Raw genomic sequence first — 274,295 nt, forward strand, 5'->3', positions numbered from 1 at the left:
GACAGCACCAAAATATGAAGCGTGATAGCTAATACTGAGCCAACTCTGGCATCAGCAACATAAGATCATCAAACCTGTAAATATTTTGGCTCCAATATTTTACTCTGGGTGAGACGCAAAATCGATCTTTGCATTCTATCTTATTCTATATTGAATGAATATTGAATGAAGCTATGCTACAACGCTGTGGACAGTAAAATATGGGTAAGTACACTTTTACAGTGAAGGAAATGAAAGAAAATTATTTATTTGTGTGCTCTCATCTGACAGTGGAAACAGAAGCTGCATGCATATCTATAAATGCAACTCTTTATTATGTAATTCAGTCCTTTTGTTTTAAGATAGAATTGGGTCGAATAGATCACAGCTCGGAACGTATTTTTTCTCTATTTTGATTATGTTTCATGATCATTTTGTTCTCTGTTCCATCATAACTAAAGCTTTGCTTCAATTTTATTATCACTGCAACAAGCTGGAGCTCTGCTCATGTTTGTGCTTTGTTGATAAGCCTGTGTTTGGGAAGACAACCTCTAAGTTCATGCAGAGAATGTGGCTGTTTTATGTGCTATTTTTGTATCACTGTCTCTGCTTATCCTTAGAGGTTTGGAAGAGAATACTGAAGTCAGACCCTCCTGTGGAAATGATGGAGTTCATTGACTAGAAAGGCTTCAGTAAACTTTGCTGTCAAACATACATGAAAGGCAAAAAGAAAGCTCGAAGCATTACAACATTCCAGGCTTGTTGTCGGGGCAATGCTGCTTTGTACTTTTGTTAAGCTAAATGTTCAGTTCCATTACGATGTTACTTTGTTTGATCAGAAAAAAGAAAATATGTCTTTGACACCTATTTGACATTCAAACTGCAAGCTCATTACAATGATAATGAATCATGATCAGTGAAATTTGTCTCACTGACACTTTGTTATAGAGGCACTGTGATCTTGTTTCACCTCAGTCACATCATGTAGCACCTTCAATTTTCTGATTCAGAAAAATATGAGCACACAAAACCAATTTCCTCTCTTTTGAGGCAAGATCTACTTCTAGCTAATCTACAAGTGTGATCAGTCCACAGACTATCAGTGACTAATCCATTATTGTTTTTATGAAGCATATTGGCTGTGGATTTACTCTTCAGTTGAATATATGCTGTCTTCACATCAAGGAGCTGCAGACCTGCACATTACGTAAGTACATAGGTCATATAATGACAATTGAGCTAACTCTATGAGAAGTATAAGCTACCTCTACTTGCTGTTGAAAGTCTTGGAAAATAGCTGAAAAGTCTGGAAAATAACAATAGCTGAACTGTGATTTGAAGTTATTTCCCCCCAATTAAAAAAAGTTTTTAAAAGCTTTAAAGGCAAAATCAAGTATTTTCTTTCTGATATACAAATGTTGCCTCAAATGCTTTAAAGGGGAAAACGTAATTTAACTGTTGCTCAAGAAACTTGGACATAATGTAGCATTTGGCAGCTTCAGAACTGTATGGTGGTTGGTAGAGATCAGTGATAGACTCTGGTGTTGGGTGATCTTTAAGTTAACTTCTGTTGGTCGTCTTTTTATGGGCAGATCGGCTTCCACGAGGACGTTTGTGGTACATTACTCATCTAACGGAGTGGTCTGTATTTATCTATATGTTGTCTCATCTTGATGGCCACATTTTTTTTCAATCTCCCTGACTTTACATTACAGATTGATAGGTTTGGTCAGTGATCTGCAAAGATCCTATAATCCTGTTGATCCTGCTAGTAGTTTTGAGCGGGAGCTCTTTAAAAAGTCCCAGAGGACACAGTTTATGTCATCCGGAGTCTCTTAGCAATTACGGCCTGCCTCACTTCACTTCCGCTGAATCATTAGTAAAGGTCACTTACAAATGAGTCTTCGTCTAAGCTCTCGTCATTTACTCCTGCACACATTTATGAGATTAAGGACCCTACACTCATGCAATATACCTATAAAGGTGTACTCTTCATTTTTTGGTCTGGTGACATTTCTTTCAGAAGCTTTGAGCACTGCTGACATTTCCCTAACCTTCCATGGAGTTGTGTGACTAATAATTAAAGGATAGACCATACCAGTCAGTGACTGATATATCCGTTATACTGATGTCTTACTATTTTACATGGAAGCTGGCAGTATCTCTTTTTTATTATGTCAGCCATAGAATGTTGTTGATTTCAGAGTTTGTTTGGGGTTCTTGTAATTTACTTAACAACACCAGGCACCAAAGCATTCCAGTTCATTTTCCTGCCACAGACTGTTGATGGCCCTGTTCTTCCAACCAGAAAAACTGTTGTCAATGAGCAAAACACCACCCTCATTGAACTGCTGAACACATGTAAGATATGTGCAATGATTCCAAGGCTTGGAATTAATTTAGGCGTAATGATAATTTTGGTATTCCCACTCATTTATGACTCAGGCATTGCTTAAACACAGTTAATTAAAGCACAATCATTATGATCTTCTTCATCATCTTCTCAGCAAGCAGAAATCCTTTCTAAAATATATTTATTTTTTCATTGGGTTTACAAATTTTTACACCTTTTCAAAACAATCATTTCAGATGTCATACAAATATGCAAAACTGATGGTTTCACTGTGCTAAACAAAATAACATCTATTCACGGCTGGTTGCAGAAGAATGATTGCGATTAACCTGTGTGAAGCTCTTTTGCACAAATCAACAATAAGTAATCAGTCTTCATCCACCTTTAAAAACTGTCACTTCTGTATATGTCTTTTCAAGCATCAAAGAGGCCAATGAAATGAGAGTAATACAAGTAATTCAAATTGCACTAATGCAGAACAAAAGATGAACCGAATTCAATGTCCACTTTTTTCTAGTTTAGATGCTTACTGTAGGTCTTACAGTTCATAGAGCCATAAGCACCGCGCACAATCATCTAATGAATAACACCTAATGAGAAGATTTCTCTTTGACTGTATTTCAACAGTGCAATTAAGTTTAAAAACAGCATATGCAGGGGACAGCAGAATTATATCTCTTGTACAATTATCTTAAACCAAAAGAATATATGCTGTGATATACTTGTTTGACTTTTTTGCACATTATGTATTTTTCCATTATGATGTAGGAAATGGCGTAGAGATAAAGCACACATGTAAAGTAAACAGAAAGGTTGAACTGGTTCATTAAAGGGACTCTTACCTTTGTTGCATTTGAGAATTACAGCACATTCGAATCATCCCGCCTTCCTCCAATGCCCCACCCCCTCGTTCCCATCCGCGGTGTTTTTTCTTTTGTTTTTCCCCCTGGGAGCGGCTGTTTCAGTACGCCGTGGACCACTTTGGTCTGCCATCGTCAGTCGCTACGGTCGCTACTCGCTACTGTCTGCCGTGGAATCAAAACAAACCCTCTAGTTGAGGACGCGCCTTGATGACGCGGGCCCGAATGCGCCACAAGAAGCAGACGGAAAACCTGCATGTCCATGCAGCAAACAGACAGGTCTGTCGGCCAATAAGGTCCTTCGGTCCGAAGAATTTTATTGGTTGAAGTTTTCACTAAATATTACGAGAGTGAAATAATTGTTTGCTTTAACTCCTGGTGGGTCTGTCTTGCATTTTAGAGTGTCATTACCTTATTAATACCAATTTAACCTTATCCACAAAAAGTGTAAAAATGCAACAACGGTAAGAGTCCCTTTAAGATAGCTGTAACTAATATTTTGTTATGATGGATTGAAATATGTTCATTTGCACACAAGTTGTTGTGTTTGAGGGGAATATTTGTTTTTGCTACGTGTGTTTAATATTTTGTGAGTGTTGGAGCCTTTTCAAACAAAATGTTTCAATTTGGACAGTGCCCTTGTGTTGCAGCCTGTTTGTTGACTGTTTTGACAACACAATGTCCTAGTCAATAAAAATGTCTTGAGAGGTGTGAGTTTTAAATATTAAAAAAGGTTTTACAGTATTCTCATTTAGCTGACAGAATGTATAACATTTAAAGTGAAAGCCCATTTGCTGAGATGCTGTATTGCTTCATATTGAGCTGAATTACAGAAATCTTATCTTGAACAGTTATGAAATTGGGTCTGATGATTGTGTCAGTTGCTTAACAGACCTGAAATAATTGACATGCAATGTATGAATAATTAACATTGATTCAGTAAATCATTCAAACTTATATATGAACCACACATGTGAACATTAATAAAGCAAAAACAGTTAATTTAATGAATACTGACTATAAAATCCTCATTGCAGATAAACCAGGTAGGATGAAGACAAAGTGTTCTAAATTCTAACTCTACACTATAAACTGTGTAAAAAGCTCTTCACACGCACAATAAAACAGTGACGTTAGAATGTACAACGGTTTGTATAAGGACTCATAAATGACAAGGCAAAATTGTAAAGTAGCTCCAGAGCACTACCACAGGCCAAGGAAACTGTTAATTTAGAAAAAGCACTGCACTAGTCTGTTTAAATTCAATGGATCAAACCCAGTAAAAGCTGATCAGGTGGAAAGGAGGTAATCAGTTGATGCTATTATCGCACAAGAAAGACCCAATAGGGAGGTTTGGGTGGATAAGTAAGTCAAGAAAACACTGAAACAAGATTAACATGGGATACTGCTGCTTGTTTCCCATTTCAAACTATTTCCTACCCCATAAAAATCACTTAATCATAACAAAATAATAATTTTAGCATGGACCCCAGTGTTTCCCAACTTAGTTATTCCTGTCGCTGAACTTAACTTTGTCTATTGAACTGTCACATTCGCTGGTTTATTTCAAAGAATGACAAATGCTCAAGTCATTTCAATGTTTTTTATTCAAAGGCTGTAAATTCTGTATTTTACAGTGTAAAAGGTCACAGTTTGAACTTAAGTTAATTTGTTATTTAAAGAAATAGGCATAATATAAAAAGAACGGATAGAATGAGAGAAACAACATTCATACAAAATGATACACTAAAAGCAAAAAAATATTTATAAATATATATATATATAAATCACATGACAAATCACAAGACAGAGTAAGGGAACAAAGATAAAAAACACCAGTTAAGAAACATCTGTGACTTATGTCTCAGAACAAAGTCATTTGAGGAAAAATATGAAATGTTTGGTAGACTAAGGAACAAAATAAGAACATAACAAACATGAATGTCACTACTCACAAAACACAGTATAAAAATGTCATTGTAACTTTGAACAGCAACATGAAATCTCATTTCAGTAAAATAACATGAATTAATAACAGCTTAAAGATATTGTGATCACTCACACAGTGCACAGTCATACGAAAATAGACAGAATTAATGTAGAATATAACACACATAAACACACACGTGTGTCGGTGTGTGTAGTGTGTGTGTGTATGTTTGTGTTGTGTGTTTGTTAGTGTATAGAGATAGTTATACTATATATATTTATAATTTGAACATATATATTTTTTACAGTTCTCTTCTCCTTTAATTAAGCCAGGATGGCTGTTGCAATGCACATTTGAGCTAACAGTCCTGAATATTCAGTCTGATGTTTGTTTTCAAGCAGCAGAGACATTGGTGGCATTTCATTAGCAATGAGAGGATTTACAGCATGATTTAAAGTGCTGCTTTTTGCATGTTCCTGCCTGGAGTCCTTATTCATAAGTGCTTTAGTGATTATTACAAAAATAGAGATTTGAAGGGGTACCAGAATTAGACCTTTACTGTGTTCCTCTCCTCTCTGCCGATGGGAAAGCAAGTCTGACAAGTTATTGCTACAAGGAAAAATGATGAGGTGCATATATACCATGTGTGTACCATTATAAGCAACATTAATATTAGTTACTACTTAATATCAAATTGAATATGTTAATATTAAACAATAAATAAACCAGTTAAAGCTGCATTTATTCACTTTTGGCCACTAGGGGCAGAAAGAGTCACCAAAAGAATCTAAAAGAGAGAGACAAGATCTATCTCTCTATATATATAGAGAGAGAAGGTTTTCAAAAACAAAAGGAAAGCTAAAAAATGATGTGACTAAAAAGAAGTTTGACCCGTTTTTCCAAGTTTTGACACAGTGACACAGCTGGAAAAATTCAATAAGCATTGATGCAAGCAAAAATACACATTGGTTTGTATGTAGTGTCCTGTACAAGCTTAATAATAGATAAACCAGATGGTCGAGTCTTTGATGATTCTAGAACAATGTGTACTTGGTTTTCAAAGACAGATGGTTAGCTCTGTGATGACACAGAAATGGTAGTAAATACTATTCACAAACTCAGGTAAGCAGCCAGGTAGTATTCCAAAGCTTAGCATTCTGTGGTTGTTGATGACAGAGATTCAGTCACACTACAGTCAAATTAAACAAATGAGTTCAAAGAGGACACTTCACTGTGAAGCGCTTTAACTGGTCATCAAGACTACATGAATACAGACCATTTACCATTCTCCCTGGAAATACTATTGATATATTTTGTTGCAAATGTGTTGTTCAGAGTAACATCAGAATGTAGATATCATTTGTGTCCACAGTCTAGCACTATAGTCTAGAGAGAATACAAATTTCGATTCCACTCTAAATCACTTTATTTCATCTATCTTTTTATCTTATATTTGACACATTAAATGTAACTATATATACTGTTTTCTGGCATCTAGTCTACGTGCTAAACTTGGTCCTCTTTTTGTATTGTGTGCTCTGAGATTAATCATTCTCATCTGACTCTGGAGATTAGCAAGCAACGAGTTTGTAAAATAGTGGGACAAAACCAATTATTGTGGCCATTTTCATGTCTAACAAACTGGAAAAAAAGTATTCTAACACCACAAGTTTAACGAAAATATGGCTGAATTTTCAATTGTTCAAAACATTTCTACATTAAAAGAAAAAGTATTATGTCCATCATTGATAGTTACAATAACTAATGTGTAAATCCAACTAGATGATTTTTTCATGTTAAAAGTTATACCGAGCTACATGAGAAAAAAATTGTGCAACACAAACATTTGCAGCCTTGCCGATGATCAAAGGCCTTCATGACCCAAATTGCCGTGAGATGAAAGTGGAGACAGTATGTTAGCTCAGTGTGAAGGCAGCTCAGCATGTCTTTATGTTGTGGTTTCAGGAAGCAGGTCATGAATTAATATTATTTCTGACAAAATAGGGAGAACTCAATTGTAGATTTTCAAAGGAAGTTAAAGATGAAAGAGAAACAGAGAAAAAGAAAGAGAGGGCAAGGTTGTGATTGTCTTGAATGCAGTTAGTGTTTTCATTGGTTGGACTTGCCTGCATAAAGTATACACTGTAAGAACACACTCTAAAACCCTTATAGAAATGTTCAGGAAACAAAATGACAGATGAATACAAACACAGAGAGTGATTTTCAAATTTATACTTTGTTCTGAGCCCATATTTATCAAAGTCATTCAACAAGGGACCTTTTTCACAATTTTTTAAAAAGAAACACGTGCTGCAGGAAGCTTACTGCATGATGACTGCTTGCTAGCCGGGAAAATGCTAACAATAACCTGCTAAGCTGCAGTTAGCAGGCCAATTATCTCATTGGCTAACGAGAGAAAGAAAGATCAAATATTCACATAGGTCAACAATCTGATTTTGTTGTTTTCTTTGCCTGGAAACCCTGCTCAGGTTCGTTTAGCCTCCACAATGTGAATGACCTTTGGAGTTCACTTACATTAAGGAGCATTTTAAGTAAAAAGAAATTAAGCATGTACGTAAGGGATTTTTTCTTTTATCTTTAATTTCACCTTTTCTAATTTGATAAATATGGACTCAGCATTTAATGCCAATTTCTGATATCAGTCTATAAAAGTGATGTGATAACGTTAATAAAAAAATGCTCACGGAGATGAACTTAACTGAACATAATCAAGGGTTTTTCTCTCTGTCATTGAATTTACTGACAAGATAGTTTTCCTTATATGTTTATATGTCAGCAGTGCTTTCTCATTTTTTTGTAAAAATGTTCTTTAACACAAATAAGCAAACTTAGAGACCATATTTGACCTAGGCAGAGTTGAGATAGTGACATTAGCTCCTCACTTGTTTTTCCAGTGTCCCACAGTTTGCAACAAGCTCCAGGCTTTGCCTCACTGCAAGCTGGATTTTGTCAAGGATTCAGAGTAAGTGCATAGATGAAGAACACGAAGCAACGTGTCCTGCTGAGTTACTGACTCTTCTTTTTTTCCCCTTAAATATGAGAAGCTGCAAATGACAACAGGGACCTGGTAAAGACAACATAGAACAACATACCCCAGACCAGACACAAACAGAGAATGGGTTTAACGTTGCACTCCATTTAATTGGATTGGACGGTGAAGAGAGTGGATGTCCAATGGGTCTGCCACACGGCGGACTCCACGTCATGTGACCTCAGCGAAGGCGATGTGATTCTGTAGGGGGGTTGCATTAAAGCAAAACCAGAACAAAAGAAAAAAAAAAGTTAGTAAGCACGCAGTTAGTTTTGGTCTATGACAGCACTTCTAATTCGCTGCCATGTATAAAGAGGTCTTTGTGACTCTGGGTCATCCTAACTTTGAAGCTGAAGACATGGTTAACTCCCAAAACACACCATCAAAGAACTCCAATCATTCTGCGAAATCCAGAACATATATCAAAGCATTTAAAATAGAAAAAGACTCAGGCCTGATTAGTAATCACCACAGCATTTAAAACAAAGCCAGTGAGAATCTGAAGCAGGGGGATGCTTGTTCATGGAGACAAGAAGCTTTGATTCTCTAATCCCAACCTCAGATTGTGTTTGGTTGTGGAGCAAGAGAAGAGGAGGAGAGGGTTTAGTAGAGCAGAGGATGTCCTGTTTAGACTGTTCAAATCAGAAGAAGCACTGCTGTTCATTCGAATGCTAAAACAATCACAAATGCACAAGTCCATTCTTGTTTATCATGCTAATGATTCCCCCTCCATTCCCATTACAGTGAATGGGAAAGTGTTCTAAGACTCCCAACTGTGTTTCTGTGGATGTATAAAAGTGTTCAAGCTGCAGTCACAAAACCAGTATGTATGTGAGATCAAAATGAAGGAGATGTTTGAAGATCATTTTGGTCCAACCCATGAGCACTGTGTATGGATGTAGCAAAAGCTACTGAGTACACATGGATTGGAACATCAACATGTTGTCAGGTTTGATCCCATTCAACACGGTTTCTAATATGACATCAAATGTGTCTGATAATACTAAAACAGCACATGTGTACATTTTGAAGTGTAGGTAGTTTAAGTAATTTGTGCATTTGTGTACAAACATGAGCTTGCTTTAAGCGTTTATCTTTCAGGAGAATGACACTTTACCAGTGATAACTATATGACTGTGATATCTCCCAGCATGTGGTCGGGACATAAAACCATAAGCTTTCACTTTACTAAAGAAGGAAAATCAAGAAATAAAAGCGATTAATTCATTTTTTGCTGCTCCGAGGTTCCTTCACGCCACGACATTTTGTTCACTGTGGCTTGTTTAGCTTCCAGGCGTCTTTAGGCTGAGCTATTTTTAGAGTGGGCAATTTTCCACCAAGCCTGTCGTCACTGAGGTGAGAGTGTGAGCTTTTCTGCTCTTTGTCAGAAAACGGAGCAGGCTCTTTCAGCAGGAGGCTGTGAATTGAATCATCAGATAGAAGTTGTGTTTTTGCATCTCACTGCTTAATATGTATCGTGCGAGAGGATGAGAAATGACAACACAGCAATAGAAGCAGAAAGAGAAACATACCACTCTAGTAAAATGAAAGTTGTATAACTGATTTCACTCAGATACAAAAGAGAAAGCAGAAAGAGGCACTTCAACCAAACATGCCAAATACTCTGGACACTGTTCGGCGGAATCTATCTCATCTTTTTTTTAGCTTCACTGGCCAGTGTGCCTGAGGAAAAGATGGCCAAACCAAAAGAGGGGAACTCAGTAGACCAACTTCTGACCAATCTACATACAAATGATGAAGGGATATTTCCCCTTATTACAGTTTTACTCTGATTTTGGTAGGTAAGGTCATCATTGTTTGAAAACACTGTATTTGCTGACATCTGGGAACATGGTGACGTCATTAAAAACAGGTCCGGCAGAGCATGATCAGACATGTTGAAAACAAACCCTTCAATCCCCAGTATCTAAGCCACCTCATTTGGAGGTCACTTTTAAATGGGAATATCACAAGTTGGGGGAAAAAAAGAAAATTTAAACCGAAAGCATCTGTATTAAAAAAAAGAGAAAAGCTAATAAAATTAAAAAAAACTGTTAAGAAACTACAAATCCTCATTTTTATCTGTACTGGACAAGGATAATGTATTCAAGCCATTTTTTCAATGTCTTTTACATGTTTGACACCATCTTTTATCCTCAAATATTGCCCTCCTTTCACTCTGACATTTGCCTTCACACATACAGCCCCTGTGGAGAAACTTTGGATGTTGTACAGAATCCAGTACATGTCTGAAAGCAGCATCAGTCATTAGATTCATTTCAAATGACTGCTTCAGGACTCATCATCATTGGTATACGGCTTGTAGGTTAATCTTATGTCTCAGTGGCAGACCTGTACATTGTACTTTTTTATACGCCTGTATAGAACTATGCTCTCCTCTTTGTTCAGTTTACTGCCTTACATCACAGGACTGTCCTAAAATCAAAGCCACATTCACTGGCTTTCTTCACTGACTGCTCCTATACCTGCATCTGAGTGCAGCTCCTTAACCAGATGTAGACGGTAAAAGGAAGAGAGGGAATGACAGGAGAGTGATGGTGAAGGACAAGCTACAAAGATCCATGTCCAGAAGCAAAGTACTTTGATGTGGTTTCATCTTTTTTGGATTGTATTCTTATCTTTCTGATCTTTTATGACCCCTTTGGACCAGATTATTTTTATATAGGGTGGTGTTTACATTACCTGGTCTGGTCACCTCAGTAACAATTAAACAATTACACATCTGTGAAATTCAATAGAAATAGAAATTGTGATTTGTGAATATGGGCTAAACAAATACAACTTGATTGAGTGATTGAATAGCTTATGTGAAATATATTTAACTAAATGTATTCACTCACTGTACATACTCTGTTCACTTGTTACTACTGATGTCTATTTTTGGATTAATGGATTATAGTATCTCATTTTATCTTGGTATAATAATAAATATTTATATAATATAATATTTTTTACCATTTTACTCTGAACCTGAAAGTCATCCTGGGATATTAACTCCATCCCTGACATCTCCCCATTGGATACAAATAACCATATTGTTCTATTCTCTTTTTTGTTTAGCTTGGTGCGAATTTTGTCTTTTGTGTGAACATTTACAGGAAAAAAACAGGAGAGGAAACCCCTGTACAGCCTCATCAGTTGTTCTGTTTTATTGTGAGCTACAGTTAGGATGTCATCTTTTGAGTCCATGTATACCAAATTAGCAATTAACAGCACCTATTCTGAAAATTTCCCATGCATTGAACCCTAACTATTACCCTGATGCTGAAGATAAATTCTGAAACTCTGAGATTTGTGGATTTAAGGTTGTTTATTTGTGATGGACATCAGAGATGATAAAATCCTTGCGGTGTGTAAGTCACATTGAATTATATTACAAGATGTTTCCTGTCTCTGTGTTAATAATGAGTGAATCATGACTCAGAAAGATGGGCCTCTCCTTCAACTACCCAGCACTCCAACTTTTGTCTTTGGCTTTGTTCTGTTAAATGTTTTTAATATCCTGTAGTTTCCTGATGGTTAAAATGCTTACTGGAACAATTAGTTAAATAACCGAGGAGTATTTCTATGTTGACCCTGTTAAGTTTGAAAAACTGTGTGAGCAAAACAACACAGATAGAAACAGAAAGTGGGTCTTTAAACTGACATTTGTCTTCAACCTGTCTGATCATCTGTTTCTGTGGCCAGATAAAGCAATGAAAACAACTCAGTGATTACCTGCAGAAAAAAAGAGCTGTGCTGTAATAAACCAGGCTGTTTTTGAATGATATCACCTCAGAGGACCTAACACATCAAATGGTAGAATTGCTGATGTTCTAACTGCTGAAGTTGGTTTTACTAATTCATGTCTGCTGTCATTTTTCAAATTTTAAACAGTTTTTGCAGGATGAAGATTTGGTTTTCAGTCCGCTCTGGGATGGAATGAGCACTCATGTATTTTCTCTTAGAATAAAGCTTTTTACTTGTAATATCTTTGCCACGTGGTATTTAATCTTCCCTGTTTTTGTTCCCACTTGGTTCTAACAGTGTTAGACAACATCACCATACGTCCCTCTAAATGACAGCATGTGTGTGAGAAGGATGTCTTCGGGGAAAAGAACAGATACAGTGAGGTCCACTGTACATCTGTCATCCTGTGCTGCTTTGTTTAGTACCTAAGTAAATATAAACAGCTGCTGTAACACAATTCTTCTACACAGGTTAATCCAGCTCTTCGAGGGTCCCTGTCGTATACATCAACAGTACATTAAGATGAATGGGAAATAAGTTTTGCAGCTAAAAAAAGACACAATATTGTTCCAGTCGTTTCTCCAAAGACCTACATTTAATCTTTTACATTAAACTCCTAAATAACTCTAGTGAAGATCATTTAGAAAAACATCAGTCTAATCCAGTATATGAAGAAGCCTCTTTTGCTCTTAAGCTCAACATCCATATAAGATAAGAGCTGTTTCGAGTGACAAGAGCAAGAACATTTACACTGTGGAATGGATCTGAGAAGAGCCGAGCTGCTGGGATTTCATACATCAGTCTTGGCAGAGGAAGGGCAGTGTGCACGCCTTGTAAACGCTCTGCTACCTCATGACAGCATTCCCAGTATTTGGCACATGAAAAACAGTTGATCCAGTCAGAACAGCACAGCACAGTTGTGTCCAGAGATATTTGGCAGAACTCAGGTGTTAAACCAACTCATAGTCTGTTGCCTTTTGTTTCTGAGACGCTGGATCCAATCCAGACCCCGCAGCCAGCGCAAGAAGGCTGAGAGACGCTCCTTAATGTAGGAAGACTCCTCATCTTCATCATCTGTCTCCTGCAAGAGCAGGTGTGTGTAATCAACAATTGGTCCCATTCAAAATTATTATTTTGGCACTGCCACATAATTTGGAAAGACAAGTCTTGACACCAGCCCCATCTCTATGACCAGTCGATGCAAACGCACCCTGGTTATTATATGAATGTGATATCTCGGTTTTTCCTTATTAATACATTTGCCAAAAGACTTTAATATTGCACTTTCACTTTATCATTATGAGGTACTGAATGTAAATTATTTAGCATTGTTGCAACCTGGGAAAAAAGAGAAAAGGTCTGAATACTGAATGCTCTTTATATGATTTTATTCAATAAGTGAAGCTTCACTCTGCTGCTTCTGACACTAACATCAAGTCCATAACACTGCTGAGTCACTGCTTACCAGGTCCTTTGAATTGTCCAAAAAAAAAACATGAAAGATTTTTTCTTCATTTAATCTTCCATGAATCAGTAGTTGAACAGAACCATCTTAATTCTGGCTGTTTCTTTACCTTTTGACTGCCTCTTGTGGTCTTCATCAGAGAATGGATAGCTCAGGTGTCATTTAGTGACCTACTAGGCCCACATCCAGTTATTACAATAAATGAGTCACTCATTTGCTAGTGAAGACCAACAAGTGGTCGAAAGCCTGGCGGCTGATCTCAGATTTGAGATTGCTCAGTTGCCATACATTAATCTTTAGTTTCCACAAGAAGAGACAGGAAGACAAATAAACCTGAGCATTTTAGGCAGTAAACAGATGCAGGTAATGTATATAATCTGGGCAGCATTACATTTTGACTGTAACATTTGGAAGACAGCTTTATCATGACAACATGAATTTTCCTATAAAACAGCTACAGGAAATGTATTTTTCACCATCATTTCACAGCAGTTAATGCTTTGGAAAGCCTTCTTTCTTTTTTTCAGGCTTTCTTTTTTTTGTCAGCTGCATCAATCTCATTAATACTTTTTTGTTTTGAAAAAAAAAAAAAAAGTATGACACAGGAAGATGATTCACACATGTCTAATTACAGGCTCTAATTGTGTGTTTTTAATGAGGGGAAAGAGCACATCAATGTGAGATGACGTAAACTCTTAATTCTTGAGGCCATACACTCTCAGAAGAAATCAGCCAATCGCTATTTTTTACAGCAACATAATTTTCAAATGAATAATAGTCTAACGCTAACGCACAGTATGAGTATACTTCACACAGATTGAAATTATTCCAACATGTAGAACTGATCAACTTTGAAACATCCACAAACCTGACACAAGGTGTGTATTGTGTTGTACCAACCTGCGAAGCAATGTACTTCTCCAGAGGACTCTCCACCCGGCCCATGCTCAGCATAGCTGTGTTGGGCCGCTGCTCCATGGGGGACTCCTCACTCAGCAGTAGCTTGCCTTTGAAGTTATGGACCACACACACCACCTGCAACACACACAAAGCAAATATGATATACACGCCACGTGGCACACACATGACGCTGACATAACAGATAAGGATGATGTGAGCGTAACTGAATTTAAAGCCCTGACAGAGAAGAGTGGTTCAGTCGGTTTAACAGAGTAACCCAAGTATGTAGGTCTCATATGTGTGTATTGGATTTTTCCAGAGGGTACTGCTGTAGCTATGATGGATGGGGGTGTTGCATCAGCTCGTCCTAATAGGGACCAAAACTTGCCTTTGAGGTTCAAAATGAAATAAGCAATTTCAAGTTGGATGAGCACAGATGAGATACATAGAAACTGTGAGGGCTGGTACAATGGAGTCCTCTGCACTCCGACAGAGCATGGTGTCCTGGGAAGTTGTTTGGAGGTTATAAAACTCGCCTTAAGTGAATCACACAGCAACTCAAGGGAGGCAGATCTACTTGTATTCTTTTTATTTTATCTTACATTTACTTAATTTTGAATTATCATTTGAATAGTACAAATATGCAACAAGCAGGACTTGAACACAAATTTAAACTCTCTGCCCCATATGACTCCAAGAGGAATCCAGGAAGTGTGACCAAACAGAATCCATAGTGAAGAGGTCGTGGGGGCTGTGAGGTGTTCTTCATGCCCTGTGTCCCACATGTTGTACTACTTGATAAATACCTTCAGAAGTGCTGTTGCAGAACTGTCGACCTGCGACCGTCTTCAAAGTACTTTAAAAAGCACATCCGTTCATGGAATAGCTCCTCACAAGCAAAACCAAAAATATTTCTGCTACATTCGTATCTACGAAAAAACAAAAATATGTTTGTTTTGGCTGAACACTAATGGGGGTGAAAGGGGTAGAAGATGTTGATGAAACAGATGCTCCTGTGTGGGCTCCAACAGCTGTAACAGCACATCTGTTGAAAACAAATAAAACCAGTTTCCTGTTTTAATTAGTGGCAGATTCCGTACTAAACTGTTTAACAGGCAGTGGCACTGTCATGCCACAGCAATAATTTATGACCCTGACTGTGGCCGAGACTTTTCTCTCTATAATTGACTGCCTGTTTCTCTTTCAAAATGTTGGCCCTGGAGTAGATGGGTGACCTGCCTCTTGCCCAATGTTACACAAGGAAATCAAATTATTAAAAATATTGAAACTATGACAAATAAGTAGATTATGAAGCTATTTGTATGCTTAAAATGTTCTCATTTTATATTTGAACAAAGTTCAAGAAACAGCTGATACATTGTAAGCAATAAATCCTTTGAAGGGGCAGTTATGGTGCTTAACACTCTGGTTTTAGTTCTTGGGAATTTAATTAAAATGGGGCCTATAATAGTAAAAAGAAAAGAAAATATAGATATTCAGGAAGATTAATACAGCAACATTTTGGCGATCACAGGATCCTTAAACTGCCTTTACACCACAGTCAATAAATATATATGTATAAATATATTATTTCTCACAATGTATCAGCTGTTCCTGGAGTTTGTTCAAATACAAAAGCACATAAATCTGCAGTTTGGTGTGATAATGTGAGCTTTTTCCCCTCAAAAGTTGAGGATAAGTGATGCTTGAGCCACTTTGCATCGGAAGACCCCAATTAGAAACAAATTCCTATAGTAGTCTGACATCATTTTATAGTTTTTGATCTTCTGCAGCCACCAGACTTTTGAATTTGCCTTCAACATTTACAGATCCTGCCTCCTTCCTTCTGTCTTTCCTAGTGAGCGATATGCTCATCTTAGCTTTACTAATCAAAAGGTTAACCAGACAGATATTCCCTTTGCTGCAGAGTGTCTTAGACCAGAAATAAACAGTTTATCCTCTAAGACATAAGCCTAAACCAGCAGGACACAGTCTCAGCAAAAAGAAGAGAGCAGCCAGTCTGGGATATCCTAATCACAAAGGGTCGAAGGTTTCCTCAGTAGCCCCGACCCCATGCACCACCCTCCACTGGAAATCCACACTAATATTAATATTACTAAACAGACATCTTTAAGAAAAGGTTCCTCAACAATGTTGCCATATATCTTATAATAGTATCTCTTTCTTAGCCTTTTAAACAGTTCTTCAAGATTGAATGACAACAGGGGCTTTGTGAAATGTCCATCACATCTAGATCCTTGAGAAACAGGTGCTCCTCATTGGTCATTCTTCACTCTGTAAAGCAGCACAGATGCAGTTGAGAACTGCTGCTTAAAATATAAAAAAGATGGAAAACCTGCTGCCGAGGTCAATCAGTCCCTGACCCCCCTCTGACACAGGTATAAACAGCACAGCTGCCTGAGTCCAGTGATATCCTCTAAAGAAAATCTTAACCAGTATTTCTTTTACAATAGTAATCGTGAAGTTCTACAACAATGAACTGGTCCCAGAGCATGGACGCAGTCAGGATGTTGATTATTAAGGTCCTTCCCTTGTAGGATAACTGGAGCTGGACCAACATCAATCATCTTAAACCATTACTCTGGAAGTCATTGTTCCCCAGAAAGACACCTAAATATTTGAAACCCTTCTTTGCTCCACTGCTGCCCTGATAATAATAATAACAGAGGATAGAATAACCATCACACTTTACAGAAGACGCCTGTTCTTTTAGTGGTGATTCATTACCCTGTTTGGTTTTAAAAACAGTGATGTCATCTGCATACTATGTCAAGCTGAGGGTATTTATCTTCTGAAAACCTCAAAACTCCCTGCATGCAATGAAAGCAGAGGATTATACAGTATTTACTAATAATGGCAGTGTAGTGTTGTTCAGCAGAGCACATTAATGGAAGTTTGTGGGAAGAGGCTGAGCGAGGGGTTGTCACAGACCCACTCTCTCTACAGAAGCCCTCTAGTCATAAAGAAAGTACTGACCTTTCTCTGTCAAATGCAAGAGCAAGAGCGAGGATAATACAAAAAAAGAGGGGGAGATTATCTTCTGTTGCTGAATTCGTTCAGCTGCTGTGAGGAAACATGCAGTATCTGGGGCCCAATAATCATCACTGTGTGTCTAGTTCATGATGGTGTGAAGCACAGCTATGAGGGTGAGACAAGCCTTGATGAAAGAACAAAAGCTATAAAAACCATTAACAGCCACACAACCAAGACAGGAAATTAGGTATGAATGTAACTATCACACTGCAGTGCAGAGTGCAGCTGAACCCTGACCCTCAGCATGAAGAATAATGGCTTATAAATGCCACACAGGTAAAAACCTGTATCTGTACTGCAATAGCCCACATTTAACACGTGGAAGACATTTTCTTAAAGTTATGCCTTGAACAATGCTGAGAAATGGTTAACTTTAACTTGCCCCGAATTTGCTTTGCTGTCTCTCCTTATTCTCATGCCTATGAATTACATTGTTACTCTGTATTACTTCACGATTATTTTAAAACACTAAAATGATTCAAATCGTTATTTAGCCATGCTGACAGCATGACTGTCAGGGAAGCAATGTCTCACAGAGTGTCTGGGCTGAAATGTTGGTTTTCTCAGTAATATTGTCATATTGATTTGTCTGGAGCATACTCTATTAAGGGCCATGAGATGCTGTGCTGTGTTGTACATGGTCGGGTTTTTTGCTTAACAGACACTTCCAGAGCTGCCAGGAGAATATTTCATAAGAATTCATTACTTTGCTTATAAAGTGTAGCTTGGAAAAGATAGACATGTTGTATGAGAACATGTGTTTGCTTCACATGTGTCTATTGAACGAAATGAGACCTGAAAGCTGCAAAAACATTGGGGACCAGTCCAGACTATATTTAGGCATAATAATAATCTTCATCTTCTTCCATCAGTTAAGGAGTTTTAAGATAAAAAGCAATAGATCGGCATTGAGTCTATTAAACATTAAATTTAAAATGTTGATTGGACATATAAGCCAGTATGGACACATAACTCTCTGTAAATAAAATCATAACATCACATCACCAGAATATTAACCCAAGCCACAGGATAAAGTGTTTAAAGTATCTTAAGCACATTTTTATATTGTGTGATTTGCAGAAACAAATAAAGGTTCTTGTGAAAATCTAATTTTCCCCTGACTCCCATTAACAGCTTGGGGAGAGAAAAGAGCAATATAAAAATGAAGGAAACTGTTATTGGGGGTGTCTGGGGTCCTCTTCTGGAAAGAAAATGTAATTTAACAGCCACCTGCAGTAGTCTACATGACTTGGATGGGGCTAATATGAAAACCGAGAATGCATAAACAAATTATTATAACCAGGAAAGGGGAGATAATCAGGAAAGAGGATTATTCTGAAATTATATCCATAAACAAGTTGTTGGCTAAAATGGTTAACTATATTCTGCTAGGATAGGAATAAATAAGTTACATAAATAAAATAGCCTCAGAACACATCCCAATATGATTTGGATAATCAAACCTGGTTTAACTATGTTAGACCCAAGGGCTGCATCTCTCTATACTCACAAGACATCCTCAAATGCATTCAGGAATGAATCATCATAACTTAGATCATCATAACGTGATATGATTAAACTGATCATTTTACCTTTATTATCTCTCATTTGTTTATGTGCTTAGTTCAGTCTGCTCAATCAATAATGGGTTGGACGGAGCCAACTCAAAGTGAAGTCTAGAACTGTGAGATTGACATCATTTGTAATATCAAAGAAAAGTAATCATTCGTTTTGCAACCAGTAAGATTGGAGATATGATCCACAGTCATCCTGGTCATCATATGGTAAATCATCACATGATCATTATTAAATTGCATTATTACAAATGAATAATAATTGATTAGATAAAAATGCCTGATTGGGGTATATACAGCATGCAGGGTATACATTGTAGGGTGTTGTCCAAATTGGACCCGAATCCAAAATGCCAAGTACCGGGTACCCGAAAAAAAAATAGAATTTCAGTTCTTCCTATCAGTTCCTAAACTGCAAGGACGCTGTATGTATCTGCCAGGACCTGTCCATGTGATTACATGCATGGCTAACGTGGCTGAGAGGGGCCACAATAAACGGTCAAATGTCAGGTTGCACATTGAAGCTCACCAAACATTTAAGGCAGCACGGCCTCAATCTGAAAGACTGTACAGCGTTTAATGTAATGCCGTCTCCGAGCCAGAGTGAGTCATCTTCAGCTAGCGTTAGTACACATGCTAGCACCTCCAGTAGAGCTAGGGAGAGCGAGCTGCGATGGCAGCAACATACCATTCTCGCTGACATTCAAAGGAAAGCTGACTGTCATGACTTGCAAGAATTATGTGAGTAGGTTTCCTATAAAGACAACGTACAACAAGCAGCTCAAAACAGTTTTATTCACATATGGCTCAACTGCTACTGATTCCACTGTGTTGTTATGGAATATATGAGAGATTCATATTCATTAAAGTTGCCAATTACTGATGTCACATTAGATAACAGGGACGATTAGAACTTTTTCTTCTAAAAATTATCCACAAATAAGACTAGGTGTTGTTTGGTTAATTTAAGCACCAGTATTTTTAAGGTTAAAAGCTTTTAACATTTCCTCTTTATCAGTTACTAGTAATACAGAGTTGGGTTAAAGACATTGAGCATGTCTGACAAGGCTCTGAGAAGAGGTGTGTAGGTTTTGTTTTGTAATGTTGCCTGTCTACCACAAGGCGTTACTGCTGCTGCCCCGGTGGAACATAAAGAAGAGCTATGTGCATTGGTCCAGTCCAATAAAAATATTTGTGTTATTCAAACATTTGATCTCTTCTTTTTTCCATTTTTGAATCGAAACGGGGGACCGATAAGAACCGAAATCGATAAACAGAATCAGAATCAATGTTTGTGGATGTGAGGCTCACCAGGAATGTGGCAATGGCTGTGCCGATGATAAAGCCAGCGATGACGTCCGACCAGTGGTTGCGGTATTCAGCCACGCGGTTCAGCCCGGTGAGGAAAGCCAGACACATGAGCCCGAGAGACAGCACCGGTTTGGCCAGGCGAGTGCCCTTCGCCTGCACTGTACAGGTCACGTACATCTGCAAGGAAAGAGAGAAGCAGGGATTACATCACCTGAATCCTTTTAACATTCACCAGTGTGTCAGGAGCAAAGGTGGAGTCAGCGTAGAGCTCTTTCAGAATATCTCCGAAGGAGGCGGATAGATGCACAAACAAACCATGTGACTTTGACACAGGTATTTTCTTTAAACGATAACATCTATTATTTATAAAACTTAACTAAATCTCATCAATGGCAAAAAAGTAACAGTTCAATGCTTTGTGAGGAGAATGAAATATAAAGTTTTCTTGTGAGAAATATATTCCAGCATACAGACTGAGACATATTTATGAAAATAAAAGCTTCCCTACACTCATAATGTTCCTCTGAAAGCAGAATGCTGAAAATCTACTTTATTTTGACTTTCAAAAGTATCCTGACTTTACCTCCTTAGCACCTAATGTTTTATTAAAATCTCTGGTGAAATTCCACCAGACAGCTGTGTCTGTGTGTAAATATGAGCCGATATGTTAAGTCTCTCCTCAGGGCATCTTTCTATTTTCTCCCCTGTATTTACAGAAGTGCTGGCAGATCTGCCACTGGAAGTACAGAATGAAAAAACCTCTGAGGGTGAGAAAAACTAAATAACAAGAACGAAACAGTTGGAGAGTAATAGACAGACTGAATACAGATGAGTAGAGGAGACAGAGTAGAAAGAGAGAAAGAGAGAAAGAGAGAATGAAAGAAAGAAAGAAAGAAAGAAAGAAAGAAAGAAAGAAAGAAAGAAAGAAAGAAAGAAAGAAAGAAAAAAGAAAGAAAGAAAGAAAGAAAGAAAGAAAGAAAGAAAGAAAGAAAGAAAGATGGTGCCTAAAGTGAGACAGACAAAATAAATAAGTTCAGTGAGGTTAAGAAAAGCAGGGAAAAGGTGAGAAATGTAAGGAGGAGGTGAAACTATAAAGCAAGTAAGAAAAGGGCAGGAGAACTGGAGAGAGAGAATATGAGTATTTGTAAGAGAGAACAGAGAGCAGGACAAAGGTCATACCGGCTGTTGGTGACTAATAAACATACATGGCAAAAGACCATTTGTGAGGGAAGAAGCTCCACTCTGTATCACCACTGTCTTCTAGATATCTTCAATGTCCAGATTTTGGAATTGGTATCGGGAAGGGAACATGGTATCGCAACCTCTCTACAAGTGAAAAATGAGTCCCAAGTAGGAGGTTCCACCTCTGATAAGGATATCTTTTCATAATCATAAAAAAGTGTCAATTTAGAATCTCTAGGTGACTTTTCTATAATGTCTGTCTAACGCAGTGTATCACTGGTTGTTTTCTCAACAGGAAAAGGACATTGGACAAAAATATGTATTATTAGCTAATAATATAGCTTATGAACAAAAATATGTATTATTATCATCAACTATATCGACTTAGTTTTTATTGTGTAACGCAGAGGTCGCAGGCGGAGGTACAGCAGGGGCGTCGCAACATTTTTGGTTGATAAACTATTTTTTATAATTAGCGAACGGATAAATGGAAGCAGAATAAGTTCTCTTTCAGTCAGCAATGCGCACACTGCAGCTCCTATTCCTTGCACAATGCACATGTTTAAAATAAATAAATATATGAACTTGTGTATTATTTGAATAGCTTAGTATTGAATGCACAATAACAGAGTAGCTATGTTTATACATGGCACTAGACCAAGTTTAATATAAAACACAATTTTATACAATATCTATAGTATGGGGGTCCCAGCTCCACGTCTCCAATATATGGGGGTCCTTGGCCTGAAAAACGTTGAAGAAGCCTGGTGTAATGTTGGGCTATTTAAAAGTAATTTATACAAATGTTAATATTAAGAGAGAGAGTGAGCTACAGTGGGTTAGCCGCTGCTTCGGAGCTGGTCAGAAACCGAAAGTAAACAAGGTTTCTCCTCTCTCTGTGATCTCCACCGATGGAGTTTTCTGGCCAGGTGGAAACAAGGCTGATACGTCAGTTCCCTCAGTTAAGTGGCTGGCACAAACAAACCACAAAACGTCAGAAGCAGGACACCATAGTTAGATATTGTAGTTTTTACAATTCTGAGGGTTAAGAAACTGTGATGTTATGAAACCGCGGTAAAATCTGAGTGCTGAAAACTCACAGGATAGAGAAGAGGAAAGAAAATGAAGGGGACAGAGAGGACATGGCAATGATTGTAGGGTAAAGAGAGGACAAAATAGGAGGGGTGGGGGGAGTCCACATCTGGTTTTATCACGTCCCTAATAAAGAGAGAGGGGGAGAGAGGGGAGAGAGAGAGAGAGAGAGAGAGAGAGAGAGAGAGAGAGAGAGAGAGAGAGAGAGAGAGAGAGAGAGAGAGAGAGAGAGAGAGAGAGAGAGACTGCAAGCATCATCCTCCTCTCCTGCTATTTCCTTCTCCTCCTCTGACCATCTGGGCCTCAGTTGAGATGCTGTAAATAATATATCCTCATCATAAACAAAACCATAAAGCACACCATGAATTCACTTCATTATTTATCACTGCATCAATGTCAATTGATGAGTCTTCCATTTTATATATATATAAAACAATCTCGCAAATAAAAATTCACAATTTTCTTTTCTTTTGTTTCTCTCTTCTTTGATGATCTCCACTTTCTGTGCACTCGCTCACAGCATAGACTGTATATAAAGATTGAAGTAGCATCTCCGCTCACTCCCACTGTCCAGAAATGATGCCACTCATCATCACCATCTTGTACCAATAACCTCAGGGGATCGAATGGAGCTGCAATATTAAGGTCTAAAAATCGCTGTTACATTTCACTCAAAATTGATCACAAAATTAAGCACTTGAGCATAGATTTAATTTTTTTACACATATTTTGACTTTTGTCCCATCCAGTATCATGAGGGAGGGATGGTTTATGAACTATATTGTAGGCAGCCACCAGGTCGCAATCATGGTGCTTTGGCTTCGCTTTTGGTGAGCTGTCATTGTCCTTGTAAGTCTCATGAAACGAAAAATATAAACAAATTATAAAGACCCACATCTTATTTGACTGACAAAATTCTAAGTCTGAGTTTTATAAAGTGTGTCATGAAATGTAATGGTTTGATTCCAAGTTTAAAACTCCCTATGTGTATTTTACTGCAAACATCTCCAGTGGGTTCTTGGATAGAAACTGAAAACATTGAATAATAAAGCCTCATTATTGTCCAAGAACACAACCAGCCACACTGAAACACTGGACTCAATGCATCACACTGTGGTTTACTTTAAGCAATCTCTCTCTCTCCCTCTCCCTCACACGTGCACAAAGACACACACACACACACACACGTTTGTACTTCTATCTTAGTAAGGACACTCATAGGCATAATGCATTCCCTAGCCCCTTACCCTAACCTTAACCAAAACTAAATGCTTAACCCTAACCCTTACCATAACCTAATTCTATCCCTAAACTCTAAAAGCAAGTCTTAACCCTCAAACAGCCATCGAAAAAGTCAAAATGTCCTCATTTTCCAAAAATATCCTGTCTCTGTAAGGTCTATGCTTAAAATGGTCCTCACAAAGATCTTAGTACAGAACACACACACACACACATGCAAACACACACACATGCAAACACACACATGCAACCACACACATGCAAACACACACACATACACAGTCCCGCTGCCAGATATATTCATTGACCATGTGGGTTAATCCTTTTTACAATAGTCCCCAACAAATCTGAATAAAGGTCTTATAGAAGTGGACTCAAACATGACCAGACACATATCACACAGCCTTAACCTCCACTGGTGAGCAGTTTTTTGAACAATAACTAGGTGATACATGCATCCTAATATCACATCTAGCCTTGTTGTAGGGTTGAGATCTGAACCCAGAGTAATTGGAGCTTGTTACGGCAGCAGACAGCCTCTAGGGCTTAATTGTATTTTTTCATTAATTCACAATCTCCTTTTAGAACAGATCAAATGTTTCCATTTCTCTCCCTACACTTAATTTATTCATCATTTTGATTATTAAAATTATCATGCCACTTGAGGAGATGTATGAGAGGGGCGGTCAAAGGTTAAGGGTCTCTATTTTCAAATCACTTTTCTAGTGTTGATGACGAATCAAAGCGCTTTCAGCCACAGCCGCCCATACATCACACAGACATCAGGAGCAATCTTGGGTTCAACAACTTTCCCAAGTACATATATCAGGGGGAACGGGGGATCACGCCGCCCACTTTCTCGATAATGGATGACCGACCTCCTGAGCCACAGCATGAGACCTGCTTATGAATCTTCTCAGTTATTAGTTAATGACATCAGTTTTAATTCAAACTGTTTAAAAGAAGTTAAAAACCAATGTTAAGAGAATAGAAACGGAACAAAAGATATAGTGTTTTGTAATTATAATTATTTAGATTCTGCTCCATCTCATTTACACTTCAGTTTCACATCCCAGAATACTGTCAATCTGGGATTTCTGGGAGAATTTCCGGGCCAAAACTGCAGAACTTAACCTAAACAATGTCTATTCTGCCATGTTGGTTACCACAGCCAAACATGTGTCTGTAAAGGAACGTAAAGTACAGATTTCCAGGCAGTACAGGCTTGGAAGGGATGGATGGTCCAGTTTGACAGTGCACAAGTGGTAAGGGGTCCATAGATGTGGTCACATCTGTCATATTAAAGTGGCATTCTTTATAATATCATAATGACAAAATCTGCCCAGTGATTTTCTTCAGTTTCAGGTGAAGAATATCACTGGTTCACATTTGTGGATATACTGTACTCTACAGGTACTGGCAGTACCCTATGAGATGTTAGATCTGTTTTATAGTGGTCAGTGTGTACCTGTGGCCTTTGGCTTTCAGAATATATTCTGTGCATGTCACTGCTCTGCGGTCATGATTCACATTATTCTCACAACTGTCAGGGCTGACTGGTCATACTGTGTGTGTATTTGTGTGTGTAGGTGTATGTGTGTGCACCCTTCCTTACAAGGGTCAAGGTGATATCTCAATATGAAGCTTGTGGCTTGTATGAGCTGTCACATACTATCAATGTAATACTTTGATGCACAGAACAACCACAACTAGTTGACCTCTGTAACACACTGTTACGTGTGTGGTTGTTTTCCTGTGTCTCCCCTCTCATTCTCTGCAGGTCTCACACCATTGGCTGTTCCTCCACCATCGTCCAACCCCCTGTCCAATCTGGGAGCTGTCTGTTGGCCAATTAGTGTCGTCAGGCCTTGATAAGTTGCACCTGTTTTGTCTCCATTGAGAGAGGCCATTGTCTGCCTGTGTGTGGGCTGTGGGGAGCTGTTGCCTTTTGTTTGTGAGATGCCACCGGGGTTTAGGTGAATAGGTAAGACACCCTTGGGTTTACACTGCCATCACGTAGACCATACTCTGTTATCACATCAGGTTAGGAGCGGGGCCACCCTCTGTATGTATTAGCTAGGTTGTATGTGTGCACTAGTTAGTTGTCACTTTATCTTGTTTTCTTTGCTTTGGCTCCGCTTATAGTTCCCTATTCCCCTTGGCGGATTGCTGGCTAAATAAAACACACTTACTGATCCAGTTTGCTGTTGTGCCCTGTTTTGTTGTTCTCCGAGTCAGCCTAACAGTAACATGTGTTATGGTTCCCCTACTCCCCCCCTAGACGTAGCAAGCTAACATCCTGGAGCCGTAACATATTTGGGGGCTCATCCGGGATCCTCATTGTAGGACTCCACGTCGGGCTGGCTTAGAGGTGTTCGATGCAGGTGTGCACATAGTGTAGCTGGTTTGTGTGTATAAGATAGGCAGTAGTTGTTTTTGTAGGGCTCGTTATGGAGGCTTTTGATTTGGGTGTCTTTTTGGCTGATCCGTCTATGGATCGAATTGACAGATGCCGGAAGGCTGATTTATATGCCATAGCGGCTCATTTTGAGTTTCCAGTTCAGGGGACCCTGCTCAAAGCGAGACTTAAGGAGTGTGTCGTGGATATGCTGGTGGGCAAGGAGGTGCTTGGTGTGAATGCGGCTTCTCCTTGTAGTGATGATAGGGAGGACATGCAGGCTGGGGCAGAGGCTAAGCCACCCGCTACCTTACCACGCTTTAATCCGTTGTCACCTACTTTATTAATGTCGTCTCAGGACGCCCGTCTGAAAGTAAGGTTGGCCCGCTTGCAAATGGAGGCTGAGCGTGGAGAGAGGCAAGCTGAGCGTGAGCACCATCTGGAGATCCGACGGATTGAGGCAGAGAAGGAGGTGAAACTACGGAGGTTGGAATTGGAGGCTGCAAGTGCAGCACGTTCACCCCAAACCACCCTCTCTTCTCCACTAGCTAGCTCATTTTGCACATTGGATGTGACTAAACAAATGGCGTTGGTTCCGCAGTTCCGGGAATCGGAAATCGATTCTTATTTTGGTGTGTTTGAACGCATCGCAGTTTCTATGCAGTGGCCTAAAGAGGTGTGGCCCCTCTTGCTTCAGTGTAAACTAACTGGTAAAGCTCAGGAGGTGTTGGCGTCCATTTCGTTGGCGGACAGTCTAGATTACGAAATTGTTAAAACCACTGTTCTTCGTGCGTATGAGTTAGTACCTGAGGCATATAGACAAAAATTTAGGAGTTGCAAAAAGTCTCCTGATCGTACTTTCATGGAGTTTGCTCGAGAGAAGGCCACCTTGTTTGATCGGTGGTGCACCGCCACTAAAACTACAGATTTTTCCTCTCTTCGAGAATTAGTCCTGCTGGAGGAATTCAAGAATAGTGTATCAGAACGTATAGTAACATACTTGAATGAGCAAAAAGTGGTGTCAATGTCCCAGGCAGCTGTATTAGCGGACGAGTTTGTACTCACCCACAAGCCCGCTCATTCGTTCTCTACCTCTCCAACCACTCAGTTTCGCAGGTCAGTTTCGCTACCTTTACGTTCTAGGGAGGAACGGGAGTGTTATTATTGTCATGAATTTGGCCATTTAATTGCTGACTGTCAGCTTCGTATGAGAAATCATCCACCGCCCGTTCAACAACAAAAGGGGGTTGGGTTGATAAGTACAGTTTCTCGCTCTGTGGCAGTTATGCCGAATGTGTGCATTTCTGACCTTCCTGACCCCAGCTACAAACCATTCATTTTGAGTGGTCTTGTGTCACTGACCGGTGATCCAAAGGAACAGCAAAAGGTTCAGATTCTCCGTGACACTGGGGCGGCCCAGTCGTTTATCCTCTCTGATGCAGTGCCATTGTCAGGTGATTCATTCTGTGGTTCCAGTGTTTTGGTTCAGGGCATAGAGATGGGATTTGTGCCAGTCCCCTTGCACCTGATACATTTAAAATGTGATTTAGTCAGTGGAATTTTCAAAGTCGGGGTATGTCATAACCTGCCGGTAAAAGGCGTTCAGTTTATCATGGGCAATGATATTGCTGGAGGCAGAGTGCTGCCTATGTTGGAGGTATTGGACTGTCCCGAAGCTAACGCTGAGGATGAGTTAGCCGAGAGATTCCCTGGGATTTTTCCGGTGGGGGCTGTTACACGGGCGCAGTCCCGACCATTGAGTAATGTGGTTGACCTGTCTGACTCCTTTCTTGTCCCAGTGGGGGACGTAAATGAGGTTACTGGTTCTACCTCTGTGCCCCCTCCACAGCCTGATAAGAACAGTGCCGTTGAGAGTGCTGGCCTTAGTCTCGACCCATTGCCTCTACCGATAACTCGTGATAAGCTGGTTGCTATGCAAAAGATAGATTCTACACTGGAGCAGTGTTATGGGAAGGCTGTTACTCCGGGTGGGGATATCGACGGTAAGGTGGGTTACTTCCTAGATAATGCTCTTCTCATGCGTAAGTGGACTTCATCTCTTGATTCAGAACGTGACTGGAGTGTGATCTATCAGATTGTAGTGCCTGTTGCATATCGACAGGATATTCTATCACTTGCTCATAGTCACGTATGGTCTGGTCATTTGGGTATCACGAAAACCTATGACAGGATTCTAAGGCACTTCTTTTGGCCTGGACTGAAACGTGATGTAGCTGCATTCTGTCGTACTTGTCATACCTGTCAGGTCACAGGAAAACCAAACCAGGTTATTCCACCCGCTCCTCTCTGTCCGATACCCGCGTTAGGTGAGCCTTTTGAGCACGTGTTAGTTGATTGTGTTGGCCCATTGCCTAAGTCTAAGACTGGTAACCAGTTTTTATTGACGATTATGTGTGTTGCTACACGGTATCCTGAGGCTATTCCCCTTCGGAAAATCACTGCTCAGGCAGTGGTCAAGGCTTTGGTTAAGTTTTTCTCGACGTTTGGGCTCCCGAAAGTGGTGCAAACTGATCAAGGAAGTAATTTCCTTTCTAACCTTTTTGAGCAGGTGCTGACATCTTTGTCTATTACACACAGAGTTTCCAGTGCCTACCACCCTGAGTCTCAGGGTGCTCTCGAACGTTGGCACCAAACGCTTAAATCCATACTGCGAAAGTACTGTCTCGAGACCGGGAGAGACTGGGATGAGGGTGTTCCTTTTGCCTTGTTTGCGGTTCGTGAGATCGTTCAGGAGTCCTTAGGGTTTAGTCCGGCTGACCTTGTTTTTGGACATACGGTACGCGGCCCTCTCAGAGTTCTGAAAGACCAGCTTATCTCGGGTAGTGCTTCTTCTCAAAATGTGTTAACTTATGTGAGCCGGTTCCGTGAACGGTTGCACAGTGCCTGTGCCCTCGCTAGGGAAGCTCTGTCCGCCTCACAGAAGCGGATGAAGCGTCACTTTGATGAGAAGGCTGTCCCACGTTCACTGCAGACGGGTGACCAGGTTCTAGTTCTGCTTCCCATTCCCGGATCCTCCCTCTCTGCCCGTTTCTCCGGTCCTTATTGTGTGGGAGGGAAGTTGAGTGACACAGATTATGTTATACAGACCCCAGATCGGAGGCGCAAGACAAGAGTTTGCCATGTTAACATGCTTAAGTTGTATCATGCAAAAGTTACTCCTCCTGAGGACTCCGTAGAAGGGTCTACGGGTCCCACAGTCAAGTCTGCCGTTCCAGCTGTATTGGTTCCAGGCTCCTACCAGGTTCCTGAGGGTGACGAGGATGGATTGGAGTTGCGGAGTGCTCCTCAACAGACCCCTCGGTTGTTGAACTCTCGGATGCTGTCATCTCTGGACTCGCATCTGGCCTATCTGGATGAGGAACGTAGGGCTGACATGGTAGCCCTAATACGTGGGTTCCCTTGTCTGTTCGGTGATGTTCCTTCCCTGACCAACGTTTTGAAGCATGATATAGATGTGGGCGGTGCAGCACCTATCAAGCAGCATCCATACCGCATTAACGCTACGAAAAGGTTGATCATGTCGCAGGAGGTGTCTTATTTAGTAGAGAATAGTCTGGCGTCTTCGAGCTCTAGTCCTTGGAGTTCACCATGCCTCTTGGTACCCAAGCCTGATGGCACGTTCCGTTTCTGTACGGATTATAGGAAGGTGAACGCAGTCACGGTTCCTGACTCGTACCCGTTGCCGCGTATTGATGATTGTGTGGACACCATTGGGTCTGCCCGGTATGTGACAAAGCTGGATCTGTTAAAGGGATATTGGCAAGTCCCACTTACTGCTCGTGCTTCGGAGATCTCCGCATTTGTCACTCCAGACAAGTTTCAGCAGTACTCAGTGATGGCGTTTGGGATGCGGAATGCACCTGCCACTTTCCAGCGCTTAGTGAATATTGTTTTAGCTGACGTCCCACACTGTGCTGCTTACCTCGATGATGTAGTTGTGTATTCGTCTGATTGGGCTGCTCATGTAGATACCTTGACAACAGTGTTCCAGCGTTTGGCGAGGGCTTCCTTGACGCTGAATTTGGCAAAATGTGAGTTTGGTAGGGCTACCGTTACTTACCTTGGTAAACAGGTTGGGGGTGGTGAGGTGCGCCCCGTGGAGGCTAAGGTGACTGCTATCACTGCCTTCCCAGTGCCCATCACCCGGCGTGAGCTGCGCCGCTTCTTGGGTATGGCTGGGTATTATCGTGGGTTCTGTAGGAATTTTTCCTCTGTTGTCGCCCCTCTGACTAGTCTGCTGAGCCCCTTGGTCCCGTTTGCGTGGTCTCCAGATTGCCAACACGCTTTTGTTTCTGTTAAGACTCTGCTATGTAGTACCCCTGTTCTGGTGGCTCCTGACTTTGAGAAGCCATTCAAGATGGAGGTAGACGCATGCAATGTAGGTGCCGGTGCCGTTCTTATCCAGGAGGATTCCAACGGGCTGGACCATCCGGTCTGCTACTTCTCACGGAAGTTCAATGAGTGCCAGACACGGTACTCTACTATTGAGCAGGAAGCTCTGGCTTTGCTGATGGCACTCCAGTTTTTTGAAGTTTATTTGGGATCGAGTTCTAGGCCAATTGTGGTCTACACGGATCACAATCCGCTGGTTTTTCTCCACCGGATGTATAATCAGAACCAGCGCCTCATGCGGTGGGCGCTGATTGTGCAGGGGTACAACCTGGTGATTCGTCACAAGAAGGGCTCCGAGAATATGTGTGCGGATGCCCTTTCTCGTGTGTGATGTTTGCTCTTATGGGTGGGGGTGTTACGTGTGTGGTTGTTTTCCTGTGTCTCCCCTCTCATTCTCTGCAGGTCTCACACCATTGGCTGTTCCTCCACCATCGTCCAACCCCCTGTCCAATCTGGGAGCTGTCTGTTGGCCAATTAGTGTCGTCAGGCCTTGATAAGTTGCACCTGTTTTGTCTCCATTGAGAGAGGCCATTGTCTGCCTGTGTGTGGGCTGTGGGGAGCTGTTGCCTTTTGTTTGTGAGATGCCACCGGGGTTTAGGTGAATAGGTAAGACACCCTTGGGTTTACACTGCCATCACGTAGACCATACTCTGTTATCACATCAGGTTAGGAGCGGGGCCACCCTCTGTATGTATTAGCTAGGTTGTATGTGTGCACTAGTTAGTTGTCACTTTATCTTGTTTTCTTTGCTTTGGCTCCGCTTATAGTTCCCTATTCCCCTTGGCGGATTGCTGGCTAAATAAAACACACTTACTGATCCAGTTTGCTGTTGTGCCCTGTTTTGTTGTTCTCCGAGTCAGCCTAACAGTAACATGTGTTATGGTTCCCCTACTCCCCCCCTAGACGTAGCAAGCTAACATCCTGGAGCCGTAACACACACACACACACACACACACACACACACACACACACACACACCCATTAATAGTATATATTAATGTTTCTCGATTGGACCTCATTTCACTTGAGACTGCTCTGGTCAACTTCATTTGTCTTAACAGCCTTTGCCGGCGTCGTAGGAAACGTGCTTGAACCCATATTTCCTATTTAATGTCAGACATTAGCAGCTGTTGGCATGCTCCCTATATCAGAGGCTTGTCAGCTAAATGGAGAGTGTGACATGAAAAATTCAATCTGGGGAGATGGGGCCGAGCAGCTCGTTCTCCGCTCAGCCATCAATCTTTGCATCTTGCCAAGTTCAAATGGTGTCCTGGGGGGGGTCTGCTCATACAGACACACAGCCGTGAGCTGTGGAACCAGTTGGGGCTATTGTGTTAATATACTTAGTCTGATATAAAGATATATTTCACTCAGAGCTTTTTTAAGTTAATGTTGACACAGATCTCTTAGCAAGATATAACGTTGTTTTTTCAAAAGAAGCCATTCAGAGAGGTAAAACTCAGACATGTTGGATGTATGCATTTATTGTAGCCTCATACTGCACCCATATCTTTCAATAACCTATGTTTATAGCATTCATGTTAGTAGGGAGTCAACAGAAAATCAGCAGGGTTCAGCCAGAGAAAGATTGCTACATGCATGTTATTGTGTGTATTTTATAATAAGGTGAAAACACTGTGTGAGCCGGGGCTGCTTTGTAGATTGTGATGCTGGAGCACACATTTTGTAACTTTACTCATGATATTTCACCAGCAATGAGATTGTTTATGTAATGCTGTGAATATAAACTTCCTTGCAGATGCTTAAAAATGCATTCACGACTGTCTCATCTTGCCTGGTGTGCACAGGATGATATGTTTCTGGCTCATTTTGAATAAGAAGATGGAAAGCTGAGTAGTGATAGCAGCATACAGAAAAATCTGACAGGCCTTCCAAAAAATATTATGTTAAGAGATGAAGTCATAGAGCAGCAGTGCTAGCTCTGAGTAGAAATACCATGGCAACAAACTAACTAGAGCCGGGGACAACAAAACAAGCTGAGACCATCACAGCTGGATGGAACGCCTACGGTCCTATCACACACACACACAAACACACGCACACGCGCACAAACACGCACACGTTTTGGGGAATGCCGACATCTTAATCTTTTAAGATCAATATAAAAAAAGTATCCATATATCCATCTAAACATGGCTGCTTGGACTAGGCTGTTTGCTTTGCCTGTGCTGATGCTGGTTGCAGCCTTCTTTCTGTAACTGTAAAGGTGACCTGCAGTAATTGAGCCGCAGCAAGTAAAGTGCACAGAACCATGAAACGTGAAGCCATTAAGGTTAACAGTTCTTGAGATATGCAAGCCAGAGATAAACACACAACCAGAAAGACAAACAAATAGACAGACAGATATTTCAGAAAATTATTAGATTTATTTATTTTCATTTTAGGACTGGGGTAAAAACGCTGATGTCAGTCTGTCTGTGTCTTAAATGTGCTGCGATCTCATGCTTCTGCATTGACACGAGCCTGTGAAATGTTTGTATCGCCACAAAACTGCAAAACGTAACTGTCATGCAGGGACATGTTTTGGCCCCGATGATTTATACCTGCTCTTAGTTGAAGTTAGAACATGACACAACCTTACAGCCTCCATTCAAGCCAAAATCTTCTAATAAGCAGCCTAATTTTGAGTCTCCATATTATTGCTACATTCCCATTTGAATGGAGTAATTACAACCTCATTTTGATAAATCCTCGGGTTCAGCAAATGTACGGTCCTGGAATTGCTGTTAGGACCGAGCCAATGAGAGTTCGAAGAGGGGTAATCTTCATCTTCTTTGTCCATGTGTGCCTCTCTCTGAGTGTGTGTGTGTGTCATTGCTCTGTGTGTATGAGATTCTATGTGTGCAAACTGCGTGTATGGCCTCAATGCAGAGCTTACACACACAATGGCCTTTGCTAAATGACCTAGATAACGGAAGCAATCTGCTCCCCCCATCATGCAGGGAGTCACTGATGGTCCAAATCTGTCCATCGCTCATGGGCACTCAGGCAGACTCTGGCTCTCTGACACAGAAATTCAAAGCAATAAGACCATAGGCAAGAATCAGAGCCTTTCTGGAAATGTTTGATTTGTGTGCTTTCAGAAGATATCTAATGCTGCTCTTGTCTCTGTGGGCTCAAACTTATAAGCATGTTGGATTTTTGGTCAAAGTGTGATGTGAACAGTTAGTTAACATTCCACAAAGGACTCTCAAGTCTCTGCAGAGAACATCTGAAGATCTGGATGGATCTACAAGTTCAATCCTGCTGCTTCAGAAGTTCTTCTATTTCCAAATTATTGAGGCCACTGTGCTCCTTGGTGGGGATGCCATGTTGTGAAAATTTTCCCACTGGATAACAAAGTCATGACAACGCTGGTATTAATGATTACACCAGACAAGAAAAGTTTTGACTCACTATGATCTGTAACGTTAGATTTGGATGCAGGAAACCTCAATTGAAGGTTTGTTTGTGTTTTATGTGGATTAGAATGTTACCTCCACCTCATTTGACAGAATTTGAAGATTGACTGATTAAGGATAGCAGGTTCCTTTTGGGCAAATGGGTGGAAAATAGGAGTTTCTGTTTTTAGCTTTGACTTGTTTCACAAATTTGACTTTTTATTTTATGTGTTGGCGTTAATGCGAGTACATGAAAATGAACCAAATAGGTTTATGCCTACAAAACCTCAAGCAGACAGTGGGGCTGGTGGGCATGTTATGTAACTTATGTGTGTCTGAACACTGTGTAACACTGCTAACACTGGCTCCCGTGGCAACCCCACTACTGGGAACACTCAAAGCTCTAGAAACAGAGTCATATCCTGGCCATGATGTGCACCACACGTGTACAACTGTGGCCTACAGGCAGCACCTTGGAGTTCATGGCCTAAGGCCGGCTTCTGTGTTTTCAGGGGCACGCAAGTGCAAGAGCCCTTGCGTGCCCCTAAGTTACACAAGCCTCACACAGCCCGCAAGGCTGTGATCGGTCTGCTAACTACATCCTTTCCGGAGTCACATTTCCGGTTTCATGCCCCATAATACAGGCAGAAACCACGGAGGATTTAGAGGAACGAATATGGACCAAATAGAAGAGCGTTTGGCAGAAGAGATCCGAAAGTATGACCACTTGTATGACAGAAGATATGGGACAAATTTGTCCGCCAGAAAAAGGCTATGAGGAGCAGCAGTGGCGTTGAAAATAAACAGTCGACGACTGCCACACACAAAGAAGGCGTCTCTAAGGTCGTCTTCGACAAAAAAAGTTACTCCGCCTAGTGTTCTGGCGGGGAATTGCTTTGCAACACGCGCAACCCTTGGAGAACCATAAATTACAACGAGTCCGTCGACTCACCTGTGTGAAAAGCCGCAGTTGCAGAAGCATGCGCCGGCCTTTAATTTTTGTCCATGCAGCGTGAATGTTAGGACCTTAAACAGGCATAGAGGTGCATCTCACAATAAAGGGGGATATTTGGGAAATAATAGAGAAGAAGAAAACTGAGATTGTCTGTATTTTTCAATTAAGTGGCACATACTTCTACCAAGCAACAAACTTGCATTTGGAAGGAATTGATATTTTAAAGAGCAGGTACCTAATATTGGAACAGTTATTCTTTAGTAGTAAAAAATGCTCATCTTTTAAGGTCTAGTTCTGAGAATGTTACTCTCGATTCACTACCTTCTTGTTGCCCTGTACCTACAAGTACAGTATATATGTGTGGTCCAAAGGTATGGGAGAAATGATGAATCCATAATGTTTTGGTTTTCAACAAATCACCGTGATAAAGAGTTATTTTATTCTAACCCACAGTATATATGTAGAAGAAGAGCAGAGTTACTTACAGCCAGGTAGAGTGCAGCGTACACACTGAGCGCGGCCTCCTTGGATGGGAAGGTTTTACGGGCTCGTAGGATGTCGTCCTGGTTTCCTGTGCAGGCCTCCTGGTGGCTGATGTAGCGCAGAGCCTGCTGGCAGCCCAGTGCTGTGTAGTTTGGCTTACAAATCGTCAGGAAGTAGGGGGCGAGGTTGCCCGTCACTACCTGGCCTGCATTGACAAAGATGTCAACGGTGAAGAGGCCAAAGGTGTAGACTCCTGAGAAGAAAAAGAATATGTTAAGAGGATGGACTCATGTGTTCCCATCAAAAGGTGAATTATTATTTTAGTATGAATCAAAAAAAGGAGCTGTTTTAGCTGTCCCAACACCAGACTCTTCCACTGTCTATAATTCCCCATATATTTCACATTCTCTCTATGAAAGGGTTCTTTTTACATCTGCCTCAACTGTGGCTGTTCAGCTATATTCAGGAACAACACATCAATAGAACATTAATTCCCAGACCTTAATATTGATGGTCAACTGAGAAACTTGGTGTCTATTTATAGTGTCTGTTGGAACTAAAAGTGTTTCCTTAGCGCTTGTGTTGTGCTGTCATGATGGATATAAGTCCTCAGTCCAAAGCATTTACTGACGACATTACTGTGGAAAGTGAGCAAGGGACGAAATTATCTGTCAACAACAGACTGCTGCCACATACCGCAAAAAAACACAAAAAGACAGTTTGAAAGATGCCCATCAAATAATTTTATACACTTTTAAGAGTATATGACAGCAACAATAATTTTACCCATGCAGCATCTATTGAAAACAAGTTGCAAATGAAACTTCACACTTATAAGAACAAATACCCCAAAAATATGAACGAGGACTTGAGATGGAGTTTTTTGAACAATGAATAATTTTAAGAAGACATCAAAAGGAGGAAACTCAGTTTGCCTGCTTGTCTCCAAGGAACTTCCACAAGCTACACCCTGTGTTGAAGTCCTTAACTTCTATGACAAGAAAGCTTCTCATGTGGAGTCCTTTCTCACACTCTCAATCTGTATGCTAAAAATACGGTGTGTGTTTGTTTGTCAGCTAGACTGTGTCTCCTTTAATCTATTTCTCTGTAAATTTAATCAAATCAGGAATCAGGAGCTATGCAATGTCGTCATTTTTTGAGTTCATTCTTTATGATGTCACTTATCAGATCATATGATGAAAAATATTTTGTGATCAATATAAGCTTTTAATTCGCTTTATTACTTGAATGTACATTGGCTCCAGTGTTTACGGTAAGCGTGCCGCGTCATTTCGTCACTTCCTGTTATTGCCACGGGACACGGGTGGTAGTCGCTATCTGAATTAGCTCCTCCGCTAAACACAACTGTCTTTCTGTTCTACTACGGCTAAAATCACCGGTATATAGTTCAGCACCCTCACATACCAGCCCCTACACTCTGGTGCTTTGTGACTCTGTGTTCTGTTTAAATCTCACCCTCGTAGTTTTAGCAGCGATGTGTTCTCTCTCTCCCTCTCGCTCCACCGCTCTCTCTTGCTCCGAGTGTCTCATGTTTACTTACTCCTCCGCCTCCATTAACAGTAGTGGTAAATGTAATAAATGTAGTATGTTGGTAGACATGGAGGCGAGGCTTAGCAACTTAGAAGCTCGGCTCCTCAGCTTAGAACCCCCGTTAGCTGTAGTTAGCAGGCCCGTGCTAGCCGCAGCGAAGCCACCTAGCTTAGCTTCAGCTAGCAGTCCCTCGACTTGCCCCGGGCAGCCGGGAGCCCAGGGCGGCTGGGTGACGTTCCGGAGGGGGCATAGTACCACCCATAGAAAGCCCACGATTAAAGAGCCACCAGCTCACGTTTCAAATAGATTTTCTCCACTCAGCGACGCACCCGCTGAGAAACAAACTCTGGTTATTGGCGACTCGGTCCTGAGAAACGTGAGATTAGCGACACCAGCGACCATAGTCAATTGTATCCCAGGGGCCAGAGCCGGCGACATCCAATCCAAATTGAAGCTGCTGGCTAAAACTAATTGTAAATACAGTAAAATCATAATTCACGTCGGCAGCAACGACTCCCGGCTTCGTATGTCGGAGATCACTAAAGTTAATGTTGAGTCGGTGTGTGCTTTTGCAAAAACGATGTCGGACACAGCAGTTTTCTCTGGCCCTCTCCCTAACACAACAGGTGATGACATGTTTAGTCGCATGTTGTCTTTTAACCGCTGGCTGTCGAGGTGGTGTCCTGTAAACGGTGTGGGCTTTATAGATAATTGGCAAACTTTTTGGAGTAAACCTGGTCTTGTTAGGAGAGACGGCGTTCATCCCACTTGGGATGGAGCAGCTCTCTTATCTAAGAATATTACTAAGTCTATCACATGACAACCCAGAGTTGGGACCAGGAAGCAGAGCTGCAGTGCTAAACACTTCTCTGCGCTCCCTCTGGATCAGTCACCCAACCGCATAGAGACTGTCTCTGTCTACCGTCCGATTAAATTATTTAAATTAAACAATAACAGAGCGAGAACTCCACACAATAATCTTATACTTATTAACACAACCTCTGGAACAACACAGGAAACAAAGATTTTCAAATGTGGTCTTTTAAACATCAGATCACTGTCCTCAAAGGCTATTTTAGTTAATGAACTAGTCTCAGACTACAATATAGATTTATTGTCCCTTACTGAGACGTGGCTGCATCCTGATGAATATGTCAGTCTAAATGAATCTACTCCCCCCAGTCATATAAATTCACACGTTCCCAGGGAACACGGGCGAGGAGGTGGAGTTGCTGCTATTTTTAACTCCAGTCTATCAATTAATCCTAAACCTAAACTCAGCTACAACTCATTTGAATGTCTTGTTCTTAGTCTTCCACGTCAATCCAGGGAACACCAACAGCCAATCGTATTTGCTGTAGTTTATCGTGCTCCTGGGGCTTATACTAAATTTCTAACAGAATTCCCTGAGTTTTTATCAAACCTAGTCCTAAAGACCGATAAAATTATTATTGTTGGTGACTTTAATATTCATGTTGACAATAATAAAGATAGCGTGAGCGTAGCATTTATTTCAATACTAGACTCAATTGGTTTCAGTCAGTGTGTACATCAACCTACTCATTGTTGTAACCACACACTTGACCTTGTGTTATCATACACATAGTAAAATTGAACATTTAACAGTACTTCCGCGCAATCCAGTACTATCAGACCATAATTTAATAACCTTCGATTTTTCTCTATCTGAATATATGCCCCTGATAAAAAGCTCATTTTCTAGATGTCTACCTGATAGTGCTGTAGCTAAATTTAAGGAAATAATTCCGATTACATTTAAACCCGTATTATCCGTCGACATAAACAACAAATTCTTTAAAAACCCGAGCTCTATTGAGATTGACCACCTCATAGATAGCTCTGCAGACTCATTACGATTAACATTAGACTCAATAGCGCCTCTAAAAAAGAAATGTGTAAAACATAGTAAATTAGCTCCGTGGTATAATTCCAAGACACATGAGTTGAAACAAATATCAAGAAAATTAGAAAGGAAGTGGCGCTCCAGCAACAGTGTTGAAAATCTCCTAGACTGGAAGAGTAGTGTTAAAGAATATAAAAAGGCTCTCCACAAAGCAAGAGCTGCCTATTATTCAAAACTAATAGAAGAGAATAAAAACAACCCCAGGTTTCTCTTCAGCACTGTAGCCAGGCTGACAGAGAGTCACACCTCCACCGAACCCAGTATTCCTCGATCCCTAAATAGCAATATCTTTATGACCTTTTTTAATGATAAAATTCTAACTATTAGAAATAAAATCAACCATCTCCTGCCCTCAATTGGCACTAATACCCTCCCAACAACAGAGATCTCAGAAACGGCTGAGAATACTTCCCATTATTTAGACAGCTTCTCTCTGATCACCCGTGATCAGTTTACCAAAATAGTCTCAGGTTCTAAACCAACAACCTGTATTTTAGATCCGATTCCAACTAAATTACTTAAAGAAATTCTGCCCCTAATAGATAATTCGTTACTTAACACAATCAATCTGTCATTATCATCAGGTTATGTACCACAGTCTTTTAAAATTGTCACAGTCTGCTCATCTCCTGTCTGCTGGTATTTTTCCACTCCTCTGTCTCTGCTCCACTCTACCTGTTAGCCACGCCCCCTCATCAGGCCAACTCTCCACACCTGTGACAGCCCTGGCTGCATATAAGCCTGCTCCTGTCTCTGCTTCAGTGCCAGATTGTCTTGCGTAAATGCCTGACCTCCAGCATTTCTCTCTCCGGCCTGCTACCTGCCTGCTACCTGCTCCGGCCTGCTACCTGTTATCTGCCTGCTACCTGCTCCGGCCTGCTACCTGCTATCTGCCTGCTATCTGCCTGCTACCTGCTTGCTACCTGCTTGCTACCTGCTCCGGCCTGCTACACAGCTCACCACTGAACCTGTCTGCATCTAGGTAATCCTCCTGCTGTGGACCTTGCCTCCACTCAGCAACACCAGACTCACTCCTTGCCAGATCTCGCTGAAGATCACTGGGAACAAAGACTTTTCACCCTGCCACTGTTAAGAACTGTTTAAGACTGCAGTGAAAAATAAAGTTCATTACCAATTAAGATCTCGTCTGCCTGTGCTGCATTTGGGTCCTCACCATACCCGTGACAGTACAATCTGGCCAGACATGGACCCAGCGCACACGCCGATGGATCGCCTGGAGAAGGTAGAGGCGATGCTCCAGCACCACGAGGCGCTGCTGCTTTCGAACTCAGCAGATGTTCAACTGGCGGTGACTAAGCAGGAGCAGGCGGTTACCTTGCTAGCCTCGCAGGTCCAACAACTCGCCGCAGCTTTTGCTCAAGCTGTCCCTCTGCCTCCAGAACCAGTCCAGCCTCTACCAGTCCCGGCTGCCTCTGCTTCCGCCTCGGAGCCTCGTGTGGGGGTTCCTGAACGCTACGCCGGGGACGCGGAGGGCTGCCGCCCGTTCCTCAAAAACTGTTCCATCCTGTTTGCCCTCCAGCCCCACACCTTCGCTTCGGAAGACGCCAGGGTGGCGTTCACCGTGAATCATCTGACGGGGCGCGCTCGGCTGTGGGGAACAGCCGAGTGGGAGCGTCGCACTCCAGCGTGCTCCACTTTCCAAGCCTTCGCCGCTGAGCTCCCCAAAGTGTTCGGAGAAGCTTCCCGAGGTCCGGACGCTTCTGGAGGGCTTCTAGGTCTGAAGCAAGGGTCTCGTTCAGTGGCCGATTACTCCATCCACTTCCGCACCCAGGCTAGCTCCAGTGAGTGGAACCAGGCTGCCCAGTGCGACGCATTCCTGATGGGGCTCGCTGACTACATTAAAGACGAACTGATTTCGTACGACCTTCCCACCACTGTCGACGGCATCATCGAGCTGGCGTCCCGCATTGACCGTCGCATTCAAGCGAGACAGCGGGAGAAACATCAGGGGCTCGCAGGACGACGCCAGCCCGCCCCTTCACCAGCGGCTTCCGACGTATCGATGCTTTCTGGCTGCCGGTATTCAGGGGAGCCTGAACCCATGCAGGTGGGTCGGGCCAGTCTAACTCCAGAAGAGAGGAGGAGACGCCGCGAGGGGAGCCTCTGCCTGTATTGTGGCCAAGCGGGACACTTTATTTCCAGGTGCCCGCTAAAAGGTCGGGCTCATCAGGAAGGAAGGAGTTCCTGGTGAGTCATACATCTAGCTCCTCCTCCAGCCCACGATCCCTGTGCCAGGTCCGCCTGCTACTGCCTGAGGGATCCCAGACCCTCGCCACCCTCATTGACTCTGGCTCTGATGCCAACATTATGGACTCTAACCTAGCTCTGCAGCTGGGTGTCGGTCAGATTCCCCTGCCAGCTCCAGTTTCCACCAACGCTCTGGATGGCCGACTTCTGGGAACTGTGACCCACCTGACAGTGCCTATACGGATGTTAATTTCCGGGAACCACCATGAAACACTCCAGTTTCACATCCTGCACTCTCCTCGTCATCCTCTCCTTCTGGGGTTCCCATGGCTCCGACGTCACAATCCACACCTTGATTGGACCACAGGGGCGATCCTGGGGTGGAGTTCATCGTGTCACCAGGTCTGCCTCAAGCAAGCCGCCACACCATGACCTTCTGCCACGACCAGTTCTTCTACCGATGTGCTGGGGGTCCCGGCTGAGTATCTGGACTTCAGGGAGGTCTTCAGTAAGGCCAAGGCAACCTCCCTGCCCCCACATCGGCCCTATGACTGCGCCATCAACCTCCAGCCCGGTGCCACGCCCCCCAGAGGACGCCTGTATTCCCTGTCCGTTCCTGAGAGGGGGGCGATGGAGACATATATCAATGACGGTCTAGCGGCAGGCATCATCCGCCCTTCCTCGTCTCCGGCTGGAGCAGGTTTCTTCTTCGTGGAGAAGAAAGACAAGACACTCCGCCCCTGCATTGATTATCGTGGATTGAATGACATTACCATCAAGAACCGGTACCCCCTGCCTCTCATCTCCTCAGCTTTCGAGCTCCTAGAGGGGGCCACCATATTCACCAAGCTTGACCTGCGCAACGCCTACCACCTGGTCCGGATCCGCGAGGGGGACGAGTGGAAGACGGCGTTCAATACCCCCACTGGTCACTACGAGTACCTGGTGATGCCCTTCGGCCTCACCAACGCTCCTGCTGTCTTCCAGGCTCTGGTCAACGACGTGCTCAGGGACATGCTCAACAGGGTCGTCTTCGTGAACCTTGATGACATTCTGATCTTCTCCCGCTCCAGAGAGGAACATGTACATCACGTCCAGAAGGTCCTCCAACGTCTGCTGGAAAACTCCCTGTTCATCAAGGCCGAGAAGTGTGAGTTTCACGTCTCGTCTGTCTCCTTCCTGGGGTACGTCGTAGGGAGAGGGACCGTGGAGATGGACTCAGCCAAGGTTTCTGCCGTCACCACTTGGCCCGCCCCTGATTCCCGCAAGCAGCTGCAACGTTTCCTGGGCTTCGCCAACTTCTACCGGAAGTTCATCAGGGGCTACAGTTCGGTGGCGGCCCCCCTCACAGCTCTTACCTCCTCCAAGGTTCCGTTTCTCTGGTCCACGGCCGCCAATGACTCTTTTCTGGCCCTGAAGACACGATTCACCTCGGCCCCCATCCTCCAAATACCGGACCCTGAACGGCAGTTCGTGGTCGAGGTGGACGCTTCCGACTCGGGAGTGGGGGCTGTCTTGTCCCAGAGAGCAGCCTCCGACCAGAGGTTGCACCCCTGCGCATTCTATTCCCGACGTTTGACCCCGGCAGAGAGGAATTATGACATTGGAAACCGAGAGCTCCTCGCCGTCAAGTTGGCTTTAGAAGAGTGGCGACACTGGCTCGAGGGGACTAAACTGCCGTTTCTGGTATGGACTGACCATAAAAACCTTGAGTACCTCCAGTCCGCCAAAAGACTGAACTCCCGCCAGGCTCGATGGGCACTCTTCCTGACCCGCTTCAACTTTTCCCTCTCCTATCGACCGGGGTCCCGCAACGTCAAGCCCGATGCCCTGTCCCGTCAGTTCTCGGAAAAGGAGGGGGACAGGACCGACCCAGACACTATCCTGCCTTCTTCCCGTCTGGTGGCCACACTCACCTGGGAGATAGAGGAGAAGGTCAGGGTCGCCGCCCAAGACCAGCCCGGACCTAGTGCTTGCCCTCCCAACTGTCTGTTCGTCCCGCCTGACCTCCGGTCTGAGGTTCTACAATGGGCCCACAGCACTCAACTTACCTGTCATCCAGGGATCCAACGGACCAAGGACGTGGTGCGGCGCCGGTTCTGGTGGACGTCACTGGATGAGGACATTCGGGGGTTCGTCAATGCCTGTCCCACCTGCAACCAGCACAAGCCGGCTCATCATGCCCCTGACGGTCTTCTACATCCTCTGCCTGTGCCTCATCGTCCCTGGTCGCACATTTCTTTGGACTTTGTCACCGGTCTACCACCATCCAGCGGCAACACTACTATCCTGACGGTGGTAGATAGGTTCAGCAAGATGGCACATTTCGTGCCCCTGCCCAAACTCCCATCTGCCAAAGAGACGGCTAAACTACTCCTCCTCCACGTCGTCCGTCTCCATGGCATCCCAGTGGACATGGTCTCTGATCGGGGTCCCCAGTTCGCCTCAGTATTCTGGAGGGAGTTCTGCTCGCTCCTGGGAGCCACCGTCAGCCTGTCCTCGGGGTACCACCCCCAGTCCAACGGCCAGACCGAACGCAAGAATCAGGAGATGGAAACGGCACTACGTTGCATGACGTCTCAAGACCCTACTTCTTGGTCCGAACAGCTCCTATGGGTAGAATACGCCCACAACACCTCTCTCCCCCTTTGAGTGCACCTATGGGTTCCAACCACCGCTTTTTCCGGCACTTGAGAAAGAAACATCCTACCCCTCTGTCCAGGACTTCATCCGCCGTTGTCGCAGGACTTGGACCCGAGCCAGGGCGGCTCTACTCCGGGCCGCTGACCGCTACACCGCGGCCGCCAATCGCCACCGCTCCAAGGCCCCAGACTACCAGCCGGGTCAGAAAGTTTGGCTTTCCACCCGTGATCTTCCCCTCCGGGTGGAATCCAAGAAACTGGCTCCTCGCTTCATCGGCCTGTTCGAGATCCAGGAGATCGTCAACCCAGTGGCAGTGAGGCTCAAACTCCCTAGATCCATGCGGGTTCATCCCACGTTTCATGTCTCCAAGGTTAAACCGGTCCAAGAGAGCGCCCTGGTTCCTGCCACACCACCTCCACCGCCTCCTCGCCTCATCGATGGAGGTCCCGCCTACACTGTCCGTCGTATCCTGCAGTCTCGCCGGCGTGGGAGGGGATTCCAGTACTTGGTGGACTGGGAGGGTTACGGCCCTGAAGAAAGGTTCTGGGTTCCTGGGAGGAACATCTTGGACCGCACCATCATCAGGGATTTCCATCGACGCAACCCCACCCAGACGTCCAGAACCAGGCCACCTCCCAGACCACATCCTCCGTCGGAGTCCCCAAACGACAGCGACGACAGTCTCCCCGGGACCAGGGTCTTGGAGATGGACGCTGGGCTCTCGGACGAGTATTAGCCCTCCTCCAGGCCCCCGCCTCCCACCCGGTTTGGTCCATTCGTCTTGGGACGTCGAGAGCCGTCCCTTGAGGGGGGGGTTCTGTCACAGTCTGCTCATCTCCTGTCTGCTGGTATTTTTCCACTCCTCTGTCTCTGCTCCACTCTACCTGTTAGCCACGCCCCCTCATCAGGCCAACTCTCCACACCTGTGACAGCCCTGGCTGCATATAAGCCTGCTCCTGTCTCTGCTTCAGTGCCAGATTGTCTTGCGTAAATGCCTGACCTCCAGCATTTCTCTCTCCGGCCTGCTACCTGTTATCTGCCTGCTACCTGCCTGCTACCTGCTCCGGCCTGCTACCTGTTATCTGCCTGCTACCTGCCTGCTACCTGCTCCGGCCTGCTACCTGCTATCTGCCTGCTACCTGCTTGCTACCTGCTTGCTACCTGCTCCGGCCTGCTACACAGCTCACCACTGAACCTGTCTGCATCTAGGTAATCCTCCTGCTGTGGACCTTGCCTCCACTCAGCAACACCAGACTCACTCCTTGCCAGATCTCGCTGAAGATCACTGGGAACAAAGACTTTTCACCCTGCCACTGTTAAGAACTGTTTAAGACTGCAGTGAAAAATAAAGTTCATTACCAATTAAGATCTCGTCTGCCTGTGCTGCATTTGGGTCCTCACCATACCCGTGACAAAAATAGCTGTAATCAAACCCCTAATTAAAAAACCCACCTTAGACCCAGAGGTTTTAGCAAATTACAGGCCAATATCTAATCTCCCCTTCCTATCTAAAATCTTAGAAAAAGTTGTAGCCAATCAGCTGTGTGAGTTTCTCCAGGAAAATAATATATATGAAGACTTTCAGTCTGGGTTTAGACCAATCACAGCACAGAGACAGCCCTGGCAAAAGTCACTAATGACCTTCTAATAGCTTCAGATCAGGGACTTGTGTCTGTCCTTGTTCTGTTAGATCTCAGTGCAGCATTCGACACAATTGACCATCAATTTTTATTAGAGAGACTAAAACAGTTAATTAACATTAAAGGAACGGCCTTAAACTGGTTTAAATCTTATTTTGCTGATCGCTCCCAATTCGTTCAAATCAATGATGAGTCATCGGTGCGCACCAAAGTTAACCATGGTGTCCTACAGGGGTCTGTGCTCGGCCCAATTTTATTCTCATTATATATGCTTCCACTAGGAAACATTATCAGGACACACTCGGTAAATTTCCACTGCTATGCGGATGACACCCAGTTATATTTGTCAATAAAACCTGATCAAAGTAATCAATTAACTAAACTTCGAGCATGTCTCAAGGACATAAAAACCTGGATGACCCGCAATTTTCTCTTATTAAACTCAGATAAAACAGAGGTTATAATACTCGGCCCTAAACACCTTAGAGATACATTATCTAATGATATAGCTGCGCTAGATGACATTGCCCTTGCTTCCAATGACACAGTCAGGAACTTGGGAGTGATCTTCGATCCTGATTTGTCCTTTAATAGTCACTTAAAAGTAATTTCTAGGACCGCGTTTTTCCACTTGCGTAATATCTCAAAAATCAGACATGTCCTTTCGCAAAAAGATGTTTTGTTTTCGTCGTTGTAATGGAGGATCCTTTGTCGCGTTGGCATCGGATGATGAGGGACCACGACCAAGGCGGCAGCTGATAATGGATTCTAACTGGCGGCGGTGGACAATGACTGTGGATTATAGTGGATCCCATCCTGATGCTGGATCGTGGTCTTGCTGGCTGCTGGCCAGAGACTGTGATTGCAGCGGGACTGCCTGACACATAGTATTGAAAAATGTTTACCCTCATAGATGCTCCTAAAAATCCTGATGATGTTTTCTTACACTTGACATCTATTGCACTTCTGTCCGTCCTGAGAGAGGGATCCCTCACATGTGGCTCTCTCTGAGGTTTCTACATATTTTTACCTGTGAAAAGGGTTTTTAGTAGTTTTTCCTTACTCTTGCTGAGGGTTAAGGACAGAGGATGTCACACAATGTTAAAGCCCTATGAGACGAATTGTTATTTGTGAATGTGGGCTATACAAATAAAACTTGATTGATTGATAAAATATGAGGGGGAGTGTGTTTTTCGGGCCATATATTTGTTCTTGATATTGAAACAATGAGTTAATCATGTGGAGGTTCCCTCTTTTATCATCCACCCAATGAGACACATTAAACATGTGTCTCATAAACACTTGAGCGAATCAAACAAACACAAAGTAAACATCAGTCCTGTACGTGTCCTAACAGCTTGTGATCAGTGATGGTGTTTATTGTTAAAGTGTCAAGTAATTGCGTTCAGTCACTTCGTCGATGCAACTCTAAATCAGCCTTATGATTGTTTTGGCGCGGCGCTCATTATCATTGGCTGTGCTTGTTTTCTGTCAAAACATGCATGGAATGAGTTCTATGGAAATTACCATCGAGGAAAGCTTATATCGGGATAATTATCTATGCTGTTGTATCGCACAGCCCTATGCTAATGTAGATATTTTTGAAATGAAACACTCAGCTTTGGTTTCAGTGTTTACCATTATCACACACCCTGCCATGTTAAACTGAGGCTGGTATAGTTTTTTTCCCTCAAAACGATTGTGCGCAGAAGCTTATGAATCAGTGTGACGTCTGTCTGAAACTTGGCTGTCTCCCCTCTCCCCCCTGATCTAAAAAAGACCCACTGTGTTGAGATAAAGCAAAGTGCATGGGACATAAATCATTTAACCTACTTGTATTTTCTGTGTAAATGTTTCCCTTTAACACCGCACACAGTCTGTCTAACCCACAGAAGAAACTTGCTGTTCCTCACAATATGTGACACACACACACACACACACGTCAACTAGTTGCCAACATCCTGTCATTCTGTTCTTAACTAAACCGGTCAGGCTTTACGTCTCAGTGATTGAAAGCCTTTAATAGGAAAAATGACTTGCCTCCTACAAGAGCCCAGCCCTCTGTCACACTAAATTACCAATCCCATGCTTATTAACACAACTCTCTCGCACACTCTGAGAGAGGTGTTCACGTTGCCACAAAGACACACTCTTCCAGGATGCATTATTTGCTGGGGCAACAACAGCAGCTTTTCTAGTCACTGTCAAGTGTTTGTGCTGCTGCAAACTAATTCAGCCGAGGCTTTGAAGCCGAAAGAGATTCATGGAAACAGGCAGCAAGGCACTCTCATCACTGAGGGAGGTGCGTCTCTTCTTTCACAGAAGTTCTTGCTTTAAATGTCACTGTCTCAGTCATTCGCTTCCCTTCCTCAGTCCAAATCAGCCACAAGGGAGCGGTGTAAGCCTCCAGATTCTGACAGGTCAGTTTCCTAACAAGCATCAAATAGATTTTGTCAAGCATCGTGTGATTCGGTCGCCACGCATTGTTCCAACGCCGTCCCAGTTTTACTGTCACAAATGTGGAAGTGTGGGCATTTCACATGTTATGGACTGCTCACACTTGCTAGCTAGCGCCCGCTCTCTCATCCAGGTCAATTTTGGGGAACACAGATAGGAAAACCGAAAATTGCTTATTAGGGCATGAATCTAACTCAGTTTGCTTGTTTCAAACATAGTCACTATCGGCTGCAGAGCCACTGTAGCTTTACGTCCTACATGCTATTGTGCTCTGTGTGTGTGTGTGTGTGTGTGTGTGTGTGTGTGTGTGTGTGTGTGTGTGTGTGTGTGTTTGAGAGTGAGCACGGTTGAAGCAATGCACCTCTACTTTGAGCTGTTGCCAGCGTCGCCACAATACTGCAGCGTGATGCACTCCCCAGTCCCCCTCAAAGTTATCACAGTTTTCCAGACTCAAACAAGACATAGGCAGACACATCACAGCACGAATCAGAGGGTTGAAGACAACATGTGACAGGAAAAGACAAGATGTTAAGGACTCAGACTAAAGTCAATCATCTGAAAAAGATTGAGTTGGAATTTCTACACGGACAGAACTGATCAGAAGAGCTGTCAAAGTCAGGCTGAAAACAGTGTTATGATGTTTTGGTACGATCATTCACTCCATCCTGACAGATGGAGTACTGAGAGGAGAGGATTCCACACCAACACGTCGCTCTTACCCAGAGTGGAGGCTGGTGCTAAGGATTCTGTAACATCGCCCACACCCAGGAGGGCTCAGGCTTGTCTAGTTTTCTTTTTCTGTCTTCTTTTCCTACATATATATTATACTGTATATAAATATACTACATTGACTTAGTTGTCTGTTGACCTATTGAACTGTTGTTGCAGGAAGCAGGAAGGTAGGATTAAAAAAATACATTTTAATTGTGTGTTCAAAGCAAACAACAGCAACAATTTCTGTGTACCTCTCCTGATCACTCAATAAATATGTGAATCAGCCTCACACAATTTAAAAGTCCTTATATGAATTCTGAAAGAAAGACTGACAATGTGTCTTTATTTTCCCATACAATTTTGTCACTATTAAAGCATTTAACTCTACAAAATACTAAAACGGTTTCACTCTACACTTCAACAAGAAATTGCTCAGACAATTCTAGTTGATTAAACTTGTATTATATTTTGAAAATATATTTATCAAGTAAAGATGTCATTTAGTGCAGTTTTAACAGACAGTTTCACTGCTTTTCTGTTTCATGCTGCAGCATATGTGCTTCACCATCACCATCACAGCACCATCATGAGAACAGCCATTTTCCTGTTCACAGTTAAAACTGCGGAAAAGCTTTGCCAGTGGGCATCATTACAGAACTAAGTCTTTGAGTACTGATATGAGCACAATTATTTTTGCACTGGCAACAAAAAAGAAAGTGGAGAGGTAGAGCAGTTACTAAAACATCAAGCAGCCAAAAAATGCCTGTCACTCACAAGTGGCTCAGTGATAAATTCATGATATCTTTCTACTAATTCCAGCAATCTCTTTCTGTCTGGGTCTTGTATATCTCGACAACCTGTTATCTTATAGGCTTCACACTTCCCATGTGTATGTTTAGGGTCAAATTAGGAAGTGTGAATTTGCTGCGATTGGGAGACGAGATATGTTAAAGACAGTGATCCAATCGAGCCAAATCGAGCATGTCACGCGATCTCCTCTGGCTTTCCACACATTCTCAATTCACAAGTTTACAAATTCAGTTGTTTTTGGCCAGTTTGATTTTTCACGTGTCGGATCACATGGGTTGTGTGAGTGTCGAGCTCAATGAGCACATCCATGAATAAAGATATTGATCATTAAGTGTTGGCAGTGGTGGTCATTTCAAACAAATTGACGTTTAAAGTGTAGTGGGTCAGAGACGTTAGCTGAGTTGGTGTGTGTCGCGAGTAAGCAAAAAAAAGAGAGAGAAGCGAGCAGCAGAGAGTTGGTGTGTGTATGTGTGCGTGTGTGTGTACATTTCCACTGTATTATTAAACGTTGAATGAACAGATGAACAGCGCCTTCAGTCAGTGGGGGTGGGGCAGCAGCGTGCTAACAGGCTGACATGAAGTCTGCAGACAGTTGAAAATGTCTTCTTCTTGGTCCTCAAATAATCAGCACAGGACAACAGTTGGAAGCTTGTGGGCCGGATTCCTACCACGTCATTTTAGCCATTTTATATTTTGCAATAGACCCTGAGACACAGATATTCATTAGTGTCGTGAGTGCTGAGCTCTGTCATGGCAATGTTCATAGAACCTTCCTCTCTACCTAAGGGCGGCTGTGGCTGAGGGGTAGAGTGGTCGTCCTCCAACCTGAAGGTCGGCGATTCGATCCCCAGTCTGAACCATCTGCATGCCGAAGTGTCCTTGGGCAAGATGCTGAACCCTCAATAGCCCCCCATAGAATAACAAAGTGCTGCAAGTAGATGCACTGTATGAATGGGTGAATGTGAAACTGTACTGTACAGCGCTTTGAGTGGTCTTCATCAGACTAGAAAAGCGCTATATAAATCCATTTACCTATTTGTCAACAAAATAAAGGCAAAACCTTTGTTTTTTTTAACTGCTGATATACACAGCTTACTGTATATTTTTAAAAGTTGTGAACTTGGGTCTGAAGAAAGACCTATGAAATAGGCAAAAAATAGGCAAAAAATACCAGTTCAGTAGATCATTAAAACTTATAAATGAACTAAACACATGAATAAAAATATAGCAAATTCAATTTAATTTTATGGAAAATATAGTATTTCAATAAAAGAGAATGCAGTTAATCATCGACGATTGACAGGTTCTAACATTTCAGCACTCAGCACCATAGACTACAAAGCTCTGCACGAAACATCCAGCAGGCATACAATATAAAGTTACCGTAAATTATAAGCCTGTTTGAGGAGGACTCACTCAAGTAGGTCCAGAGCATTAGGTCAGGCAGTGCACTTGAAAACAAAAGGTCCCAGGATGAGATATCAATGCTCTATGTCAATGATTGATTTAGCCGATTGATTCCACCTAAAGTTACATTTTAATGTGAAGTTCTAGCACGAGAATAGGGAGTTATATGTTTGTTTTTTTGGAATAAAGTGAAGCATGCTTTCGATTAATTTATAATGGGGATATGATCACATAGGAAGAAGGAGGACAACATTGAAGAGGCTGATTGTGCATAGATAAATAGATAGAAATATCATAAGGACATATCTAAAGGTTTTTTTTAGAATATATTTTCAAGGAATTTTCAATGGTGAAATTTCTCATCTAAATATGTGACAATAAAGTTAATGTACAAGTTACAAGCGCAAATTTGACCTTATCACCTGAGCTGACTACCAAATCAGTCCATGACAATCCAGACAGATGAAGACAAACTGTCCAATCAGTACAGAAGAAGATGCACATCTGCACCTCCTCTGATTGGCAAATTCTTTCCAGGCGTCTACCAACTGCTAACCTTAGCCTTTGATGCTACAAACTTGACATGAGGAGTGTGATTATGAACAACATGGGCCTCCAGTGAATTATATCTAAATTGTTATTTAAAATATTTAAAATGTTTAATATGTGTTTTGAGTAGTCAGACCGTTTCCCATTTAAAAGTCCACTTACAAAACATGGTCTCTTGCTTACTACTTCTGTCGGCATTGGCACTGGTGCATATTTTAAGGACAGACTTCATTTCTAGGGATACTGCACTCGAGTGTGACATCACACTCTACACACATATCTTTGTGGCTCACATGCAGACTTACCATCTTTCTACTGACTGGGAAGGAATCACATGGAGCCACTGACACCTCCCTGACACCTAGCTTGTGAAAAAGGTGTCAAACGGTTATTTGTGATTCTTTGGTCTCCAACTAGGTATCTCTTGGCAAATCAATGATCACCTAATCGATCCATCTCAACAGACAATAAACTTTGATTTGATTTGATTTGGTTAAGTTTTATGTGTGGTCTGAATATTAGTTTACACAAATTCTGTCCACAAGAACGATTTGTGTGAGGATGTACACGGAGGCAGTGCTATTGAAGAGAAAAAGGTCTTTACTAATAGAGATTGTGCACTTTTTAACTTTAATCTAACTGATGTGTTTTCCCGAGGGGCTGGCCTCACGTCTCTCTGAATATTCGTGTTACATAAACTATTTTACATAATGTCACTGACAGAGGGGGCTGTGCATGAACTTCCCAAATCTAAAGTTCAATAAGCAAAGCCTTAAAATGCATAAAGGTAAAAAGCACATAGCTGATGTTGAGTGTGTGAGCGCACAACGACCCTAGGCTGTGTTCTAAATTTAAATCTTTCTCAAACAGCGCAGCCCTGTGAGTCATTATGCAAAACAACGTCAGGCCTGAGTGAGAGGGGAGTAGAGATGCGAGATGGCCGGGCTCACATGATGCTGCGCTGTTCTCCAGCAGATGTAAAATCTGGCAACAAGCCTGTGCAAGAGTACATAGTGATGTGCATGAATGCACACTTTCGGGCACACAAACACAGACACACACAAAGTTCGAGCACATGAGACGTGTCACGTGTGAACACTGGCACACTAGACGATTTTGGACCACACACATATTTTTTCTTATTATTCCTGATTAACCTTTGATCAAATCTTCTAGAATATGTAACCCATATATTCACTGCACACATATGTCAAGACAGTAAACTCAGAAACGCAATCTATCGCCTTGAGATGGTCAGTGATGTCATGTGTTACACACATCTGTTCTTTCTCCCATCTGCTTCCCCATCTTGAATTTTCATCCTCGAATTTGTAACTTATCTCACTCTGCAACGCATCAGTTTCAAGTATTTATCCATTCTTCATCGTTGTGTTTGTAATGGAGAAGTGCAAGATGTCATTTATTATCTATGTTCAAATACTGTCCAGGAACACAGCAAACTTCTCACAGCCTAAGGCACTGGTTATTGATAATTAATAATGAATTAAGAGGAATGGTGTGCAATAACTACAATCAGAAATCATTGCTTTAAGAGATGCATGCAAAGTCACACACTGGATCTACAGAGGCTATAATATGAAGCTGCTTTCAAGTAAGTTCTCATCTAAACAATACACACATAGAGGAAGGTTTACAGATACACCCCCTACAATTTATACATATCACAGTTAATCGGTAAATGGTTTGATCTAATATCTTATCAACCACTCAAAGTCACATTCACTCAAACATTCACTTCAATACACAGTGTTTTTTCTATGTTTACAGACATGTTCGTGCTGTAATTTCACATTTGGTCAGTCGAACTTTACTGGGAACATTTTGCTTGGTGGCTGGTAGAAAGTCAGTTACTGACTCAAACATTTGCTTTCTGACATTCAGCTCCTCTGGAAAATTTCAGAATGAATTCAGTGCATGTCTGAAAGCAGCTTCAGTTTATTCTTAATCCAGTATGGGGTGCCGTTTGTAAAGCAGCTCACGCTGAAAATAACAGCAACATTTTGTCACATTTAGCTTCAAACCATGTTTAAAAAACTGGTGTGAATTTTTGAGAGTCACTTTTTTGCACATTTACAACAATATTTGTCAACTTGGAGATATTTTAAATATTTAAATCCAAATGTTAAATGTAACACTTAAATGTTAAATGTTAAATCTAAATGCTAAATCTAAATGTTAAATTTAAATCTAAATGTTAAATATAAATATAAATATAAATGTTAAATTTAAATATAAATGTTAAATATAAATGTTAAATTTAAATCTAATTGTTAAATTTAAATCTAAATGTTAAATCTGAATCTAAATCTAAATGTTAAATCTAAATGTTAAATCTAAATGTTAAATCTAAATATAAATGTTAAATCTAAATTTAAATCTAAATGTTTAATCTAAATGTTAAATTTAAATGTAAATGTTAAATTTAAATCTAAATGTTAAATATAAATATAAATGTTAAATCTAAATGTTTCGGGTGAAACTAAATATTTAGCTAATATGCAAATTCAAATGCCGGTTACAGGAAGTAGTAACAAAATAAAAGCTCGAGGAAGTCAGAGTGTGTTTATTACGGAGCCCCCCAGGGGACACGGGGGGAAATGAGGACAGCAAAATGACTTTTGTGAGATCCCGAGAAAGTTTAGGACAATGTACATCCGGGTATCTCATAATAATGACATATTAAGTCATTATTATGAGATACGGGTTGTGGGCAGGGCGCCACAGAGCAGGGAAGTCGAGGCTGAGCGGCTGCGGGGACAGCCATCCTACTCGCGGAAGTGGGCGACTGTGCATCGATACAGAGACATAACAGGATCGATCCATGTTTTCTGCTCCGTTCATTGTCTTAGCGATGTGCTGCCGCTGAATAATTATAACCAGCGCTGCTCCAGCATCAGAACAGACGCTCATTAAAAGTCCGGTCGCCCTGTGTGTGTCGGAGTCTGCTTCCGCCTCACTTCCCTCTGTCCCGCGCTCGCTTTACACTTTAACAATAAACACCAGCGCTGATCACAAGTTATTAGGACACCTACAGGACTGATGTTTACTTTGTGTTTGTTTGAACTCATGAAACACATGTTTAAACACCGTGTGCACGTAGTCCCCGCTCCACACAACACGAGCAGAACGTGACGTGCACAGTCAGGACTGACAGCGTTAAAGTGACGGAGCGATCCGAAGTCATGATTGGTCATCATCGGATAATAACTAAAAAATACATGTGATTATCAGTTTTAGTGAAGAGGAACAGAGACAAGCATACACCCCCCCAACACACACACACACACAAACACGCACACAGCCCCCCCATACACACACACACACACACACACACAGTCTCCCATGACAGACCCTGCAGTCAGTATCTCATTATTATGAGATAGTATGAGATCATAACATCAGTCCTGCAGGTGTCCTAATAACTTGTGATCAGCGCTGGTGTTTATTGTTAAAGTGTAAAGTGAGCGGGGGACAGAGGGACGTGAGGCGGAAGCAGACACAGACACACACAGGACTTCGCTAAGACAATGAACGGAGCAGAAAACATGGATCGATCCTGTTAAGTCTCTGTATCGATGCACAGTCGCCCACTTCCGCGAGTATGATGGCTGTCCCCGCAGCCGCTCAGCCTCCGCTTCCCTGCTCTGTGGCGCCCTGCCCACAACCCGTATCTCATAATAATGACTTAATATGTCATTATTATGAGATACCCGGATGTACATTGTCCTAAACTTTCTCGGGATCTCACAAAAGTCATTTTGCTGTCCTCATTCCCCCCCGTGTCCCCTGGGGGGCTCCGTAATAAACACACTCTGACTTCCTCGAGCTTTTATTTTGTTACCACTTCCTGTAACCTTTAACATTTAGATTAAACATTTAGATTTAAATTTAGATTTAACATTTATATTTAGATTTAACATTTAGATTTAACATTTATATTTAGATTCAGATTTAACATTTAGATTTAAATTTAACAATTAGATTTAAATTTAACATTTATATTTAACATTTATATTTAAATTTAAATTTAACATTTAAATTTAGATTTAACATTTAGATTTAAATTTAACATTTAGATTTAGCATTTAGATTTAACATTTAACATTTAACATTTAAGTGTAACATTTAACATATGGATTTAAATATTTAAAATATCTCTAAGTTGACAAATATTGTTGTAAATGTGCAAAAAAGTGACTCTCAAAAATTCACACCAGTTTTTTAAACATGGTTTGAAGCTAAATGTGACAAAATGTTGCTGTTATTTTCAGCGTGAGCTGCTTTACAAACGGCACCCCATAATCCAGTGCCTCATTTAACGTCAATCGTCCAACAACTTTGAGTGTGGGTTCAGATGTCATACGACTTTGGGAGAAGAGAATAGTTTTCATTACAGAAAAACCCTAGCTTTTCTCTTAGTCGGGTCCAGTATCCATGCAAGCCTGCTAACCTGGAAACTGCAAGTCAGCACTATGTGTTGTTTTTTATGATAATAGTCAGTGTTTCTATATGTTTAGCATATATAAATTTACTGGGCCCGAGCAGAGTTGTGGAATCGAAACACTCTGGAATCGTTGCTTGAGAGTGGTGATGCCATGTTGTGCTCCACTTCTCGAATAAAAACATCTGTTGATACTAGTGTGCCATTGCTTGATTGAGGAGCTGTGTGCAGCACTTTGCACGGCTGCTGCTCACTGTCTCCAGAGTAGCCAGCGAGTTATGTAATCATCAACTGCCTGAACACATGTAACACAGACAACTGCAGCTACCCTAGGTGAGAGCATCTTTGTTACAATAACGTGTGTTAATCTAGACTTAATCAAGCTTGGATGGTTTTGATAGTGACCGTAACACTAATAATTTACAGATTTACAGAGACACCTGACTGAGGGAAGAATTAGCAGCTTTTCTCCCTATCTCTTTTTCACGTTATATGCATCTGCACCACTTAAATCCTACAAACACTTTTTTCTGCTTTGGGAAGGGAGTAGATTGGCCTGGCCCAGCTGCTGGAGACAATTTATAGTGGAAACACTGGCGATAGTGATTTATATTGTGAAAAACAGGTTCAATCAGGCCTCCCATGTGCTATTTTGTAATGAACTGAGCCTTTAATCTTGAGCTCAGTAAAGCCTGACCTTGAAGTTTTTACTCGTTTTTTAATCTTGTTTAAGCAGCTGTAGCATTACACTGACTGCGACAAAGCTGATATTGTAATGCACCATGCACACAGAGGCAGAAGGATGCTTTTTGTTGCAAAATTAATTTCAAACCAAAGTGGTGGACTTACCAAAGAAAGTAATTAAATAGTGAAGATATTGTTAATATACACTTATAATAAGAATGTTAAAAGCAAACAGTAAGGTGAATAAATAAAATAAAAAAAATAAATTGCTTGGTGTGTGCTAGTTTCATCTATATTGCTGGACTTTTTGGTTTGTTTATCTATCTGTCAGTCTGAGCCAACTGTGGTAATTGCCCCGAGTTAAGGAAGTAAACAACAATAAGTGTGTGGTCAACAACAATAAGAGTGGAGACAAAGATTAATGCAGAGAAGGGACAGACACGAGAGAAATGAGAAACAAAGAGCCAAAGAAATTCTGAGATAGGCTATTGCAAATAGCCAGACAGTGTTTGAGTATCAGAAGACTACTGTAGCTGTGGAAATAACACACTTTTCTTGCCGAATCACAGTGATTAAGGGAAACTTTTAGTGTGTGCTTGTGCGAAAAGATGGTTTCACTAGACGAGAGGACGCCTTTGCTGACTGGAGAGGACCCAGTTCTGGCATTTCTGCCAGGGATTTCATAGCTGCTGCTGACTGGTTTATCGTCATCGTTAATTCATACTTCTCGAGGACGAGGACTATTGCAGAATAAGACTTCAAACGGCCACATGCCCAAGCAACACACAGATCTGCATTCTTTATGTTTTGATGTGTAAGCCCACATTGGTGTTGATACTAAACTAAACATTTGTTTTGAGTTTGCTAATGTAGAAAGTAATGTTAAGGGAGTGAGAATTAAGGTTATTACTTGCTTTGCTAATTTTGGTAATGGTCATTTAGTTTACTCTTTTTTCCTAAAAGGTTGTTTTCTCTATATATAAGGGGGCTAATTTGAGTTTTTAGATTTTTGCTGTTTTCAACATTGAAACTAATTAAACTGTTACAGCATTTTATGCATAAATGTTGTGCGAGGTCAGTGAGGGAGGTTAGGGACTACACACAGGCGTCGTAATTAAACATATATTGCACTGATTCATAACCCTAGTTAGACTAAATGAGGCCCAAGCCCTTTGGAAGAAATCTTTGGGGAAATATTCTCTACCTGGACTCTCTGGATTGTCTCTGACTTTTAAGTCTTCTGCTGTACAGGGGGAGCAGGCAGGTTCAATATAACTTTTCCCGCAGTTCGAGCCCTGCAGAGTCCTATACTCCTGTTACTGTATTGCTGTACGATCCTCTTGCTCCAAGACCTTTGAAATAATGCCCTATGATCCCACACGCACACAAATCCCTCCACACATAAGTCAAATCAACTCAGGAAGCCTGGCTCCAAGGCTCCGAGAGAAGCATGCAAGTATCAGCCCTCAGCTTCAGAAAGGAGCTTGGCAGCACAAGGAGAACCGATTGCTCAACATAGCGCAGCAGAGTAGCTGCTGTATTAATTCATCTGCTTACTGTGCCAACAAGCCTGCCAGAAGTAGTTATCAATAGCCATGGATCAAATGCACCATAAAACACACAGGCAGACATACTGTATGTAATTGGATTTCCAGATTGTGTATGTTAAATAGCGCTTTGTAATTTGGCATAAACACTGTTGCTAATGCTGCTGTAAAGAGGCACTGACAGCTCACCACAGACCCATTAGCTGATGTTCGTAAAGAGAGGCAAATCCTGCATCTCTTATGCAGTTTGCTTCAGTGAGCAGGGAGCTTTGATTTGAGGAGCACTTCTCTGCATCCCCTCCCCAAACATTAAAAAGACAACTGGCTGCTTGTCTAAAATAGAGATTTGCAGAACAAATTCTGAGCTTAAGTGCCTCAGATGCGGTATGACATCAGCGCCTAATGCAAAAATACTTTTAAAGGAAATTTTCAGATTCAAAGCTTAAATCTTGTAAGTATGGTTTACTCCATCATTCCTGACATTTTATTCACCAACTTAACTGCTCAGATTAGCACCATCACAACGACAACATTCAATATATCATGAAACATGAGCAGACAGATTATATTCAAACCATGGTCCAAGGAGAAAGAGGCAGGTAAGAGACAGAAGCCGCATGCATACACACAGTATGTGTCCTGAATAACCTGGGAATAAGTTAAACAACCATTGGAGTCCATCCACCTTCAGGAAGAAGCATACTTTGGTTTCATCAATCTCATTCTTTCACTAACTATACACTTGCATCGACCTATGGAGGACCATACATGACTTAAGTATAAATAAATAAATACAGAAATAAATAAATAAATACAGAAATAAATACAGAAATAAATAAAAAAGGAAATAAATTAATTAATACATAAATAAATAAATACCCTAATACATTAATAACAGAAATAAATAAATAAATGTCTTAAATATATTTGCACATTTATTTATTCCCTTAAGCACCTTATGCTAATGAGAAAGGCGGGCCTAACCACAGTCTCATGCAGGATTGGTCACAGGAGTGTAATTATCCAGCCTTTCAATGCTGACTGGTGTCCAGTAGCTGTTTGCAGTGTTGAGCCAGTTCACACTTAAAATGAATTAGTTCAAGTTCAGAGGGTTAGTTCAGGTTATTTTTTATTGGGATGATTAAGGTGTCAGTAATCCTGACTGTGAGCGTCACGTCTCGTGTTCTCCTGAGCACAAGGAGAGAGCAGAGAGGAGGAGGAAACAGAAACTTCAGCTCGGTACAAACCACCTTCAGCTTCTGCTCTGCCCATTAAACAGCTGATCTCTGAGCAGATGTGACCAGAGAAACTCTGTGTTTTCACTGTTTCCACTGTTTTACAAAGTTACTCAGCAGCTGCTTCGCGGGGACGAGCTCAAGTCTCAGTCACTGCTTCTGTCTCTGTGCGAGTGTGTAGCACTGACGGGGGCGGAGCCACGGGGCCTGTGTGCGTGTGTGTATAGCTCAGTTGACCAATCCTGCATGAGACTGCGGTTAGGCCCGCCTTTCTCATTAGCATAAGGTGATTAAAAACGTGAAAAATATAAATCAGGGAATAAATAAATGTGCAAAAATATTTAAGACATTTATTTAGACATTTATGTTGTTATTAACGTGTTTATTTATTTATTTCTGTATTAATTAATTCATTTCCTTTTTTATTTATTCATTTTTTTTTTTTCTGTATTTATTTATTTATTTCTGTATTTATTTATTTATACTTAAGTCATGTATGGTCCTCCATATCGACCACATGGGTGAACTGAAAGGTAAGGTGAAAAAATAAGGATGGCCACTAGGGATGAGCGAGTACAGCATTATCTGTATCTGTAAACCATATGAATTTTCCGTATCCGTACTCGGAGTGGGCGGGACCTAACCCGGAAGTGGGTGTGATTTAACCCGGAAGTGGGCTGGTTCAACATAACTTTCTTTATTAACTTTGAATTTTTTTTATGATTTTTTTATTTTTATTTAATTTATTTCCACACCAGGTGTGTGTGTGTGTGTGTGTGTGAGTGAGATGAGAGGGACGTTCACTGTCTCCCGGAGAAATGAACACTCTGTGTTTTTAGTATAGAAAAAGACGTGAATTATATTCGTTCACAAGTCATACAGACTGGTTTTGTTATTTTCACTTAACATTAACACTTAAAGTTTAGTGCAGTGTAATTGTTTGCCGTGATAATTAAATGCCAGTGTGATAAAAGATGACAATTTCAAACCATACAAACTGTCATGTTGTACTGTATTTAATAGAGGTTTACTTTACTGTAAAGTAAGTGTAAATGTAAAGTGAAAATAACAAAACCAGTCATTATGACTTGTGAACAAATATAATTCACGTCTTTCTATACTAAAAACACAGAGTGTTCATTTCTCCGGGAGACAGTGAACGTCCCTCGCATCTGAAGCGCTCCTCTACTGAGCCATTGCAGGTCTCGTGAAAATTTTTCCAAAGACTCGTACCCGAAGACCATGAAATGAAAGAATCATTTCTGCTTCCTTGACTGAGCCTATGGAACAGTCCCGATGCACAGTGAACCTGAGTGACTGAGGGACAGAGAGCTGTTCTGTGAGTGAGTGAGCAGAGCCGTGTGTGACGGGAGGAGCGCTGTGACGCTGTGTGAGGATTTTCATTCAGTCCGAGCACAGATAATGACTCCGATTACTCGTATTATACTCGTAATCGGCAAAAGTGCTTTATCCGTACCGGATACTCGTTTCAGCCGAGTATCCGGCTCATCTCTAATGGCCACTTATGAGGCAATTCCACAAGAAATAAAATGTCTTACTCTACTCTATGTGACTCTGACTATTCTTTTCTTTAATTATTGTTTTCCTGCAGCGGGAAAGGTGGGATTATGAGTTCCCTTTAAGGAGGGTAAATAATGTAATTTACTGTGGTTCTCTATCACTGTTGAGGAAATAAAGATACAAATAAAACAGGTTAAGGTGTCTATCTTCCTTCCTTCTGCTTTGCAGGAAAAACTGGAGGACTCTTTAAAACTGACATCAATTACCGCTGAGACATAAGCCTTATTCAGATATAACAGTGTGCCAGTGTTTAATACATGATAGCCAATTCCAGTCTCTAAGGGATGTAAGGAGCTTTAGTCTGGAATAAGAGGCCTGCGAACGTTAACGAGCAGTGGGAATGACATGCTGGATGTGTAAATGTGAGGGTAAGGCCAGGCCACCAAGTGGATTCCCCCTTAGGGATCTAGGTAATAATCCTCTTCCACAGCTTTATCTGCTGCACTCACTTCAGGATAAGAGAGGAAGAGGAGAGGCTGATATTGTCGTATATAGTCTGACACACTGAGAGGCAGTGTGTGTTTCTTATGCGATTGTACCTGCTGGACCAATCACCAAGCACACAAATGTGCCTGCATTGTGCATATGAAAATGTTTGTTTAAAAACCGCTATGGTTTATCTTATATTGACAGGTGTATCCAGTGGATGTTTATGATGACTAGATCATAAACTGTATATAAAGATGTACATTAGGAAGGCTACCCAAAAGTGAAGTCAAGGGGTCTCACTCGCCCCTGGTGGCTGCCTGTGGTATCGGTCATAAACCCTACCCCCTCCATATCTGTGGATGGTTAATGGACCAAACGAAAAAGTAAAAATACACGTCAAATGAATTTTCCCCAACGATGTTTTTTGTAATTTTCGTTAGTTTGATTATACTAATGTATGTTCAAGTGTTACATTTATAAGGCAGATTTGGGTTTAACGGTGTGAAGCATCACGATTGACACCTGAGACTGACACAATTTAGCGCATGTATCAGAGGCACATTGTTACCACAGCTCCATCCCTAATTGCTACTGAGCAGAATCTGGCTCCAAATGATCTTGGGAAGAACATGCTTGCTAAGTCAAATAATGGACATGTATGGAGCTTTAAACAATTGCCATGAATGGTATAGAAAATAAAATAGTAGCAACATGAACATCACCATCATATTCATTTTTTGTTTAAAGTGTTATTCAGCAGAACCTCTTAACTTCACATGCTTATTAATCGCTTATCTCAATTTGATGAATGCCAGTTCACATGAAAAGGTGTAGGTTCAAGAGATTGAATCATTAACATAACAGATTCCACTAAATTGCTTTATAAGGATGCCGTGAGCCAGATTTAATTCGAAAAAATGTTACCCAAATTAAAAAGCAGTGCTTAAAGTCAGCATTTTGGAAAACAGCAGATAACCTCAACACATTTTAACAATGTCAGTGACATAAGCTGTGCCACCATATAACTGAACTATGACAGTGATGAAGATGGATAGAAAAAAAAGGAAGACCAAATGTGTTGTGAAAGCAAACTGGTCTGTGACATATATGGGAGGTGGTCAGGAAAATGTGACAGATAATTCTAAATATGAGACAAGATGTCTTAACATGCATGCGACTTAAGAAAACATTTTTTATTAAAACTAAGAGCAGTTAAGTTGCAGTAATGCAATAAATCCGGAACTCAGTAAATAAAGTGTGAAATAATGAAATGTTAAGTAAATATATGGTAGCAAAGTGAATAATGATCCAAAAAGGATAAAAGGCCTTAGAAATAACCACCTTCACCATAGAACACAGATATCTGCTGCTTTTCAGGAAATGATGCATATCTGCATACTGGTCTGATCAGCAACACGGTCAGCCTCAATGATAACTAAACAAGTAAGGTCATGAATAAACCTGCAAGACCGTGGGAGGAAAACCAGTCTGAGAAACATTGGAAATTGTTCTCATCCCACGTAGTTTTTGAAAGGTGGTTGAGTGTTTGTCCGTGAGTGTAGACATTCACAGAAAATGTTCAGTTAAACTCAACTTTGTGTCCAAAAACAGTGAAAACAAAACAGATGCAGTTTACAGTAATCACAAACAATACAGAAGCCTGAGACTTACCAAGGAAGCGGAAGGTCCTGCGCACTAGTGGGTTGAGGTAACAGCAGTCCCCTGTGGCTACAGTCTTCTCTGAGCGATCAAACTCTTTGGATGTGTACTGGACCAGGAACAGCACTGTCTCTGTTATTGTGATCTGGTAGGAACATGGGCCAGAGACACAGGGGAAGAATTCAGGTGGGCTGAGCTGCCTTTGTTTCTCACACTCTGTAACACAGCTTAAAGCTTGAGTTACTTGTTTTGTCAGCGGACTGTAATAGAACTGACAATAATTAAATTTGTGTGCTCCATTAAATTAATATGTGAGTAAGATTTATTCCTGTGTCATTCATGACAATTTTAACCTAATTCTCTTTCAGCTGCAACACTGCTGGTAGCAAAGGTTGAAATTATTTTAAATGACCTAAATAATAATACAAGCATAATACAAATTGATAAGTGGTCTTACTTAATATCTAAATTCAAAAAGTACACGGTTTAGCAATTCAATAATGCTTTGTTGAGCACAATGGAATGGCTTTGACATCGCTCGTAGCCACCTAGGGAAAAAATGATATGAAGAAGACGTGAGAGGTCACAAGAGCTGAGGAGCTGCCACTGTCCAATAATGAAGGTCACTGATGATAACAGATCCTCAGGGAAGGCCAAAGGGATTCTCCATGTTCTGAACCCTCTTGCGCCCTCATGATCCACACTCTGAACTCCTGCAAACCATTTTTTTTGTGATACCATTTTCTAAGAGGACCGATTGGTTAGAAGTTGGTGCTTTTATACATTATGATCGTATCTACAACATAACATCCATCAAGTTAGGTGTGCAGCATAAATTAGCATGGTGATATACAGAGCTACGAAGTGCACAACAAAAACTAAGGGTTAAACCGGAAGTTACCTAGACATGCAGTCTGTAGGAGCCGGGGGACCCCCAACCTTCTGGTTAGTACACAATCCTCTCAACCTCCTGAGTCATCCACGCCGGTTTGATAGAAATCAATTACTGACTATCTGTTGGTATAGAAAAGGGAAGGTACAGTTATCTCCTGCTTTCACCCATTATCCAACCTAGCTGTGCTTTGTTTAAAGAGAGACAGACAGTTTCATATGCATATGCATGATGAACTCAATTTACTTTGTATGTTTACCAAACATTCTTTACAAATATTAGATCATGAAATTTAGTCTGCATTAGTGCTTCATCTTCAGCCGGTATATATTTTTCTGTGTTACCAAAAGTCAGTGCAGTGTCAATATGTGACATCTGCTGCACTTTGCTGTCAACAGCTCTGTGACTTGCCGATCCCACATGACACCCGCCACTGTTGTCCTTCAGACTGCAGCCACCAGGGATCTCACACATAATGACATTCACCAGTACAAGATTTACTTCATCATTAGATCACAATTTCTCAGTATAACCGGAGCCAATGTCTTTAAGCAGTCGAAATGAGAGAGACCAGCACTGAAAGCTACCGCTGATGGGAGTTCAGGCCAGCCACCAACCGTCACACAACCGTACCAACCACTAGACGAAAAGCAGTATTATTGTCACAGTAAACCTCTTCGGACAGGCCTAATCCCCTGCTGTAACCTACTGTTTCCATGATGTTACCTCGGCGTTCGCCAGTGACAATAAGCTGGGTCTATCGGCGTTTGCGGACCTTAAGGGGGATATGGAGAACAAAGGAGAGAGCCGCGGGGGGGCTCGCTCCGCCGCGCGGACCGATCGCGACGTGTGATCTAATTAGCATATGAATCGGAGTCCAGCCGCTGGCTAGAACCTCTCTCTACTCACCATTGGAGGATACCAGACCCTTGAAACTAATGTCACTCGTGATTGGTTGGTAGAAGTGTTGCTATTGGTCACCTTATGGGTCATTGCAGTGCACACGTGGGGTCACAGCATTCCGCACGTGGGGTAAGCCCCTCCCACACAATATTAATAATAAAAACGTATATATTAATATTTATTATTATTTATTAGTAAGCCTTTACCAAAAGCACTGCAGTTAATTAAAACTAAACATTCATGTGATGCTTGATGTTATAGGTGAACATATTGTACAGGGAACAAATGTGAACAAGGTACATGTGGAGCCAAAGCTTTATTTACATACAGCACAAATATTGTACAAAAACTCAGGTGAGGCTTGAAATGTTTCTCTGCAGCCTCTGGGTCATGACTTCTTTGTGGGACTCTGTCTGAATCTTTTCCAGTGTGTAGACGTCTGTGGTGTGTAGCTGTGAGATCCAGTGTAGCTTCCAGTCTTATATGAAGTGTGGGACACAGGTCGGTGCGCTCCTGGCTGTGGAAGGATGGATCCATGTCATCTGTCCCGCTTCAATCAGCTGTAAACACATTCAGTAAAATTAGCACAGTTCAATGACAACATACACCTTTACATGTAACTGGAAAATTATTTAATGAATATAACTTTACCCTCTTTCTTCTCCGACAACTCCTCAATGCTGATGTAAGGTCTGGTCGGATCATACTGGCTCATAGTGTGTCTTACTACGTCATGGACAGGCAGCTGGAAAACACCAGTAACATGAGTTTATTATTAATAAACGGAAATAGCCGCGCTGCATCACCGTTGGAAGATCCACAGCAAAAAAACACCACAACAATTCATAAACAGTTACTTACATTCAATGGCTTAATTTTCTGCACTTTAAATCTGGACTTTCAGCGTCTCGGCCTCACGCGCAGTGACCGCCTCGTTGTGTTTGTGTGTGTGGGGGGACGACGACTCAGGCTGTGAAAACATAGAGAAAAAAGTCACGTTGATGAAAAAACTTAACGAGAACAAACTGTTACATCTTAGTAATTCATACATATTTACACATGCACTAGATCTGCTCCAGCACTCGATGCTGTATTCGTATTTTAGCAACTTTCTCGCTATCCCAAAGTGGCGGACATGCTTTCAGATGTAGGGTTAGCTTCGTAGTTAGCATGGCGTCTCCTAGCTTAGCTTTTACCTTAACTCAGGGACTGTGCATCCGTCTTCTCCGCCTCGACTCGTCCACACCGGGCCCGCGGCTCTGCTTCCCACGCACTCATCTTCTCCTCCAGGGAAAAGCGTCGTGTCGACTTCAGCAAGTTATTTACCCCGAAGACAGAGTCACTCGTACGGAACAAACTTAACACAAGCCGGAGTTAAATGTCTGCGGGACACTCGATGCTGCACTGCGTTTACGAGGCTGTGATTGGACGAGCCCATCAGCTGATGACGCGAGCGGGTGACGTGAGGTTTCACAGTAAATCTCCATAACTGTCCTTGTCACTGTTAAAGCAGCGGTTACTTCATATGGGATGAGTATGTGACTGAGGCCCAGTTTATTTTTTCTAGGATGAGCATGTGACTGAAGTAAATTTACACACATGATTCACGTTGTTCTGTGTTGGTAACCTTATAGTTGAATGCACTTATTGTAAGTCGCTTTGGATAAAAGTGTTGACTGTTTTAATGGAATACTGAGAAAGTTTAATAACAACAATTAGACAATTGAAGTTCAAATTATGAAGGAATTTCAGCTCTATATTGTGTCTTCTTTATATTTAAAATAATAATCAAACTGAGTGGAGATGTATGTTGTAGCCAAACAGCCGGCTGCTGTGTTTTGTCACTGTGCAGTCCATGGGGGATTAAATATTACACTGAAAAAATAAATCATTAAAGCAATGAATGTTTCATAGCAATTTTGAAAGTGGTGGTGAAAAGGTAGCATTGTGAATTTGATGCCAGTATTTTGGGAGGACAGATATTTTTATGGAAAGCCAGTAGAAGTTTGGAGCTTACAGGACACAGATGATCATACCCAGCATCATTTCTTTGCTGGTAGAGGTGTGGTTAACAAATCCTCTGTGCATTTAACCAGCACAATTGAAAAAGTGACTGTAATCATGCCACTCTGTACAGTGGTTGAGATTCAGGGTTGTTTTGGATGACAATAAAAATTTGAAATAAAGTGCATTGTTTAATTTGACAGCATTGACCTTTGTTCGTGGTATACAATGCAATTCATTATAGCACACTTACTTATTTAAGAACAATTTAAAATTTCAGGTTTTATATATATTTTCATCCTGGTTCACTCTGCCAGATTTTAGTTTACTCTTAGAAAAAGGTGTTCTGTGCTCTGAGGGGAACTATCCTGATTTGCATTTGTGAAGCTCAGAGCATTGTCATTTGCATGTGAAAGCGTCCTCTAGGCGTAGGAGTAGGGGGGTCACCTCACAACAGCTCTCAGGCTTGACAACTGCAGAGTTTCCTTTGCTGCCTGCAGATACGTGTGAAAGTCGTTAACCGAAGGATGTGCCAACACTTTCCTGTGAAACAGATTGACACAAACGCTTCTTTTCATGCAGTGTTGATTCAAAACTAAATATACTTAATTTCTCGTATTATGCATTCTAAATAATTATGGTATATGTATTTTCCCTTACTTTCACTAACACTGCATTTGTAAGAATTTTGCTTTTGTTTATTTGTCTCTCATTCAGGTCCAATACGAAAAAGATTTTGCACTTCATGTGATGAACTGCAGCATCTCCAGCATACAGCTTTGCAACATTAAACTAAACAAAGTATATTTAAACATATGGGGACACTGTTACTTATTTTTTTACAATGATGTTAGGTTTTTTTTTTTTTTATATATACTTTATTTACAATTATATATGTAACAGCCCCTGGCTGGCAAAGCATGACGAGGAGAGTTTCAGAGTTTAAAAGATACCTAGTGTGTATGCGGAAAGGATGTTCTCCATTGCAGGAGATATAGCCCAGAGGAGCACTTTAACATCTGAGCATGTTGACCAACTCCTTTTACTGAACAAAAATGCCAATATTCCCAAATGAATTTAACATTTTGGGTCATGACCTTGCAGCCAACTGGACTGGACTTTAGTAGTACACATTTTTTTATTTTTCTCAATTTGATTAAAGCTCTAGGTTACTCTTATTTATAGAATTATTCTCAGGTTTATGTTACTCTAGTATGTCTGCTTGATGTTACTGTATTGTATTTAAATAATTGTAAGTTATGTGCTGGGAGCTCAGTGTTCATGTGAGAGGTGTCCTATTCAGAAAATAATTACAATGGTCCTGTGTCCTGAATGTTCAAGGACAAAGTTTTTGCACTACCCTTTCTTAGTTTTTGCACTTCAGTTAATGTGAAGAAGACAATGTTGTACACAGAATTAAATGTGACATTTGAAGTGAGTAGAGCAGTCTTATTTTCCTCATTTTTTGTAATGCCTTTGAATAATATGGGGGACATGAATCCCAATATATCGCAGAATCGAATCCCAATACTTGCAGTATCGCAATATATCGCAGAATCGCAATACTATTGAATCGTGGCCTAAATATCGCAATACTATTGAATCATCACATTTTTGCCAATTCCCACCCCTAATGTTAGGTGGGGAAACATGAGCAGTACCTCAGACAGTTTGTAGACACTTTACAAGAGTTTACATCTGTAAAGAGTATTTTGCGATAACAAACTACTCTGTGGACTGACAATCCAGCATGGCTGTGAATAGGACACTAAAGGGCAGCTGCGTCACTGGAGGGTCGTTGGTGCCAGTTTGCACATTAAAATGGCATTAGTCGAAACACTGTGTGTGACTGTATGAGTGATAAAAAAGTAGAAAGCTGTATGGATGGGTGAACGTGACTGAGTGGAAAGTACTTTGGGTGGTCATTAAGTAAATTTCCATTACAAAGACAAGAAAAGTACAAAATAAATACAGTCCATTTCATATTTGGACTGCCTACCGAGGAACACTGGTTAGTAGGGATGAGCGAGTACAGCATTATCTGTATCTGTTAACCATATGAATTATCCGTAATCGGAGTGGGCGGGGCCTAACCCGGAAGTGGGTGTGATTTAACCCGGAAGTGGGCTGGTTCAACATAACCTTCTTTTTTAACTTTGAAATTTTTTTATGATTTTTTTAAAATTTATTTCCACACCAGGTGTGTGTGTGTGTGTGTGTGTGTGTGTGAGTGAGATGCGAGGGACGTTCACTGTCTCCCGGAGAAATGAACACTCTGTGTTTTTAGTATAGAAAGACGTGAATTGTATTTGTTCGCAGGTCATGGTGACTGGTTTTGTTGTTTTCACTTTACATTTACACTTACTTTACAGTAAAGTAAACCTCTATTAAATACAGTACAACATGACAGTTTGTATGGTTTGAAATTGTCATTTATTATCACACTGGCATTTAATTATCACGGCAAACAATTACACTGCACTAAACTTTAAGTGTTAGTGTAGAGTGAAAATGGCAGGACCAGTCTGTGTGACTTGTGGACGAATGTGGTTCACGTCTTTCTGTGCTGGGGGCGCAGAGTGTTCATTTCTCCGGGAGACAGTGAACGTCCCTCGCATCTCCCTCACACACACACACACACACACACACACACACACACACCTGGTGTGGAAATAAATTTAAAAAAAATTAAAATAAAAAAATCATAAAAAAATTTCAAAGTTAAAAAAGAAAGTTATGTTGAACCAGCCCACTTCCAGGTTAAATCACACCCACTTCCGGGTTAGGCCCCGCCCACTCCGAGTACGGATACGGATAATTCATATGGTTAACAGATACAGATAATGCTGTACTCGCTCATCCCTATTAAGCATCCTTTAAAAGGATCTTTCTCATACATAGCAAAGATGGAGTGTCTGAGAGCTAGAGTGGCTGATTTCATTAAAATGGGAGTTGCTGCTGATATTTTTTTTGCTTCCCTGAAATATTAGAAGCATAACAACATGATGTATTGTCGCATCCAAAGCATCTCTATCGGCAGTCACTAAGTTTTACATTTATAGTCAATCTGATTAGTATTGTAAAATAACTATTAATTACAGCCACAAACGTGAGGGGCCAAAGTGATGTGACTGGAAAGTCTGATGTGTAACAAACCAAGTAGCACAGCAGATTATGGACTAAGATCACCTTTGCAATTTTTTCTGGACAAATTAATACATTTATCTGCGTAGTTTTCAGTTCCTTTGAGCAAACAGCATGAGTGAGTTTCCCTTTCTGTCGTTCTATTTATAGATGTCTGTGGGCAGTAGAAGACATGAGGAAAAGGGAAAATGTCAAATGCCACTTTTTGGACAAGTCAAATATGGTTTTCCGCTTAGATAAAAACTGAAACTGCTGTATAATATCAAACGTCTCTCTTACATTGTTACATTCTCTTGATGCCTCTCTACTTCTTAAGAGAGACCATGGAAAATAAAACTTTGTGAGGTATGATACCTGCCTACATTGAGAAATCACCATAATAGCATACATAGGATCTTGTGTCATGACAATGTAATTAATATATTGTGCACAGTGGGCTGAGATTAGCTGCAGTGTTTAATTTGATGAAAAACACTTTTCTCTGTGTGCATCTTGTGTTTTGTTTTGAATGTTAATTAAATTTTTCATGTTGTATTGTATCCACGTTTGTATATCTTCCTTTTTAGTTTTCAGAATATTGGGCTTTTAAGACAAAGATCCACCAGACCATGACTGAACAGGATGACATAGCACTGCAAATACCATAGTCCAACCAGCACAGCTGCTGTGCCTATTTGCATGACTTGGCAATGGTTTTTCATTTAGGGATATGTTGATTTAAACATGGACTTATATCCACTATTACAGTTAAACAAAAAATGATAGCATCACTTAACACCAGCCTGATATCAATTTAATAGGTGGCTGACAGGTTCCCCAGCCCGATGGTCAGCTTGCACTAAGGTGGCACAACAGACTAGAGATAATTGTCCTCATCAGCACAGTGGTTGTCCGCATTATTTTTGTCACTGCAAAAGCTTTATTTAAACATTATGTCTGAATATGACTATTTGTCCCTTATGGACAAACTACCATTGAAAACATATTTGCAGGATCACTTTCTATGGCTGGCATTGCTTTTGAGTTCTCATACAGGCAACCAACCCGGAGATCAGGGTTTAACATTCAAGTGTTAAGCAGGTAGCTTGGTGGAAAAGGGGTCAGAATGACTTAATCAACTGATTGGCTGGCGAACGACAGAGTAGACACACAGTGCGAACCACACCTGCCCCCTGAGTAAATGGATTGACTGGGAATCCTTGTTCATGAGATTTGGTATTTAAAAAGGTGCCACAGAGGTCACACCATGTCGGATAAAAGAGGTTGAGCTCAAGTTCTTGGTGATCCAAATTGTGATTAAATGAAAAATCTGTCAGTACTGAGATCAGCTGTAATAAACTGCCTCATCAATTGTGTGTTTTGCCAAGTGAGAGCACACATTTTAAGGATTTCCACCACTATGTGTATCTTTCTGAAAGTGGTAAACCTCCTTGGTTAAAGTGATGAGCATTATTAAAGACAGAGCAGTTACATATGAATGCATACACAAGAGAAGCTCTGGCAGCACAAACTGATTTAGCTGAGCCGTTACATTCTGCACATGAGATGCATGTGGAGTATTAACAGGGCTGTAGCTCGAAGCTACACACGGGTCTCTGAGTCTCTTTAGTGTCTCATCTGTGTAATGAAGTGATGTTGCCATGGCGAGGTTCTTTTAACACCCATCACCAAGCAACAATGTCAGCCTGCTAGCAGCTGCTGTTTTCAGTTACCTAGCACCTCTCTGCACTGTGATTGAATATGATTGTCTGCCACAGTCACAGAGTTTTGAGTAAAGCTAACAACACAATATACCTCTTACAACATGGAATCAATTGTTACTTGGTCTGACATGATCAGTAGCTTATTATGGCTACTGGTAGAAGGCTTAAATAAGAGATGTAAAATCTGTTACACTGCTGGCATCATCTACTGTGATTGTTAAACTAATTTTCTTTTAGTATTGAAAGACTGATATTAAAATATTTCCTACAATATTCAAATACTCACATTTTGGCACCTGGTGCATGATATGGAGTACAATTGTTACACAAGAGCACTGAGTTAGTGAGTAAGATTACTCATATTGCTGATGGTTTACTTACTTTAACTTCTTATTTGGGATCATGTCCACACTGACGTATTACAAACAATCCAAGAGCTTTTGACAAAACCAAGACCAAGACTGTCCAGCTACAGAGTAAGTTTGGTAGAGCAGATCAAAATCCATCCTCAATGTTTCTTTAACAGCTAAACAGTCATGTGATCAAGCTGTAGAATGGATTTTCTACTACTTGATGTGTTAAATTCAAAAAGTGGCATGATCTGGACTTTACGGCACTTTTGACTGCACTGACAGCTGAATAATGAAAGTGAATGAGATATTTACAAGTGTTATGTAATTAGTCATCGATTGCAGGTTTAAAGGAACTAGTGCAGCACTGATTTTTAATGAACTAGAATTATTGCTCTGTGGTGCAGTGCAGTTTCTGTGTGCATATTTGTACATACTTTTTATGTAGAATTATATAAGGCCTCCATGACCTTTGACATTTGGCTACCAAAATCAAGTAAGTTAATCCTAGAGTCCAAGCGAATGGTTGTGCCAAATGTGAAAGGATTCCTTTATAGTGTTCCTAAAATATCGCATTCACAAGGAAAACATTTTGTGAGGTTACCATCACCATGACCACCAAAATATGCCATCCTTGAAGTGAATATAAAACCTCTTATACAAAAGTTTAACGCAAATAGTTCTCCAATCAATCACTCAAAACATATTTGTATAGCTCATATTCACAAATCAAAATTTGCTTCACGGCCTAGAAGTGTTGCACGGTGTACCAGTACTAGAAAGGTACCGACCGCGAGAACTAATGCTTTGACGTCCGCATCTCTTTCACGGCGGAGCAGTAATACAAGTCGTTGTTTCTCCGGAGCCAGGGGTCTCAGCGCGCGGCTCTTCGGCCCCTCTGCAGTGCTCCCAGTACAGTGTTCATATGTTGAACGGGAACGGCACGTTAATTTGTCAAATCAGCATCGTATCAGGCCAGCATGAAAAAAACAGGAGCGGGCGCAAGTGCGTTTGCGCGCCCAGGCAGGGCGCACACACACACACAGGCCCAGAGGCCCCGCCCCCACTCACTCGCTCAGGTGGCATGTTTTTACTTTTTTTTCACCTCAAACACACATCTGTAAAATTATGTAACTCTTGTGGAAATAACTATGTAGTCATAAAGTCGGACAATAGGCCTGCATAGCCGTATATAATCAATGCTATGATGTCACAATGTAGTTTTCATTAATATCTTACTGTAGGCTAATACTAATATGAATGCCATTGTTAAGTGTTCAAAAAGCTGGGCAGGAACAAGCTGGTAAAAAAGGGAACCCTACAGATGTTTTATTTATTACTATCATAGATAAATATACCAGTATCGTATCGTATTTGTGGTATCATATCGTATTTGTGGTATCGTATCGAAAGTATCGAGTATCGTGATATTTTGGCAGGTATAGTATCGAAGTCATAATTTTGGTATCGTGACAACACTACGGCCTAGATGAAGTGCAACATCCTCTGCCCTCACACTGCATGAAAAGGGATTTTCGTCAGTAAATGGCACTGAAAATTGCAGTGGTAGTTCAGGTTCATGACTGTTCATTGGAATCTGTAGGCAGCACAGAAAACTCCCAGGAATTGACGTGGAGTTTCGGGTTCTGGCAGTTCTGGAAGCCTGATGAGCTTGGCAAGTGACCCTCTGCCCCTAGGTCAAATTACTGGCAAACTCAGCCCCATAGTCACATGTCCATGGCATACTGTGCTGTTGGCTCTGCTGAAATTGCCTCACAATTTGGACTTCAATTGTCCTATTGTTGTTATAAAACTTCCGCGTATTCTATTAAAAAAGTTCAAATGAAAAACACCATTTTACATAACATTTCATTTAGCTGACGCTTTTCTTCCAAAGCGACTTACAAGAAGTTCATTCAACTGTGAGGGTACAAACCCAGAACAGCAAGAATCATGTAAGTACATTAACTTCAGTCACATGCTCATCCTATTTAAATTTAAATTACAATTTAAAAACTGTTATAACCCCAGCTTCAAAAGGGAGAAGGTCATATGTGAAGTTTTACTCTGAAAACATCACACTCAGCTCGTTAATCCGTCCATTCCTGAAGATGCCACGTCAGTCGTCAACATCATCACATTAGAGGCCTTGTCCAATCACAGCCTCATGAATCTAGCATCTGTTTACCGCAAACAAGAAACTCCTGGCTGCTATTTAGAGTGGGTCAATGATGACTCTGTTTTTGGTATAAAAACTTGTCAACTAGTGCCTAGTCAGCACCACACTGTTTTCCTGGAGGAGAAGCTGACTGCGTTGGTAAGTTAAGCTGCGGGCCCAGTGTGGACGAGTCGAAGCAGAAAGGACAGGCACAAAATCTCAAAATAACGGTAACAGCATTTTTCAGTTACATGTAAAGGTGTATGTTGTCGTTGAAGTGAGCTAATTGTACCGATTGTGTTTACAGCTGATTGAAGCGGGGCAGATGACATGGATCCATTCCTCCACAGCCAGGAGCTCACCGACCTGTGTGCCACACTTCAAATAAGACTGGAAGCTACACTGGATCTTCCAGCTGACGTCTACACACTGCGGCAAATTCGGACAGAATGCCACCGAGAACTTATGACCCAGAGGCGGCAAAGAGACATTTCAAGCTCTTCACCTGATTAGTTTTTCTCTGGTTAGGCCAGTTGTGTTTTTACACTCTTTGTGCTGTATGTACATACCCCTACAATATATACAAAATATAACATCAAGCATCACATAAGTATATGTATAGTCTTCAGTAACTGCAGTGCTTTTGGTATAGGCTTACGAATAATGAATTTGTAATAAATGTATTAATTATGTTTTTGGTTTTCATTATTATTGTTATTATTATCATGTGGGAGGGGTTTACCCACATGTGCATTATAATGACCCAGGGTGACCAATAGCAACAGATCTACCAGCCAATCAAGAGTGACTTTTCGTTTCAAGGGTCTGTGGATTCATCCAATGGGGAAGCGAGATTAGTTCTCACTAGGGATGCACCGATCCGATATTTGTATCGGTATCGGTACCGATATTGAAGAAATTTCTAGATCGGGTATCGGTGACAATGGGCCGATCCATATCGGCTGATCTATTCAGTGTAATTCTATGCTGTGCGCTGTGAGTGACGTCATACGCAAGCAACGTGCGGAGCCGACAGTGCCCGGCGCCTCTCCCCGCGGCCCCGGTGCGAGCCGAGCCGCCTCCACTGGGGCCGCGGGGCTCCCCGGAGCCGGGATGCCGGCTGCTGGTGCTGCTGCCCCGGGACCGGGAGCCGGAACTTTGCCCACTCCGCCCACCGCCACCGCAAGCTTCCCCGGGGCGGCTGTGAACCCCGGTCCGGGTCCCGCTCCGGCTCCCGGTCCGGCTCCCGGTGCCGCTCCCGCTCCGGCTACCGGTCCCGCTCCCGGTCCTGGTCCCTCCGCCGGCCCGGTGCCGGACGGGGCCCGGCGCCGGACGGGTCCCGGTCCGGATCTCCCGCCCTGCTCAGTTTGAACGGAACCGGCGGAGCTGCAAAGTTGGTGAACTCGCCCGCGGGTGACTTAAAACTGGTGCGGACCGGGGGAATCCGACTGTTTAATTAGTATCGGTATCGGATCGGTATCGGCCGATACTAAACCTCAGATATCGGTATCGGAGGTGAAAAAAGCGGATCGGTGCATCCCTAGTTCTCACCAGGTGTTTCACCGATATGCTAATAAGATCACAGTATCACTCTCCTTCTTCCACCTCCCCCATCCCCTCTCCGTCTCTTTCTCTCAATGTGGAGCTACTCCCACACCAAGTCAAGATGACAGAGCCAGAGCGACCCGTGTTGCTTATTTACTCTACTTTTTCTGAAAAGCTGTAAATTCCTGTCACTCTCCATCTCCACCCCTCTCCCTTAAGGCTCCGGTATGCTTCTCCGTGTCCGTGGCGCGCGGAGGGACGCACGGATCCCACGGACTCTTTTTGATTTTTGCTTTTCCTGCGGCTGTACTTCTGAAAACAATTCACCGCCAAACAGTAGGTGGCGCAATGGAAGACGAGCTTCGAGAAGCCTACCTCAATGTGCATAGAAGAAGTCCACGTGTGTTTATTTCCCTGCTCCCGGCACTCTCACACACACTGAAAGATTGCAACTAACAGAACTAAATAAAGTGACACCCAGCGGGTTAAAACGTTTCTTAGCGCACCGGCTCCCCGGTCTTGTTTCCGAACTGTGTTCCTAATTTCACAGCTTGAAGCTACACGGAGGCAGCTAGCTTCCCCCCCTCTAACCTGACGGTGTTTGAGAAACAGTGTCATGATAGTGACAGCGGGTTTCTGGCTTAACACACTTGTCACATTAATCGTAGTTGTGTTTGGGTTTATTGCGATTTAGGGAAAGAAACAGGAAGTCTGAGGTCCGGAAATGATGTCGTTCCGAAATTATCTGTCTTCTTCCGTGCGCAGAGGCAGAGTGCAGCCAACAGGAAGAGACACTGACATTGAACCAATATTTGGGCAAGGCTCTCCTGGTCAGTATGCCTGCTTCCATATACAGTTTTGACCATAAAACTTGATGTCTCAATATCTCTCCATTCACAAGTTAATTGCGCCTGCAACATGTTTCAACAGAATGAGTGAGGTGAGACAGAGCCTGACGTGATAAAAGAGACCTCTAAGCACACTGATACAGGAAGACTCTGGAGACAGAAGGGGAGCAGAGCATTGTAATTCAGCCACTGACAATGAATGAAGCCTCTGTAGTACATGTAGCTTGTTTTGGAAAAAGCAATGACCAGCACCCAAACAAATATTTTAAAATGTCCACTGATGATAACCCTTTCCAACTCTAAACATGCAGTGCAGAACTTTTGTCTTCAACTTTTTTGGGGTGCTACCTAGGTTTGATAGACCACATGGACTACGGACATGTAATGAACAGTAGATGAATTTAAAGGTGCTTTAGCCTTTGAATTTGTGCCAGAGCCACATAGCTACCATCACACAACATTTTTGTTACCCCTTTACTCAACAAGTCCAGCAGGAAGTAGCCTTTTTAAGTTATCGCAGACAGACCTGAAACTTTGCCACACCACAAAACACAATCTAAATGAACAATTCCACCAATATAAATAGATGTGTCTGTCTCTACCCTGGATATGACCCATGAGGGCATATCGGACCGTCATCATCATGGTTATGATAATAAATTCACAGTTAAAGTTGTGGAATGGTCATAGGTCAAAGAAACAAAGTTGACTATCTGTGTCACATAATCTCTTGGGTGAAGATTGGTGTGTTGTTAGCCATTTGTTGATTGATTCAGCATGTCTACTAAGAGTGGGCTAGAAGATGATTTTGAATAGTGATTGAACTTGAAGACGTCAAAAAATATTTTTCAAGTGAATTGTAGATGTTTTTTTCATGGGGATTCTTTCATGCATGACAACCTGATCAAGTAGCATGACAGATGAGGCACTGGTGCCAAGGACTGGATGTCAATACAACTCCACTGATATAGACTGACACTAGACACTGATTCACACTTAAGATGTACAGTATGATCTACCCATGTATTTAATGCAACATTATGTTTGAAATGATCCAAATAGACAAGTCTAAGTCTATATTCCCAACAGTACATTTTACAACTTCAAAGATATCGCATATATCAGATTGTGGATCAAGGAACTTATTGTTTTTGTGAGATTATTATTGGGTTTATGCTGGTCAAAAACTCACCAAAGTTCCCATCATACTGTCCTCATCAAAGAAAAGTAAATTTTTTAACTGGACAGGAATTCTGCCATTTTGAATATCCTCAATTCTCATTTCATTAACACATTTTTGGGGCTTTTATTTTGCATAAGAACTCATAAAACCGATGTTGAAAATATTTATTATAAGTATCAGCTGATATTAATAGTACCATAATGTACATGCATTTGATTAGACTACTATCATTTTGGAAAACAGAAAAATAACAATGTAACTGAACAATAAAACTGATATATCCATCTTCCAAAATCACTGCAGCTGCATCAGAATCAACAAAAACTAAAATGCTGAAAGAAAAGCAACTCTGTGCAGTGAGGTCTTTTCTGCTATCTCCTAGGTGAGATCTATGACTAACTTCTTTAAAGAGGTTCGCTGGGCTATTACAAATGAAGAGGATAATCACTGTGATTATAATGCAGAGGTTACCGGGGAGCATGTCTCTCTTGACTGTCCTATCATCACTTTTAAGCACTGCAACATGCAGCAGTACTTTAGATTCCCCTACAGCTATTGACTGGACTGAAATGGTAATTATAGTGGCGATCAGAGATGGGGGGCATTTATATGAGGTCATACATTAATGAAGTTGGCATCAATGGAAGGGTCAGGGGACTTGACCACAAGCTTCACCTCTGGGCTGATGAGAGATTATTACCAGCCTAATATAACTAATGTTATGATTTCCCTTATTCAAATGAACAATGTCAGAGGACACAGACACCACAATTTGTCACAAAATGGGATGAGGCAGATTTATTATATTTTTTTATCACCATTTAGTTTGTAATACATTTTACATTCCTTCTGGCAAGTTTAAACTCATCCACAAACTATTTCAATGTTGACCATCCTAACTTATTCAAACATAACCAGGTTGTTGTTTATGGCTCGTAAATTAATCAAAGTATTTTCACATCGTGACACAGATTCACTCATTTACTTTTCACTTGTACACTCTTAGATGTTCATGCAACTCCACATATTACTCTGTAAAATAACAAAACACAGTGATCGGTGACATGATTGTAAAAACTGAGGCCTGTGTCACAGAGGTGTAACAGATTAAAGTGATATTATAATCACACCTCACCTTGTTTTTTCAGGAAAGGGGATATGAACTGTTCTTAGAACAGTTTATTGAGGAAATTCTCTTTTAATACTTTCAAATAAATCCGGCAAACTCACTACGGAGATCATAGTTCATATTCAATTAAGTCTATTCTTTTAATAGCACTTTGGAACATATGGTCAATCCATTAGTTGGAAAGTTACATTTCCAGATGGATGAATTGCAATGACATTAGTGAGATTTTGTTAGAAAGTTACTGAATTCCAATACATTGTGAGTCACTCACCTGTTTTCTCTGGTATACAGCGTCTCACAATAACTGTAACTGTCTATTTTTACAGCACAGAGGTGATTTCCTGCATGGTCCTCACTGACCTTAAACACTTAGTCACAACATAACCTGTAATGACAGCACTGCGGTTTCTCATCTGAATTCAGTTCTTGTCTCTCGCAGTATCTGTGGGCGGAGAAGTGAGTGAGTTCTCTGCCTCTCGTACTTAAGATTTCTTTTCATGTTTGTTTTTTTTATGTTGGCCTCTTTTATTTTGAAATAAACCTCAAATCTGAGGTTATTATGCCTCAGCAACGGCGAAAGCTATGTTTCAGGGGCTGTCTCATAAAATAGTTATCTCAGTAAAACAAAGAGGAAATTCCATCAGATTTTTTTCAGACTTTCACATGGAAGAAATGTATGAGCTGGTTATATATTAGTCAAGGTCACTGTGACCTTGCAAAACTATTTTGGCCTCTTGAATGTGATATCTCAAGATGGTGTACAACATATGTACCTAATAGACTTCATGAATCACCAAACAGAATGTCAACAGAAAAACAAAGCAACTCATGATCAGCAGCATACACGCCATGATAAGAGTAAAGCAGCAATGAAATGCCAAGGTTTCTCAGAGATTCATCTTTTCAGGTCAGTATTTTAACGATCTGTTGGATTCAGTTACAGTGGGTCACTGACTTTCCTCACAAACTGTCATTAATTCCAGCACATAGTTCTCAATAAATGCATTTGAATGTGAAGTCACAGATACGTCTGTACCAAACTTGCTTTCTGATATTTTTGTAAGTAGAAAGAAAAGAAAAATCGCCAAAGCCTTGTCTTCTACTTCTCCCTAAGTAATGTAAAGCTGGAGCCTTGCTAAATATGGGGTAACTAAGACAGAAAAAGATCAAGGCAAAATCATTAAACAGAAACAATGACATCGAGCCTCAAGAAAGAAACATCTTTGTATTCTGTTCTTCTGTGAGGTTTGTTAAAGTTTGCTGCCAAAAAGAACAAATGTACTGTATACTTTGATTAGTTGCATACTAAAATAATAAGTGTTTCAGATGGTTTTCCCTCTCACTGGCTGCATGCTGCAGGCTGAGGCTCTGCAAAACTCTGTGCTGCACAGACGCACATCCATCTTTATGACACTTTTATTCTTGAAAAGAAAACAATCTACTGAAAAGTGGGAGCCAATGAACTGTAACACACTTGTTTGCTTTTTTTGTCTTCACATAATGTAGCTGGAATAATTAACAACATGTGGTCCTCTACACCAGTGGTCCCCAACCCCCGGGCCCTGGGTCATTTGGTACCAGGCCGCACAGAAATAATAAACAACTTAAATTTTTTCTGTTTTATTTATTATCCGATCATTTTTCAAAATAAAACGGTGTTATTTTGAAAAATGACCAGATCCTCTCCGTTATGACTCTACTTGGGGATCGGTTTGTTTGTTTTCTACATCATTCAGTCTATCCTGGCGGCTGCTGATGAAGTCACTATGACTTAAAGGAAATGCATCTTGCAATTGTTGAGAATAAGTTCTTGAAAATTATATTAATTAACATCTTTGAATTGATAATGAAACAGTCAGGAATTTGGGAGTCCTTTTTGATCCCAATTTGTCACGTTGTGACATAACATCAAAAGTCAGACATGTCCTGTCTCAGATGTAGAAAAATTTGTCCACGCCATTTTTAAATCCAGACTTGAGAATTGTAATTCCTTATTATCAGGCTTAAGCAGTGAGTCGTTAAATACTCTGCAGCTTGTCCAAAATGCTGAAGCACGAGTCCTGACAAGAACCAAGAAAAGAGACCACATTTCTCCAGTATTAGCTTCACTACGCTGGTTTCCGGTTAACTAGAAATTATCCTCCTCATCTTCAAGGCCCTTAATAATATGGCACCATTATACCTCAAAGATCTGATAGTACCTTATCAACCCACTAGAGTACTCCGCTCCCAGAATTCAGACTTACTTGTCATCCCTAAAGTCTCTAAAAGTAGAGTAGGAGCCAGAGCTTTCAGCTATCAAGCTCCTCTCCTGTGGAATCATCTCCCACTTTCAGTTCAGGAGGCAGACACCATCTGTACGTTTAAGAGTAGGCTTGAGAAGAAGAAATTAATGTCAATATGGCTGCAGCCACATCGTGGATTATGATGATGGATCGTGAATCACAGATCGTGATAGTAAAGGCAGATCCCGTATCGTGTTGGAATCCGATCGTGGTGCTGGACCACGGTCGAGGTGGCAGCTGAGGGTGGACTATGATTACAACAAGACTGCTTGATCTAATATGTTGTTCTATTTACCCTGTTAAACGTTTGTTTTTGTAGTTTTTCCTTACTGTTGTTGAGTGTTAAGGGCAGAGGATGTCACACCTTGTTAAAGCCCTATTAGACAAATTGTTGTCTCAGTTTTGTCTGATGGATGGCCCACACTTTCACCTTTGAAAACACAGCACTAAGGCACTCAGCTGCAGAGCAACATATCAGAATGAAGTAGTCTAAAGTCCAACTGCAGTGAAAAAGCTGAAAACGGCCAGTGCCTGAAAATTAGGTTTAGTGGCATTCTGAATTTTGAAAGAATTATTCCTACCAACAAAAACCCACCTTTGCCAACTAAATAAGTCAGACGTGTATAAGACTGATTGAGTTAATCTGTTATCTGAAAAAATCATCTGTGTGATGTGTCACATCATACACTGTTAATCAGATCTCAGATAAATATCAGTGTCCTATTCTCTCTTGCCAAATCACCATCTATGTTCCCTCCACTTATTTGCAGACAGCATGGAATGGCTTAAAAATGCACACATTTAATCCACCAACTGAACAATTATTTTAACCAATCAACTGGGTCTCACGCGTAAATCTGCATGATGTGACTATTCATGTCTACCTCTGAAACAGCCTGACCTCACCTGGGAGAGCTGCTGGTTACACAGAATATTCAACTATTTTCAAGCTGCTAGTCACGTGTATCACTCATCTGCATGTGGATCCTAAAAGCAAACACTTTTTCACCCTGAGCCGAGGGGAACGTGCAGGAACAGAGATGTGAAGTTTCAAAAAAAGAAAGCTTCTGACGCTTGGGGACAATGGTGAGAACCATGTTGAGAGTAAAGTCGAAATGAAAGTTTGCAAAATTTGCAAAATTTGCAAATGAAGAAGAACTGTGGATCACTGGGTGACTTTGTTTTTTTCATAAGGTGATGTAAAATCTTGACAAGCTAACAGGCGGTGTGTGAACTGTACATAACTTATCACATAATTCAATTAACTTTTCACAAAATTGTCATTACTGTGGACTAACGTAATTAGCCATTCACAGGGGCCACCTCAGGGCCTCTGAAAATTGCTTTCTTTGCCTAATCTGTTGCGATGCTTCTGGCTCTGGCAGCTCATGAGATATGCATGGAAGTTAAGCTGGACGATATGGAAACAAATTTTCACGATATTATTTTTAGTATCAGTGGATATCGATATATTGAGATATAAGTCAAATAACGGAAAATAACTTTTATTATATCAAAGTCCTTGTTATGTACTAGTGGTGGGGGAAAAAATCGATTCTGTTCAGTATCGCGATATTTTGCGCTCGCGATTATATCGATACTGTAGCACAAAGTATTGCTATATATAATATTTACAATTATATATGTAACAGCCCCTGGCTGGCAAAGCATGACGAGGAGAGTTTCAGAGTTTAAAAGATACCTAGTGTGTATGAGGAAAGGATGTTCTCCACTGCAGGAGATATAGTAACGGCCCAGAGGAGCACTTTAACATATGAGCATGTTGACCAACTCCTTTTTCTGAACAAAAATGCCAATATTCCCAAATTAATTTAACATTTTGGGTCATGACCTTGCAGGTCTCAATTTGATTGAAGCTCTAGGCTACTCTTATTTATATGATTGAGCTCAGTGTTCATGTGAGAGGTCTCCTATTCAGAAAATAATTACAAAGGTCCTGTGTCCTGAATGTTCAAGGACAAAGTTTTTGCACTTCAGTTAATGTGTAGAAGACAATGTTGTTCACAGAATTAAATGTGACATTTGAAGTAAGTTGAGCAGTCTTATTTTCCTCATTTTTTGTAATGCCTTTGAATAATATGGGGGACATGAATCACAATATATCGCAGAATCGAATCGCAATACTTGCAGTATCGCAGAATCGCAATACTATTGAATCGTGGCCCAAATATCGCAATACTATTGAATCGTCACATTTTTGCCAATTCCCACCCCTATTATGTACAACAGTTTTTTTTAAGCACAAAACAGATTTTACTTGCTTGTACAAACAGCCTGTGCCACTACACCTCACTTATAACATTTCATACAAACAAGTACAGGCTCTGCGGCTGAGGGGTAGAGTGGTCGTCCTCCAAACTGAAGGTCAGCGGTTCGATCCCCAGTCTGAACCATCTGCATGCCGAAGTGTCCTTGGGCAAGATGCTGAACCCTCAATAGCCCCCCATAGAATAACGAATGTGAAACTGTACTGTAAAGCGCTTTGATTGGTCTTCATCAGACTAGAAAAGCGCTATATAAATACAAATCCATTTACCATTTACAGTGAAAAGGTGTATATAATGTATCCTGTCCTGTACGTGTCTAAATAACTTGTGATCAGTGATGGTGTTTATTGTTAAAGTGTAAAGTGCAGGTCAGAGGGGAATCGAGGAGGTTACAGACTTTGACACAAGACTAGCGGACCTTTAATGAGCGTCTGATCCTGGAGCAGCGGTGTTATAATTATTCAGAAGTGAAAACCTGCTGAAACTAGGAACTTAGCTGAAAACATGATTGTGTTTAGTCACTTCTTCGATGCAGTGTCGTCCACCTCTCTGCAGGAGCCCATACATTAGCACGTGTGCTGCTGCTGCTCCTACACTCTGTGCTGTGTGCGTCAACCTAACCTGATGTGGGTGTGACTCTATTCCAGCCACATGATCGGTTCGGCGCGCAGCTATTCTCATTGGCTGTTTGTGTTGTTTGTCAAAACATGGACGTGATAAGTTCTATTTCTATTATATTGACATGTCTTAAATATCTATGGAGGAAAAGTTATGCAATAATTATCGATATCATTCTATCGCCCAGCCCTACATTGAAGCGTAGAGAGCATGTAGCCCTTAAGTGCAGACCACTGACGGGGTAAGAAGTCAGAAACTATTGATAAATGGACTAACTCATGGGTTTCATCTTTTCATAAGATTTTTCAACTTTAAGACAAAACCAAAGAGCACTAGTCTTATACTTCCAGTTATGTAGTATGGCACTATATTGAGGTTTGCAAGAAACTGAAAAACTGAATGGAGAAAGAGGAAACATGATTTTTTTTGTCCACTGTATGGATCAAACTCCAAAAAAAACACAGAATCCAACAATTCCAACAATGCTACTCCATACCGTCTTTTCATCAGACCCTTCTTATTTGGTAAATGGCAATACAATATCATTCGAACTTTACTCATCCAGTTTTCAAAAAAGGCATTTCCCTGACTTGACAAACCAGTCAGTCAAGAAAAAAGTGCTTTTTAAGAACAGGACACTTTTTCTCCAAGATTGCTTCTGTTGTGTCTTGCTGATCAATTCAAATTTTCAGCAGGGAGACAAGAGTGAAGAAGCTGTCCTCTCTGTACCGATTGCAATCATTTATTATTATGCTATGAGACGGAGACTTAGAGTGTGCTGCAGGATGCTTGGGCGGTAGTCACTTATTCGGCTCTGTGAGTGTGAGTGTGCGTGTGCGAGTGTGAATGGGCGTGTGTGTGTGTGTGTGTATACAGAGGCAGGCAGGCAAGTAGCTGCAGAGTCAGTCACCCCTGTTGGCTGCATTTTATAAGTTCATTGCACAATCAGCTTGTAATTGGCAGAGCTAATGAAAGAGCAGGGCAACATAGCTCAAGCGTCATACATTTAGAGGCTATGCAGTTAATATGATGAGGACAGGAAGTCAGTGCAGTCTACTGTATATCTAACACCGTTATTTTTAGATTATTCAATTCAATTGTATCTGTAGCGCCATGTATAATGTATAATGGAAGGCAAAGATCAGGCAGAAATCAGCAGGAATCTTAACAAAGATAATCACATTAGCATTCAAGACCTTTAGTGCATCAGAGATGACAGCTTGGCAGACTAATAACTCCTCAGAATAATCCAATTAACATCTGTCACTGCTCCACTCTTTGGAGATCAAATCAGATTATGGATCAACAGGTAGGTTTCTGACTGAACTCTGACACAACATCATTCTAAAGTTGATATTGCCATTTTGGGCATTATATCAAAGCTCAGAGAAAGATGTAGGAGAGAAAAGTGTATTACAGCTGCACTAATCGATGCATTTGCATTTTTTCTAAACATTAGCAATCTCTACAAAAAACAATATCACTTAAAATGAAGTAATTTGCTCATGAGTCATCTTAGGTCTATTTTGAAGAGATCAAATCAATACAGATAAACAGGAAGGTAGCTGGGTTATGGGACATCAGTCTTTATATCATGGCATTGTAAATTTGGTCTTTCTCATTACACTGGAGACCGAAGACCAAGCATAGGTCAGCAGTAATCAATGTGGGAAATGTGCTCTGTAGAAAAACCTATCAAGTACGGACCAACATCACCTCAAGATTAACAGTTAAATCAATCTGACCAAAATGAGATTTTGTGTTTTTTTTATCAATAAGAAAATATAGGGTGTTAAACGCCAAATATGGATATCGTCACTATCAGATTATCTGTCATGTAATGTATTGATCACCACACGCTTGTGGAGCCCAAGGTGACATCTCAATCTGTCTGATTCTGTCCGATTTTCATTTTACAGTTCTACATGAGAGAATCAGCAGAGCTCCCGTCGGAGAGGCTGCAGCAGGGGATGCTGATAAATTCACCAATCATTCATACCACAGGACATCTATCGGCTAACAGATGAATGAACTAACGTGTCAGAGTTACATTTATAATAGAATGTATGTAAAGCGGGCTGATCATCTACACATGCCATTTCAGATCCACTGGTCCCAGTTCACTCACCAGCAGCGTGGGCAGTCCGGCCACCACAGCGTAGAGGAGCACGGGCGGGACGGCGCTGCTGTCTTCCGGTCCCAGGTAGGGTTTGGTGTAGGTGGTGTCGTAGCAGAAGAAGCCCTGCACATGCACGCTGAAGGTGTCGGTGTACTCGAAGTAGTAGGCCAGCATGACGGTCCCGGCCATGATCACCAGCTGGAAGTACAGCATGATGCAGACGAAGAGCGAGAGACATTTAATTAGAACAAATGCTTTTTTCTTCCTCCCCGTCCGTCTCTCTCCTACCCAGCCTCCTCCTCCCCCCCCCCGGTACCGACTCCCGCTGACCGCCTCATGTCGGCTCGGCTGCACGCGAGGAGCCGCTCTGTGATCACGGCGGAGGCTCGCTCGCTCTGGATCCCCCTGCTCTACTGCTGCCGAGAATCAGGACGGTGGGTGTGCGTGTGCGTGTGAGAGAGAGAGAGAGAGAGAGAGAGAGAGAGAGAGAGAGAGAGAGAGAGAGAGAGAGAGAGAGAGAGAGAGAGAGAGAGAGAGAGAGAGAGAGAGAGAGAGAGAGAGAGAGAGAGAGAGAGAGAGAGAGAGAGAGAGAGAGAGAGAGAGAGAGAGAGAGAGAGAGAGAGAGAGAGAGAGAGAGAGAGAGAGAGAGAGAGAGAGAGGTATGTGTGTAAAAAATATAGAGGGAGTGAGAGTTTGTGTGTGTATGAGAAGGAGAGGGGGGGGTGTGTTTTTGTGTATGAGAGAGAGAGTGGGGGGAGTGGGTGGTGTGTGTGGGTTTGTGTGTATGAGAGAGAGGGGGGGGGAAGGAAGGGAAGAGTGGTGTGTGTATGAGAGAGATACTCCCAACTCTAAATTTAGCCCACATTTAATCATTGGATAAAATAAAATGAATGAGATGAGCAGAAGCTGCATGAACCGATGAGGATTGAAGTAAATAAAGCTAATTGAAGTAAAGGTTCACATTGTATATTGTTGCACGTTATTGCTTTAAAGCAACGATGAAAGAGGTGTTTATAAGAGGAAACAGGATCAACCACAATATACAAAATACATTTAACTATTTAACCCTTGTAACCATAAATGTAGTTAAATTTTTTTACCATTACTTACCATTAACCTGCACAGGGTTTAAACTGCATACTTGCACACAAAGAAGTCACAGATGAGAATGTATGCAATTATTACACCGTTACTGCTTGTAATTTCATCTCATGGACTGAAGCCTCCATGTGCATGTGGTGTACCCCTGTAACCAACCTGTGTAGGTTTTAAGTCATTCCTGCACCAAAATGAAACTGCATACTTGCACACAAATATAAAAGTGCATGCAAGTACTACTATTGGACTGAAGCCTACCTGTAGACTAATCAGTGCATGTGGTCTTGTGCATTCATAAAACTGGGTGTACACAAACTACTCTATCAGTGTGTATATGGCTCAGTCCATGTCTACAGTCATCCAGGTTTATTCCGCACTCATTTCAGGGGCTGCATTTTATACATATGACCCCAGGCTAGGCTCGTAGAGAAAATAAGGAACCATCTCATTGACAATTCTCCCATCATTCACTGTAACATACTCTCAAATAAATGTTTGTTATTGTCATGCCTTTAAAAAGTGCTTATCTTGTTTCCCAGCAGTGTTGCAGACCTGCTGTTTCCACTCCATACTTCTGTCAAAGAACTTCACACATTTATCCTTCTTGCCAAGCGGAAACACTTTATTCTGCTATACTGGCACATTAAAATCCATAGATGAGGGTGGAGGAGACAGAGGGACAGATGGACACGAACAGATAGAGGTGAGGATGCAGAGATGCTGGGCGTCAGGTGGGTACTCACTGACAGCACTGACTAATGGCTGCCATTAAAGTGTCATTCCATCATTACTCCCCATTTTATGACTAACTAGGCCAAATCTATATACTCCTAGCTTCATGCTCGAAGATGCCAGAGAGATGTAATGATGCATTTTCCTCTACATAGTATCATCAAAAATGGTTAATTACCTCATGCATACATCAATAATTTACTGTTATTAGACTAACAACTGTCTAATAAACTAGAAATCCCGGTCATCATGACTTTAGGAGGAAACATAGACAGATTGTTTAATTGAGAGGATCGAGAGGAAAAGAGATTAAATGAAGCTGAGACTTATCTGCTTGTTCATGTTACCTAAGTCACTTATTCTGTTTTCATCCAATCACAACCCGACACTCTCAATTTGAGAAAATCACTTTTAAGACGTCAAAATTTAACATGGTCTCCCTCTCTTCTCATTGAGTTGTCGTTTCAGTACGGTGAACACTGCATTAACCGCCTCCACTACTTTACCACATCTACTCAGGGTGCCTGGTAATCTCCCATCAAACCCTCCCACCAGAAGCCCTTTATGAGACCTCCAAACTTGATGCCTCATTCGTGAGGCCCTGGGGAGCCTGGACACTCTTTTGGAATGACTTAATTCATAGTTGTACCTCCTGCTCGGATCTAAGCCTTAAAGTCTAAGCGTTCTGTTCACAATGAATCCAATTTTAATCTAATTTACTTATTCCATTAGTCAAGAAATTGAACTACCAAGTGAAAGCAGAATGTTATTGGTGTCGCAAGGGGGAATTGTGAAAAAGGGAAAGGGATTTTAGGCTATGATGAGCAAAAAACAAAAAGCCAATATCATGCACCCCCCTTTGGACATCATGTTTGTTTGCAGTCTTGTCCCCTGAAGTCAGTGACAAACGCTTCTTTTATGGTTCATGCTATGTTAAAAGACTGCAAAAGGTGATTGGGTGAGGCACATGTAGTCTAATGTCTCATAGCCATGACACAGCAAGGAAGAAAACAGTTACCATTTTAATAGATAAACTAATGTGTAGTCTGAGCCCAGGATTTGGATGCTTGTATTTGCTAAGGCTGGAAGGATTGATTACTTTCTAAGCATAAACCAAACTAACATTTGAACGTGGTGATGGTGCCAGATGAAATGTCAGGGGATCATAACAGGGACTATAAATCATCCTGAGGGGAACATTTAAGTCTGAAATACATTTGATTATACTCCATTTAATAGGTGTGGACACAATTTCAAACACTGTCCAACCTACTATGGCTGAGAACCTCCAGAACAGAGACATTTTAAGGTGTCACAAGAAAAAATTATGCATGCATTAAACTACCACATAGAGTGAATTGAGCAGGAACTCATTATTATCAGGAGGAGATGTGTGGAGTGTGAAGAAAATGGTAAGTATAGTATTTTAATACTGGCTGAGGAGCTCCAGTTGCTCAAGAAGTAAACACTACAGGTAAAGTGGATATTATCAAATTAATTCAGCTGAACAGAGCTTTCTTTTCAGTTGCAGCAGTTTGAGGAATGTTAGCTACAGACATTTACAGCCAGTGACACCTGTGACACTTCACACATCCGCCTGATGGTAATCATCCTGCACATTCAACACAGCTCCAGGACAGTTCATTGCTTTCCAAGACATTCAGGTTCAATTTGTGATTTCAACCCAGCAATCTCCCAACAGCAGGATTTCCTAGATGTGGAAGAGTGCTGACAGTTATGTTTTCACAAAGCCAACAGTACACAGGAACCCTCTAGTTAAGAACATAACATTAATTCTGATAGTTTACTCCTTGTTCTCTCAGAACATCCTCAGTTCCCCGTGGATTTAATTCCACAAGATATTTGAAATTTTCCTTTGAAATTCTGCCCATGTGTATCTCTAAAAACAGATTATTCATGTGAATATATAGAAACTGTAGGCGGGTGGCAAGATTTCGGGACCAGAGGCATTCTGGTTTCCATTTCAAGTTTGACCAATCACATTTGAGTAGGATTTGGTTGCCTGCAGGTAAACAGTTTGTGTGGAGAGCAAAAGAGCTGGAACTCCTAGAATGAAATGCATTGGCGATCAGGTTTTTTTAATTTATCTGCATTCATATACAGATAGTTGTAATAAGAGATTAGGCAAAAATGCTATGTGGACATAAATATCTACAAAAAGTAGTACAGTATGTTTTGTGTGGAGAAATGTTAAACTTGTGGGATAAAGGAACTATTCTGACTGTAAACAGTTTAACAGTAAACAGACGACTTGGCCCAGATTTCCGCTGTCTACATCGGAGCCCCCAGAATATTGTCCGTTGCCCCAAGAGGCTGATTCATTGTCAGACGATAGCCAATGGGCTCCGACATATTCTCCATGTTGGCATGACTGGATCACATTATTTCTGCAGATTAGTCAGCTGCACTCTCAAGTTGCACATTCAAGTTGCCAATCTCCTGTTCTACCACATCCAAAATAAGTTCTACTAGATTCACATCGTCTGGGGAGGTAACTGAAGTTCAGTGAACTCACTGTCATGTTCATGAAACCAGTTTGAGACTACCTTTATACAGCCAATAAGGGATGAACATGCGCAGCAAATACTCAGACAGGGTTTCAAAAGGTGATATATTGGTATGAAGCCGGCCAAATTGTGCAAAGAATAACACCAACACTACCATCCTGGACTGTTGACCTAAGGCAGGTTATGCTGTCGTCTTCTGATCCTACCATCCTCTCTGCAGAAACCCAGATTTATCAGACAGGCTTCATTTTTCAGTCTTCATCTGTCCAGTGTTGCAGCCTCAGATGTCTGTTCTTGGCTGACAGGAGCGGAACCCTGCTGTTGTAGCCCATCTGCCTCCAGGTTGGACATATTTTCCATTCTGAGAGGATTTTCTGCTCACCAGAGTTCAAAAGAGTGGTTATCTAAATCACAGTTTTCTGTCAAGTCCAACCAGTCTCACCACACTAGTCACACCTTTCTCATCAACAAAGTGTCTCCATCTGTAGAACTGCTGCTCACTACATGTTAGATTGCTTTGCCATGGCTCCATTCTGATCTAGAACTGTAGAGACTTTTTTTAAGTGAAAGAATTCAGTTTCAGAATTTCTCAATCCAGCTTCCTTGACACCAACCATCATATCACAGCATTCACATTTTCCTCAACATAATGTGAATAAGAACTGGTCTGGTTTTATCTGTATCTGCATGATTACACTATATGTGCCCTGCTGATAGGATAGTTGCATTAATAAGCAGGTATATTAAATGTAATAAAGTTCTTGGTGAGTCTAAATAACATTCTATACCAGATGTGAAAGAAAATAAGATTTGTCTGTAAGCCTGCAAGTAAAAACAAGGGTAATCATTTCTATACACTTACTATATCCTATTTGAATCGGTGGTTTTAACAGAGTATAAAATAAAAGTGGAAAAAACAAATTCCACACACAAACACAAATCAAACATAAAATAGGCTCCAGATACAGCCAATCAGAGCACAGTTCATGTAAACAGTGGTGAGCCCACTGTAGACCTGTATGTCCATCTGTCACGCTCATCCTATGAGGGGTCCCACAATCTACTGCTAAGGTAGACACACACACACACACCAATCAAGCAGAAGACAGGCTCCACACACCTTCACACACATTCATATACCCATACAGGATGCATCTCAGCTCACAATAAGAATAAATGTACTGTGTCAGAATGGTTTTCAGATTTCTATTCAACAAAACCAAACCAGCATGTCTGTTAGCACCTCTTGTCTGTTTGTAAATCCACCTGACTGAGCACTTGCCTATTGGCAACCTGGGAGAAAATCAGACAGTAATGATGTTAGTGACACTGTATTGGCTTTATGCCAACTGTGTTTGGTTGTTTTATGAAAGAAGAGTGAATATTTAAAACCCCCCTGATGAAGCCTAGGTAGATGCTGGGACGGTGGAGGGGCTGAATCTACCGGCCGCAATACTGACGCAACAGCAGCGGGGGGCAAGCAAAAAAGGGAATGATGGGAATTTTTCTCTGTTTAAATAGATTGCCAAATTGGGAAAATGTGTCTTGTAGAGGATGTGGAGAATGAGGCATATCACATGACTGGAGCAGCGCAGCTTGAGATGGCTGCCATAACTGGCTTGCATGCTTTGCCGCATTCTTCGTCTTTTATTTGCACCTGTAATCAAAATGATTGTACGCCGTCATTTGAGCAACACAAGTCTGACGTATTAACCTTCCGGTTTGAGTAATACGTTTGAAAGCTGAAATAAATCACTGTCATTGCTAAGCAGTAAAGAAAGAGGGTAAACATTCCATGACAGCTACAGGGAAGCAGAGAAGAATACAGATCATCTTAGAATCCTATTGGCACAACTTCAGGAACTTTAGAGCACTAACTATAACTTGAACTTGTATTTGTTGGAAGCTTTAAAGCTCAGATAGAAAATACACCACAGTACCAAATGATAAAACCAAAACTTTCTGCATGGAAAGATACGACCAAGGGAGGTCAGGAAGTATGAACTAGAATTTGCAAAATGCCAAAAATATATATATAAGGTAACGAAATATGTTGTTAAAATGAGATCAAAGTACAATTCAGATCAGTCATACAACAAAATGAACCCTAATGATTTGTTTTTAACTCTGACTACAGTCATTGTCAGTTGAACATAAACTGTGAATGCTGTTTCATTTTTATATGAAAAAAGACTCTTTTTAAAATTCTTCATAACAATGCGCTCAATGTGCTATTTTTCAGCATCACCCATGACAAACTTTATCATGGTACCTTGATATCGTGTGACAAAAGTGTGATATCACAGCCGCCAGTACAAGCTGATATATCAGGCTGTTAGGGTGTTGATATCATGCCACTTCAAGTTCTCCCTGAATGTAAATGAGATTTTAACAAGTTAAAATGTCACCTCCTCACTCCTGACACTAACACGGTCACCGAGAAGAATATTAGCAGAGAAAATGATTTGATTCAAGGATAGTTTTGGCTAACATTTGTAGTTTTTTGAAGACAATTTTGTAATCACTTGCTAAATCGCTAAACTCAGGAAGACTCAAAAACTGTTCAAACAAAGTCTGACAGAGCAAGAAACAGTTAGACAACAGGCAACAGTTTATTTGGAGATCAAACTGAGCGCAACACATGGAAATATTGTTATTATTACCCTTACTACAACAGTAAGTACAGAGAGGTCTACATCCTCAACCAACCACACACTGAAGAATTGTATTTTGTCCAAACTCAAGTCCATTGTATCACAGCCTGAATAAGGCCTTCGGATCAGATCTGGTTTTACCTCGCACTCCCCTGAGAACAAAAGGTGATCATTCCTTTAAGGTGGTTCAAACTTTTACCCCAATTACGATTAATTAACCATTATTCTATGACCAACAGAGAATCTATAAATATGCGTGTTGTGGTTGAAATATGAGAAATGCTTACATTGTGTTTTATTACACCATTATGCCAAAGGCAGCACTGTGACCTAGATATAGTCAATATATCACAGAAGTAAGCATGCAAAAATACCTCAGCTAACAGAGTTCGAGTCAAGTGTAGCACACCAGATTTGATTTCATCATCGCGTGTGAATAAACAGCTCGTATTAAAAAGGCAAAGCGGCAGAGGAGAAAACTTCAAAGTAACATGCTTCAAGCAGCCCAGGCTTATCTGGCATGTCACACTTCATAAGAAATGCATGCAGTGTCTTTCTTGCGACCCACTGATGTGAAGGCAGTTCCTGCAGGCCCCTGTTCATGAATGAAACCAATTGTGGCAGGCATGGGTGGAAGTGGAGACTGAATGCTGGGGCAGCCAGTGCAGCGCCGTGTTCTCCACATACACTGGGTCACATTAAAGAGGACACACAATGTACTATATACACTATTTGTGTGCTAATCCTGTACCTGATTTTACAGTGGTCTACATTTAAAACTATTAGGAATTGTAATTATAGAAGGAATTCATAATTCACAATGCCAGTTTTTGAAAACTAAATCAACGCATTGGTTCTATACTTTGATCACACAGTCAACAAACATGCAAGCAACTATGTGAGGCTGTGCTCGTGCACTCTGGTGCTTTGGGCTCTAAACACATTTCAGCTGAAGTCGAAGGCAATGTCTTAATTTCAGCAGTGTTTATTTGATTGTAGTTAATTTACTCACAATGACATTTTGAGCTTTTGATAGTGCTACATGAAAAATCATTCAGTCATTATCAGCTTGTGTTAATCTTGAATATTTATGAACCAAATTTCATGTAAATCTATCCAATACCTGCCAATTTAACCTTGAATCCAAAAAGGTTGACCTCATGTGGAGCTATAAAATCAGGGAATCACTTAGTAATCACTAAATACCTATATAACTTTATTTACTTTGATGTAATTCTAAATTCATTCATATTTATCCTCTGGGAACCAAAAATGTCTGAAATTTTTTTTTCTTAGTCCATGAGGTAGATGTTGAGATGATCGGACCAATCAAATCGTCAGGGCGGGCTTTATACGATGATTGACAGATGATCTACAGTGACGTAATCAACCACGTCACCAGAGAGCGCTGCCTGCAGAGCTGAGATGTGTCGATGCTGCCATCGAGTCTGTTTCAGCAGACATCGACAGCGCATTCATTTTGAAAGAGGAACAGAGGAACGTGATCAAGGCATTTGTAGATCGAACAGATGTTTTTGCCGTCCTCCTACGGGATTCATAAAAAGTTTAATTTATCAGCTGGCCCCGATGCTGCAGCCACACAAGCAGTCATATAAATAAAAAGAGAGTGGGGGGGGGGGGGGGCTACGCTCCTCAGCACATATGAGACAAAAAAGACACAAGTTGGGACGCTGTTGTAGTTAATGTTGGAGCAACAAGGAAGTGTAAAACGATTAGCTGCCGTTTCTCCTCCTCGCTGGCTCCTGCAGAGCCATGACAGCGGAGCTCTGCAGCGCAGCGTGCGGATCAGCAGCTCCGTGGATGTCTGGTAGGGACGGATCTCTCTCAGAGCCCCGGTCCCGGGCCGGTCGCGGTCCCGGGCCGGTCGCGGTCCCGGGCCGGTCGCGGTCCCGGGCCGGTCGCGGTCCCGGGCCGGTAGCGAGGCTCTGAGAGAGATCCGTAGCGGGCTTCTTCACGCCGCCGCCGGCCGGGGCTCTCACAAGCAGCCCTGGCCTCCAGCTGCTTCCTGGGGGCTTTGCCTCCGGTGGATATACGAGCGGCATTAGCAGCATTTCCATTGATTTATTTAGAGAGTGAATAAACTCGTGAAACAGACAACTGACAACAACTATGCGTCGCTTGACATACGTCACATACTACGTTGCTCTGATTGGTTGTAGATCTATCCAATTGAGCGAAGAGGCATTTTGTTTCCTGGTTCTGTTGAAACACGCCCCATAGTCACAGCCCAATGGAGCGGTCTCAGACTCATATTCTGACTTGAATAATGAGTATGACAACGTCAGGCTACAGTAATGTGTGAAGATGGTCCAAAATTCTCTCACATCTCTCTCTCTCTCATTACAAAGTAGATCAAACTCTAGGGTTGTTAGTTTTAAATTAATGACATATCCCAATACAGCCCTCATGCTTCGGAGGCTTGTAAAGCCGGTTTACCTTCTTACACAATCTCAAATACACAGTCTAGTTCCGATGCCTTGTTATTGACATTTTGCTTTACACCAGTTTTAAGGAGAAAGCTGAATCTTACAATATGCCTATCAGTTACAATATTTAAAGGCGTCAGACAAAAATTCTCAGGATGTGATTTTATAGAAGGTAAAGCCAACAAGCTATAATACTATGATATGCAGCTGATTTCCTGACCTGAACTAGTTCTACCTGTTAGTGTGATATTTTTGGGAAAAGCACAGAGCACATCACGCACAAGTGGGAGGAGAGATGGGACCAGATGGTCTATGCAAATGCAGCAGCACACGGCAGGTGTTAGCGTTTTAATGTCTGTTTTGATCAGTCACCACGTTAATGTTTTGCTGATTCTGTTCAAATTAGATTAAAATTATTTTATTTCACCATCAGTCATTTACAAAATCCTAATAATGGCATTGTTCACTGTTGGAGATTTCAAGTAAGGTATTATTTCAATTCTAAATTTTTCATAACTATGGTTATGTTAAAAAAGTTATTTTTCCACAACATGTTTCAAATACAACTCTTGCCATCAGGTGACAGTCCCTGATGGCAATTATTGATCCCGCTAATCAATCAAAAGGGTAAAACAATATCATGATACAATAAGAGTAAGTTTACTATCATATTAATGTCAGGTTTGGTGAGACATTTTGACTGTGTCTGCAACAGATTTTCCTGTGGCTTATTAACATTGTCTTTTTTATAAACTTCTGCTTCTTTAAGTAGCATAGCACAATGTAAAGTTCTAAACAGAATTAGATTGTATGCAACTGATTTCTGGTCAATTATAAGAACCAAAGGGGAAACCTGCTTTTATTTAAGAATACAACATACAAAAGAACAGAAGAGGTGGATTATTTATCAGGTGCCATCGTTGTTTATTAAAGCCATGGAGGGACAGATTTGTGGGAGAACCATCTAACACGTTGCTAATGACTTGCATCCAAACGGGTGACAAAGGGAAGTGGGTGTCTCACTTATTGAAGGTGATCTGCTCATCACATCAAATTATTACAAAGACACTAATAAAAAAAGGAGTGTAATCTCTCTAAAGATTTAATTCAAAATTAGGCCGTCTTTTTAATGCAGCACTTCAGAAGCTGAGGGCAACCACAGCTCTCTTTTTTATAATTCCATTATTCTCATCCATCCATCCATCTACAAAACTTTTGATCACACTCATTGTTGTGTGGGCCTCAAGCCAAGTGGCAGACTTCACCCAGGTCATGCCCTTTCCATGGCAGAGGCTTCCATTCAGTCACTGCTGATATTCAATTGATTACTTTTGTAGCTGACTGCATCATTCTATTCATGATGTTGGGATTTTCACCCACTCTTCTTTGCAGATCACTTTGGGTTCTTATATTCTTTCAGGTGGCCCTGAGATCCAATTGAAAAACAAAATCGACAACATTTCAATGAATTCAAGGGGACTATGACAGCTGATCCAAGAACTAAAGCTTGTGATTGTCGATGTGGATTTTGAGGTCTGCTTTGGATCATTGTCCTGGGGCCTGAACTACCAAGCAAGGATACTGGCTAATCAAGGTTCGGGTTGACTTGGGGATTTTGAGAGTAACTTTAAGGTTAACCGTTACTACAGGTTAGGTTTAACCCATGCCGTAATGGAAACATATGCTGCTAATCAAAACACGCGTTTGTAATTAACTTGGTGTTGCCCCGGACAAGAACCCCCCCCCCCCCCCCCATTATAGAGAGTGGACACGCACCTGTCGATTTAGAATGATTCTGATTCACAAACATACACATGGTGATAAGAACAAAATCGGCTGGTGTGACCTTGGCATTATTCCGGCGCCAATTTCGCGCACACATTTTATTTTCTGCTAATAGTAAGAACCTTTCTTACTTAGGTGTGGAGGTGGTTGGGTGGTGGAGGGATTTTATAATCATTATCATTTCCACAATTTTAACTATATCCTAACCACCCTCCGGTTGCCATGCAGATTTAATGAGAATTAATCATTGAATAACTGTTAGAAGTTTTTGATTTTTCACATGTTGATGTTTAACATGTCATCATTGAAGGTAATCCAGAGTTTTCCTGATTGTCAAAAATCTGAAGAAAGACAAATTAGGTATGGTCAAAATCGGTATATTTGAATCATATCTGACTGCCCTTCAGTCCCAAATCTCGGTTTTAGAAAACCAATATGATGGTCAGATTCACACATGTTTTCCTTTGCACAGATTCACATTTATGATCTATGGTAACCTCTGGTCAAGCCATTTTAGACTTACAGAAACTACTCCCTTTCAAGCTCTTGTCATACATGGCCACTCAGACATAATAAGGCCATGTATGACAAAACACAGTGTATGTGGATAGTAAAACCACTAAATGCAACATATGAGTACAGACTCAAACATCCTACTCTTTCTTTGCCGTGAAGTCGCTTAGCTCTTAACTTTATAACTGATGAGCCAACACACATCTGTTGGCTGTCTTCTATTCAGTTCCTAGAAAGAAGGAGGCAGCAGGCTAGCACAAGCTTCGTCCTCTATCAGATTACTCAAACCATTAGCGTTCTAATCCAATCTAATTGATTCCTTGTCCTCTCAGGAAAAAACTAAACCATTTGTTAATAAGTAAATCTGTATACATTCAACAGATGTCCTGCTGGAAATGGGCAGTGAGAGGAGGGAGGGGTGTGCATAGTCCTGCTTTATATTCCAGTCTGTATGAGGAGATCAGCAAAAACTGTTTTATATTGTCTTTATTCAAGAGCCTTGTCTTTCATTTGAGAGCATTATTTCTTCATTTCATGTTCAGATTTAGCTCTTTCTCAAATGATCCCTTCTAGAGGACAAACTTGCTCTGTTCCTGCTCAAGACTATTTGCTCTCAGACACACCCTCATATTAAAGAAATCTCACTCCTACCCCGACATTGGGGTTCTTCCTCAAGCTTGGGTCCTTTACAAAAGGTCAAGTAGTTTAACGGTTCTGCACAGTGTCATACCTTATCCTAGTACTGCACTCTTCTGGACAGATGATGGACCAGAAAACCGTTGGCACCATCAGTTTAAAGTTACAGCCCCTGATGCTCCTATAGGGATACACAGGGACCACTCTGGACCTTCTACAACTGTTCCATTCATTAATGTAGCCAATAATACATCCAACAGATGGACTTGGTCTTCCACAATATGTTCTCTTCCTCCTCATCATCCACTCTCATGCATACTGAGGTACTCTCTTAGCAGTTCATCCCAGGGGCCATCCCAGAGGGCCTCTCCCTGATGTCTTTGTGGATACACCATGTTTATTCTTGGATCATGGCCCATTAATCCTTCCTCTTTTCTTTGCTTGTAGAGTCTCAGTTAGCTGGGCTTTGGGTGGACCCTTCAGTTCTTTGTTTCGAGTTTTTGTTTCTTGACTCATAATCTCGTTCACAGCTTGATGGCATGTATAAGAGGTGGCTGATAGTCACTCCACTTCTGAATCTGTATTCATTTCCATTCTTTGCAATGAACTGGCTGAGGGGGTTCAGGCATTTGTGGCAACGTTAGCAAATCAAATGCCAAATATCTATTGAGGAGAAAGAGGTGGTTAAATCACAAAGTAACTAGTAAATATAACTTGTGCAACAGCTGCAAACATTTTTGAGTTTTGTCAGGAAAGTCCAAGAAAGGTGTTGATTTTTACTACACTGTGTGTTTATATAAGTTGTGCATTACCATTCAAATTAATTTGTAAAGAAAATATTTCCAAACTCTGCACACAAAGGTAGATGGCTGCTGCCCAATAGACTTATTTAAAGAACAGTAACATGCATTAAGTTGTTTACATTTTAAAAACAAATAGTTGTTAGCTCCATTCCTGAAATGTGTATCGACATTAAGTTGAGTGTCCAGTAGCGTAGACATCATTTTTAATACACGAAAACAACTAACCTTGTCTTGAGCAATCTAGCTAACTGAAAAACTAACTTTCAGTAAGACTACATAAGCAAGCAAAGCAGTGGCGTCTCGTTTTTTTAGATACTAATAGCTATGTGCATATAGCTTTGTCTAGTGTAGTGCCACTGACAGTGCTTATATGATTGTGCTGCTGGTGTGCAGAATCACCAAAATGCTTTTAGTTTGCACGAAGAGTAATGTGCACCACAGTCAACAAAATATACTTAACATAGTACTACACTACATTAAGTAATTGAGAAATTTGGTATCAATGTAAGGTCACAGTAGTGTAGGTCTGATGTGTGACAGAAAAGGAAAAACATACTCTCTCTTATCCCTGCCTTTGCTGAGTGTACAGGCTGTGCCCTCCAGTGGCAAATCTCTGAACAACCTAACCTCAACCGCATTCCTTTAAATAACACAATAAAATATACAACATACACACTGTTTATGAAAGTGTTTTGGGAAATAAAATGAGGATCATCCGAAATTGTATTTGCATTCTAAATTATCTTTTGTAAGATATGGCCAGAGCTGTCTCTGATAATTAATGACAGACAATGGACAACAACCCCCACCTTCACTGCTGCCATACATAATTCCAACCAAAGCCTTGATTAAGTTTATAAATAACATGAGCTGAATGAAAATTAGCCTCAATGCTAATGGCTTCATATCAGTCCTACTGCTGCATCAATTTTCTAACTATAAATGTATCTCTCATAAAAGAAGAGAGGAAAATGAGGCAGAAAGACCAAAGGTTTGATTTTCCATTACAAACCGTTTTGCATAGGCTACAGTATATGTTACAGACACACCAAATATAAGCAGTGTGGAACATAATACTAGATACATTTTCTACACTTTGATTAACTTTTGAGATACAGGCTAGAACAGCTGAGAAAACAGCAAATATGTAGCAGAGAAAAGTAGACTGAAGTGTCACAGGAGACACTGAAACGGGACACAGTTATTGTTTACCTCATATTAGACAATGGAAATGTTTCTCATTAAGACTTTTATTAGAGAAAAGTTATTTTACTTATTCATATACTGCACTCCCATGAAGTTGAGTCTATATAGACAAAAAAATAAGTCAGGGACCAGTATAAGTCAAGCTCCAAAAACACTGAATCCCACACATCCCACACAGAATGACCTGATTGCATCTGTCATTAGATCCTCCAAGCCTGAACTACTATGCCTGCCATGTCCAACACTTTGTACACATGCAGGTTTTCTGTTGAAATCAGGGGCCTTTAAGCAGCCAGGAATATTTGATCAGACTTGACTTTAAGGGATAGTTCACCCAAAATGAAAATTAACTTTGCCGATGGAGGGTTGAGTGAAGTGTTTGAGTCCACAAAACACTCCTGGAGTTTCAGGGGTAAACAGTGTTGCAACCAAATCCAATACATTTGAAGTAAAGGCCGACCGATTCTTCAAATGTAAAAAAACAACAGGAAAAACATAACATGCCTCCAATACTCCCCCGACAAATTGTACTCGAAACAGTGGCATTTACACCATGTTTTAGAATAAATGTCCGCTGTGATCCATGCAAGAGGAGAACATCCGAGGACATTTAGGCTAAAAACATTATGTGAATGACTGATCCAAAAACAGTGACAGTAGATTGTAGAACTGTTGGAAAGTAGCTCCAGAGTATTAACACAGACCAAGCGAACAGGCAGGTTAAGAACGAGCACTGCACTTGTTATTCAAATGAAGGATAAATTACATATTTTTTCAACAATGTACTACTCTTACCATCAAGTGTTGTCTGTGACCTACTGTAGATCTTATCAATCTGTGTCCGCTCACTAAAATGATTAGGATACAATGTCTGAACAAATTTCAATCTGGACCACATGCTCCAACAGTGCTACATACCAAACAAAGTGTATCAAGGATGTATGTCGTTATTATGAACCAATGTCAGAAATGTGAATATAAAAAAAAATCATTCTTGTTTTTCAACATATTCTGAAAATGTATTAGCATTCAGTCAATGGAGAGTTGGTAAATGGCCCTAATCAGCAAAGCAGCAATGCAACCACATTTACATTTAGTAGCTACAATATACATAATGTGAACAGGGTGAGAGGCTTCAGCTCTAACATTTGGAGATAATTGACGTACTGTGCGGACCCTGATTGGTTTGTTCTGAAACTAGAGACACAGTTCTACACTGTAAAACCTGACAAGTTAGGTCAACTCAAACCGTTTGCTGAAACTGATTGCCTTGAACCATTTAAGTTTATTAACTCAAACAATTTAAGGTTTACAAATTATTTGATTTAAGCAAAAGTAACTCAAATATTTATTGATGAGGCAACTTGAGTAACTAAAGTTAATATTGCCGATCCCTATAAGTTACCTGACCTTAAATCTATTTAGTATTCTACACTGTAAAACCGAATAAGTTCACAGTACTCAAAATATTTGAGGTAACTGATTACCTAAAAAAAATTAAGTAACAGAACCATAACTTTTAAGTTAAGTAGTACTTAAAAAATGTACATTTGTCAACTTGAACATTTTAATTATTTTTTAAAGAAATTTAGTTTATCTGAACTTAAATCTATTTGGTACATTACCTAAAATTTTTAATTTCCACGTGCTCAATCAAATTAAATTAACAATGCTTATTAGATTTACATTGCACTGACTATTCATTTACTAAAAAATTTGATTTTGCACAACTTAAAGGCTGGGAAATTAACTCAAGTCACTCAACAAATTTACTATTAGTCAACTTAAAATTTACAAAATTCGCCATTCTTAGTTAGCAATGCTCAAAAGTATGAATACAACTCCATTATAACAATTCAAGTTTTTTATTTACAATAAAACTATCAACTTGAAACATTTCCAGCAATTTCACTATTTCATTGAAATATTGGCATTTCTATTCAACAATTAACAATAAATGTCCATTGCAGCAAATTTACTACAAGCGTTATTTAAAAGTGCAAATAAAAGAAAATAACCAGTAAAGGTTATTTAAAAGCGTATTATAAGAAAATAACCAATAAAGGTTTATTTAAATGTGCAAATAAAATAAATTATTAACCAATAAAAAAAAGGCAACCCAAAACGTTTACTTCAGCTTAAGTACCCCAATTGGAAATGTTGCAAACAATAGAACTTGTGAGGTAGAAGAGAAAATTGAACATCATTTAAAGGAACATTGTGAGGTTGGCTTTAAAATGCTTTTAGGAGTATCAAACAACTAAATCTCCAACAACCTTTCAGTTATATAAAAGTGCAAATAACAGAAAATAACCAATAAAGGGTTATTCAAAAGTACAAATAAAAGACAATAACCAATAAAGGGTTATTTAAATGTGCAAATAAAATAAATGATTAACCAATAAAAACAAGGCAACCCAAAACGTTTACTTCAGCTTAAGTACCCCAATTGGAAATGTTGCAAACAATAGAACTTGTGAGGTAGAAGAGAAAATTGAACATCATTTAAAGGAACATTGTGAGGTTGGCTTTAAAATGCTTTTAGGAGTATCAAACAATTAAATCTCCAACAACCTTTCAGTTATATAAAAGTGCAAATAACAAAAAATAACCAATAAAGGGTTATTCAAAAGTACAAATAAAAGACAATAACCAATAAAGGGTTATTTAAAAGTGCAAATAAAATAAAATGCAACTGTGTTCATGCATGTTAGAGTCACGCTACATTTAACAACTCGTGCTTGAGATTCAGTAGGCACGGTTTCAGTGGTTTGTTATCATCAAGACACATCACCATCTTCTGTATGAAGGTGAATGTGTTGATTAGTTGTTGAGGATAATTTAAATTCAGTGCATAGAACAAGCCAAAACAAAGAACGAGCACATCTGTCAACCTGGGGAGATCACCGACAACAATTTCGTCCTCCACCACAACAGAAGTGTTCACTGCATTAAAGTGGACTGCAGCGCTTGCGTCTTCAGTGACCAGAGTGAGTAGAGCCACAGGGGTGTCTGAAATGTCTGGCTCATCGTCCCGCTGCAAAATACAAGCAATCCTGTTAAAGGGATAATTTCAGAAGCAAATTTGCAAATCATGCACTGTATGCTCATCTGTGATCTCCCAAAAAACAACAAGTTGATATTACCCCTAGTGTGTCTAGATGTAACACTCACAGGTCAAAATGCATGTTTAGAGAACCTGGTCACATCATCTGTATCGAGTATTTTTTACTTTTCTTCTGTGCATTTCTACAAAAGTTTTTTTTTAACTTTAAATACATATATTAACAATTTGTCATGCTTGCAGTAGTAACTGATATTGACATTTCAGTGCTTGAATTGAGTATTTACACAGAAGGTCTTGAAGAATTGTGAGCCATCCTCCCGTAGGTACACAGGGAGTGCACGAAGGGTCAGGATGCGCTTCTTGTCAATATCCACTTGTTCCTTGAATAAAAGGAAAAGTAATTATACATGATTCAAACTTAAGATTTTTATAAAAACCTGCAGAAATGATATTTATCTTCCGAGATAAACAAAGCATATCTTCTTCTGCAACAATGAAGTTTAAAAAATCTTAACGTGTGAGAAAAGTACTTCTAACACTTCTGTCTGCAGTGTGTGTGTGTCTGCCCGTCTGTGTCGCTCACAAAAACTGACAACCACCTGTATTTAGTTATTAATCTATAGTGTCAGTCAGATCATGATCGTTCTGCTCACTTTAACCCATGTCCTTACTTTCCACTTGTTGTGTTAAGTTTAGTAGAGGAACTATGTGGACACGGTAGACACATTTTTAAATAACTTCCTCATAAAATCAAAACGAATCAAACACAAAATACACGTTAGTACTGTTCAGGTTCAAATTTATCTTAAACTTACCTGGCAGTCATAAACCCTGAGGATATCCCGAAGTGCGTTTGCCGTTTTGCCTGTCTTGGTTGCCTTCTCCCTGTACAGGGCAAGTAGTTTTGGTGTGTGTCGATCAAGCTCGCAGTAGAATTGGCTGCGCAAGTTCACATTTGTGATTCTATGGAACTCCGCAAAAACCTGCAGACAAAAAAAACATTCATGTATATAGATTAATTGAGAGATTTCTACTTAGATTTTCACAGGTAAGCATTTGTGTTCATGTTACTATATGGCAAACATAAGAGGAACAGTTTTTACCTGCGACTGAACACGCAGGGCTGGCCATCTCTCCAAAAAGTCCCCCACCTGAGGATTTCCCTCGACAATGTCTTTGCGACGAAGGGAAAAGGTCGACTGCATTAGATTCTCAATCAGAACATTGTCTCTCTCTGTCTTGACAACTTCTTGCAGGATTTGAAGTCGCATCTGCTCCAAACTGGCCTGGTTCTCTCCGCGTGGAAAGTTGGGTAAGAAGTTCACCTCAGCTCGTTTGGCCCATTTGATGTTGCAATGGGGTGGTTGGCTTAAAGGGTTGGTTTGGCTCTTCCTGCCTGTATTGACCAGCACCTCTGCACACCCAGATCTGGCAAGCTTGGTACGATAATTCCCCATCTTGAATTTCAAGGAGATCTTCCATCCATACCATCCAGTCCGACTTGCGAGTTCTCTGAGACATGGATGTGCTGTAATCAGAGCTTCAGCTGCCTTACCCACTTCCTTGTCCTGTGGGTATGGTTTGAAGCTATGCATCTGTTCAGGCAATTTTTCGAGGATGTTGTGCTTTTGGGACCTTGACAGCTTCAGTGTTGTCCCAGATCTATCAAAGACAGCATTTCCTTCTGCGAGGATGTGCTCCACTTCATAAGAAAAAGTAGGCACGGAGAAATGTTCAGGCCAAGACTTCTGGCGCTGTGTTAAAGGCACATGTGGAAGTATGTCTATATCAGAACTTGCAGTTGAGCCATCATATCTTTCAGAGTTCCCGACTTTCAATGTGCCCTTCTCAGGCAACTCCTGAATATCCGAAAGAACGGTAAGTTGTCCACCAAAGTCTGGATCTTCATAAGCCAGGGTAAAGTCAAAGTCCAGCCTTGGCTTGAACTTCTCCTGCATTAGGCTCTTCAGATCGTCTACTGAGTGTGGTCGTTCAGTAAGCATCAGTTTTATGGCAACATCAGTGGCAACATAAACACGGAGCAGAAATTTCTGGGGAACAGCCATATCGGGATGTGTTGGTGTTTCACTGCTCTGTTTTCCGAAATAAAAAACAAAGTTTTCATTAGTGCATGAATTGTCATAGAAGAGAAGTTGATGGTTGTATCATTTTCAAAGATTCAGAATCCTGAAGCAACCCTGTTAGCCACTGAGACTGTATGCTCTATTTAAAGTCAATATACCTAAAACATGAAAGTGAATTGGCATTGACCGTTAAAACTCATGCTTAAATGTGGGTCTCGATTGAAGTGGATTTCATTATTGCGTACAAAGACCAATCTACTTTTCAGTGCAGTAAAGTAAATCGTTTGGGTGTTAAGAGCAATGTTCCATTTGTGTTGTATGCAGAGAGAGGTGCCATGTCATTGAGCTCTGGTACAGTGTGAACAGACAAAATCCCTGGTGTAAGTTCATAGGATCGCAGGTGTTCAATGTAGTGTTACTTGTGTTCTCTGCAAAGAAAAGCAACCTGGTTGTTGACAAGTAGGATTTGTTCGATTCTGCAGAACTGAGGCAGGCCTCCCTCCTGTCCGACAGACACAAACATGCTTACATCATAACCCATTCCATCTATGCTGACCTGCGATGTGCTGTAAATCATGCTGCTGTCTGTTATTTGATTAATGTATGCCTTGGCAACATCAGGAAGCTCTGACACCATGACAGAAGAGACACTTGATGTCTGCTGATGAGGTTTGAAGAACAATGGGGCACTGAGATAGTATGCGACCATGTGTTGATGTCTGGTTGCAAGAGTTTTCAGCACATTCTTAAAGTTTTGTGTGTCATGCACAACACGCTTGAAAAAGCGGTGTTTACCCTCAAATCTCATTGTCCAGAGGTGGATGAGAGGCCCAAAACGACGTATGAGGTCAGGGTAATGTTCAATGTAGTGATGTTTAGGTCTGAGTCTGAAATCAGGAAAAACCTCCTGCAGCATTTGTCTATGGTCCTGTATCTTTGTCTGCAAATACTGGATGGATTCATCTGTAAATGCTGTGCTAAGCACCAACTCAACCACCTCTTTCAAGTCCATCAGTACAGCCCATGCTCCATCATCCTCAGGAACTAGATCACCAATAATCAATGGCATCAGTCTAAGTAATGCTGCATTTTCATGGCCATTGCCACCAATAGTCTTCTTTACAGCAAAACCTTTGGAAATAGGCTTGGGTCTGTCAACCTTGTCGGTGTGCAGGTATGGAAATGTGACAATTTTCCTGTTTAAAGAGTCAAGGGTAAAGTATTTGCATCGGATCATCTCCCCAATACACAGGGCGAGCTCTACAGGCACAATACCCTCAAAAAGATCATGAAGGACATCGGGTGGGAAACCAGTGACTGTATGAAAATACTCCAGACTCTGGCTCAGGACACAGTCTCCCTGAACACCACATTGACCCTGAATATCCCCGTGCATTACAGCACGCACATCGATGTCATGGCTGGCTTTCGTCCTCAAAATAAAGCATCCATCACCAACTTCCTGAGACTGAATTTTGTCTCGAGTAGTTGTGCAGAATCGGCACATGTATTGCGCTCTGAAACACTAAGTGAACCCTGCTAAGGAATGGGCTGCAAGATTATCAGACACCACACACATGACTGTGCCCCGAACTGCCTTACCAATGGACTCAATGAATACACCATCTCTTTCAAGAGTACGGAGGTCTCGTAACAGAGGACCAAGTGCTTTTTCATAGCCAAACTGCTGTACGTCAGACACTTTACAACATGCTGCTAGCTGAATCAGTATCTGAATCATCTGTATTTACTGGGTAAATCAGCAAAAACCCAGTAGACTGAACAGAGTTTGTGGATTTTCCGTGATGTGCCAAGTGGATTTGCTATTTCAAGATCATCAATGTACAAAATGAGTGGCAGCTTGAGCTCATCAGAGGAAGACAATAAATCATTATCTTGATAGTATGAGCCATCTTGATGGCTCTCATAATGACCGTTTACTGCCCTCTTTGTTTCTAAAATTTTGTCGTGAATGTCAGTATGTGTGAACAGTCTCTGGATCATCTCAAGAATGGGAATGTGCACTGCTGTATGTCCTGGCTCTAGCACATACTGTACAGGCATTACCACAGGGAAGTTTTTCTCAACAAAGGTTTTCCTTCTCTTGCATGAAGATAATTGCCCCCCTTTAGATGTGGCACTGATGAAAATGTTACTGTCCATAACAACACTGGCTACTGCATCCAGAGTGTTTTCACTAGCAGATATGTCATGACTTTCTAAGACCTCTCTAATGGTCTTCTTGAGAAGAGGTTGGGACAAGGAAAATATCTGAGTCAAATGGTCCACAATTTCCTGAGATGCCATGTCAGATACATGAAGAATTGTTTGCATTTTTAGGAACAATGATGCCAAGTTATGGTGCAACTGGGCTCCTAAACTGTCACTGTCACATTGACTCTCAACCTCAGAAAGATCTAATGCATCTGTGCTCTCACACTGGCTAGGTCCCTCGCCTGCACATTCAGCTGTCGCCATGTCTGGGTAATTGTTATTTTCTGATGAAAAAACATTATCATCAAAGTCTGAGCTACCATAATGTTTTCTACTTTGGTGTGCATTAAATGATGAATATACATTTGTGCTGTATGTACAGTTCTTGAATGGGCATACCACCGTCTCATGACTTCTTAAATGACCCCTCAAATGACAAAATAGTGTTGCCTTAGAAAATGGCTGCTTAAAAGCACACAAGGGACAAGTGAAAAATGCATGTGCTCCTTCAGCTGTGACTATTTCTTCTGGGTCTCTATGACACCGTGATACATGAGTTTTTATTGCATTAAATGACTTAAAAGTACAAATGCAATTGCTGTAGGGGCATGGCAAAGGGCTAACTCTTGAAAACTGGCTATGATGCAAACGATAGTGTCTAAATAACTTTGCTCGAGTGTTTAGGTATACAGAGCACAACTTGCACTTCCATTCCATTGAATCACTGGAATCCTGGTTATCAGTGAGGAAGATACATTTATTTTAAGGAATATCTTATGATGCTTGTAAGGATTCTTAACGTGCAAGACATGCAAATAGAAAAAATACCTTATATTGCAGAAACACCAGTGTCACCCACAATGTGGTCCTGCATGAGCACATTTAAAAACAATATGAGATTAGTCACCTTAGTACAGTCATGGACATTATAATCAAATGCAGATTTAAAAACAGAATTGTACAATTAAACTCACCGACAAAATATTGGTTTTCTGGTGAGTGGATGATTAAAGGCTCTCACCATCAGTTTCTATAACCTGTAATGGGCATATAATACAAATTAATGGTCAGGAAAAAAATATTTATTCACATAAAATGGGAACAATTTGTAAATAATTAAATATGACTTCAAGATCATAGAAAGGCATTGTATATTCATCATAAAAACAGAGGACTAAAACATTGTACTTACAGTTTATACTCTTTATTTAGCTTATGAGTGTAGTATTTACTCAATTATTGCACTCAATCTAAAGTACAATTTTAGGAGCCCATACTTGACTGTTTAACATTTTAATGATACTAAAAAAAGGTTCATTGGACATGTGGCTCACAAAAAGTATATCTTCCTTCCTTTTTTTCCTTGAATCAGTCCCACATTTTATTCTTATTTAATCTTTGGACTATGCTAAATTTGAACTGCCTGCTATTCCAATTGAATAGAGGATCTGAAAATATCCCAGATTGAAGACATTCCTTTTTTTGTTAAATGAAAATCACTCTACTGGTCCTCATTTATCGAACACGTAGAGACACACACAACGACACACACAGAGACAGAGAGACACACACAGAGAGACACACACAGAGACACAAAGACACACACACACACACTCAGAGACACACACACAGAGAGACACACACAGAGAGACACACACAGAGACACACACAGAGACACACACGCAGAGACACACACACAGGGACACACACACAAACAGAGACACACACAGACACAAACAGAGACACACACACACACACAGACACACACAGAGACACACACACACACACACACAAACAGAGACACACACACACAGAGACACACACAGAGACACACAACAGAAGTTAACAAGCTAACTCTGAACAGTAAAGTTAGCATTTGCGCTACGTTACAGCGTAATTAAGTTTCTACCGGTCCTCATATATCGAAAATGTGCTGACACACGATGGTGGTTAACAAGCTAACTCTGAACAGCAAAGTTAGCATTTGCGCTACGTTACAGCGTAATTAAGTTTCTACCGGTCCTCATATATCGAAAATGTGCTGACACACGATGGTGGTTAACAAGCTAACTTCAGACAGCAACGTTAGTATGTGCGCTACGTTACAGCGCAATAAACAGTTTTTACCGGTACTCACCGGTAGAAACCCACCAGACCAGACAGATTATAACAAAAACCGGCAACACACTTATTGCCGTTGACGACTCAAAAGGTTTCAATGAATGGAGAAATGTTAAATTACTTACCGAAATAGCGACGCTCCCAACTGTCTCCAAGTAACTGAAGTGACTTAAGTTTTTACTGTACTCCTCTCGCTCGCATCAGGGTAGCCATCTTGTATGTTTCGAAAACCGAGCCTGAACTACGTTACGTCATGACGTCAGACGTTACGCTGTCGACGTCAGATGCTACGTTCCTCCGTTTACTCATACATTTTAATTTATATCTGGGTGTTCACTCAGAAAATTTGATCCATTGGAAATAAAAACAGCATCAATAGTTAACAGAACTCAGAAGTTTATTGTTTGGTTTACTCGATAGTTGTTTTTGAGTGTTCTAACCATAATTCTTATGAGTTCGTAGTACTGTTCGGGTTTACAGTGTATACTCATATGCAGTATTTACACACACTTATTTACAATGTGTTGACAGAATGTAAGTGAATTAAGTAAGACCAACTTAAATGAACCTTCTTTATACAAATGTTACCACTTAAGTTCAATTTACTTAGTTGTCTTCCATTTAAGAAAATGATTACATAGTAGTTGTGATAACTTAAAACTTTATTATGGCTACTCAGTTCATTTGATGAAACTGATTGCCTTAAACATTTTAAACTCTATTAACTCAAAATAAAAACACCCACATGAGTCAGTTTGAGCAATTTATTTTGTTGTTCACATTTCAATGCAACCAGCTACTGAAATTCAAAGGAATATCTCTCAGATTTTTCACATATGCAATCTTAAAGGCTACAGCAGACTAAGCACATTATTATGCCCATAACGATGAACTGAACATAAAGCAGGGCACATTTTAAGTAAACAGTTTAAAGGTATAGTTCATCCAAAGTGTCAGTAACTGACAAAATAAAACATTTTTAACGTCAACATTTGGATACCCTTGGATTCCGTGCCAATATTGTTTTACAATGAAGCTGTTGAATTAAATGTTGTATACATTAACATTTATATGCTGGAAATGACAATGAAATGAGGCTCATATAAAAAATAATATAAATATAAATTACAAATATTTCCATGTGGTAAAAAAGAGAAGTGTGAACACCACAGAAGCAATCCAAGATTAGGATCTATTTTAACACAAAAATCTGAGGTGCCATAGTTTACTCTATATACATGTCATTAGCTACCAGTATTTGGCATGCAAGCAAAAAATGATGCTGACATTCAACATGATAAGCTAATGACAACCTACTCCAGCTCATTTCTCAAGGACTGCAACTTAGCTTCGAGCTGCTTTCTCCCATCATCAAGATTTAACAGGACAACCTGGATGAACTCGAAGAAGCCACTCAGCTTCTCAGGGTAGCTCAAATGTAGAGCATAGATCAGTCCACACAAAATTACCAGTGAATCAGTTCAAGATCTGTGAGACATTACAACTTGATTTGAGAACGATCGACACATGATGAGTTTCAAAGGGAACTCCTGCAGGCACCTCCGCTTCATCCACCACTGCAACCAGAGCCACTGCTCCCTCCTGGGTTGCCTCCATCTCATCCTGAAAAGGGAATACATGTCCAGTGTAGTTGAGTGTACTTTTACAAACCATATAATATGATTGCTGTGTGGACCATTACCTTTGAGTTGTTCATATAGTGAGGGCAGAGTTCTGGATTGGGTATATTTTTGTTGCTTATATTTTTCTCAAAATAGCTGATTAAGACATTAGTTACAGATACAACATATTATGTTACTTTTAAAAGTTGGTGTATGTAATCATTCCTCCTGCATACTGCACTGCCTGGTTCGTGCATATGTTATGACTGAACAAATACAAAAACATCTTTGGAAATAGATTGAATTAAGTTAAAATGCACTCATTATCTACTCACCACAATGCTGATGTTTTAGGGGTAAACAGCGTTGCAGCCAAATCCAATACAACTGGAGTAACTGAAACAGAAGAAAACAAACAGAAAATGTCTCCATTATGCTCCTGTGGTGTTATCTAATCATAGTCATCTAAGTGTCCATAAGCCCGTACATTCAAATTCAAGTCGAGACGGCGTCATTTACACCTTGTTTTGTAGCCTAAATGTCAGCTTCCGGAAGTAGTGATGCTAACGCATCCAAGACATGAAGAGCAGCAATGAAAGAACCACGTTACCTTGCGTGGAGGACGTATCGTCACGGGGTTCTCCGTCAGTAGTGAAGTCTGTCCAGCAGAAAGCTCTTCGTGCCGATCTCTTCCATCACGCCGGTGCCAGGTGCAAACCTCGTTCTGACCGGCTCGAACCGGCCACGCCCTCTGTCCCCGTCGGTACCGTGTGCGACAGCAGGTGAACGGCAGGTTACCGGAAGTGAGCAGACTCACAGGAAGGTGACGGAGAAAGTTGAATGAGTCTGTAAACGCTCAAATGGCTTTTCCAAATATATGACCCAGTTTCCTCCCGGGCCTCGCTGTCTCTGGTTCTGGTGTGAATTGGCCGTGCATCCGCTTCACCGCAGCGGGTCAGCTCACCTGAGGTCATCAGCTTAAACCACTCACTTCTTCCTGTGCCCGTTTCAGAGTAAAAGCACTCTCGCGTTTCTGTTGACTGAGTCGATTCATTTATTTTAACAAGGTTTTAGTGTTGCAGGAGCGGAAAATGAACGGACTAATAACTCAGAGTCTTGACGTTTACTTGCGTATAGAGCATAGACTTATAAGAGCCGTGCTTTTATTTCTGGACTATAAAATACGATAATGATTTGGGATGGAAAATAGTTTAGAAATCACAAACAGAAGTTGACCCCCCCTCGCCCCATCCTTCAACACTCCAAAATATTAAAAGATGTATAAGACAAGGAAATTAAAACAATATTATATAAATATATATATATGTTTATATATATATATATATATATATATATATATATATATATATATATATATATATATATATATATATATATATATATATATATATATAACTTTCACATGTACATATGCTACACAATGAATCACGTATAATATTAGTTGGCAATTAATTTTCTGTCAATCAAGTTGTTAAAAATACCTGCTTGTACGTTCTCACTTAGGTTCCACTTTGGAGGATTATTAAAGATGATCTGGATGCATACTTATCCAAAATATGATGATTTATAAACAAAAACAAAAATACAATTTAAAATCCTAAGAAATAGGAAGCAGCCCATGGGAATTGCATTTTTTGTAATAGTATAAAATCAACTTAAAGAAAATGAGTCATTGAAAAAAATGTATTCATGTCAGCAGTACTCAAAATGCTCTCGAATTTAATCGAACTCAAAATAACTAAGTTATTACTTCAATAATTAACTTGAGTTATGTTAAATTATTGATAATTAGTGGCCTCAACTTTTTTTGAGAATTAAGTTATTGTAACTTACTTCATTAAGTAAGATGTACTGTTAGGTTTTACAGTGTACTTACTGGTTCTCTGCTGATCATTTGATGCGGTTTGTCTCACAAAGTGTACTTTCTGCTGTCTAAATATCTTTTCTCTGCTGAGCAGAAACTATGCATTAATAATGGACTGTTGGTTAAAAGTAACAGGAAGAATTTGTTTGTATTTGGGACTCATATATGTCTTTTCTGGCAAACAAAACATGTATCACTGACTGTAAAAGGAAATGTTATACGGGTAACATGGGATTATTGATACTGCCCCTTATTTTGTGTGGGTGTGTGTGGGTGTGTGTGGGTGTGTGTGTGTGTGTGGGTGTGTGTGTGTGTGTGACCCTTTAACTGTATGAGGGATAACAATTTTTCTTTTCATTGCTGTAAACATTTGATATACATTCCAAAAATTCAATAAAAATATTGTTTAAAAAAAAATAATTATGGGCTGTGTTCAAATGTGGAAATTTATAAAGTAGAGAAGTAAGAAGGGGTGATTTTCCTCTATAAAAATCATAATATTCTACAGCAATACTTTAAACAAACACGGTAACATTTTTTAAGGACCACAAGGAAGAGCTTTCCTTCAACCTTCAACATTTGTTATCCTCAACACATACAGATAAAATGGAAGATGTTATAAAATGACAGGTAAATGATTACCTGAATCCACAATCTGAAATCAACAACTCTATATTCACATTCGTTTATTCAGTAAATTAAGTAAATTTACCTAAATACAGCTTAAAATATTGATCTGATATGAATGAAAGTTTTACTTGAAAGTTTTACTTGGAGAGTAAAACTTTCATTTCAGCCCAGTCTACTCTGACGGGCCAGCTGGCTTAATCTGTTGTGATTGGTCAACTCCTTACAGCGTTTTTTACGCGGTTTGATAGGGGGAATGCCAGACTAGCCACTAGTCAAGCTGACACTTATGGGCCAATACGAGTGTAGAACTACTGACAAAACTCTGACCTTTGACCACCAAATTCTTTTGGCCAAATGTAATGCAATTCCCTATGGGCAGTCCTGATATATCCTTCACAGTGACGTGAGGTCACTGTGAACTTAACTGTTGACCTCCTGGCACCAAATTCAAATTTGTTCATCTTTGCGTCCAAGTGAACTTTTGAACAAAATTTGAAAAGGATACATGAAAAACATAACCATACTTCATGTGACCTTGTCCTTCCCTCCCAAAATGAATCCAGGTTCAAGTGAATGTTTGTTTCAAATGTGAAAGGATTCCCTCAAGGAGTTCAAGAGATATCACTTTCACAAGGCAAAACATGTTGAGGTCACTGTGACCTTGTGCATAATACATCTTCTTAAACTGGAGTAGGAGGAAATTTATATGCTGTAAATGTAAACTGTTTGGTAAAACACAGCATATATGAAAATGTAGAACCATAAAAGAATGGAGGTATCAACCCAACTTTTCTGTCTTTAGGAGTGAGAACTTACCTCTCCAGCCAGTGAGGTGTAGAGCATCCTTCGCTCTTTTCTACTGAGTTGCTTTGAAGGCATTTTGACTTCTTCGTATAAGCATCCACTGCAGAAATACAAACACAAGTTGTAGGACACAGTATTGAATTAACCAGAATTTAATTTGACAGGCGGGAACGATTTGAAAACAATAACAACAATGTTTCTAGATTGAATTGAAATCCAGGACATTATATTAACTAGGGTTGAGCCAAATACTCAGATGAAACAAGTATTCAGTACAGAGTAATGTACTTTTACGGAGCACGAGTACCATACAAGTAAAATGTGTCAATATCCATACTCGTTATTAATAAAAATCCCCATTGGATAGCTGTATCATTCCTTGATGGGCCAGTCACATGCCGAGTCAGAGTGTACCAACACCGGCTAGACGCACACGGTCTCTCTGTAAAAAGTAAAAAAAATATGAAAATCTATGAAAATGAAAGTGTTGAGTATGGAAAACGCTTTGAGTATGTTGAGTATGAAAACCTGGATGTGTTGTGCTCATTGATTCAATGAAGTTTATAAAAAACTTGTTCTGAATAGTTATCTTACTGTTAAAAATTTTAAAAATTTGATCTGCAGCTCAATTATAAGGCTGTTCTGTAAATTGTGTTCTAATAAACAATAAATAAAGCAACTTCTGACCTCTATCCATGTCAGGCTTAAAATATCATCTTCCACCCACTTCCGGTTAAAAACGGGTATGGATACGGAATATGGATAATTTTGTTGGTTAAACACATAGTACAGATAGATTATTGTGTACTCGCTCATCCCTAATATTAACCCATGAAACCAGCTGGTCTGATATGTATCGTGTGTTTTGATTATCAACAAACTATACTTTGTCTATTTTGTATTTTAATGAGTCTATTACCATTAAACACATTAAGGGAAGCACTGCTAATGCAGAGAGCATGTTAATGGTGGTTTTCTTGGCAAAGAGGGACTTTGCAATTAATTGCTATTCATCTGATCACTCTTCATAACATTCTTGAGTATATGCAAATTGCCATTATAAAAACTGAGGCAGCAGACTTTGTGAAAATGTATATTTGTGTCATTCTCAAAACTTTTGGCCACGGCTGTACACTTTGATGCACTACATCAACCCACAACAGTTCAGTCTGCTCTGCTGAACTCTGCTGAGCTAAGACTAAAATAACTACTGCCGTCCCATACCTTCCACTGGGTGTCACTAGAAGATAACTAAAGACAAACCAGAAAACGGACCTTCAGTGGTCTAATTTTGTACAGGTTAAAGATATATATTTATATATATATAAAAAAATATATATATATACAAAACATCATTGATTATCCAAACTGTCATGCATATTAAAATATGAAATGACATTTAATATTGAACACAGTCTCTGTTCATTTTCATTTATATATGTTCTTTTTTAGTTAATGTAGTTAACAAATTACGTATTTGTGTCAATTATTCTAAAACTATGAATTTTCATTACACTGAATTGGATGCAAATCACAAAGCACTATTGTTATACAAAGCACTATTGTTATAGTGCTTTGGAACGTGACTCCAATGAACATTAAAATTAAAATATATATTAAAATTAGGGCTGTCAGTTTAACGCGTTATTAACAGCGTTAACGCAAACCCATTTTAGCGCCGTCAATTTTTTTAACGCCAGACCACTAGCCGGAGTAATGTTTTTTGTTGAAGTCGGCTCTTTTTCGTGTGTGGCACACGTTTATTCACATCGCCACGGCGGCTCCTCAGAGCCTTTTTCTGGCGGACAAATCCGCCGTTCAGTGACGGATTATACTAGTGGTCATAGTTTCGGATCTTTTCTGCCAAGTGCTCTTCTATTTTGGTCCATATTCGTTCTTCTAAATCTTCCGTGGTTTCCACAGTTTCCGGGCATGAAACCGGAAATGCGACTCCGGACGGGATGTAGTAAGCAGACCAATCTGTCTGTCCTTCTGTTTTTCTTTCACTACAAGTCACGCCTTCACAATCAAACAGGGATACTATGCTGCTTCTCTATACAGACAGAACAAGCTGGGGGTTAACCATTGACCTTCTCCCAGCGGACAGTTCATTCATATCACATCAATAATGTGGAATGGAAAACAAGCCCTTCAAACAAAATGACAAAGTGTGCCCTTTGTATAAACCTTGCAATACAAGTCCTACAATCCACCCTGAATGGACTAACACACACACACACACACACGCACACACACACACAGACAGACACACACACACAGTATTTACAGAGCAGCACAGCATGCACACCCAGCTTGAACTCTAGTGACCTTTATCAAGCTGAGAAGCAATCTGCCTGCCCTCATTACACAAAGCACCACCGCAAAATTAGTGAAAGTGGCATGAATGTTATTCTAGTTGAACCCTTCTGCATGGATTTATTATGTGGCACTAATTTGTACGATCCATATTCAATCTCACCTCTGATTTGGTTTCACTATCTCCAGAAGCAGCTCTCCAGTCAGCTAACTGTCTTTATGAGTCAACAACATCATAAACAGCATTCTTTTATCAGTTTGAATTCACTGTAGCCAGAGTTTTCAGCTATCAAGCTCCTCTCCTGTGTAATCATCTCCCATTTTCAGTTCAGGAGGCAGACACCATCTGTACGTTTAAGAGTAGTCTTAAAAACTTCCTTTACGATAAAGCTTATAGCTAGAGTCGGTCCAGGCTTGTCTTAGACCTGCTCTTAGTTATGCTGCTTTGGGTCTAGAATATCGGGGGACACATGACACATGGAGCTTCTCTTCCCAGCTTCTCCTTCCTCTTCTCAATCGTTATCACATCAAAGAAATTAATATCTCATCAAAACATGTTACTGACTTGACCCCTTCCCCGGAGTCCCTTTGCCTTATCGTCCGCAGATCCAGGGCCAGGGCTGCGGCCACATAGTTGATTATGATGGTGGGTCGCAAATCAGAGAACGTGATCGTAATGGTAGATCCTGTATGGTGGATTCTGTATCATTCTAGCTGAGCGTGATAATAATGCTGAGTTGTTACATGTTACTCACTTGGCTTTTTCCCTGGATTCATTGTGCCTTATTGTTTGCAGATCTAGGATTATTGCTCTGGCCACAACATGGATCTTGATGGTGGGTCATAGATTGGGATCATTGACCATAGATCATGACGGTGTATTGCGAAATGAATCAAATCAATCAAATTGTATTTGTATAGCCTATATTCACAATTTTGACTCATGGGGCTTTAACAAGGTGTGACATCCTCTGCCCTTAACCATCGACAAGAGTAAGGAAAAACTACAAAAAAAAACTTTGAACAGGGTAAAAAGAACGTAGAAACCTCAGAGAGAGCCACATGTGAGGGATCCCTCTGCCAGGACGGACAGAAGTGCAATAGATGTCACTTGTAGAGGAGAACATCAGAAAAGGATTTACAGCATTGATTAGAATAAACACTTTGTAGCATAATGGAAGGTAAATTAATTAATGGATTATTGTCATTAATGGTCGAGTATCTGAGGAGAAATATTGTATATCAAGCAGTCTTGTTGTAATCATAGTCCACGGTCATCAGCCACCACTATCAGGATCCCCCATTACGATCAGATGCCGTCATAGTCCACATTGATTGTGATAGTGCAGGGATTCCCAAAGTCTGGTGCGTGCGCATGCTGCCTCTAGGGGCTGCGCGAGAGAAACAATTTAATGGTGCTCCCTCCCCCTCCCTCTCCCTCTCTCTCTCTCTCTTGCTGCAGGCTGAGCCACCTGAGCTACTCTAGAAAATCCTCAAATGGATCATCTTTTGTATCCATATCTGTTGCTGAGCCGACGCATGTGCCACTCTTTGTCATTTATGTGGTGGATCGTGTTCAACTTTATTGTAATTTGATTTAGATTAATGGTGTTCCAATTTCCGAAACCGCTGTATGGTTAATTGTAAATTAAATTAGATGCCATTTTCCTTTAATGTGGCTGAAAAAGCATTTTTCCCCATGTTCTCTCATGATGGGCGAATCTGAGCCCTTGCGTGTGTCCTCGCCATCCTCTTTGCTCTTTGAAGTGACGGCTTGTGTAACTTTGTTGAAATTTAATGAAACTTTGTTGCAGTGTTTCATTCGAATGCAACGCATTGTTGCGATCTCTTGATTATTTTGTTATGTGTGTACTGATCATGTGTTCATGAGTAAAGATGATGTATTTAATGCGGCTATAAATAGGCTCTGTTAGGTTTTTATTTTTTGAAGGTGTAAGGGATTGCGGGATGCATGAAACCGGTCGGGATGTAGAAGGGGTGCGTAAAACGTTTGGGAACCGGTATGATAGTGGATCGTAATCGTGGTGGCACCTGATCGTGGATAGTGGTGGTGGATTGTGATCATGGTGGCAGCTGATGGTGGATCATAATGGTGGATTGCAGATCGTGATGGTGGATCCTGACTCTGGATCTTGATTGTGGATCGTGGTGGTGGATTGTGATCCTGGTGGCGGCTAACCGTGGACTATAATTACAACATGACTGCTTGATATACAACATGCCTACTCACATACTCTACCATTACCGGCAATAACTCCTCCATTTTAATTGTCATTGCTGCTCCCTTAATTTCTATCAGACATTTTTCTTCTGTATAAATACTTTAAACATTGACAAACCTTCACATTATGTTAAAAACTGTTTATTCTAATCAATGCTGTAAATACTCTTTTTTTTCTGATGTTCTCCTTTACACGTGGCATCTACTGCACTTCTGTCCGTCCTGGCAGAGGGATCCCTGACATGTGGCTCTCTCTGACGTTTCTATGTTCTTTTTACACTGTTAAAAGGTTTTGTTTTTTGTTTTTCCTTACTCTTGTTGGGGGTTAAGGGCAGAGGATGTAACACCTAGTTAAAGGCTTACGAGACTAATTGTAATTTGTGAATATGGGCTATACAAATACAATTTGATTGCGGGGCAATATGGTGGTCGTCAAAAATGATCATGGTCATGCCGATATACTGTACAATGAGTCGATAACGTAATTATCATGACACCAAAAGTAAAGTGTTTTGACTTAATCTGATTTAATATGACCAAGACAATAAATGGTATGTATATATAAAGTGCTTTTCTAGTCTTGATGACCATTCAAAGCGCTTTACAGCACAGTTTGCCACTCACACACACAATCATACAGTGCATCTATTAGCAGCACTTGCTTTTCTATGAGGGGCAATTCAGGGTTCAGCATCTTTCCAAAGGACGCATCGGCATGCAGATGGGGAAGACTGGGATCAAACTACCGAAATTCTGGTTGGAGGACGACCGCTCTACCCCTCAGCCACAGCCACCACAATACAAAAAGTTTAAAGGACAAGATTCTTTAAATATGGATAAAACTCACATGACCTCACAAGACTAACATCTGTGACACAGTAAACACTCTTTATCACATTAAAGTGAGCTGAGGAGAGAATTACAACCTACTAAAACCATTGCCATATTAGTGGGGTCACAGGCCTCAGTCCCCATCTTCGTGTGCACTGTGTTATCCAGTCCACTTCCTGTTTTATTTGGAAGTTTACTAACATTTCCTGTTCTTGGAGTTTCTTCTTCCTGGTTACTATAGCCATCACACACCTGCACCGGATAAGACGACTGTCCCTGCTTTTACCACCAAGAAACCCTTTTAAAATGTGTGTCCTTCCCTTCGTTCCCTGCCCGATTGTCTTGTGTGTGTTTGGAGTCCAGTGCTTCTCCTGCTGTGTCTGAAATCATCCTCTCACTCACTCACTCCTACTTCATAGAAATCTATGTAGAGAACTCTATAGTGCGATTATTGGCAAAAGTAAAAAAAAACATTTACTTTACACTTAGTATAAATACTTTCAGGTCAAACACATGTCGAATGACCATGTTTAAAGGTAGAAACATACCTGTTTGCTGCAGTTTGTACTGTGTCACTCATATTTGCATTAGTACGACAGGTCAGCTTTTCAATCTGCCTTCTCTCCTTTTGGTCAGGAGCGAAGTGCATGATGGTATATATTGCTTGTTATTGAGCGTGGGTTGTACATTACTTTTCCAGATCATTGTGGGGAACAATGACTCGAAAAATTCACTACATTCAGACAGCACACAAAATGGCAAACTCACTGTGTAGTGGATTATATAGTGATTAGTAAGGACAAAGGCCTTGTGCTGCTTCCCTGTTTATCACTTATTGTGTACGATCATTGGACTGTATGTAAAGTCTATGTTTAACCTGAACCATAGTCTTCTTTGTGGTCTCATCTCAAGGGATGGGTATGGAGCTCTGTACTTTCGAGGGTACCAACCGCATTACGTCTGTAATCAGTCCCAAATTTTGGTACCGGTGAGTGCATCCGGGTGAGAGGGTATACATGAGTGAGAGTGAAAGAGAGAGTATATGTTAGATAAAGAGCAAGAGAGATTAATGTGACTCACCCCTTGGACAGGATCAAGCCAAGATCATTTATAATCAGTCCACACAGTCAGAACGATGGCGAGTCAATATGCAGACACCCAGGGAGCCATGCACAGCTCCACTATGTTCGTTTACAGTGTTCATTTGGGACTTTTTTTTACGATGCCTCGTTATTCTCTATGCAGGAAAACATTTTTGTTGAGCAGAGAGCGTAAAGTATCAAAAAAAAGTTGCGTACCCAACCCTTCTCATCTGACTCCAGACCTGCAGGATCCAGATCTGACACTAATCATCAACAATAACAATTGTAATGATAGTTAGAATAAGAATAATTCACCCCCACTGTCCCATCTCTCTCTTCCTTCCCTTCTCCACCTCTCCTCACTTTCCCATTTTTCTCCGCTCACCACAACCTGTCGAGGAAGATGGCCACTCACACTTAGTCCAGTCCCCTTTTAAAAAGGGAGATTTTGGGGGGTTTCTCTTTAATTTTCTATACGGTCTCGACCTAACTATGTAAAGTGCCTTGAGATAATGTAGGTTAGGTCCCTGCAACATCTTCTAAGGGGCTGTGACAACTACACAATAAAGAAAGAGCCAGACTGCATGTATTGTAAGGAACATGTTATAGAACCTGCTCAATCCCACTGAGAACCAACCAGTAAAACCGTCCTACACATTGTTACTAACAAAGGCTTGCAGACCTAGATATCCATTAGAACTTGGCATCACTGGGCCACAAGGCCAAAGAAAACAGTAAAGGGGCATCATTGTGTGCAAGCGATAATGACTAAAGATAACAACTTAAATTCTCTTCATTAGCTGTTTGCATTTTCCTTTCATTTTCCCCCATGCATTAGTCAGATTTTTTTAATACGGGCTTATACACTTTAGATGCAACTCAAAGCACCTTTCCATTAGACTTTCTGTACTTGTTAAATATCTTCCAATGCCTCACAGAGCTATTCTTTAAATATGGATATATATTAACCCAAATTCAAGTCTGAGCACAGAAGCAGCTTTCACTGAAGCAAACTCAGCACCTCTGCTCTGTATGCTACTATCCTGTGACCGGCTACAGCACTCAGCATTCAAACTTCTTGACGGTGTTAAGTTCAATGACTGGACTTTAGGTGTCCACATGTGTAATGTGTCACGTTATTGCAGCTAAAAAAAAAACAGTTTCTTCCCTCGTTGAGGTTCAGTTTAAAAATCAGAGAAGCAGGCAGAAGAGCAAAGCTGTGTTTGTTCAGTTGTTTCTATAAGGATCACTAACCTGACGACGGACAGTGGGTACTGAAAGCTTTATGACTTCAGTGAGGGATACACTGCTGCATATCCTGCCGGTGGCGGAGGAGATGAGCGGGCTGCAGCTCAGATGAAGGACACAGGGGGAGAGACTCCTACCTCGGACAGCTCCAGGAGTTAGTGCCGCCTCTCAGGAGTGTCAGCGGGTGAAACAGCAGCATCAGCAGCCAAAGTTCACCCGAGTGACAGCCACACTGTCCGCTGCGTGCAGATCGCCCGCGATTATCCGGCAGCTCCAGCTTCAGCCCGCAACACTTTTCCGCATCTTGGTTATTTTAATGAGGCTACAGGATACCATGGTGCTGCGTGCACGAGGGTTCCGCTGCTACCACGCATGCGCCTGCTCAGGTCGGTCTCTGCTGGACAGAGGTGAGTGCTGCATAATGTCAGAGATAAGGTAACTCATCCAAACTAAACACGTGCAAAACCAAATACAACTCACCACTTTGAACACATCAGTATGTGTTATTGTGAGCTTGGGAGAGGAGCGACAGTATTATGTTAAAACATAGAAATTTAAAATTATTTTCAAAATATATAATTGCTGCTATTACTGTTTTATATAGACAACTGTTTTGTAGCCTACCCCAACTGACACATTGTCATGAAGTTTAAACAGCATCTCTCTACAAGAGTTTCAAACAAAACAGATGATTATAATCTCCATGGATTTCTTGCATGACGGATGTATTGGACTGTGTTAGTTTTAGCCAGGTAACTGCAAAGCATAGATTGTAAAGACTAAACATGACAACTCTCCAAAGTGAAACAAAACATTTTTATAGGCACTGGTGGCTGGCTGCATCACTGGTCCAAACCCCCACTCCCTCCATGTTAGTGGAAGGGACATGGGCCAAACTAAAAAGTCAAATAGATTTTTCCAGAAGATGGTTTGCCACACACAGTCTCAACACCAGGACCCCCCTGACTATAGACAGGGATCATTCATATAACCAACTCCAGACGCAATACAGATGATAACTCCACAATCACTACCACATAGACTCTGGCTCTAAGTGATGTCATCCACAAAATATAGCAGAGGCTTAATTTTTTTTACAGTGGAAAAAAGTGGAGCTGCGTCATGCATTTGTATTTATGCCAGCAAATTAGTGTGTGTGTATGTGTGTTTTTTATTACCAAGCAACTCAGTTCTAATTGTTTTACTCATCTGTATCTGACAAATATTTTAGTGTTGCTATACTTTTATATTTTATAAGATATATCGTTAACTTTTTTCTTGACAAGGTGAATCTTTACATTGAAGCATTTTACTAAACATGTAAAATAGAGAGCACAGGATAACTTTCTTATATGCTGTATGTCGGGCACATGTTTTTGACCTAAACACTTTGATATGTAACGTCATGTGTTTGAACTTCACTCTGTATCTGTTCTGTTAGTAGTTATAAGAGTCCTATTACACAAACTGTGACTTACTGTGCACTTGGTGTCCTCTTACCGTCATGGAGCAGTGGGAAGAAACCTTGGCAAGCAGCTAGTGTGTCAGAGCTGAGCGGTTACACCTCTGTTCCTCTGTGATGACAGCTTCCTTCATCACAGCAACACACACTGAAATGTTGACAGTGACACACATTAATTATCATTCAACTGTATGGTGTTATGAAGACAGATGCAGCTATTTACTTTACATATTCATGAGAACTTGTGTAAAATATCAAGAGCATTATCAATTTGGGTTTATATAACTATCCCAGAACTGTTCTACATTGCAGGACACGTCAATAAAACCACATCATATGTATCAAGCCAGAGGTCAATGATTCTCAATGTCTACTGAAAAATCTCTTATCTGCCAAATATTGACAGAGGCATGTGAGTGTATATGTTTTGGCCAACACTGTTTTACAATGTGGTGATAATAATTTTTTCAATTCTCAATGCTTTTGCGTTGCAGTTTGTGTTTTTTTAATTTAATATAATAAATTGAAATAAAAAATTTCAAATTGACAAACTCAATATGTGCTCTCTGTGTCTTTGCATGATCAATGCAATCAAACAGTATCGTTCATTGTGGTTTTGTAGTTTATTCAGATTTTTTTGCATCAATTTTTTGCTTCCCCCTGTTGCTCTGTGTGATTTGTAGAATTTGCATGTTGATCTCTTGGATTTTGTTGTCATTTCAGCTTCTTACTACTCAATGTTAACCTGTCACTTTATTGATTTTAGACACATCCTGCAATCCTCATCAAAAGGCTACAGGCAGAAAAACACTTTACATTCACATAGCTCATGATTAATGTTGTTGTTTGAGGGGCTAAATTTGGTTATATGCTATGTGTGTGTCTATGAGATTAGAATAACCATAAAATAATACATGAACATGATATTTTTAATATATAATTATAATATCCAATATGCTTGTTAAATATACTGGATAATATACTTCAATAGCCTTCTTTCCACAACTGGGGGTTGTCCACATGGTTTCTTAGATAGAAATAAAACATTAAACATATCAGAGGAGTGTTTCAAATGTATCGGGCATGAGAATCAAACTGGTGAATTGCTATTTTTAAAAATTATGATCAACATTGCTTGATGCATGGACCCAAGGGGAGAACTGTCTTAGTAAACTGGCTTCTTTATGGCTTTATGGATGTTATGTTGAATATAAGGGGAACACAGGAGAAACTTGGGGCCAAAAATGTCTCTATTCTAGAGGTGCCTGCATATTCACCAACATGTGCCAAAAGGACATAGACACAGACAGGGCCGGGTCTAGGCAGGGGCAAGAGGGGGCCTGGCCCCCTCAAATAAATTTTGTGCCCCCTCAAACTAAATCCCAATTTATAATAATAATAATATAATAAAGCACAATGCCCCCTCAAGATTTGTGGCTGCCCCCTCATACATGCCTGTCTAGACCCGGCCCTGGACACAGAAAACAGTGTAACACCGACATGTTTGCTTGCCGTGACTGTCATCAATCCAATCTATCAACTACTCCATAGTGCGCCTGCGCTCCCTCTCCTGCCCCTCCTCCTCCTCCTCCCCCTCCGTCGGTGGGGCTTCACAGTGTGGCTCGGGTCTGAACCTGACAGCTCGTCGGTGAACGTGCACACACTGCACAGAACCGGGTCAGTCCTTCTCCCCAGCAGAGCTTTTGGGGCTGTGCAGATCCGAGTATCGGGAGTGCGGACTGGATACAGTGCCACCGTCAGTGTCGGAATCCGCGTCCACACGGCGGCATGGAGCGCTCCTGATCCCGGCACGAAGCCTGGAAGACCTTAGCCTTTCTCCCCTCGTCGCATCTCGTATCTGTTTGGATATTTGGAGCGAGGCCTGACCATGTCTGCCAGGGAGAAGGGGATCCTGACCAAAGACAGTGTCAGCCTGCTGCCCTGTTTCTATTTCGTGGAGGTGGGTTCATGCTTCTCATTCATAACCTCATTCATCAGCAGACTACTTCAGCATCGCGAGGATGTAGGTGCTGTTGTGTGTCACTATCACTACAATTCATTATGCTACTATAGATAATCATGTCTATTAAGTGTCTCTTCATATGGAGATAACGTTAATATAGAATTGTTTAAAAAAAAATAATGTCAACATGAAAACGCATTGCACTCATTATGTAAAGTACATTTGCATAACGTGTATTTATGTGATTTTATTCTCATACGAACTTGAGTGTACATAACATTGTACCATTCTGTAACCTTCTCATATAGCTGAATTTGCAGTAAAGAAATCCCATGCATTTTACAAAGGGCCTATCTCCTGTATGTTGCTTTTGTATAGTAGGCCTATATTCATTTGCCCCAAAAGCCTATATTAAAACCTGTTATGTAACAGATAGATAATATATATTCATACACTCAGTTTAGAAATTTGTGTCTTGAACATGGACACAGCGAAAGAAGTGGATAGGGATACAACCACACACATACTCAAACACACACCAATAACAGCAATGACATACACAAACACTATTTTAACTTCCAATAGACGACCGAAAATAACACAATGACACAAATTAATTTCATATTATGAAAAAAGGAACAATTAGATCAGACTAGAAGATTTCCTTTTACTCTTTGAGATCCCAGTTTTAAACATATATTTTGATCATTTGCATCTTATTAAGAGTGCAGTGCAACAAAAGCTGCAAATGGCAGCAGCATCATCAAATGGTTTTACACACAAAATGACTCAAGACATTAACAGTTTGTGCAACAATGTGCACAATACCTAATGCTAACATGATGAGGAAATTTCAGCAAGCAGCCATGAATATGATTTTGTACTGATAGGATAGTGCAGCCATGAATGATGTGAAATACAGGACTTGGTGGTAACAGGGTTATTTAGTATGAGGTCACTCAGCCAGACTCCACTGTTGATGTTTCCTTTTTTGTCATTTCCTTTTAAGGAATATCCAGCAGAAAGATTCATTGGAAAATCATTCAAATTGACTGATGATTTAAGCCATTTAAATAAAGATAGCACGAAGCTTGTGGTGACTGTCACTCCTTTCCCCTGCTGTGCACTTTATGCATGCTCTAATTCACCAGTGGCCTGTGGCTCTCCAATCAAACTGGCATCATACATTATAGATTTGCCTCTAATATTGTATGATGGATGCTGTTGGGAGGCCTGCATCATTCCAGTGGATTCTTCTCTCTGATGTGACTTGGACAGGGAATTCTCTCAGTTTTTTTGTGTTTTGTTTACGAGATATTGCATTTACCTTTCAATGCTCCATGACTGCATTTAATATCCAGGAACCAAAAAATTTAAGCTATTTATAGTTTTAATTTGGGATGCCATGTGTATTGTAAATGGCCCAGGGAAGTGCTGTACTAACAGTCAATCTGTTGACCAAGTCGAGCATGTCTTCTTTTACTTCAACTGATAAACTACAGCAGAGGTCGGCAACTGTGTCAAACCGTCAGTTAAAATCGCTGCCAATTTAATCATTTTTATTTCATCAACTCTGTCATGGTAACAACATTCACAGAAGCACTTCCTGTACAGCAATTTGTCTTGAAAGTATGCCTTTCTTGTCTTGATGACTGCTTAATGCGCTTTACAGTACAGTTTTTGTCAATAAACCATTCACACGCATTCATACAGTGCATCTATGTGCAGCACTTTTCTCTATGTGGATACTTCGTTTTGTTGGTTCAATGCTTTATATTGAATAGAATTACAGAGCTCTTATTATGAAAAGCTGCAGTTTTGGGACTGAAGATGGTGATGGAGGCTAACAGACCTCTGAAATAGATGACATGCAATGTCAAAAAAAAATCAAAGCCGTTCAATAATCATTCAAACTTACATGAAAACCACATATTTGAACAGGAACAAAGCAAATTCAGTTTCATCTAATGAAAAACATTGACTCTTCACTGCAGATCAATCAGGTGTGATGAACACAAAGTTTCCTAATTTCACTCTGCCCATGGACTGTGCGAGACACAACAGTAAAAGTCTAAATGTCTAACAGCTGAGGCCTTCATTTGGCATCATCATCATTATCGTCGACAGATTAGATAATATCCATCATCATCAACATGACAATATGCTGCACAATATTGAATGTTTATGAATATTGGACTTAAATTCATCCAGTAGCATTAGAATTCCCTTCATATGAAAGGTAAAGGTTCTTGGTGTGCAAACAGGAATTTCCAAACATGTTCACAAAATTAACTTCATGTTGTTCTCACTGTAGCCACTTTTGTATTAGTGTACTTTTAATTATAAGCAGCAGAAGTAGTAGCGAGGGTAGTTGTGTTAATTGTGTCTGTCTGAAAACAATAATCGGGTGTCCATGTAAATACCTAACATAACAGGTTTTAAGTGGTGGAGGGAAATAACCCACACACTTACCTGAAGTTAATGAGCCTTCAGCTGCCTTCAGTTGAGTTAATCAAGAAAGTAATCTTCCAACATAGGGATGTTTTCAGTTCAATCTTCTTTTTTCTTTCTCTGTCCTCTATCACAGATGTGAAATGAAAAATTGGGGAACAAAAATAAGGATTGTTTGTACCTTGACAAAAAACTTGATTTAACTTTGATAATTTCTGTATCCTCATGTTTGCTTCAGATCAAGCCAAGAAAAGTAATTTTTCAGACAAGGTGAACTGTGGATTCCCCCTCCCCATCACTCACATTTAGAGCACAATAGGAAGAGGACAATTTAATATGTAGTTTGAATAGGTGGGATGCTTAGAGTAAGCATTTACCAGTTTAAGGTTTCAATAAATCACCTAAGTGTCACTAATGTAAGAGACTGGACACGCTGAAATTCTTTACTTCTAATCAGTTACGAGCCTGATTTACAGCGGAGGAAGAGCAACTGCAGATATGATCTGTCTGTTCCCTCCAACCGGCTGGCTGCTCCCCTTTACTGTGGACTCTGAAGTGCAATAAGGCTCCACTGTGAAGCTCCAGGCTTCTTTTCCTCCAAAGTGGAACAAATGGAAGCATGAGGAGGGCTGAACAACTGTTATCTCAAACTGGAGGTAAACAAAGGATTGAATCACATGTAGAAGGGTTCAGGGAGGGACAAGGCCAGTAGCCTAGATGAGGGATAAAGACGATGGCGTTAGTGCAGATATGGTTTTTCACCACCAAGCTCTTGTGTTGATGGTATTTCACTTCCCCGTCTGATACACAACATTTGTATCTTGTTGGATAAGGTGATCATAGTTGTGCTGTGGTTCTGACATTTGAGAATAAACACTTCACATAATAAAAAGTAAACTAAACAAATTGTATTAAAATTGATTGGATATGTTATGGATTGAGGCTGATAATTTTACACAAAAATGTATTTGTTAATAATAGCAGATTATGAGTTCACATAACCTAAATATTTCAGAAAAATTCATTAAGTTCACAAACACAATCACTTCATAGTGACAAAATGTTATACTTCGTACACACTTTTTAAAGTTTGAATCAAATATCTTTTTATGTGACTTCTGTTGTGAGTATTACGAAATTGCTAGTCAGCAATGTTGAAAATGGACATCAGCCTTCATAGAGACATCCACTACCTAGGGGTCAAGGACTGAAAAACCGAGATACCTTCAGGCCCAAAGGATAGTACGACCATTGGTTGTAAATTACAGACTGACTGAATGTAATGGCTCCCACTTCATTCTCAGTGTCACTTGGAGGAGGGTCTAAGGTATTGTTGCATTGGTCAGTAAAACTATTAGTTTGAATTTTAACTTCTGTCTGTTGTGATAAATGAATAATTTCATGTTTGTTAGGCTTAAACAGAGTCCCAATCTTGATGTTCATTGGGATGGAATGTTGTCCTTTTGATGGCAACAGTTGTTTTTCTGATCATGATCGATGCCTTTTGACACTCTTTAACTAACTGTACTTTATAGTGGCCCATGGTTTATTTTGTAGTCTTGTAGTATTAATTTTTGTGGCTAAACTTTGAGCATTTTAATGGCTTCCTTAAATGGGATACAAATGTTTGTTGTCATACATAAAAGAATGTTATATTTATTTGTGACTATGTTTCTGTAAACAATGAAATTCAATATATTGTCCCTAAGTCTACAAATGGACAAATATATCAATGAAGAAATAAGTTATCTGTTGAATACAAATTCAGAGGCAGTCCAGCTTTTGTGATGCTTCTTATTGCAGGCTCAATACAACATAGCAGCATCATATCAAGCTCTATAGACCCATATTAGATCAACCTAGGCACACAGACAGAGGGTAAAGCGGAAGGACAATGTCAGTGATCCAGTCAGCACGAATGAAAAGAGCCTGATAGAACGGACCAATACGTGTCACAGATAGAGAATGTTCGCGTGTGACAGAAACAGAAGTAATGGAGGTGGAATAAAGAGGATGAGACACAGAGATGAGGCTGGGTGAGTGTGAGCAGATGTAGGGCAATGGAGCATCTCTTCTGAGCTGAGCTCCCCCAGAGGAGCCAAGGCTATTCAAAGAGAGAGAGAGAGAGCAATAGGACTACGAAGACATCTTGTTCTGTGATTTTTATTACGCGCCTATATCACCACACCGATTGCACTGTTTGCTCTATGAGCCTTCAGCATATTCACTTATTTAACTCAAGTTACGGTAGTTTAAAAGGCAGGCAGGGGTAAACAGTGTTGCAGCTAAATCTAATACAATTTAAGTCAATTGTGACCTCTTCTTCAGACGTAACTTCAGTTGTGCACCATAGCGTCATCAAGTGTTTTGGCCTTGTTATCAATGATTCAGGCCAAAGGGTACGATGAGGCTTAAGGTTAATCTGACTGGCTACTGGCCTGTATGGCAGTTGAGTTGCTTATTTCGTTGTGTCCATTTCCATCCTCTTTTAAGTGATGGTGAAACAGCCCCTTTAGATGTTTCTCTGGATCCGGGAGAGTCATCTACAGCCTTGTTCTGGTGATTTTAAACTCCTCTACAAGACTAGAGAGAGGCAGCTGGAGGATGCCGTGTCTATATAGGCTGATATTGAATGAAAAACAGGGTAAACATGTCTATCCTTGTTCAGACAAAGATGGACTCGTCAGCAGAAGGCATGTGTATAAATAGAGCCAAAATAAAACATACCAAAGGTTAAATGGGTTACTGGTGGAAAAAAGAGAATCCAACCAATTTCAACATTCCAAATATACCCAATGCAGTTAACAATATCTGTTTTTGATTCTATAATAAACATGACTGTGGTCAATAAATTCACGTAAATGCCTAATAAAACAAATGTGAAAAAAAGCATGTATGCAAACAACGGCAACAAATATTTTGTCGAAAGTTCCAATCAACATTTTCAGTCAAAAAAGGAGAATTTTCTGTCATTAAATGCGTCAACATATGAAAACAAGCCTTTAAATCAAAGGCGGTTTACAGTTGTGTCATCTTCTGCCCCGTTTGAATAAACGTGTACATCAATATATGTCGATAATGCTCCTTGACCTTGGTGGCTACCAGCCAATAAACCAAACAAAGAAGAAGATGAAATTTGACTTTGTCTAATGAGATGGTAGGTGGGCAACGTGCCAACTGTTTACTCAGCTCAGGCATAAAAAAAAGGTACATACATACATACATGTTACACAGTGTGTCTTTCACTTTGTGAAAATGTTGAAAATGACAAAATATTTCTTCAGCTGCAAATTAACTGAAGTTGATGTACGTATAAGGTGTGAATTGTGAATATATTTGTTACCGTTATTTCACTCCATAAGAGACGTTTTCACTATGCACCTTCTCGATGAGTTTACATATTTCTCTTAACACATCTGATTTTCTACTGAGTGACTTGAATCATTAAAATTTGGGAAACTCGACTCAATGAGAAAGCTACACGACTGCTAACACCGCACCCACCAAAAAGAACTGCCAGCCAAATCCCACTGGAACCTGCTTTCCATTTTTACACTTCTATTATTCAAAGTATCTTCCCTGTTCTCTCATGTCTGTAATCACTGAGGGAACGCCAGGAACACTCGGGAACCAGCAGAGTCTGAAAAACTTGCTGAGGAGCACTGAAAGGCACAAGTCCAAACACATCCAAGTTTGTCCAGGAATTAACATTGATGGGTTTATCCACGAAGGTGACTTGTGTACAAGCTTTGGCAGCACATAGGTAGGGGATCTCATACTCTCTTATAAGAGGTCCGATGATGCATTTTAAATTAAGTGTTAATTTTTTAGTCAAGTAAAAAAAAAAATCTATGTACAACCATGTTAGAGAGAAGAATTGAAGCATAAAAACAGATAACTATCCACCTCATAAGACGTGATTCAGCAGTTTCCAAATAATTATGTCAATTTTCATTGCTCCCTGCATCCATGAGTGAAGGTAACTCCTACTGGACAGCTCAGCTGAAATCACACATATTCAACAAGACAGCAGTGCGAATAACAAAGGAAAAGATCCTTGTGGTCATCAGTGGAGCAGTCACGATATGAGCAAACGCTGAAGATTTCTTTACTGTTCTTTGTAAACTTTGACAATAGCTTGCTGGTAGCTTGTCTGTGAGTCATGTTTAGGACTCTTCATGATAATGACATAACGGTTAGGGGTTACTGGCACTGACATAGAAACAGACAATAGGCTTGTGTGCACACACACACACACACACATATACAGTTGTGTCTCCATGACTTAAGGCGACATTAGACTTACTCTAACCTTAACCATAGTTAGTACTTGCATGCCTACTTACTACTTGCCCAACCTTAACCCGTGAACTGGACTCGGTTGAGTTTCTTGAAGACATTTCACCTCTTATCCAAGAGGCTTCTTTATCGAACCGACTGCTGCCCACAATCATCTAAAGCATAGGTCACCGCCGTGGTCCAGACGCCGTTCTATATGGACCCAGACTTGTTATTAGATTTTGATGGAGCATTTCTGTTTCATCCTGCGCAACGAGAGGCAGTGGGGCACTAAGAGAAAGGCCGTGTCTAAGCTGTTTAGTGGTAATATTTGTTTAGATTGTTTATGTGTGAAATGTAGTGAAGAAGAAAAGGGGAAACTCAAACTACATTTTTTTTCTTCTAAAATTAAGTACTTGTCAGATGACTTTTTCTAAAGGTCTTTAATTCATTTTTAAATGCACACCTTATTTTATTAGAAACGAGAAAATAACATTTAATTTATTAATATTTAATTTTTAGAGTACCCTCCAGTGCGATGTGGAAATTTATAATAAACATTGTTGAATAACTATTGAATTGCACTTTTTCTATATTTTATTTGACAGCTGTCAGTTTTTGACTTCATACAGACATTGATACAACTACTAGACTACCTCCAAATAAAATATCACTGAATCATAACGCATGTCAATATAATGTTTCTTTTAAGAATCATTTCATTTAATTAAATACCCCTGATCTAAAGTGTGGGAGTTTTTAGTCAGAGACCTTTTTTTTTGTTTTGCTGTTGGACAGCTTAATGTAGATTGAGATATTCCTTTTACTTGAATGGAAAAAGCTCTTGCACTCATTTTATTTTTGGACATTTTTTTTAAGGGACTGTAAAGGGCAGATTAGCAGTTCAGACCTGGCAATTCTTTTGTGGAATCATACCCTGCAGTGCGAATTTAGTGACAGCTCTGAGTTGAGTTGCATGTTGCAGCTGAATACCCCTCACCTCATCCTCCCCTTCCAAACATAAAAAAAAGAGAACCTGTGGTAGCCTTCAGTTTTCATAAAAACTCAAAGGGTGTTTAGTTTGACCAGTCTGGGCTACTGTAAAAAACATGGCGGCCTCCATGGAGAGGACCCGCTCCTGATGTATATATAAAGGAGTTAAATATAAAGAACCCATTCTAGGATAAGAGATCCACAATTTGTACAAGTTAGATGATACCAGGATTATCAGGATACTGTTCAGGGATGGTTTCTGACAAATTAATTTCCTGGGACTCCCAGCAGCCAGTTCAAACTGAAGAAGCACATAGATAAACCATGACCTATGACTGATCATTTTCAGACTTTGTCTTTTCCCTAATTTGTAATGATTAATGAAGGCAAGTCTCCATAATGTAACAGATTTCGGTCATTGTAACCTGGTCCACACACAAATACACGTATACATATATAAACACACAAGAAAATATGTAAAGGGTTTATATTTCAATAGCACTTTTCTAGTCTTTATGACCAGACCAGACCAGAGAGCCTAACAGTACAGGTTTTGCCATTCACCCATTCAAAAACACATTCATACAGTTTTACTCTGTGCAGCACTTTCTCCCAGTAGTGAGAGGACAAGGTTCTGACACAGATCCTCTTCAAGTTACCGGTCATCCTATCTCAATGCGGTCATTGAGGTAGGATGAGAGCAGGGAGAGAGCACAGCCTGAGACACCCAGATCCTGAAGGGTGGAAATAAGGATCTGGTGGTTCACTATGTCAAATACAGCAGAAAAGTCTAGAACAGTGAACACCAACCTTTACGAGCCCAAGATCACTTATTAATTCCAAACGTAAGCCGAGATCTACCGCCCTGATGTCTTCCAAGAAACCCACTTAGGAGGTTCATATTGATTCGTTTTTGCAATTTCTGTTCAAGGCTGAATGTACAACCATAAATATACATAAAGAAGCAGTTGTGCAACTTTATCTATTCATTGCACAATATTCACATTAATATCAATTCATATTTACAGCATCTGTTCAGTGCACAATATTTAACTTCAGTTCAACAATATGTTCTGCAGAGGAGCTGCTACTGCAGCACAATGTTTTTGACATAGGCTTCGCCTTGAATACGGCCATAAATATAACTATTTCCTTGTATAAAAGTAGTCCCTTATGCTCAAATAAATACAAGTACTAAACAGTATGAAGCCGTTTTTAAAGAAAAGAATGGATTCCCTTAACAGAAACGCTGGAGTGCTTTTATTTTGAAAAGCATACAGAAAGTCGTTTTAACATTTTAACATGCATGTTTGTGACATTATTTCAGCAGATAAAAATTTAAACTCAGGTGAAATATCATTTTCTCTGTTTATTCTTCTGTGAAACACAACGTTTATCTGTCTATGACACAAACATATTTACAACACTTCTCGAACCTGTTTCAAAGTAAAATCACTCCAGCGTTTCACTTTCTGAATCCATTAATTTGTTCTAACGGGGCTTTGATTGTTATCGACAGACCAGAAGATGTGCTTTGGGCTGCAGTAATAGAGGCAGAAAAATAGGAGAGAATATACTGATAAGTGAGCAGGTCATCAGGGTGTTTAGATTTTCACCATTTCATTGCTGATGCTCGCATAGTGGCTCTGTTGGTGTCCACCTAGTCACACAACCACAGAGCAGGTGAGGACTTGCGCCACTGTTGTGAAGTAGTGTCTGTGGCAGAGTTAGAATGCAAGTGAGAAAGTGAGAAAGAGTCAGATGAAGGAAGGCCTGATAAAACAGGAGGCCAGAGAGGAGGAAGAGAGGGAGCAAATGGTGCGACGGACAGGTACAGAATCGTTTGATATGGTCGGGTTGTCAGATTGTGAGAGTGGTAGAGATTAAGAGATACAGAAGTGGTCAGATACATGAAGAGGGGTTACAGTGAGGTTAGAGGTAGAGCAGTTTCTGGTGAAAATAAAGTCAAGGTGGTTACCAGCGTTGTGAGTAGGAGTGGAAGGACGGAGTGAGAGGGCAAAGAGAGAAAATAAAAGTAATAGGTCAGATGACTTCTCCTCTGTATGTTGAAGTCACCCAGAAGGATAAGTGGAGGGCCGTTTTCAGGGAAGTTTGATAGGAGGACGTCTAATTCTTCCAAAAAATCTCCCAAAGAACCTGGGGGGCGATATAAAACAACAATTGTCAATAGTTAGTCACAGCGTGAAATTCAAAAGACAATAGGGTAAGATGTGGCAGCGGGTAGAGAGAAAAATTCACTTTGGGTAGGAATGGGTATATAGTCTATTTACCTCTCAGGTAGAAAGTAAAATAGAACTTAGCCCTTCACAGAATTGGAATAAAATTCATGCATTTTAACTCTAACTGGTTCTCTTTAACTCTCAAACACTTAAGTGAAACAAATCCTAGCACATACAATTCAAGGTAAGACAAAACAGTATAAACTAGCAATCTAGGCTAACCTAAGAAAGCAGATACAATCAGAATCAGAAGGTATTTATTGCCACGTAGGTTTACACCTACCTGGAATTTGCTCTGGTTATTGGTGCATACAATGAACATAGAAACATAAAAACACAATAAATACCACACACATAAGAAAAAACAAGAAAAGAACAATATATATTTACTCACTTTTTATTTCTTATTTACACACTTTTTCTAATATTTATACAAAGTAACATTTATTTAGACATAAACATATCTATATAAAAATATATAAAAGATAAAAGATATAAAAAGTAAGTAGTAAAAAGTGAAATGCAAAACAGTAGAACAGTGTAGTATTAGTATAGTATTCTAGCAGAGAAGCGAGTGTTGACACCACTGACCTACATATCTAATTTCTAGAAGCTGAGATGCTTGGCGAGAGGTGGGAGATGCTGACAGTAAGCCAAGAAAACGGACCTGAGAGAGAAGGGGGGAGGGGGGAGGTGGTGTGGAGCTCAGCTGGATGCTGCAGGAGCTCGTCCAGTAAGGATGCATCCTCTTTGCATGATGCTTCTTGCAGATATGCATCGAGTCATGGCTCAGTATAAACCACAGTGCATCTTTGAAGGAACAAGAAAGACCACAATGTTAAGATTTCAGAAAAGTCGTCTCTGTTAATATGTGACTTAAAATGAGAATATGTTCTTGGTGAGGTTGAGAGTAATGTGTGCAGGTTAAGAGTTCTCGTTCTTTCATTCATCCATGGATGTTAAATAAACTGAATGGTTCAAATTTACATATTTTTGTAAGGAAGGAAGAGGAGAGTGGCGGGAATGATAGAAAAAAACAGGATGGAAGGACAAGAAAACTAGTGTTAGTGAGGAACCTTTGGCAAAAATGGGAGACACATAAAGGGAAGGAAGTCTCCAAACAGTGACTCTCTGTGTGGTTGTTTGTGTGTATCCACGATTGTGTATTAGTAGCTCAGCATCCAGCAGAAGTGTGTCGACTTGAAGAGATCTCCCTTTGTTGGGCTCCCACTGGGGCCCTCCTCCATCACACTGCTCTACTTAGCATTAGCTGAGCGAGCCTTGCGCCTGCCACTGTGTACCAGTGAGTCAGGGTATTAAGCTGCATGATAAAACCCATGAAGCTCAAGGCCACATTCATCTCCCACTGACAAATCTAACTGCAGGCTACTTATCTGCCTTTACGCATCAGATATCTGCCTTCACATGCACCTCACTTCCTCCGTGCTAATCTTCCATTGGGCACCACTGAGCCAGGGGGTTGTTGGAAAACATTCAGGAAAAATTCTGACGCAACAAAACTGCAGCAGAACTTTTCAGTCTATTTTAGGTGTGACGACCCTCTCAAAGCAGGCCTCTCTCTGCAGGAGCCTGATGGGAGGAATTGGTCATCAGGGAGATTCACCTCACCTGGTCGGACAACAGTATATAAACTGGTGACATTCAGCAAGTCTGTCTCTCCCCCATGGCTTCCGCAGCATTTGGTGTTGGTTATATATTGATGTATACATTTACCTTTCCTTCAATACAGTTATTTTTAGGTTTCCCTTACTTTGTCCAGCATAGAGCCAGGTTGTGACAACTTGTAGGTCTCACTTAAATCATTTGTGCCATTTCAGACCATCTCTCTCTTTGTTATATGTTGTATATGGTGTTTTATAGGAGGTTTTAAAACTTTTTGTACGTCTTGTTTCTGCAATACACAAACATCTGAGTTTGATAAACTGTCATCAACATCAAAAACTTTGAAAACTCCCTGCTTACAAAAAGATGAAATATGATTTGATGGTTTAGGGTCTTACACACTCTCATGCAAACATATGCACCAACATTGTTTTGTGAATAGTGTCGAGACGTTTCTCGCGCATATACAATTATAAATCTACAAATGCATTAAGAGAAGTACAGATATAAATGCTGCCATTATGTCAAGCCATTTGTAGTAAAATTCCACAGCTCGCCACAAACTACTTTCACCTTATACAACATCATTAAATTGTAAAGAATGATATTTACATTTTTACGCAATTCTTCTCACAACGTAGAAAAGAATCAAACCTCAGAGCCTGGAAAAGCTTTTCTTTATAGGTTCTTTCCTCCATATCTATTGGCTTAGAGAATAAGGAGTTTGACGCTTTGTTATATATCATGACATAAATCACTGATTGGAAGACAAAACAAAGTTGTGACATTGACTACAAAAGGATCAAACGCAGCAGTGAGAGATTTATGAGAGAAATTGCGCAGAAAAAAAACAATGAAAGTAAAAAAGGTTTGTAATATGATCACCATACAAATAATGGGTAAAAAAACTAACAAAGTTGTGATTGAGATTTATTCCAATGTAAGCAAAGGGACTATGATATAAGAATGCTTTGATACAGGCTGATTCCCTGAATTACTCAATATTATTGAAACTTGGTGGAAGGATGGTGTATCTATTAACTTTAGGAGCAGATTTAATTTATGGGGCAATTTTTTTTTTAAATGTTATATTGCTAGATAGGGCAGTTTTCAACATTGTTGGACATTCATTTCTCAATAAATAATGCAGACATCTTGGTAAAAACAGAAGAACACTGAGATGACTGACATCTATGAGTGTGTGCAATTTAGTGAAACTTGATTGAATTTTAGGGGAGTGTTGGGCCTTGGAGGTAATACTGTCATTCAAGTTTTTGTGAGTGAAATGAATGAGTATCCAGAAGTATTGATGAAATCGTTCGCAGCTTGGCTTTAAACTGTGGTAAAATTCAAGATGCATAGTTGTACCATTTCGTCTTTCATTACTGTGTTGATTTGATACTGTCCAGCATCAACCAGAGTTAGCAATTCTCCAAGACACGAGCAACGTGCGTTATTTGTGTATGTGGTGAAAAGAGCGGAAGGCTGACAGTGGGCTGTTACAGCAGGAGAGCTGCTACCATCCATTGTCTCCAACATTGTGTGCGTTTGGGGTCAACATCTACACTTCATGTAATGAGTTATTGACCTTCTCTTTACATTCATTTACAGAACATTTCTACAATACAGCAATAATACAGATTATCATTATATAACATTTTTACACTGTTTCATCTCTACCTAGAAGCAAAAGAGAGGTGTACATAGTGTAATAAGATCGAGAGGAAGTCAGGTGCTTGCCCATGTAGCAATTTATATATAGGTCAGGATGAATGAAAGATCAGGATCAGGATATTGCAATTAAATGTTCTGTCTGTGGTTACGATTCTCACAGCAATGTTCCAGGCAAGTTGCACAAACTGATGACTGATGTAGCATAAAGGACGTTAATGAGCTACTTATACATATGCATAGAAACATGTTCATGCTCTTGTATTTAAATGGTAAATTTTTCACATTTTATACGTAGATGGTTGTATAACATCTCAGTACAGAACAGCAATACAGTAAAGCTTGCACGACGTTATAAAAACATGTTGTGTACTCTTTGAACTAAGAAACGGTACAATGAACAGGTGCTATCTTGAAGAAGAGTTCTCATTCTATATGATGTGGCATCCAAAACACTGAGATAGGGGAAACTGCACTATGTGGCCAAGGGAAAACCCCACAAAACAGAGCAAAGATTATTGGGGTGTCTCTCTGGTGAACTCAACATCTCTGCTATCTCACTGCCCTAGACAAGACTGGATATCCACTAGTAAAATGCCACCAGCTCATAGTACACAGTATTGAGACAGGTCAGTGGTCGAATAGCTGTAGCTATCTAAAGCAGAGGTCTTCAACAGGGGTTCCGGGACCGGGACCGGGCTCGCAAAATTTTAGTTTGAGATGATTTTTTTATAATTTTTTATTTATTTTCCAACCAATTTTTTTTCCACAAATTTAAATGTGTTTAAATACACATTAACATGCATCAAACATATTGTCAGGTTGATATGACCCCCTGCCTGACAACCTCCATCCGTCCAAGGTTAGATAAGTTGTGTGCTACCCATCAGGATCCGACATCGCACTAATGTGGGAGTATGTGGTGGCTTGAGGATTCACTGTCTCCTCTACATGTATGTTTCAAATAAAAACATGAATCTGTGAATTATTGTAATAGCTCTGTGCAAGATGTATGTTTATAAATGGCAGTGGCATGGCCACCCTGTACCTTGCACATGTTTAAATTAAAAACATGGATATATGAACCTGTCTTATATAGCTTAGTATTGAATGCATAATAACAGGTAAGCTATGTTTATACATGGCACTAGGCTCAGTTTATTATAAAACACTATTTTATGCAATATATATAGTAAGGGGTCCCTGCTCCATCTCTCCATCAGTTTGGGGGCCTTGGCCTGAAAAACGTTGAAGACCCCTGATCTAAAGCATATATTTACATGACAGCTGAGCCCTCTATCACTGGTTATATTACAGACACCATTGAAGAGCATGGATTGATTTGTTCAACTGAGAGATTAACACAAGCTTTATTACTGAAACTTTATTTCACAGCTGGGACTGAACTGTTATGTGTTTTATGACTTTTAGACCTCAAGCTGGCTATAATAACAATAAACTAGCTGTTTCTCATTATTTTTTTGGGGGATGAGGAGGATTCATCCACGGATCTGAGCTCAGATCAGTTGGAGCACTTGATGTTCATAAGAACAATTAATTCCACATGCCATTGTTTGTCCCCCTCAGCACCATTCCCCCCCCCCCCCCCCCCGAGGTCATGAAAACTATTTCCCATGCCTCTGTCCTTATTATTAAATCAAATTAGCATGTTCATTGAACCATAGGGTTATGGGCACATAACTTGGTACATTGCAGAATTAACTGCCTGTTTATCTATTTATGTATTCATTGCCAATCTGTTAAAGCTCATTCTGCCTCAGCTGTTTATGATTCTGAACCCTCTCATAGCTTTCACTCTCCTGTATATGTCCATCGATAGCTGCCGATCCTGGTATCATCTGTGGTCAGTCTCTACTTCCTGGAGTGGACGGATGTGTTCAAGCCAGTGAAGTCGGGCTTTACCTGCCATGACCGGAGTCTGAGTCTGCCCTACATTGACCCCAACCATGAGGTCATCCCCCTGCTGATGCTGCTCAGTTTGGCCTTCGCCGGACCTGCCATCACGGTAAGGATTACTGACGTGACAGCAAACTTACACTAACTTTTAATATGATTTAACACAATGCTATGTTCTTTGACGTGACAGTATCATGTATATAAACATGGAGGTAGACCAGCAAGACGTGGTTAACGTGAGTGTGGCTTTTTTTCTTTTTTTTATCTTAATGGAACCTCACTGAGCTAGTGTTTTCATTATCTAGTTGGCTGGCTAGTTAAGCCACTGTCTTAGCTGTATCTGGCCAAGTTTGAAAGTTTTTTCAGTTGAATGCCTTTTCTGCTTAAAGAAATACAAAAATATTTTGTGTCCTGTTACCATGGAATTTCTTTCATATAGCAGTTAGTTGATTAAAAAATATTTACAGCATAATTTTGAAATCAATTACATGTTGTCCCTTTGATTAGGGGTTGGCCCAGAAAGCAGTCAGTCTTTATCCTGACATAAACATAATATTTTTACAAGTTAATTTAAAACAGTTACATTTTTACAAACTTTGACGTTATTCAACTGTAAAGAATGATTACAATAACAGACTACAATTCATTTTGAAGGGCTTAATGGTGGAGTTATCAAGTCTAGAAAAGTGCTATATGAGTACAGAGCATTTACCATTTAGGCTGAGGCAGAATACCCACAAACAATCCCCCAATGTTATCCATAGCCTTGGGGCTCCGCCTCACACGGAGCAATACACACAGTAAGAGGAGCAGTGCCAGTTAAGGTGAAGCTGGTCTTTGTTGAAGAACAGTAAACAGGTCAAAATACAGAGTTTCCGCTATGGTCCACAGCTGCTCAATGATCAGCAAGTTGGGTTGTACTTTGCTAGAGTTTCCTATGTCCTCCCTCCATACTCCTGCTGACCTGTACTCACTTTAACTAATAAACACCAACACTCCTCACAAGTTATTAGGACCTGATCAGTACATGAAGTTTACTTAGTGTTTGTGTGTTTCACTCCAGAGTTTATAAGGCTGCATTTACACACATGAAAAAATAAGTCTTCAACATTTTACGGCTCAGTACAACACGAGACGTGATGCACACGGCCATGAGATGAAAAATAAGAAAGGACGGATAGTGTGTTGTGATACACGGCAACCAGGTCTCCCAATGAAGTGGTGTATATTGCAAAGAGAAGAGGGCTAGCATAGATCCTTGTTGCACTCCTGTGGGGAGGGCTTGGGATAAGGATGTTTGTTCCTGCCACAATGCACCGAAAGAATGCCAGTAATACCAATCCCACTGTAGAAATAACGGAGACAAAGGTGTCTTTATTACCTAGTATGTGGTCAGACTGTAATGAAAGTAGAATGAACCCAGGACTCACTCCGAGAGTGATTGTCTGGCAAAAGGATGAAGATCGTACTTTCCTCTGATCTTTAAATTACCAGCTGATTTAAATTTTTATTGCAAATAATCATATTTTCCTATTATATATATATATGTGATTTGTGTTCCTAGATAGTTGCTGTGCAGATATACACTGAGAGTTGACATATCTCGTCATCCCAGTGAAATGGACAGTCATTTGAAATGAAGGTGGACAGAGAGGGAGGGAATAAAATAATACTTGTGCGACAGATGCAGGTCAAGGATACAAAATATTGTAATTTAAATTAAGGTTGGACTGAAAAGATAACCAGCTGAATTAACTGTCTTTCAATCTCTTTTGGCATTAGTATTAATCGTATCAATCATCTTATGGATCACTTTATGAAACAACTGTAAATAACCTATATTCACACAGCGCTTGTGAAGAGGGCTTCACTAACTTACGCATTCATCCACCTATCAAAGCTGGTTCAGTATCTTTCCCACATTTCGACTGGAGCAGCTGGAGATCAAACCATTAAATGTTTCCATTTATGTCTGAAAACAATGTGAACAAATTCAGACTGACTTAACACATCTCAGCATAGGTTATAAAAGATCATTACATTGAATATAAATATTAAATATTTAAAAAACGAGGCAAAAAAAACAGTGGCCCCAGAACTGTCTCCCATTGTTAACACATGTGTTGTTGTGTTGAACAGATTATGATTGGAGAGGCCATCCTGTTCTGCTGTCTGTCTCGGAGGAAGAGTGGTGCAGCGACAGAGGCCAACATCAACGCAGCTGGATGCAACTTCAACTCTTTCATACGCAGAGCTGTCCGATTTGTTGGTATGCTGATTTCTCTTTTTACACAGTCCTGGCAGCTAATGTTTTTTAAAGGAGCAAGAACCATCATTTACTTCAAACTAGTGTATGTCGCTTTTTTTAATATTAGAAAATAAAGAAGAAAAATACAATTTTGCTTCAAACAACCAGTGCAATGCTATATTCTTATTATGTTTTTGAGTAAATGTCACCCTTATAACTCATCAGTGAAGGCCAGGGTCAGGGGTTGGAGCATGTGACTGTCTCTGTCTCAGAGACGGGCTGTGTCGGTCTCAGTGTCTCATAGGCGAGCAAGCTCCTGACTCTTGGATTAGTTGAGACAATGTATAATGAAGTAGATGGAGTTCTGGGTGGGGCTTAGGCTAGCACTTGCCTGAATTCCAAAATTCACATTGAGTAGCTTTAACTAATTTTATGCTAAAATCTCTCAGCACAGAGGACAATTATCCATATATTTACATGTGTCTTTAACGGTCACCATTAAAGCATGTTCTGTTGATAGAACTAATGTCTGTGTGGGAATTTCAATGGCTGTTAATGCAACTGCTATGCTTTAGACTGCCTGTATATATTGCTCCTGTAAAGCACATGCAGTAACCGACTATTATGCCTCTGCACGTTTGGCTGGATTCCCTGCTTTAACATCACATTCTCCTCTGTCCTCAGGTGTCCATGCATTTGGTCTTTGTGCCACGGCCCTCATCACTGACATCCTCCAACTGATGACAGGCTACCCAACACCCTACTTCCTAACTGTGTGTAAACCCAATTACACCACGCTGAACATCAGCTGTGAACAGAATCCCTATGTCATGGAGGATATCTGCTCAGGGGCTGACCCCACAGCCATCAACCAGGGCAGGTAGGGAGGAAAAATACTTTGGTTTTGCCTGCATTTAACATATTTGGGATGTAATTTTTTTTAAATCGAGGTCTTATCATTATCACTAAAGTAGATATACTTTTTGATGCATAACACACATTTTATAGAGACAAAATCAAAGAAACTAGTTTTAATACAATGTGTTCATATAATACAAGAGGGGTTTGTTCAACTCCTCTACCATTTTGAAACTGATTTTTATAACAGAAAAGTGTTTGTTGTTATCATTCATCTATCCTGTAACTAATAAATTGGAATATGGTTTGGAATATACATGAACAGCAGGTTAAAGCCAAAAGAGAAAGAGAAATGCCTCCCTATGGGGCCAGAGATTTGAAGGAGAGGCAAAGCTGCTGCATTAGATGAAATTGTCCTGAATCCAAACTGAAAACACATATATGACAAACATACATTTTCTCTGATACCTGCATCACTCACTGATATTATTGTCTCCATGTCCATTGTCAAAATTATAAATCCACTCAGAATTCAAATAAAAACAGGTCTCTGCACGGTTTTTAAAGGGATAGTTCACCCAAAAATCTAAATTCACTCATCTACTCACCACTTTGCAGATGGATTGGTGGTTTCCAGAGGTTTTAAATGTACAATGCACATCTGCAAAACACAGAGAGAGATTAAACTGGGTTCAGCACTGAATTAATTGATTCTGTTTTCGAACACAGCACAGAAATATGTGACTTGGACAACATTATTGTCAATGTATTGTCAGGACAAAGTGCAAACATTTTGTGTGAAAATGGGAGGATTATGATAGCAGCAAGATATGGATAACATGGGTTATAGAGAGGTCCTCAGACTAAATCAAAACGAATACACACGCTTTGGAAATGGGGCTTGAATCCTAAGTATGTTATGAAACACTATGAGCTCTCTATGCGGAGGTGGGTAATGAGGACACAGGTCCAGTTGTAGCTGGTTCTATTTTTCCCAAAGAAATAGTGTGGCGAGCGTCTACAATAGCTAATTACATTTGAAACTCTTTTATTGTCTGTAATGTATGAATGGAACTGACCAAATCTAGAATAACTGACTTTGAATTTAATCTAGAATGGCTCTTAGTTGAGTGCATAACTCCCCCCAGGACCAACATCCCCTTAAATCAATCAATATGCACCAAATTACACACACTCATAGATATCAGTCCCCTAAATATGGCGTATTTCATTAGCAGTATAAAAACATAACTGTAAAAAATTTATATTCTATCCTTCTGGCTCATCATATTATACCTGACATCATTAGATGATTATTATTGAAGCATAGCATGTTACTGCTGTAGCTACTGGAGGTGGAGCGAGTTTGAAGTACTTTATACTTCTTTATAAACAGAGATGCAAGCCAAATAAACCAGATTAAAAGGGGTCATGGGAGGATTAGTGGGAGAGGTAAGACATATAAACAAAGTTATGTGACACAAGTCTGTTTCGGTTATTTTACCTGTTCCCTCATCTGTAATTTTCGGTGACAAAAATTATTGAAATGAAACCATGTAAGATATTTAAAAACCACTGTGGTGGAGCTATTAACAACTCAATCTGACCCTGATTACAACAACTATTTACAGTATGTATGTAGGAAGGACTCTATATGATCAATGGTGCTGAAGGGCCAAATAACTGTTCAAGAGCCTGGCAGCAGCAACGGAGAAGGCCTAACTAACCCCATTACATCAAACAGCTTCAATTTGTAACTGAGCCAATTTATGGAAATAACAAATTACATAATTACATTTCATAAAATTGCTATTAGACAAAACATTTGCAATTTAATTCACTTGAGACAAAAATAAACTTTCGTGGCTTACATTTTTAAGGCACACAAAAGATGTAACTGATGGATGTTGAGATGAGAAATTTGAGATTTCAGTGTAAAATCAAGCAATTTTATGGTGCCCTCACAAACATTATTTATAATTTAATATTTTTTTGAATTCCAAATTTTTTTTGTGCCACATGTTAACCACAGTTGAGTGAGCCTGCCTGGACAGAAAATTATAAAAAATGCAAACAATGTCAATCTGTGCCATCATCCCAATTGTCTGCATTTATGAAGGAAGACATCAGAGGGCACCATGTAAAGACAGTCAAACGTTAAACTTTTGCCTTTTGAACTGTGTTATACTACTCAAGTCTATATATGTTTTTTTTTGTTTGATTATTTTTTAGTATACTTTTTCATTGATATACCCATCATGCAGTTTCAATAGTGGTATGTCTTATACGATGAGTAGTAAGTTGTACCTATGTACTGCATGTTGCTTTGATGTCTGTTAGGGTTTTGTTATTTTTATTTGTCATCTTACTCAAATAGATTTGTTTATCCAAGTGAGCCAGAGCAGGGTTAGTTCAGTCACAGAAAGGAATAGAGCAGAATTAAATTTCTTCACTGATAGAGAAACAAATATTCCCTCGGATTTAGCAGTCATTGGTCAAGCTTTTTCCAAGATATTACTCCTCTGAGACTGCCTGAGTAGATTTTGGGATAGGGAGACGATGCTGGGTTTGACACATCTAGTTTTGTCTGCAGACTATGGGAGTCTAAATATAACCTACTGCTGCTGGCATAAACAGTCTTCTGGTCTCTCTGTGCCAGCTTTATCTAAAGTCTTGCTTCTAGAGCCCGAGAAGCTATTTTGCTGCAGCAATTTTGCACCAGGGGTACTATTAGCCTATTTTAATAGCAGAAATAACATAGTATACAACTTGTCTCCTTTTAACAAAGGCATAACAATATGAAACATTAATGTTTGGTTTGGAGATCATCCTAAAACCCAAATGTAACATTTGCACTAACTAGCGATTAACCAAATGGTCTAAATATGTCTAAAAGATTTAAATTGTGGTCTCGATGATGAGATTTACTACAAGTATAACTTTTAGTGTGATTAGGAAGATGAAGAAAAGGATATTGTACCTTTTGGTGCACATCTTAAGGATTGACTGATTGATTGATAAAACTGAGGAAACCTGTGTTCACTCATTATTGAATCAGCTGAGATAAATGTTAATGGAGGAGCTTGACTACTTGTGCAACCTGACCACCACACCTAAAACTCATCTTGTTGGATCTCTTGCTGTTGCCTTTTCATTGCACCTGTTTCACTTTCATTTGCACCAAAGCAGCCCTTGTGCTTCCTAAATGGACAGATTGAAATCCCTGAAGTTTTTTTGACTTGGTGTATACTGTGAAGATGAAGTATTCTCTTAATTTTTTTAGCTGTGTATAGGTTTCTCTTTACGGTCAAAAAGAACAGTAGTAATACTTACAGTCATTTGACTATTATTTTAAGACAGACTTGTATTTAATAAAACCCATAATAATAATATGTGTTTATTGTGATATATGTATAATGACAGATGTATAATTACATACACAATATCCATACTGTTTGTTTCCTAAAATGTTTTTTTGTATTTTATTTTGAATGTAATTTAAAGTTTTCTACAGATGTTGTAAATATTTGTTAAAGGTGCACACAACTGTAGCACAAACAAACACTCACACACACATATATATATATACATCTGCATGAACGCACTGCATGTACACATCCACACATATGCAAAGTCAGGAGTAAGGAAGAGGGGTGGTTGGAGGAGTGAGAAGGAGTTGTCAGAAGTAGGTCACTGGGATGGAGCTCAGTGAAAACTGGGCCACATGTTCTCTTTCAGTATGCAGCACACAGTCAAGCTCCTGCTGCCACACAGCAATGTGTGACAACATGTATATATGTTCACCTGGTACATACGCAAGTGTCACCAGATAAACCTATCACTACAAGGTAAAAGATTGTTGTAGTGAAATGAGTTACTTGGAGGGATTCTAACATTTTAATAATGGCTTGAAGAGGATGAAAAGGGGCATCTATAATTTGGTTCAGCCATCCAACCCATAACCTCAAAGTGTGTGCAGGCTGGTGTTTGAGATATCTCATTATGCTGGTGTTTTTCTCCCTCTCCTGTTGACTCACACATGCAGATGTGAATTGAAATGAAATTGGCTGAGTCTATTTCTGTTTCACCTCCTGCAGAAAATCCTTCCCGTCGCAGCACGCTACCCTTGCATCCTTTGCCGCTGTTTATGTGTCGGTGAGTAAGGGTTTGTGCCCCTCAAACACTGACCCTGCACAGACGAACATGTAACTGTAACTGAGGGATGAAAGTTGACTATTTCACATGCTTCTTTCCTCTAATTCAATTACGCTTTACTGTGTTCAATTGACTTATCTGTAAAATGTCAAGTTTTTAGACGCTTTATAGTTTATTTGTGTAAAATTATAACAGTGATCAACATATGAGTCAATGGAATAATACCTATTGTCACTAAGGACTTTAGGGAGCCAGTGGAATGACCCAGGTAGCGACCAACTAATGTTACTAAGTTAACTAGTAGTTAACTAGTATTAACTAAGTTAATGACATTGAGATGGTGACTCAAACAAAATACCAAAATAAACAGACAACACAGAGAGTACCAGCTTTGTTTTGTTTCCACCTAAATGCCAAATAACACTGCCTGGGTGATGTGAAGGAATAAAACACTGTTACAAGAGAAAGTACAAGCAGGACAATGAGTAAATGTGAAATGTGTCCACAGATGTACTTCAACAGCACTTTGACAGACTCATCCAAGCTGCTCAAGCCCCTTTTGGTGTTCTCCTTCATCATCTGTTCCATCATCTGTGGTCTGACCAGGATTATTCAGTATAAGAACCATGCTATTGACGTCTACCTGGGCTTCCTGCTTGGAGGAGCTATTGCTGTTTACCTGGTAAGGGGCCAGTCTACTCAATCAATCAAGAACTTCCTTTACACCTGATTTCCTCTATAACCTTAATCTCCAGAGCTCTATATTTGGTAACAGGAAAAAATAGTGTGAGATCAAATGTGGTGCTCTATGTGATATTGATGTGTTATTGTTTCGCAGGGGTTGTATGCAGTCGGAAACTTTCAGCCTAGTGAGGAGGCCAGCAACAGCCCACCCCCACAGCTGCACCGACCACCCTGCTCTTTGCCCCACATAAGCCAGGAGGCGGTCCTCCACCACTTGCAAATGAAAGCCAGCATGGTTGGAGAGCAAGGCATACCCACCTCCCACTCCGAGGGTCTCCTCCACCGAGGTCTTCAGCAACAGCGGCCTGATGACAACCATAAGCGTTCCAGTGCAGATGTGGAAGTGATCTCCCCCCATAGCTCTCACAACAAAGATGGCATGGTGACCTTTAGCCACACCCTTCCACGAGTGCATACCCCCCAGGCCATGGCAGCGTATGAGGAAGCAGCCAGGCGTCATGCATCCACCCTCCACCATGCCTCAATGGACTCTAGTCGCTCAAAACAGCTTCTATCTCAATGGAAAAGTAAGAACAACAACTACAAATGCTCCCTGCAGGTGCCGGACTCCTTCTCGTCTTCTGTAGATTCATCATCTAACCAGTCCCCCCTGCATCCACACCACCACGGCAGCATGGAACTCCGATCCAGCTGTGAGCCATTGGCTATGGGGCTGAATGGAGGCTTTGATAGTCATGCATACTTGTCCAAACTGGCTAGTGGTAATAGTACCACATTACCTAGTAACTGTAGTGGGATCACCGGAGGGGCCAGGATAGCCATGCAATCTAGACCCGGGTCTTCACAGCTGGTCCACATACCAGAAGAAGGTCATGAGAGCTACAACACCTCCTCCCTGAGAACACTGGGAGCTGGAGGAAATGACGGGATGTCAATAGCAAATAGCACAGTTCAGGCTAACTGGCAAAGGGCAGCAGAGAAGACAACAGCCTGTAGAACTAATGATAATGGACAGAATATGCAGCCACGAATCATGCAAGTTATTGCTATGTCCAAGCAGCAGGGCCTACTTCAGACCCATTCCAAGAGCTTAGATGAGAGTAGCATGGGCTGCCCTACCACTGGGAGTTGCCAGGGCTCTAGTCGCTACAGGGTGTTAAATGATCAAGCACCTACTAGCACCACAGGGCCAAGCTCACTTTGTAGTACCACAGGCAGCATTACAGGGAGTACTGGAGCAATTGTCAGGGTAGAGGCCCACCCTGAAAACAACAGACCCGTGATCCAAGCTCCAGCCACAGATGGAAGTGGATCATGGAGGTGGCGGTCCCTGGACCATGGAACTGGACCTAGTGGATGTGCAGGGATTAATGCAACAGGAGGGGGATCAGCAGGAATAGGTGGGAGTTTGAAGCAGTCCTATGATCTCAATGATCTAAATAGAGACTCAGAGAGCTCTGACTCGATGCGTGAAGGATCCATTGACAGGAAGCGTGCCAATCACATTGTTACTACCACTGCCACTGTTAGCACCCCACCCATAGTTACTGTTCACACCCAGAACACTGGCCAGTCAGAGCAGAGGGTCCACCCCCAGGGTGTGTCTACGATTAGGGTCACTCCAGGGGATGGTAGTGGTTCTGGATCTGGAGGAAGTGGTGGCGGAGGAGCTGGTGGAGAGACGGCATCAGATACCCTCTCAGTCACCTCGAGCCGAGAGTCCACGCTCCAGAGAAAAGGCAATATTATCCTGATTCCAGAAAGATCAAACAGCCCTGATAATGCCCGGAATATTTTCTACAAGGGAACGTCAGTAACTCCTGTTTTCAAGGACTAATGCATAAACTGACTCAAAACTTCTAAGAAGATGTAGCAGTAATACAACACAGTAGATTTTCAGAGAACCTATAACTGTGACAACAGTAAACCTGCCATTGTGCATAACATTATAGCTTCAAAAAAAAAAAATGTTTTATTCAGCATGAGATTTTGTACATGTTTACACTAAAGCACAACCTTTTAAGTGTTGTAGAAATAATCACTGTGTACTTTTGTGGTCACTCCCAAGGAAACCAATTGTAGTGTCGATGCTGTGCCAGTGCTTTGGAGAGAGGAGAACCTTTTTTAAACAGTTCTGTATGTTTTGGATATAAATCGTCACTAACAAAAGAAAAAAGGGAGTTTGGACTGTGGCAAACTACTGCAAAATAATTGTATGATAGCTGTGAAACCAGTGTTTACTTTCCCAGGTGCTACACCAGAAAACACTGTTTACTATACAGCATAATACATGATTTGAGTAGATAAAGAATGATTTATTTTACAAAGACTGAAGAACTATGATATTAATGTGTGACAGAGATATGTTTTGTATTTTGTCTCTTTTCTGTACAGATAGCACACACTCAATACTGTTTTGAACCATAAGTGTGCTTAGCATTCCTTCTGTAGCTATAGTTCAAATATGCTGTGACTTGCACTGAAATACACGTTTACTGTACCTTGTAGACCGTAAACCCTGACCTTATCTATACATCCTGTACTTAAATTTGGATGCCCATGCCAGCCTCATATCTACAGCACCAAAACAGCAAATCACCGGAATATTCTTTACACTGTAAGATAATTAGTATTCTTCCAAAAACCAATGCAATACTTGCCTTTAAATTTGCCAGGTTGACAGGTATTAATGTTCATACTTTGTAGCTTTCAATGGAACACTTACAATTAGCAGAATATCCATACTGCTGTCCAATCTGCAGCCTTGTGCTAACAGTATCAGTTACAAATTTGTTCAAAGATGTCCAGGTTACAAGTATAAATTAAATACAATGTCTTTTTGCATAGACATGCTTAGGTGAATGGCAGTTGGACTTTTCCCAAGGCTGAGTTGGCACACAATTCTCCAATTTATATTACACAAGATGACTGCTGTGAACTAAATATATTATTATAATAAATATATTCTCTTTTTAAAAAAGGCACATTTGAAAACCAATATACAACAAACTTTTGGTAAAAAGTATCCTTAGATTGAACTTCAAACTTGCGGCACTAACAACTAGTGGATGCTAAATATTATGACCTTGAAACATATATATATATATATATATATATATATACAATCAATCAATTTTAGTTATATTTAGCTTATATGGTGCCTTGCCTTGTTCTAAATTAAACAATTAGTTGTTTTCAAATTTGCAAAAAGCTTTGGTTTGTTCCTCTCACTGGCTTCCTTTCCAAAGCAATAGCAGCCAAGGCTCATGCGTATCCTCATATTTAGAGCCGTATGCCATATCAAATCAAGAAAGTTGAAAAAATGAATACTGATGGTCAAATGCAGCATTGTCAGAGTATTTGGTAGCTTCCCCTTTTTGAATGAGGATTAAGAAGCAGAATGCTCTGTCAAGTAACGTGCTCAATATAGTAACAATGAAACTTGTTTTGTCGTAGCCTACCTTTATAAGCGTTACATGTAGCATTTTTCAACAAGAAGATACAATATTGCTGTCAAATTGATATACCTCTGTATGATGGTCAATATCAAATGAAAACCTATTCACATCTTTAGCAGGTGATTTTTGCTATGTTTAGCTCTACTTTCACCATCTGTCATATGCAGTGGAAGAGCAGCCCTTTTCCCAGTTATGTGCTGTGAAGTAGTTTCCTTTTGTGATTAAGTAACCAGCAGATTTCTACCAAATCTCACCCAGTGTATCAAATGTACATTGTATACAGAATGGTGACTAGTAAGTAAATGCTTAAGGTGGACTGTTTCTCAGTTAAGGCATTACAGAAGTGGTTATTTACAGTAGTTTACATTATAGTGCATATCATAAATCTGTATCTCAGTGGTTAAATAAGCACCCACTAAATATGTCCAGGATTGGCACTTGTGAAAATATTATGCCAGAGTTATTATACAAGAACATTTGCCAAAGCTAGAAATTTTCAAAGAAATATATTATAAATTATCAGATGGAATTTTCAGTATTTGTATTGCAAGCCTGCATAATATTGTACATGCTTTATTAGATTTACTAACAGTTGCATGGTCACTTTTCTATAGTGCATATCATAGGGTTTTTATCATAAATGTGCATTTATTTTGAATTAACATAGGTGTTTAACAGTATGTACTTTATTTAAAGTATGTGATTCATAGTGAGAGTTAGATGACAATCTTTTCCATCTAAGTGCTGTTGCCCTCCAAGTCGATACAACAGGCTGGTTTCCTTATTCACTTAATCTGCATCATACTCAGTGGAAATTTTGTACATATTCTAACAAACATGTAAAAAAAAAGCAGAAGTTTTACTCAAAAGCTCTCAAAAGAAAATATCTATTTTTAAAGTAACCCAGAAAGATTGAATATTTTAAATATAGTTTTTAGTTTCACTTGAGTGGTTGTATTTGTTTTAGCTGGACCACAGAATAGTTTATTGTGCCCACTTTAATCCCAATGATGAGGTAGAGCTACACTAGTTTGACTGCTCTCAGAATGTCAAAATAATGTTTGGAACACGATCTCATGAAAGTTCAATACTAGCACAAGTTAACTACAATTGTGGCAGTTGTGACAGCAGGCACACTTGACAGCTTTGCCCATAATAGGTCTACACTGTTGTACTGAGGCGTATTGAAGAGAGACAATTTTCCAAACTGTAATAATTTGTAATTGAATCTTTACTTGCAGAACACCGTAAGGTCACAGTCCTACATGCATATGTTTACCTAGGCTCAGTAAATAGTGATAATTATCTTTAGAATTAACAGCCTCTCACAAAGGATATTTTCCAGTGTAATGCTAAAAGGATAACAGTAAACTAAATTCAATATGATACCTCAAAAGAAACTCATGTGTTTGTGAACCTGCTTATTAAGAAACATGTTACCTATGCTATATTGTAGCTTAATGACAACAGTGGAGCTGAATGACAAAGATGATTTATATGTGGGCTTTTGAATGACACAAAGTCCTTTCTCTTAGGACACATTCATTCATTTGACTGTACTTGGGATTTGAAGACATTAAGAAAAATAGCATCATCTTTATTAAAATGTGTTGTAGTTTCTAATACCGCAACCTACCTAAAACAAATTAATGTGGATGACTATATTGACAGTTTTTAGCTATAAGGTTAATAATATGTAAAAAACCTACACCCAAATAGAAATGACAGGAAACACGCAACTGAATTTAAGTACAAGAGCTCATTTTCAATCCAAGTATACATAACTATTATTTGAGAATGCCATTTCTTACCAGCCTTTTTTAAGAAAACATATCAAGAGGGCTGTATTTCTACCCTTTATATACGATAAATCATGATGAAACCAGCCTGTATGACATTACCTATTCGGAACCATTAGCCTACTAAAGGATTAATTTAGCCTATGTGTTGTGAGGGTGCAAAATTCTAGTTTTATTATTTCGATTAAAGCCTTAACATTGCCCATAATTCCTTTCATTTGACATAAAGATAACGGAATTCTCCAAACCGCTTACCTATCCAGAGTAAAATAAAATATAAAATATATTGGATATAAAGATAAAAAAAACATGAATATTCTATGGCATTATTTTAAATGATTTGTCTGATTTCGATTCTGTCCCAAAGGTCTGTGAAATCAAAGAGTGTAAAATCACACATGGTTAGATATGTTGATCCAGTGGGTAAAACTGTGAATGGATGCTCTCTGCATGTGTAGCCTCTGGTGTTGTCCCTGGATGAATAATAAATGTTTTCTGATACTGTGATCAGCTGTCTGAATTTTATGCAGCAAGAAAAACCTATAAAATAGCAAAGTATTGGTTTTCTGAAGACATTTGAACCTAGAATTCACAATAGTATTCAGAGCACGTTTATCAGGGTAGATGACAGTGCATTGTCTAGGTGATTGGAATAAACATGATATTGAAACCAGCCCCTGTGTCCTCTATTCCATTTTGCCGTCGTAATGTAAGACTGACATAACTCTTGTCTTAAAGGTCCAGTGTGTACGATTTAGGTGAAAGAGATCTATCAACAGAAATTTAATATAAAGTAATCCTAGAGATTGTTTCATCTAAATTATACAAATTGTGGTTTTATTTACTCTAGAATGGGCCCTTTAAATTGAAATACTTATATTTTCATCAGGTGGGGTCCTCTCTTTCGAGGCCGCCATGTTTCTTGTAGTAGCCCAGACTGGACAAACTAAACATCCGTTGAGTTTTTATGACAAATGACGGTAATAGTGATGTGTCGTTTGTGAACGATTCGTTCATTTTCAACGAATCCTTACAAGGACTCGGGAGTAACGAGTCCTCTCAAAGAGTGATTGTTCATTTTCTCGTGGTCGCGCATCGGTACTGTTGCGTAGGCTCAGTCAAGGAAACAGAAATGATTCGTTCACTTCCCGACTGGGTTTTCGGGTACGAGTCTTTGGATCATTTTTCACGTGACCTGCATAGGCTCAGTACTGGTAGCTAGAGGAAACAGAAATTATTTGTTCATTTTGACTGGGTCTTCGGGTACGAGTCTTTGGATCCTTTTTCACGTGACCTGCATAGGCTCACTACTGTTAGCTAGAGGAAACAGAAATGATTCGTTCATTTCCCGACTGGGTCTTTGTACGAGTCTTTGGATCCTTTTTCACGTGACCTGCATTGGTTTACTAGAGGAAACAGTTACCTCATTACCTTTCGCGTGACCGCTGTTTTAGAAAGACGTGAATGATATTCGTTCACATACTGACTGGTTTTGTTATTTTCACTTTACATTTACACTTACAGTTCAGTGCAGCGTAATTGTTTGCCGTGATAATTAAATGCTAGTGTGATGATAAATGACCATTTCAAATCATCCAAACTGTCATGATACATTATGTTGAAATGAACGAATGACTCGAAAAAGATTCGTTAATTTTACTTGGACTTGAGTTTTTATCGTACTTAGTCCTAAAATCAGATAGTTATTATGGTCGGTGACTTTAAAATTCATGTTGATAATAGTAATAATAGCCTTAGCGTAGCATTAATTTCAGTATTAGAGTCAATTGGGTGCAAAGTGTGTACACCAACCTACTCATTGTTTTAACCACACACTTGACCTTGTACCGTCATACGGTGTCAAAATGGAACATCGAATAGTACTTCCACATAATCCGATTCTATCAGTCCATAACTTAATAACCTTTGATTTCTTATCATCAGAATATATGCCACTAATACAAAACTCCTTTTCTAGATGTCTACCTGATAGTGCTGTAGCTAAATTTAAGGAAATAATTCCAATTACATTTATCCCTGCATTATCCGTCGATATAACCAACGAATCTTTAAAACTCTAGGTCCACTATGATTGACCTGTAAAGTCATTACGGGTAACATTAGATAACATAACGCCTTTAAAAAAGAAACGTTTAAAGCTGAGTAAATTAGCTCCGTGGTATAATTCTAAACACACATGAATTAAAACAAGCGTCAAGAAAACTAGAAAGGCGCTCCAACAACTCTGTTGAGATATCGCCTAGCCTTGAAAAATAGTGTTAAGCATATAAGAAGGCCCTCCACAAAGCAAGAGCTGCCTTCTACTCCAAATAAATAGAAGAAAATAAAAACAACCAAAGGTTTCTGTTCAGCACTGTAGCCAGGCTGACAGAGTCACACCTCCACAGAACCCAGTATTCCTCGATCCCTAAATAGCAATATCTATATGACCTTCTTTAATAATAAAATTCTAACTATTAAAAAAATAAAATCAACCATCTCCTGCCCTCAGTTGGCACTAATACCCCACCAAGAACAGAAATCTCATAAACAGCTGAGAATCTGACCAATTATTATTCTCACTGATGAACTTGTATTTTAGATCCCATTCCTACAAAATTACTGAAAGACATTCTGCCCCTGATTGATAGTACGTTTCTGAACACAATCAATCTCATTATCATCAGGATGTGTACCACAGTCCTCTACACTAGCTGTAATCAAACCGCTTCTCAGAAAATCCACCCTGGACCCGGAGGTTGTATCCTACTCAGGGCCGGCCCTGGCAATGTTGGCGCCCTAGGCGGGATTTCAGAATGGCGCCCCCCCCAACATACATACGCAAATTGTCATGCATCCCCAAGAACTTTTGGACTGTAAACAGATGCACACACAGGCAGACAAAATTCTAAGCTATAAAAAATAATGAAAATATATAATAAAAATATAAAAAGTCTGAACTCAGCTGTAGTGACAGCATATCATGTCATGTCGACAAAAATAAACATTAATGATGTCCGCAATTGGGGTGATTCTACCTCTATATTGTTCTTTCTTCTCCTCCCCTACTTTGCTGCGCTTTCTGAATCGTGCACCTGATAATTTAATCCTTTTTTGACTCATCTTCAACTCTTACCACAGTCTAACACGCCCCCCCCACACACACACACAAGAGAGTATGTGCCTGTGTGTTTCTGTCTGTTTAGACACAACTGACAAATGTGTGGATTAAGCAGTGTTTGGCAAGTTACTGAAAATTAGTAATTAGTTACAGTTACTAGTCACTTCTTTTAAAATTAATTGATTTACCCCACCAGTTACTGTATATCAAAAGTAATTAGTTACTAGGGAAAGTAACTTTTAAGTTACCTTTATGTCTGCTTTTTAATTGTAATGAATATGAACAGTACTGAACAGTAAAAATTACCGGATCCTCTGCGTTATGACTCATGCTCAAGACCCTCGTCTCGGTCACGTCACTTTTTCGCTGAATACAAACCAGCACGGTATTTGTCGGACCCATTTTTCAACAAACCAGGTTAATCCAGCATGTCTGTTTAAGAAGAAGATCAGCTGCTGGAGATCAAAAGTGACGGCGGCCTTAAAAGTATGTTTTGAGAAAACAACTCTACCGGTGTCCTGGATCGCCACAACAGCACTAACAACTCTGTTGCCATTTCCGACATCATATCTGTAGTGACATGATAGATCGTATGAAATATATCAATTTTCAGTGTGTTTTCCAGCCCGATTTGCTCGCAGCGAGCGAAAACAATAGAACAGACCCCGGAACCATCGCTGCAGATTGCGAGCCGGCCGGGGCGCTGCCGGTGCGAACAGCCCAATTATTTAACATGGGCGCGGAAAGGAGGCGGACAGCTTTCGTGGCGCTTCGCGGCGCTTCCATCTCCGGTGCGTCCCCGGGTTTAGAAGATGATGTTGTGATGTGAATGTTTTGGTTTACATTGCATGTGTCACGTCATGATAAATCAGTCCCTTGTGCCGCCCTCTCGGCATTTTGCGCCCTAGGCAACCGCCTACTTCGACTATGCCAGGAGCCGCCCCTGATCCTACTACAGACCAATATCCAACCTCCCCTTCCTGTCTAAAATCCTTGAAAAGGTTGGAGCCAATCAGCTGTGTGAGTTTCTCCAGGAAAGTAATGTATATGAGGACTTTCAGTCTGGGTTTGGAGCTAAACACAGCATGGAGACAGCCTTGACAAAAGTCACTAATGACCTTCAATAGGACTTCGCTCTTCTGGACTGAGGCTTCAGATGTTGATCCTGGAATCTGATGGAGCCTCACTCCCAGTTTGGGACTCTCAATCCCCAGTGCCCCTATAACCACAGGGTTCACATTAGTCTTAACCTTACACATTTCTTCCAGCTGTACTTTCAACCCTTGGTACTTCAAAATCTTTTCGTGTTCCTTCTTTCTGATAATGCTGTCAGCTGGTATTACCATATCTACTATTACTGCCTTCTTCTCCTGTTTGTTGATCACCAGTACATCCGGTTGGTAAGCCGCTAGCTGTCTGTCAGTCTAGAATCTGAAGATCCATAGGACCTTAGCCCTGTTGTTTTCAACCACCTTGGTGGTGGGTCCCATTGGGATTTGGGATCTTCTAATCCATACTGGGTGCAGATGTTCATGTAAACTATTCCAACTATTTGCTTGTGCCTTTCCGTATACGCTGTTCCAGCTTGCATCTTATACCCTTCAATCATCAATCAATCAAGTTTTATTTGTATAGCCCACATTCACAAATCACAATTCGTCTCATAGGGCTTTAACATGGTGTGACATCCTCTGTCCTTAACCCTCAACAAGAGTAAGGAAAAACTACTAAAAAACCTTTTTAACAGGTAAAAATATGTAGAAACCTCAGAGAGAGCCACATGTTAGGGATCCCTCCCCCAGGACGGACAGAAGTGCAATAGATGTCAAGTGTAAGAAAACATCATCAGGATTAAAGTTTTTAGCAGCATCGATGACGGTAAACATTTTTCAATACTATGTGTGAAGCAGTCCTGCTGCAATCATAGTCTCTGGTCAGCAGCCAGCAAGATCACGATCCAGCATCAGGATGGGATCCACTATAGTCCACAGTCATTGTCCACTGCCGCCAGTTAGGATCCATCATCAGCCGCCGCCTCGGTCGTGGTCCACCATCATCCGATGCCACCGTGACAAAGGATCCTCTATTATCACTGCGATCAGCCGGCACGATACAGAATCCACAAAACTGGAACCACCATTGCGACCTCCGACACGCGATCCACAATCCTAATCCATGGTGCGGCCACAGCTGTGGCCCTGCATCCGCGGGCGCTAAGGCACAGAAACTCCGGGAAAGGGGTCAAGTTAGTAACATGTACTGATGAGATAAGAATTATTTTGATGTGATAAGTATGGAGAAGAGGAAGGAGAAGCAGGAAAGAGAAGCTCCGTGTGTCATGTGTCATAAATTCCCTGTGCGTTTTAGCGTCATCTGCCGCACTAATTAGCTCTAACTATAAGCTTTATCAAAAAGGAAGGTTTTCAGTCTACTCTTAAACGAACTGAGCGTGTCTGCTTCCCGAACTGAAAGTGAGAGATTATTCCACAGCACCCTACCCTTCTGTTATATGCTGGACTGTCTCAGTGGCGTCTGCACCTTGGGTCTTGTCTGTTGCGATAAACCCTGAACTCTATGGCTCTTGTTTCCTAGGGTCTAGCTGGTGTGACTATTATTTCTTTATTCACTCAAGCCTGAGGTAAGGCGGTTATCATTAAGGATCTTGCCTAGTGATCCACACTAGACTCGAACCCCTATCTCCCTTCCCAAAGTCAGTGGTGTAGCTCACTATACATATAGGTGATATATATATCACCTATATGATATATATATATATATATATATATATATATATATATATATATATATATATATATATATATATATATATATATGCAAACACATATAAACCCAAAATTGATAAACTTATCATACACACACACTGGTTTCCAACCCTATACACCCTGAGAACAAATTAAAAACATTATTTTGTTATTATGTTTTCTATGCAACCCATAACTTTTGTTTCATGGAATGTCTGTGTCATTCACTAACAAGCAAAATGAATAAAAGTCATAAATCATCAACTCAAAGAGACAGACGTATGCCTATTACAGGAAACTGGCCTAAATAATTCACAGCACATTACTTTGCTCTATTCAGCCAACTACAATGGTAAATTGAGCTTTTCCTCTGATCGACCACTCAAAGTTTCACTCAGCCATACACATAGAAATGATACTGGGATTCTTCTATGAGCCACAATATATATATATCAGTATCCTGCGGCTGTGGCTGAGGGGTAGAGTGGTCGTTCTCCAACATGAAGGTCGGCAGTTCGATCCCCAGTCTGACCCATCTGCACGCTGAAGTAACCTTGGCCAAGATGCTGAACCCTGAATGGCCCCCCCATAGAATAACAAAGTGCTGCGAATAGATGCACTGTATGAATGTGTGTGTGAATGGGTGATTTACCAAAACCATTTAAGGACACTATTCTATTACACTAATCCGATTCATAATTGAAATCCCTTTATGCACAATGATTCGATACTAGACAACACTATACCCACTTAAATTGAAGCAGGTTTCCCTCGGCTCCTTAAAAGGTCTTTGTGGCAGTGGACCATGCAACGGGCTCTCACCACAGCAGCCAGAGACAAACCATTCGCTCTTCAACATCTCAACGTCCGTTATTTCGAGACCATGGCGCAAACGTAAACTTAAATACAACGTAAATCCAGCATCAGTGTCGGCCTCTCCACCGCTGAGTGACCAGGAACAGGGGCTGCAGGTCCTGCAGCCGTCGGCCTCTTCGCTGATGAGGGACCAGGCACAAGGCCTGCAGGTGTTGGCCTCACCACTGACGTTGGGGTAGGAACTGAGGCAGTGGGTGTGGAAACAGGAGCAGGGGGCGTGGAGACAGGGCCCTCCGGTTTCCCTGCCGATCTTGGAGCAGGGACAGGAGTAGGGGGCGTTGGCTTCACCGCTGACTTCCGTGCAAGAACAGGGGGTGCGGCTTCACCGCTGACCTCGGTGCAGGGGACGCTGGACTCGGCACAGGGGCAGGAAGGGGCTTGGAGAAAAGACCAGGTTTGGAGACGTCACAGCGGATGTACCCAAAACCTAAGCTGTGCCCTCAACCAGCTTCAGTGCTGCGCAAGGGCGCAGAATCGATGACATGCCCGCCGCCGGCTTCTCCAGAGCTGTGCAGGGATGTGGACTCGGGGCCGTGCTCGCAGTCACCCTCAGCTCTGCATGTAGACAGAGAATCAGGGCCGCGCTAACCACCATGCTGAAGGAGGTGGTTAGCCAACCAGGCCAGCTGGCGCTCCATCAGCGTCGTCTTCCTCTCCACCTGCCTCAGGAGCATCTCCAGCTCTTGTCTAGTCTCCGCTCTCTGCTGCCTGTACGTGGTCACAAGATCCTCCACCATCCTCACCAGACTACCATGGTTATCCGAGGTTCTCAGCCAGTCCATAGTCCATGAGGTTCACGTCCGATCCTGAATCCATCAACACTGGCAGCTGCAGAGAAAGAGAGGAAGAAGACACAGTAACCAGAACCTTTGGATGTGAAGGGTTTGAAATAAAGTGTGTCTGCCTCACCAATTCCCTCATCAGTGATGAGCCCGATCTTTTAACAGGCATAAGGTGAGGAGATGTCCTGACTGCCCTAAGTAGAAGCATCTGCCCTCCAGGAGTCGAAGGCGCCGCATCTCAGCTGACAGTTGAGTGCGTCCTAACTGCATGGGTTCCCCAGCTCATTCAGGAGATGATCCACTGATAGATGAGCCGAAATCAGCTGCCGTTGAAGCATGAGCTGAACCAGGTGAAGGTCGACAAAGACTGGGGCTTTGGATCTTTCTCCTTCGGTCGGAAAGTCTTTTATCAATGCGGATAACAATGGCTGTCAATTGGTCTAAGTCACTGGGTAAGTAGAGAGGAGCTAACTGGTCCTTTAACTGAGGTGAAATAAAGCTGATTGGTTCCAGCCGCTATCTGCCGCTAAGATACGGAATTCTATGGCATGTCTGTGACGCTCAGCTTACCCTGACGAAGGCTAACAAGTGACCTGGCTTCCTCTCTACCTGGAGAGATGTGCGGAAAATCCTGGATAGCGTATTGGTGAATGTTTGGAGGCTCTCCCACACCGACAACCTGCGAGAAAAAAAGACCGGTAATCACCAGAGTCGCCGGAAAACCTTTCCGGACAGTAGAGTCTAATCATGGAGACACTGGGAGATGTGGTGGGGAGAACAAGGGCGAAGCCGGGGCTTCGGTGACTGTAGTGGAGGGAAACGCCATGGTGGACGCCTGACCACTCGTTGCTTTGCTGGAACCGTTCGTCTCTTGGAGTCGCTGCACTTGCTTAGTGAAGAAGATAAGTCGCTCACCAAATGATGTCAATAGCTGGGTGTGTTGGATACTGGGTGCAGCGAAGCTCTCTCTCAGGGTCGTACTTCCTCCTCCTGTCTCACAATCTTTTTTCCATGCGCTTTAATGGGGTTGCGCAATGAAGCTGAGTCGGCTGGGTCCACGTGTGAAGATACCTAAAGAGATAGATACAAGCGTGAGTATCAAAGTAAAACAGAAAGTGACATAAGACATGAACCAGGAAATGCTGTGAGTATGTGTGTGTGCGTAACCATGACAGAAACAATAATTCAGGCCAGGAATTTGACTCCATCATAGGCCACTGCCACCCTGTTCACTTTATCAGCCACACCACCAATCCTGTAGGCTAAACCTATTTTTTCATGTAACAAGTACCAGATTACTTATGAATTTCGCCTCTTTGCTCATCTGGGAGGAAATTTATCCAGATTACAACATGTAATTTATCTGAATACTGAGTATTCAAGATGGGTGAACCCTCAAAGACTGATTAGGAATTCACCAATGATTCTATCATAGCGCATACAGCTAAAATATTCAAATGTTTATATTTATTTTCAAGAACTAAGCATCAAAAGTATCAAAAACGTCACACACACACAGAGAGAGATTTAACACAAGCTACAACAATGTTAATAGGTAAAAAGTTTTAGATGACAACTTTCACTCAATGATGTCCAGTTTAGCCTGCTATTCATATTTATTTATTTGTATATGCTTAAGACAACAGAAAATAACGTTGATATTTTAGTTTAGGGTACACTAAGACCTAACATAAAGCATAGTCCATAAAACTGAAAATGTGTGTCATATGCACAACAATTACATTAAGCAGTTGCTGGCAATGAAATGCTTGGGTCACAGGCTCTCTTGTACCAATCTCAGAATATTACAAACGCTAAAATATAGAATAAAAAAATAGAAAATAAAATATATATATCAAAAATATCTACGGGCAGCGGTATTAAAATTAGACTGTTTCATGTTTAATATGTGGCCAGGGACGTATTTGCGTTCGCACTGCAAAAGAAGGTGTCAACAATGTGATGTCATGAGAGGGAGTGTCATCGAGGGTAGATACATACATACAGCAGAGACAGCAACCAATCATGTCACCCGGCGACTACATGACTACATGTCCTACAGTCAGCAGGCCAGCCAGGGCCAAGGCTGCTGCCTAGCTGAAAGAGATTGCCCTGGAGAGAGAGGAGGACAGACACAGAAGGAGACAGACAGATAGAGAAAGAGAGCTTTATGTTACGAAAAGAACAACAAATGAGAAGTTCGCCTGAAAATACCTGTGTTTGTTTTGTTTAGCCGCTGTCTGCTGGAATCAAGTCAACCTTTGGCTAAAAAAATCGGATTACCTTATTTGAGTTAGAAACCACTGCTTGTCGTCTTCATTTGTGCACCTACGCCTCACAAGCTTCTTCTGACCTCTCAAGACATCACAACATGTGTCCCGGACCACCTCCAAATGTGGCCTCGGCAGTCGGATTTCAAAAAGCATTGATGATGCATTAGAATGCTTTCCCACATGTAGCTCACTTTATGCTGTCAGATCACTCAAGACAGATTTTAATACCAGGTCTGAAGGGCGTCTATATGTATCCTTCTTGTCCCATTCAGATGGTTGGTACTGTCAAATTCATAGAAAAGGTTGACTTTTTACACCGGTCTTCAACAACATTCTGAATCAATTGAAATATTGTGGCTGGGTTTATGGAACATATCAAATAAGTGAAGCATTAGCATTCTGAGAGGCGTAGCAGGTTGGTCTCGAACCATCCACTCATGTCAGATTTCCAGTAAATAATGCAAATTGCTGTAATCCATAATTTAAAAATACACGCTGGAAAATGCCAAAGCTCTGTCATTCAAAATGACAAATTATTGAAAAGGTGGATTGCGCTAGGTCCTACATTAGGTCTGCAGAGATTTGTTTCTGCTGTGGGTGGGGGAACAGAGGACAAATACAACATATAGAGTTTTCATAATTTTTTGTGTTTTTTGTTTTAACAGGATGCTGGTCTTTTATAAAATATCTGTGTTGTTCTTAGTGTGAGATTTAGGTTTACTTGAGGTCAGCAGTTCATACTGATGATACTGTTGATTAAAGCTGTAATGCATATTTCTGATATCACTAAGCTAAATGAAAGAGTAAAGATATTTAATCAATTGACCAAAAAAAGTCAAACTGAAAAAGATACACCTCAGCTGTCGTCTCTGCCTTTTCCAGTGGCTCACATTGTCAGTTCATACGGCATTGGACCTAAGAGCAGCAATGCTCTTGGAAAGCAGATGAGAATGACTATACTGTAGAATTCCCTACTACAAAAAAATAATATAATTACAATATACACTATATATATCATTTAATTATAATCAATATGGTGAACAGTGCTTTTTTGAGATCTAGAAAATATGTTTGGGAGTCAGTGTGGGTGTTGATGGACAATATATAGAAATTAAATTCTTCAAGACTAGAAATGTAAATACAGACAATTTACCATTTTGTTCATTTATCAAACAACAATTGTCTCTTACCTGTATGATAATGTTATGTCAATGCAATTTTTTGTTCCTCTTTATCAGGGATCCATCCAGTAATCCTTGAAATTATTGTATTATCATATTAAACAAAAAAGTCACCCAATCGTCTCTCCTCATTCCTGAGTTTTAGCGAGAGAGAGAGGACAGCAAGGAGCAGGAGGACATTTGTTACTTTGTACGTCCTAATGTTGCAGACATTTTTAGATCCAGACCTGCAGTAGAATACCAGAAATTCTGTGGTGCAGAAGGATCTCACCTGTAAAGATAGAACAAGCAGGAATGTGGCTCACATATTGCGAGGCACGTCATACATGTTTTGTTTTTTATTTCTGGCATTTTGGAAGAGACGAGCATATTCATTATAGAATGTCAGATTGGAAGCTGTGTTAAAGCTTTTTTCCCGAAGGTGCTCAAAATCCACAGAATGTTCACTAACAGTCAGATGACTGCTCATTAGCAACAAGTGGGAAGAGACACCAGGTTTTGAAGTGTGTAGTGGATCTGGGTAAAGTGCTTGAGAAGACGGGGCTGAGCTACAGGCAGGTGGGGAATAAGGCAGCATATACGCTGGATGATATCTACGTAGTCAACGGAACCTTTTGGAGATCATACTTGCATTTGAAATGAGAAAATTGACAGTTGCATGGAGAAGAGCAAGAGATTACATCAATCCAGTGGAACAAGAGGTACTCTCATCACCCTATTGCCCACTGTGCTGCTATGAAATACTCAGGCAGTCCAACATGTTTTCAGGTGCTTATCTTCTCTTGGGGTCTGCATTATAGCTTCGGCATGCAGATAAGGAAGACTGGGATCGAACTGCCGACCTTCTGGTTGGAGGACGACTGCTTTACTCAGCCACAACTGCCCCATATTTTACATATATTTATGTGTTCATGGATAAACGGGGAATTGCCTCTTTTGCAACAATGAAGTGAAACTTCTCTCCGGTCTGCAGGAGTTTGTGTTTATGTGTGTGCTTGTCTCTGTCGCTCTTCATCTATGTATTTAGTTATTGAATGAAGGTGTCGCATCATGATTCTGGATTGTTCTGGTCACTTTCACCCTGATGTCCAGGATGGGTGCGTCACTTCTCGTTTCGTGTTGTGTGTAGTAGGTGAACTGTGTTTGCACAAAACCTTTTTTCAATGGGTGTAAATACCCGTCTCAAACTCTAGAGCAAATCAAACGTGTTAACGTGTAAAATGAGCACAGATCAGCAGGGAAGTGAGAAGGGAGGACATGCGGCAGGAAAATATGGGGGGGAAAAGGTACCGCTCTCTGCTACGTTCATTGACGTTCAAATGAATGAAGCAGAGACCTGACAGTTCGTAAATGCATGCATTAGGTAAAGTATTGAACAAATTAACTGACATGAGCAATTGATTAAGTCAGTTTAAGGTTATAAATGTCAGTTTTGATACATTTCCGGATTAACTGTCCCGCCCTATACATCAGAGTTGACAAAAGTGTTTAAGCAATTGTGAAAAACGAAATTTTGAATAAGTAGATAAAAGTGTGTGTGTGAATTGGGGGGCAGGTAGTGTGCTTGTTATTTATGTTATTTCTCTGAGGTTGGGTCACCATAAACCCCAGCAGAGAGAAATTATATGACAGTGAAAGCTCAGCTGATTCCAGCCAAAGATATTTGCAGATGTGTTTTGCTGACCTCTTACTCTGTGAGACTTTCAAAAACCAGTCGACCAAATTAGTGGTGTTGTTTTCACTCACTGCCTGCAGACCTTATATATGTTTGATCAAACATGTCACAGAACCAGACAGCACTGTGAGTCAAAAAACAACTCATCCAGGACACAAATCTCATTCATTCCCCTTTCATTCTCTGTTTTAATTAGCCCTTATACTCCTCCTCTCTAACCATCGCTGTCTTTCTTCCTCAGTGTTGCCATAGCAACAGTGTCCCCATCTCAGTGATTTTGTCTCCAAATGAAAACCAAAAAGCTTTGCCTTGAGCTGAGAGCATGTATTGATGCGATTATTCTCACTTCCTCTGACCAAACAGGGATAGTTTCAGCAGAAAATACACAATAGATGTCCTATCGAAATGAGACATGAAATTGAGTTGTTTCTTTTAACTTCAATGTAAGAGTCAAACCACTTCCCTTTAGCTATTAATGTTATGACGGAATTAAAACCAAAGAATGAGTGCCAATCGGTTATCAAATTACATTGGCATTAAAATAATGAACGAAACCCTCATTTGATTTTAAGAAAATAATCAAATATGCATAGGCCATATAAAGAATGAATGGGGAGGTAACTCTCTCCCCTTCCTGTCCTGTGGGTTTTACTTTACAGCTGCTGGCCTGTCCTACTTTTGCTGACTGAAATGTTCAAAGAGAAAGAAACTAAGAGAGGCTCTGAAAACACCAGAAATCCCCACACTTATTCAGAGTCTTGTCTGAGAGATTTCGAATTTGAATTTTTGTCTCAAACAAATCATCCATATCTCCCTCATCTGCTTTTATAAGGTTTTTCACTCCCTTTGGCATTATCAGTTTTAAACATGCCACGCCAGTAATCGAATAAAACTAAACACTAAACATGCAAGCACATATTCTGGTGTAAAGATCTTAATGTTGGCCAATTAGAATATAGCACAGACTGATATTTATTCAGCACTCTGTAAATTTAGACGTTTTCAGACATGACCTATGGGTAAAATCCAGAGAATTGTCTACGGCGTTTGCCCGCAGTCTTAGAAGATAAAATAAGATAATCCTTTATTAGTCCCACAGTGGGGCAATTTGCTTTTCACACATGCACATCACAGCGGGAGGTTCTCTGCAGAGACACGTTCACAACAGCAACAAATCCTCTGCATTATTCAGGCGAGAGGTGGAGCAGCAGCAGGCAGAGGCAGGAAGCGATGTAATAACTCTGCTGCAGAGATCACGTTCATGATCATGTTTACAGCACCCAGACACCGTAGCCGGCTGTTATCACCACAAACTCTATTGACATCTTTGTTTGTGGCTTCCACATGTATGACATATTCACCAGGAGATATTTGTTTTATTTTTAATTTTTTGCATCTGGCATGTGTCTGTCATCCACCCCACACTCGCTTGTGGTGAATCCAGCGGGGAATCATCTGCTGTGTTCACACTTCGACTTTTCCTCGATTTCTACGGACTGTATACCAAGAGATCAGGCAGATAAAGCCCATAGAAACTACAAAGCGTCTCACTCGGACATTTGCTTTCACACATGCACCTCCTCGGGTGAAAAAACGGACACAAACGCAGAGACACATGATAAGTTTAATACAAGGATTTAACAAACAATTATCGAAATGTGCTGTAAAAAGCGAAGTGCAAAGGATTGCTGACAAATAAAAAAAAACGCAATCTCACAGGCGAGTTTGAGCAGGGGAGTCCAGAGGAAATTCAGATAAAATGTTTTCAGAGGATCCAGCAAATGACTGGAATCAAAACATCCACCTGACAGGAAATAGTGCGTTGCTGTTAATTCAGTTTTTAAATCTCTCTTAGTTGGTGTAACGGAGCTCTGTTACGGTGTCTCCATGTGTGCTTTGCTTCGAACATTTTTAGTGTGAGATTAATAATCGATGGTGTTTCTTTGGCAGCTGAAGAGTTCTGCACTTCCTCAGCTTGTGTAATGGGTCCTAAAAGGGAGGGTGTAAAAACACAATATGCTTAGTTTCCTATAACAGATGATGAAGAATAACCTAGGGATATATTACATGTTATTTGAATACATTTTATATCTCCCACTTGCCATTTAGGCAATTGTTTTTTTTTATTGTACATTCTGGTTTTGTTGTGGAATGTGTTGAAAGCAGGAAAGAGGAAGAGAGTTGAGAACTACCTCGGGTGGTGCTCCTTCCTGATTTGTTAATGCTCAAGAGCTCCTATTCTGTTTTCAAAATCTCCCTCCTAATTCAACAAATGTTGGCCTGTCTGTATGTGGAACGCATATCTTGCAAACTGTTCATTTAATCAACTTCACATTTGTCATGTGTATTGTTAATTGCACAAGAAAGTGCAATGTTCAAATATGTGAGATATGATCATATGGTTCTTCTACGTCCTCTGATAAACTGTAGCAGCAGTCAGCAACTGTGTCAAAACGCTAAACTAACCCTAACCCTAACCTGGTGAGATGAACACAGAAGTTGGCATTTCTTGAATGGCAGTCTAAGGAGCCAGAGATTTCTTGGAGCCAGATTGAGCCATCCCTTGCTGGATCTCTGCGGTATTACACTTTTAAGCACTTCCGCATAGGCCTCATCTTTTGGAGCCAGAAGCTACATCCATTTTTTCTATGTAGTTGATGGTTTTACCACAGGCCGAACATTGATTCAGGCCATTCTTGTTGTAGGATTTTGATGTACTCCTAGTTTTGTTAAGAATTCAATTATGTGTTGCTGGATGCGATGATACGCATTCCCCAAAAGTGGGTGTTATCCAGCAATACTTTTGTGTTACCTCTAAATACTTATTTTCTTCTGTTCCTTCAGAGACATACACAGAAGAGGCTGCATTTTGAATCTAAATTCTCGGACCGAGGCGTCTCAACAGAAGAGTGCAATACGATAATCTGTAGGATGCTATCTGAATTATTTGGAACCATTACTCTACTCAGACCAAATGCACAAATACAAATGACTGAATACTTTTTATATGGAATCCAATCGAAGTCTGTAGCAAATATGAAAGTGTGAGGTCAGTGCAAATATCAAAAAACAAGCACTGCAAACAGTGCAAATATCAAAAAACAGTGCTAATGCCATAAAACTGTGGAAAATGCCATAAAACTGTGCAAAACTACAAAAATGCATTCCTACATGTGCAACATTTAAACACTTACATCTGGAGGAGTAGCACAAAAAACTATTTTACACTGTGAGCTGCTTTTACAAAGTTTGAATTTTTGTCAGCTCACTTCTTCCAAGGTCGAGTATTACCTGCTGAACAAAGATGATATTGTTTTTTATATACTTAGGGTAATCGAGGTGCAGGGCATAAATTAGGCCAAAAAGAATGCAGAAGGCCTGAGGTAGGTTTGCCAGGTTGTCCATCATCACGCTCCCTTCCAAGATGATCCCTACGGGTTGAGTTGAGGATTGTCTTCATCCATGCAGCGGATTCCCACTGCAGTTTGACTGTATGATCTGTTGTCATTTACATCCTTTCAGAGCAAGAAACAAATGAACAAGCAGAGGACAACATTATGCAACCTAGATTATGTAGAATATTATGAAAAGTGTTGCACAACATAAACAGCACGACAGTAACTGATTAAACGGACTTCACACAGCTCATGTGGTTTTTGTTGCTAGTCAGCTCAGGCAAGTTTACCCACTTTCAGTCCAAGTCATACTGAAAAAATGTCAAATACTTACTTGAACTCCTTAAAAACAAGCACACTCAGAACTCCTCATTTAAAACAATTTAAATAAAATATAGAAGGACTAATAGGACTTAAATTTCTGGGAGCAGTTTTTCCACATCTTTTAAGCATGATGAAGACTAAAAGCAGCACTGCAAATTGTTGAGCCGAATAGGAAGTCCAAGTCTGATGCAATTCAAATTATTAAAATTAGTAGCACCTGACCTAAACCCGATAGAACACCTCTGGGACATTATGTTTCGGTCCATCAGACGCCGCCAGGTTGCTCCTCAGACTTTACAGGAGCTCACTGATGCCCTTAGACAGATCTGGGAGGACATCCCACAAGACACCATCCGTTGTCTCATTAGGAGCATGCCGCGACGTTGTCAAGCATGCATACAAGCACGTGGGGGCCACACAAGATATTTAAAAGCATTTTGAGTTGCAGAAATTGAATTTTGGCAAAATGGACAAGCCTGCCACATCACTTTTTCACTATGATTTTCGGGGTGTCTATAAAATTGAGCCCTATGTAGGCTGAAAACTTTTATTTCTATCAAAGATGTGGCATCCTTTTGTTCCTAAGACATTAAACTGTCCATATCAGTATAAATATCCAACATAATTTTTTTTCACAATGAGATCAGATGTGTTTTCAAAGTGTTCCTTTAATTTTTTTGAGCAGTGTATTACAAAACAAACGATGTATAAGCCCATGTTCGAATGGCCCCATCTGTGACCCTTTACAACAAAAACTTAACAATTGTTGTATATTTCACTTAAAAGTTATCCACCCACTGCATTACTAACAAATGTAAGTATATTCTACTTCAAATTAGTAGAATATACTTACATTTGATAGCAACGGTATCATACTTAAATTTGTTTGTATTCAAATTAAATTTTCCAGTTCATAAGTTGTCCGGGTTTACAGTTTAAGCTTCTCTATTGGTCAAACACAGCTCTCAGGACTGTAAACAACTTGAGAGCTGTGTTTGACCAATAGAGAAGCTGATTGAGGGTTATAACCTTCAGTTTCAGAGGGAATGTGCAAAGAGAGGCTGGGTTTATTTTGATCAATACCAGCATTAAAACCGATAAGCATAATGGTCTGATTTCATAGAAATCTGACAGAAAGACTACATGATATATTAGAAACAAATTAGTTTGAAAGTCGTTTAGTCCTTTCTGGGGTGAATTATAGAAGAACAAATGTGTTCAAAACCTTTTATTGCTCTCTTCCAAATTAGTGGTAACTTGTAAACAATCTGAGCTATGAAATATCCCCTGTAGCCCCCAAGAGGTTGTTATGATTTGTTTGTAACTGGACCTGCGCCCAAGCACACACACTCACATAGGAAAGGAGGAGGAAAGGAAGGGGAACACAGAGAACAGGGAAAACACCAGTGTAACGGCCTAAGCCGTGACAGAGGTTTTCTTGCAGAATAATGTAAAAGCCATGAAAAACAAAACCGATCAGCATAATGAAGAAAACACTGGGCAAACATGTCACTTTCGCAACTTGGCAACACAGTGAAATGTTGGTAAGCAGGATATAAAAACCCACGTTTACTGAGCCAATTGATAGCCAGCTTTGTGATAATAGTTAAGTAGATATGGTAACTCATGCTGCAGAAGCAGATTACTTAAGAAGATTAGATCCAAACGGGTCAACAGCCCAACTACTGATCATACAAAACTCTGAATAGAAACATAAAGGTATGTCCGTTGAAAGTATTGAGTTTATGATAAAGTAATAAAGAATCACATGGAAATTTCTATAGACCAGTGGAATCAATTGGTTCTCATATGTTGTCTTTATTTTGAACAGTGTTTCTCTCATTTCTTGCACTGTTGATACTTTTACCCTCATTTTCTTCTTTCATGAAAAGTTTTACCATTGTTATATCTCTCAATTGATGTAAGACTGTCTTTTCTCTTAAATATTTTAAATAGTGTTCTTTTTTTTATGTGCTCTGATACACTTGGCTACTTGTGAGTCATTTGTGACTGTTTATTTTTTTTCCCTGTAAAAGTTGGGGTAGTTTTGCCTCAATCTAGTCAAGGTCAGAGGGTGTCACACCTTATATAGATTGGTAAACCATGGTAACTATGAGACAAATTGTGATTTGTGAATATAGGCTATACCAATTTGATTGATTGAATACTGCCAAGTTCTCCAAATATTGCAAACATTTTAAACAGATGTCAAACAAGCTGAAAAAACTTAATGTAAATAAATGTATATCCCCCATCCCCTACCTTTACAAACTTAGTTCATATTAATCTGGCACAAGATAGACACATTATTCAAGTCAAGTGCTATCAAACCATTTCAGAAGATTATGTTTGCAACCACTCAGTTTAATCTTTGATTTGTTCAAAATATGTTATCAATACTTCCAGATTAAATTGCCCCTTGAAATAATCTGTCAGACATATAAAAAAAATGTGCAGGTTCTCTTTTTGACACAATGTACTAGCATCACTGATACTTCATCCATTGCTGCCATCTTGGTTGTTAACAAAAATGCAGATTTAAGAGCAGAGCTCCTTGGGTAACTCATAATGTCAATCCCAACCCATTTTAAATGGTTGGGATTGGCACAACCTGTATCAGGATGGATGGAAATCTATCTGAAGGGAGGTAAACAAACATGAGTTTGTTTTGGTTTCAGGCTATTTTTATTATATTCTATTCTATTTTAATTATTTTTTTCTGTTAAAATGAGGAATGGCACGTCTTGTTTATTCAATGTCAATCCTTGTTTACTGTATGTGTTTATTCTCAGTTTGTTTCCACTGCGCTTTCACATATTTTGCCTTGACTGATATAAAAGCTTTGCAATCAATCAATCAAATTTTATTGGTATAGCCCATATTCACAAGTCACAATTTATCTCATAGGGCTTTAACAAGGTGTTACATCCTCTGCCCTTAACCCTCAACAAGAGTAAGGAAAAACTACTAAAAACCCTTTTAACAGGGAAAAAATAAGGTAGAAACCAAGAGTCTAGTATAAAAACTATTTTAAGATATTTTGAGCCTATACTTTGCATCCCTCATCTTATTGACCTATCAGTGAATCCTCGGAATTCCTTTTAAAGTTCCTTTACCGAGCCTCTCTTGACTGTGGTTCCATATCTGGGTCCTCTTTGAGAGCCATATCACAATTATTCAACCCCTATATAATATTGTTGTTTTTAAAGCTGTCTGACAGTTTTTTTTGGCCGAAAGTGGAGTTGAAACATAATTAAGCCTTTGGGAACTCTATAATGATCTTTCATTTGCTTCAGCTGTGATGCATATATAAACCCCACCCTTGAAGGTATTCAAGGTGATTTGCAACCATGGGAAAGACAAAGGAGCTTCCATCAAAGCTGAGAGAGAAGATCATTTCATCAAACCTGAAGAGCCTTGGGTATAAGAAGATTTTCCAAAAATGTATATTCCAAGAGACACCATTGGGAGCATTATTAGGAAGGTTAAAACTTATGGAGCAGCTTCAAACCTGCCTGGCCGTGGAAGAAAGCCCAACATTTCATCAAGGGCCCTCAGCAACTTAGTCAGAACAACTCAGAGAAACCCCTGTGTGACTGCAAGACACCTACAGGACGACCTGATGAAGGCTGGTACAAGTGCTTCAGTGGCAACTATAAGACGTGCACTGAACAAACCAGGACTTCATGGCCCGACTGCAAGAAGCACTCAGCTCTTGACCACAAGGAACATCAAAAGTCGACTAGAATATGCCAGGAGCAATTTGGATAAGACGATTGAGTTTTGGGTGACAGTTCTGTGGACTGATGAAACCAAACTGGAACTGTTTGAACATATGGACCAGTGGTATGTCTGCCATGCGAAGAACCAGGCTTATGACCATAAGAATACCGTCCCCAAGGCCAAGCCTGATGGTGGGTCATTGATGATGTTGGGCTATTTTTCTGCGGCAGAAACTGGCAATCTTGACAAATTAAACCTTGGTGATCATTGGACTTTCCAGAAAGACAATGATCCAAAGCCCACCTCCAAGTCAAGCAAAGCTTGGTTGAGAAAAAGATCCTGGAACGTCCTGGAGTGGCATTCACAGTCACCAGATTTAAATCTTATTGAAAATCTTTGGTGGGATTTAAAGAAGGCAGTTGCAGCACAGAAGCCATCAAACATCACTGAGCTAGAGACTTTTGCACGCCAAAAATGGGCAAAGATTCTGATCAAGAGGTGTAAGAAGCTTGTCTGCACTTTCTGAAAACGTTTGTTAGAAGTTATAAAAGCTAGAGGATGCGCCAAAAAGTACTGAAGCTGGGGGTTGAATAATACTGCACATGCACATGTGTTAGAAGAGTTACATTTTTCATTTGAACTTCAAAGTTAAGTAAACTTCTGTTGTCAAAATAACTCAAATATGTATCAATAAAAATCGTTTGTTGTTTAATGAGGTTTTTTGTATTTTGAGATGAGGGGTTGACTATTTCTGATTGCAACTGTATCTCCTGAGTCACAGCTACCTAAATCTTAGTCAAAGGTCCATGCCCATAGTCCTTTTAATGGGCATGAACAGTTGAAAGTTGTTTATTTAATGTCTCTACAGTAGCTGGGAAGCTGCCTGTCAGTAATAGCTATGTCAGGATTTCTGTTTTATGAGTTATTCTATTGGAATTTGAGAAGCGTTTGTTTGGCTGGAGCGACATCTACCAAGTAGTGTTGTTAGCTGAGCTGGAACTGTATATGAAGAGTTTTGTTTTAGTTGTGAACTACTGTTGGAAATTATTGTGGTGTGAAGGGATACATAGATCTGACCCTTCTGTTACTGATGTGTTTGTATGCTGGTTCTAACAAACAGCTCCACGAGCCTGTTGTCCAACAGCTCACTGTGACTTTGTCACACTCAATTTTCCCTGCAATATTTAAAGCTCACTCACTCAAAAATGTGCATAATTTATAATGTTGTTCCTGTTTTACTGAGAACTAGCAGCAATGATGAACTTTCTGCGACTCTAAGACAAAAATACATGCATTGGTGTTTCACAGAAGCACAACAGAATCCAGTAGGAGTTGTGTTTGTGTCCATTCAATCAAAGGATGTGTGTGTGTGTGTGTGTGTGTGTGTGTGTGTGTGTGTGTGTGTGTGTGTGTGTGTGTGTGTGTGTGTGTGTGTGTGTGTGTGTGTGTGTGTGTGTGTGTGTGTGTGTGTGTGTGTGTGTGTGTGTGTGTGTGTTTGTGTGGATCATTAAAAATGTTGGGCTAAAAACTGAGCCACTGAGGGCAATTAAAACAAATTGACAGCATAAATTTGGTTAAGTTTCTATGCTGCAAGTTTTATTCATTCCGACTAAAATTGATTAAAAAATATTATATTAAGAGCCAGTGCTGAACAAAAAAATTAATATGTTTCATTATTTGATTCTCACATTTGAATATTAAATTCTCTAAATTTACTGCTTCCCTTAAAACTTCTGAAAATTTTGTGAAAATTGCTTTGAAATACTCCATAGTCAGATTTTTTAACTTGTGGCCACATTGTAATAACATTTTGGTTTGGATTTTTATGATCCAGTAGATAAGAAAAAAATATTTAATTCATTAATACAAATCTTATTTGAACATTTATTTTTCTAACTTTACTTTAGACTTACAGGTCATTCATAACTTCATATAATATATCTTCTCAAGCCCATGTGATATCTAAACGACAGGGGAGATGAAGAAATAAAGCAAAATAAATCAGATCAGGTCAGAGAATTTGATCTAAAGTCCTAGTGATTGGGTAGGTAGATGGTTTTGAACTTTTCGAAGAGATCAATGTCGTCCTCCAACTGCTTCATCGCCGCTTCAAGCTGCTCCTTGTGGGCTTTCTTTGACAGGGTGTCGGTGACGAGCGAGAGGCCCTGATATTCGTGGTGCAGCTTATCCCAGTTCTTCTTCAGGTCCTGGATAGTTGACACAGGGAGGGACACCAGTCAGTGTCAATACAAACTTTGCTAAATGATGCATAAAATATGTCAGGATTCTATGTTTGTATATATGTGAAAATATCATCAACCATAACAGACATTCAAATATAGACCTTGCAGAAGTCAATCGAAAGTCTGTTGTTTAAGGTAAAAAGATGTCTTTGCGTACCTCCAGGAGAGATTGTCGCTCCATGTCAGGCATGAGTTTGATGGCCCCCTGCTCCTTCTGATCTTTCAAAAAGTTTTCATAATCCTCCTGAGCCCTCTGCTTTTCTTCATTGCGCTGGATAAGGTACTCAGGTACTTCTCCGTAATCCTACAGGAAGTTGTGAATTTGTATCGATCAATCAAATTATTTATTTGTATACTATAGCCCATATTCACAAATCACAATTTGTCTCATGGGGTTTATCAGTTGAAACTGACTGTAGCAAATAATGTCTCTTAAATTGTGTCAAAGTTTGTTTCACAAACTTTTCTTTAGTGTTGTATCATCAGAAAATACCTTTTTCTTTAAGTACTTTGGGACGAGTCCTGAATGTTCAAGGCGTTGCTTGTGTCCCTTGCTGTCCACACAGGTTGGCTGTGGCTTCATCGGAACCAAAGTAGTTGTCTTTGTAAAGTCTCTTTTTGTGTGAATGCCCATGGGTGGATTGTCTGTCCTTGCAGGAACAGGTGGTTTCTTCACAGTACAGCTGTGACAAAACTCTTTTGAGGGCTGTGTCTCTTAAAAGAAATAAAAATACGAAGAAGAAATTCAGATGAGCACAAAACCTGATCATTGCTCAAACTGGGACCCATGTAATCGTCATGTTGTTGATAGAAATACTCACTTTTAGCCAGTTTGGGCTCTTTTAAATGCTTTTTGGTGTACCGGTCCGGTGATGCCACCTCTTCTTTCGCTGGTCCCATTGTTCTCAATGTTTCCTTGTTTGCCTTTTCCTCAAGAATAACTGTCGATCTAAACTTGGACATATATCTTCAGAGGCAGCAAAGGAAAATTATAAATTAACATTTTATTTAAAAATATAAATATAAAAAATATAAAATTGAATTACTTATAGGAGTGTGCAAGGAGGATGAATGGGATGAAATAGTATTGTTTAGATATGATTCTATCTATTGTTCCAATAAGGGGGGGGGGGGGGGTTGCCCTGGACAGGTCAGGTTTAAGGAAAGGAAATGTTCACAAGTGTTTGGTATGCTTTAGCAATTGACTCTCTGATCATTATCTATTACTTTAAGTAAGTAATTAATTAAATAGTTAAGTAACTTAACTATTTAATTGTTGCAGGTTTTAAATTAGGTCAAATCTCTGCATGAGAGGAGGTTACACATTTCTAACTTACCTAAATGTAGCTTCTTGTTTCCAAGCTCAATGTTTATCAGCTTACTAACGTGCTTAAGATCTAACCAACTAACAAGGTTCTTCTTCCTTATAAACTAATCTGACTAGATTATTATTTTTTAACCGTTGCAAACTTACCTCGGTGGTTTTTGAGTTAGAACCGCTATCTTCGGTAGATTGTTGTAGACACTCTCTGGTGGATACACAACTTCAGACATGTTGAATGACTTCGAGCACGGGAAGGGTTAATATTAAAAATCCTTTGCTGCTGTTTACTATTGAATACAAATACGGTGTTAACGGTGAGTTGCTAAAATTCTTTGTTGAGTAAAGCTGAAAATGAATGTAATGTAATTTAATTGAGATAATAACTAACACCACACGGAGCCCACGGGAGTAAAATCCTCTGGTCAGTATGTTTGACAACATGCTGCCGGCTGGTTGCTAGGCGACCGAGGGTGCAAATGTTGCATTTGTGTACATGTGTAAAGTACTATATCTGAGCTGAGACCACCCTTTCTTTAATATAACATATAGACAGTGGCTTAATGCATGGGAATTTTATATTTATCTAAATTTACAAGTATTTTTCATTTATCCTCCGACAATCTATTTGATGGGAAATTTGCGTTACTTTCGTTTAATCTGACAATAGTTTTCCCTCTGCGAAGATTTAGAAATATGTAAATTGATTAAATTAGATTCTTGATAACCAATTTCAAAAGCCACAGCTTGAATGCGTTTCTCTGAAGGACATTTGTATATTAATCTGTCTAATTTAGAATCTGAGCGCACCGAATTACGAGGTCCTAAAGCGTACTTGAATGCACCATAGACGTACTTGCAGGTTTCGCGAGAGAAAAACATTATTGATGGTGTATAACTGTCTTTGATTTAAAACATTACGGTTATAATGATGTTATACATGCATGGTTTATACAATACAACAAAATGTGTATATTAGTTTTTATAACAGCAACATCATTTTTCACTCCGGTACAATAGGTGACGCTGTGGCGACGTATCCACCACGCATGTAGCAGAAGAAGAAGGTTCACATGCAGTGTATACAAACATTAACTGGAGCAGTGAGAAAGTGCATCGCTAAATGTTTCATCGTTGGTCCGTATAAATGTGAAGCAGAGTGTTTGTCATTGTAGCTTTCAGCAGCAGACTGCTGCACACACAGTGTGAGAGGGAACACTTCCACAGGCGCTTCCTTCCCACTGCTGTCACACTCCACTGCAGCACCTAAAGTTGCGGTCACATGGGAATTTCCCCAGTGTGGGATCAATAAGTTTGATCTGATTTATATACTATTGTCCAACATGACTAACATTCTCTAACATGTATTTAATCGATGTCACAAATAGTCAGTTTCAGATTACATAATTTTCCAGCTGGATAAAACATACAGAGAGGGAGAGAAGAAGACAGAGAAGACAATGTCATACATATAATTTTGCTTCTGAGGGTAACAATGTGTGAAACACTGACTTATTATTTTTTTTACTGTGTATTCCCTTTTTCATTCCATTAAAAAGTATTTTATGTTTTAAAACTAATATTTATTCATGAAAAACTATCATTAAAAATTTAAAGTATTAAAGTATGAATTGTTATCAAATGAAATGTATGATTTAGCAGAGGTTTTAACACTGAGGTGCTGTATGCATGTCACATTTTCATAAGGGGCTGAGCACCCTTAAAAGTCTGATGGTAGAATCGCCCCTGGTGTGAGTGGATCAAAATGAACATGAAGACCCAGGTGGAGTTTACATGTCTGAAGAGCCACCTGGTGGGAGAATTGCATAATCCATAAAAACAAGTTCAGTCATTTACAGCCATAAAACAAAAGTAAAACTTTCCTCAAATGTCTTTACATTAAATCTCTGCATAACAAACAACTCCCACATACAATTTTATTTACTACAGCCCGAAATCTATTCACAAAATATATTTGTTTACATCTCATGTAGTTTAGGAATGTATGTGACTTTTAGTCCCACCACCAGGTGCCAGTGTTGTGTATGTGAAGCATGGAAACTAACCAGGCAGAACACTACAGGTATTTTTTTGCCTCACAGGATCTCACACTTTTTATTTCCCAATTGGACATAATCACCAAAGAACGCCTATGGAACATCGACAGGGCTTCATCAGAATTAATTGAATAACACTAATAAAATTCATACAATTTTATTTAACTGTGCTAGAGCAATTGTATGCATCGGTTCACCACCCATATCAACGTGTACAAACTGCTACTTTGCGGGTATATTGTTTGTTTCTTTTGTGCGTCCTTTTTATACATTTTTGAATTTGCATCTTTAAGACTATTATAATAATAATAATATAAAATATGTATATACACTACCTTTCAAAAGTTTGGGGTCACTTAGAAATTTCCTTATTTTTCAAAGAAAAGCACTGTTTTTTTCAATGAAGATTAAACATTAAATTAATCAGAAATACACTCTATACATTGTTAATGTGGTAAATGACTATTCTAGGTGGAAACGTCTGGTTTTTAATGAAATATCTAGATAGGTGTATAGAGCCCCATTTCCAGCAACTATCATTCCAGTGTTCTAATGTTACATTGTGTTTGCTTATCGCCTTAGAAGACTAATGGATGATTAGAAAACCCTTGAAAACCCTTGAGCAATTATGTTAGCACAGCTGAAAACTGTTTAGCTGGTGAGAGAAGCTATAAAACTGGCCATCCTTTGAGCTAGTTGATTATCTGGAGCATCACATTTGTGGGTTCGACTATACTCTCAAAATGGCCAGAAAAAGAGAACTTTTATGTGAAACGTGCCAGTTATTTCTTGTTCTTAGAAATGAAGGCTATTCCATGCGAGAAATTGCGAAGAAACTGAACATTTCCTACAACGGTGTGTACTACTCCCTTCAGAGAACAGCACAACTTGTGGGAGGTGCTTCAGGAAGCGTGGGGTGAAATTTCTACAGATTACCTAAACAAATTAACAGCTAGAATGCCAAAGGTCTGCAAGGCTATAATTGTTGCAAATGGAGCATTCTTTGATAAAAGCAAAGTTTGAAGAACAAAATTAATATTTCAAACACAAATCGTTGTTTCTAACCTTGTCAATGTCTTGACTATATTTTCTTTTCATTTTGCAACTCATTTGATAAATAAAAGTGTGAATTTTCATGGAAAACATGAAATTGTCTGGGTGACCCAAAACTTTTGAACGGTAGTATATATTGATCAAAGTATTATTAGAAGTTCTTACCAGTTTAACAGAAGCGTGACAAAAAAGAGAAAAGTGAACAATGACAGGTATACCATTTATGGAACGTATAATAGGTGCATTGAACCATATATAAAACATAAAAACAATCATTACTTTTTGATTTTAACAAACATTTTAACATGTAAAGCCAATTTGTTGATGCACACTTGTGTTAGATACAGTTGTCCATACGAAAATATATATTAAACCACTTACCAACTAATAATATGTCAGACCTAGTATTCAAAAAATTAAGTTTCAGTTGTTTCTGAACTTTCACAGAAAACAATAGGTAATGCACTCAACCACCGTGGCCTGTATGCACACTAACCAAACAAGACTCCATTGCTGAAGAAGACGCATGTTGAAGCTCGTTTAAAGTTTGCTGCACAACATTTAGACAAACCTGTCAAATACTGGGAGAATATAGTCTGGTCAGATGAGACCAAAATTGAACTCTTTCGATGCCATAGTACACACCATGTTCGGAGGTCAAATGGCACTGCACATCACCACAAAAACATGTCCGCTACACACGACCTACTCTTCCAACTCATCTACCTGCATCAAGGCCAGTTGAAGACAGTGAGGAAGATGGGAGCTAGTATGAATGTGATGAAAAGAAAAATGATGATGTGCAGAATAGGGGATGGGATTCATCTGATAGTGGCGATTTAGATTCTAGTAAGGCAGAATGCTCTGATTTGGACTAATCTTATATATCAATGTCCTTATTATTCACCAGTTAAATTGTTAGAATAATGTGTAGCATTTAACAACATGAAAGCATCCTGTAATTTACAATTTTATGAATTTTTTTATTGACCAAAAGGTAAAATTATTGGGGTACAATGATTTCTTGATGGCATGTTTCAAGTGTTTTTTGTTCCCTTCTTAAGTTACAGTTATTAAATAAAACATATTTCTGATATTCTTTGTTTTTGTCCTTCCATGATAAGTTATGTATAAAAGCCATACATTACCCATCTCCTGGAGACCTGGGGGCTGATTTGTGTATAAAACTTTAAATTTTTGCACTCCTGGATGGTGCCAATCTTGGATTTTCAGGTCAACAGGATGTTTTCATGTCAAAATGATGTCAGAATCACAATATTTATGGTCAATTTACCAAAAAAAGTGTCCTAGTACATTATTCCAGGTGCTCTGGTTAAAAAGTTAATTTGTGTATCAAAAATTACGTTTTCGCTCTACCAGATGGTGGCCATCTTGGATTTCGTGGGTCAAGATGATGTCTTAATGGCAAAACTATGTCAGAATCACAATTTACCACAAAAAGTGTATTCATACATTATTTTAGGTGCCCTGGTAAAAAAGTTACTTTTACAATAAGGTGCCGGCTGCCATTTTTGGTTTCGGACCTCTAGCGAAAAATGCCGACATTTTTGCAAGGGAAATGAGGTCTAAATTTTTTATAAAAGGTGTAAAGAAGTCAAATCAGTCGTCAAAACATATTAGCCAGAAAATTGTCACGGAATTGAGGTTCCTGACCCTACTACAATGATGAGTGAATTTTGAATGAATGTACCAGATCCAAGTAAACAGTGGCGATTTTAGCCTGAAATGTCTGGTGGGGCAATTTTGTATGACGTCATGTCACCGTCACAAAAATAGAGGTAGCTGATTATTATAAGCAGTAGGCCTATATAGACCAGTGAGATATACTATGGGCTGCATTTTGAGTGCCATCAGGGAGCAGAAATCCTATTTCAAATACATTTCACATGCTTTAGCGCTCAGCTCGACACAAAGGTGTTGCCTATAATTGAGCATTAAAGTAAAATGATGCAACAAAGTAAAAAGATTAGACAGACACATAGCTCAAATAACTTGCATAATTTATTATTATCAACATGAGGCGACATGCACCAGCTTCATCTGCACAACACTTTGTGTTTTCCTCCCTTAACTAAAGACGGCCTTCAACTGTTTAGAGTTGGCAGTCATTGCTAAATGTCATGGATGAAATAGTTTATTTCTATATTCATTATATATTATATATTCAAATTAACACTTATTAGAACAATGTTTATCTTTTGCTTTCTGATTTGATACACTTTAGATAAGAACCCAGGGTTTTATTTTTCTTCTTTGCGATAAGAGACAGAAAACGGTCAGCACAGCTGTGTCCTTCAGGCTCGTCTGTCCCTAATAAAATGATAGGAAACATAAAAGTATGGCATTATTGTAGCGGAAGTGTTACACAAAGTTTGTATCTTTATTTTCTGTGGATATTCAACTACTGATTTTGAATATGGTTTTGGATTAAACTGTGCACTACCAAGACAATGCATGTACTGTGTGGAGTTCTTCCATATTATTAGTATTGCATAGCTTATTCTCCAAACACACTCATCCTCATAAACTAACGCTTCTCTCTGCTGGGTGGACCGGATCATGTAGCAGCCGCCGAGCTAAGCTAACCACCAGGTACACATCCCTTTGAATCACTACTTACAGATAAATACAATACTAAACTTGACTAACCTCAGAAACAGGAGCTCACACGTCTTAAGCCTCTCCGTCAGGAGAACAAGCAGAACTTCAAAACGTATTATTCATCCGATGTGAGTGAACCTGTCCACAGTCTCGGGTGGTGTTCACTGACAGATAGCCTGTTTGCCTGTTAGCTCAGGTGACGCCGAACCGGAAACAGGCTGACGCTGGAGTCGAGTAGCTTCGGAGACTCGTAGGGCCCATCTGAAAAATCCCCACTCTCCCGGTTGGGCCCAATGTAAAGTGTGGTCTGTGTGGTTCACGCTGATTGGTGCTCCCATGGCACAGGTCTGACGCTTGCCCGTTGTGCCCACAGCAGAGACGTACGGCAAGCGAAAAGCGTTTCACACAGCGAGCACACAGACAGAAACACACACGAATCAAATTACTCCAAAACAAGACTATAATGCTTGTCAGTGAAGTTTATTCACACACACATTCAAGCTACTTTGCATATAAAATAAAATAAAATACATTTTTGCCACAAAGTTCAGATATGCAGTATTTAGCTTCTGCACCATCTGGTGGGGCTGTGCCACTGCATGTAAATGTAGCCCAGACGTTTGTTGGCACACCTGGATACCTCGAGCTCGGAGCAACCACAGAATCGGCACCTATATCAGAAATGAAGAGATGCATAAAGAAAAAACTTAGTTTTGTCTTGGGTTCATGAAGATGAGAACATTACTATAAAATAAATAGGTAATGTAAGATAAATAAGGAACTGAATTCTGATCTAAATCACTTGACAAAACCACCTCAACTCAAGGTCAACTCACTCTCCTGCTTTGGGGCTTTGGGTCCTGAGTTTTTTCCGTTGCTATGGAACCGAAGCTGGTTCCGACTTTCTGTGATTCTCAACCCTGTCAAATACAAAAATGCTTGGTTTGTTGTTGCCAAACCAGTTGCAACGCCTCTGTAAGTGGGTTTCCAGGGGCCACTGTTTATCATTATTGACATTATTTATGAATGGACAAGCTCTATATAACGTTATAAGCGTTGGCATTGGCGTTTTCCACCAGTAATTTATAGGAGAAGATACGTGAGAGGTAAAGCGGCCCAGAGCTCTTCACTTCCAGCGCTTTATGAGGAGACTCCAAAGCCACTCGTATAAAGTCTCTCTCTGTGAACGGGAAGGCGCAGGACAGCTCGATGCTCTGGGAACGGAGGGGTTTGATTGGGTCGGGTAATCTGGTTTTACTCCATGTAGCTGACCTCCAGGAAGAGAGCAGAGTCGAGGGCCCTGGGACAAGCCTGAAAGTGTTTATTAGTGGATATTCCAACCTGGTGAGGGACGGAAGAAGTGATGTATGAAAATCATTCTGCAGCACAACGAATCAGATGAGTGTGTGAAGCCTGAGAGCCTGCAGAGGTGGGAGGTAAGGATGTACAAATACTTTGTAACTGTACTTAACTGCGCGCTTTTACCCACGGCGCACCTCTCTCTCACTCATTCTCAGACTTTGACTCAAGTCATTTTCTTACAGGGGACTTTAACTTTTACTGGAGTCACTTTCAGGTAAGATATCTGTACTTTTTCTTAAGTTTGGCTTTCAAGTACTTTATACACCACTAAGAGCCTGTTTGTCTTATCTGAAAATATCCTGAGTGGTTTCCAGCCCTCTCCACTGCAATGTGAAAGGTAGGCCACTACACCTGCAGCTCTGAACTCCACAACCAGGAGGTGCTCTCCTTGCCACTCAAATCTATGCTACCACCATGAGCATCAACAGTGTAGCTGGTCTGCATGAGCAGGAATCTGAAAGTTCCTGCATACAGGAAGCGGGAGCAGCTGAACTCCACCCTGCCGGACGATTGGTTGCTGGGGATAGTACTGGTGTGAATGGCGGTGTTGATTTCTATATTGACCAGTGAGAGGCTTGTGTTGCGGACGGTGCTGATGTTGGATTTTGTGATGAAGTCCACAAATACACTGGGGTTGCTGAGGGCAACGTGGAAGGAGGGCCAGATACTCAGCCCTGCAAACGCTACAGGAAAGGATGAGGAGAAGAGAGACAGCAGTGAGTAAGTAAAAATAACAACAGAATGTAGTAATCCACAAGAATATATACAATACGAAATAATACAATTAAAATACATCAATTCAAACAAAACAATGCACACAGTGAGTCGGTGTGAATATATAGGGTTTCTGTTGTTTTTTAAAGGCTTCAGCCAATGCTGCAGAACATAAATCAGTTGGAATGTTGGGGACACAGCTTTAAAATCATGATCACCTTGAGCTTTGGAGAAAAAAAGCTCTGACCAGTGGACCTAAGTGACCATTTGAAGATGGTCCAGAGATGATTGTTTGAGGCAGGTAAAAAGCAAATTGCAGAAGTCTAAAAGGGACTAAATAAAGGCGTGAATGATCTGTGGCTGCGCTTGTGTCACAATGGTGTGAGTGAATCAATCTGCAGTAATTCAAAAATATGACGTTCTCTTGAAAAGACTTATCCTTATATCCGTTAAGGTGTGGACAAGTTTATGTAAAGTTACCCAATTCCCTCTTCTGCATTTCCCTGTCCCATTTGAATGAAAACACACATTACAGCCCACATAAATTAGAAGTCAAAGATCCTGCCAGGCTTTTCTAATATGTAGTTATGTCATTTAGATGGTTTTAATGATCCTCACCACGGGCAGGTTGACAGCCCGTGGCATCCGCGAAAGTCCGCGAAAGTCCGTGCCTCTGTTTCCTGCTACTCCACATGACCGTCGTCTGCCACCATCTCTGACCTCTGCAAATCAGAGGCAAATCACAAAAAATGTAGTTATCCTCAAGAACGTAGAGCTGCCATCACCACACTAGTGTGGAAGCAACAGGAGAGCTTTGTTTGTGACAAAGAATCATGAGGCTGAGTCATGTTATTGCTTTTAATTAAATGGTTTATAGACTCTTACTTTATTTAATAAAATAACTTTTCTGTTGTACATTTTAGTCAATATGTTCCTTATGCATTGTGTGAACACTGTGATGACGTATAACACATACTTGATGTATACACCTCAGCTTTGTAGTGTTTTTCTGTTTATTAAGTGTTTATCATTCTCTGTCCATGAAGAAGAGTTTAAAAGAAGAACACAACCTTCACTTCACTAAAAATTATGAAAATAATTATTAGTTACTTGTTTTCCATCATGTGTTTCTTGTACATTTAGTTTGGATGGTAATTATAATATACATGAGTAACCATATATAATTCTAATCATATACGAAATAGGCCATTTTATTTAATTTCAGGTGGGCCCAACAGGTGGAAATTAGCTTTACAGCACACTCGGGCTCGTTCACGGTGTTTTGTCAGTTGAATGAGGAATGTCCCCAACAAATAAACAAGCAATGAAAAACTAGTGTGATAAATGTGAAAAAGGACCGTTTTAATGTGTAATTCTTGGTCCAGGTGTAGTTTGTGCTGACCTGAAACCCGTTTTACTCACATTACTCCGGGACTCCGCTCAGCATCGGTCTCAGTGCTGTTTCTCTGAACTGCGTCACCAGGTGCTGTCAGGTACCCCGGGGGGAGGGTGTAACCCGATCCTCTGTGGACAGGCTCAGCTGCGACTGAAGCGCAGCTTGCTGGCTGCACCCTGCACCCAGGGCTGGAGGTCGAACCCCCGGACCAAGAACTCCAGGGTGACACAGGCAAAATATACAACAAGTAAAACCAGTGGAAATTCTAGAATCTACTGGGGCCCCCGAAAAAAAGTCCAAAGGGGGGGCCCCTCAAAACTGTTTATCAACATGTTATAAATAATCTTAAGAAAGCAGAATAAAGGAGGTAAAATCATTAAAAGAGATGTTTTTAAAATGTTTTAAAGCAGATTTATTCTATTTATAATGCACACGAATTCCACCCTAGCTTTTAACAATACTATTGTACACATTATGGTGCATTATAAATTATTCTAAGCAACATGTAAGAGAACATGGTACACACTATGGTACATTAGTTAGATACCACATTACTTGTATCATTGGGAAGCTGCATTACATACTCTACATTCCATACTGTTTAATCTTGTAAGTACTCAGGCTGAGTGATATGGATTTCGGGGGGCAGATACCTCATTATAATCATACATCTTATAATAAAGAAAGAAAAATAAAAGCAGTACAATTCAATAAAATGTATAGACTTTTTTGTGTGTCTGGTCATGATACACATGTGTATTGATTTTGGTGGTGATCGTAAAGAATAATTTATAATAATAATAATCCTTACAATTTCAATTTCACTGTCTGTCAGTGCTTGGGCCCTAAAAATTAAAATGAAATATAATGAATTAAAATTAAATTAAGGAAGGTCTACACAGATAGCTTGAATCAAAGCAACATGTTTAAATATAATCAACAGAATAACAAAATGTATGCAATCAAATTTTATTTGTATAGCCCATATGCACAAATCAAATTTTGTCTCATAGTGCATGGTGTGACATCCTCTGCCCTTAACCCTCAACAAGAGTAAGAAAAAACTACTAAAAAACCCTTTTAACAGGGTAAAAAGAACGTAGAAACCTCAGAGAGAGCCACGTGAGGGATCCCTCGTCCAGGACGGACAGAAGTGCAATAGATGTCAAGTTCAAAGGAGAACATCAAGAAAAAGGTTTGTGCAGCATTGAATAAGAGTATACATTTTGAAGCATTATTGAAGGGCAATTAATCGTTGGATTATTGTCAGTAATGGTCAAGTTTCTGTGGAGAAATACTATGTATCATGCCGTCCTGCTGCAATCACAGTCTATGGTCAGCAGCCAGCAAGATCATGGTCCACCATCAAGATTGGATGCCACTATAGTCCCAGGTCATTGTCCTCTGCCGCCATTAGGATCCATCATCAGCTGCCACCTTGATCGTGGTCCACCACCATTATCAGATGCCAACACGATAAAGGACCCGCCATTATTATCACGGTCAGCCAGCACGATACAGAATCTGCCATACTAGATCCACCATTACGATCTGATACGCGATACACAGATCGTAATCTACGATGTGGCCACAGCTGCGGCCCTGGATCTGCGGACGATGAGGCAAAGGGACTCCAGGGAAGAAGTCAAGTCAGTAATATGTATTGATGAGATATGATAGAGAAGAGGAAGGAGAAGCTCTGTGTGTCACGTGTCCCCCGACCTTCTAGACCAGGGGTGTCCAAACTATGGCGGCCCGCCATCCATTTTTAATTGGCCCGCATCAATGTCTAAAAATATAATTTATAAAAAAAAAAAAATGTTTGGTAGCGCTCATTAATCTCGTTAATATTCTTAACATAGGTCTTTGCACAGTATTTGCAAATGTACACAGCCTTTCCTTCTACATTGGATGAGGTGAAATGCCTCCACACATGAGATAGTGCACGTGGCATTGTTCTGGAGAATAAGATGAGAAAAAAGTTTGTAAAAAAACGCTAATGCAATGCCAGAGATATAAATAGTTGGCCAAACAATTGGAATCTTCTGTAAACATATTTTACAATTGATGGATAAACGTATGGAAATAGGCTAGATGAACCGATGAATTTACCGGAAACTTTCCACCCCTTTGCAACCCTATATATGAACCACTAAACTTTGTCTGGAAAGGAGAACCTACAATGGGTAACAAAGCCAATGTACATTAAGGATCACACCTCGATAGTTAGAGTAAGATCAGCCACTCAGAAGTGATAGTTTGATGATGTCCCGCCTCCAGCTTAACATTATTGACAGATCACTCCGCACCTGCATGATCGATGGTGTGTGTGAGAGAAAGAAGAAACATGCTCATGAAGGAGCGCTCAGAAAAGTGATTGAAGTTGAGATAAGTCGCTGGAAGTTTGTTAAGTTGGTGGAGCTTGAGTGCAGCGAACTGAGTGACAGAGGGTGTCTGGAGCAAAACGGCCAGAACCTGGAGGGTCCCGGATCTTTTCATTGATCTCGGTCAGGTCTTATGGACAGAGTGAGAACAACTTGAAGATCCTTTCGTATTGATGGCGAGCCTCCTAATGTGATTCCATCTAGATTCTAGAAGAAGAGATCCATTGAATATTCCCTGTGGTGGTAGGGTGGTGCTAGATACCCGGACTGTGACAGACACTAATAAAAGGTGCCCCAACTACCCCTAACCAGCTTTGGCGGGAACCAGCTTGCAAAAGTTTGAGAACCCCTGTTCTAGATAATGAATCAGGGCAACATCTGTCCTACATCCTATTGCCTCTTTTAGCTCTCTCTTGTCTGGTTTCTTTGTCTTTTCCCTTCCCTTGAATTCCTGTGAATTCGGTGTCCTGTGTAGTTACTTACCTGACATGATGTCCATTCTATGAATATGTCGCCAGGGTTCTTGCAGAATACAGCAGATTGTCTATAATATACAATGGTGGCACCTGGTAGCTAACCATTGATATTCCATTTGTATGGAATAAATAAATGTAAGACGTAAGGATAACAGTATGGATGTATTTAAATTGACTTATTATAACTCTTACAGATATTTTATGTTAGATGAATGGCAGAGTCACCCTCAGTTCCTTCTGTGTGGAATTCGGCAAGACAATATTGCTCTAGTTCATAAATTTACGCTTTTTATTCATTTCTTATTTTAAAAATTAACATTTTTATTCCTTTTGTTCAGCCAATTTGAGATAGAGGGTGGTATGCAACTTTGTCAGAGGATTCATGTCACTGATGTCATTTGCATGTGATTTAAACAAATTATTTATGTAAGATTGATTGCTGTGAGGTTTATGTTACTTCAGAAACAGACGTGATTCTAACACATATTCTCAGCACAACCACACCAGCAACTCTCTGCTTCAGCTAAATAAACCTCCCACCTGCGTGTTCCCCTACTCCTCTCTGTGCACTGTGCTGTTAAGTATTTCCAAAGCTTATTTCAGAGATGATAATATTTTTTCTGTTGGCTGCTCTGTTACGTCCCTGCTTCTCTATGTCCTGCCTTTATAACAGACAGATCTGTAACTGCTGGTTCTCTTCTCTCAATTCAGCTGACCTTGCATGGAGTCAGTAGTAGCCCACAAGGGTCCAGGGACTATGGGAAATAAAAAGGCGCTATGTTAAATAATAGTGTTGTTATTTTTGGTCCATCTGTTATTGATAATATAAAGTCAGGGAAATCATACATATGTCAAGACCCAAAGTGCTATTAAATAAACATATGTGAAATCATATTAATCCAGATAAACATGGAAGTCTTTCACAGATATAATTGAAGCCAATAGAGGGCACCATTGTCTTAGTGTCAATGTATAGTATAATTTCATACATTAGATATCAACTGTGCATATAGCAGTAGCAAAAAAAGCTTTCTAAATTGCAGTGCATTATAAAGTTGATAAGAACCTATTGGGAAAAAAGTGAGGCTAATCCTGTATTCCCAAATTAATTACAGGCTTTGTCGGAGCTGCACTTGAGATTCATTTGAAAGTCTTGCTGCTGGCAAATAGACACATCATTATTCATGATTATGACGAATTAGAGTTTGTGTGGTAACCGGTCACATGGCCCTTCATGCCTTTTACCACAGCTAGTGTTGGAATAATATGCCTTGCAGGTCTAAACAATTCAGCATACACCTGTCGAAAGGTGGCACCTCAACAACAGCTACACTGGACTGTATGTGCTGTGTACTCATCCAGACAGTGTGTGAATGTATTTCACATGAATAAACTTCCTATATTGTTTTTTTAAGTGGATGTATGAAAGCAGGAGTGGGATGGAATCAGGATCCTCATGTATGCACATGGGGGTGGATGAATGGGCAGTTATTAGAAGGATGGAGCAGTTAAAGGCTCATCATTTTAACACTCCTCTCTCATGTGTTCAAGCACAACATCCCTCCATTTGTTTTTAGTTCTTCACAATAACATACAGCTTTTCTCTTATTGTTCTCCAGTGATTTGGTTCCTGGTGTGTCCAGAAACTGTTAAAATGCTTCCATGAGCCACATCATTGCCCTGACCAACATGATTGTGCACTGTTAAAGATGCTGTTATAAATGTAGGAAACAAATGGCTTAGGAGTGTGAGCCACAGACAGGATTTAGACAGCAAAAAAATATTTTTTATTTTATTTTGCCGGTAAAGCAAATAAATATAGTGTAATACCATCATTATCCCACTTATGACTGAGAAGAACTCTCCTCTACTGCTATCCCCAGACCAAAATATCTACTTTTCAGGCATAAGATCTATAAATCTCAAAATCATTATTGATATATGATACATTTTTGTATAACTTACACACCATTGTCTGAGAGTTTTGTGTTTTTCTTGCAATTACTGTTATCATTTACCCAATGTAACAAATTAAACCATCCCCACATGATGGTGAAGGTGGGTGCTGTTCTGAACATGTGTTTGAATATACAAATTTAAGCACAGAATAAATTCCACAAAGATATGAAGCTGCCACAGATGGTGGCTTCTAATAGATTGTCTACTGTGACAGATAGTGAATTATTCAACTAGCTATGATCCACATATTCTTCGCATACTTTGAAAAATACTGTAGGGTATGTAGGCTTAGTGCTTACCCACCTTCCATTTGGGGGTCTGAGGGTTGGTACTGGAACTGTGATCAGTTGAACATGAGCCTGATTACATATACAAGATATGAATATTAGCCAACAAGGTAACATGTGTCTTATCTTTGTATTCTCTTCTCTTATAGTCTCAAGAAGTACTTTTTTTTCAGCCAAGTGTTCACTATGCAATGAACATGCGTGTAATATGTAATATTCCAGGAGAGGGCACACCACAGAAAAAACAAACAGATAGGTGTCTACACTTTATCATTAAAGGGCCCATATTTGACACATTCCTGGGATTTTATTTTAGGCATTGATAGCCCTAAAATGGTCAGTGGTTTAAAGTAAAAAAAAACTGCTTCAATGTGTTTTTCCATGTCTTCTCTCCTGCCTCTCTCTGGAGAGAGAACTGGATGTTTTCGTCTGCCTCTTGAGTCCCTCCTCTGATTGGCTGATGCACTTTGAGTGGCACGCTACGAGGCCCAGTACCAGTCTCATTCTGGCGCATTTATGATGGTAAAGAGCTGAAAGACACGTTATGTTTGTATACCCCTATAGAAGACCAGACACATATTCACAGTCGGTTACTGTTTTAGCAGAATAGTCAGCCAATGTAGGAGTAACGTCCTGAGTTACAGTACGGGGTTTCACAACAGAGTTTCAATATGGAGTAACAAGTAACATCTACGTTACTCAGTACTGAAAACAGCAACACGGCACTTCAGAAGCTATAAAGTGTAACCACTGGTCTCGAACAGTAATGTTCTTAGGAGGAATGTGCACGGACACATTCTCTTCGTTGCATCCCTCCATGCTGCAGTGTTTCTTCAGTGTTGTATGTTGTGGTTAGCCTGTGGTAGCTAACAAGCTGCTAGCTCAGCAACATGTTCGCTTCGTGTTGCATTCGGTGTGGTGGGTTTGGAGGCTGGACTGGTACTGACTGGGTGGGGCTGAGAGACGAGTGCGATCCCGAATGACATCATATGGAGAGGAAGTACGAAACGAGACGTTTCGATAACATATTTCTTAGAATGGACTAAGTGAAAAAGTCCGCTAAGTGACTGCTTTCATACTTTGAGGGTCCCTACTGACCTACAACCCAGAAAATGTATTTTACACAATATGGGCCCTTTAAAGCAAAGACATACATAGTAGTGACACATACTCTAGCTATTATCTTTATTCATTAATTTTTAACCAAACCAACTGTTGACACATGTGTTAGAGATGCAGACAGTAGCCAACGTTTAGTGCTTTGCAATTCGTTTTAACTCCCTGAAAGATGTGCTACAGAAGTTAGCCCTCCTCCCCATAGTGAATGGTGTTTCCACATTACCTTTCAACTTTCGCTACTTTTCTGACCTTTTCCTTCCAGAAAACCATCCAAATGGAAAGTTGTATGATTGAACATGACACATTATACTTCATTATCATTAATAATGAAGTATCATTACTCAACCATGTTCAAAATACTGGATTTGTTATTCTACTGCAATTTTACCACCATAAATGGTATTAACCAAAGGTTGGCAATAGAAAAATGAACCTAGGCTCTTTGTCTGGAAGGTGAAGCCAGTGCAGAGGTGCCTGCCACCTGCACTCTCAAATGAACAGAGGGTGTGTTTGCTGGTTGCAAAAAGAAGACTGTGCCTATAGAAATCTTTTAGAAAATTACTGTACTATTCACATGATTTACAACGTAGATACATTTTTCATATTGACTTTATGGTCTCAATCGCTACAGTTCCAACTCTTCCTCTTTACAGCATGATGTTTATTCAGTAAATTATTGTCCCATTTAAAGTAAAATTGACAGTAGCTAACAGTTATGCATTGGGACATGGACACTATGTGATTGACAGCGAGTACCGTCTGATCGTTGCAGGTCTCAGGTGTAGGTGAGCAGTGTAGGGTCCTAAGGCTCTCATTCAGGCTCAATCCTTGCTCGTCCCCAAAAATGATCTTCTGCCTAAAAAAACCAACAAGATGGCGCTGGACAAAATGCCAAAGTTAATGCTTTATGACAAAGGATAGAAACTATTGGGTGATGCTAAAGTGGCCTTGACATTGTGAGCTATGGCTTTTTCAATGAAAAGACTGACTGAAGGCACCTTTTGCCTAGTGCAATTATTATTATATATATTATTATTACATGTCTTTTGGCAGGCGCTGTTATCCAAAGTGACTTACATTTATGGCATTCTACATCTTTTAGGGGCCATTTAGGGGTTCAGTATCTTGCCCAAGGATACTTCAGATGGGGAAGACTGAGGATTGAACTGCCGACCTTCTGGGTCGAGGACGACCACTCTACCCCCCAGCCACAGCTGCCCCTCCAATAAGTCAGTTATAGCTATATGTATTTAATATTGGGCTTTAATAGATATTAACTGATTTATTGTCATGATGTCAAGTGGTTCTCCAGAGACTGTTGTGGTTTTAGAGTAGCATTAGGGTTGCAAAATGGCGGTAATAATCAAAGTTGGAAACTTTCCACGGGAATTAACAGGAATAAACAGAAACTTTTGTTGGTAAGTTCTACTAACTGTATTTAACTTCTCATATACAGACATAAATATAAAAAAAATGGTTTTGTCATAAGCTGATTTGAGCCCTGAGGAAACTTTGGGCACTTGACTATATGCGTCTGCATCTTTGGGGCATTCTTAACATAGGTCTTTGCACAGTATTTGCAAATGTACACAGCCTTTCCTTCTACATTGGATGGGGTGAAATGTCACCACACATGAGATAGTGCACGTGACATCGTTCTGTAGAATAAGATGAGAAAAAAGCTTGTAAAAAATACTAGTGTAATGCCAGAGATATAAATAGTTAGCTAAACAATTGGAATCGTCTTTAAAAATGTGTTACAATTGATGGATAAATGAATAGAAATAGGTTAGATGAGCAGATGGACAATCCTCAATCAGCATGTAAATATATTTTTCCCCGGTATTATCATCAAAACTGACCTGACTAGTCCTTGGGCTAATGCAGTAGTGTGGCCTCAACAGCCCTGCTGTAGTGTGCAGGATGCTGGGAATTATCTGTGCATGTTATGGAAGAATGCACTGCGCATATGATGGAGAAATGCACAGTGCAGGGTTGAAATTCAACGCGCAACGTGTGCTGCATTCCATACATCTTTAAAATAGTGTTTTGAATGATGTTTTTATTGCTCAGTGTTTAATTTGCGATTAAATAAAAATTAATTTCCCATGGAAATTTGCCGAAAATTGGCCACCCCTTTTGCAACACAAAAAGTCATACAAGAAATTTCCATAGAATGGATGTGCCATCTCTGTTAATTTTATTTAAGCTTACAGAATATTAAAGGGCACACAAGCATTGATCCCCCTGCTCTTTATTTCTGCATGATCCTCCAACTCAACTATCATTACATGCTCCTCTGTGTTTGGCAAAATCCCTGTTAACTGGATTGTGTTTTATTGTATTTTTTTTCAGCTTCAAAAACTGTCCTTTCTTACTTCATGCACTCTGATCGTGGATTCTCACAATACATCCAGTATTTCCTCTATTCTGGCCATTCTACTTCCAAGCTCATCATGCCACCTTCTGTTAGCTTTAATCTTCAATCACTAAAGTCCCAATTTAAAACTATTTCAGGTCCATTCCAAAGAAGTTTAACCTCATCACTATTTCCTCACCAGCTGAGGACAATATTTTAAAATGAGCATATAAATGTTCTACATCTGCTGGCAAACTTTGAAGTGACTCACTACTTCTACCCGCTGTGACGGAGTCTTTCATATGTGTTTTTGCTTTACGTTTGAACCTTTGTTCAACCCTTGTTTCTTAATGGTGGTATCTCTCAGCTGGCGCAACGTGATGTCACCTAAAGTAACATTGGATTTGGTACATTATTAAAATTGCTTTGGAAGTGAAATGTTTACTTATGAGAAAGAAAGTGCAATGCCAGGACAAGCAGACCAACAGAGATGAGAAAGTTGTGCCAAACTAACTTATTAAATCAATGTGGAAGATAAGTTCTTAGACAAATGGAAGGTTTCAACACCTACAATGTCATGTACGACACAGCAAACTAATTCTGTTGAAGAAGACTATGTGACATATTCAAAGGACCTTTTGCACAGACGTTTTGTCTAATATCAAACTACATGTATACAAAAGAGAACAATGATTCTTCTTTCCAAAAAGATATATTTTATTTTCATGATAAACAGCCGCAGGTCAACTGTGTGTTTCTCTGTAACATCGTTATCATTCAGTGTGAGTGTCTCTGCTTTGTTGTAGCTCATAACTGTGCACATTGCTCCTCTCCAGAACAGAATGTGAGTGGGTGGAAGGCTGCTGATATGTTATGAAGGCCTCTTCAGAGAGACAGCCTTACATCAGGCTCAATGACGTCATCTCAGATGCTCCATACATTTCCATTAATTAGAGGCACTGTGGAGAATGTGGCACGGTCATGTGACATGTGAGACATGCAGTTGGCTGGTGAAGTCATCTCATCTTGTGTGTCTCTATTTCTGTGGATTTAAATTTGCTTCTTAAGTTTGTTGTTTTGTGTTGTTTTTATTTTGCATTTGTGTATATTTGTGTCTTACCAACAACTTAAAGAATACAAATGTGACATTTGCTAGCACCAATCATCAAATTTGAATAAAATCTAAAGGATGCTTTAAAACTTTTTTCTATCACAATACTTAAACTTCGTTGGTGATTTTGACTTCAAATGTTTATGCCTGAATGAATTAAATTAATTTAAACTTGAAACATACGTGAACAAATTGACTTGGGTGGATAATTAGTAATCTGCGTTTCCCAAGTGATAAGAACCATTTTGCCATAATATCGTTTGATACCAGCATAAATGTGTAAATCCTGTTTCATATGACAACATCACAAATACTAAGCATTACTTGCACTGTTTTTTCAGATAACATATCACTTTACTCACAAATGTTAGTCTATTTTGTACTTTACTTTGCCCTTCTGCTGCTGTAATAAGTACATTTTCATCCTAGAAAACCTACTACTAAAGTAAGCATGCCAGAAACCGCATAAAAGAAAAATAAACTCATCAAATTCCATTTTAGTCCCTGGATTAAAGATCTGTTAATTATGTTACAACAGTTAGCAATCTTGTGTATAATTGTATTTCGGTTTGACTAAAATAATTTTGATTTCTCCATGCATGTGCCTTCTCTCCAGTACAGCCCTGGTACTCAAACACTTTACACTTCTATTTAGCTCTACTGAGCTGCAGCTGTTTTCAAGCTCACTGTTTTAAATTGTTCTTATTAAATATGTTGGTCCTTTGAGTACTGCACCTGAATTTTTCCTCTAAATTTCACCTAATTCAAGTGTGTTCCATTGTGCTTGGTTTGAGATCAGTCTTTATAACTCCCTTTTCTTTCTAATTTCATATTCATGTTTATGGACAGCTCACTTGGGAACCTGCCTGAGATAACTTTACTCCCATTTGTCTTAAGCTGCACTGTGAAGACATATATGAGGTAAAAAATAAACCTGTTTTGGCTTCCGATGCTCTATTTTTCAGTCTCTGTCACTTAACATTCAGTGCCATTCATTGTCGGCTGTAGCCATACTTCCTCTGTGTGTTGAAAATGATCACTGTGGTTGGGCTTCCCAACTGGTGTTCTTAGAAGGGCTCTATCTTTAGACTGGAGCAGCTACAGTGCTCCACTTCAGTGGTTGCTATGGAAACATGCCAGCCTAACAGCACTTAGCCCAGCACTGGTGTGTTTATGATGGCAACAAGAATAATGATTAAACTAAGAAAATGGCTGTGGCATGAACAACTGAATAAGTGACACGATCACAGCAGGATTACTGAGGCCTTTGCCCCTATGCTCTAATAGTGACTTTCGATCAGATTGTGGATCATGTTCTCAAGAATATATTTGAAGTTTAGGCCATCATAGCTGAAGAATGGAAATCTACCCAATCATTTCCCCAGGACATCTCCTGAAAAGGATCATGTGACATGATTGATAGCTAGCCAACACATTGTATTGTCAACTGCTACTTCCCACATCAAGAATTTCCAGTCTCAAATTCCTGCCTTGTACATGAAAGTCTGCAATTGATCTAAACTATCCAAATGATGGAGCGCTTATGTAATTTTTTTATTGCACATTAAAAAAACTTCTCTAATGTGTCAGAGGCCCAGCTATTGTTCCTCTGAGGTCCTAGAAATTCGAGAGCCAATGAAGTAACAGGTTAGAAAATACAAACATGGAACAGTAAAATGCAAAAATGACCAAAAGAAATGACAAAGTAATGATGCTAATGTACAATGCTTAATTTAACTATTCAGCCCATTCAGTCATGGGAAGCAACACAACATGACTGAGCGATACTTGTGATACAGTGTGCATTTGTGAATATTGAGACTGATCTGACCCCATTTCTCTGAGGAAAGCGCTATATAAATACAGACCATTTACATCAAGTTATTACTAACTGGCAATATGATAATTGACGACACTAACCAAGCAACAGGCACAAAGAAAAATTTCTAGCAGGACTAGATTATATTTTAGGGAAGTGAGTCTCTCCAGGTGTGTGCGAGAAGTACTTGCACATTGGGGTAGTAAGGTGACCTTAAATGTCTGGATAAGCTCAAGTTGAAGCACAACAGTCATTGTAAGGCCATGTGTTGTATTCACTGCCACTGAAGAGACATATAAAGTCCCTGTTCATGCACTGTTGATATGGTGTCTTCCTGTATTCTTCATAGCATAGTTGGTCTGTACTGTGAAAAGCTATGTAAGTATAGCTAATTTTGGACCCTGTGTGCAAGCTACTTCCCTGATGACTACTAAAAATGACCACAATATAACAGCCAACTGTAGCTAAGCTCCGAATTACGTTTTGTCCTGACTTACTCAAGTTGCAACAACTATTCTCGTCAATGAGCTAGCTAGCTTCCTATACGATGACTAACTACAACATGCCACTGTTCCAGGCTGCCTGCGCATGCCTCTGATAGTAGCAGTTATGCTAACCTTAAGTTTGTGCCATTCAGTTAGCTTGCCTTAGCATGCAATATGTCATCGTATTTAGATTCAACCTTTTTCTTAGTGGGAAATCACACCAAACACAAAAGCAGCTTCTTACTTCAAGCTAGTGGTCAGAAGGAACACATTGAACACGTAGTTCATAATGAGCGCGTTTTTAGTCCGACATTAGATGTCACATGAATTACTTGCCAGAGACTGTGATTAAGCTAATTGTTGTACAGTTTAAAACTTGGGATACAATTTCTTATCTGAGAGTAAATTAACTTTTAACAATGTATTATAAGTATTTTGAATACAAAAGAAGCTTCCAATATTTCAGAATAAAAGGTGTAGTGAACCAAGAGGTATCCTTTAATAAAAAGCAGGGTTCTTACAAAAGTAAACCAAACCAAAGAATCCCGTAACTCAAGAAAACAGCAAAAACAAAGTAAACACCAGGATATACTAGGAACTGACTTGAGAGGTAAATGGAGCGACAACTACTACGGGGTGGAGAGACAGCCATGTAAGTGAAGGTGGAAACACAAAGAGCAGAAACAACCAAATAAAACCGGGTCCAGAACTCAGGGAGAAAACATAAATACAAACATAAACACAAGGAGACACAGGAAGGCATTGATGACCTTGTAGTGGAAATCGACGCTAAATCCAGGACAACCCTCCTGGGCCAATACAATTAAAATTTCAAACAAGAACAATTATGGGATAAATTTGGGAAATTCAATATATGGACAAAGAGAATTTTTTAGCACAACAATTGTTTACTTTCATTTGTAAATATTGTTATACAAATAACAGCAAGAAACGATCATGTTCTTATTTGACCATCAGTTTTAATTTTCAACCTAACATTTTTAGTTTTTCCATTTGACACACAGGATTTGGACATTTACTGTTTCAGTATATAAACCATAAACAACATTCTGTTACTCTCGGTCACCCAGATCTCAACCCAGCAGTGGACTCGATGGGACTAGTCTGGGGTACATTTATCTAGGTCACACAGACAGACAAAGTATGTCTTCAAGGAGTGTTGGGAAGCAGTACATCAATTTATTGTTGATTGTGCATTTCCAGGTGCTATTCAAATACCTCCCATAACTTTTATCTGTTGACTGAACTTACCATGGTTTACATGGTTTTCATAAGTGCTCAATGATGTTGTTCGGATGAGAACTTTAACAATCATTTGGATAGTAATATAAGTGGGGGTCATCATTAGGCCCATTCATTGTTAAAAAAAGCAATGGAAAGGACAATGAATAAAAGATGGAAACTTGCTCTTACTCGCTTCCCACAGTATCATGCATTCTCTATTTTACCACTATCTTATTAAAAATAAACTCACATTGATAAGATAAGGGAGGTAATAAAGGAGATCACATGTTTTGCAGCAATGAGATTTATGCTTTTATATCAGATTTACGGACAGCATAACCATTACAACATATAATGTTGACTGGTCAACATCTGATTGATGATTACATAATGCACTCATTTTTACATCTAAGCATTGCCCTGATGAATTTTGTAATACCATATGTTGTCTTGCAGAATGTCTATAAAGGGCTCAATAACACCCAATTGCATAAAACTGTCAGATGGCAGTAATTGGTTACATCATTTTTGAGAAGCACTGCATCGGTTGGTACAGTAGTATGTCTGGATGAGGAAATTGAAGACTTAGGAAATACGCATTTACTGGAAGGTGGTCCTTCATTTTTGGTAATATTCATTCATGATAGTCGTGCAACACATCGGCAGTGGCTGTGTCAGAACTACATCACATAGTTTTCTACTCAGAATTTTTAGAAAACATATCTTATCACTGTGTCACAGAAGTGTTCAGTCTTCAAAAACATACTATCTCGTAAAGCATGACATCAGAGAGAACATTGGTCTGGGGTAGATTCACAGTGAATGAATAAGGCAATAATTTCAGTAGTCATACAATGCAAAAGGTGAATAGACAAAAATTTGTGAAAAATATCCAACACACATAACAGGTGGATTTAGAATCTTGAGATGTGCATAATTTATATCATAATCTTTGCGCTCTCAACTACATCGTCCTCTTTGGAGATTTTCAGTTTTAACATCTGCGAAAACCAGCGCATCTCAAATATTAAATTAACTTCACCACAGTGATTTTGCTGCCAACTTGTGTTCATTTTTCTAACTCAAGAGTATGCCCTAAGCTCTGCAAATAATCATCATGTAGATGCTTTTCATCTCATTACATTTTTAGGCAATTCATTGGTGTCAACCATGAGAGGGATGTCTCCCCCTCCCTCCCCTGCTGACATGCACACACTTTGCATTATAACAATAAACACCAGAACTAATCAGAAGTTATTAGCACCCGTCCAGTATTTGAGGTTTACTTTGTGTTTGTTTGATTCACTTGAGAGTTTGACACATGTATTTTAACCTTTAAAGTCCAACATTTTGTGTGCATGTAGTCAACCTGCCCCACACAGCATGAGACATGACAAGACGGACCCATACAGGACATCAAGGTTAAATTGAATGGAATGATCCAGATTAATGATCCAACACTATGGATATAACTAAATCAATGTGATGTGTCAAGGTTTTGGTGAGCATGTGGATCCAAATGCAACCCCCCCCCCCCCCCCCAAGAAGGTCAAATATAAATATAAATGGGCAGGCATAGCATTTAACAAACAGGTGAAAATGAACCAGTTCAGGGAATACAAGACAAGATCATGAAGCAGGCAGAGACATAGGTAGAAATGTAAACGAAGTGAAGTTGACTGAAATACAAACTGAACTAATTTCAAACTAGCAACAGGTGGTACAGGACAAGCAGGTGAAACTAATAAAGGGAAACACAAAGGCAGAAAGTTAACTAAAATAAGACACATGAGGAATATCAGAACTACTAAATAAAACAGGAACACCAAACTAAAACAGATCACCATGATAGCGTTAGTGTTAGTGATTAGAAAAGAGCAGAGGAGCAGGGTTGCTTATTGACCAGCGCTGAGTAATGCACCACACATACCTCAGTGAATTGATGTGGAAACTGTCCTCAAAATAATACAAATAGTTACAAATAATAAGTGATCTCTGGCCATACCTAAAAAATGCTAACATCCACTGTCGCCAAATTGCGTGTGTTTTTTGTCCTGATATTTGTCCTGAGTCTGACATTATGGGTTGACATCTGCACTTAACATAAAGGAAGTTGTTGACCTTAGATAAATAATGAAAAGAGTTTCATTTCAATGTATAATATATATATTGATACTGATAACCTTGAAAATGTAGGTCACTATACTAGTGATACAAAATCTCCACACTCCACCCCCCCCCCCTGCCCCCCCATCTCTGTCTAGTGTCTAGGAGAGAGGCTGGCAACCTGGTGCATTGTGGGTGCTGCAGTATTTCTACCTAGATGCACATGTTTTATTAGGCCATCTCCTAAGCAGTGAATTACCCTTTTACATGTATTTACAGTTACTTTTTTATTGGCATATTCTCAGAGCAACATACACTTAAGTGAAGTGTAGAATCTACAATCAATCAAGTAGAAGTCTTAAAGAAAAAATACTGCTATAAATAGATTGGTGGTACAATGCTTGGCAAACATTTGTTGGACAGAGATGGAATCTGCTTACCTAACAGAGCTTGGCAAATGGTTTCACAGTGATGTTCCTTAAAAAACAAACATTCATGGATGTCTTACATCTGAGAAAGTCTCTCATCCAAGGAAAATAAACCCTAATTAAAGTGTGTGTGTGTCTGTGTGTCTGTGTGTCTGTGTGTCTGTGTGTGTGTGTGTGTGTGTGTGTGTGTGTGTGTGTGTGTGTGTGTGTGTGTGTGTGTGTGTGTGTGTGTGTGTGCATTTTGTGGAGCAATGTTCGGCAGTTATTTCAGGCAAATGGTTGGGCTCAGTGGCAGACTGAGAGTGAGAGAGAGAGAGAGAGAGAGAGAGAGAGAGAGAGAGAGAGAGAGAGAGAGAGAGAGAGAGAGAGAGAGAGAGAGAGACTCACTCAGCCTACACAATCTCCCGACACAACCCCCGGCTCAGTAATGTTGGATACACTGTAAGAGTGAGCTGTACCTTGCCTCACACACTCTACAATATTCTGCTCGAGGACACACACTGCACACACACCCGGTGAGTAGATCTCTCTATCACTGTTACTGTTTGCTTCTGCCACAGTAATTTCAAGCATCTATTTGAAGCTGTAAGGTTTTGCTCCTGTGTCTACTCTTGGCTGTTCAGAGAGATTACCCTGCACAGAGATAACCGTTGCGTTGTAATGAATCTCTGTTCATACTTTCTACCATTAGATAGTTATCCAGGGGGTAACGGTTTGTCATTCGTAAGGAGCTGAAATGAGCGAGGGTCTCTTGATTCTATAATCTTTTAATACCTCTAAGCTGTCGGCTGTTTGCAGCATCCAAGCAGGGGTCTGGCTCAAACTAACAAGTCCTTGTACTCACAGATGGACACATAGAAGGAAAGAGCAGCTTCAGATATTAGTGCTTCAGAAATGGCAATTATAACACAAAGCATGATTACCAAGCTGACTGTAAAAATGCATGTATGGCTTGTGGGTGTGATGAATGTATGCACAAACACACACACACACAGACACACACACACACACACACACACACACACACACACACACACACACACACACACACACACACATACACACACACACGCACTCGCACTCCCACATACATGCTGTTGTTCTGCTCTACCAGAAGAGAACCAGTTACCCTGTGCCCTTTCATTCCCACTCATCCAAGTCAGATCAACACTTCAGCACATGTGGCAGAGCTGCAGAGGAAGATGCTAATGAAGTAGAAATAGTATTTTCACACATACATCATGAGCATAAATCACGCTGCTGTCCTCTTTATATAGTAAACACATGATAAATTATTAAAAAAAAAAATATTCATGTTTGTGCCAGAGGGCTGAGAGAAAGATTTCCTTTTAGGTAACAGATCAGCACAAAATGTTGGGAAATATGTTTGTATTAGGGTGAGAATATTAGAGCGAGATTAACTGTTGCACAGTTAGCATGACGCTATCTACAGTTCAGAAATATACCTACCAAGACCCCTATGGCTCACTAATTAACACAGTGTACCTTGTCTGTGTTTGTTTGTAGTCAGCAAGCAAACACAAATATAAAAATGAAACCCGTATGGACTATTGATTGAAACCTTTATGGTTTAAGGGGTCTCCATTGTTGAACTATGTCTTAGCAATCACCAGTCAATAGTTATTTTACTTTGGACAGAGCAAGAGTTATTAACCCATCTTGATTCCAGCTCTGTCATCTGCACTTTTCATAAAAGACATAAGCAGTATTTTCATAAAAATGTCAAATGAATTTAAAGCGGGTTAGGGGTCGTAATTAAGGTAGTAATTACATATGTCAGTAATAAACATGGCAGAGGAAGTGGAAACAAACTCACAAAAAAACAATGCTTGCTGCCAAAATAAGAGATACAAGGAACAGCTAAAAAAATGCAATGATTCGAATGCCACACAACAACCAACCAATAAGTCATGTGAGTTAAATGTGGGCTTCTTATTTGGAAAAGATGTTTTCACCTCCGATTAACCACAAGAATTGTATGATTTTCATCAATCTTTTCTAATACAATACTATCCGGTAGTTTCATGACACTGAAATCCGCCTTGCCCATCTGTACAGTACCAAACACAGAACACATGGTGCAAAGGTAAAATGAGAGGCCCATGCTGGGGGAAGGCTCTTTCAGATGAGGCAGCACAAAAAAGTTGTTTGCATTATAGTGAAAATGTGTCAAACAGAAATCTTAGATTCTGGTCTGTTCAAACTACATAAACTGAGCTAATGCAAAGCTAAGACAGAATTTCTCCCGAGCCAAGAGAGGAATTTAAATCTGCGTAAAAATAACTGAACATTTATCATGTTTAAAGCAGGAACTTTACGCCCCTGCAGCCATCTGAAGGCATCAGGTCACATGTTTTGAATCTGCACCATCTGATTTGACAAATCCCACACTCAAGTGGAGTCCCATTACGAATGGCCGTCTAATGTGTTTACCTTTATTAAATCACATGAAAATAACACTAGGCTGCTTTGAAGTGTCCCTATGAAATACTACACATATCAGAGTGATCTGTTAGGAGTCAGTATTCTAGTGTGAGATGTCGCACAATTATTGGATCATCAATCGCATGTTTCATTAATGACTTTCCAACTTTATTTTTAGCAAATGTTGCATTTTATGTTTTATTCTCAAAACATTGCCAGTGCTTTTGTGTCAGATTTTACAATACAGTAGACCAGACTAAATTGCTGTGTCTGCTATATTTGTAAATAGACTGTTTACTAATACAAAAGCTAAATATTTATAAAAGCCACATCAACGGAATCAGCGAATCATTTATTATTGTGCATAGCTAGAATCTAAGAATTTAGCAAACAGCTCGTTCTGCTCCCATCACGAAAATTACAAAAGGAGGTAGAAATCAATTTACACGTGCATTCCATTTGTATTTGATAAAATCCACTGTGGCTCAAGAATTCAACAGAATTATCTGAATCAAGACAGCTGGTTATGGGGCTGCAGGAAGTCAAGTTAGAGGTGGTGATACTGTTTGCCATTTTAAGTCATTAAGTAGATGCAACTGAATCAGTGTGTTACAAAAGCCAATATCAACCTTGATAAATTGATGTTTACCACACCATGCTGCGGTCTAATGAAGGCATCTCTTGTTGGTTTAAGAGCTATTAATCCATCAGAGATCAGATTAAGGGCGTAGGAGCAGGGATTAGAAATCAGGAGGACCTTGGCTGAGTGGCCAGACAGACAGGGAGGTATTAGGGTCATGTCACTGGAGCTGAGGTCTAGCATGGATCATGGACAGAGCACTGACAGAAAGACCTGAAGGGATTTAATCCAAACTCCATAGGTACACAAATATGTCCCAGCAGTGCTGCCAATGAGGAAGGCTTTAAATGTACAGCGGCTGCTAATCTCCACTGAAGAGTTCGACCTGGGGTCACTTTACTTTCACAGCAGGTACCCACGATACAGTCCTGTTAAGAGCTGTTTATTAGATCTCCCGAGACTGTGAACAAAGAAAGAGTAAAAATTGTATGTGAGGACTCACCCATATGGTCTCCTCGGTTCCTTTATTTCAAAGGACTTGTTGGGAATAAGCCACAATGTAAGGACTAGGGTCCAAGGCAGTTTGATACATTGCTTTATGTCACTGGTAAATGGGAATTATAAACCCAATCCAAACAATGCAAAAAACACAACTCACCTGACTCTGTCATCAAACCTGGGTTTGATGACAGAAGGGAGTGACTCGTCCAAATGACATGTGATTCTCATGGCGCTGTGAGATATACAGGGCAATGATTGTAACTAAATGACGCCTCACTCATATGAAAGGCTTAAAATGGCATGCAGCGTACTTTTGAAAACATTTAAAACATTAGTGTCACATTGTGTAGCTCGTCAAAATTTGTGTGAGGTAGCCACAGCTGCAGCACCAGTCTCATAGGGTAGTCAGAAGCCTGTTTGAGCTTTGTTCAGTCAGGGTCACATGCCATTATCAGACATAGAACACACACTAAAAACACTCCTAAACTTTTACGCTTTAACAGAAGCATTTTCAACAGGTTGCTTTTGTAATAGAAAACACTACAGCTGGAAGTATGGCTCCCTGCTAGTCTGTGCTGAGAATGTGATGTGCACACCTCCAAATGTACATCTGTCATGTAAACCTGTGAAACAGCTGACTGATCGGTCAGATTACTTTAGGAGGCAAAACTAAAAAAACAGGAGCACCTTTTACTCTGAATCCATACAAGTATAAAAGGAACAGCTCTACAAATGTCTGCAAACAAATCTATCCCACCTGTAATGAAGAGCTGCATCAAACAAATTCCCGAGGCTTTTCTCTGGGAAGCATCCAGAACCGTACATCGTCAGACAGCAGGTCAGCCTTTGTGGAAAACAAATATTGCAAAATATCCAAATGTATAGAAATGCACAGCATCTTCTCCACTTAGAGAGCAGCTAGGATCGTGGAGATGTTAAAACTTTCACCGACAAAAGCATTTTGCTGTTTGCATTTATATGAGATACTGAAGAGTTTTCTTCTAATATGTGCTGTTAATTTTGAGTGCTGAGGAATGACTAGAACCATATAAAACACAACATCTTTTTGTTTTGGAATGTGAAAACCATCACTGTGTTTTTCATATCTTCTAAGTCAGTCCTAGAATTTAGAAGTAGCCACCGTTCATCATGTTCAAATCTCTCTGACTAACATATTATATTATATATATAGTATATATCATATACTATATATAGTAATGTCATTATATTTTATTATCATTATTATTATATATGTTTTTATTTACAATTGTTTAAACTCAATGTCTAAAATGTAGCCTCTAAATGTAGCTAATTGGCTACTCACAGGTTACATCATCGCCATTGGCCACCTCAGCCACCTGCTAAATGTGATATGAGGCCGCTCTTTAACGGGAGCGGTGACAAGGGAAAGGGAGTAAGCCAAGAATTTTTTGGCAAACTGCTCAATCAGTATGCTGAGGTTGTGCTAGTGACTGTCCTTTTACCTACTACTGCAAGGAAATAACTTTCAAAACACTTGTGCTGCAGTAACTCTTATCAGTCTTGGCTATGTCCTTTATTAGCATATGCCCATTCTAATTATTGTCAACACATTTCTACCTTGTGTTCCTGTTTGATTTGGGCTTTGCTTGTCTCCTTCTCTTTTTTAGTTGTCGTATTTGGACAAGAACACACCCCACACACATCAGGATTGTGTAAATCAAGTTGTTTGACTTTACTTCACACGTGGCTTTATATATTCAAGCTGTGCACGTGTGACCACTTGTGTTTTCCACATGACTGACAGGTGTTTAGGTTTTTTTTCCAACCATCGGGTCTCTTTCAGGGACAATGCGTCACCTGCTGCTGACTCTCATGCACACAGTGTCAGGCTGGTCCACAGTCAAGCCAGGCAGCGTCTCTATTTTCAGCAATGCTGGATCAGGACTCCATAGTGTCAACAGGTGGACGAGCTCACCAGCACTATGACTGTCAGCAGTCTCTTCTCCTTCTGTCTTCCTTTCGTCTCTCAAATCTTGGTATAGGTTTTACCAATGAGATCATTTAAATGAAGCACATGTGCCAGGCTTTATATCACTCTTCAGATCATGTTCAATTCAATTAAATTCAGTTCGATTTGTATCGCACCAAATCACAGTCTTCATTATCTCATGATCCTTTGCATTGCAAGGTCAGGGGGAGGAGTTGTGATAGTGACAATAATAATGCATAAAGATGAGATATTGCTATTGAAAATAACATCAGTTATGGCAGCAACAGTAAGAATATTTAAAATGACTGTAATGCTGATAATTATAAAAAAATGTTATATAATAAAAAGCAAGCGAAAAAGTATGGTTCATAAATCAGTTCTGTTTTGTTTTCTTCAGAGAGTGGAGTTAGTAATATAAGGGGTTAACCACTTCATATTTCATAAATGTCCTTCATTTTGACTAATCATGAGAAAAAGGTTTTTTTATTGAAGCTACATAGACCTAGTAGACTAGTAGACCTCACAAACAAGTTTAGGGTCATGCTGACAGCAAATTCCACAACACAAGCAACTTGTTTGCAGTTTATATTTTAGATTAGAAGGACTAAATGACTGATTGTAGGTACTGTGTAGATGAATTACCCATAAAACCAACAAGGGTTGCTGTGGTATAATGTTTACACAGCTATGACTTGGTTGAACAGAATGTCTGTCTGGAGGCTTAATGGTCTAATGGCCTAAAGGATTTGGGGATTTTTACCAGAGGACAATGTCTGTAACTGCCCTCCAAAAAACAAAGCAACTGTTGCAACTCAATCCAAAATTGTTTGAGAGAATTATGTTGCTATGAAGTCATATCCACACAAGTATAACATGTTTCCGCGAAAAATGTGTCATATTTAAAGGCTTGATGAGTTGGTGCAGACAGTGGAAATAAAAGTGACACAGGAGAGAATTATTATGTGACACTCATAGCTATATAAACTTGGTACATTCCGGTCCAGCGATCACCATAGTGTGACTGAGACAAGGCAGAAATGTATTATATGATGAGCAACAGGTTAACAGGTTGTGCTGATGCACTTGAATAAATGACTAATGGGGTTGTTTCTCGTTTTTAATGTGGATCTAAAATCTGTCGTTAGTGAGTTGGGGCATTTAATAGGAAAAACTTATTTTAGATTTGTGCTAATAAAAAAAATACTAATAATACAATAAATATATTTGCTATATTTGGCGGTATGGCTCTGTTCTGGGACCTCCATGCCTTTCAGGGTATATATGTGATGTAGTATTTTGACTATAACTTGATATATTGAGTTTTAATGTAAAAATGTGAACCTTTCTTCAGACACTTCACCTGTATTCTCTGAAAAGAACGATATACAGTGGTCAGAGAATATTAATTTATTCTGAAAAAGACGAAAGAGAGAGAGAGAGAGAGAGAGAGAGAGAGAGAGAGAGAGAGAGAGAGAGAGAGAGAGAGAGAGAGAGAGAGAGAGAGAGAGAGAGAGAGAGAGAGAGAATGCTAAGATCATTGGGGGTGGGTGTGTGGGTGGTTCAGTATGTGCCAGTCACAGTATTCACTCTGAGCATGAACATTACTGATGGTTGAGTAGCTGTAACAAAATAGTCTTTATTAGAGTATTTTATTTGATCATACAAAGAAATGATTACATATTTTACAACAGCTTTAACTGAGAAGTACTTTCTGACACTTAAGTTGAGGTGAATGTTATTTGGTGGGAGGCAAATGTAAAATGTCCCTGTGCGAAAGCTATTCCTGTGTTTGTCACGTGTGACTGAAAGGCGGATTTGAGGCACTATGTGTGTGTAGGTGTATAAGAGAGCTGAGCATTGAATGTACAAAAATATATCCACCTACTCACATACAATATGGTGTTTAGAACAGACTAAAGTGCATGTGATCCCTTCTCTCTCAGCTAACAGTGTGGACTGTGTGGACTAGTTATTTTGTTTCCTCTTTCGCTCAGCATGGAGTCAGTTAATGAACTGAAATAATATATTTAACATTTGAATACGTTAACTTTTTTGCATGTAATTCCATTGTGGCAGTCGTGGTATAGGCTGATAGATTGTTAACCAGGGCTTGACAATTCCAGTGTGGGCCCTTAGGCAAGGCCTGTAATGCTCCCAGTCGACAGTACCAGTAAAACTATAAAAAGGAGTCATACTAGCTTGGATATAACCCGGATCAACAAAGTCCACATCATGGGGATGGGTAACATGGACATTATACCACTGCTGCAAGACAGACTTGTATTGTTACATCGTTATATCTTCATGCATTCAATCTATCTCGAGTAGAAGCTATTGAAGATGTCAAGCAATTGATGGGGTAAGTATGACCTCCACTTTTAGTTGTACTGGACATGAACCCATGTGTGCCCCCTGTAATACTGAGGAAGCAACCGGAAGTGTGCATGAACAGGATGAAATGTACTCTGCTACTAGCAGTGTGAACACTAGCACTACATAAAAAAACATGTCCCTGCTTATTTATCACTCAGGATCATGATATTTCCGACAGTATGTACCTCTGGCAGCTTACCAGGTCCGTGCCGGTTAAATGATCCTATAAGTGATAACCTTTTTAGAGTATCTGAATGCATCAAAGAAGTGTTTGTTGGATCCGAGAAAAGATAACAGAACTAGAGGATGTTTCATTACTGTTGAAACAGATTACAATTTGGATCAGTGGAGGGAATAGAGTCTTTCTTGTAGATTTCTCTGTTCAAACTTGGCTTCACTCTGATGTGGTAATCGTAATCGTCGGTAAACGGGTGGGTTAATTCTGGAACCATGACAAAGCACAACAATTCAGACAGGATGGGCACAGATGTCTTATGTCGATGACATTCTGGACCTCTTATGATTCATGCAACAACATGAAGAGCCCTTCATCTGCAGCTCACTTGAGTTTTTTCTGCTTCCTCTATTTCTCCCTGCAATACTTTAATATAATACTTGTCTTCTAAAATACAGCAGCCCTAAATATGTCTGCATAAGGTTGTGGACACTATTTGTACTAGCAGAAACTAGTTAAGGAACCTTGCCTTTCTTTTAAATAAACAGTATGATCATCTAAATAACAACAAACGAAGGTTTTCTTGATGCTCAGTTAACTGTGGAATGGTGTAACACCTCTCCTGAGTCACTTGAACCTTGCTGTTGGTTATGTCATAATAACAAGAGTATTATTATTGTTATTATTATTATTTTATCATATTTTCTTGAACGTCCCTCCCAATGCATTCTTTTGATAAATTATTATTGTTATATCAAAAAAGCAACATACACACACTGTCTCAGCTTTTGACATTCAATTCTGTTAACTGGCCTGTTCTAATTGTTCTTGGTATTATTGTAGTATTATAAATGTCAGTTAAGCAAAAACAAAAACAAAAGATCCTTTCTGGATTTCCAGTTACCTCTAACAAACACAGCACAATGAAATGTGCACAGTCATAAGCTGAATAACCATGGTTTGGTATCAAAGATCTGCATTGAGGTGCTTTGAGGTGCTTTGAGTTATGGTTGTCCTGTACAACCATAACTATGTGTTTATATTTCAGGAAACTAAAAAAATTGAAAAAAAGACTTTTGTATATGTAATGCTGCTTGTCTAATTAATGTATGTTTGCTACTTTCAAGAATTCAAGAATTTTTTCTTAAGAGTTAAGGAGGCTGCATTTCGATGTGTTCTGTTGGGTTTTCTCTGAACCTAGTCCTCTCTTTTCATCATACCAGTGCAGTGTGAGGCTGCAGACATGTTCACATCTGATATACTGTCTCACGTTATAACACAGCACAGCCATGTTACATTCCCCAGTCATGGAGCCATCACTCAGGCCTGGAGCAAACATGTCACTTACATCTGACACAAACATGATACTTATCTTTCTGTCCCTCCTGTACTCAAAGATGATTTACTCAAATACATATTGTGTGTAATGATGTGCCGCAGTCATTGGTAACAGAGACAAACACTGTTTGACCCAGTATGCATTTGACCATTCACTGTATAATACATATATGACTTGACTATACTAGACTTCCAGTCACATCATAGATTTGTGTGAATAATAACAATATTAATAATAATAACAGCAGCAACAGTACTATAAAATAATAAAACAGTTTACCTAGTTACAGCAATGAATCAAATTGATTACAAATTTGAAAAATTTTGTCTTCACTTAAGAGTTTTATACCTTGTCCTCTTACTTCCCTTTCCAGCTAATTCATGGTTTCTGTCTTTTTCTATAGACTGACATGGACGAGGCCGACCTGCTGAAGGAGAGGCTTCAGGCCATCACGGTAAGGTCCAGTCCTGTGCCTCTGGTAGTAACAAGAGCAAGCTAGAATAAAAAAAACTCTGTGGAAGTACCAGTTGTAGTTGTATTTTTATTGGTCTGTATTTATATAGATGACATTTGACAATGACATAAAGAAAAATCCCAAAATGGAAATTAGAAAAGAGGAAAGGAAAAGAGAAACAAGCGAACAGTAGAAAGTGTAGGCAACGTATGGGCCTTTTAGTATTAATTTAGTAAGTAAGACTTGACAAATTGTGAGAATATTTTAAATGGTCGGGCAATACACCCACATTTATCCCCACTCTCCATCGAACCTGGAGCTTTTTAGAACTTCTTTTTCCTTTGTTTCATTCATCACCCAACCTTCCTTCTGCGTTGCTACATTAAGGAGACACAAATTCCACAGAACATTGGTACTGAATGTAAAGTATGAGGTGCAGAGTAATCCAATATGAAGTTAGACTTTTTGGATACTGACCTGGGCACTTTCTATTGCTAACTCTACTGTGAGCTGTGGAAGAGTGTATTGTGTACAGTATGTGTCGTACATCTGACGGCTAGAAGCTGTTGGCTCATCTGCTGACCTCAGGTCCCTTCTGGGAAGGGGATTACTGTTTTTCCCTCATCATTCCCTCATTTTCTTTGTGTTATACAAAATGTTAATACAAAATTACCAAATATTTTTGACCAATTGATTTCAATTTCACCAAATTTTTTTGATCAGTGCAATTTTTGTTATTTCATGAAAGGATTCTATACAGCATAGTGCTTGGCTTGGCTCATATGCAGAAGGACATCACATTTCTGAGCAATATGTAGCGGTTAAAAAGATGTCTTTGTCAAGCTAATCATCTTTGTGGAAGTGGAAATCGAGTCTTATTTGTATATGCATCTCAGTGGTCTTAAGGCCGGGGAGAATGTCATGATGCACCACTAAATAAGAGTCTTAAAATATAAAAGTGTGGGTGTGTTGTTGCAGGATGACAGAGCTGCAGAAGAAAACCTTTAGCTCTCTATCTATTATAATAAACTGTGGAGGTCAGTTCCTCTGGCAAAGTGCAGGGAGGCAGGATAGCATCGAACTCTATCCTTTAAGATGAAATCGAGGAATTCTCTGTGTGTGTGTGTGCCCGCGCGTGCTTGCGTGCGTGCTTGTGAGCATGCATGTGTGTGTACGTGCATGCATGTGTGCTTACGTGCATGCGTGTGTGACCCAATATCTCAGACAGTACTAATGGTTCTTTGATGAAACATTGCTGTGTAATCACGAGAGTCGACATTTACTACCTTAACAACTTTGATAGAAGATACCCCAGCTGATACCACAATTGCACCCAGCAGCACCTTCTTATTACCTTTGAGCAATGTTGAGTTCCAAACACAGCGGTGAGGGGATTCTGGGCTCATGTGGCGCCCCTGAGCACAATAATAAAGTCTGACCCTAACCTTAACCCTTACCCTAAACTAAAACTGAGAGAAAATAAAACTCTAGTAGATGCAGCACTTGTTCCATTTTCATAAACTAAAGTTTTACTGCTCCACAGACAACCTTTGATTGATTAAATTTACCACGTATTAATTTAAACTCTAGTAGAGATGCAAAAGTGTGAAATAGTTATCACGGAATTGTCAGTAAATGTTAATCAAATGCTCCACAAAACATCTAGAATTCAGTTTATAACATTGAATTATATTTAGCTTTTATACCAGTGCAACTACTCAATGCAGAATAAACAGTGGATTCAAAACGTTAGGCTTACTGTTGGACTTGAATTAATGATTACCTTACATATACCATTAAGAATGCCAGCGTTTTCCTGTCTACTCAGTCCTTGACTATAAGTTATTTTGCGGCAAAAAACAAACTTGATTTAAGTCAATACATGGAGGATTATGTCTGATGTTTTATGAACTGTATTTCAAATGACCTTTTTCCCCCCAATATCTTCAGGTTGAAATAAGCAACTTTGGAGATTTCAGCTGGGCTGAAAAATAAAGGAGGACATTTTATTTTTAAGAGGGAACTTGTTCATATTAATTGCAAGAATGTGATGTGGGTGATGGGGCTTTGTAGACAAATGGGACTTATTTTAAAATCCCTCCCATCTGATAAGTGAAATTGGAATACAAACTTGATGAGTAACAGGGGTTAATTTGATCAGTTGTCCTCTCTCTGTTAATTATCATGGAGCCAGTTGTCTTTATAAAATGGTTTTCACTGACTCTGAGTCCATCCCAGACAGAGACTGGACTATAAATACCAGCAGACGTCATGAGGGAGATCCCCTTTCACTGGGGCTTATAGGCCCACACTGTTCCAGCATCCATGAGCTGATTTTAACCACAGTGAACTCCTGAGTGTGGCATCTACAAACACAGGGCTTGTGTTTTAATGCTGACTGAGTGATTAAAGCCATTAAGTAGTGTGTTTGTCTGTGGTTATCCAGGCTGGACAAACATGTCCATTTTTAAACGTCCAGTGGACACACTAACTTCATTTAAAATGGATCAGCTCACCCACAGGAGGTGATCATTAACAGGGAAAGTGGTAGTGGTTGTAGTGAACAGATGGACACGCACACACAAACACACACATACACACAAACAACAGGTACATGAGGTCAGGCCATGAAGGTTGTATTGCTTTTCAGCTATTTACGGCTGCTGGTGTCCAGCTGTCAGCTCAAGGTTGGAGTGTCAGCACGAGAATAAAACGCATGAAATAGTTTCCATGCTGTACATTTTACACTTGATGCACTGTGTTTGGATTTTACCCCTGCAGGACAAGAGGAGAATCCAGGAGGACATTGCCAAGAAAAGGAGAGAGATCGAAGAGGAGAAATTAAAACTCCAGTATATAAAGGTAACTTTATGATAACATGAAAACTTCTAATAGGTGAAAATGAAATTCACAATATGTGTCCGACTTTTTACCATCTTATTCCATCTAGAATCATAAAGAACACAGCAGATGTATAAATGTGCCTCAAAGACAGAACACCGGCCATAAATACCCCAGGATGAACACTGGGATGAGGGTTTCATTTACTGCCTCAATAGAATCACAGCTCAGCAAACTTGCTTTCATTTCTGCACAAACACAAAAGACCAGATCCGAATACCACAGACTGGACTGAACTGGAACTCAAAGGGATTTAAAAAAGACATGGTCCTGATCCCGATAGAGCTAACTGCAACTTAAATGTACGATGAAGATACCTTATTCAATCCGTCAGTCACAGGGTATGTGTGTTAACATAGGACACTTCTTCAACTAAGTAATGGTGGTTTAGTAGATATTATGTAACGGCGGAGAAAATAAATAAGACAATACTTTAGAAACACCCAATGGTATAATAATAAAAAGTAAAAATATCAACAGCAACAATAAAATTATAATTATAATAATAACAATTAAATCAAAACTAAAACCCATCCAACTATCCAGATACTGCAGTTAAGACCACAGGCTTAACTGACTAATCAGACTTACCTTATAAGGTAGGATATTGAAAATACCTGAAAGACAAAACTCAGAAAATGTCACCAGCATAAGCAACATTTTTATTTCTAGCTTTTATCGTCGCTCATTTGAGTTAGTGGACAGTAATATGACTTGTGATACCATTATGGTCCAATCTGTAGAGCTATATAGCTAAACTAACCTAATTTACTGTACTTTAAGCTTTACTGTAAGCAGTGCGTGAAGTGTGTCGCTTTTGGAGTTTCAGGTGTAAACAGTGTAGCAGCTAAATCCAATACAATTGATGTAACTGGGCACCACTTTTTCAAATATAAACAGGATATTTAGGCTGAAAAACATTGTGTAAATTACATAATTTCCAGTTGAATTTGAATGCCGGGGCTTACGGACACTTGGATGACACCACAGGAGCAATATTAAAGCATTTTATGTTTTTCGTGTCATTTACTTACATTTAAAGAAGTGGTCTTCATTTTCTACAATTGTATTTGATTTGGCTGCAATGCTGTTTACCCCTGAAACTCCAGAAGTGTTTCACTCGAACACTTGTGGACTCTTACACTTCACCCAACCCACCATTGGCATAGTATTGAGTCAATAATGAGTTAATTTTCATTTTTGGTTGAACTGTCCCTTTGAGGAAAGAGAATGGTGGTTAGGCTGAAGGGGGGACAAAGTAGGTGTCCCTGTGACACACACAACTTTTAAAATGTTAATACAATGCTCAATAATGTTTGCATAAAAAACTGAGGTTCCTGTGTGTTGGTGTGTTTGACTAACAGAAGAAAGCCTTGAGGGAGCATTGGCTGATGGACGGCTTGAGTCAGCAGTCGGAGCAGGAACAGGAGGCCATGAGGCTTCAGATTCAGGATGAACAGCAGCAGAGTGATCAGCTGCAGAGCCACATCCTCAGGTAAGCTGCACTCTGAAACTCCCACAGCACAGCCCACATGGAACAGAGCAGACAGACACACTGACTAAAAAATTATAACAGTGAGACACTTATGAGTAACTCAGGTCAAACTCTGAAATACAAAACCAGCAGGGTGATCCAACAAACTGGGTTATGAAACACTTATAGTAACAATATCAACATTTGAGTGTCAGTAGCTTGTTGCAATGGAGCTCCCGTATTGAACTGTTCAATATGCTCAGCAGTGATTTTACTATTCTTCCTCATTAAAAGCTTATTAAAGACAGAGAACGAGAACAAATACCTACCTGCTTACTAAGTAAGAAAAACTGGACCCCTCTAGTTTTTTTCTAATCAGGTTGAAAACATAATTTTATGGGTACGGAAATTATTTATTAAATATATAAAAATATGCCAATAAAACGATCAACTGAAAATGTTTATTTTTAGTTACATGTAACTGCCAACATTGCATTATACTTAACCTGATATTTAGCTCTACACCTCAAAGCAGAAAATGAAACATCCAAGTAAAAAGTCATGTTTCAAATCAGTTTCTGTTGGAAATTCATTATAAGAAAACACAGTAAAACTACCCAGAATGCCATGAAAAAAAGCACTGAAGTGAGTGTGGTTTGCTGGTTTATACACTATCCACTGCTGCTGGTAGTGAAAACCTGCTGAAAATGTTGTTTTTGTTATCAATACAGTTTGTTATTCTATTGTTCAGTAAAGAGGAGGAGGTTAAGACCTTGGAGGAACAGGAGCTTAACATATCTGCCAATGAAGAAGTCGTCCTGCAGCGGTTAAAAGAGGTGGAGAGGACCGCTGAGGACATTATAAAGGTAGGCTCAATTCAACTGGCTGCCTTTTAATACTACTGTATGCTTGCTGTACTAGTACTAACTGCTATTGCTGTGTTCTTTGCTGATCATGGTTTCTAATAATGCTAAAATATTTTTTCACCTTGAAGCAATGAAGCAGGATGATATAACAATCCTCTATAAGGTATTAACAAACTGCTATTCACAGATTCCTGATGTGAGAGTGAAGTCCCAACATGGCTGAATATTCTCGAAACCCTGCTCCTCCAACATTTCTAGTTATGTTAACCCAGTTCCCTATACATTCACTGAAATATAAAACACTGTTCACTCAATCTGCAGTTAAAATTGTGTTTTTCAGTTGTTAAATATAACCTCCTGCTGAGAAAGAGCTCTTTACAAAGTTAAGTGACAATGATACTTAAATGATCATTTAAAAAAAGCTAAATAGAAAAGCTAGGCAAACATCTGCACTACAGCAGCAATTTAAAATCATTTTAGTCTACTGTTCGCTGTAGACATTGGATCCCTTCTGACATAAAAAAAGGTAATAAAGTTAAGATTTAATGACTTTTCAAACCTAAAAAGTATGCTGTACCTTGCAGTTATTTATTTCAGGCTGTATAATGCTACAACAACCTTCAGCTATAAGGCACGAGAGCCTGTAAATAACTGGAGAGACAACACCCAGTGCAAATATATCGTACCAGTTGGGGGCCTCAGCTCAAGGGGATGGATTGGTCCGTACATGTTGTTTCAGGTTCCAAGATGATGAAAACTGATCCAGTTTGGTCAGCTCTTATAACAGATCTATGAGCTCAAAGGTTTAACAGTCACCAATATAATTCTAGTAGACAGATGATAGGAAATAGAGTTATAGTGCACATAACTTGCACATACCTGATAGGTCACCACATTTTGTTGCTGGATGATACGCCATCATCAGCATGTTCAATCTTATTACACAATTCTATATTTTTACACACATTATTAGTGTGTCTTTTATGTTATTTTACAGTTTCCTCTTATTCAGACACAACAACTGTCTTCATATCCATTGTGTCACCCATCATGTCTGCATTTGTATTGTTCTTTAACAACTCGGATAAACTATAGATACTAGCAGTTTGCTACAACTGAACATGAACAAAACAGAACTACTACATGGTAAGTTATTCTGCGCTTTATCTTCTTGAAAACTCAAAGCAACTTACAGTTAAGTTTTGCCATTCACCCATTCACACACAATCTTACAGTGCAGTTTTGCTTAGCACTGTCTCTGTCACACGTCAATCCCACTCTGGGGTTCAGTATCAAGCTCAAGGACACTTTGGAATGAGGATTGTGGAGACTGGGAACAAACAACTTAGTTAGTGGACAATTCGCTCTACCTCCCGAGCCACCGGCTCATGTTGTTGATAATCTCACTGTACCTTCCAGTTGGCCATCGAGAGTATCACAGCAACATGTGTGTCACCTGAAGTCAGAGAAAAACTCACATATACACAACACGGTCCACTGCATGCATTAGCTTAAACACAATATTTTTAGAATTATATTGGATGTTGTAGAAAATTCTGATAATATATAATATGAAGCCCTATGAGAAAAATTGGGATTTGTGAATAAGGGCTTTTCAAATACAATTTGATTGATTGAATGATAACAAACAATTTGACATCAAACAAACTGAAGTTTCAACTACGCTTATAGATCCAAGGGCATTTTATTAATATTTACTACTGAGTTCATATCTGACCATTTTCTACTCTCCTGATGCATCCTGTGGCATTTCCTCTAATTTCTGCTTATTCCTAATAAGATGCACTTTCTAAACTGTGTGGGTGTGCTTCGGTTCACAGGGGGGTCCTTTGACTAATTAGAGTGGGAGGTACATCGATTTCTCACATGGTCGGTGTGCAGTGTACAAGGACTAATATGCATGATTAACCTTTGCCTGTCTGTTGTCTTAAAGACACAGTGGAATAACTGTGGCTTTAACATGTCACAGTACTTGACTGCTGATGCTTAACACCATTGATCGGTAGCACTGCTGTGATGATGACTTCCTGCTGCTGTCACCACTTTGACCCCACTCTGTCTTCACATGTAGGAGCTAAATGCAGATTACCAGGCAGGTAAACATTTCTTTTGAATTTCTTTGACCTGACAGCATTTTTTCCCGGAATATTAACATGATATGATAGACGAAGCTGTATTAACATATTAATTGATCTGAGAGTATCCAGTCATCTAATAATGGTATGTTCATAGTTTATGTCAGATGTTAAATTTTTGACATATACTAACAATCTTGAATACTTAATTTCATTTTACTGTTTATTCCGACTAAGACAGCCTTGTTTTTTTTGCTCACTTTTTTCAGATGAGATGTTCAGATGTTCATATGATATCAATCTCTTTTCATGAAGAGTGGGGAATACAAGCCTGGCTCTGTTCAATGTTTCCAATTACTCCTACCAACATTTTTAAAGTTCATCAAATGTGATTGCTTTATCACAAGCAGTTTTAGAGTTGGAGCGATAACTTAAAAAACAACAGTTAGTCTATTCACCCAGCACAAATAGTATTGTTGACATGTTTGTTCATGTATAACAAGATACAATGTGTAATAGTGTGCTTTAGAGTTGTTGTGACTGAAACGGACTAGCTGTTTCCTGATGTCTAGGTTCCCCTTGACAATGAGATGATGCATCTCAATGAGTGTATCCTCTAAATTTTGAAAATAAAATGCAAAATGCATTCAGTCTTTCCAGATCTTTGTCGAACACACAGACATTTGATTGATATCCATGTGAACGTCATGATCCCTGAATTTGAGAAATAAAAACTATTGACTTTTAGCATGTTTCTTGTATTTAACGTGCATTTTTTTTCTTCTCAGATTTGACACATCATCTCCCCTCACCATTCCCAGATATCCAATCATTCATCCCACTTACACCAGCAGAAAGCCCTCCTATATGTAAGCCTGGAAGTGAAGAAACAAAGAAAGGTATAAGTCTCATATAACTATTAGAATGGCTGAAAAATATAGGATGCTTTCCTAGCCAGGCATTCAACTGTCAAATGAATGTGCTGAAAATCTGACTAGAGACAAGTTGGATAGATAAGGAGCACAATTTAAGCTTCGGACATATTTTGATGTTCACCACCAATGTCACAGCTTTGTCTCTGAGCTTCATTGTTCCATTTTGCACTCTTGATCTGTCTGCTGGATCTGACTGAATACTCCTCCTGGTTTTTCAAAACTCAAAATTTACATTTCAAAAGGATACAAACTAGGAAAAAATTAGATCTCGCTGTAGCTTTCAGTAGTTCAAGGAGACTCACTTTGGGATATGACTGTGCCCTCATCAGAGTCGTAACAGACAAATCCAAAAGGTCGATCTACATATAGACAATCTGGAATATTGTCACACTGGATTACTTAATTTATTTAACTTAAATGATCCTTTATTTAACCATGAAGTTTATAGAGATCAACATTTTACAAGGCCAAGATAGCATAACATTTAAAGGTTACCAAAGTTATAGGAGTAAAGGATATAACAACAGTCATGAAACAATGAGTTCTGGAGTAAAACGCTGCTCTTACCAAGTTCCAAGTAAATCCTGCGTAACTTGTAGAGCAGCCAACTATTGGAGCAAAAACCATTGCAGTAGCAAGTGAGTGAAAGGAGATTACAAAGACATGAGTTTACTTTATATGGCTTTCCAGATAAAAGTACTCCAATGATGTTGTATCCTAAGACTTAGTGAAGGCCAGGAAATGGAGTACACAGTGATGTGTACAGAACAAGTAGTTGGACAGGGCAGAGGGGGCAGCATGTTTATAAGTAATGTCACCATAGTCTACAATACTATAATACAGTAGTCTTACCGAGTACTCTCCTGACAGCTACCTTACAGTCCAAGTGACCCTTGTTGTCAGTAATAAATACCCAGCATTTTAACTAATTTCCTCACTATGTTCCTAATATGCACCTTATGTTAGAGCCTAATATCGACCCAATTACCCAAGTACCCGTAGTATGACTCTCTTGTGTCTGCTCCTAGAATATGAATTTGTATATATTTTTTCCAAATCTAGCAGTAAGATGGGAATAAGTTTGGTTTAAAATAAGAAATAGGCTACCATTGGATCTTGGGGGACACCCCTAGAGATCTTAAAAGCTGTTTGTGGCAATTTTAGTCAGTACAGGGCATAGCCTAACATTGATCTCAGTTAATTGTAGTGTGTAAGTAATGTGCATCACTTATGTTTGTCCCTTTTTAAATGAGAATCTAAAACAAAGACATTCTTAGTAAAAAATGTGTCATTAAACCATATTTATTCTTTGATCTTTGTCCAGAGATCTTCAATTCTCTCTTTTCTCCATTCCAGCTACATTTGCGATGGAGATCAATGTGGAGCATGATAAGAGAACAGGCAAAAGCCAAGTTGTCTCTACAGCATCTATCACCCCAGAAATTATCCAAGGAAGGGGGTTAAAAGTGTACGATGATGGGCGCAAGTCTGTTTATGCACTGCATCCAGATGGAAGCAAAATGGACAGTCAGGCAGTTGGAGAGATGACGACCACAGAGGTAGAAGAGCTGCTACGTCAGGCTACAGATAAGAACATCCCCACAGAGGTGCAGTACCATCAGCCTGTCTACTCTCTACCCTACACAGGCAGCAGCAGGCCTTCAACACCTAGTACAGCAAATAAAACACGGAGGCAAAGCCCAACACCCAGCTGTAGCCCCTCCCAGAGTGCTGTTTCATCCAGAAACAGCACTGAAGTCCTCACAGAGGAAAACCAGCACAGTAACGACCTAGAGGGATGGAAAACCCAGATGAAAACCCTGAGCCCTAGCCTAATCCAACAAGACTCCATGACAAGATTCCAAAAATCTGGAGAAGAAACCAAGGTGCCCTTCTTCCACATTCCAGAACAATCAAAGAGTGACAAACATGTAATTCCACAACCTGACATTAGTGCTAAAATTCCACGAGGACACACCAGCTACACGACAGGTAGCCTTCTAAATGCAGCAGCTCTGGTCTCAATTAAAGCCAGGTCTGAAGAAATGCCAGCACCCATTCAACCGGTCTACAGGGCTGTAGATAGCCATAATCCTTCACTTGGCAGCCTCAAGTCAGAAGGTGACTCTGATACCTTGATAGAGAGCTCAAGGGATTTTAACAGACCCTCACCCTTCTGTGCAGACAGTACCTCTTCTCTGAACATGGTAGATGAGCTAGAATCAGCTCCTGTCACAATGATTTTCATGGGCTATAAGAATGCTCAGTATGAGGAGGAAGACATCCAGGCTGAACTGATTATCATCGCTAATAGCGATGATGATGATCATGATGATGATGATGATGATGATGACAAGGCCAAGTATGTTAAAAATGAAAGTGATGAGGAGGAGCGTCTCTCATACCACCCAGAGGGATACAAGAGTAAAGTCTTCCAACCCAAAGTTGGAATCGCAAAGGTTACAGGCTGCAGAGACATTATTGAAGATACCTACACACACTGGGATGATTTGGAGCTCCATAAGCCAACATTTATCCATAGGCCTGGAAAACAGAGTCCCTACCTGCAGGGACAAGCGATGGATGTGTCAGCAAACACAGGCAGCATCAATATGGAGAAGATGAAACTCTGCTCAACGGGAAGATGAGACAGGTTGCATGGAAACGGCAACACTTAAGAAATAATCTAGTAATAGATTTTCTTTCTTTCTTTTTTTCTGTAGTCTACGTCACATATAATGTGTCAGTCAGTCCTTGTGCCTGAGTGATTCAGAAAGCTTTATTGCCACCTCCTGGCAAATTAGTTTCATTACACACTACATAGTCACATTAACGTTAGCACAGCCTGATCAATGCAGTTGAACAACTGCAACTTTTCCTTTTACAATACTAGATTAACATTTCTGATCAGCAGTGACTGACTTTCTTTCTACTAAGTCTAAAACTAAATGTCATATATTTACCTCATACAATACATTGATACCTACTAATACATTTAAAGGGATAGTTTACCCCAAAATGAGTTTCAGGGGTAAACAGTTTTGCATCCAAATCCAATACAATTGAAGTGACCACTTTTTAAATCGCAAAAAAAACACAAAATGACTCCATACTGCTCTTGTGTTGTCATCCAAGTGTCCGTAAGCCCCGACATTCAAATTTGACTTGAAACGGTGTTTTTTACCCCATGTTTTTAGCCTAAATATCCTCTGATATTCTCCTCTGGAGATGGCTATGTGCCTGGATGGCTATGCAACCAAAAGTACGCAGACTTGTACTCTTACATTAATCATGGTTGTTTTTCCCTAAGTTAGGTTCCCTTAGTTGAAATCTTAATACATAGAATAAAGTGGTGTTTTAGTCACTAATGTTCTTCCAGGCTTGTAATTTTCTCCAAATTGCTGTGGAAGAACTTGACTGGACTACACATCTTCGGGAAGAACTAAAATGTTGACTTAGAGCCAAGGCTTAACTGATTAATGCTCTTGAGGTTAGATGAGATAATATCCCTGCAGTGGAAAGACTGAAATAAAGGTTGGAAACATTGGCTTCATATAAATGCCCATTGTGTCAGAATCATGTATATGTCACAAGTGAAAGGTGTCCACATATTTTGCTATATCATGTAAAAAACATGAACAAAGGTATTTATACAACATGGAAATATTCATCAAATATGATTCATTTTTAAAGTGCTGTCAAAAGGTTCTGTATTTTTTGTTTTAAACTGTGTAAATTAACTGACCTGTGTGCTATTACTTTCTGATTAAAAAAGGATTTATTCACCAACTAACTGTGACAGTGCTGTTTTTGGCCCTCCTTTTGATTTCAAACTCAACCTCAAAAGTCTCTTTTCCTTCTTTAATGTAAATACTAAGTAATTGCTGTTCAAATGAGTTATTAGATATTATACAATACAACTACAAGAGCTAGAAACAGCACACAAGTGAATTATTTATAATATGTTTAATTTAATGAATTAAATAAGTGGATGAAATAATTGAATGCAGAAACCTAAAGCTTGGACCAAAAAAAGGACAGCTCTGTGAAGCAAAATGAAAAGAAACATAATTGACACAAGTGCTGACAGCTGAAGGAGCTAAATGTGGTTGTTCTGTTCTGTTCCTAATGTATAACACTTGTCCTTGCTTGCCTTCCCTTCCTCTCAGTGTCTTTCTGTGGCATTATGAAAAACATGGAGGAGAGTGGCAAAAAGAAGATGGCACTTTAGATACCATGCTTAAAAGATATAGTTATGTAACAGCAATTACTTATGTAAGAAAAAAAATCTGAAAAGTGAGAAACCGCGGGCCATTCGTTGTTATAAATGAAACTGAAATTATTTAATGAGTGCACTTAGGAACACGGACACAAAGGCCTCGTTAATACCGAAATCTTTATTCACCCTTGTGATACACAGGGGCGTTTCTAGGATTGAAAGAAAGGGGGGGGCTTAGCCCCTAAGGCCTCACTGGAGACATTTTCTAACAAAATAGCTAGCTAGCTAGCTTAGTGTTAACATAGCTCATTACAATATTCCCTTTCATTTGCCTCAAGTAAACCTAAATTTAAGCAGGTAACAATCATTAACAACTACAGATAGCCACATTCTGTAACTACCTGTACTTACAATTTCACTCCGTGCATCATTTACCATGAGCTAAACTCCTCCTTTAATCCTGCTGTCTTGATGACGATGGCGGCTGTGGCTGAGGGGTAGAGTGGTCGTCCTCCAACCTGAAGGTCGGTGGTTCGATCCCCAGTCTGAACCATCTGCATGCCGAAGTGTCCTTGGGCAAGATGCTGAACCCTGATTGGCCCCCCCATAGAATAACAAAATGCTGCAAGTAGATGCACTGTATGAATGTGTATGTGAATGGGTGAATGTGAAACTGTACTGTAAAGCGCTTTGAGTGGTCATCATCAGACTAGAAAAGCGATGCAGACTCCCCAAGGTCCTAGTGCGCGCTCTTTTATTGTTAGGTATGATGAGAGGCTATTGGATTGTAATTTGAAGAGAAAACATACAAACCAGAAACAAACTCACATATGTAGCATGTTAGAGTTATAAATAACTTGTCCATGTGTAAAACAATAGTTTAATTTAAAAAAAAAAAAAAATCCCAATAATTATTTGGGGGGCTAAAGAACATTTTAGGGGGCCCCTAAAACAGGCCTAACGACGCCCCTGGTGATACATATTCCATTCATTACGAATTAAGTGAAATCAGTAACACATTGTGTATGTACGGGAGTACATTCATTATAAACATATCAAAGTGTGATCACAACCTCCAATCATGTTTTTGAAGAAAGCTATTCAATGTGAGGTCTCTGGATTACGACAAGCAAAATTTATCTTTTCATTGTTTTAAAGTGGATATTGATATTCAAACGAACTGAAGCCAGACTCAATGAAAACAACACAACACACAATATGCCAATCCTGTAGCAGTCATTGAGCTGCTGAGCAACGCTAAGCCTGCGGAAAAATATTTTGCATAGTGTGTCTAAGTGACTGTGGCAAGTTTCAGGCTGTTTGTTTTTTTCAGAGAACTGCTTTGGGTTTCGCACCCCTGTTGTTATCCAAGGACCTCTGTGCCAACAGATCCTCTTTTTTCTTGTTGGGGTGTTTTTGTAAAGAAATCACCAGATTCCTACTGAAGTCTCCATATCTTTGCCGGTCAGCTCGCAGCTGAAGTAACTCAGTGACGGCGGATGTACCTGAGAAGGCATCAAGGGGTTGACCAATCACATTTACATTAGATTAAAAAAACATACAAGTAGATCATACCTATTGGCTGTAAATAACAGTTGGAGTGTCCAGATAGCTGGGTCCTACAGATAATCTGCAACAACCAATTAAAGACAAGCCTAAGGTCCCGTGGTTGCCAAATGTCTAAGGACCCATATTCACATCCATTTGGCTGGTGCCCCACTCCAAGAATTATTATGTATTTAGACAGAAATTAACCTTTAAATTTAGCATGAGTTTCCTTCAGGTACTCTGGCTTCCTCCCACAGTCCAAAGACATGCAGCCTTTAGCTGGCCTCTCCAATTTGTGTAAGTCCTGTGACAGACTGGTGACCTGGTGTATAATCAAAGACTTTAGTTAAATAAATAAACCTAGTTGGAACCAAAAAAAAGTGAGAGGTTCAAATCAGTCCCACTGCAGGATAGAATGTGTGTATGAGCACAAGACAAGCTTCTTTCTGCCTGTGTGCATCAGAGATCACTCTATCATTGGTTGTCTCCAGTACACCCCCCTTCCACCAGCCACCCAATCAGAGGCAGCAGCAGCCATGCAGCGTTGCCAGTGAGAGTCTGCACTCAGAAACAGAGACGAGCTCTCTGCGTAAGCCTACCACACTGTCTCAGGTAGGTCCATTAACAGCATCCAAAAGTTTGCAGATTTTCCTTTGTGTCAGAGTATTGATCCACTGCTATATGTGCTGTGGCTGCTGAAATGGAAATCATCATCATCATCATCATCATCATAATCATTATCATCATGTGTTTGGTATCGATGTGGACGGAGGGATGCAAACCTCCCATCAAAGCTGTGTATTGGCTAGCTGCAGTGTACTGTGTGTGTGTATGGGGTGGTAGTGAGACATTAGGTTCTTCAGTTATAATATGTGAACTGAGTCTTTAATATTTGTTGCAGTTGTGCCTGTATTCTCAGCCATGCACCAAACCACACTCCAGTAAGCGTTTTTTCTGGTCCATGAGAAATTCATGCTTATCAGACATGTTATTCTCAGTTTTTGCTGTTAAGTTTCTTCAGTACAGGCAGGGTAGCATGTATTGCATATCAATCATTCAGTATATCCATTTCCATTGCATTAAAGGTACCGGATAATGTTATCCCATACCTTTATTATTTTGCACAGATCTCAAATCAGCGACGTTGTATCTTTGTTTATGACTCCTCTAATCTCTCTGCATTTTCCTAAATTGTCTTTGTAATTTTTAATGAAATATTACTCAAAGAATTTAATTCAAACAGGATAATTATTTGCTGCATTTGTTGGGGGATATATTTCAGCTGTAGATTTAGCTCATTTTTGTGCTTTAGTGTTTTTTTTCTGGCAGCAGCGCAGTGTATGTGGGATTCGAAATAATCTACAATATGTGTTTTCATGCTAATGGAGGAACATGTCTCACAGTGCAGGGTGCCACACTGATGTTTTGGGATAGAGCTGTCTTTAGACACAGAGGAAATATTGATGGTGTGTATTTCTTAATTGCTAGTATGGTATTTTATTTGCAGTTAACCCAGCAGGTGTCTTGCACAATCCGCTGCAATAATGTTATGTGAATTCTTAGTGTATAGAAAGGAATGCAATCAGTGTTTTCAATGTTGTCCCAACCAGTAATCAAAACTCTTACATGTGTGAGTGCCTGTTTACACACACACACACACACACACACACACACACACACATACACACACACACACACACACACACACACACACACACACACACACACACACACACACACATATACAGTACACACAGATTAAGTTATTAGCCCACAGCAGAAATGTTTTTCTATCAGTTTGACAGGCTCATCATGCATTACAGCTCTTGACACTGAGGATGAAGTACAGGGAGGGAGCACAGTCAGGCCATCCTCTGCATTCAAGAGTGACTTCTGCGTGAACACCAGTGTGTGGGTGTGTGTGCGAGGGAATAATGGCATAATAATGTTTCTCTCTCAGTTTCTGCTGCTGTGAAGGAATATAAAGTCCTGACAGCCCACATATTTTTCATCTGGTTTTATAATGTTTTCAGAATGAAGAAGAAAGCAGTGTTATAATGGAGGGTAAGCCCACTCATTGAAGTTATTGTTTTTTATGGCAGAATAGAATTCAAAAACCCACCTGTTATAATATGGATGGACTAAAATCAGATCAGAAATTATTGCTGTTGCCTAGTACATCAAAGGGGAGAGGATGTTCATATCTAGTTGAATAAAAAAAAAACTGAAAGATGCCTTACTCATGTGTCATATAACATAGCACCCATATGCGTCATGCACATTAGGCTTTCCCTGCTTCCACTAGTACAAGAGGTTATCCATTTCGAGGTAATTTGTTTCTCTCGGATTTAAGTGGAAGTATGGCTGTGTCTTCATTACTGTAGCAGTGATGAAAGCAACTGAGATGCCTCTCCTCAGTGTGTCGGTACTGAAGAAGGCTGACAGCACAGTGAGACAAAGAATAAGGAAATACAGACAGGACAGAGCGTTCTCTCACAGAGTGAATGTGGCATAATTTTACAAATATGGAAATTCAGATAGGGAAACCATCGTATTCAGACTTTTAGAAGGTAATTGGTAATGGTTATTTAAGTTACAAATTACAGAAATTAAGTTTCTTTTTTATGTTATGTTTACAAGGAATATGAATGATTTTTTTATTTAATATATATCTGTGGGTAACTTTATTCTGGAGTGCATGAAAATGTACTGGATTCAGAATTCTGTGTTACCAAATTAATTTTACTCACACAATAAAGCTTAGACTACACAAATCCTAACCCATAGGCCCAAGCAAGTACTACGTCTTCTTATTGGATTGGTTTTCACCCACCATTGTCGTTACTTCTTTATGTTAGTAGATTGGATCAGCAGGAGTGACACTCTGATTAGTGGCCCGGGTTTGGAGCATGGGACTGGATAATCCAAAATTCACAGGCCTGTAGTCGATCCCCAACCATGATCGAGTCAATCACCAACCACCACGTTTGATATCCAACCAATTTAAATTAAGCCCAGACGTTACATGAGCCTTGAGGTCCCCAAAAAAATCTATGACAGATGATGAAGTGTCTGTGCTGACAATTCGGTGATTAGTCAGTAAGCAAATCAGTCAGTCTGTCAGTCAGCCAGAAACAGACATTTGTGTTTTTGGGACTATAGGGTAGCGGCTCCACTTTTGTAGTCCTGCCAAATACATCGAACGGTTGTCAGAAAGGAAGAGAGCCACAAAGTCCATCTCGATTTCACAATCGCACAGATATTAACACTGATGGACTTACAGGAAACTGGAACTCTCTTTGTTTGGTGGTCAGCATCCTCTTTAAACAGTTTCTACCAACTTGCTTGTGTGTGAAAATGTCATTATGTTATTAGTTGTAAAGTTTCAAACAGTGTTACTTTTCTTTTTATTGGATCTAGTGATGACCCTCATCATTAGAATTTTGTTCGGGATTGACGCACAGTGTGTGTCTGCCGTTAGAAAACAGCCTCAGGGAGCCCCATCTCCACTCAGGCTCATCTCAATGACAGTTCTGCCAATACTCCTGTGTTTGTGTGTGTGTGTGTGTGTGTGTGTGTGTATGTGTGTATTTAACACAACTCTCCACACAAAAGCACTACATCCTTCCATCAAAGCATCACCATACGGACAGTATAGCAGTATCTGTGTGGTCAGCTTCTGTCTGTTATTTGGAAGCTGTTCTTTGGATATGATTTCTGTGTGGATGATCTACTACATGATGATGGTAGGTAAGACTTATAGCTCTATGGTTTGTTGGATGAACTACCGTTGTAGGTTAAAGAGGAATTTGATGTACAAGCAAAACATTTTTGTACGTATTTGATTGTTCTAATTAATTTTGAGAAAAATCATTTCAACACTATATGCTGTAAATGACAGAAACTAATCTAAATCTACTTCTGTCTCTCGCTCTTTAAAGGAGGTACGCCATTTCAGGTAAAAATTCAAATAAATATTTTTAGTGTCAGACACTTCTATAAAAACACCATGACCAACAATGTGTGTCTATAGCTGGTGGCTTCTCTACCTTGTGGCTCTCAGTGCCAAACCAGCTGTTTTCCTAAAAAAGACAAAAAAGAGGATTATACATCTATTTCTTAAAAAGTCCAACATTTCCTAAAACAAGCATTACTCAAACAGGAGGAAGTCATCGACGACTATTTTTAGAGGTGGATTACACATGTTATAAGCAGGGTGTACATGCACATGCAGTTACATGGTAATGGTAATGAAGGAACACGACAGTTTAGCTCAGTGATGTCTTTTTAATTAATTCGTTTTTTGGAAATCAATAGAGTTCTCTGGTAGAGAGAAATAATCAATCGCACAGTGGAAATCAGTACTGGTTATGTAATAACTGGATGAAAGACATTTTCAAAACGTACCACTACAACATAACTTTTAAATTGGGCTACATTTCTTAAGGAATTTGTTGATTTGGGGTTAGGGATAATTTCATCACTCCAATAAAGCTCTAAGGCTAGATTTCTAAAAACATGGATTTATAACCTGCAGCCTGTAGAGAATTTTCACCATTGCACTGCAAGCATTTTTTCCCCTCACAAAACTGCTATAAAAGAATAAAACAATATGAGAGGATGGTGAAATAAAGCTTGGTCAGTATGGAAGCTGATAATGGTTACATAACATTACATTTGATATTTTTATTGGTGAAAAGATATGACAAAGAACAGTGACACAGAGGAAGATTAATTGAATATTAAAATCATCTTTAAGCCATAACTCACCACTGCAATGAAACACAAAGAGATATTAAAGTGCAATTAATTGACAGGAGAAACTCACAATCTGACAGCCAGAAGCTGTATTGGTTTGGAGTATGATTATATTGTATTTAGTATTATTAATTATTTTGGAAACATAAAATAAGAAAATAGAATCTTCTTTTATTTACCATTTCAACCTCACAAATATAACAATTCTGGAGAAAGAGTATGTGCTGTAGATTCTATTTCTAATTATATGGACGCAGTCAAAAAAATTCTGCAGTTTCAGTAAAATAATCCTGGCTAAGTCCTTAACCCTCAACAACTGTCAGGACTTACTGTAGATGTAAATCAATAATTATGATATTAATGAGTCGAGGATAACAAATCTCAAAGGACTGCAAGTGGAAGTTTTTATTTCAAGATTTTCTGTTTCATCAACACAAGTTTATCGTGACTTTTGTATGATTGATAATCTCTATCACCTCGGCACATATGCATATCATTTATTATGTTGCAGCAAAGCAAGTAATGTCAAAAAAACTGAAAGCACATAGTTAAAGGGATTGTTCACCAAAAAAAGGAAAATTCACTCATTATCTACTCACCACTATGCCCATGGAGGGGTGGGTGATTACTGAGTCACACAAAACCCTTATGGAGATTCAGGGGTAAACAGAGTCACAGCCAAATTCAATCCTATATGGTGACCACTATTTAAAACCTCTGGAGGAGGAGAACAGCGTTTAGGCATAGACACTAGGATGACATCACAGGAGCCGTATGAAGGCATTTTATTTTTTCTTTCTGTTGTTTTTTCCGGTTGAAGAAGTGGTCACCATTTACCATTTACTTCAATTGTATTGGATTTGGCTGCGACAGCATTTAAGTACTTTAAGTTTGTAACTTCAAACATGATAGTAGACTGTGTCTACACGTTTGTCTCCTGTGACCAGATCTCACTTTCCCGCTCTATATGAAAATGAACATGATATAATTTCTGCTCACAAAGACCAAATGGTCTTGTTCTATGATGTTACTTTTTCAAAATAAAACACTGGACTGAATTTTTTTTTCAATTTCATTTCAGTCAGATAACTCGCATTCAAACGTTTATTGTAGCAGTAGAACAGGTTTAGAGTTTGGCGTCTAGGCTGCAACTTAATCACTCGCCCATATGATTACACAGGAATGATGGGAGTGATGAGCAAATACTTGTAACCCCCAGTTGGAGCCTACAGGTGGATGCTGGGGTGGTGGAGGGGAGGAAGCAACTGGTAGCAATACTGCAAGAGCAGTGCGAGCAAAGGGGATGGTGGGAAATTTTTCTTTCGTTAAATAGACCATCTTATAAGGTGGGTGTGTATTATAGATGATTGTGGAGAGTGAGGTATGTCACATGATGTATGTCACATGATTGGGGCAGCGCAGCTCGAGTTGGCTGCCTGAAGTAGCTCGTAGGCGTCGCTCCATTTGTTCAAATCAATTTAATTTCATCAGTTATGTGCTGGTTAAAATCTAAGGGAAAAAATTTGATGGGTTTTCCTGAAGACCAAGATTTCTTTGCAGAACCTAAAAAAAATCCCCTATGTCACCACAGCGGAGAAACACTTTTGGTTCTAACTAGAACCTTTTTTTTAAAAGAGTGTAGCCAGTCTGACTACACAGATGTGTCTCTATTCATGTGTTTGTGTTGGTGTGAGAGGGAGAGAGAGATTGAGAGGGACAGTGAGCCAAGAGGGGCTGAGTGAATCATTGCTATGTGAGAAGCTTTACAATGAACAAATGTGTCAAAGTATTTTGAAGCTGTAGCAGGTCAGTGGACTTCACCTGAGTAGAATGTCCTTCAATGTGGCTCACACGTGTCGCAAATCACCTCCCAATGTGGTCTAAATGATCGGATCTCAAATCTGTCCTCAATTTATTAAATAATCTTGAAGCCTAGAGCTGTCCAAGTGCGATCAGATCACCTGAAATCGACGCAGGTCTAAACAGCATCATAGCTGCATAGCTTCAGTCTGCCAAACTGTTATCACCACATGCAACTTCAACGGAGCTCTTCTTTCACATCACATTCAAGAGTCTGCTGACGAGATGGTGAGGGGGAGGTGAACAAGGCCTCAGCTGAGCAGTGCCAAGTGTCAGGCCTGTTGATGGTTACCATGGCGCTTAGTCTGTCGCATACACGTGTCCTTGTAGGCATGTGATTGTATGTGTGTTAGCGTTGTTAAAAACGTCCACTGCGGCAAGGACTGCTGCTGAATCGTTGTAAATGAAAATAAAACAAATGTCTAAATTGTCACGGGTATGGTGAGGACCCAAATGCAGCACAGGCAGACGAGATCTTAATTGGTAATGAACTTTATTTTTCACTGCAGTCTAAAACAGTTCTTAACAGTGGCAGGGTGAAAAGTCTTTGTTCCCAGTGATCTTCAGCGAGATCCGGCAAGGAGTGAGTCTGGTGTTGCTGAGTGGAGGCAAGGTCCACAGCAGGAGGATTACCTAGATGCAGACAGGTTCAGTGGTGAGCTGTGTAGCAGGCCGGAGCAGGTAGCAAGCAGGTAGCGAGCAGGTGGCAGGCAGGTAGCAGGCAGATAGCAGGCAGATAGCAGGCAGATAGCAGGTAGCAGGCCGGAGCAGGTAGCAGGCAGGTAGCAGGCAGATAGCAGGTAGCAGGCCGGAGCAGGTAGCAGGCAGGTAGCAGGCAGGTAGCAGGTAGCAGGCCGGAGCAGGTAGCAGGCAGATAACAGGTAGCAGGCCGGAGAGAGAAATGCTGGAGGTCAGGCATTTACGCAAGACAATCTGGCACTGAAGCAGAGACAGGAGCAGGCTTATATGCAGCCAGGGCTGTCACAGGTGTGGAGAGTTGGCCTGATGAGGGGGCGTGGCTAACAGGTAGAGTGGAGCAGAGACAGAGGAGTGGAAAAATACCAGCAGACAGGAGATGAGCAGACTGTGACATAAATAGCAAATTGGTTTAAACAAACAGTCACTTCATCATTTTAGCAAGACCTTTCCTAAACAGCAGCTGGAAGAACGTTTACAGAATGAATACAGTGATTTTCTTATCAACCAAAATACATTTGTGAACACCAAAAAAAAAGACCGTTGGAATGCTGAGTAATATTTCATCATTGCTGTTAAACTTGTTGACATAAATATGTGTGTAAAATAAAGTGAAAGTATGGTGTCATATTTAGTAGATGTTGTATTGCATAGGTAGTCCGTGGTGCTGCTGTAAAGCTGCCACATCATTCATGAAGCTGTACATTTTACACTGTTCATTCCCTGGCACCCTGCTCATTCACACACTAAGATGATCACATTGATTGTTGAGAGATTTGAGCATCCTCATAACAACCAGTGCAGCTCAAACACTGAGGTCAGTCTCTGGTTGATTATGCAGGAGCAGGCTTGAAGTCAGGAATGTGCCTACTGTATCTGTTCTAAAGAGAGATGTGCAGAAAGAGGAAGGCAAAAGGATTAGAAAGTTGGTGGACAGTGGACCAGCATTTGATGTTTGAAGTCAGCAGCCTGGTGTATCCTGTTAAATACTTTGAGCTTTGAAGTGAAAAGAGCCTGTCAAGCTGCTGGCGTGACACACATCAACACATGACCTCAGCTGCAGTGGGATGTGGATTCAATCAAAGCCTTCTGCCTGTCAGTGTATGCAACAGTGTCACAATTACCAATACTCTGCTACTCAAGAATTGCACAGTCTTGGTCCCTCACTAATTCATTCACAGGTAAAAATATGTTACATAATTGGAAGACTTGTTAAATAATTTATATTCTTTGCTGATTATAAGCTTGAATATTACATGTTGTGATGCAAAATCTGCTCACAGAAACTACACCATCATAAAAGTGTGGTTGTGATTAGGCACCTGCAGCACTTTTTTTAAGATCTGATAAGCAAAGGAATTTTTTACATCTTGAACAGACTTTGTTGTTTCACTATAAGATGGTCATATATTGAGGATGATGCTGCAGTCACAGTATTTAACCTTTGAAATTATACTTGTATGTGGTCTTTGAGCAGATACTGATTGACTGCATTCAGAATTACATTGTAATCTTAAATGTTGACTTTATTAAATGTGTTAACCATGTTTTGTGATGACTCCATAAGGAATCATGACTTATGGTGATGTCGACCACCATACACGGTTCATTGTTCAGGGCAGAAATATTGTTAATTTGAATCAACCACATAGTCTACATATACAGTGCAAACATATGATGATGGTATGATGCATACCTTACATGCACTGTATGTACACGTACCAGGCAAAGCTAACTTTATATTGTAATTATGCCATTTCATACTGGCGTTGTCATGATGTAATTTAAAAAGTTTAAATTTATCATTTTCAGATTTTTTTGTGGCTTCTTCAAGACACAAAAAAGCATCTGTGGCTGAGGGGTAGAGTGGTCGTCCTCCAACCTAAAGGTCGGCGGTTCGATCCCCAGTCTGAACCATTTGTATGCCGAAGTGTCCTTGGGCAAGATGCTGAACCCTTAATAGCCCCCCATAGAATAACAAAGTGCTGCAAGTAGATGCACTGTATGAATGGGTGTGTGAATGGGTGAATGTGTAACTGTACTGTAAAGCGCTTTGAGTGGTCATCATCAGACTAGAAAAGCGCTATTTAAATACAAATCCATTTACCATTTACATCACTGATAATATGATATCAAATGATGGGGAATAATTTCTTGCTTCACAACTGATTCTTCTGACAATACTTTATTTTCAATGCTTAGCTGACACTCTGCTCGAAAAACTGAAGCAAAGGAATCAAACAATCCACTGTCAATGGTCTTCTATTTGGATCTTCATACTAGCAACACCTCCTTATAATTATAAAATAAGAAGTACCATCTACAGTGAGGAGACTCAATTTTCTAGAAGTTTAAATACACATGCTAAATCTAACACAATGGTTTATTTTGACGCATTCCTCCATCATCATCCTGCTGCCTCAAATACTCACGAAAGCACCAAATGTGAATTAATTTATTACTTTCAACACTCCCAAAGTGCAATAGATAAAATGTTATAAATGTGCAATTTAGAAATTTCAGACTTTGCCATCCAGGAGTGACATTATTCAAAAAAGATTCAGTGTGTTTCTATTTCTCTCCTCCTCTTTCCTACTGAGATGATGCAAGGACACAGATCGACTGCACCAGTTTCAGAAGGAACATTTTATAGAGTGTATCTTGTATGAATTTTTTCAATAATCGCTGTGTGTATGTGTGTTGCAGAAATTGTGGGGCTCAGCTAATCATCTTGCAGGGACACTTTACCAGTTTGTGGGAGGCAGACCTGCAGTCTTACATAAGAACAGATACTGTATAATGCCATCTGATTCAGCGGATTTTAATGTGCTTTCTTTCTCTCTTTCTACACATAACCTAATTAGGGACACATTCACTCAGCACAAAAAACAGCAAGTACAAACAACATAGAAACACCAATCACACACACACACACACACACACACACACACACACACTACTACTACTACTGTCGTCATCACAGCCCATCCCTCCACAGATTTGTCTGAATTTGTTTCTACGCTTGGCACAGAACATTCAAGTGCCATCCTTGGACATCTTAAGTGTGCTTATTGCACTTCAGGAATTGTTCTAGACAGTGTGCTACAATCACATTGGCTGTAAAGTCACAATAAAATCCAGGACTGTTAGAAAACCATTACTGTCTGTGGTGTTAATGATGATAATAAAGATGATGACCACTCTAATGAGTTCTGTGGGGACAAAGACATGACAAAAAAAAGGACCTTCTCTCTGACCAATCATATAAACCACAACAGTATTATTGGATTCACTGTATTATTATTTCATGTAAATTTAATCAAGGTATGATGGACTAAATTCTGTACTTTGCTGGCTTTCATAGAGTGCAATATTGAAAAACAATCCATATAATAATCCTGGCTCATCATTCTGTGGCTTAGTAAACGTCATCAGCTTCAAACTCTTCTCATAATAATTTCAATTCAATTTAATTTGTATGGTGCTGATTCTGACTCTTATTGTCACACAGGGGAATGTAAAGACCTGATTTGTCATTAGGTAAACACATAAATACAGAGACACAAGAGAAAGACAGAGTTAAGGATATTGCAAATAATACCAGGGTGAGAATACAATGAAAACACAATATTGATTAATATGTAGTGAAGTGCCCAACATTTGGCAATGATACAGAAAGCATTCCCTTGCTCCCACTCAGATAATTAATGTCTCTTTCCTTTTTCTCTCTTTTCTCAGAAAGCTGCCTTGATGGACAGAGAGGCAGATGGAAAAGAACTAAACGAAGGTTGCAGCACAACTAAGAATTGCAACACCTTCTCTGTCTCCATGGAAACCACTGAACAATCAGAGCAGCAAATAGACTGTGAAATGGAGGTCGCTGTGGCTGATTCCCCTGAACAGGGGAAGGATTTCAGTACAGATGATGAAGTTTGTTTAGAGAGAAACTCATCAGATTCCCCAGGGGAAAAATCGATACTTGGTACATTATTAACTGACCTACAAACTGGAAGAATTGACACTGACAAATCTGACTGCTCTGAGACCAACAATTGTGATGAAATGCCTTGTCTAGATCAAAAGGAAGTTTTGATACCAGAATCCGGGCATGAAGAATTTAACAGAAATGAGTCAATCACTTCATCTGTTTCTGACACACCCTCCAGTGCTGACAGTGTTTATGAGAATGAGGCCCATCGTAAGAGACAGGACACGCCAGAACAAGACCCTGAGCAAGAAGAAGATCCTGAGCAAGAAGAAGATCCTGAGCAAGAACAGGTCCCTGAGTTGCAGCAGCATCCAGAGCAAGACCCTAAACCAGAGCAATACCACGAGAAAGAGCTAGACCCTGAACCTGAGCAATACACTGAGAAAGAGCTAGACCCTGAACCTGATCAAAACCCTGAGAAAGAGCTAGACCCTGAACCTGAGCAATACTCTGAGAAAGAGCTAGACCCTGAACCTGACACCAACCTGGAAGTGGGGCAATATTCTGAACCTGAGGACAACCTTGAAGTGTGGCAATATTCTGAACCTGAGGACCACCTTGAAGTGAGGCAATATTCTGAACCTGAGGAAAACCTTGAAGCAGGGCAATACCCTGAGCCTGAGCTAGATCCTGACCTAGAACCATACCCCGAGCAAGAGCAAGACCCTGAGCTAGAGTTATACACTGAGCCAGAGCCTGAGGCTGATGCTAATGAATTTCAACAGAAAAATGTTTGCTTTAAAAATCTGCCAGTGAACACTGAGGAAGACCCCGTGGCCCATGAAATCCTTTTGGATCCACCCATTACAGAGGAGTCAATATTGGAGCACTGCATTAGAGAAGAGGCAATGTCAGATATGTCCAATGAATCCTGCCACCATGACCTTGACCCTGATGAAATGGATGAATGTTTGAGAGTTGAAATTGCAGCGGCTTCCTCTGATAGTGACACAGATGACAAATGGAGATCAATATTCTCCTCTTCTATTAATAAAGAAGATGATGACTCATATTTGGACGGTCTTCAGCTGAGTGCCCAAGAGCTCTTTGTGCAAAAAGTTGATGTGACAGACTTTGAAGAACAAGACAACATGGAAGAGGCCTGTTTTGAGGATCCAGAAGTGGAAGAAGTTCTTGAACAACCTGACGATATAATTCTATTTCCTGCGTCTACACAAGAGGTTAAATATAACCCTTTAGGCACACAAAGTCTTTCCAAAATCTCTGAAGATGAGAGTGAAAATGGCAGAGATGCTAATCACAACCACAACACCCATCAGCAGCCCATTAATGCTGATCAAAACAAGAAGCTACCAAAAGACTTCTGTGTGATACAGGAGACTAAGAGTGAGAATGTTAGCACAGAGCATGTGGACTTCCAACTGGCACGTAAACAGTGGCGGGAAATGGAGGAGCACACCAAAAACCAGATTGTTATACCTACAGCCAAGCAGCCCATCTTCCATGGCAGCCACAGCTTCATGTACACTCCAGTCCGCAACATTGAAAGAACTCAGAAGAAAACACATGATCTTGAGAGCTTGAATCTGGTTGGGGATTATCCTCACACCCAATTCAGCCCTTGCTCAGAGGACTCCGGCCTGGATGATTCCAGTTACAGGTCTACTTACGATGACCCAGAGACAACAATTGAAAGGGAGATTCGTATATCAATGGAGAGGGAGGAAAACTTCAGGAGAGAAAGGGGTCTCTCCAGGATGGGCAAATCAACTGATTGTGCTCCATCACGAAGTATGCCCAGATCCATTAGCACTCCACTTACACCATCCTTCATCATCACTTCCTCACCTACTAAGGAACCGATGAAACATGAAGTATCTGCAAATAATGTTATCATACTCGACCCCAGCAATGATTTTACCCAAAGCCCCAGATACGGCAAAGACAATGTGGGACCTCGGCCTGGTGAGTGGCGTTCTGAGGACAATAGATCAAACCTCATCATCCTAGAGACAACCAATCTGATTATTCGAAGTGCCTCAGACTTCTCTCTCAACAAAGCCTATGAACATCCTCAGGAAAAAACTTTCCTGAACAACCCCTTTTTCAAGCTGCGTTCAAGAAGTACAGCATCATTTGTGGATGAAGAGATTAAGTTGGTCAAGCAGAGGGAGGACGATCTGAAGAAAGAGAGATCCGACCTGTATGGCAAAGACAAGATGACTACAGAAAGAATTTTGTCAAATCACATGGACACTTTGGCATTTGACACTACGGGTATGTCAGCAAAACACTGAACAGAGAATGTTATTTCTACTTTTACCTTTGTGTGTCAATAGATTTAAGCTAATGATGATGTTTGACTGTTTTAGCTGATGTACCATTGAAGTGCAAGTCCTCTCCATCCTCACCAATGAAAACAGGTTACAGGATGGATCGGTCTGCTTTATCCTGTGATCATAGAGTAAGTTTATTCTCCAACACTTTCTTGTTTGAAATCTCATATACCTAAAATGTATCGACCTAATGAAAAAAGTGGATTACATGTATTTATTATTTAAATCTTCATTCATCTTATGGGTTCCCCCTATCTTAATTTGCCCCCCAAAACCATATAAACCTTTTAACTTGGTAAATAATCAGTTGTTTTTTCCCCCAGTTTCCAGAAGTCTTCACAGGAGGAAGACGCAAGAGTGCCATGGCCCTACGCTGGGAGGCAGGGGAGTTTTCAAAAAATGACTGAAGAGGAACAAGTCAAAAGTTGGCCATACAAAGGCATTGAACGTCTGTGTTGTTCTCATTCAAGTTAGATTCAGCGTTGCAATTGTTTGTTTCATGTTGTGACATAACCTGAAATCTCTGCTTTTGTCATGCTTTTGGAAAAAAATAGCAAGATACTATATCATGTAGTATGAACAGTTTTTAAAGATATATGGACATGGATAGCACTTGATTCTGGACAGAGGGTGAACATTATTTTTAGAAACCCACCCAGTTCTGACATGTCCTCATCATGTCTGAATCAACACTCATCAGAAGGTTGCTGGTTTCAGCTCGTATAGGCTACAGCTTCTGCTGTTGTTGTAGGAGTAAAGTAATGTTTATTAAAATAGTGACTAAAACTGTGCCAACACACACTTGCCATTTAAACAGAATTATTATGAAAACAATACTAATATTTTAAATTGTGGCAAGTGGTATCAATAGAATAATACTCCCATCTTAGTAGGAATTAAAATGATATAGCCACTGACACAAACCCAGGTAATTATGTATAATGCAATAACATTCAATAGCTGTATGCCTCTTTGTCGATCATTCCTTGCCTATTGACTAGATCCAGGAGTTCAGAACTTAAAAAAGACTTTGACTGGAAGAAAAAAAGATTTGTTACTCCCAGGTGGGCTTTCTATACGCTTAAAACAGTACTCACATGCCATATATATATATATATATATATATATATATATATATATATATATATATATATATATATATATTGAAAGAGCTTTTGGTGGTTAAAAATCATAACGTACAGCTGAAACTGTAAAAATATGAGGCATAAGCAATGTGACCCAGACAAGTCAATTGAGTTTAGGTTTCTTGTGACTATATTACTGTCTTTATTGTATGCACTTTCTGTTGGATTTTCTGCAGAGAGTAGCCCCTTAATTAATGTTATTTTGATTTAAGCCAACTAGATGTCTGTTTGGAGTAAGGGCTATTGTTGGGTAGAGATGAAGTGGTGTTATTGATTATTGGGGTCACGCTGGGCAGCAGAAAATAACTATGATATTGGTATATTGTTAAGATAAATGGTCTGTATTTAGAAAGCACTTTTCTAGTCTTGATTTCCACTCAATGCGCAATTAACCCATCCACACACATTCATACAGTGCATCTATTTGCAGCACTTTTCTCTATGAGATCTCGCATCTTATTGTTATGTTATGGTAAACATTTGACTAATAAAATAACAAACTAGTCACTGAATTGTTTGGTGCTGGGCTGAAAGTGTAGTGGATTCATTATAGCTGTTACAGTGAAAACCTTTAATCAAATCTCTCTGACTGAAGTTTTGGCCAGGAGAAGATTTGGTAGCCTCTAACTCCAATGTACCAATTGTTGGAATCCTCTGTAGTGGGTGGGTCCGCAATGATGGCCAATCAATGCCTGCCTCTACTTTGAAATATCACCAACAACAAACCTACCTGTAACTTCAGACTCCAGAAGTATCTCTCTTAGCCAGAAGAGCAGAGAGATTAGCCTCATTAAGGTTCTGTTTCACTTTAGAAACGATAATACTTATATATTACCCAAAACAATGGATTTTGAATTTCATTACTCAGAAAAGTCGAGATGACCAATATGTTCAAAAAGAATGATAACATAAACCCTAAACTTATGATATAAAATATAACACAATATATAACATAAAACACAATATAATATGGCATGTGGCTATTGTATTGACACTCACTTGAAGAAGAATTTACTTAAATAAAAGATGATTATTATTATATTTTTTGCTGACATTAAACCGAAAGTTTTTGCCAGCTGTATGCTAAGATGCCTAAATGTTAGACTAATGTATTGTTGAGTCCACTCTTTGCTTAACCTTTCTGGACGTTATAAATGTAAATCAGATTTGAAAACATATTTTGATGTTATTGTATGTATTGATAAACCAATGCTACATTGCTCAGTGTAAATTAATTGCATTTTGGTACATGTTTTTTGCTGCAAATGATATTTCAGGGTGAGCTGGATCAACAAAAATCTGCACAATATACTGAACCTATTATACCCATACCTTTACTCACACATATACTACAATAAATGTTTTAGTGAGAATAAATATATATGTGCATTTCAGATTTGTCACTTCGTCCCCCTACCTGTCTCTAATTAAGACCATTTGAATATATCTGAGATAGAATGAGTCTATCTGTACAAAATCCACATTATTCTGTAAGACGTAGGACAATCCAATATGCACTGCTATTTGTGACAGTACTGCCACGCACTTAGTGCTAGAGAACCAATAAGACTTCACAAATGTTGACTCCAATCAACTGAAATGCTCTTGAAATTATATAGAACACATGAAAGTATTTTATTCTTTATACAAAAGTTCTATGAATGAATGTTTACTCATATAAATTGAGACTTACACTTACATATACTTCAATTCTTTTAACTTTTATGTAACGGGAACTTTTTTAGGCAGGTTTTTCTTTCACTTTCACGTTTCACTTTAGTGTGAATAGCATGGCAAAAAACTAAACATTTTCAAAACTTTTTTTAGTATCTGGTATCTACTCATTTTCAATAAAGGAATGTTTATAATTATTCCCGAAGCCTTGATATTTCCAGCTACTCTGAAAAGCTTCTAGTTAGAGCTTGGTACTTTACTTCCTATAACTGACCTTAAATAGCATTGTTTTACATGTCATGTTTGTATGCTTCATGGTTAAAGTATAGCTTACAAATCTCAAAGATTACTTGCTGATGTTTAATTATTCTGTGAAAAGCCCCTGCCTGGATTTTTGTGGTTTATTATGCAGGGGATTTTCATTTTGTTTTCCTCATGCAAGTATTAAAGAAATAAGTGCAACAATAAAAGGTGTTTAAGAAGAATGTTGGCTAGCTTCCTTTATTTGGTAGGATGGAGTATTAGAGCCTTGTGGAAAAAATGAAATTCTGATAGTAAAGTTGTAATGTAAAAAAGAAAATGCTATATCATTAGAATAAAAAAATTGCAGAACCAAGGCTGGACAAACATTTCCTCTTCCTGTTTCTCACACAATATTTGTAAAGGTCTGATACTTATGATAATGTAGTGCTGATGTACCAAAAATATTAAGCACTACTTAACCTAACAAATTCTACATGTGCCTCTTTCAAACTTATTCTTGTAAAATTACCAATTATTTCTTTTTTACTATGGTGATATTAAGACATTATTCCTGTTTTTTTTCTTTTTCAACATGGCCCCAGGACTACACAACATGCTGTTTACTTGTGTATTTAGATAAAATGTTATCCAGACAGTGACACTGGAGAAAGCTGCTAAATTGGACTCTGCATGTGAGTAACATATAAATGTGATGATGAAAAGTTTTTTTTTTCAATATGGACAATTTTACCTGCAGATAGGTTGCACAACACAATAATTCAGCAGTTCATAAAAATCATACAAAAGGAGTACTTATGCTTTATTTTCAGGATAACAGAATTTCTAATAATTTCTTGATAATATCTGAAATGTTTAAAATTACACTGTGAGATGAAGACCAGCTGGCCTCTGGGGCCATAAAAGACAGTGTGATCAGACCAGTGAGGGATTTCAATAATAAATAAATGAATATTTACTCAGAATTACAAAAGATAATCACGATATATATATCATATATTTTTTATTTGCAATAAAAAATGAATGAAATAAAACAGTACACTAACAAGTTCTTTAGCGCTTGTCAGGGTGAACAACAGCAGTTACATGTAATCATTGAAACATCATAATAACAAAAGCAGATGCAGAATCTCTTGCTTTAGGAGAAACTATTAATTAATACATGAGTGAAATTGTTCAATTTGAATGATAGAATCACTGTTACATAGTTTAAGAACAGTTTTGGATACTGTGATGATACACAAGACTCGACAAATTAATTATTTTCACCCAACTATCAAATATCAATATCAATAACATCAATAAAGCCATGACTTAATAACACTCAATCACACAACTATTACAACAGAGCCTGTATGGCGATCATTTGTCTAATAATAATAAACTTGCAATAGATTTTATAAATGCAGCCACACTCCCAGTATTTCCTATCAGGAACACAACTAACACCATCTTCTTGACTTTGGAAATCTGAAAGAAGTGACAGTGAGGAATCAATAAAAAAGAGGAAGTTATAATGGCTGAATTTCAGAATCTTTGCAAAAACTGCGCAAGAGGTATTTTGAGAAGAAATTTCAGCTTAAGAATGGTTGGTGAAGGAGGCCCAAAGAGTTAATGTTAAGTCTTTCATTAAGATACATGCTGCAGATGTGAAGATATTTCAAGCAATTTCACCTTTTAACTCATTCACACCCATATAAAAACACCCAACCGTGATGTGCACTCACACACACACACACACACACCACACACACACACACACCACACACACACACAAACACACACTCACACACACACACACACACACACACACTTTTTCAGGGCCTTAGTCATAATGCTTTAGAACATAACAATTGATTGATTCTCTCGCTGCAGGCAGCAGGTAATAACTACTGTTCCACGTCTCAGGCGTTAAGAACTGATTCAAATTGCACAGCTATAGAAAGAGAAAGCTAAAGCTGTTTTCAGACATTACTAACGGAGGATGTCCTGAGTTTCACACATGTGCATCCAGTGGCGGCTGGTGACATTTTTTTGGGGGGGGGGCGCACTTGGGCGGCGCGGTTTAAATAGCCCACCGCAATGAGAAAAAAAAAACTCCGGGGTGCTCGGGGGACCTCCGGTCCGTCCCCGGGGACGTCCCGGTCCCCGGGGAGGTGCTCCGGTGCTCCGGGAGGTGCTCCGGTCACCGGGGACGTCGCGGTCTCCGGAGCACCGGAGGGAGGTGCACCAGGTGCTCCGGGAGGTGCTCCGGTCCCCGGGGACGTCGCGGTCTCCGGAGCACCGGAGGGAGGTGCACCCGGTGCTCCGGGAGGTGCTCCGGTCCCCGGGGACGTCGCGGTCTCCGGAGCACCGGAGGGAGGTGCACCCGGTGCTCCGGGAGGTGCTCCGGTCGCCGGGACGTCCCCGGGGACGGTCCCGGCCCGGTCCCGGACCTCCCCGGGGAGGTGCTCCGGTGCTCCGGGAGGTGCTCCGGTCCCGGTCCCGGAGGAGCACGTCCCCATGCACGTTAACATGTGGTTAAAAATTTCAGCTGATTATTACTGATCGATAAAACTACACACACGACACAGTAAACAACAATGCTTCTATCTGTCCACTGTCTGTCCTCTACCTGTCTCACTCAGTGATCCGGGACCGGAGCTGCACCTCCCTGCAGATTAAAAGTATCTGCTAACTATGCAGCTCCTGTAGATCAGTGATAAGGTCTCTGATTGGACAGTCCTGTCAGCATGATGTATAAGAAACCCTTTCATTGGCTGTAGGCGCAAGTGAAGTGCGCCCATGGCTCGAACTGTCATCCGCCATTGAGAAGCTGTCCTTGCTCAAATGTTCCTGCCCCTTTTGTTGGCTTCCATAGACTTCCACTTGCCCGGCGCCCACAGGGAGGAGTGGCTTCTCTCTCAGTGATAATGAATGGCAAATATATTACCAAATATAATATATTAAGTGGTTTTGACAGGGGCTTACGGTCTCCGGCACACATTTAACGCTTTAAAACAGTACATTTCTTATTAAATTATTTGATATATAATGTTTTTTGACATTTTTTTTTTTTTTCATCTCAAAATTGTAGGGTGGGCGGCGCCCCAGCGCCCTGTATGACGAACCGCCACTGTGTGCATCGCATCAAGAGGTTCTCCACTTCGAAGTGTTCACAACAATACAGAAATCTCTGCAGCATTCAGGTGAGAGGTGGTGCAGCAGGCTAAAGGAAAATGTTATGCAGTAATTATGCTTCAGAGATCATGTGTTTTTGTTTACAGCACATCAACACGTAGGCTATTTTTTCCACAAGCTCTCTTGAAATCTTCTTTTGTGATTTCTGTGTAGTGCACAGTGTTTCATTGCGTGTCGAGTTTCTCCTGTTTATTCTCATATCGACTCTGTTGCGGGTGGAAATCCAAGGCAAGAGGCGTCATTCTCAAATTAAAATTAAGCAGGTTTATTCAGAGGTCACAGATCAGGAAACTGCTGTGTCTAGCAAATGAACATGCATGGTCCTTCAGTTCTACGCAGTTAAGCTGCAAAGGAAAAAAGGCGCTGAGACAAAGTGCACACATAGCTTATATCGATACTGGGCGTGACAGAGGTTCTTGAACGCGCGGCAGTGCCTCGTTGGCTGGTTCACAAGGCAGTCCTGCCCTCCTGACGTTGCGTGATGACGACGTTGTACGTGCACACCATTGCTATGGTTACCAGAGGTCATAAGCATGTTGCCTGAGTGTGTGTGCTCAGTATATGTGTGAAGTGAAGTGAAGTGAAGTGAGGTCATAGTGTCCCGGCCTCAAAGCATTCTAAGACTGATAATTTCACAGGAGAGAAGACATCTCCGAATTTAATATAATGAAGTTATTCATGAAAGCACTGTGAGAGAAAGCCTCCCCTACCTCTAATCTGCTGTGTATTAGACTCCCTGTTTGATACGGAGTATGAGAATGTTCAATCAACTAGCTGGAGATGTGTTGAGTCACATTCACCTGAATCACAATCACCTGAAGTTGAGGAGCAGAGAAGCATGTATCAGAGTTTAAGCATGAATCATCTGAAGTTGAAAAGAAGTATGACGTACTGTTATGTGTGAATGTGTGTGCGTTTACGCTCAAAGGACATGATGTGTATCTGACCACACGTTAAAGTGTGTGTGTATGTGTGTGAATAGTGGTGTATTATCAATAACTCCTTCGGACATTCTGCAGATGTTTTACTGGGGGACTGGCCGGAGAAAGTCAGGAGGCTCAAACCTTCCATTAAGTGCATGTCTGAAAGCAGTTTAATGTCATTCATCCAATAATATGGGTCTGTATTGCGTATACCTCTGAGCCAGCACTGGTGGATTAGTAGCAGCAGGTCGACCATCATGATCCACAGCAGCCATCCAGTCAGCACCGCAGGAGACTAGGGACTGGGTAACAGCAGTGCCTGCTGAGCAGCACCAAGGAATACACACACTGCTGGGAGGGAGAGAGGACCAGACAGTGCTTGAATTTCAATCTCAGGCATCGTGAAAGAAAACCACGTGGATCATGGGGCACACAGTACATTGTGCTTTACTGCACAGACTGTGCTTCGAAAAATTATTCATATAGTCATTCACGTTTTGTTTCTTTTATTGATTAAACAATTTCAAGCAGTTCTTTTGAATTTTAGTTTTTTTCCACAAAATGTGTTTCTTCTTAACTAAATAATTAGGTGCCTTAAATTATAGAATACAATTTAACAGGTTAAATTCAATAATGTCCAAGTGAGTGTGACAAAAATCAGTTTACTGTAGCCTATGCATTCACAACTGGAGGTCTAGGACACTGGCATTACATATTTTGAAATTGAACTGCCATTCAAAACAATTCAAATATATAAGTAATAACTCATGGTCCTCAAGTCATCATCGAGCAGCAATCGTATTTAATTTCTCCAGAATAAAATCTTTTCTAACTAGTCGTCTTACTGGCAAGTATCTGGGCAGCAGTGCCTGCTCCAAAGTGAAGCCATCTGAAGCTGATCCTCCTGCCAATGTAGAGAGAGAGGAGAAGAGACAGGACCTGGGTGAATTTAAAAGTACTACTGCTGCTTTTCACAGTACAGTCATGTGCAAGTTAGGGAGTTATTAAAATCTAGTTTTAGGTCTTACCTGGGGGACTCTGGAACTGGTCGGAGAATTGCCATTATTAGTTGGATGATAGACAGAACATGACGCTGCAGCCTATGGAAGGGTGAGAGCCTGCACCCTGGGAGGAAAGAGAAGACAAGATCAAATACAGAGGAAGAGGAGCTGCAGGGATATTCTGCTGCCCACTCTGGAAATGTTCTACTATGCTGGTAAGAAAATAATCAGAAACACATTAACTGCCTCTACTCATTTACAATCACTTATGCTGTTGTATTCTTAGAATTGGTATTCATGTAATAAACTCGTGTTCTTTGACAACCATAGCTATCAGTTGTGATTACATGAAATTTCAATGAAATGAAATGTCATCAGCCAGGTTTTTTACAAGTCTTTGGTTTATCAGTTGGAGGATCACTTTAAGGGGAGGTCAAACCTGAAATGTTGATAATAGTTCCTTACTGCACAGGTACATTGTGTGCTCACCACTGCAATGAGTACACTAGGTCAAATACGAAGCAGGAAATTGTTAGTAGTAGTCGCTAGTAGAGCAGGTACATTAGACAGAAGGTCAGGGATTTGATCCCAGTCTGCCCCATTCCACTTGCCAAAGCATCCTTAAATATTGAACCCAAAATTGACCCTGTGCCGATAGTGTGTGAGCGATTGAGAGGACAGTATTTTTCCCATTTCACCCATTAATACAGTGTATCTATGTCCATATTTATTTTTCTATTAAAAACAGCACAAACTAAGCGCTATTGAAATACAGAGCATTTACTATCATGATAAGCATTGCCATCCTATTGACATAAACATTATTTATTTTATTATTTTATCTTTAGTTATGTGTTAAAAGTGCATAAGCTGTCTCTTCACTGAGAAGTCTCAAACTACATTCTGAGACTTCAGAAATCCACTTACAGAGTAAGATGTATACCTTCTCATTAACAGCATGCAACTTTAGAAAGAAAATATTTAAGTAAAATTTAGCAGCTAACAATTTAATTCTGGTAATTCTGATGTAAAAAGCTATGCATGGAAATAATATTGTAACACATTTAATACATATTACAATGTTATAAGTGAGTGCCATAAATGTCCTGGAATCCTTCACTAAAAATAACTGAAAAGCATTGGTAGGAATTACAATATTCAGTTAGATACAGTGTGGAAGTTGTTGATAATGAAGGGATACGAGCAGAATCCTTTTTTAAAATAAAACTACATTTTACATGTGTACATGAGCCAGTTTCATCTTATTTGTTCTTTTTTCAGACTAGATGTCATTAACCTGTGTCAACAGCCACTAGATCCAGAGGAGGAGACAACTTTCCACTTGCATGTGGTCTGAAGATCCCTCACCCACTAACAGCTACAGAGTAATATAACTACACATTTTATCTGTACATAAAGTGTTTGTATAAAAACAGAACAATAGAAGCTCTGACATGAGTGAGGATAGGACCACATCATCTTTCATCTGTATCTTTTCAAATAATTGAGTTATGATTCACTGGTGGCCCTTCAGTCATTATGTTCTATTGGCCTGTGATGGGGAAAGACAGTCACCTAGAGGCCACTGCACAAAACAGAATATACAGCATCTAAGTCAAGAAGCGGAAAATATTAAGATCTTTATGTGTCAGGTCTGTTTTAGCCTTGTACATGCAGCTACTGTCTTCTCTATTAATTAAGAATGTGAAGCATTCCATTCTAATTTTTTTTACTTTAATTGTCAGCACTGCATTTCCCTATTCAATAGAGTTTTTCTCATATTTATAGTTTTCCTCCATGTTTCCCACTTCAGCCAATTTCCAATTTTTTCATGCTGATTGATATAATGTGAATTTTAGATTAGAAAATTAAGTATGAATATTCACTCAATGCAGGAGTCAGTGACTAAATTAACCTTGAGTGTAAACAATGGATAAAACGGGCTATGATGTGGAGAAACATATCGATCATGTGTTTCCACATGAAGCTCCACGACATCATATTTACTTTATAAAACATGGTTTTGACAATTTGACATGAAAACTAGATTGTTTATGGGATAGCGACATGAGATGTGAGTGAGTACCTCTCCCTTTCTGCTGCCGTGACTCTGCCTTACACTGGCAGAGGGGGGGTGGCTCCAGATTCAAACTAAAATCATCAGCATGCAGACTACAGACAACATAATTCACTAAAACCTAAAACCAGTATGCTGTGCTTATGTAAAACATGTGTCACCTACTGTGTTCGTAAGATAACAGATACAACTTTAATCAATATTTTGTGTTTGACTGCACAAAATCTTTAGTTTCTGTCATCTCTGTGTGTGTGTGTGTGATATATAAAATACTATTTCTTTCATATTTATTAGTGTCTTTATTCTGTTGGTGTCTATCCTGAAAACTGCAGCCTCTGTGGTGAGTCAGGGTGAACAAATGTTTGGATGGACTCAACACTCTGTCACTCACACAACAGAACAGCATGTGATTAGCACGGCTGAGTCTTTCACACACTGTACCCCAGTGCAGCCCACAGTGTTGACCACAACGTCAATCACGGCAGAAAAGGTTTATTTACTTACTTCTATTTCATCAAATCAACCTCAAAGGAAACAGTTTTAATGAAGAAAGACTTGTGACTAACTTATCAAAGATAAAAAATATACATTATAGTTATAGCTTTATCATATCAGTTATATCATATTATCATGATTATCATACATTGATGGCATTGTTTAAATAAACAACAATACTATCACAGACTAAGAAATCAAAGTGAATTGATAGAATTTGATAAAGCTAATAAGCAATGTTTGTATGATAACATACTCCACTAAGATGACTACCTTTGTGAAAGTGTTTTCAGGTGAACATGTTAGCCTTAAGTTTAAAACACTGAAATGCATAAGTAACACCTCACAGAGCAGTATACTACCTGGACAATATAGTGAATACATCATTACGGTATGTCTTATCAGTCTTCCTGAAATCGGAAATAACAGAATATTTGCTAAATGTTCTGTGAAGGTGACTCACTCCAAAGCTGAAAAAATATTGAATCATCCAATTTCACACATACCGACTCAAACAGAGTGTTGAGCTACCATTCATTGTTAATGGAAAAGACATGTGAAAGCACATTGCCTGTGAAATGAATTGTGTTTCAGTGTGCTGAATATTGCTCCATCTTTGAATGTGTATGTGTGAGTGTACCATTGGTCTGAAAGCCTCTTTCAGACAACACTGACAAAAAAGGTCACAAAAATGCCATGAAGAGGTTTTGCTCAAAGGTATATATACATATATACATATATATATATATATATATATATACAAGTGTGGTGGGACTGACTCAAAGATAGACAGCAAAATATTTTGAAATGCTAAGAGCCGCTTAAGCAGATGAAGAGACAGATGGAGAAAATGGAGGGTGTCAGGTCACACACACATGCGCACACACGCACACACACACAGACACACATACACACACACACACACATGCACATACACAAACACAAACACACAACACACTTACCTTACTCCATCCCCTCCTGTACATGAAAGGCAGAGTGAAGGCTGCACTAGTTAGGACCACAGCCAAGACCATCATGGTTCGATGGAGCTGCAAAGACAAGGAGATGAAGAGAGAAGAACTATTTACTGGTCATTCCAGCCCTAATTGCTCACCACTACAAAAGTCTTTCAGACCAATGGTACACTCACACATACACATTCAAAGATGGAGCAATATTCAGCTATGATTATTTAACATTTTCACACTTAAACACACTTTTTCACATCTGTTCACTACAAAAGTCTTTCTAGTGGCGAGCAATGAGGGCGGCTGTGCTCACCATCCACATCCAGACAGTCAGCATGAACACACCTGAGGACAGATCACAGTGGATGATCTGTAGATATTTGGTGGAAGAAAGAGAGATTCATGAGCTAGTCACTGTCTGCTTCAGACCGATTATGAATACTTTACATGTCTGTTTTATTCATTATTGCTCAAAGTTCTTGTTTGTTTGTGAAAAGTCTTCATATTGCATTTGTTCCTGGAGATTTATTTATAATATTTAGATTTTCACTTTTATGTTAATGTATTATTCTGGAATTTTAGCTTAGCTACATAGCGTATGCACACACCCAACATATCAGCATCAATACATGACAGAGTAACTGCGACTAATATACTACAGAACAAAAAATGGCTTGATGTTGTTTTGGTTAGTGAAGCTTTGCGCTACTCTGAGATGAAATGAACACAGCAGTCTTTCTGAAATCTTCAGATTTTAGACTGTAGTGGAAAGCCTAAATACACTAGCTTAGCCACTTCTGGTGGACATTTAAGCTTAAAACACGGTGAGAAATTAATTTGTTTTTTGTCAAATATGAATGTCAGGACTTGCAGATACTTTGATGAAACCACAGGCGCAGAATGGAGGCATGTTATCTTTTTTCTGTTTATTACGTCTGAAGATAGGTCACTAATTTCTTCAATTTTATTGGATTTCGGCTGTAACGCGGTTTACCTCTGAAACTCCAAAAACGTTTAGTGGACTCAAACACTTTACCTACCCCTTCATTGGCATAGGGGTGAGTAGATAATGAGTACATTTTCATTTCTGGGGAACTATCCCATTTGAGGAGACGGTCATGATGGATGTTGGGAGTAAAAAATGCAAGAGTGTCGCACTCTTAACATCCGTCTGCTGTTCACACGACTCTAAGTTTGTCAGTTCACACCTTGTGACAGACGTAACCCTAACCCTAACCCCAGAGACATGCGAACAGCAGGTCTGGAACAAAGCACCTTCAAAGGCTAATTAACAGAGTTAACGCACAGTTTCACTTTTTATCTTCATCACATCTGTTCATCAAGTGTTTAATAACAGAACGTGTTTTCACAATCAAACGTTACAGTCACCTGAATGTGTGTGTGTTTGTGTGTGTATGTGTGTGTGGGGGGGGGGGGGGCACATGATTTCCGTGATTAGTGCAGAGCGGAGGAGGAGCAGCCAGTGAATGGGAAAGTGTTCAGACTTGTTCTAACCACAAGGAGCAGAGGGAGGAGACGTGAAGTCTGAGGCTGGTGAGTGATTAGCAACATTTATATTATTCATTCATATTATTTTACTATGGAAGCGTATTGCATTCTGAGATAATTATCTCGGAAAAAGACAAAGAAAAAAAACACATCAGTAAACAACAAGTTTAGCCTACATAAAGTAAACATCAGTTGAAAGTCTCGATCTTTCAGGGGATATGCTACAGATAGGCAAAGGATAGTTTTCATTTTTGTCCAGTTGTTAGTGGCTTTATTATGGAGGATTGATGTGTAGTTTGTTGCGGGTGGAAATCAAAGGCAGGAGGCGTCGTTCTCAAGTTCAAATTAAGCAGGTTTATTCAGAGGTCACAGGTCAGGAAACTGCGGTGTCTAGCAAATGATCATGCATGGTCCACTGATCCTGTACAAGAAAAATGGCGCTGAGGCAGAGTACGCAGAAAGCTTATATATTGATACTGGGCATGACAGAGGTTCTTCTTGGATTGGGATTGGTCGGATCTCGTCGGGTCGTCCTCCTGGCGTCGTTTGGTCCTCCTCCTGGCGTTGCGTGATGACGTGCAAGCCGTGTCGCGGTTACTAGAGTTCATGAGCATATTGCCTCGTGTGTGTGCTTATTTTATGTGTGTGTGAAGTGAAGTGAGGTCATAGAAAACTGTGAGAAAGGCATGAAAACCTCTAGTCTAATCTGTCCGCTGTGTGTGTGTGTGAGGGAGTCTCAGAACTAATATAATGAAGTGATTCATGAAGCCAGAGGTTTGAAAACCTGTTATCTGTCCGCTATGGCAGACTCCCTTTTTAAGGAGTATGAAACATTCTGAGGTTGAGAAGCAGGAGAAGAACTATGTGTTATGTTTGTGTGTTTACGCTATGTGTATCTGACTACACGTTAAAGTGTGTGTATGTGTGTGAACAGTGGTGTATTGTCAATAAATCCCCCTTTCCGCACCTGATAGGTGCGGACAACACGGGGAAGGCAAAGGGCAGAAAAACAAACCCAACTTAATACTCAGTAAAACACAAAAACAAAAACGTCAAAACATAGCTGTGATTCAAAGAATCACAGCCAGCAAACAAAAAATCTCAAAACAAACCTGACTGTAAACATTCGGAACAAACTGAACCCAAACAATGTCATACTGACTTTGCCCCAGAAGGGACAGTTCCTGGATCTCTGTGTGAGTTTAATGAATCTAAGGGAATAAGCCTTTAATATCAGAAAAGTTAATTATTAACACTAAGCAGCAACAGTTATTAAAATCATTTGTATGAAGGCCTAATATCTAACTAAAACTGTTCCTAGCTTTATTGCTTAAGAGTTCAATCAGACACAGACTATAGTTAAAAGTTTGAAATCCCTCCAGACTCTCTCTTAATCCCCCTTTAGGGTGTGACCACTTACTGGCAAGTTCATGTTCCCCTCAACCTTTATCCCATCCAGTGCAAACCCGTCCCCCTCCTCATCATCATCGTCGCGTCGTCATCTCCATCTTCCTCAGCTTCAGCTTCACAGCATCAGTTTCCCCTTCAGCATTCACAGCATCCACAGCACCCATCCCCAGTTCAGCATCCACAGAACAGCTGGGGATGAGGCACGTTTTCCTTCATCAGAGCAGAGTCTACAGCTATGTCATGTCATGGTGCGTAGAGGTGGAGAGGGCACTGGTCACCCAGCCACCAGGGGCAGTTTGGAAAAAAATGTCTTTCAATCACTTCCTATCAGTACACACACATAACCCTTCCTGCCAGTAGAAGGGGCCAGGGCCATTTGTTTCTGTGTGACCAAACAGGGGTACAGGAGCGAGCTGTGCAGATTTCAGCTTTTTCAGATCTGCTCCAAGAACAAAATTATCAAGAATTGTCAGTGAGGCTTTTTCAGTCTTTAAGAGTCAATGATCTGGATCTAAGCCTTGTAAAGATCCTTTCGTGGAATTAATACTTGCCAACAGGCCATGTGTTTGAGCTTGCACTGTACCAAGCCAGGCGCAGGGCGTATTGTCGGTCGTGGTGGAGGAGGTGGAGTTATCACCGGATGGGAGTGAGTTGTGGAATTCATGAAGCCCAGTTCCCAGAGTTTGAAAGGAAGACAAACCAAAAAATTATTAATTTACTGCGATGCGTAATTGAGATTAAAGTAGATTATATAAATTTATAATTAAAAGAAACAAACAAAATAATCGAATCAAAACATACATACCCTCTTTTGGTATTCAACAATTTCATAAAACTTTTGAGGTGTGGTCGGCCAAATCAGTGAACATTCAAAATAAAAGGTTAAACAAGTTGAATTTCAATGAGCAGCAGATAAGACAGTGTTTGAGTATTTGAGTTCAAACCATTTTCCAAAATTCATTGACTGCTCCATAACACGATAATTCAGAAGCTTTGACGTCAAACTGTCCTGTGATAAAACAGGAATCACATACAAAATACAAATGTGTGAGAGATTAGATTCAATCAAACGTCTCAGAGTTGACAGCTGAAACAATTCAAACAATTTAAAAGTTATTCTGCCACAATTTCCTTCATGATGAAATAAAAACAATAATTGGAGCTTAACATCACCTTTCAAATTAAGAGCCTTAGATGTTAAGATAACTGGTGAAACAAAACAACAAAATAAAAACCTTCTTTCCAGAGTTTGAAAGTTAAAGGGTCCAAAATAAATTTAAATCTAATTATAGATATGACATTCAAATAAGTGTGTAACCAGAGGGCCTTGTATTATGGTTTCTGCATTTCATTTAAGATGAAACCGGCTATGAGTTAAAGTGTATTTGACCTCTGACCTTTAACTGGATTTTAATTTATTCTTCTTCAATGGTGAAACATATTTATTTTAGGACTCTCCAGAGTTACATGGGGGTTGAATCAAACTTGTAGTTTAAATTCCAACTGTAAATAGATTTGACATGTCTTGACTATTGAATTCTTAATGGATGATTTGAATATGGAATTAAAGCAACTACAGGTGAAAACAAAGAAATATCTAATTCTAGGCAGCACAAAATTTAGTTTAAAGTTAAGTTAGAAATTCTCATCCTAATATGATTGATTCAGCTCATAACTGTACTTAGAGATGGGCTTTAAAAAGACACCTTAATGTAATTTTGTTAATCACTCATCCTTGAATTTATATACAAATCAAATTAATAACTTGTGAAGTATTAAACTGGTGTCTACTATTATCCCTCCTGTGTCGGGTAATAAATAAAATAAGATATTAAATGATTTCTCCTTTCCTCTAATAGATAAGATATATTTTGGAAATATCTGAAAGAACAAATTTGTGTAATTTTAACAATTCCTTCTGGGATTCTTTACTTCTGAATGAAGCAATATTAAAAACAAACAAATAAACAAACACCAAGCCTTCTTATGATGTCAACGCCAGTTGAAAGCTGTAAGGCTTCTGGCCCTCCCCTTTTTCATCCTCTGCTGTGCAAGTCTTAATCTTTCTTTGGCAAGTCCTAAACACATTTACCCCTCCCACCCTTACATACAACATTTATCAGATGGCAATCGCATATAACACCCACTAGTTTAGGAAAAAGTCGTTTTCCAGTCAGTTTGTCCCTCCGTCAGTTTTTTCTGTGTCTTCAGTCAGCCAGCTGACCTTGAGACATTTCTCTCGTTTCCACACACACAAACACTCCTACTCCCACACACACTGGGAGTTATCTCCCTGCACACAAGCACACGAACATTCACAGCCCAAGCGCGCAATCTGCAACGTTTTTTTTAAATTTCGGGCAGAGACCGGACTCCCTCTTTTGAGATTCAAAGGGCCGCGCCCCAAGGTTTTCTACCAGTCACTCAGTCCAACAGCCACACACTTCCATTCATACTAGTTACTTCACATGCTCTCTATATTATATAATCAATAGTAGTATAATAATTTTTATATAAGTAATTTCCTCTTTCAAATCCTTATTCGTAACAGCCTTCCGTTATTTGTGCCCAATTGAAACAATGGTGTGTCTGGTTTGTAAAGCTCCTGTGGCATTATTCAAATCAGTTCTTATTTCAGCCAAAGGGCGGGAAGGTGAAGGTGCTGGGGTACAATGTGTCAGGTGGTGCCAAGGTGCGCCTGATTTACCTTTGACCTGGGCCGAGTGTGAAGTAACCTCCTTCACTTCGTACGGTCCAGTCCACCTGGGTTCTGGCCACTTTCTCTTGTGAACCTTGACTCTTATCCAGTCACCTACTTTTACCTTCGGTTCTGCAGCTTCCTCCGGATCAGTCGCCAGGGCCCTGGAGACCTGATTGGAGAGAGCTGCAGTAAGAGCAGTTAAAATCTTCATATAACTTGACATTTCAATCTCAAAACATCCACGGGTGGCACGTGACCTCCATCCCTGGGTGGTGTCAGGGCTCCAACACTGATTGTCATATACATTGTCAATTTTAAGTGGGATACCGAATTTGAGTTAGCTACTGCTCACACAACAAACCTGCAGATCAGGCATAGTTATTTACAGTGTGTGTGTAAAATTTGAACTACTACTCAAACACAAACCTGGAGATCAGGCATATGTATTTACAGTGTTTTGTCTTCGTTTCTATTTTTGAAGTGGGAGACCTGATTTGTGTAAAATTTGAACTACTACTCAAACACAAACCTGGAGATCAGGCATATGTATTTACAGTGTTTTGTCTTTGTTTCTATTTTTGAAGTGGGAGACCTGATTTGTGTAAAAGTTGAACTACTACTCAAACACAAACCTGGACAGCAGGCATATGTATTTACAGTGTTTTGTCTTCGTTTCTATTTTTGAAGTGGGAGACCTGATTTGTGTAAAAGTTGAACTACTACTAAAACACAAACCTGGACAGCAGGCATATGTATTTACAGTGTTTTGTCTTCGTTTCTATTTTTGAAGTGGGAGACCTGATTTATGTAAAATTTGAACTACTTCTCAAACATAAACCTGGACAGCAGGCATAAGTATTTACAGTGTTTTGTCTTCGTTTCTATTTTTGAAGTGGGAGACCTGATTTGTGTAAAATTTGAACTACTACTCAAACACAAACCTGGACAGCAGGCATATGTATTTACAGTGTTTTGTCTTTGTTTCTATTTTTGAAGTGGGAGACCTGATTTGTGTAAAATTTGAACTACTACTCAAACACAAACCTGGACAGCAGGCATATGTATTTACAGTGTTTTGTCTTCGTTCTTATTAAAATACAACCGTCACCATTGCATAATACAGAGCATTTTCAGACCATTTTAATTACTTTGTTAAATTTATCATATGTACTTGTATACACCTCAGTACTACTGATCAAAAATTTGGGTTTTCTATCACGACAATATGCAGATTTCAATTAAATAGGCTCTGCTTACCTTTTTAGTAGTACAGCGCTGCTTTGATCAGTTTCCCAAGGCGATACAAGTCACTTTTGGACGGTTCCTTTTGCCATCTGAGAGACGGCCTCCTCCCCAACTTGCTGCTCTCCACTCCGCTCTTCCAATCGTCTTAAACCATCCTCTGCTACCATTTTGTTGCGGGTGGAAATCAAAGGCAGGAGGCGTCGTTCTCAAGTTCAAATTAAGCAGGTTTATTCAGAGGTCACAGGTCAGGAAACTGCGGTGTCTAGCAAATGATCATGCATGGTCCACTGATCCTGTACAGGAAAAATGGCGCTGAGGCAGAGTACGCAGAAAGCTTATATATTGATACTGGGCATGACAGAGGTTCTTCTTGGATTGGGATTGGTCGGATCTCGTCGGGTCGTCCTCCTGGCGTCGTTTGGTCCTCCTGGCGTTGCGTGATGACGTGCAAGCCGTGTCGCGGTTACTAGAGTTCATGAGCATATTGCCTCGTGTGTGTGCTTATTTTATGTGTGTGTGAAGTGAAGTGAGGTCATAGAAAACTGTGAGAAAGGCATGAAAACCTCTAGTCTAATCTGTCCGCTGTGTGTGTGTGAGGGAGTCTCAGAACTAATATAATGAAGTGATTCATGAAGCCAGAGGTTTGAAAACCTGTCATCTGTCCGCTATGGCAGACTCCCTTTTTAAGGAGTATGAAACATTCTGAGGTTGAGAAGCAGGAGAAGAACTATGTGTTATGTTTGTGTGTTTACGCTATGTGTATCTGACTACACGTTAAAGTGTGTGTATGTGTGTGAACAGTGGTGTATTGTCAATAAGTTCCTGTTATAAGCGGGGTGTTGGTTGGGACTCTTGTTTTGAAATGGGTTCTCACGGAAAAGGGTTCTGTCGAGATAGACGTTTTGAAGAGTGAAGGAAACGGGTGTGATGTCCCGATTCATAGCCATCTCTCGTGAGGCTTCCTGACTGTATAAGAGAACAAAACGCTCGGCTACATTAGTCTTTTGTAGTTCACTGTTATTATTTATACAGAAGGAGAGTCTGACAGTTTTAAGCGGCGCTACACGTCAATTTCAAAGTAAAAGCATGTAAAAAAAAAAGGGCGCAGCTGTGTTTGTCTGTCTCTGAAGAGTGACATGTCCATGGAACCTCCTATACTCTTCAGTAATGAACCTGGACCCTCACACACACAGTAAGATACCTGCAGAGGTGTCAAAAGTATTCACATTCATTACTTAAGTAGAAGTATAGATACTAGGGTTTAAAAATAATTCTGTAGAAGTTGAAGTATCAACTCAAGCTTTTTACTTAAGTAAAAGTGTAAAAGTACTGTTTCAAAACTACTTAAAGTATAAAAGTAAAAGTAATGTAAGGGGAATTTTTTCCCCATTAAGAACAAACTCTTAAGCCGCGTCTCAGGGTCCTATAGTGCACCACCCCATCTCCTCCAAAAAAACATTTTTCTAAAGGCCATAATGACTATAATGTTATATTATGGAGCGGAAGACATGATAACTAGTTGCCATTAAGTATTGTAATAGTGCAAAAAGTCAAACTTCAGCGGAATTTGCCGTATTAAACTTAAGTGATAGCTGGCACACAGCTGGGAAGGACTTCCCAGATCTACTGTGTCTCCTGGGAACCCCAGGTACGCATCCAACTGCTGGGTCGTTTCAAGAGGGCCGGTCTTCTTCAAGGAGGAAAAGAAGTCCTCTTCCTCAGATGATTGGGAGCCCTTTCATTTAACTGCTACTAAATTTTTTTAGTAGGCCCTAATCACCCCCACAGTTGCTTAGGGTCTTGCACTGCGCCCCAGGGCCAGCGTGTCTCCCGAGGCCGGGGGTTGTGTGGGTTGGCACGCGAGTGCTGCCCCCCCCTCTCTTTTTCTGTGTCCTCCACTTTGTCTGAGCCCTGTCAACGACCGTGCGGTGCCTACTTCTCCTTCTCCACTCTTCCGATCCCCCCTCCGTGTGCTGCGAGAACAGCTCTGGCTTTGCTCTCCTCCTTTTCGGAACCCTCCGGAGCGGTTGTGTGGCGGCCTGGCCGTCATCCCGCGTGTGCAGCGGGCACCCAACTCAAACTCTCCTCTCTCCTCCGGAATGAAAACAAGCTAAAATGAAATAGGAGTAACGAGGCTATTTTTAAAATGGAAGAAGTAGAAAGTACAGATATTTGCGGGAAAATGTAAGGAGTAGAAGTAAAAAGTCGTCTGAAAAATAAATACTCCAGTAAAGTAAAGATACCCAAAATTTCTACTTAGGTAAGGTAACAAAGTATTTGTACTTCGTTACTTGACACCTCTGGATACCTGCTACAAACATATGAACCTCCAAACTGAATCCTCAGAGAATGAACCAATGAATGATGTGTTCTGAATAAAAGCATGTTTGTGTTTGCAGAAGTCGGGACCACAGACTGAGAGCAGAGTCTCCAGGGTCCAGCTGTGTGTCTCTGAAGAATGACATGTCCATGGAACCTCCTATACTCTTCAGTAATGCGCCTGGACCCTCACACACAAAGTAAGAGACCTGCTACAAACATGTGAACCTCCAAACTGAATCCTCAGAGAATGAACCGGTGAATGATATGTTCTGAATAAAAACATGTCTGTGTTTGCAGAAGTCAGAACCACAGACTGAGAGCAGAGTCTCCAGGGTCCAGCTGTGTGTCTCTGAAGAGTGACTCGTCCAAAGGACTTCCTCTAAACTTCAGTAATGAACGTGGATCCTCACAAACAGAGTAAGAGACTTCCCCCCCCCCCCCCCCCCCAACCGTCTACCAAGAGTACTGGTAATCTGCCGTTTTTTATAATCCCACTCACGAACCAACCGACACAGAAACACACAGGGTGAAAACAAAACCTCCTTGACAGAAGTAATGGCAACTTGTTACTGTGACATGTGAGTTATCAGGAAATGTCTTCACAGGGAGAGGGAGAGGAGTCATGTTTCTGAGGCGGAGCAGTCGTCCTGCTGTGCTTCCTGTCAGGACGTCCTGAAAGATCCAGTCTCCACCAGCTGTGGGCACTGGTTCTGCAGACAGTGCGTCACCTCATACTGGGACCAGTCTGGTTCTTCAGGAGACTCCTCCTGTCCCTGGTGTGGACAAAGATCCAAAACAGGAGCTGGAGCTCAGACAGCAGGTCAGAGCAGCACTGTACATGTGTCTGCTGATGTCTCCACTTCTGACAGCACTTGTTGTTTTATTTTGTTCCTTCATACAGCATCAACATTTAACATTGTTATAAAAGCACAAAGTTAAAAGCTTTTATTTTCTGTATCTGATGAAAACAATCAGCAAATTATCAGATTCTCTGTCTCTGACATTGTTTCTTGTCTTTCAGCAGATCGTGGTCTGCAGGAGGTTTTAGATGAACATAAGCTCAGTCTGAAGAGGCGATGTGAACATGTGACTGAAGGAACTGATGAAACAGGAAGTAGAACCCTCCTCAACAGGATCTACACTGAGCTCTACATCACAGAGGGACAAAGTGAAGAGGTTAATACTCAACATGAGGTGAGGCAGCTTGAGACGTCTTCCAAGATGAAGAGCCTCCACGACACTCCCATCAAGTGCCACGACATCTTTAAAGTCTTAACTGACCAGCAGAACAGCATCAGAGTCGTCCTGACCAACGGTGTCGCTGGCATTGGAAAAACCTTCTCGGTGCAGAAGTTCACTCTGGACTGGGCCGAGGGTTTAGAAAACCAAGATGTGGATCTGCTGACTGTGCTTTCGTTCAGGGAGCTGAACCTGGTGAAAAACCAGCAGCACAGTCTTCTCACGCTGCTCCGTGTTTTCCATCCAACGTTACAGACGCTCACGGCAGAGACGCTCGCTGTCTGTAAACCTTTGTTCATCTTTGACGGCCTGGATGATAGCAGACTTTTTCTGGACTTCAACCACAGGAAACTTGTGTCTGATGTCACACAGAGGTCTTCAGTCAACGTGCTGCTGACAACTAGGGATGGGGAAAAAAAATCGATTGTTACAAATCGCGATCCTTGTGAATGACGTTTTAAAATCGATATGCTGCCTCCCAAATCGATTTTTTTTTTTTTTTTTTTTACATTTTTTAAAAACATATTTATTGGTTTATACCGGGGGGATATATGGGGGGAGCAATATCACCCCAGAGCATGTTGATCAGCTCTTGTTTTTGCACAAGAATCTAAACATATCCAAGCACTAGCATTGCATCGCCTACATGCAAACAACAATAGCCTACTTTTTATTTATTTCAAAGTTTATATTTTAAGTAAACTTTTATTCATTCTATTTAATTTACCTTTTATTTATTGTTTAAAGGAGCCTAAGTGGCATACATTTCTTAATCTGTCAGTTTGTGTGCAGTTGACAGTTGTTATACAATAATAAGGCACATCTTATTTATTTTCTCTATTGGCTGCCCGGCAGTCATTAAGTTAATGTTAATATTTGAAATAAAACTGGTAAAGCTCTAATTGAATTTGACTGTGTTGTATTTGAAGGTATGATTCAACATTTTTCCATGGTCCAGTATTTAAAAAAAATATAACCAAAAGAAATCCCAGGAAATCGTAATATCGAATCGCAATACTTACAGAATCGCAATACCCACAGAAATCGCAATACATATCGTATCGCCACCTAAGTATCGTGATACTATCGTATCGGGAGGTCCCTGCCGATTCCCGTCCCTACTGACAACCCTCATCCAGGAGAATCTGCTTCCCTCGGCTCTTGTCTTGATAACCTCAAACCTGTGGCCGCCAATCAGATCCCTCCTGCATGTGTTGAAAGGCTCACAGAAGTACGAGGCTTCACTGACACCCAGAAGGAGGAGTACTTCAGGAGGAGATTCAGTGATGAAGAGCTGTGTAGCAGAATCATCACACATATAAAGACGTCCAGGAGCCTCCACATAATGTGTCAAATCCCAGTCTTCTGCTGGATCAGTGCTACAGTTCTGGAGCACATGTTGACCACAGACCAGAGAGGAGAGATGCCCAAGACCCTGACTGACCTGTACTCACACTTCCTGCTGGTTCAGACAAAGAGGAAGAACAACAAGTACAAGTGAGGGTCATGAGACGACTCCACAGCAGCTGACAGAGGCTGACAGTGACGTTCTTCTGAAGCTGGGGAGGCTGGCGTTAAAACATCTGGAGGAAGGAAACATCATGTTCTACCAAGAAGACCTGGAGCGGTGTGGTCTTAATGTCAACGAGGCCTCGGTGTACTCAGGAGTTTGTTCTGAGATCTTCAGAAGAGAGTGTGTGATCTTCCAGAAATCAGTCTACTGCTTCATTCATCTGAGCGTTCAGGAGTTTCTGGCTGCAGTCTACATGTTCCACTGTTACTGCAAGAGGAACATAGAAGAACTCAACAACTTCTCGGGAACATATGGGGACACAGAGAGTACCTTCTTCCTGGATGACCTCCTGAAGAGAACCATGAAGAAATCCCTCACCAGTACAAATGGTCATCTGGACCTGTTTGTTCGCTTCCTTCACGGCCTCAGTCTGGAGTCCAACCAGAGAGTCTTTGGGGGCCTGCTGGGTCTGACAGGGAACAATCCAGAGATCATCCAGAGAATCATCAACAACCTGAAGGAGATGAAGAGTGATGGCATTTCTCCTGACAGAAGCATCAACATCTTCCACTGTCTGACTGAGATGAACGATCACTCAGTTCATCAGCAGACGCAACAGTTCCTGATGTCAAAGAACAGATCAAAGAAACTCTCTGAGATTCACTGCTCAGCTCTGGCTTACATGCTGCAGATGTCAGAGGAGGTACTGGATGAGTTGGACCTGGAGAAGTTCAACACATCAGACCAGGGTCGACGGAGACTGATCCCAGCTGTGAGGAACTGCAGGAAGGGTCGGTGAGTCCAGACATGATCAATAACATGTTCAATCAGTATAGATGAGTCGTTCTTCAAATACACAAAGTGTTAAATGATTCTCATTGTTTTGGGCAGCATGGCGTTGCAGTGGTCAACACTTTTAGTGCAGCTTTTCTGTGAGGAGGATGTTCTACTTGTGTCTGCAGGGTTTTTTTTGGGTTCTCCACTTCCTCCACAAACCCAAAGACATGTAGATGGGAGTTAGGTTGATTGGAGACTGAAATTGTGTATGTGTGTGTGTGTGTGTGTGTGTGTGTGTGATAAACGAGTGATTTGCAAAACACTTAACACACTTGTATACATTAGACACAGAAATATGTCATGATGTCACTTCCTTGCAATTGCAACACACTGACTGTCAAATTACCTATGAGCCAAGTGGTTCAACACAGCCATCAGGTGCGCAAATATATGATTGTTAACACGCCAATCAGGTTTAAACACTAAAAACGCAGAAAATGAGTTCACCTGCTTTCTACCAAAATGGAAGGAGTCAGAAGAAGAAGAAGATTGAGGGGGCAAGGGTGAATCCAAGGAGGAGGAGAAGGAGGAAGAGAAAGAGAAAGGGGAAGACCTGTAGCAAGAGGATAACGTGCTCAAAGAAGAAGAGGACCACATTTTTTCCAAATGAAATTCACGCAATGCTATTTGACCATGTCGTGAACCACATATGACGCTAAGGGAGGCTGGACTAAGAGTTCAGATCTCAGCAGATATACAGTGGCATCTGTCATTAGGACAGTTCAACAAGGAAACTGGTCAAAACAAATCTGTCTACAGTTACAGTAATCAGCTGCTTATTGTATGCACTATATCAGCACTTTTGATACCCCTTCCTGTGACATTTTACAGTAGGTTACATGTATTTTGTTCTACTTAGGTTTGAGGGTCGAGAACGGCAAGGAGGAGGGGGACCCATATTCACGCAAGAACAAGAGAGGGACATCATACACATTATTTTGGCCAATAATGCTATCGGGCTCAGAGAAATTAGAGAAACTTTAACACTTATAGTAAAAATACAATACACCTCACCTTCACATTTTTGGGCTGATTGCACAACATCATCACAGCAGTAAATCACACGCACCAGATGGAATACATTGTCATCTGGGATAATGTGTCATTCCAAAGCACTGCTCTGGTCCAGAATCCACAGTTTACAGTACTATACCTTCCGCCATACTCTCCCTTTCTAAACCCAATGAAAGAGTTTTTCTCTGCATGGCGGTGAAGGGTTTACAATCTTCGGCCCCAGGCTCAGGTACCACTCATTCAGGTCATGGAGAAGGCTACCAAATATTTTCATTAATTACAGACTCGGTGATTGTGAACTCTCATACACTCACTGTGAAGTCGTGGCCTCCGCTCTGAAGTCAGATCCTTCACATCTGACAGAACTGGATCTGAGTAAGAACAGCCTGCAGGATTCAGGAGTGAAGCTGCTGTGTTCTGGACTGGAGAGTCCAAACTGTCAACTGGAGACTCTGAGGTCCTTAAATCCTTGTTCACCTTTCAGACTTTCTTTCTTATTGGGTTATTTTTTACTTAAATTGTCTCAGTTCTGCTCTGCTCACTTTCCCTCAGTCATCTGTCACTCACCCAGCCTGTTAGTCACGTCCACCTCATCAACTCCATTCACATGCACACACCTGCTCCTGATCACTAAGAACATGTCAGTAAATAAAATGTGGACTGAGGCCTAGCACTCGTCCGCCTCAGGTTTTCAAAATAAGACAAAATCTTATTGAACCAAACACACACAGAAGAAGAAGATGAATGAAACAATAGTCCAACTTGTCTGATCTGATATTTATCTTCAGGTCACAGACTGGATTGAGGTCAGCAGCATGTTGAGAGTCTGTGTTGACAAGATGACGATCCACAACAACAGGAGGACACATTCAAATATTCATATTTCTTTATCCAGGTTGAATCGCTGCAGTCTGTCAGAGATAAGCTGTTCTTCTCTGGCTTTAGCTCTGAGCTCAAACCCCTCTCATCTGAGAGAACTGGATCTGAGCCACAACACGCTGCAAGACTCAGGAGTGAAGGAGCTGTGTTGTTTTCTACAGAGTCCAACCTGTCGACTGGAGACTCTGAGGTCAGTTCACTGACTGACTTTTGTAGATCTCATATCTATAATACAGAATTGGTCAGACATCATGTTTTTATGTTAAATGTACAGTCTAAATATAATATATGTATTTAAATATAAAGTATTTAATTCTAAAGTCTGTAAATATACAGTAGTTAAATATATAGTTTGTAAATATAAAGTATGTAAATACAGTATTTATTTATAAAGTATTTAAATATGAAGTATTTAAATATAAAGTATATAAACTTAAATAGCTCATCTAAAGTTAAGAAAACAACAACTGGTACAATTCAGACAAACTAGTGAAAACATCTCTAGGATTCTTTTCTATTCAGTTTCTAACAATGAATGCTTTCACGTGAATCTTCCATATCGGAGCTTTAAGGTCAAAGTGCAGAACATGTGTTCCTAACAGTGAAAACTGATACTGAGCTGAGAGATGTTTGTAGAATGAGCGCTGAGGACCGAGTCAGGCTCAACCTGTTCACAGCAACAGGAAGATGTGGGAACATTCAGACGAGGGGCAGAGCCAAAACACATATGTCTATGACAACCATGGTTGGTTAAGTTATGTTTAGTTACAAGTTCACTGTGAAGGAGTTAGACGTCTTCAGGTGTCGTTAATGTGAAGGTAGTCCACTTGTTCAAGTGTACGACTCCTGAACATGTCCAGCAAGATATTTAGAGACTTTCACATATGAAGAACCGGGTTGAGCAGCAGGAGATTGGACATGACGTATAATGGCAGTTTTATAGTCAAAGTCCTTGATGTTCAGACATGAACTCAGTTTAATTTACAGTTAAGTTGTATTATTTTTTCAGGTTGTGGATCTGCAGTCTGTCAGAGATCAGCTGTTCTTCTCTGGCTTCAGCTCTGAGGTTAAACCCCTCTCATCTGAGAGAACTGGATCTGAGCTACAACGACCTGCAGAACTCAGGAGTGAAGGAGCTGTGTGGTTTTCAACAGAGTCCAACCTGTCGACTGGAGACTCTGAGGTCAGTTCACTGACTGACTTTTGCAGATCTCATATCTATAATACAGCATTTATACACAATTTGTCTAATTTATTTAACATAATTCCTCTTCATACATAACTTGAATCCATTCATAACATAATTTTGACATTTTAAATATTCAGCTACTTGTTAAAACACTGAGTTTAGTTCTGGATTTCTAAACTGATCTGCAGGACAGAGACCGGGTCCAAATAATCTATTTGTAATGAGTCAGATGAGACATGTTGGACTAAATTAGAGAATTTAGTCCAACATGTCTGACTTCATATTTATCTTCCATGTTATGAGTCTGTGCTCACATGAATATGTGTCTGTTATTTTCACACATGAACCCTTTTATTCTTTTTTCAGGTTGAGTCTCTGCAGTCTGTCAGTGATCAGCTGTTGTTCTCTGGCTTCAGCTCTGAGGTCAAACCCCTCTCATCTGAGAGAACTGGATCTGAGTAACAACAACCTGAAGGACTCAGGAGTGAAGGAGCTGCTTGATCTGGAGCAGAGTTCATCCTGTCGACTGGAGACTGTGAGGTCAGTAGATGGTTGGAGTCAGTCCACGCTGCTTTCATCAGTATTTTACTAAACACAGTCAGTATCAGAGTACCGATCCAGGGTCTTTCCTACTCAGCTTAACTTCAGGTTAAGTTTTTTCAGTCCTACAAAGCTCGTTCACTCCTTATGGAGGTAAATCCCCATGGTAACTCATGATGAACGGCTAACCTGCTCCAGGTTAAGTTGGAGATCAACCCGTATAAAAGCTCCGCCCACTGACCACAGTGACTCTACACTGTTGTGTGGTGCACACTCTCCTTAAAGGGAAGGAGAAGGGAAGTTTAAATCAACGTCTGGTTGGTTAAGTTGATCTAACTCACCCAGTACATCTCAATCTCTCCAGACTGATCCTGAGACAGTGTGTGTCCTCAGAGACAGTGATACAGTGTGTGTCCTCAGAGTCAGTGAGACAGTGTGTGTCCTCAGAGTCAGTGAGACAGTGTGTGTCCTCACAGTCAGTGAGACAGTGAGTGTCCTCAGAGTCAGTGGGTTAGTGTGTGTCCTCAGACTCAGTGAGACAGTGAGTGTCCTCAAAGTCAATGAGACAGTGTGTGTCCTCAGAGACAGTGAGAAAATGTGTGTCCTCAGAGTCAGTGTGTGTACTCAGAGACAGTGAGACAAGGTGTGTCAAATTAAAGCTTGATTCTCATCAACAAATATTCTTCTCTTCCCCTCGTCTTGTTAGTAAACAACAGATTCAGATCATGTGGCCTCGCGTTACTTATCTCGTTCACACACATTATTATGTCGTGGTCACGTAATATATTTTTACCAAATGCCACCAAGGGGCGCTGTAACTTAGACATTGACATGATCCCAGATGTTTTACCAGCTGTTCTTCCTGCATTTAGCAGCTGTGACTGAGTTTCTTTTATTCTGGATCATGTGTTTGTTCTCCTCTGATTTTTATTATAGAACAGTTTGATCCTGGTTGTGAAATATGAGGCTCTGCTGTCAGTCAGACTGTCCATGTCTGTGATTCGTCATACACAGTAAAACCCGCCCCTTTTATGCGCGGGCTCAGATCTAGATGAGGAAAACCTGAGTTAACTTAAGGAGTTGATAACCAGCGTCATGTGACCACTTAGCCTGACTGTGTTTGTCAGATTAAATTGAGCTGGATCTCAGAAAGATCTCTTGGACAGACGTCAGGATTGGACGGAAACACAGAGAGAGACAACAGTCGGCCAATCATACAAGCCACAAGCTGCTTGGGATCATTTGATTGAGTTGACATGAAGATGACAGTTGTTGTTGTTTTCATGTGAACAGGAAATGAAGCTGACATCAGTGAAGAACTGATCAGTTGGGTATTTGTCACAGCTCTTAGATCAGTGAGACTGAAGCCTCTCATCATCACAATGGTAACCAGGAGCTCTTTATACAGACCAGAACCTCTGCTGAGGTCCATCTGTCTCATCTGGTCACAGTTTGTAAGAAGCAGATGTTCATCAACACACAGTGAAACATGGCTTCACCTGTAACAGCAGTAAATCCAGTCAGTCATCCTCAGTGTCCACTCTGCACTTTGATATGCAGAGGAAACACACTTAGCTCTTAGCGTGTTCATTCAAACAGGTGAACATGAAGCAGAGAGGAAGCTGCTCCACCTCTGAACAGGACTTAAGTCTGGGCAGCTGTGGCTGAGGGGTAGAGTGGTCGTCCTCCAACCTGAAGGTCGGCAGTTCGATCACCAGTCTGACCCATCCGCATGCCGAAGTGTGCTTGGGCAAGATGCTGAACCCTGAATTGCCCCCCATAGAATAACAAAGTGCTGCGTATAGATGCACTGTATGAATGTGTGTGTGAATGGGTGAATGTAAAACTGTACTGTAAAGCGCTTTGAGTGGTCATCAAGACTAGAAAAGCTCTATATAAATACAAAACTATTTACCATTTACCAAGTCCCTGCTGCTCTTTCTACTTGATGTGCTGCATCACTGACTCACAGCTGATGAAGTGAGTCTCTGGAAACACTGATGTCTACCTCTCTCAACAGGTGGAGGTGGTGATCTATGTGGAGCTGAGGGTGAAGAGGACAGTGTGTGTGGACAGATGCTGAGCTGTGTCCTGAGGCTGAAGCAGCAGCAGCTTGGAGACAGCGCTCCAGAGGAATCAGAGGAGGTTGTTGTAATATGTAACTTCACCACTAGATGGCCCTCGCTACCGATTGTGTTTATTCACATGAAGAATGTGTTTATTGAAATGACACAACACAAGCATAATATATAACCCCTCCTTAAAGAGTCACATATATGTGTTTAAGTTTCCTTTATTCTTTTCCACAATCGTCCCTCAGTATGTCATCATGTATAACCACATTCTGTTTGTTTATGAGCTGAAAGTTCCTGGATTCACGTCGCAAATTGATATAGTTCAACACAAAGATAAACCCATCAAATCACTTTGAGTTTAAAATCAGACTTTTCTCTTTGACACAAAAGATTAAAACTCTGGACGTAAAATGGGTGGCGGTGTAGTATAACAGCAGACCATCCCAGTCAAAGCCTTTATATTCAGTCTATGAGTCAAACACATGCATCATTTCCTCTGTGACAAACCAGATGTAAAGAGAAGGAAAACATCTCAGAGAGACAAGATCTGTTTCTACCTATCTCTGCTTTAATGCACAATAAACATCGTTCCATTGGCTTCACTGGAATCATGACTCTGGCTTTATTTCTTCTTGCAAATAAACAGGTGAAAACATCACGTCCTTTGTGCAGGTAAAATAACAAAATCACCAGTTTGACATAATGGGAACAACCAGAAGAAAAGTTAATGAAACATTTACAGTATGAAGAAGAGTCGATGAAGAGCAGAGCATCTTTAAGTATCTGAGGAAACTGTTTAATAAATATTTTACCATATTTAATAGAAAACTGAACCGAGGACGTTTTATACAAAAGTAGATGAAGATTCAACCACCACGTCAGAACAAATACAAGGGGAATACTGTAGCAGGCCTCTGGGAACAGCAGCATGATTGGAAATACTTGATGATGGGAGGTTCACAGCAGAGACAAGGGACAGAAAGAGTCTGAGAGGATGTCCTGAAGACGGTGGACATTTTGGGCCTGTTGTGTTAAACAGCTTGTGTTATTTTGTGGAGACACTTGTCTCAACATGATGATTTCACTTCATTTTCGAGCCCGTCTCAGTTCTTTGTGACTTCAGGATAAGAAATGTTTCTTGACAGGCTCAAGTTCTCACTGTATGAAGAGGTCATCATTTGACTTTGTTATGATCCTCAAAACACGTGTGTCAGTGTAACATGTGACTGTGACGCCATGTTCATGAACAGGCTACTCTAACATCTGTCCAGCAGATGTTGAAGCTCTGAGATCCACTTCCTCTGCACCAGAGTGAGACCATCATCTCTTCATGGAGCTGTGCACGAGACAAAACAAAGTGTGAACAACATTTCGTCCAAAGGTTCCGTTAGAATTCCATCAAACACATTTCTGGGATATACTTTATACTTATGGAGAAAATATTGTGCTCGTAAGGAAATTCTATATCTGATCCATACATTTATCTTTTATTATTCGTCAGTTGATTTAATTCATCCACCAAACAAAAGTATTGAAATGCAAACACACAAGAAGAACAATCTGATCTAATCTGCCGCTGTTTCACAAGACATTCATTAACTACATGGTTTCAGGTTTAGTTTAGGTTAGTTTAAGTTTGTGTTTAGCTCAGGTTCAGGTTACATTGTAAACCTCTTTCTCTCCCTCAACGCATGTTTGAGGTAAACTGGAGCAGAGTGAGACATCTGTCTATCTTACGACCATTTCTGAAATGAGAATATTTATTTGTGTTATTTGTTCTTAAAGAGTTTCGAGGCTTCAGCAGCAGAGGAGTGAGAAGAGAAAAGAGTTTTTATCTGATGATTGACACAGAGAAAACTACAGGATATCACAAGACCTAGTGTGGAAATGAGGACGGGATATTGTGTCCGTCTGATTTCTGTCTTTAAGAGAAGAGTTGGAGAGTGGGGGTGCAAGGAGGAATTAAAGATAATAACAGTTGTCTCACATTAAATCATTGATTTATCCTGAGTATTATTCATGTTCAGGCGAGTGTAGTTTAGTTGTTGGCCTCTGATATAAAAGTTTACGCGATGCAGCTTCAGTTAAAATACAGGAACTAACACCCTTTCTTTCTGTTTCTCATATCAAATACTTTTGTGTTTTCAACGATGAATCAAATTTTTCAGGTCGTTGTCGCCTCCAGACAGTGACAGTTTCAGGAGTGTGAACAGACTGTGTCAGGACATCCGGCCTCGAGATTTCCGTACGTCGCAGAATATTTTGATACACGGCTCCTGTCTACGTTTTGGACAGAAATATTTGACTTGTATGTGTCTAGTACATCCAAGCTTTTTCTGGCTCTATTGTCTTGCTGTGTTGATTTGCATCCCAGTCTTGAACTGAGTAAAACCTCCATCAGCCATGAGACATAATTTTAGCCGGAAAGTCTTTTGCCTTTTGTATGTTTTATTTCATGAATACTAGATGCAGTAGAATATAATTTACTGAGTATTCACATGTTAACTGTGATGGTTTTTGATTGCATTTTAGAAAAACTTTTATTTTCCTGCATTAAGCTTCTTTTTATTCTAATCTCACCAGCGTTAAGTTTTTGATTTAGTGTGTATGTGATGATGGATTATACCAAGTTTAGTTTAGAGACTTTGCTCAATAATTCCAGAGTGAGACTGATATGCTTGTGTTCAGGACCTGTCTGACCATCAACATACTGAAGATCAAACATTTTTACTGTATAGATTAAGAGATTTTACTCAGTAAAGTCCAACATTTCTACTGTGGAATAGATCCTTTCTGGATATTTGAAGTGCTTAGTGTTTAGTGCATAATCCAACTAGTATTGAAGGAAATGCTGGAGATAACCCTGCACCTCCGCTGAATAGCGGACACACAGCGCGTGTTAACAACTGACAACCGACAGACAGCTTATCTGCGGCGCAACCGCATGCAGTCGGTGAGTCCAAAGGGTAGGTCCCTAATTTAATTACCGAACATCTTGAAGTTAAATCGACGGTCCAAAGCAGTTTTCTCAAGTCAAGGATGATATTTCTTTCTGCTTCCCTCTGTGTGTCTGTGTCCAATGATGGCGGGGTTAAAGTCACTTCTGAGGTGTCACAGCCAGGTTCAGAGGTTAGAGTGGAAAGTGCAGAGTTCATACATTTACACTTAGAGGTTTAATTAAAAGACACTTCCTTTGACACTCTGTTTTGACACCAATTACATGACAACTGAGAGTTAAATATAAGGGGGTTGACTCATTCAGTAAAAAAGGAAAGATCTAACAAATAAAAAAACACATTTTTATTTATCTTAACTCTAAGATCGAAATTTGAACTCCCATTTCCACCATTGTCTTAGTAATCGTATATGCGACAAATTCATCTAAATTCCCTGCTGTAATCACACAACATTTTTGGTGTAAAAACATATTCACCAGTTCATCGAAATCATAAAAAAGGAGTACCCTTATGCTTTATTTTTTGAGGACGATTACATTTGAATAATTTCTTGATAATATCTGAAATGTTAAAAAAA

The 274,295-nt window shown here is 40.0% G+C and overlaps 3 protein-coding genes across 3 annotated transcripts; 1 reads left to right on the top strand and 2 right to left on the bottom strand.

The window, feature by feature from the left end:
- Nucleotides 1-8,345: 8,345 nt before the first annotated feature.
- On the bottom strand, nucleotides 8,346-114,964 carry plppr5b (phospholipid phosphatase related 5b). Its single transcript, XM_061093969.1, has 7 exons — nucleotides 114,902-114,964; nucleotides 86,070-86,258; nucleotides 62,904-63,036; nucleotides 35,394-35,644; nucleotides 20,229-20,405; nucleotides 14,290-14,424; nucleotides 8,346-8,375 (listed from the first exon to the last, which is right to left on the bottom strand). The coding sequence occupies exons 1-7, from the start codon at nucleotides 114,962-114,964 to the stop codon at nucleotides 8,346-8,348; spliced, it is 978 nt and encodes a 325-aa protein (XP_060949952.1).
- A 10,994-nt stretch (nucleotides 114,965-125,958) lies between these two features.
- Nucleotides 125,959-151,009, top strand: LOC133027096 (phospholipid phosphatase-related protein type 4). Its single transcript, XM_061094123.1, has 11 exons — nucleotides 125,959-126,030; nucleotides 141,130-141,315; nucleotides 143,346-143,475; nucleotides 144,139-144,334; nucleotides 148,410-148,467; nucleotides 148,976-149,149; nucleotides 149,306-150,350; nucleotides 150,411-150,524; nucleotides 150,573-150,679; nucleotides 150,746-150,809; nucleotides 150,852-151,009. Exons 1-11 carry the CDS (start codon nucleotides 125,959-125,961, stop codon nucleotides 151,007-151,009), a joined length of 2,304 nt encoding a protein of 767 aa, XP_060950106.1.
- Nucleotides 151,010-176,574: 25,565 nt separating this feature from the next.
- Nucleotides 176,575-178,338, bottom strand: LOC133027167 (enkurin-like). Its single transcript, XM_061094195.1, has 5 exons — nucleotides 178,259-178,338; nucleotides 177,613-177,751; nucleotides 177,278-177,490; nucleotides 176,942-177,088; nucleotides 176,575-176,748 (listed from the first exon to the last, which is right to left on the bottom strand). Exons 1-5 carry the CDS (start codon nucleotides 178,336-178,338, stop codon nucleotides 176,575-176,577), a joined length of 753 nt encoding a protein of 250 aa, XP_060950178.1.
- Nucleotides 178,339-274,295: the final 95,957 nt, after the last annotated feature.

The sequence above is a fragment of the Limanda limanda genome, chromosome 20 (assembly GCF_963576545.1).
Source record: "Limanda limanda chromosome 20, fLimLim1.1, whole genome shotgun sequence".
Lineage (NCBI taxonomy): Eukaryota > Metazoa > Chordata > Actinopteri > Pleuronectiformes > Pleuronectidae > Limanda > Limanda limanda.

What these genes read in the sequence shown, in the direction of transcription:
- LOC133027096 (XM_061094123.1), top strand. Translation starts at nt 125,959, where the DNA reads ATGTCTGCCAGGGAGAAGGGGATCCTGACCAAAGACAGTGTCAGCCTG. An exon ending in ACAGCCATCAACCAGGGCAG is followed by an intron (nt 144,335 to 148,409) that starts GTAGGGAGGAAA and finishes CACCTCCTGCAG; the next exon opens with AAAATCCTTCCCGTCGCAGC. An exon ending in GGACCATGGAACTGGACCTA is followed by an intron (nt 150,525 to 150,572) that starts GTGGATGTGCAG and finishes CAGCAGGAATAG; the next exon opens with GTGGGAGTTTGAAGCAGTCC.
- LOC133027167 (XM_061094195.1), bottom strand. Translation starts at nt 178,338, where the DNA reads ATGTCTGAAGTTGTGTATCCACCAGAGAGTGTCTACAACAATCTACCG. An exon ending in ATTTAAAAGAGCCCAAACTG is followed by an intron (nt 177,491 to 177,612) that starts GCTAAAAGTGAG and finishes TAAGAGACACAG; the next exon opens with CCCTCAAAAGAGTTTTGTCA. An exon ending in CAAAGTACTTAAAGAAAAAG is followed by an intron (nt 177,089 to 177,277) that starts GTATTTTCTGAT and finishes AACTTCCTGTAG; the next exon opens with GATTACGGAGAAGTACCTGA.
- plppr5b (XM_061093969.1), bottom strand. Translation starts at nt 114,964, where the DNA reads ATGCCTTCAAAGCAACTCAGTAGAAAAGAGCGAAGGATGCTCTACACC. An exon ending in CCGGACTGCCCACGCTGCTG is followed by an intron (nt 63,037 to 86,069) that starts GTGAGTGAACTG and finishes TGTTCCTACCAG; the next exon opens with ATCACAATAACAGAGACAGT. An exon ending in CAGCCATTGCCACATTCCTG is followed by an intron (nt 14,425 to 20,228) that starts GTGAGCCTCACA and finishes TGTGTGTTGCAG; the next exon opens with GTGGTGTGTGTGGTCCATAA.